Genomic DNA, 240,768 nt, shown 5'->3' on the forward strand with positions numbered 1-240,768 from the left:
TGACCCAGCAAAAACCCCAACCAAACAACAAAACCCCAAGTGTGATGCTACAATGTTAATTCAGGAATAAATATGTTTTAATCCCAAATCTAATTAAATTCTCTAGCAGTAGAAACTGTCATTGTCTGTTTTGGAACAGAAAGTGGGTGTAACTATTCAGGGCAAGGGAAGTGTATAAAGGCATCACTCTGGCTCTACAGAGTTCTGTTACTTAAGTTGTTTCTACCAGTGTTTAAATAACTCTGTCCTCAACCTTGGCATTATAAAAGCCAGCAGAGGGAAGTAATGTAATTGTAGGAATGGTATAATTCAACCTTTAAGTGAGCCTTTGATAACAGGACACTTCCCCTCACCTCTGCACTGGCAGATATGCAGTATATATAATGACACAGTGAATAATGTGCATAAAATAAACTTAGTTTAGAGCCACAAAAGCCAGCATTTCTAAGAAATCAGCCCAAACTACTTCACAACCTTGTCATAGAACATGCTTCTAATTTTTCCATTTTTTTCCCTTTCCTGGTTTTGAGTTCTGTGTAACAGAGTAATTTCAGTTTACTGTAAGACTAATCTTAAATATCAATATCATTATTTCCAGTTTACTAGTAGACTAGAAATTCTAGTAGTACAGCCTATTCTATACTACTAGTATTGTAGACTAGAAATACACCGTTTTTAGTATAGAAAGTACATACCTGAGACACTTCTCATTATACCATTTAACTTTGTGTCTGCTCAAGTATTTTTATATGGTTATTTCAAACAATAAAAATTCACACATGTAATCAGTTAGAACCAGATGGAAATCCACCATTTCTCTTGAAGAAAGTTCCTCTATTTTTTGATTTTGTTACTTCTTTAAAAACCATCTTGTCATTTGCCACTATTCAAATCATTTCTACGTTACATTCATGCCAGGTTTTCATCAGTTGAGGTACAGAAAAGCAGCATTAAACTTTAAATTTCTTGTCAGAAGTTAAATGTTAAGATGCAAATACTCATGGATTTAATTTGCATTGCTTCAAGTCTGACAGGCACCTGCCTGCTCCTTACTGCCCTAGGAAGAATTATTTTTCTGCCACTTACCTTAGGAGAAAGCCTTTGGTTAGTCTCTTAGAGCACTGCAGAAGGAGCATGCAGAACTGCTTGTCGTTACTTCTCAGAGACCTCTCTTCGAGAGTCCTAGGGCATCTCCTTTTTTTTCCTTTTTTTTCTTTTCCCCAAGAGCCAAAGCATAGACGTGGTACACTGAACGGGCTTCCCAGTTTTATGTAGCTGGATGCCAAGATCGCTCTGTCTGAACTATTCATGCACAGTTTAAAAATCATCAGATGATAGGATGGTGCCTCTAGCCAAAATTATCATGCAATTATTTTAGTCAGTGGTGTCTAACAAAGCCATTCCCCCAAGGCTTAATCTGTATAGCAGCAGTTTGTAAAGCCCCTATGCCTTGTTTTAGTCAGTTCTTTGAACTTTACACCTCCACCCAGCTCCCAAATGAAATTTTATTTTGTAAAATGGCTAAATAGACAGCCTTTACAGTACAATAGAGTCTTACATTTTCTTTACATTCCATTAGTTTTGCTTAGAATCAATGCTCAAGGATCGATCGGTCATGTCCGATTTCATACTCTACTGCCTGGTGAGTTAATTTAGAATGTGTTAGACTGAGCCTTTGAAAATGGAGGCCACAGGAACTAAGACTTGAGTCTTAAGTTAAAAACACAGGCTTTCAGCACAGTGACCCCTCATCAGCTGGGCTTAACAGACACCCTCAAGCCCATTCAGAACTGATATCTGTGAGAGACAAGGTTTAACAAAGGAAGGCGAGTTGTCAAAATGGTATTTTGTGAGAAATTGGAGCCATCAGAACTGAGTTGCCGATACTAAGACCTCCTAAAGTGTACTCTTGCCAAAGCCCAGGCCTAAATTTCATGGAAATTCCAAATATTTGATTTTTCCTCTGGCCCTTTTCTTCCACTTTATAAGGCACATATCTGATTTCTATTTCAGACTCCTCTCCCTGAACATATTCCTACTAACCAGTGGCCAGTTCTCAAATGACAGTAGCCTCACCTTTTAGAATTATCTCAGATTAATGTACCACTGCACCCTTGTCTCTCACACAAGCTGTATGTGTCTCCCTGAAAGTCCTGTTTGAATATTCCTTCAGAGCCCTGTCTTTCCTCTAGCTTCAGCCTAACACAGCAGAGGTATGGTTTATGCACACGTCACAAACAAATGCTTTAGGTGCAGCAGGACTACATCTTTTACCGCTGAGAGATGTGTTTTCATGCAAACCACCCAGACCTCCACAGGCCTTTCTCATCCATATACTCTCATAGCTGCCATTGCCATTTTATTGTCATGTCTCTTCTTTCCAAATATGGTCACCAAGTCCCCAAAGCTTTTCCTCACTGCTTCAGCTGTCTCAGACCTTTGACTCAGGCCTGGGTCATCTGTGCTGCCTTGTGAGATGTTGTTGACCTGGCATCTCCAGCAGCTTCCACAGTGCCCAGGTGTTTCTCAGGAGCACCCTCTTCACCTCTGCTGGCTGTGAAAACTTGAGAAAAGAGCAAGAGTTGCAGCACCTGTGATGTGTCCATCCTGTCAGAGAATGAGCTCTGGTGTTCACTGCAGAAGCATGCAGCTTAATCTGGGCCCAGCACGTTTCTGTCCCATCCCACTTGCCCCCTGGCAGGTCCAGAACCACAGGCTGCCTACTTCACTCTGCCCTCAGAGCAACCTGGTTTGAGGTTTTGGTTTTCTCAGGGGACAGGGCAGGTGACAGTGGGCTGTTCATGGACAATTTTATGTATTTCTGCTTTAGCAGCAGAATAATTAATGTTGTTGAAGGACTGCTTGTACAAGCTTGTTAATGGGCCATATAATTAATTGTGCATGAAAGCAGGGTGAGGGCACAGGGATGGTGATGTTTGCAGCTGGAGAGAAGCAAAAATCTGTGGTGCCTCAGGACACTCCCTTGCTATAAGCATCTGCCATAGAGGGAATCAGCTGACAGTGTGAATGACAGCAGGCTGTGTGTGGATGTGGTGGGAGGGAATATATCCTGCAGATCAGAGAGATGGGACTTTGGCCAGTGGTGACTGGAATAGGCAACTGTGAGAAGCAGCACAGTGGGAACCAGCACATCTTCATGCCTGACCTTCCTGGACCAGGAGTGATGTCCCTGCTGGGAAGCAGAGACCCAAGGAACATAGTGCTGGGGCAGGAGCTGATCACAGCCAAGAAGGGTGAAAAGTCTGGTCCCAGTAAACTCTTGTATCCAAATCCAGTATGGAGCATTTACCCTGTCTTGTGTGTGACAGCAGGATTCTGCACCTGGGATGGGGTGATGTATGTACACACTGGGGAATGAGAGGCTGGAAAGCAGAGCCATAGAAAGGGTCCTGGTCAAGGGAGAGTTGAACATGAGGCAGCAGTGCCCTGGCAGCCAGGAGGGCCAACCCTGCCCTGGGGTGCATCAGGCACAGCACAGCCAGCCTGGCAAGGGAGGGGATTGTCCTGCTCTGCTCTGAGCTGGGGCAGCCTCACCTCGAGTGCTGGGGGCAGTTTTGGGTGCCACAATATAAAAGAGACATTCAGCTATAGGAAAGAGCATCCAAAGGAAGACAACAATGATGGTGAAGGGCCTTGAGGGGAAGCCAGCTGAGGTCACTTGGTCTGCTCAGCCTGAAGGAGACCTCATTGCAATCTCCAACTTTGTTAGGGGAAGAAGAGGGACAGTCCTCTCTGTGGTGCACAGTGATAGGATGCAAGAAAATGGCCTGAAGTTGTATTGGGGAAGGTCTAGGTCAGATATTATAAAAAGGTTCTTTGTTCAGGTAGCTGAGCACTGGAACAGCCTCCCCAGAGAAGAGGTCACAGCTCTTCTTGGTGCTACCAAGCCAGAGAGAGTTCAAGAAGCATTTGGACAACACTCTCAGGCAGATGGTGGGATTCTTGGGGCTGTCCTGTGCAGGGACAGCAGCTGAATCCTTCCAATTCAGGCTATTTTTGATTCTAAATTAGAAGTGCCAGCTAGTATAAAGTTCTTCTAGTCTTAGGTTCAAATACACTTTTTATAGCATTGCAGGTTTCGATATTCTTGTCAGGGACTCACGCATTTGAAAAGCAGAAAAAGATGTATGTGGGAACTAATAGTTCCACTTTTTCTAATACACAGCAACATTTCATTGTACTAATACAATTCTGACATCACAACAAAGCTAACAGTACAGGGTCAAAACCACTTCAAAGTTCTCCAAACCACATCCCATGCTTTCTGCTGAATCACTGAACCCATCACAAACTGGATGTCAACAGTGAGCTGGACAACAGCTTTAAGCTGCAATTCAGGTATGGGCATAATGAAATGCAAAGATGAGACTACAGAATTTTAGCTTTAGCCTAAAGCATTAACCTTGTACAGTGTACCCTGTCTTAGAAACACACCTTGGCTTATTAAAGTCACTTCACTTTGTTTTCCCATTTTACTACAGATGAATATTACCAATACTATTGGTACTAACTCACTCCTTCTGGAGCAAGTTACCTTTCACAGGAAACAGCCAGCCACCACTGAAACTTTATCCATCTTTCCTAGCAAAGCCAATTCCGCTCCTGAAATGCCTCTTGACTGATTTCACTGATTCTTCTAAGAAATCCTTGACTGCTCCTCAGGATGCTTTATTACTGCTGCCTCCCTTCATGAAGACAAATTCCTAAAGATTATTCTGCATCTGGTTTTAGAGTGAACACAATTAAAGGAAAGCCTTAATGGGAATAGCTGTGTGTTGCTGAACTGACATCTAAGTGTCCTGAGTTAAGACAACTGCTGAATGTATGCCATTAGCTGCCAACAGACCTTGCCTTAGAGAGAATCCCTCAAAATCCAATGCCCAAGGGCCCATGATTTCACTATCATGCACATCTCCATGAACCCCACTCTCTGAATTTAAACTCTGGAAAACTTCTGGATACTCACATCCATTAAACAGAATCCTGTAAAAATATGTGTGCTGGATAGAAGTAGACCTATTCTTCAGCAGCAAGTTGGAGCGAGACTCTTGAAGGGTCACCAGCTACACTCTTCCAGTGTAGGATCTCGGATCAGAAAGTCTTTCTCCTTTGTAATATTCCACTCAACACTAACCCTATGTTTCCAAAACAAAGCTTAAAGTTGTAGGTTCTTTTTCATAAGTGGCTTAAGGGTTTTATGTAGTTTGTGAAACTACAATGTCCAGTCAGTCACTAAGAAATAAGCAGTATGTACTCAGAGCAGTAATTACAGCAGAGCAGCAGCTGACAACTTCCATGTTTATTGGCCAGAACATCAACATAGCTACTCACTCATACAAACTAAGAGAAGTAAATTTTAATGCTGCTTCACAGCATGTGTAGCTGTCAAGCCATTAACCAACAGTTCTAGAAAATGATTTGATTTACCTGAGGTTTCACAAAGAAGACTGTAGAATTACATACAGTACATTTGGCATATACGTATCAAAATTCCTGTTGGAGGAATAAATTACAAACAATGGTACAAAACCACTCCAAGCCAACCTTTGTTCAACAAGAACACGTGTGTTAATTTTACAGTTTTATTTTTTGTATTGCTCTTACAGTAAGCAAACTATTTAGTTTATACAAAATAAACCTGTAGTTTTATATAGTAAAAAAAAATCATCTTTGGCTAAACAAAGCTTTTTCTATTTTTATACATATATTTATATATGTACAAACATCAGATATTTTACATGACCACATAGGAACCTGTACACATAGATACAATAGAGAGAACATTAACCAAATTTCACACTTTACAAAAAAAGAATCCAAGTCAGATTCAAAACAGTCAAACCCTACCCCCATCACCTATACAGATATGAAAGTAAGTAAACACAGATAAGGAATAAACAACTTTGTAATAAAATATTGCCTGCCTTTTTTGACGCAGAGAGGAAGCACTTAAGTGGAGGCACTTCCCTCAGTGCCCTCAGTATTGTGCACGTGTTGATCTATAAGGGATATGGTTAAAAAAATATTCTTAGGAGAGTCTGATTTTTCCACACACATAAACACTTCTCTGCAAACTTACTATTCTAAAAACAGTTTCAGTTAGATTTAAATATCCAACAAATTAGCAATTGTCACAAATGTTTGTTAAGAGCAAGCATGGGTTGGTGCACCAATCCCCCACTGAAATTACCAGGCACTGCCAGCATAGCATGGAAGGTGAGATTTGATCATTAAAAGCAAACATTTCAGAAGCAAACATCAAAGATGGAAGACTGCCAGAACTGACATCATCACCCACTCAAATTGTTCCTCGTTACAGATTCCAGAGCACTGCCTGAAACAAGGAAAATGCACTGTTTTGGCAGCATGACAATCTATTCCACAGGTCACATGTACAATACTCCAAAGGGGTCAGTGACAACATCATTGACAAATTATCTGATGGTTTATTAGAAAGAGAAGTCTGTCCCATTAGTTGGTGAGGGAACAAAAAACATGCTGACTTTGAAGAAATGGTCACTAGACTCTGAAAAAGAGCCAACTCCATCCAAGTTGAAAGGCAATGCACTTAGGTGAGGGTTATTAAATGAAGTCTAACTGAACTCAGCAGATGCTCTGAATGAATAAAGACTACAGGAATTCTGATCCTCCATAGAGAACAAAACCTCAAAAATCAATGAAATCATTAAATAAAACCCCTTGCAACTTCCAGGGATGTTTCTCAGAGAGAAGAAAAACAAAACCTTTTTAGAAATTTGGGATAAAACAGCAGTATGTATGAGATGTGTGTGTAAATATATATACACACACATATACACACACACTTTACGTATGTTCTAGTAAAACTGGAAACAGTTATAACAGATTTTTTAAAATAGAACATAATGAATTTCTAATGCACTAAACAATTTGTAAAGATAGATGCAATTGCTGTCAAAACATGTCAAGTTGACAAGCTTCTGAAAACTGCCTGTTTTTACAGAAAAGTTTTGCTTTTGGTTAGTTACTATGAAGTCATTTTATGAAACTGTAAAGGTCTATTTCTAAATTAATTTTTAAAAGAAAATCACTTCTCAATATTTATTTTTTTTAATAACAAAACAGAATGTTTATTATTTTGGAGACCTAAATGAAGTACCTTTTCCAGATGCAATTTGAAACAGAAAAACATAATGGCCTTTGCAGAGTAGCATTCATGTAAAATAACGTTTACGCTACCCTGCACACTGACTGTTCTGAAAAGATTCTGTTAGATTTACATCTCTAGTAAGTAAACAATTGTCACAAATGTTTGTTAAGAACAAGCTGCAAAATCCACCTATTCCTGAGCAACAGAATTCAACTACTAGATAAGCAACTTTTGGAATCATTGCTATCATTGCCCTTCCTCATTTTAAAAGAAAAAGGCCTCACTTCTTAAAATATGTTCCACAGTCACCAAGATGACCTACCTGCCATTTTCCAGGATTATCTACCAACTGGATTCCAAAGCACTTTTTAAGATCACAATTTGACATCAGCACACACAGAACTTCCAGCAGGTGAAGCAAGAGCCACCACTGCCACTCTTGCCCCTGTCTCTACTCACAGAACAACACCTTTAATAGGAGATGACACCCTTGAAATGATACTGCTCCATGTGCAGTGCAAAACCCTTTCCTTCCTAGCCAGTTGGTTTGTGAAGTTCCCTCTGTGTCACTCTGTTAAAGAAGTTCAGAGGAAACTAAGACAGGTGAATAACAGTGCACTGGATTTTACCAAACTCAGTGCTCTGACTTGGATATGTCCCCATAATCCCAATATGAATGCAGTAGCTCCAGTCCAACCCTGAAGGTAACAGCTAAGCCCTGTAACCATGAAGCAACTTGGTTTCCATCTACTTGCACTTGGATTTCTTGAACAGCTTCATTAACTGCTTGAATCTTTCTGAAACCTAATGGAGGAAAAAAATGAAAGAGAAAAAAAAGACATATCATTAAGGCCCCTGACTTCCATACCTACCAAGACAGATTGATTTGACATCAAGTTTTTTTAAGACCACCACTATTTGCTTCCAAGAAATTTTAAGAGAATTTAGGAGAATCATTAACAGATTAACTGGATCTAGGAAGTCTTCCTATACCTTTCACATTTGAAATAGCTTCCAGGTTAATCAGACAGCTAGAGCCAACACAGGTTTCCCTACAAGGAGGAGGAAAAAATGAAGGCTTCAAAGCCAATTAGCCTTGAATTTGCCACACATAACCGTAAGAAAGATGCAAATATAAAGACAAAAACTTATTTTGTGCTCTACAAAGTGCACTATTTATCAGTTATTTTCTACCCTGTTGGACAATTGTTGCTTCAGGCATTTTTTACTCATCATGGAATAATCCACCTGCCAGTGATTTTACATAACTGGTCTGTAGATTAAAGTAAAAAATCTTTTTGCTGAGCATAGCTACAGGTGACATAGTAACCTCATTCAGCACTAAGCTAGTTCTTTTTATTGTGGTATACATACTGCATATATGCAATATTCAGCATACTGATGATCCAAACTAACTGGGAAGAGAGGCATAAATGCACAGATTAACACTGTTTTATCCAACCAACCACAACAACAGCTTCTAAACCCCACAAAAACTCTACAACCATACAATAAAACATCTGAAAAGCCAAATCTCAATAATGCAGGATTTCCTAATGGAGTCAAACACATTTTTCCTTTTCCAGATTTGCAGGGTACAGACTAAGAGAGCAATTCAACTCAAGTATACAGTTATATGTAAACCTCTGGGAATAATCTACATTCATTTGGTATCTGTGCCTTTTGAAACTTTTACTTTAAAAAGTAAAAGGAAAAAAACAAACACCTTCATTAAAAATGTCCTTTCTGCACAATCATGATACTGTTTCTCAGCTCTAAATGGAATCTTTTTCTAATTTATTAAAGGTGTGCAAAGGCTTCAGGCCTCTCAAAATTGCCTTTCTTTATCTAAGTACTGATCCAACAACAGAACAATCCTGTTGTACCTGGATCATGAGTGGAGCAGTTCCAATGTACCAATCAAACAGGTAGTGAGGAATCCCCATAATACCCCTATAAGGTGTATTTTTAAGAAGTTACAACTGGCAGAATATAAGATTCTTTTTTTCAGGAATCCCCCCAAAAAATACATGAGTAGAAGAAAACTACAGATTTGCAGAAGATCTCCAAAGATTTTTGTTCAACTGCAATTATAAATGTAGGAACATTGCTGGTAGTATATACAAGAATGATCATCACCTACCTGATTTGGGCTTTTGTTCAGCCTAGTGGCCAAGGAAACAAAGGTTTTGCTTGATGGTCCTTTTCTCTGACATTCCAATAAAATTTCTCGGTCATCATTTCTACAGCAAAAATGCATTTTAAAAATATGAATATAGTTGTGTACATGTACACAAACAAAACAATACATACAGGCATATATAAAATTCAGGTATTTCAAAACTACAGAACATGATTTCAAACAGCAGTAACAAATTTGTGGAGGTTCCTTTCTTCTACCAGCACAGAGAAATAGAGATAGTACCAACAAGTGGTAGTGGAGATTATGCTCCCCTACTAGGAAGGGCAGGATTGTTAGACTAGAGCTAGCCCCAAACCAATGTCTAAGAATTGTAAGCTTCTAAACCAGATATTTAAATTTGAATTGAAAGGAACTCAAATTCAACAGGAGTCGTCAGTTCCAGCCTCAGTTTGCATGGCTGAACAGCAGCTTTCACCTAAGGCCCACTGATGTTCAAAGATAAACCAGAGAGGTGTTTGACTTCTGAGTGGCTTAATGCATCAAACATACTCAAAGCACATCTACATCTATTCACAAGAGAATAAAAAACAAGAAGTAAATTCTCAAGTGTTTCCTGTTTGTCCCATCAACAAATTTAGGCAAAATGTATATAGATAGTAATTTTATTTGGATGGAACCTGTCATACTTCAATCAATTATTTTCTTCAATTTCAAAGAAAAATGTAATAACTAGATATTTAAAGAAATGTGGTTTTTTTTTAAAAAAGAAATAAACAAAAGTTCAAAGATAAAAAAAAACTGTGAAAATGAAAATCTGGTCATATTCATACAGAAAACTTTAAGTCTCCTTCTACCTTGTTGGTTTGCAGATTAAAAAATCATACCAGCTTTTGCTTTCTTCTGTGAAGGAACTGATTTTCTTTTAAAATTCTACTTAGAAACTTTGTATCTAAACTACAGAAAAAGAAAAGCCTACTACTTCTTAGAAAAGCCTATCCTGAAAACTTTTGAAGCCCCATTACAAAGTGTTGATTGTATCAAGTTCTAACAAGAACAAGATACAAGAACAGCAAAATCTGCCATATATAATTTCTGAAAAGAATACACCAAAATAATTTTGCATGTATTGAGCCATCTCATTTGTCACCCACATCCTACAAATTGGGATATATTGAGTTGAATGGTTGACTGGTACATTTCCACAGACTGAGCAGCTCAGACCCAAAACCAGAAAACTGCTCGCTCTCATGCCTTCCCTCAGAAGGAGAAGTCTTTAGCTGCTCTTCACCAGACACCAATGCCTCACAGGGATATCAAGGATCTCTATCTCCTGGAAAGCCAGGCTGAAATTTTTGGACAGAAAAAATAAACCAGGCAGAGGAAATAAGAACATGAAGTGCATTACAGTAGGTCTTGTTACCTCAGCACATATGCTTGTGAAACAAAAGCCATGAGGGCTCTTGCTTTGGGAGATGTGAATAAGGGATGGACATCAATCTCCCAGAGCAATCCTGCATTGATAAAAGGAGGTTCCCTTTCCCCTTTTTAGAGAATGGTGTAGAGCTACCAAATAACTTCTGTCATTAGTTAAACACCCTTTTCTTCCCTCTTTTCAGTGTTTCACAGTTTTAAAAAAAACCCTAAAGCAATCAAGCAGATCAAATCAGAAATTACCTTGTCCAGGAAACTACTACTTCTCCTTTCTTTTTAATTATGTTTTTGGCATAGAGGCTAGGTGATGATGGAGATGAAGCCAAGGGAGAGGTGTCTTTATTCTGCTGTAGCTCATTCTTCTTACTGGAACATTGCTTGGGTGATAAATTTCTATCTTCAGATCTGATATTACTTTCATCACTCCGCTCACCTGCTGATTCAGCTCCTTTTCGTTGCCTTTTTGAATTGGAATTCTCTTTGACAGCCTCTTTTTTCCTCTTCTTATTAGTTTTATCATCTATACTTATCTGACACTCTCCATTAGTCTTTGAACTGGGTTTTGTTTCAAGATCACATTCACCTGCTAGAGTCTCATCAGAAAGCTCTTCTGTTAGTTCTGTAGATGCATCAAAGCGCTCTTCCAGTTCTTCCTTTTTATCACTGACTTCTGAGTTTCCTGTTGAAGTTTCCAGAGTCCCATTATCTGCTCTGGATTCCATTCCATGACATGAAGTTCCACTAACAATACCATCTGTTATGCATGACTTCATAGTGCATCCAGCAGGAAAAGAAGCTTGAGATCTAACATGCGTTTCATTTATGTTTTCAGATACTTTCAATTTCTGTGCCTCAGACTGCTCAGAGCCTTTCTCTGGGCTTTCAGCATCGTGGCTCTCTTTGTCTGAAGATTTCCTACAGGTTACAGGCAAGCCAGTAGTTTCTTCCTTTCCAGTACTACTGTGTGACTCCTTCAGAGGCTGAGCTAAGGTAAGATTTTGTTCTTGTTCAGTGCTGACATGAGGCAAGTGATCCATCTTAACCAGATCTGGTTCGACCATTTCTTTCACCGTGGCACTCTGGTTGTCCCTTTCTTTTCCCCCAGCTCTCTTTTCTCCTTTTCCAATCTTGGCTGAGGATGCCTGTGCCTCTTTCACTGGAGCCATCTGATCAGATGCTGGTGAGGCAGATGGCACTGCCCGCCGAATCTTCACAATAAAATGATCATTGGATTTCTCCATGATTACTGCTTGCATTGGCAGGCTGGGGCGACGCTGAAAACCGGGAGCAACAGGCCGACTTGTCCACGATGATGAGCAACTTGATTTACCGCTTGAGTTATCAGATTCTAAAGCCAAATGAATGTCTTGTTCCGTGGCATCCTCCTCTCCAAGAAGTGCGTCTTCGCTGTAATGTGCACTCACAACACCCTCTGGAGCTGAGCTACAATTATTCTCAGATTTTAGGAAGCTGAGGTGAGCATCTGATTTCAAAGGTGATGGAATTGTTAAGGAAACAGCCAAATCTTCAAGGAGGATAGAAGAAACACACAATTTATTCTTCTGTAAACTGCATTCATCTTCTTTGCATGAAGTCGAGTTTGTGGAAACCTCAAACATACAGCTCTCATCCAGCACATCTGGATCAATAGGCATCTGAGGCCTAGATGCTAATGAGGGAGTCCTTACAGGTGAAACAATAGTCCAACTAATATCCTCTTCCAGTTTACAATCCACACAAGTCTCCTTTGAAGAGATGTCTTGCTCCAGTTCAGCAGAATTATCCCTGCATTTATGACTGTCTAAAAACTGTTTTTCTGGAGTCCTGAATTCACAGTCATTTCTGTTGATACTGCCACCATTTTTTTCCAAGAGATCAGAACCTTGCAATAAGCTTTTGAAAATTTCACCCATTTGAGCATCACTTACCAGATTAAATGTAAGACTGGATGCTTGTTGCTCTGTGAGAAGCTCATAACTAAGATCAGACTTGTTAGCATCTCTGGACAGCTGGAGTCCTTCCTTTTCATATTTAACACCCTTCAGTGGACTAAGAGTGTTTTGTAAATTACTCTCTTTAGAGAGGTGAACTTTTGTTTGGGAATTTCTTGTGTTATCAATGGAATTAAGACATTTTGTAATGGCAGTTTTTGGTGCACCTGTCTTATTTTTCTCATGGTGACACTTAGATTGTTGATAATCCACAGTTTGCTTTGAAATATATTCCTCAGGCTTTGGAGAGACATCTTTTGGGGACTTTTCTCTAGATCTCTGCACATCATTTTTATGAGTGATCTTGTGGTTTTGCTTTCCAGTCCTTTCAAACTTCCCTTCCTTACCCTCATTTCCAACATCACATAGCTTTATTATAATTCTCCTTATCTTTTCAAATAAGTAATCAAGCTGTTCATCTACAAATTTCCACAACTGTTTTTTCATATCTGATACTTGCTGGTCAAAAAGACGGTCCACTATTGCATTCTTTTTAACTTGTTTAAGTTTCGACTCTATAATATCACAGATATTCAATTTTAATGTATCACCTAATGCACACATCTTGGAAAAGTTCAAGTATCTTATTAATGCTGTAAATTTTATAATCCCAGATTCTATAATCCTGTGAAAATGCTGAACTGGGAAGTGTACTTTGAACTTCATATAACTTTTCCTCATCTGTTTTCGTATAGCTCTGAGCATCTGCATGATTTCTTGTATATTTGAAGGTTCAACAATAATATGAACTATTTTTTCAAGACAAGCAATGCTCACTGTTCTATTTTTCTTCATATTCTTTGAAGATCTGAAGGTCTGATTTTTATGCCTCTCTCTGTTCTTTTGTGCACTTACTTGCACAGAAACAAATTTTCCATTATCTTCATTGCAGTGCACAGTTCTGCTATTTTGATTCTGTGGGCTGCTGGTCAAATTTCGTGTCTCAGAAGCTTTTGGTCTTGACTTCTTTGTATTTTCAGAGCCTCTCTCTGGTTTAGATTTTTCTTTATCTTCATCACTACTGACAATTTCACCTTCTTCTATTTCATCTGAAGAGACACTTAGCTGAGACTCCATCTCTAAGTGTTCATCAGACATGCCAACCGGCTTTTGATTTTCTTTGTTTACTTCCTTTGACAGGTTTTTTGAGGGACAGATGACAACAGTACCTTCAGGAACTGAATCTATAAAAGAAAACAGTTTCTTCATCACCATAAAGAATGCAATTTGAAACAAATATTTTCAGAAAAAAATGCAAGATTCTCTTCTGTAAACTGATTATTCAGAACTGTTTGAACTCAGGAAGCCTGAGCTATAACAGGTCTGTGTGGTTTGCTTCAGCAGCTGGTAGTTTAATATATTTCTTTGAGCTCTAAAGGGCAAATTGAGCTTTACTTTGAGCAAATTTTGAGCTTTAAGGGGCCTCAATATTTCACGAAACATAGGTGAACTATCTCACAAATACCTAAATTGGAAATATATATATATATAGCAGTTTTCATCAGTTTTGAATTTTTTTTCATCTACTTTAACAAGTTTTCTGATTACTGTACCAGCTAAATTATAACTGTCACATCATTATGAACTAACATTTACATACAATAGGTGGCTTTTCTTCTAACAAATTCAAAACTAAAACAAATTGAGAACAAATGACCCATTAATGTTTTAATAATCTCGTACAGAGTTACACTCTGAAACATAAAAAAACAGATTTCAATGCCACTTTTCTTGTATGAAATCTAAACTTCCAAGAGTTTTTGTTTGTTTTAACTGCAGCAAGAAAATTGCAGTCTTCCTTACAAGGAAGACTGAAATTCACAAATACTTGAAAGAATATGATTCTATGTAACTTTTGCTTCCACAATTTAAGAGAAAAACCTAAAGAGATCTACAAAAAACTAGCCACAATTAAGAAATGTGTATTTTTTTAGAAAGTTAATACAAAACTACTATTTCAACCTGTCTTCTGTCACTAGTGACCAACTCCAATCTTTAGAGCACTAATACTCAAATGGCTAGAATCTTGGCTGATATATATATGTATTAATATTAAATGCTTCCCCTACTAACAAAAAGGACCACTGAGACATACACAGCTTAGTAAGACACAATTTGTACTTTGCAGAAAGCAGTTAAAAGGAGTAATTTCTGATTCCACAAGTGGATCTTCTAAGTTTTATGTAGAAAATAAATTAGAATATACCTATACAAATACCTTTGTTGTAAGTCTTCACAAGGCCTTTACAGGGACTTTCCATCTTCAGTGCTTTAGCCAAAGGACGCACTGGGCTGTTCAGTGGGCTGATTGCCTTTGGAATATACCTCAAGTGATTGAGATCAATGCTCAGTATTGAGCTGTCATCATCAACAGAAACTAGGCTAGTTTGTCTCTCTTTAGTTACAGGACACATCTTGCCACTGAGAGAAGATGCTGTTGCAGTACTGTTATCAGTTAGGTCTGGCCCCAGATCACAAGTATTCTGGTCCACTAGTGGTTCACCCTTATCAGTTATCAGAGTGCTGTCCAGTGAATGAGAAGTACTAGTATTAACTTCACAGATACTCTTTTCCTCAGTGGGATAGTCAACATTTTCTGCAGCCAGGTGATCATCATCCCTACCTACTTCCATTACAGAGTGTGGTTTTGTTTCACTGATATCATCTGCAGTATCAGAGGACTCCAGGTCACCAGAACTTCTGGCTTCTGAGTCATCTAAGACAACATTTTGAGAGCCACATTGGCCTGCAGAGCTTTCTATGTCAGCAGCCAGCCACATTTTATCTTCCTTTTTCTTCTCTGCTGCTGACTCTAGAAGGTCTCCCATACTTGCACTTGCAGGTTCAGATTGTGTCACTTCTGCTACTGGTACATAATCATCTTGTATCTCGCCCTCTGTCACAGGCAACTCTTCACACTCTGCCACACTCCCTGTCACCTCCAGGGGCAAAGATTCAGGGTGGTTCAGACTTGTCATTACTGCTGTTTTTGGGGCTTCCAATTCAACTGCATCACAAACCTCTGCTGCTTCTGATAGCGTTTCAGCTTCCATCTCATCAGGAACCAGCACCTTTGCTGCTTCTGTCAAGGCTTGGGGCTGACCCCCTTCTGCTTCTGGTGAGGTTTCTGAGCTCAGTACATCTGCTGTGACTGCTGGTGACGCTTCAGACTGTGCTGGACCTGCTGCTGCTACTTTCAAGGCTCCATTTTCAGAACTGACAGAAACAGGCAGTGCTGGTTTCACACTGCGTTGAGTTGCAGTATCCAGAACTTGTAGTGTTGAATGACTGTGCGCTGTGGGACCACAGTCTACAGGGTGGGCAGTATCTAGGAGTTCTGCTTGCAGTGTGAGCTCTGTACGTCCCTCATCAGTGGCCTTTTGGGAAGGTATTTTAAGTCCATCCACTGCAGAGAGACACTGTTTCTTATTAGGGGAAAGAGTTAAGTTTAGCTTTTCCATAAAGCTAAGTTTTAAGTCTTTGCTTTTTTGCCCTGTGCGATTACCTTTAGCTTTGGGTACCTTATCTTTTAAGCGATCTGCTACTCTGTCTGCTTCTTCCAGCTTCGAGGATTTGTTTCTCTCACTTTTTTTAACATGTGTACCCTTCTTGGCGTCTTTTACAGATTGGTGAGAAAATTCTTTTGCAACTTTTTTTTCATTTCTAAAATATCTGTTTTCACCCTGATCCTCTCTTTCCCTTTTCCTTTTTTCTTCAGTCCTGTGTCTTTCTGATTTGGAATGTGCTGTTTCCCATTCATGTCTACTACTGCTTTCCTTCAAGCGTGCGTATTTATGCTCTCTGCTGCTAGAATTAGAAGGTGAAGTCCTTCCTTCTCGAGAGCTATGATCATCTGCTCCCCTGTCTCTCTTGCAGTCAATGTGTTTTACTTTTCTAGACTCTTCCACACGACACTTACGTGATTCATGAAGACTCTTTGAATGTTCATTCTTGGAGTGTGGACTGCTTCCCCTACCAGACCTCCTTGGTTGTTCTTGCAGCTTCTCATTTGATTTATTTTTTTGGCCACCATGTTTTTCACCTTTATCATGTGTTTTAATGTCCTTTTTTAATACATTTTGTAATCTATCATCAGCATACAATTCACCTCTTGCTTGAAATCTGTCTTTACCAGCTGTCTGTTTCTCCCAGGAAGAAACACCCCTTTCTACTCTTCTTTCTACACTTGGACTGCATTTGAGTTTCACGCTCTGACTTTTTTGTTGCAACTCATTTCTGCTAGCCTTCTCTGAAAGGGTTTTCAGCTTCTGTTGAGGATCTGAATTCCCCTCCTCACTGTCACCATCATTTCCAGTGCTCTGATGTACTTCTCTTTTGTATTTGTTGACATTTCCCCTACTGTGCTGTTCATTACTTTTAGTTTCTTTTCTTTCCTTTCTGTTATCCTTGTTGGAGGAATGGTCATAGCTCAGTGCACATGCGTGAGTATCATCACTGCAGAGCTCTTCAGGAGGGTACTTCGGCAAAAGCGGAGTGTTCCTTTTTTCACTGCCTGACTTCCCATTGCCCGTGTTATGAGATGAGTAACTGTGGTATGCATCTTTTGAACAGTCATTTTTCATTCTATGCTCCATCTTCATATTGTCACTAAAATCAGAAGGTCTGAATTTGGAATCTTTTGTTTTAGTTGATCCTGGAAGGTATGTTCTGGTGAAAATACCTCGATGGTTGGGAAATTCCAATAGCCTGTATACAAAAAGAAAAAAAGTTATGTTGTTTTTAAATTTATTTAAGCTAAAGAACTGCAATTAATCCATGTAAAAATTGTTAACACTTTCAATTTCAATCTGAAAAAGAAGCATGATATAAAAAGACATTTAATAATTTCCATCAGCACAGAACAAAATAATGTAATTTACATACATATTTTCTAAAAGCTATTAATCTAAAGAAAAATAAAGATTTATGAAAAAAATACTGTATTGAGCCTAGTTAACAATTTCAGTAATTCAAATTAGTATTTCACTGTCCAGCAGTAGAAAGAGCTCTCCCTCAGGAGGAAAAAAAAATAAAAAAAATTGTTCTTTACAGCACTAGTGATTTAAAATAATTTAAAAATCATCAGTAAGCAAGTTAACTACATTTGGGAGTTGTTGCAAGCTCCATAGAACAAGTAATACATTATGATAACCAAGCCTCATCAAGGTCACATGCTACTGCTGAGAAGTCATCATACTAAAAATAATTTAAAGAATCAAATTCGAAAGTGTATAAATGTGTGATTAGTGTAATTGTTTCCAAGCTGCTTCTTTGGTTTTGTGGTTTTGTAGTTGAGGGGTTTTTTTTGGAGATAAACACTAACAATTCTTTGAGAGATACTAACTCTGAAATAATCTTTACACATAGATACATTGCTTAAGAAAACATGATTTACTACAAACCATGCAGCAGAGACAAGTCATGTTTCTAAGATCTCAATGTGGCAATTTCCCCATAATTTTCCATGATGGATGCCTCCAAAATACCTAGATCAAATAATTTGTTCACAGACTTTCACCACCATCAGGTGGTACTGCAACGGAGCTTGTAAAGCGGTCAAATTTTTCAAAACAAAGAAGTATTTTTCAAAGAATTTAATTTAAAATTCAGAATACTGCACTCAAAGGTGTGAAAATGACAGCTGTTGTGTGAAAGGAAAGTGTTTTGTGAAAACTTCTTGACTTCCATCAGATTGTGCCCCGTAATTCTCTGTATTTAGCAAAGAAACCTGCATTGCTTGTATGCACGTGGCCTTTAGCACAGGAACATCAAAGGAACCTTATTTACAACAGGTTTTGGTGCAAGAAAATATCAAAATGTCAAAACAAAATACAAACAAAACAAAATACAAAAATGTGTGACTCAAGTAACAAGGAGGTAACCTTCTGACAGACAAGTTGGCATCCTGAATCCTGAACCTGCTCTGGGTTTTACATGGTCCGGAAATCTTACTGTCAGCTGCTCTCCCATCCATACTTCACTGCTTTCAACTCCTTCCAGTAACATTAGTGGTACACAGAAATAACCAAGAATTCTCTAGTTGTTATCCCCCACCACTGGAGACAGGGATTTCATATCTCGCCAAGAAAGCATGACATAATCTATTTCTTCTCAGTTGTCTGAAAAGCTCCATGGAATTCATGTCTGAGGCCATGAAACAGACACAATTCAGCTTCAAAACTAGTAAGATAATGCTTTCAAATATGCAAGACGGCTAGATAACCCACAAGGAGCAGTGAGTTATAAACAAAAATTCATGCAAATGGTTACCACTTGGACTCCCTCTTGGTTTCTTAAGTAGAAACGAAGCAGTTCTTGGTTTGTACTACTTCTTAAATAGTTCAAAGACCTCATCAGGCAAAGGAGATACATATTTCCTCTGACTGCACAGGTTCTAAACAACACAGTAATTTACTAAGTAATGACTTTTTCATTAATTTTTCTTAAAATGCACACAAAAATTTCTAACAAGTATATAAACCATGATCAGACCAAAAGCATGTTTTCAGTTCCACCATCTATTTGTACCTTTGATGCAGATGACTAATTTCTTCATCCTTACGGTTAATTTCCACTCTTGCTGTTTTGATAAGGGCTGAAATATTCTTTTTGAGAGCCTGGTTTTCATTCTGGAGAATGATATTCTATTTTAAATATATATAAGACAGCAAGAGAGAGGGAGAGAAAAAAAAACAACAAGAATTAGCTTTGGTAACCGAACATGTAATGAAAAATAGTGCAAGACAACCACTAGAAAGATGTTCCATCATTTCCAAAATGACAGTAAAACATATATAAACTCATTTGAAGAAATCAGAATTATTGAGATCCAAAAAAGTTTGTGGTTTTTTGTTTTTGTTTTTGTTTTTAACATTACTTGCATTTATGCTTCTGTTTGTGGTCTTGGTAATTATTTCAAACATTTCAGGCATACAATTTAGTAAAACTGAAATACGCCACAAAACAAGTGAGCTAAAAAATTATAATCTCCACTTCTTTGCTTCATTGTTATACTCTATTTATTGCTTTTTTGGTCACTGCATCAAATGAGAAATTTATCTCTCTAGCACTGTCAGAGAAAGAGGGTAACTGTATTTCTTTCAAGGTACTGAAACCAACTTTGGGTGCTTTATAATTCTAATATTTCTAGGTATGATATTCAGAACCCTGTCAACCCTAGAAAAAGTCCCTTTTCTCGATAATTGTCCTCAGCAAAGCCTGCTCAGAATGGCAGAGAAGTTTTGCAGAAAACAATACAGAAGTGTCATGGGGCAGCAGCTGCTTACCATTGCAGAACTCAGAACCTTTGGGAGTTACAAATAGGCAGTAGAGCACACTGCAGAACTGCCCCAAATAATTCAGCTCTACAGAATGGCAGAGCAAGGGAACACCAGCTCAAGTTAAGAGCAGTTCAGACTTATCAGAATGGCACTATGCTCAAAGCAACACAGACATCTGCTTCCAGTTCTAATGACAGCTCAGGTGCCTTTACAGCCCCATCCCTAGTGCATTTAAGAAAAAAAACCAAAAGAACCCCAAAACTATTGGATACCTTTCTGATAACTATTCATTTGACATGTTTGCTTTCTAATTAAGAAGACACAAGATAGCTCCTAGCATCTACAGGGGTATTTTACAAACCATCCATGCAATTGATCCAAGTCTGGAAAGCGTAAGCGCTTTCTCAAAGCAATATTCTATTTACTTTGCTTGATATTGACAATATTTCCCTTTGAACTACAATACCTGTGCCTGTATTTCTTTAAATTTCTTCATCAACTCTTTAATTTGATGTTGACATTTTCCATATTCTGCCTGTAACTGTCAAAGAGAGAAGAATTCAGGCACAGAAGTGGACTTAATTATACAAAAGAGTTACTTGTCTAAATTTGTAATTAGTTTTGACACATTAATATGTATTACAGACCTCTGGTTTTTTCCTCCCAAGGAAACATATGAAAGCCATATTGAAACAAAAGGCTTCAATATGCTCCAGTTAATAGACAGGTCTCTAAAAACAACACAAAGTTAAGAAAAAAATCTGTGTGTGCTTTCCTCACAGTAATAGGCTAAAGAATAACAGGAAGCAATATTATTGTGAAATTAAAGGCACAACTACCAAGGAGCAGGAATTCTGAGAGCCAAAGAGATAAGGACTCTCTTGTTGGATTTTATGCAACACAAAACAGGTAAGGAAAAACACAACAGAAAGTTACTACAAACAAACTTGGAGTGCAAAAATAGACTGCAAAGTACACAATCCTGATGAAATCACAAAGTTAAGTAAAATAAATTTGGCATGAGCTCTTCTTTAGAGGTAGGTAGTGACAAAGCTTTCACAGGACAATGGACAACTTTCACTCAAACCAACAGTCAACAAGTTTTAAACTTGCAAAGTGATATATTTTATTTTCATCATACAGTGGAGTCCTGGAGGATTCCTGCTTAATTCTGTAACATCTGTGGATGCCTGTCCCTTTCATGTCATTTAAATGTGTCTTACAGGCGAGGATTAGTGATGCTACTTAAGTGAGTGTGTTGTCTTGATTTACTAGAAGTGGTTACCTACTGGACGGCCACCTTCATCCTCAGGGACAGAATTTAACAACGCATAAGTCAGGTCATGGATTTATCTGCTTTAATCTGGTAAAAGTTGTTGGGAAAAATGTCAAAACTAGCTTTGTATCAGATGTTTGACCAGATCCTTGACTACAGAGAAACCACAATATTTTCCCACAACACAGCTGATAAATGAATTGCATGCAAAGGATGCACCATGTCACAGTGACAGATTCATTTGTTCAGATGAACTTGTTGTTCTAAGAGTTTATTAGAACACTCTTGTTTTCACTTATGTAAAAACAGACTATTTTTCCCACAATGTGAGTATGCTGACAACATTTTCTGTCCTTTAGTTTTTACACAAGGAAATTTGGAACACCACCCCCCAAAACACCAGAAGGTTGTTTTTTAACACATTAATACATACCTCATCATAGGATGCTTTCTTTGCAGTCCCTTCTTCAATCAATATCTCATCAAATAAATTTAAGCTGCTTCTAGATGGCGTAGTATTTGGAGCAAAATTGTCTATATAAAGAAAAGCAATTACATAAGGAAAAAGATATTTTTCTAGCCATGTTGCATTGTGCACACTTCTATATTGTCAGTGCATTTTGGTTTTACTTCTTGTACTCACAAGGTAACAACAGACAAAATAAAGAATTATTACATGCTCATGTCATACCATGTTGCAATAAGATACAGAGATTTCTCAAAATAGCCATCTGTAAGTGAAATGAAAGTGAAATGAAAAAAAAAAAACCAAACCCAAACCAACTGACAAGCCAACACCCAAACATCCAAATTATTTAATGACAGTGCTTTTTCCTCAAATCAGCTTGGATGCTCTGTTCACCAAATACACTTTGGTGACAGGACCTAGCTAATGACACCCCTGAAATACAGATGCATTTGCAGACAAATAAATGAAGTCAGCTATCACAGCTGTGCTTTAATCCTGTGGACAATACCATAACATAAAAATTATTATTAACACAATGCAAGAGCACATATAAATAATGTCTTATCTGTACATAGCAAAGATCCCACCAGTCCTCTCTTCAAATTTAAAATATCAAATTCCCTCAAAACTGGACTATATAAAATATTTTCATTGCACTGCTATTCCTCCTTGTGTCTTCAACGCTTACTAAACAATGCATTTCCATATGTAAAATATGAACTTAAGAAATACAAAATGCAAAATGAAAAAAGATATATAGATGCTTTATGTCTGTAGGACATAATACAGTTCTTCATAAAAATTCAATGGTCTTACAGAAATAATATCAGGAGATATTGCTTAAATACCAAAAACAGCATTTCATTAAAGGGTACTCTAATGCTCACAAAAAAGAACATGTCCTGGATCAATTCACTTCTCACCTTCAAAGAAGTTAAAAGAGGAAATTAATTTACATTAGCATGTCACATTATTTGGAAAGTAACAAAAGGTTGAAGGGATATCCTGAATTTACAGTATCATATTGAAAGTATGTTTTGGATATCTCACTGTGGATTTAGTGATTAGCAACTGGTGGATCTGGTCCTGAAGCTTACAAAAATACAAAATAAAGGTGCTTTTTCCAAGGTAAAATATCCTATTATCAAGGCACAGATAAAATAGCTAAGGTTTCTCTATACCCCTTTACATACCCAAGCATCTAGCCAATTACAGAGGAAAAATGTGTTTCATCCATTCAGCTAATAGATTCAAGAATTCTCTGCTGCATTTATATAACCTAATATATATGTCTTGAATTTAAACAAGTGGCTCACTGAAACACAGGTTACACCAGCTGAATGTAAACTTAAAACTAAATATTGTTTTTACTTGAAATCAGCCTGAGAAGCAGAGACTCCATAATGTTCCAAACCAAGCAGTGAGACACAATTAACCTACCAGAAACTGACAAACTGCTGTCCAAGCCATCATAAATATCAACTGAGCTCTCATCTCCTTCCCTGAAGGGGGAAGCTTCAGCTGAAAAAAAAAAATAAAATAAAATAAATAAATAAAATTAAAAAAAAGATAAAAAAAGGCCAAAGGAATCATTTAGTAAAAAGCAAACTCTTTTTCCCATAAAGTAAGTGTAGCTGCGATCCTCTACCAGTAGAAAATAGTAGAAGTAATAGTACAGACAAGTAAAAGAGGAAATTTATCCAGGAAATTATTGCTACAGTAGAAATAAGATCTTTAGTCACCAGGGGGCAAAGACAGTCTTGTAAGATCAGTTTGTAAATATTCCAAAAACAGTGTATAAAGCAAATTATATGGCAAATAGGTGTTAAAATGATAAATTAAGTAAACTTGACCTAACTTTGAAACTGTTTTCTAGAATGCACTGAATATAAAACTCACACAACTTGAAAACAAAAATTAAAGATTTGGTATGATAAAACCACTTCTGTTAAAAGAAAAATTTCTTGCTAAAAGGAAAGTATTGTAGCAGTCTGTCTCATAATACAAATAATTTGCTTTAGTATTGCTATCTACTCACACACTAACTGGGTCTGTAAACATATTTTACAGTCTCAGTCTTGCCTCATGTCTTTTTCCAATGCTTCTTATCACTCTCATCTCCTCTATGTGAACCTCTCCATTTCAGCAATAAATATTATTTCTATAAAGAAAAAATATCAATATCCACAGTCCTTCTCAGGCTGGGAATCTCCCAAATATGTGTCAAATCAACCAACTTTGGAGCTGGATATAAAGAGTACCTTGATTATGGGTACTGTGGCAGTTGATAGCACATTGGCTTTCACAAGCAGCAGCCAAAGGAGCAGTGCCCCATACTGTTCAAATACAAACTTCATTAAAATACAGCTTAAAGTTAAATTATACAGCATGGAAGACAGGGGAGAGACCAGTTCCAGGCATTCCCTCAAAATGTTCCAGAAATCCAAAGTACACAGCTATACTTTTAAATACAAACTTGCTAATGGAATATGGCTTGCATGATATTGTGCCACAGCCACTGAACTACATTTGAAGCTCATCAATATTTATCACAACTTCAGATTCGTTTTCTAAGTTATTTCTGGATATATTTATTTGCATTAGCTTGCTTGCATTAATTCCCCATGAACCAGAAAGTAATCTAACACTTCTTACCACTGTAGCGGATGTCATACAGTCCCAGTCCATCCTCATCCGCTGCCATGATACAAACTCCCTATGCCTTCCCCATCTACAAGTAAAATATCAGAGCAAAGGGAACCAATTAGTTGACAATTTCAGAACAGCAACATGAAGAATCACCATCTTGAAATACATCAATTATACCTGAGCTACCTGTGGCCCCTATTCTTCAATAAAATCTAGCACTATAATGAGAAAACTATTGGATCAAAGTAAAAAAATGAGCTTTCAAGAAACATAAGAAATTATCTGTTACTTGAATAAGCATCCTAAAGGTCTTTAACTGTCACTTACTGTTCCTACAAAGAAATTTTTTATATGAAAATCAGCACTGCATTCTATGAAGAGGTTATCCGAACGTGCATCTTACCCAGTTAAAATATTCTGATTTGATAATTCTGATTTCTTCCCTACTGATCATCTAAGAGCACATTCCCCTCGTCTGATGCCACCAGTCAAACCAGCACGGAGCAGGGGGTCGGGAGCGGCTCAGGCTGGGGGGCTGGCAGGGCACATGCACCGAGAGGCGCTGAGCAGCCCCGTTCAGAGGCAGCGGCCCTTGCTCACTCCCCAGGCCTCGCCCTCCCTGCACAGGCGGGAAGGGGCTCCCGCCCGCCCTAATTCCTGCCAAGGCAGGAAGAGCTCGACACCTCTCGGGGGTCAGGGCAGGAGCGCCCCGGTGGCGACTCCGACAGGCGCCGGTGGCCCGGAGCGGGCAGGCTGAGCCCGGTGCGGGCAGGCTGAGCCCGGGGGGAGCGATGCCGGGGCAGCGGTGCCGGGGCTGTGCTGCGGCGGGACCCGCGCAGGGCCGGGAGCGCCCACCGGCCGCCGCCGCGGTGCCGCAGGCCGGGAGCGGGGGGCGGGGCCAACACCGCGCCAGCCAACGGCCGTAGCCGCACGGCACATCCGCCGCCATGACGTCACAAGCCCCGCCCCTAGCCCAGAGCAGTTGGCGCCAAAGTGAGGCGCGCGGGGGGGCTGCGCCCCGCCCCCTCCGTGATGGCCCCGCCCCCTCGCCCCTTCCCGACCGCGGGCCCCATCCCGGCCCGGCCCCGAGCGCGGGAAATCGCGCGGTGCTCCCGGCAGGACGAGCCGAGAGCCTCCCGCCGGCCCCGGCCCGGCGTTCACGGCAATCGATGGTCATGTAGGCCTGTGCCATGGCCGCTGAAGACTGGCCGGGCTGTGCCGCACGACACGCACGCTCACCTGGTGCCGTTCTCCGCTGCTGCGGCGGTGCTCCTGTGAAGCCCAAGGTTTAATCCCGGCGGCTGCTGCCGTCGGCGATCCCGCTGCCAAACCCCTGCAGGGTCATCGTTACCGCCCGACAGCCTCGCTCGGCCTCCGCGAGCGGCTGCCGCCGGGGGCGTAACGCTCCTGCCGCCCGAGCCGGGGCCACCCGCTGCCGCGTCCGTCACCGCCCGCCCTCGGCCACCTCCCTGACCTAGATTTAAAGGGCTCGCGGGCAGGCGAGTCCTGCGGCAGCAGCGGCAGATGGCTCTCCGAGGACCAGAGAGCAAGGGAGGCCAAGGACGCGGCAAATGCAGCCGCACACGCGCGGGGTTCCAACGCCCAGAACCAGCGGGAGACACTCGCTCCGCTCCCGGACGGCGCCCGCGGCGGGAGAAGGGGCGGCGCGGTGCACGCCGGGAGCTGTAGTCCGTCAGAGCGGGGGGGCGGGGAGGGGCGGAGCGGCGGCCGCGCTTCCCGTGACGGCGGCAGAGCGGAAGTTGGTGGTGCCGCGTCCGCCGCTCGCCGCACGTGCTGCGCGCCCCGCGCCCCTCCCGCCGCTCTCCCCCGCCGCGGGACGAGCAGCGGCAGGATGGCGGCGGAGCTGCGGTTCCGCCTGGCCGAGCCGCTGCAGCTGGTGGCGCGCAGGAACGAGAAGAGCGGTGTGGAGCTGAGCAGATTCCTGGCGAAGCAGGTGAGGAGCGGGCGGTGAGGCGCTCGGTGGCAGCCCCCGGGCGTCCGTTCTCCCTCCGTCAGGGAGGGTCTCGTAGGGGCCGCTGTGGAGCGAAAGGAGCGCGTCCGTCTGCCTCCCCGTGCCGCCATCTCCTCCCGGCAGCTTTGTCTGTGCCCGACCCCCCCCGGCCGTCCCTGGCCCTCGGGCGGCCGGCGGGAGCTAATCCCTGTTTCTCCCCCGCTCTCCCTGGTGCTGTTTCTTGCCTTCCTCTCCCCTTTCGGGGATGTGCGGGTGCAGCCCAGCAGGAAGGTCCTCTTCTGTATCCTGGTACCCTTCCTATTGCGCCTCGCCCCGCAGTTAAAATCTTCGATCCCTTCCATGTCCCCTAAGGTGACTCGGGAAGCGAGATAGGAAGAGGTGGCGTTTTGTTATCAAGCTCTGAGACAGTGACTAGTCCCTACCCTGATGCTATTTTGCATGTCTTCTTTAATTACCCTAAAACAGCACGTGGGATAAAAAGAGACATGGATTTTCTAGGCTTTGCTTTGAGGGTTTTTTTTTTTAATCACAGTTTCATAGGTTGTGATGCTGGGAACATGATCCTATAGTCACTTTCATGCTTAGGCTGCCTTAGCTCTGAAAAGCATGCCTGCTTTTTAGGGGAATTAAGGCCGATCACCTTTCTTTCTCTGAAATGCTCCAAGAGATGTAGTAACAGGATATCAGTACATCAGATATTGTTTTATTCATACTTTTCATGATAGAGCTTTTGAAGCCCCTAAGATGTGTACATGTTTTGGAGCTCGATGTCTCCATTTCTCTTTGAGTGTCTAGGAAATGTCCCAGGTGTTTGAAGATGAAAAGTCTGAAGTATCATATTTTTTCAGAATATTGGCTTTCAGTCTGAGTTGCTGTTTCAGTTATGGTTGGGGAAGGCTTTAATATTGGTACTCTAGGTTCTTTGTTGGTAGACAGATGGCTCTTTCTTCTGTTGCTGCAAATCACAGGATCAAAGTAAAATTGATGTGAAATATAGTCCTGAGTGGAAGCTAATTGTGGGGAAGCAGTGATGAAGAATTGCTTTTCCAGAGAGAAACTGCTGAGAAATAAAACCGGGGATGATGTGGATACGGGTTCTAGCAGATAGATGGAGCAGCGAACCAGAAGTGAGTCACCGAGATCCGAGACTGGGAAAGACGCCGAGCCCTCTCCCTTTTGGTGAATGTTTGCAGATAAGCTTCAGGTTTGAAAGCCTTGCTAGATGGAAATTCCTAGAATGATTATATGGAGGGAGTCGGAAACAGCACATTGTTTAACAGCGGCACATCCTTTTGAAAACTGAATTATTATTTCCGGGTTTGGAAGCTAGAACTCTAGGATTATTTTGAGCTTGTCTTGTTAGTAAACAAACTCCATCTCTAAACGTCACACCTGATTTCCTACAAGTTGCTTTGTATATAACCTAGGAAGCATGCACTCTGGAAATCTAGAGTTCTCTTTGCTCTACAGCTTTGTTATGTCTTTCTGGCTATATATTACTTCAGTAGTAATCCATAAAGAATCCAAGTTTTCCAGTGAAACTTGCCCTGAACTGCTAAGTAAGGAGGAGTCTTTTGAGGTTCGTAGTATGGCACAATTCATGTGGTCAAGGAAGGTTTTGCTCCCTGTGCTTGGGTGTGTAATAGAATTACAGCCTTTTCTGTAAAGGATTTTTATATACCATGAAGGCTGCAAAGATACAGCAAATTTCTGTGCTCTTAGTGAGAAAGATGGGATGAAAAGCTCTCTGAACCAGTCTTTGTTCCCACGTTTGCATTTTTGAATAATTTAAGCAAACTGTAGAAGCAATAGGTCTCCACAAACTGCTGGAATGTGCTTTTGGCTCTGAGTTAACAAAGGTCTGCCAGAAAGTCTTCCTGCGTAGAATTCCAAACGTGGATTTTGTGTAAATGTATGTATTTTGGTTGTCTGTGATCATGTAATTTCAGTAGAGAAGTTAATCACTGTGAAGGTTAAAACGCTCCTAGGAATAGAACTTTAATGCAAAAACACTTCTACTTGCTTCTGTCCTTTGCATCTACCACTGTGCTTATATGGAAAGATATGTATCAAAGAACATGACCCTTTTGGATATTTCTTCTATTTTGTCTATGCCTAAGTGGACAGGAGATCTTGAGCACACCATTCTTGATTTTCTTTTTTAATTTGCTGGTGGTTTATCTTGGCATCCTTCGTTTTGCATTTGATTTTTCTGTGTAGCAGTGAAAATTGCTTTAATAATAATTCCAAACTCTTATTTTGAGTCTTTCAGTCTTAACATTTGATATTGAGAAATGCCTTTATTCCTTTGCGTTATTAAATACAGGAAAAAGGAGGTAATCTTGTGGTCTCAAATTCACACAGTTACCCATTGTCTATCAAAAAAATGTCCTGACGCTCTGGCAACTAAGGCAGAGGTTTTTTCATAGTAAAATATGACTTGAGCATTTTATTTGAAAGATCAGGTAGACTTTACATCCTGTAAGGGAAGGTATGTTGCACTTTGGCTTCCGTCTTGGACTGTATTGTTATCTCCTTGGGTTAGTTTTTGAAGGGCTGTGATTTTTGGCACACCGTATGTTAAAGATACAAAGAGAATGTGAGTTCCTGTGTAGGAGGGGAAGAAAGATTTCCCATGTGTGGCACTCACACCCTTCAACTCTTTAGGAAGAGTTGTTAAATCAGTGTTAAATCTGTGTCTGTTGTAACCTGTGCGTCATAAGCAGAATCGTGCATTTCACATGGTACTAGATTGCTCGTTGTTGTGATCCTTTCTTTTATGAATTTAGGGTTTGAAATTAATAACTAGGAATTAAGCTAGGTATTATTAAAGATTTCTGTACCTTGTGTGCACTGAGCACACATACTCTGCAAGTTGAGGAGATGTGTGTCCTGCTGCTGGAGCAGCATCTGGGTTCGTGTCTGACTCCAGGTCTCAGTCCTAGCTGTGTGTCTGCTTCATGTGTCTCATTAATAATAGACAGTGTATGTATGTGTTCTGTGTTTGGAGACAGTCTTTTGTGATGCTTTCCTAAAGCAGCTGTTTGGAACCACATGTACAGATTTACTGCCAATCACAGACCTGAACACTTTCAGATCAGCTGTCTATTGCTATTGGTTAAGAAAGCTGGTATTTCATAAAGCCATGTTTAGCTAAAAAAAAACCCCTCTGACAGTATTCTGCTTTTCTGTAAATTTTTTAGTTTTGGCTCTGAAATCAGATAGTCTCTTTGTTGAATGTGAATGTTGCCAGTGTGTATTTTGAAGAGCTTTCTATGTCCTAAGGGTGCTGCACTCAATGATTAAAAAACTGCTTCCTCTCATGAAATTGCTAATGGCGTGAATTTGTTGAACAGTAGCCATGTAAATACAGAATTTTAATGAGCTAGTCATGTTATTTGTTATTTCATTGTTAGCTGGCTTTATTTGATATTCAAAGCTCTGGTAAATAAATGAAGCATCCTATTGTGCCTTATTTGGGTAGCCAAATCTGTAATAGATTTGAAAACTGCGGGTACTTTTTATCTTTCCAGTGGAACTTATTTCTGGTTCTTTTGAGCCATTCTGCCTTAGAACACCTTATCCATCATTTAGCTGCTCAAAATCTGATTCCCTGCAATGAATAGGGCCTTGCTCCATTTTTAAAATTATTTTTAATGCTGCTGTGATAGATGAGAGGCAGATAAGCGTGTGTTCTGTAGAAGCGAACACAAGGGCTGCAAGAAGAAACTGCCTGCAATTAATGTGATGGGTTTGATATTGGTAATGTATATACCTCAGTTTCCCTGGCTTCTTAATGCTGTATGGGGACGAATGTCTTTTCAAATTCAGGAGATCGAGGAAGTTGAAGAGTGCTGCATGTGTTCTAGAAGGGTGCACTTTTGTAGCAATGAAGCCATCCCACATCTGTGAGACCAAGAACAGGTTTTACTCGAGTAACTAAAACCTAGGAGAAGCAGGAATTGACTGCATGTGGTGCCGAAACAAAGGACTACCTGAATTAAAAACATTTCTGTCTTGAACAGGATAAGGGTTCACTAAGTAAGGGAGGGGGAGCATGGAGCATCCGAGTTAAGAGCAAAACTGCTACAGTGCAAATTCATAATTCTGGTTTCCAAAATTAGTTATACTACACTATGTGTTAAACATCATAGAAGTGGAGAGCAGAGAAATTTAAGGCTAAGACATAAGAAATGGGTTGTTCTTCAGTCACAAAGTTAGGAGGGCTGGGTGGGGGAGATGTGAGGTGTGTTGGTTCGGGGTCTTTTTTTTCTTTCTTTTAGCAGATATGAATATGTTTTCCTTGTATGTTAAAGAACTAAATGACCATTTTTTGTATAACAGTGTAAAAAGAAATGTAATTTCGACTGCAAAACTGCAGATACATGCTGCTTCTTGTTAAGAGCCTTGCTTGCTGTAATTCTTGTCAGAGCTGTGAAAATAAGGCTGTGATCATGACGGATTGAATGTTGTTTTTTTTTCTTGTTAAGAGACAGTGAACATGAAGCAACTTAAATTTAAGAACTTAAATTCTTAAATGTTTTGTCTCTCTCATGAGACCAAGCTGTAAAGATCAATGGAAGTTCTAGGAAGAAAGATGTATTAGTTGTTTCAACATTTTCCCAACTTTTTTCTTAAAACATACAAATTGCTTTATCTTTTAGTTGTAAAGTATAATTTAGAATTCTGGGACTACTTTTTAATTCCTGTTTAGTGTATCATTCTGCATCTTATTCATTCTGTATTGTAATTTGTTTTTATTTCTTTTTTTAATACTGAGAACTCTGTCAATTAAATTGTTGCTTTGGGATTTTGGACGCCCTTCTGGTTTTGAACTATTTGTTCCTGTAAAATTCACTCTGACTCGCCCCTGCATGAGTAGTTCTGAAGTTAAAAGTCAAAGTCATTTTCCATTTAACCTGTTTTCACTTCCCATTCCTTTAGGTTTGGACTCAGCAGGATCGTCAGTGCATCCTCAATACTTTAGCACAGTTATTGCTGGATAAAGAATGTACTGTATTGGTTGGCCGTCAATTTCGGCCCATCCTGCTGGATTTGTTGGAAAGAAATGCAGAAGCTATTAAAGCTGGTGGCCAAATCAACCATGATCGGCACGAAAGGCTGTGTGTAGCAATGAGCAAGCTGGTTGCTGACCATCCTGATGTTTTGCCGTGAGTAATGAGGCGTCAATGTTTGAATTTAGGAAGTGTTACAACCTGTCCCTGGAGGCAGGGTAACTCGGGTTCTTGTTGATAGATCCCTTGGGATGCCGAGTGGTATTTATAATTTAAAAGGAGCTATTTATATTTATATGTTTATTTTATAACATTTCGGTTACAATGGAAAGGACATATGTAGCCATTTTGGTTATTACCCAAAATGTATAAGGGAATAGAAAGATAGAGGATAAGAATAAAAAGGAAGAGGATAAGAATAGAAAGATCTTACTACCCACGCATCCAGTGGTGAGACTTGGTTGTTGCAGTTTCAGTGTCCATTGGTCCAAGTGATGGTCGAAGTGTTGATCCATCAGGAGGTGGGGGGATCCCATGGAACACAAAATTTTTTGGGTTAATAAACACTCAGTTTCAGGTGGGAATTCCCAGGTGCCTCCCCTGGTTCGGGGAGTTTTATGTGTTGCAACACTGTGGATCATGACCAGTTCTCTGGTGGAAGTTCCTAGAAGTGAATCTGGGGTCACTTCGGAGATCTTTGATTCATGACTCCCCCTAGTTGAGCCAGCAGTTGAGCCAGTTATGCTCCATCAGAAGGGATGAAAACCTTCATTGTGAATGTCCAGGTACTTCCCGGGAGGGGAGTGTTCACACCTCAGCCAAGGATATTGTCATGATAAAAAGCAAAATCCCACCTTGCAGGATTTGCTTCTTATCTTGTAGATGTGGCCCAAACTCTAGCTTGTAGCCCCGGGTGATGGGTGCTCACCCCCATCACAGCACCTGGGCTGTGACCCTGCACATCAGCAAAGCACCGCTGCTTTTGCAAATGGCCACTTGTTTGAGTCATTAGCCATTATCACTGCAGTTAACACATCATCCAGGGACTATGTGCTTGTCTGTGTTCCCGGGTGAAGAGAGGTGCTGTCAGGATTTGAATTGTTTCCCACAATAATAAGTGTGTTTTGAACAGAAATAATTTTTAAGCGAATACAAGTCTCAAACACTGTTTTAATTAAATTGTCTTGTAAAATTCAATTTGATTTTCATCTATGATCTACAGAAAACCAAAACAGCTGCCATGAGAATAGTTCACAACCAAAATCTCTGAGTTTAACATTAGACCTCTAGGCCAGTAAAGTGTAAAGTTACATAAGTAGGAATCAATATTATTTTTTCAGTGATCAAGTGCAATCAAAGAGTTTTCACCAAAGGCAGTACTATTTCCCCTTGATAATTAAATAATGATTTCTAATAAGGTAAAGTGTCTGTTGTCAGCTGATTGCTGAAGTGGTTGTTTTTCCCTGTGTGGACAAAGTTAATTATAGGCCTTAGTTCTTAGAACCGTCAGTTACTGTCTTAGAACCTGTGCCCTGACATTTTTAGTAGTGTCTGTTTTTCTTCTGACTTACATGTTCCATCTCCTTTTCTCTTTCTTCAAAAGATTTGCTTTAAGATACTTTAAAACTACATCACCAGTTTTCCAGAGGCTTTTCCTGGAGAGCTCAGATGCAAGCACAGTCCGATACGGGCGCAGACGAATGAAGTTACGGGACCTCATGGAGGCTGCCTACAGATTTTTACAAAAGGAGCCATCAGTTTTCCGGGAGCTGTGGGACTGGAGTGTGTGTATTCCACTCCTAAGGAGTCATGACACTTTAGTCCGTTGGTAAGCTAAAACCTCCAGCTCTTCTTCATTGGGTAGATGTATCTGTGTCTTGAATTGTAATTAACAACGTTCACATGCAATAGAAAGCATCTGCAGATAACACCAGGAATCCGTACCAATGCTATCTGTACCTGTACTTCTTAACTGACTTTCTTAACTTTTGAAAGCTATAGTCATCTATCACAAAGTGAATTTTAGGCTCCCTCTTAGTAGCGCTTAAAACTATGGTCTGAAGAATCTTCCCAAATAATTTCAGTTTGCCCAAGTTGGTTCTTTTTTCAGTTGTTTGTATATAGATTTCTCAGTGGCTGTAAAACCTGGTATACTTAAGCTGCACCTTGTATTGGCCTTGTTACAGTTTTGTATGGGATTTTGGTCAGATCTTTCATGTTAGGTGTCTGCCCACAGGGCTTCAGCTTTATCACATGTTCTACCTTATTTATGTCAGTGGTAGTATTGACAGTGCCTTCTATTTTAAAAAAAAGATATATAATAGTATTCACTTTATAAATTCAGAATTGTGTTAGTAACACATAATTTAAGTAAGGTGTGTAATTTAGGAAGGGCAGAACCAAGAGTGTTGTCAAATCTTATGAACATTTATGAAGTTCTTAAAAATTACATACTTGGTGTCAGAAAAAAAGATAGAACTTGTAATTAATTGACTAGAATTGGTTTACCTGGTGTTCAAACCTTAGTCTTAAGTGAATGAGCTGACTTTTAAGCATTTGTCCAGTAACAATCTTCTGCTTTCTCTTCCTTCTGCCCCATCACACTCACTGAAAACTTTGTTCTTGTAAATTATAAACAGCATTATAATGAATGAAAACTGGTTTATGATTTATATTAAGCATTCCTTTGTTGCAAGACAGCTTTATGTAGTCACGACTCAGGAGTTATTGGCTTTTTTAGGCACTCAGAATTGATTTCATTGCATTAAGTTTACTTTAGAAATAGCATGAAATGCAATTTTTGAAGGGAAGTGGTAGGAGATAAAAATTGGGCAAAGATGACTTAATTTTCCTTGTCTCATATGTTAACCTTTATTTACTCAGGAAAGTGCATTCTCTTATTACATTTCTGCTGATAATTCAGTTCTTCAGAGAAATGTTAGCTAATTGATGTATAAATTAAAACTGCCACGATAGAATTGCTTTTCTCAGATCTGAGGTATTTGTCTAATCTGAAACAATGTTAAGCATAGTGCATCTGAAAGAATGTTAAGCATAGTGCTAAAATAATTTCTATTAATAAAGTTTTTTGCACATTTTTCCAAACTAGTTGTTTTGGTATGCAATTGACAGTTGTCAAACTACATTTCTTAAAACTGTTTTGACATATTTTGTTCTAAATGTAATTTTTAGGTACACTTCAAACTGTCTTGCTCTGGTTACATGCATGAATGATGAGCATAAATTATCTTTCCTGAAGAAGATATTCAATCCTGAGGAGCTGATACATTTCAGACTGAAGTAAGTACTTTTAAAATCTTGAACACTGTTTTTCATGATGGCTTTCAGCTGAGTTAATAAACATGGATTTCACAGGTTGCTAGAAGAATCTCAGCTGCAGAATGTGGAACGAGCCTTAGTTTTGGCTAATCCAGACTCCACATTTTGGCAAAAGGAGAAGGAACTGCGCTATACACAAGGACATGTTGTGTCGGGCGACCTCTCTGCACATGTAGTAGCTGTCTGTGGCATTGTGCTGCCTAGACTACAGCATGTTGCTGAAGAGCAGGTATGTAATCCACAGTTAAGTCAGTACATTTTTGTTTTGGGAATTTCTAAGTACAGTGAACTGACTTTATTTCCTGATTAGATGGTTCTGAGATACCGTGGGTTATGTGCACATCTTTATCTCTGTCAATGTGTGCTGTAAACTAGTGTTGCATAATGCAGGCCCCACAAAGAAGCTCTGCAGTGGAGTGAAGCAGTGAAGAAGCTATGGTGCTGTTCATTTTACCTTCAAGCAGCAGTTTGTACAAATATACTACAAGAGAATATTCAGCCTTACATAGTAACTCCAGTCTCAGGGTGACAATTCAGAGCTGACTGAAGCCAGGATCTGGGACAGTTGCTTTTACCTGCATGACATAGGGTTTTTTGTGCTATACAAGCTTCTTATATGAAGCCTTTTTCCAAACATATGTTTAGTTCTTCTCAGAGAAAACAAGGCTGCTGTTTAAAGTTCCAGAAAGCAGAGGAAGGAGAAAGGAAGTGAGCAAGAATTTACTGTCGCCACTTGAGAAAGTGTAATGCAGGCTGTAGTGCCTTACACTTTTGGGAAGTCCATCGAAGGCATAAGCGTTTTTAAACAAACAGTATTTAACCTTTTTTCTTCTAAACTGCTCTTTAACTTAAGCTGTTCACATCCCTCTTAGTAGCTGCAGCCAGTATTCCTGACTATTTTTCTCCTTTAGGTATCAGTTTTAGCTCTTAGCTGAGGTTTTTTTTTTTAATTTTGTAACAGTGGTCTACAACAGAACAAAGAAATTAATCAAGACTACCAGTGTTCCAACCAGTTCAGAGTTTGAGTAGCTGAAGCAAGGAAAGAGGACTTGCCTTCCAAATTATTCTTCTTCCCACCCTGTTTTTCTCCTTGCTTCTGTTTTTGAATTCACTGTTTTCTGGCCTTCTGGGAGTTTTTATAGGCTTGAGAGAGTATTTTTGAATTTAGCAGGGTAGTCTGTAGAGCTGTTTAAGAAGACTCTTAATCCCGTGGCAGCATCACAGCTGCTGCAGCTGTGCTGAAGCCAGGCTTTGCTGAAGGAATGCTATTTCTCTCTGAGGGAGGAGAGAGCTTCCCTGAAAGGAATGCTTTTCTTTTTTTAATAGCCACAGGTATTCCACTGATCTGGTGTACAGTGTAGTCCCAGTTACAGTAGGGAGGTGCAGTGACAGCTTAGGAGGTCTGATGAAGACATAAGAGCAAACTGTGAGGGGGAAGCAGGTTCTCTTGTTTCCAGAGTACATCAAGCTATACCTGAAAAAAAGGTGAGAGTTAAATACATGATACTTGTTTCAGTGCTTTGATTTCTTCCCTCTGAGCCTTTTGGCACAAAGCACTAATTTTTGTGCCATATATAGATATGTAAGAGACTGCAAGAGTCAGAATATTTGGAAACTATCTGTAGCATGGATATATTACCATTCAATAAACTCAATTTATTTAATTTTGAATAAAAATGTTATTGAGTATCACTGAGTTTAATGATCTTATACTTTGGCCTCTAGAGAAAGAAGTAAATACTCACATTCATTAATTTAATATTCATTTGAATGCAACTGCTGTTTAAATTTTTCCTGTGATTTGGGTCCATTCTGATGACTTATTTTTGCTCATATTGTAAGTTTTATTTGCTTGACATGAGTTCTGACTGAATAATTACTATGTTATTAACTGAAGTTACTATGCCTGCACTGGCAGCTTACTGTGAATTCCTCTTGGGATCACGTTGTATGTATTCTTTTCATGAAGTGTTTCACCCATAATAGGTTTTGGATTAAATCTGTTTTAGTATCTGTCAATAAACACAACTTTAGACTCCTTTATTTTATTTGATATGCAGATCTGCAAACCAAAATTTTTCTTGTTGTTAGTCTCACTTTCCTAATTGTTCTGCGTTGTAAAACTGTAAGTAAAGCAATTTCAGTGTAATGACTCAAATTTTATGTTTGAACAGGAAAATAACACCAGCAATTTTGTTTTGGTTGAATCTGCCTTCACAAATCTTCAAAACCTTGCTATTGCTGTAGCATATCAGACTCCTGTTTTATTAGAAGGACCAATAGGATGTGGAAAAACGTCTTTAATTGAATATTTAGCGGCTGTTACAGGAAGAGCAAAACCTCCTCATATTTTGAAAGTTCAGCTTGGAGATCAAACTGATAGCAAGGTAATGGATGAATTTAGATGTTTTATGTTTGGATCATGAGGCATAACTTTTACTTAAAGCATGGACTTAATTTTCTAACCATATGTTTTCTATCAAGGACCCTACAGTGCCCAACTCTTTAGTACAGGTCTTAATATTAATGAGAATGAATAAACAAGAAAAATAACTGTTATTTTCCAGCACGTTTTAAGTTCTTTGCATAATTTTGCTGAACCTGTATCATTCAAATTATGTTTCATCAGGGTTTTTCTAGAAGAGCTCTACTGATTCTTTTTTTTTAATTTAAAAAAATTGATTTATATTGGGAATAGCAGGATTCTGATGCCAAAGGTTGCATTGAACACTTATTTCAGTTTAAGTCAGCTAATGTCAGTTCAATCTGATGCCTTGTTTCGTGATAAAAGTGAAATAAAGTAAGATACTGGGATGTTGAGGTGACTTGCAGTTACATAATGATGCTCTGTCTATAGATACTGAAAAAGTGGTGAAGTTCACGGTATAAAACATGTAGCAGTAAAATCACAAACTCAATTTTTAAAGCAATGCTCAAATATTGAAGTTACAATTTGAGAGAAAAGCAAAGCTTTGACTGGATTTTACCTTTGAATAACTTGCTTTATAGTTCTGTTCACTGCCTTAGTCACAGACTTTCCAAGAACATAAAGTTTGGTGTGACCCTAGACAGTTTCCTGTGTTACTTTAGATTGCTTTTAAAATAGGGTGGCACAACGCATAAATTCACTTCCAGTTACCTGGTTTGTTTTAGTTACTAAGTTTCAGTTAAATTGTCACTGGAAGCAGGAAACTTCTCTTCTTAATTAAAAAAAAAAGTGCAATACTGGGCAGACAGATTTCCAGACAGATTGTTCAGTAAGGTGGAGGCTGTGTCACTTCTGTGCCAGCTTTGGTTGTATTTGCCTTCCTTTCCTGTGGGGAGGTGATGCCCAGGTCTCTGATGTGCCGATTGTTTCTGACACAGACGCTGCTGGGGATGTACCGGTGCACAGATGTACCAGGGGAGTTTGTGTGGCAGCCTGGCACCTTGACACAAGCTGTTACCAAAGGTCACTGGATACTTCTGGAGGACATCGATTTTGCTCCTCTGGATGTGGTATGTAGCTTTATGTTAGCTTTAAGGTACTGGTCTTAATGCCCATGATGGCAGTTTTGGGAGTCTAATCACCAGGGCTGTGTAGCAGCACGGGAAAATGTTGCTGCTTAAGAAGGGGTTAGAAAGAATTCACCTGTCTTTATTCACGTGTTTGCACACCTCATTAGTTTTTGTCTGTTACACTACACGACCCTGACATTGATGCCAGTTTTCACTCTAAAAACTGGAATTGACACTGATAATATGTCTGATAATGTGTCTGTTTAATAATATTTGGTGTTTCAAACCAAATGTGGCCCTAAACACCACAGAATATTGTCAATATATGAGGCTGGGTATAGATATGAGGCTGTTAATAAGATAGATTTTTTTTGGTCTGTTCTGTTGTGTGGGGCTTATTTTCCATTCTGCATTTTTTTCTTATACATTTTTAACATGCTAAAAAAGTGGTTTTGTACTAAGCATTATAAGTTTTAGCAGATTTCCTGGGTTTTTTTTGGCTCAAGAACATCTAGTTAGCCAGTCATCCTTGCCTGTTGAAGGTAATGGCTTCTGAAAACAAGCAATTTGCAAGAGTAATGTGATAGAGATGCTTTGCTGCACAGGCCTGCTGGACATTCTGCTGGTTGTTTCCTTTCATATTTGTTCCATAAAGCATCCTTTGTGTGACTGAATAACCTGTCAGTTTGTTTATTAGGTTCTAGGTTTGCAAATGAATACTGCTTGTATGTACAGACAGTTCACTGCTAGGGGTCATGCACTTACTTGCTTCTGTGGACTCGACTCATTGCACTCACAATGAGCATACCCTGAGTAGTATCCTGCATTCATCAAATCCCTTTCTTCAGGTCCTCCCTGCAGGCATCCTGTCTGCTTTCTCCATATCAAAGGATCTCTGTGTGCCTCCCTCTGTGCTGAGGTGTGGTCATTCCTCCCTTCTTTCCACCACCATTACTGTCCTTCCCCAGAGAAGGGTAGATTTTTTAAATAGATACCATGCTCTCCTGGGGCAGCAGTGTGTACACAGAAAAAGGTTGATGTTTGGGAATGACTCAGTTGAGACTCAGGTCATCGTAGTTCAGGCAGACAAACAAAGTAAATCTGAATGTGTCCATTAAGTCATTTGACAAATTAAATAGTTTTCATTTGGACTTGGCAGTGTAAAGGCTGTCATTTCCATTCTCTTATCATTAAATTTGAATACAGGAGCTAAAAAGGTAAGTAAACATTGCACCTTTGACTTCCACTGCTGATTAAAATTGCTGGGAACTCTGCAAATCCTGTTAAGTATCACTTTAAGCATATCTCTGGGAGTAGCAGTTGCTGGCAACATAGTGGTGCTCAGTGGCATTGCTCCAGCATTTCAAGTGTGAAGTAAGCGTGGATGGTTGTGCTGTCTGTTAGTGTCACCAAAAAAAAAAGATTTATAATTTTTATTTTTCTTTCCAGATCTCTGTGCTGATTCCACTTTTGGAGAAAAGAGAGTTACTGATTCCTGGTCGTGGTGACTGTTTAAAAGTAGCACCAGGATTCCAAGTTTTTGCAACCAGGAGGTAGGTTTGTAAACTTAAATGAGGTTTTTAAGGCCAAGGTACTTTTTGTACAAGGTATGTGTGTAGGAGTATTTTAGCAATTTCCAATTAACAAGCAATGTAAGTCATAGAAACTGTGAATTTTTATATTTTTTTTCACTTGAAAGCAGCTTTGGGGTGAATTCCAATCTTTGTACAGAAAAATCACTTCAACAAGGCTGAAGGAATGAACCCTGCTCGGAGGAACCCTACAAAACCAACCCATCACCAAGACAAAATACCACTCTTAGGAATTACTGTGTGAAAAAGGTTTATTATTGATAGTTACAAAAGTCTTGCACCAATATAGGTGTTTGTAATGTTTTTTAACCAGAAAAATGATGTAGTATACTCTTCCTGATTATTTCACTGTAGTATTTTTCACTGTAGTATTGGCTCATGCCTCAGATGTCAAAATAACTTTTTGTAAAGGAAGACATAATATTAGATCAAGGTTAAGGTTAGGAGGTCTGTATGGGGAATGGCAGTTACATGGTTTTCAAATATTTTGTAGTTTATTTCCAAGCCTTTAACAAATTTTCCTGCTTTTGTCTTTCTTCTATAAATTTGTTCTTCTAATCTGTTTTTTTCTGGAATTGAGTCTTTTGTATTCAACTCCTTTGGTTGCCTAATTTCCTAAGAATTTTTATTTCTGTATGCATGGTTGTCATGGTTTAACCTCAGTCAGCGAGTAAACACCACACAGGCACTGGTTCACTCTGGCATCAGCTGGAAGAGTAAAAGCAGGAAAAACCATGGGTTGAAACAGAGTTTAGCTAAGGCAAAGCTCTCCACACAAAGAAAGAGACAACAAACCCCATCACTTTGAGCATCCCCACCCTTCCATCTTCTTCCCACAGCTTTATGTGCTAGGCATGACTCCATCTGATCTGGAATATCCTTGTGGTCAGTTTGGATCAGCTCTCCTGGCCATGTCCCTTCCAACTCCCTGTGTACCCTCACCCTCCCCTGCTGGGGTGGTGCTGGTGCTTTTCTTAGAAGCAGGAAAGGCCTTGCCTCTTTGGCAGCTCCAGGGGTAACTAAGACATCCCTGTATTATCAGCACTGTTTTGGTCACAAATGCAAAACACAGCCCCACACCAGCTACTCTGAAGAAATTTAAACTTTTCCTAGCACATCAGTGAACAGTTTGTATAGCAGCAAATCAGAATTTTTATTAGGCTCCTTAGAGTAGATTCTATAAATCTGTTGCAGTTTACAGCTGAGAAATGGTATTTAACAATTGAAACCAAACACAGTACAAAAAAGAAATAAAAAGCTACCAAGACTCCACCAGAAAACAAAAGCCAAATCATAGCCCCAAACCTAATGCTTTGCATGTGCAAGGCTGCTTCTACAGTGGGTAAAAACACATGGCTGAATAGTTATTTCTGTAGTAAAAGAACAAAGGGAATGAAATGTATGATGGAAAGAGCTGATTCTGGAGGACAAGGAAGAATAATTGTGAAACACTGTGGAGGGGACTGGACTGAAGATGCTTTTCCTGCATCTCTGCAATAAGATCTCAGGTCCTTTAATGTATTTCACAGGCCACTTCTGTTAGGCTTCTCCCTTTAAAAATGATTCTATCTGTTGCTTTTGATAGACAACTGACAGTAAGTTAAGTTTTCTGAAAGTATCTCTATGGATATTTTGCCATGTAGGAAGAAAAACCCTGTGATAGCAAGTAATTTGGAAAGCATGGATAGGCAAGGTGGGGTACATGACAGTACAGTGACAAACAGTGTCGTTTATGCCTTTTGCATTATGCTGTAGCAGCTCTGTGTAACATGTTCTTTGGTGCACAGAAATGCACTGAAAACGCTGAATTCTTCAGCCACACTCAACATGCTGTGTTTCTTCATTGTTTTGATTTAGGATATTCAGCTGTGGTGGAGGTTGGTACAGGCAGCAAAGCAGCCACGCTGCTCTCCTGGACAAATACTGGACCAAGATACATCTGGATAACATGAGCAAAGGAGAGCTCAAGGAGGTATGGGGGTGTACTGCTCTACTGTAGCATGTGAATAATAGTTTCAGCTTAGGGTAATAAGTATTTTTCAGCAGTTAATTGAATCCTTATTTTATCTTCAAGTTCTACAATAGACCCTTACAATTTCAGCTTTGTGTTGCCAATTTTGAAGTAAACAGGGAGTTTGTCAGGAAAATTCAAAGTGAATTGAACAGAGATTCCTGGAACTTGCCTTGACAGACACAATTGTGCTTTGTGTGGGTCTAAGAATCAAGTTGCTTTGCTGCTTATTAACCCACAGAGACATGAAATCAGAGAGAAATAGAAAAAAAAAAAAAAAAAAAGAAAAAGAGCTTACTTTAATTCTGACTTCTAAGCTGTGAGTTGAAAAGTAGTTGGTCAGTTGTCAGTTAAAAATAACTACTTCTATTAACATCTTTCTTTTATTAGGTTCTCTGGGAGGTGTTTGTTTTGTGTAGTTCTTCAGTAGATTAAGACAGCCCAGGGCTCATGTAAAAATAGACTTCTTTGGAGATTCTCCTTGTGATACAGAGCTCAAAACAGGATCTGATTCTAAAGACCCGTTTCTGAGGGAAAAGGTAGTGAATAGTATCTAGCAGAAGAGTTGAGGAGAAAGTTCTGAATTTTCTAGAATAGAGAAGATTAGTTTTTTTGGTAGAATTCATTCACTCCTTTGGACTTGTTCAGCAGCCAGCACAATTACTGGTGACCTTAAATGTCTGTGTGGTTTTTTTTGTTTCTTGTCATTTGTCAGCTAATTGTTAGGAGTGGGGCAAGAACAACTATCAAAATCTTACGAAAAAACAAAACTGTTTAGCTGGGGCGCTTACCGCTAGGTTCTTTTTATTCCTTTTTCTGCAACTTTGTAGCTCAAGTCACAAAAATGTATACATTAAGCACTAAGATTCCACAGTAATTACAGAAGAGACTAGGTTAGAGAACACCCACCTGCTTGCTTTGAAAACAGATTTATGTTCTTCTTGTTAATCTTAAAAGTCAGTCAGGTAGGGTAGGACCAGTTTTCCTGGCCTGTGTCATTGAAAAGTAATTTTGGGAAGCAATATTTTGGTTGGCAAGCTTTAGTGGAGAGAACTGAGCTGAAAGGAAACTACAAAAGAAAAATTATCCCTTTAACGGACCTTTGTCAGCACAGTGAATAGACAGTTTGAATGCTCAAATGAATTTAGTCATAAATAAAAAGTACAGGAGGTAAGGCCTTCTGTAATCAGTTGTTAAGTTGTATGGTCATGGTTTGGGTTCAGATAGCATTGAATGCAATCTTTGTTCTTCCCATTGGTATTTGTGCAAATGTATTAAATGGATTGGAGTAGAGTTAGTTGACTTGGTAAAGTTAATTTTTGGCATGAAAATCAGTATCACAGTAGTCAAAATTTCTATTTTTTTCAGACAAGAAATTGCAAGAGAGCAGTTTTATGTAGCTTGCTAACTAACATATCTATTGAAGCATCTCCTGGTAAAAACTGGGGTGCTGTTGGTTTCTTTCCAATGCAGATGGGTTTTTTGTTTCATTGTTTTGTTTAATTTCTTTTTTGTTTCTTGTTTCAGGTCCTGCAAAAGAGGTACCCCAGCCTTGCTCTTGTGACAGATCACTTGCTGGATATTTTCATTGACCTTGCAGGAGACAAGTATCAGGCACCAGAAAACAGTGCTGCTGGCTCCAGTCATGTGCCAGAAGCAGCATCAGAATCAAGATCAGAACATAAGAAACCAAATCTGGAAGGACGAGAGCTATCTCTAAGGTTGTCTTTTCTTATATATTTATTGGAAGTCAGCTAGGTAGAGAGATAGAAGGGTTTATTTTCATCATTTTTCTTAATTTTTTAGAAATAATGGTGAAAGCTTGAATAATCATGAATTTTGTAAAAACTAGAAAATACTTTTTTTTTTGTTTTAAAATAACAATTAATATATCATTTAAAGAAACTCATTCTGGTATATTTAAACTTCCTATTTGCTATTCTTAATTTTTGGGAGGCATGGATTAACATGTGGGTTTTGTCATATGCAGTGCTTAGATGGCATCAGGCCATATGAATTTATTCTTAATTATTGTTAACACAAGGTATCAGTAGTAGTTAAGAAATGGAAGATGCTGTATAATGTTCTCTCAGTAGCTAGAAGATAATTTTCAGTAACTGAGTATACTATCTAGATTATTCCATGCTGAGCACTCTCAGCATTATAACTGGAGGTGACAAAAAATAACTGTGTCTGTGATGTACTGTTAATTTCAGAAATTCTTTGATGAAATGTAGTTTGATGCTGAATTATTTCTTCCTCTCCTACAAAATGTCGGTTCTATTTGTCTGTAACCTGTAGTGCTTTCTGAATTAGTTACTAAATGCTAGGTGTGGGTAGTACCTGATATTTTTATGGAGCATAAAAATACCAGTTTTTTCAAAAACAAGGTTTGCATTTCTTGCCTTTGGGAAGATCTTGTTGTTGGTAAGGAATCTGTATCTTGAAAAAATGAGGGATTTATACCTTTCTGGATTCTTTAATACCTTTGAGGTTTACAGTTACCTTATGATTTAATGGAGTACGTATTATCTGTTTATAAGCAATGTTGGGCTTTGTGCTCAGCTACTCCTTAGAATTACTGTCCTCTTGGTGTGTTCCCATGTACAACTTGCACAACAGCTTCACATGCAAGTGCCAGAAGATGATACTGTGACCTAAGTTGAACATGAAAGAAGGTTCTATGTATTTTGGCATGTGTGTATCAAATATTTTTGGTTTTTCTTTTTAGAGACCTACTGAATTGGTGCAGCAGAATTGCTTACAACTTTGACAGTAATTCTTCAACCACAGCAGTGAATATTTTTCAGGAGGTGCGGTAAGACTTGATCAGAAATTGATCCAGTCGATCCCAAATTATTCTAGTGTTGTCTCACAAAATGCTCTCTTTGGGAATGTGAGATGGGAATTTGTTTGGTTTTGTTTGAAGTAATTGGACTGTAGATGGAATGTTTGTGCTCTCTGATCAGAAACTTTTGTTGCTCCAATGAAGGTTGCTGGCAGTAAGGTGCTGAAAGAATTTACTGCTGTCACACAAAGAGCATGGTGCAAAATAATTTTAACTGATACAATTTGGGAATGCGTATGGCTGAGACCTTTAATTTTCTTGTAATATGGGGCTGCTTTTCTACTTACCAGTTTATCAGTTTACAGTATAGGTTGGGAATTTTTTGGGTGTGCATCCATCAGAGGCAGTTTTGAGATGTGCGATCCTATAGTTACCTTTTTCTCCATTTTGGTCCATTCATCTAAAAATTTGTGACTGGTTATTGAAAAGTTTTTGTTTTTGGTGTAAACCCATTACATTACAGAGTTTAGAAGTTCTTAGTGCATCCTTTTGAACTCTATTGTTTGACTCAATCCGAGAACAGTGAAACAGTTCCATTTACAGTGGCTGGGTTTGATTTGGGCTCATTTAGATTAAGATGGTGCTTGACAGATAAAATCATACAAAACTAGTTTTCAAGAAGTTGATTTTCCCTGTGACAGGCATTGGACTGTTTCACAGCCATGTTGTCCAACCAAGGGAGCAGACAGAAAATGGCAAAAGTTATTGGAAGTTACCTAAACATTTCAAAAAAAAAGGTATGTTGAGCTACCATTAACATGATCTTTATTGGCAGATTCTATAGCTTGCAATTTTTCTATGATTAATTGAAATATGTTCTGCTATTTTTTATTTAAAAAAAATAGCACCTCTCAGTCTCAGTTTTTTTGCTTTCTGTTCCATCCCAAGATCTGTTTTTCTCCTATTTTATATTCAGCAGCATTTTTTTTTTCTCTGAAAGTTCTAGGGAACCTGTTTTAGAGCAAATGGCCTCATGATACAAAAAAAGGATTTCACAACTGGAACAGCACAGCTGCCTAAGCACATGATACCACTAGGTACACAGGGTAGCAATGAATGTATTTTTTCTTAGGTGGTTTACAGTGAATGTTAATCACTTAAACGGAGAGATCGGAGAAAAACATAATCTTTACTGGTACTTGCACTGTACTCACTGATTACAAAATCAGCTGCCTCTGTGAAGTTCCATAAATGACAGAATTAAACTAAATCATTTCTTTGTCAACTATTTCTGACTGTAGAAGTCTGCAGAGCAAATTCCCTCTATTGTTACTTTAAGTTGACAGGTGGATCCCTGAAACTTTTTCAGGTTTTTGTTTTTGTCCTTCTTTGCATTATTTCATTACAGGAATGTATTCCCTGCAAGTGGCAAAATATCCTTGTTTATACAAAAGGTTTTTTTAAAGGAGATTGTTTGCTTATTGTTAAAATGACTGTTCAAGTTTGTGTAGTTTAACTACCATGGAAGTAGATGAAGTAGAAATACAGTGGCAGAGACTATTACCGACCTGCTAAGCTGAAAGTTGTATGTACAGATAAAAACACTTCTGAGATCCTTCACTATTTTAGCTGATGATTATGTAAAACCTGGAAAATACATAATTTTACCATTAAAAATTAACTTGCTGCAAAGCAATACTGGTAGCATGGCGTGGGTGTTCTTACTGTGGTGTAATCAATGTTAGTACTGGAAATGCTGATGATTTTTTCATAGGTGGAGTTCTTCTGTGAGCTCTATAAACCAGAAATTTCAATACGGGAACAAGAAGTCTCCATTGGAAGAGTGAATCTTGTGAAGAAGCAGAATCATGCTCTCACTGTACAAAGGTAGAATATCATGTAGTTTCCATGTTATTGAAATATTCTGTGGTGGAATAGAATAGACAGCAGGTCACAGGGTTAAGGAGAACGCTAATTCGGTATTCTCTCTCTAATAAAAGCAATGTGAGAGCTCTTTCCCTTGCAATGTAAATTTTGCCTTGTGTATTTTTAAGAGTGTCTGCATCATACACTTCTGGCAGCCAAAGCATGGAGATTTTCAGCTTCTTTGAACTAGAGTGTCTTCAAAACAGTGTGAATCCACAGCTATTATAAAAATATTTCAATGGATCTACCTTTGTAGAGGGAGATTTTGATAGTATGTGTCACTGACTTCATTGGCCAGGAAGTTATTTGGAAACCCTGAATTTTTAGGCTGTATCTTGAGAAAAATAAATATCTTATTACAAGGATATTTTAGAACTATTTCTTGTCAGACCTATATTAAAAATAAAATCCTAAATCAAACCACTTCACTAAAAAAAATGATAAAGGTAGAATTGAAATGAGCTCCTTGATAAATCTTAAGTTGGGAGTAACTTGCTTTGTTTTTTCAGGGCAAAGCATACCTTTGCTGCCACACGACCATCTGCAGTACTGATTGAAGAGCTTGCAGTGTGTGTTGTCAAAGGAGAGCCTGTGCTTTTGGTTGGTGAAACAGGAACTGGAAAAACCTCAACGGTTCAGTACCTAGCTCATATTACAGGTAAATGTGTGAAAAATGTAACTTACATGAAGATAATTTGAAAAACGACAAATGAACAAACCTACAAGTTGATGGTGCTTTTTATCTCTGTTTCAAGGACACCGTTTGAGGGTTGTCAACATGAACCAACAAAGTGACACGGCAGATCTCCTAGGGGGGTGAGTCACTGACCACTGTCTTGTCTGTTCTGCAGAACAAATGGGCAGTATCTGTTTCATAGTAGGGTAAATGTCTTAATAAATATGTTTGCATGCAGAAACCTTCTTGTCCTTGCTGGAGAGCAGAGCAGTTTCACTGAGCTGTTCACAGAGCTGTGTGTGATGAAGTCACTCAAAAACACAGCCCAGTGTCTTTAAAAATGGCCAAGCTGTTCAATATCAATCTGATGTAATATTCACTGGACACATTGTTTGGTAGTATTATAAATGTTTTGCTTTTCAGTCTGTTCCTGTCTTTACAAAATCACCTCATGAGGTGCATTTAAATATGTGCAATTGTATTTAATTTGTTAGTTGAGTAAAAAATTTCAGAAACAACAGTTCATCCATGCAGCTTGTTGTTGTTTCAAGTAACTGTTTTTGGACTTGTTTTCTCTTTTAAGTTCACAGATGGTTGGTTCCCATAAGTAATTACTCTTTTGCTTCTCTTCAGTTACAAGCCTGTGGATAACAAGCTGATCTGGCTCCCTCTGCGAGAGTCTTTTGAAGAACTCTTCTCTCAGACGTTCTCCAGGAAGAAAAATCAAACATTCTTGGGACACATTCAGACTTGCTACAGGCAGAAACGTTGGCATGATCTGCTAAAACTTATGCAACATATTCATAAATCTGCTATTAATAAAGAAGTAAAAGAAAATGCATCTGGTAAGGCTTCAGATGGATCAAACACACATGAGTACTAAACCACTGCAGAGGATAGATAAATAGTGGTGACCTTTGTTCTTTTAATTTGGGCTTGTTTGAGGTTTAGGGTTTTTTTTGAGAAATGCAATGTCAACATTGCAACAAAGCATTCAGAATGCTGTTAAAACAGTGTTTGGGTTTTGTTTTGGTTTGTTGTTTTTTTTCCCTTTTCCTTTTTTTCCCTTTTCATCTCTGCTGTTAGCTATGTCTGAGATTGTCTGCCTGTGGTACCCTTGACATCCACTGAGCACTTGTTAGCTGTGCTGGTGAGCAGTCCTGGTTGGTTGTGTGTCAGTCTTCTATGTGAATGCATTCATACTTTCAGCCCTGGAACCTAGTTATGTCTCACAAACCTGTCCTGTTTTAAAAACAATGCGAAACAACAATAACAAAACCAAACTTTTAGGGTAGGTAGGAATTATTTTTAAGAGCTTGCTTTTGCCATGGTTCCTCTGTCAGTGATGCTGACTTGCCTAGTACTTTATTTTGTTCCACTGTGGTTTTGTCTCCAAATAAGTTTTTCTTGTTTCATACCTTGCAGCCCATTTTGGGGCTGAGGCAATGTTGATACTTTGCCTTGCATGGGGTTGTTTCTGGTTCTAGACCAGCAGAACAAGTGAAGTTGTAGCTTTTATTCAGTTTGGGCTAAATAAAATTAATTATGAACTTTATCCTTATTCTTCTTTTAACTGGTTCTTCTAAATATACAGACACTAAAATAACTGTTCTTTAAAAAGAGAGTTTAAAGACCACTTATGGCAAGAATTGACAATCCTAAAATAAAGACAAGCTGAAATCTGTAACTTGCAAAGTTTCTTACAGAATTTTGATGCTGTATGTGGCTCAGATAGTGATTTTAACAAATAACTGAATCAGTGCCCTAGTAAATATTGTTGTAACTGATAAGCAGTAGTGTGTTAATTATTGATACTGAAGTGTTCATTGTTAATCTGCTCTGTCATAAGGGTTATAGATTTGGATTTGTTTTTTTGACATGCCTCTTTCTGTCTGGAAATTAGAGAGTGGTAACAGTCATGCTGGAACAAAGTACAATATGAATATTAGTTCCTTATCTGGGAATGAATAGCAAATTATCTGAGTGCTATTGACTTATGGGTACAGTTAAATTTAAAAAAACAGAAATCCACACATGCACAAAATAACAAGATTAAATTAATTTTTTTTATTTGTGGTGTGTCATCTACAGGATTTGAATGTTTTTGTTGCTTCAGATTACTTTTGTATCTTTCTGCTTGAAACAACTTAGTTAAAATACTGTTGTCAAACATTTTTTTGTGCTATTGTTCTGATGGTACAACTTAAATTTGTTTTATTTGCAGGCTTACCACTGAAGGAAAAGTGGGAGGCATTTGGTCTTAAACTGACTCATGCTCATCAACAGATGAAAATGACAGAAAATGCTCTTCTCTTTGCATTTGTTGAGGTATTTGAATATTTGCATTTTGATGCTAGGAGGAGTAACTAGAAGTATTTAAAAGACTTTGCCATCAGTATTATATAAATAGTTTCCTGGCAAGAACCTTGCTGTGAAGTAAAACGTGTGCCATGATAACTCTGTGAAATCAAGTCTGCAGATTCAAGGAAGCAGTGCTGAGATGGGCAGTGAGAGACAGGTTTGTGGTAGCACATTAATTCAGTGCTGTATGACAGGAATTAGGACTGGTATGATAAGAATATCAGTATGTCATATCTTCTTTTCAACTCTAGGAGATTAGAAAAAACATCTTGATCAGTGTCCAGTAGGGTTTGCTTCTGTCTTGGGATTCCTGTGAAGGATTTAATATTAAGAATCTGTGCTGTTTATATAGAAGTGCTTTTTCTAAACATTTCAAACACATAATATGTTTTAATGACATGAAGTGTGATTAGGAGAAACCATGAGGTTTATTTATGCTTGTTTATTGTCACCCTGATAATCTGAATATATGCTCTCAAATTTCATGGAAAGTGTGTAAAATGTTGACCAGTCCTCTGTAAAAAATGTGTAAAAAAATGTGTTTATGAGTAGATGGAGAACCTCTGACCTAAGTACAATTTTAATTAATTGGGTGCACATTCCTTAGGAGCATAATAGTGCTTGTGTCTATGGATTTCTTCAGATTAACTTTATTTTCATGTGGTGTTAGTGATGCATATGCACCACAGTGGTAGACTGCACAAATAAGGGGATCTTAAATCTGTTTTATTTGAGCCAATCTAAGTGGTAACTGATAAATTGGTGTGATGACTGTCTGACTTCTGTGACTGGCAAAATGATTGCTGTTATTGAGAGAGAGCAGTAAAACTGCTAATGCTGTAAAAGGTCTGGAATTGCCATTTGTCTAATCAAGCCATGGATTGCACACAGAGTATTTCCAGTATCTGAATGCTTCAGTTGACACTTCATTGCTGGCAACATGATTGACAAATTGATCTTTCTTTTAGGGTACTCTGGCACAGGCAGTAAAAAAAGGAGAGTGGATTTTATTGGATGAAATTAATTTGGCTGCAGCAGAGACTTTGGAGTGCCTGAGTGGTTTATTGGAAGGATCATCTGGGTCACTGGTGTTACTAGACAGAGGAGATACAGGTACTGTTTCTATGCTTGCTTATCTTGTATCTTGGTATCCAACAGAGTTTCCCATCCTACATAGCTCAAAATAAGTTGAGATCACTTACCATTAAAATGAATGTGTGCATGAGAGAGGAAGGTGCTCTTTGTAGACTTGGTACTTTGCAAGAGGTTCAGAACACTAGTGTGTTCTCAACAGCACTGTAGGGGCTGCTGTGTAGAAAGTTAACTCCTTTTACAGATGTAAAGATAAAAAAAATGCAGTTTCTGAATGCTGCTCTCAGGAGCTCCAGAGGGAGGCAGATGTGGTGTGAGCATCCCAGGCTGGATTTGCCCTGGCTATTGTTCTGAAAGAGACAAAAGGAGTTCCAAGTTTAGGGCTCACATAATTTTTGAAATGTTTTGTGACGTTACAACATCTTGCTATGCACAAAAAAGTCGGAGTTTCACTTGCCTGTGGCTGTTGTGAAGATGCAGGTACTTCAGATGAAATCACATGGGGTTATTCTCTGAAAATTTTTCATGCTAGCATTTTTAGGAAAGTCTAATAGTGCAGCAATAGAAAGTTGCCTTAGATAAAATACACCGTATTTAACATATAAATATCCCGTGTTTATGATGACCTTTGTCTTTTATTTCTGTTTTGCTTTAGAGCCTCTTGTCCGTCATCCTGATTTTCGCTTGTTTGCATGCATGAATCCAGCTACAGATGTTGGAAAGAGAAATCTTCCTCTAGGAATAAGAAACAGGTAGGAAATAATGATTCTGGGACAAAATAGTCACTGTCTTTTTCAAAGTTTAATTACTTTCAGGAGCTGACCAGTGAAGAATCTTAAGCCTGAGAATGCAGGTCTGAACTCAAATTTACTACCTGTGAGAGATGTATGGTGAAGGTTTTTCATGAAATAGAATCAGCAAAATACTCTGGTGAAGTAGCTGGGCCATGAGCAAATGGTCTAGCAGTAGTGTAGGGTGTTGTCAGTGGGGGCAGGAGATGTTACTCTTCACAGTTAAGCTGTCAGCACCTGGGAATGCAGCACTTGATGTTCCTGATGGGAGTAATAAGGACAAATAAGTGCTTGGTGACTGTTTAGCAGCCTTTCTCATAACTCAGAAGCTAAGTTGACGATCCTTGCAAAAAGCTGCAAATCCAGTCTTGTTCACTCAAAAGGAAGGTGGTTTGCATGGTGGGGCAGATGTGTGATACTCAAAATAATTTGATGTGTGGTCTCAAAGCATATAAGCTGTGGTAAGGCAATTAGAATTGTGGCAAATCCATTCTTCAGTACCATCTACCTATTCCTGTATGCAAAGATCTCCTGCTTGATGCAGTTTTCCCTCATGAGTGCCAAAAGTTGCATGTATAGTCCCTTCCCAGATTCATAAACACTGGGCAAGACTGTAGAGATGCACCAGCTATGTGTAACTAGCCATTTGTAGCTATTAGTGGCAAAACGAGGTTTTATTGCTATTAGCTCTCTTGCAGGATAGTGAAAGGAAAGAAAGTGAGTGTAATACAGAAGAAAAGAGACATCAGCATAACTTGCTAAGTTTAAATGAATTTATATTTGTGAAAAATGCTGGCTACTATTCATCAAAAATAGCTACTACTACTGCTGTGTCAGTACTTCATTTGAGTATTGTAAATTGTTTAAAATTGCACTTTAAGTCACATTGTCCACTTTCAGTCTAAGACGTTTAATTCAGATAAATTGCTTGAAAGTGTTAGTAATACCTTATTTTCTAACTACTCTGCTTCTTGAGTCTGCCTGTATGTTTGAAAATCTATGGGTCTGTAGCTTTAGCAATCAGTATTCTGTTGCTTAAAAATTTAAAATGTTATGTGGCATGAGATTTATATATAACATGATTTTTCAGTATGGTCAGGTGTCTTAAGTGTTACAGATCGATTTTATTCTTTCAGGTTTACTGAACTTTATGTAGAAGAATTGAGAAATGAAGGAGACTTGCATATTCTTGTAATGGATTATGTGAGAAGCTTGAATGTGAACAAAAATACAGTGCAAGGAATTGTGAAGTAAGTTGAGTGTAATCTTGAAATTCTTGGTGAAGTAAGTCACAAAAAGAAAGTATGTGACTGTAGTCTGTGGTGAGGCTGCTTTGGGTAACAGTATAATGCTCCCCATGCAGCAGTTGGCATAGCTTTAGAAAACAGAAGAGTGTAGACATCCATCTTCTTGATTCTGCGGTTTCTGTATTTATGGGAAGGCGATTTTTATTTTTTTATATTCAGTATTGTTTTCTTGGTGGCACCAGTTAAATAGCATTGTTGTTTCAGTCCTCTTTCACATCTGAGAGGCTAAAATGGTTTGTTTCTGTAGATAATTCTGAAGAAACTCTTGTGTGTTTGTCTAGGGTTACCTTTCTCCCCCCTAGTGTAAGGTGAACTATCTCATGTTTAGAGTATTTGGAGTTCATAGCCAGTCTGTATATTGAGCTCTGTCAAAAATATGGCTCTAAAAATACTCTGTTGCTTTGCTTCACTGACTGTACAGATGGCAGAGCTTGGCACAGCTTTTGTAACCTGGAACTTTTAGGAAAAGTAATAGTTGGGGATAAACTGAAGTGTTCATACTTGGGATTTAATTCCTTGGTCTAATCAGTAACAGCTCTATGTGACTTTATTTTTGCAGCTTTTATTTATCTGTGAGAAAGGAAGCAGAAACAAAGTTGGTGGATGGAACTGGCCACCGACCTCACTACAGTCTCCGTACCCTATGCAGGGCATTGAGATTTGCAGCATCTAATCCGTGTGGCAGCATAGCACGCTCCCTGTATGAGGTGATTACCTGTGCTGGCATTTGTTTCAGTGTGTATTCACTACAGAGGTTGTTTGGGTAAAGGATAATCTTCTCTAAGTTCAGTATTGAACAGAAATGGTTCTTTAATCTGTATGTTATTTTCCTTATTTTTCATGTTTATCACTGAAAATAATTCTTCTTAGGGCTTCTGTTTGAGTTTCCTGACACAGCTTGACAGAGGTTCTCACCCAGTGGTTCAAAAGCTAATTTGCCAGCATATAGTCTCTGGCAACATCAAAAGCCTTCTCAAGCAGGTAGGCAACTAAGGTTATGAAGAACTGTCTAGTATTTAAAGTAAAATATGTTTTGAGTTGTCTTCCCTCTTTTTTTCCTCTACATTTCCTTCTTGCAGTTCTGTTTTTCATTTTACAAAGAACTAGAAAAAATTAATAACATTCTTATGTAGTTTTTTACTTTGCTTGAATATTGATAGGTTTATTTGTTAATTTGAAAAAATATGGACGCCTGAATAACTAAAGCACTGTGGAGTGTGGGCAGCTTAATGCAGTGGCTCCAACTGTAAAGCTTTCACAGACTTTGGAGGAGCTTTCTCAGGCATTGTATTTTTAGACTCTGAATGCAGAACATATGGATACAAAGGAGCATCTGTGCTTTGTCTCTTATGGGAAAGGAAGAATGTCACTAGTGCTGGGAACCCAGCATGAGTTTGCATGGGGGATGGGGAAGCCAGTTAAGGAGATGGGTATTTGTTTCAAAATAAACCCTTTCATACTGGAAAATGTATATAAATATATAAAAAAGATTAAAGCAATGTTCCTGCTTGTAAATGCCCTTCAAAATTCAGTGCTGAGACTCTTGAGACATTTTTATCTTCATGCCACTGGCAAAGATTCCTGCTTCATAAATAATATCTGAAATAATCTGGTCAGGTTTTTCCTGTAGTTTGCATTCTGTGACAAGACGACAGAGCTTACTGCAGGAGTTCTCAATTAAAATTACTATAGAGAATATATAGCAGTAGTATAACAGTAGTTGTTTTCATTAGAAAATTTAAACCCATTTGTATAATCTGTTATTTCCATCATGTCTCCTTAGCAAATACCAAAACCTCAAGGAGGGAGTTTTATACTTATAGAAGGATACTGGATTTCAGCTGGGGACAAAGAACCTACAGTAGATGAGAGTTATGTGCTCACCCCTTCAGTTAAGCTTAATCTGAAAGACATTGTCAGGGTTGTGTCCGCAGGGTAAGTGTTTCAACTTTTCAATTAAAAAAAAATAAGTTAAATATGTTTGTTTAGGCCTGGAGTTGTTGGTGCCCCTTTAATCTTTCATTGTTTGGATTAATAATGTCTATTTTCCTTCTACTTTACAGTTACCTTTTCATTATAGAGTGTGTTGAACTTTATACATGTGTTTCTTGTTTTCTTAAACCATCTTACTGCCATACCTAGTTTTATTTAAATTCTGACCTAAAAATTTGCAGTTAGACTAGCCTGCTTATTTTGCACTGCCACAAAAAGCTTCCTGGGTAGATCTTAGCACTTGGGACTAAAGATATTTGTATTTCCCTGTTAGTGTGTGATCTTGGATACCCTAAATAAGTGGTAGTGTTTTGGTAGTGTTGTTTAATAATGTTGACATCTTGTGTGTGAGAAAGACGTGGCTCATGCTTGTCTAACCCACTATTTTGGTCATGGCTTTTAGGACTCATCCAGTACTGATTCAAGGAGAGACCTCTGTTGGTAAAACCAGTTTAATTCGCTGGTTGGCTGCTGCTACTGGGAATCATTGTGTAAGGATTAACAACCATGAGCATACTGATATCCAAGAATATATTGGCTGTTACACATCAGATGCCTCTGGAAAGTTGGTATTTAAGGAAGGTAAGTGAGCACGTTCTGTATACTCCAAATTTCTGTCTCATTTCAGTATCTGGGTTGTTTTTCCTCTTTTCTGATTGTCTGATTTATTACAATGGAGAGATGACCTGCCATAAAGTAGGAAGTTGCACTTTGACAATAATCACTTGTGTGAATTCCAGTGAATTCTGGAAAGTTCTTGTCACTCTCACCATGCTTGTCCTAAAGACCTAAAGATTGGACCTAAAGATGATAAGCCAACAATTTAAACAATACTGTTGCTTCCTTCTCTGGAATTCTGTTTATTCTGAACGAAATGGCTTCCTGAAAGTATCTGAGTACATGCTTCTGTTAGATTTGCTTTATAAGATTTTTAACTAGGAATTTTTCTGTTCCCCCAAGGCATTCTCATAGATGCAATGAGAAAGGGCTACTGGATCGTTCTAGATGAATTGAATTTGGCTCCCACTGATGTTCTGGAGGCTCTCAACCGCTTGTTGGATGATAACAGAGAGCTGTTCATTACTGAAACTCAGGAAGTTGTCAAAGCTCACCCTCGCTTCATGCTGTTTGCCACACAGAATCCTCCAGGTCTCTATGGTGGCAGAAAGGTCTGTATGATCGATCCTTTTTGGGTAGCTAAGACTTTAGGGAATTAATCTCTCTCATACATAAAATATGATGTGTAAATGTTATGATGTGTAGCAGCATGAATTTCTCAAGAGGGAGAGAGTTGAGGTGGGTGTCAGTATAGCTGGGCTCTGTTTAGGTGAGTTGCTTGTTTCATGGATACAGGATTTCTAATTAATTTTAGGTAGTTGAGATTTAAGTGATTTAGTGAACCAGAGTTCACATATATTATACTTGAATCAGCATTTCTGGTCCAAGAGTACTGGAAAAGATATTCTACTTAGGCTATAGAAGTCCATTTCGTACTGGTTTTTGTCTGGAATAGGTAATTTTCTTCATAGTGACTGGTATGGTGCTGTATTTTGAATTTGTGATCAAAACAGTGTTGATAGCACAGGGATGTCTTGGTTATTGCTGGGCAGTGCTTGCATAGATTCAAGGCCTTTTCTGCTTCTCACCCTGCCCCATCTGCTTGTGGAGTAGGTTGAGAGTGCACGAGAAGCTGTGAGAGGACACAGCTGGGACAGCTGACCCCAGCTGCCCAAAGGGTTGTTCTGTATCATATGACGTTGTGCTCAGCAGTCAAAACTGGGGGAGGAGGAAGAAAGGGAGTTCAGATGTTCCCTAAATAACAGTGGTGTGGGATGAAGCCCTTATTTCCTGGAGATGATGGGATACCTGTCTATTGATGTGAAATGGTGAACAAATTCCTAATTTTGCATTGCTTGCATGTTTTGCTTTGCTTATGAAACCCGTTGTAGGGAGAGTGAGCTTGTGGCTTTGTAATGCTTAGCTGCCTATGCCCTTAAAACACACAATCCATTTTAAAGCTTCTGTCCTCTTCCAGACTGTCTCTTGTGCTTTCTTTCAACGTTGCTGTGTATGTGTTAATTTGTATGCTATGACACTATCCTTATTTCCTTTGGATGTGTAGGGGACAATCTATGAGCAATATCAAGGGAAAAAGTTCAAGCAGTAGTGTGGTCTCATATTTTAGGTTTTGTCCAGAGCCTTCAGAAATCGTTTTGTGGAGTTGCATTTTGATGAACTGCCAAGTGCTGAACTGGAAACCATCCTTCACAAGCGATGCAGTTTGCCACCTTCTTACTGCAGCAAGCTTGTCAAAGTCATGTTAGACCTGCAAGTATGAGACTCTTTTTTTCTCTTTGTATAAGAAATGCAAACATATTTTAAAGTAACATGCACAAAGTATATAAATTCCTTTGGGAGGGGGAGGTATTGTTAGCTGAAGGATATTTAAAATCCTAAACCATGGAGAGAACTCACCAAAGTACTAATTTCAGTGGTTAAGACTAAGGAGGAGAATGTTAGATTTGAGAGTAAGCCAGGGACAAAAAACAAAACCAAAAAAAACAGACACCTTGGGATTTCATGTATAGAATTATCTCTTGCTCTGGGGCCAAAGTACAGGATTGGATTTGTAGGGGTCTTGGGCTCATGTGCAATTCGGTATTATTTGTAAGCAGTAATTTTGCATATGTTTGTACACTCACACCTGTATTCAACAGGCATTTGGCACTTAATATGCAGCTAGAACTACCTCATATTTAAAAACAATTACTGCAGCACAAACTGGATTTTGTTTTATTCCAGGTATCTGTTTTATTCTTAGTTGTTCTTTTAAAAAAATTATTATTAAATTATTTCTTTCCTGGTGCTCATCAAATACCTGCCTAAAAGGAGTTAGTGTTTAGGAGTGGTCACTACTGGATGTTTTTCTGTAGTTACTCATAGAATTTTGTTGTTGCAATGTCACTGCAGAGGGTGATGATTAGCTTTGCTTGAAGTATTTGGACAGGTTGATGAAAAAATACCTCACATTTTGTCCTTGTGACAGTCTTACCGCAGAGGTTCGACGGTGTTTGCTGGGAAGCATGGATTCATTACCCTGCGGGATCTGTTCCGCTGGGCTGAAAGGTACAGGTTGGCAGAGCAGCTGCAGAAGGAGTATGACTGGCTTCAGCACTTAGCAAATGATGGTGAGATCTGCTGCCCCAGCTTTTTTAAGTGCCTGTAGAATCACTTTCCAGCCCTACTTCTTAAGTGTAAATTTTTGTTGCTGATTACCCAGGTAGTAATTGCTTTCTCTCTTCCTCTGTTTTGTAGGTTTTATGCTTCTGGCAGGCAGAGTCAGGAAACAGGAGGAGGTGGATGTTATTCAAAATGTCATTGAAAAACACTTCAATAAAAAAATATATCCTGAGTCTCTCTTCTCAGGGGAAAGTGTCAAAAAGCTACTGGGTGAGTTTCCTAGAGGGATCCCACTGGTAGATCTTTAGATGTGACTGAAGCTGATGGATTGCTTTGTGTTGTGCAGCTAAGTCTTCCACGTGGATGTCAGTGATGGACAGAGATTTTAACCATGTTGTCTGGACTCAAGGGATGAGGAGACTTGCCATTTTGGTGGGACGAGCCCTGGAGTTTGGTGAACCAGTACTGCTGGTGGGAGACACTGGGTAATCTTGCTTTTTATGATATTCTTGGTAGTGCTGTACCAGCTGCTGAGCTGGAGACAAAGTGATTGTATGGGCTTCAGTGTCCCAGTTTTGATCTGGGACATTTGAGCCTGTCTCATTCATTGCAGACTTGCAGCTGCTGTTTTCCACGGTTCCTTTTTGAGGAGAAGCAGATGCATCTCAATTAACCTGTGTTTTTGATGGGTTTATCTACTTTGTGTAACTACATAGAAGTTACATAAAAGTAGTAAAATGAAAGTGAACTGATTTCTTTTCCCAGCTTTACAAGGTGCCCTGTAGAATCTTGCTGTGCCTCATGGGAGTGGCTGCTTTTGGGATATTGTGACATTTTTCTCACTGGGAGCACATTCAATTTGCATGTTTCATGAGCTTGAATAGTCTTGCTACCACTTCTCCACCTCATATGCTGTAGAGGAGGTCATGGAAGTAGATACTGTCTGCTCTTGTGCTAATTATAATTTTGTGGAGTAAATTTTTATGCAAGAGAAGGAAAAAAAATACAAGAAGAGAAGGAAAATTTACTTGGGTAGTAAATGAAAACTAGATACTCAGCAGTTTATTCCCTCAGACTTAGGCTTGGTCTAGACATGTTGCATTTCCAGTTCAGTGAAATGTTAGGCTGCTTGAGTAGTGTCTGTAAGGGCAAGCTGAAATAAATTTAACTTTGAACATGCAGAAATCCATTATTGCAGCTATTGATTTAATTTAATTAAAGGCCTCTTGTGCAAGTCAGCAACAGTTGTGCCAAAAATGGCTTCACTTTACATACATTTCTTTCAAGGAAAGGAGCAGAAGAAAATTTTCATGTTGCGCATTTGCATCGTAGCTCTTCAATGAAAGTATGAATCCTGTCCAAAGTAAACTGATGGTTTGGTTTTGCTTTTTTTAATTCATCCTTGTCAATTAAATTACTTTTTTGCAGGTGTGGTAAAACTACGATTTGTCAGATCTTTGCAGCATTAGCAAATCAGAAGCTGTACTCAGTGAATTGCCACCTGCACATGGAGACATCAGACTTCCTGGGAGGGCTGCGACCACTCAGGCAGAGGTCCAAAGACCAGGTTTGTCATACACCAGTAATACCTTGGAGGGGGTGACCGTGGAAGTAAAAAGCAGCAGTTATGACTTCTCACTTTCTTTTCCGCTTCTTAGGAGGAATCCGATGGTTCTAGACTCTTTGAGTGGTGTGATGGACCTCTTGTTTTAGCAATGAAGGAAGAGGGGTTTTTTCTCCTTGATGAGATTTCTTTAGCTGATGATTCTGTACTGGAGCGACTTAACAGGTATGTCTGAAATGCGGTACTAAGCATCCTCAGTGTGTCTGATCGTTATCCAGACATGAGTGGGTTAATCTGACTTCTTTCAGGTACATTTGTTTCCTGGCTTAGGTGAGCTGCTCTCTTGCTGAAAAGAACAATAATACAAATAAAACTTGGAAGTAAAATCTCTGATTTACCATCTGCAGTATTATTATTTTCAGCCTGTCAGTGAACTCTTGAAATCACGCATCTTGTCAAATCCTAGGAACAAAATCTAGTTATTCCCCTCTTTTGTGTGTGTGTGTGTGTAAAGAAAACCCCCAGAGCAACTAAAACATAAATTTAACTTTGTTATCTGTTTGCAGTGGTATCCCTAATTTTAGTCTTTTCTGTTACCCATTATATTGGGTAAAGGAAAGTTTATCCAGGCCAATTAATATGATTTAATTTTTAAGTAATCTTTTGAAGTGTGGAACAAAATTTAAAATAAGCAATATTTGAAACTTCTTTCTAGTGTTCTTGAAGCTGAAAAGACATTGGTACTTGCTGAAAAAGGTGGTCAAGATGATGAGGAGAATGAAGTAGAACTATTAGTTGCAGGAAAGAAATTCCGTATCCTTGCGACCATGAACCCAGGAGGTGACTTTGGGAAAAAAGAGGTAAATGTCAGAACATCTGGAAATACAGCATGTAACTTCTGGTCATACTGACCATTAAGTGGTTGGAGGTGCATTGTAAAAATGCATCATGCCAATTCTGGCATCCAGTGCTTTCTAGCTGGCATCTGCTTCATCACACTAAAGGAGGATTGGAGTGAATCTGTTTTCTGCCACTTCTGTGGGCTGTCACTTTGGCATTATAAATGAATACTCAGCAAAATGTCAAAGAAACCTAATAATAATAATAAAACTAAAATAATAAATAATAAAACTAAATACTCTAGTTAGGCTTGATGTGTAGAATATTCAAGTTCAGGAACTGTGACTTGTGAAGCCAGCTCTCTGGGGTAGTATAAAGTTGCGTAGCAGATTTTTCTCCCTAATGCTATTCAGAAAGTGTTGGTCATCTTGTGTTTCTTCATGAATAATGAACATCACATCCCAAAAAATCTTTCTCATTAAATGAAAAAAAAATTGCTGCAGTTGAGAATTAAGTAATATAAAACGTGTTAAAGAAAACCTGTAAGGCAACAAAACCCTAAAACCTTTATGCAATGTTGGAAGCTAGGTCTATACAAGAGGACCAGAGGCTCTTTTAAGATGGGTACTGCATTTAAAGTGGTTTCTGGAGTAGAGAACCATTCATTGAAGCCATGTGTTTAAATAGGACTTATTACTGGATTGCATTTGTGGTACTGATTTTTGTTTGACTGATTCAGCCAAGGAAGAGAAGAATTAGGGAAATGAGTTGTGATTGAAGGCAAATTCCCATGTGGTGGTTTGCTTCTGTAAGCAAAGGAAGATTACAGAGCCATTGTTTGATACATGGTGTCCTAGAATGAGATGGAGCTTTGGTGCTGGCAGACCAGTTGAGTTTCTTCCCGTATTCTTTTGAACTTTCTTTACCAGCCCTTTCCTGCATTGATGCTACTACTAGAAGTCTTAAAAATCCTTCTTTCAAAGATTTTCTTACAAAGTGTCTCTGTCAAAATTAGAAGGAAAGATCTATCTTGTTCACTTTATTTATTGATTACAAGTACAGTGACTACAAGGCTATTGTTAACTGACCTTTAGGGAAGATGATGTAATGAAACTTTAATTGCTCTGTCACTCTGCTTGTTCGCAGCTTTCCCCTGCGCTGCGCAACAGATTTACAGAAATATGGTGTCCACAGAGCAATGGCCGGGATGATTTGGTGCAGATTGTGAAACACAATCTTCATCCAGGATTGTCTCTGGGTGCAGTAAACCACGAGGGTAGGTATTTCTGTGTGTTGGTAAGAAAATAAGGAGTTTGGAGGCTGCCAGCCTTTCCTCAGAATGTACACCACTGTCACCCTTTTTCTGCTACATTTCTTCCTGAGGACAATGTATTTTGGACTTTGTTCTTCCTTCACTGTGTGTATGCCAAGATGGAAGTAAGTTCAAGGCTGTGTTTACTTCACCAGCCAGGTAGCTGAACTATCCCCAGCCCTTCAGTGGGCCAGTTTTGGTTTCAATGTAGAGCATTGGAAGAGCTGGCACTTCACTTCCTGCCAGCAGCTTCACTGTTAGTCACTTGATGCTGTCTGTTTACCTGAATTTAAAAGGACCTGTAACAGCTCAGGCAGGAAATCTCTTATCCTGTTTCTTGGATATAGAGTATCCATCCACATTGCTCATGCAGCTGTACCTACTTTAAAGATGTTTTTACAACAGTGTAGTAGATGCGACCAAAAAAATTGTAACACAAATTTATTTGTTTTTTGGTTTTTGTTTTTACTTTTTTTTTTTTAGGGGCAGACATAGCAGAACTCATGATGGACTTTGTTGAATGGTTTACTAATCAAGAGTTTGGTCGCCAGTGTATTCTCAGTGTGAGAGATGTCTTGGCCTGGATTAATTTTATGAATGTCATGGCAGAGGATGATTCAAGTTCTGCTAAGGGATGCAGCCGCCTTAACATTTCTCCAGTGATGTCTTTTATCCATGCTGCATGTTTGGTGTATATTGATGGAATAGGATCAGGTAAGTATTCATTGCTCATTTGGTAGCAGAAAATATGAAACTGTTTATTTGTATCAATATTTTTAGCCAAATGCAAACAAAATGCTTTGGGGCAGCATGGGATTCTGCTGGGAGATGTTTTCACTTCCATTTGGCAGCCCTCCTGTGTGTCATGTGCTTTTCCTGTGTTTCAGTAGCAAGAGTTTGAGTAATAGAGCAAGCTGAAGTAAATTAGAAGGGCTAATAATATTGCAATGGCTAGCACATAAATTAAGAAAATCCATGGTTTTTATTGAGTGTTCTGAGCTGATACAGTACTTGAGCATATATTATGCTCTCTATCCCCCACTCCACATGTCAGCATCTGTCTGTGCTGGCCTGTACATAGCTGAGAATGCATCTCTGTGTGTTTGGCTGCTGGCCCAGCTGATAAATAGTAGATAAGGGAGAGGAGGAAAAGTGAAAGGCACAAGAAACGCCAGAAAAGAAAGCCTGGAGGGGCCTATGGCAAGGGATCAGGGTGGTTGTGACAGTAGAAGAAAGGGGGCTGGAAATGCGGTGTCCTTATTTCTGTTGCTCACAGAACTAGTTGTGACTATCTCTAACTATTTTACTATGGTAAATAGTACTGGAAGCACTGTCAAGCAAAAATATTAAAATAAAATATAAGCCTGTATGCACATGAAGGGATTGTGTTTCTTGTCATAAGATGAATGTGCCAAGTTATGTTTTGAAGCACACTTAACTTTCCTAATTACAGGTACAACATCCTGCTCAGCTGATACAGCTTTATTAGCTCGTGAGAAATGCCTGACATTCTTACATGAGAAAATGAGTCAATTCTTTGAGCTGACTGATTATCAGAAGAGTGAACTAAAGATTTATGACAGAACAAAGGAAAAAGAGCTTGTATGGATGGACAACTTTATGGGAATTCACCCATTTTTTATTCCAAGAGGCAAGAGACTGTGGGAGTGGGTGGGCATTTATTCTGTGATTTATATTTTCAGTAGTTTTGTTAATCACTAAACCTAAGTAGGATACCTGAACTATCATAGAACAATTCATTGGTTCTTAAGCTTTAAAAAATTGCCTCTTCTACCTCCAAGTGTCTAGATTGCAAGTCAGTCACATTTATTAAGACACATCAGTTCATTCCCTTTTTTTCATCGCTTCTTAAATGGTTGATGGCCTAATTTTCATAGACTTTTTTTTTGGTGCAACAAAACTTTTTCTTTTTAATTTTGAATTGTAATTTTCTGTCACTTTTGCATGCTCAGAATGCCTGTTAACTTCCACTAACTAAAGCTGCAGCTCATCCTGGCCCTTGTGTAAAGCGTGGAAAGCATGAGTGCAGAGCTAAACAGAAAGGAAGTTAATGCCATGCCTTGCTCTAGGCTCTCAAAGATTTGCTACAATTTTGGCAAAATTAAGTCTCTGCATTTCAGTTCCTCATGGGACAAATTAATGTAAACAAAATAGCAAAACACTGCCTCTTATCCTTAACCATGACAAGACTAAAAAGTGATGACTGTGATCTTTCTAACTCGGCTGGTTAGTTTTCAGCATATGGACCTATGTGTTCCCTATGCTGTATTAATTATTGTTATTTGAACTTTCTGGCATTAATGGATTGTGTTAATCGTGCATGAAATTGTACAAAGTAATGCTTTTTCATAAATTTCTTAGTTCCTTTCTGCTGATTCGACCACAAAACTAATCTCTTTGGATCCCTTTCATAATAAACAGGCATCAGTTTGTGTGGGATGCATTGGTGGTTAATATCTTGTATACATGAGCAATGCTGTGTTACACATTTGTCCAAGGAGCTATACTGGCTGGAATTTGGCAGACAAACTCTGTGCTCTCTCCCTACTGTATGCCATAATAACAGTAAAAGAAAAGCAAACTTCTAATTAAAGGACTGTTCCTTTGCAGAATTAGCAGTGTATGGAAGAAATTAATGTTATTCTGGAGCATAACTGGATTGTATCTCTCAGTGTCAGTTTTTCAAGAGCTACTTTTGAGTTTTAGATCCACATGACTGAAGTGCAAGGACAGATTTATGTTTTCTCAGGGAGAGATCTCTAGTTTCAGTAATGAACCGAGAGGTATTGAAGTTTCACAGCAAAATAAATTGTACATCCATATGCCTTTTTTTTGCAAAATTCAATATAAATGTGTGGAGATGGGCTGAGATGCAGCTGTCAAACAAAGTGTGTGTGCCAGATCACTGAGAATGGTATACAGGATGGATCTCCATTGCTTGCTGTACTCAGATCAGCAGTTTACAGACAGAGTGAGCTCATTCAGAGGTACACTGTCAGCAGCTCCAGCATAAACATTCTTTAATTGTTTAATTGTTTTCTGTTTTATCTTTCCTTTGTTTTAGGCCCTATTCTCCAGAGGAGCAACATGACAGATTATGCTTTAAATGCTGGGACTACAGCAGTGAATGCACAAAGATTGTTAAGAGCCCTACAGCTTAACAAACCTATTTTGTTGGAGGGCTCACCAGGAGTGGGCAAGACCAGCCTAGTTGCTGCCCTGGCAAAAGCCTCAGGCAACTGTCTTGTTCGAATCAACCTGTCTGAGCAAACGGTAGAATGAAATATTCATTATTTGGTGTTCATGGCAGGGTAGAAGTTTTGTGTAACTTTTAAAGTGCAGTTCTCTTTTAACTTTGGCCCTGTGTCTGAAATGTCAATTTTTCCTGCTTGGTTTTAAGATGAAACTGTATGAGAGGGGGAACCAGACAGAGCAGCAAGCTTCTGTGAATGAATGCCAGTTCTTAGATATTTCTTCTCTTTTCAGGTGAAGCCATGCATATCTTTGTCTAATGTGTTTTTTTTGGCTTCTGCAACATTACTTGAAAACAGCTTTCAGGCTTTTTAGCTTTTCTGTTCCAATTTAAATTTTTGTTGTTAAATATAGTAACTGGTCAGTGGATTCCTATAATCGAAAAGCTTTTAGCATTTTGCAATTGCTAAAAATATTTAAATAGACCTAAAGTGTAGGTATTAAAGGAGAAGGGAGAAAATGTTAACCAGTTCTGTTTATGAACCTCAGTTAAGTTTTGTAATTCCTCAACTTCCCCATTCTGTTCTTTACTCCCAAAGGATGTGACAGACTTATTTGGGACAGACTTGCCTGTTGAAGGTGGAAAGGGAGGAGAATTTGCCTGGCGTGATGGACCACTGTTAGCAGCACTAAAGGCTGGACACTGGATTGTATTAGATGAGGTAAATTCAGGTTTGGAGGACAAACAAAATAGAATGTTCTAGAAGAGCAAATTTGCCAATTTGGATTGTGGAATAAATACCTTTAAGTGCCATTGACCTCCCTTAATGGAGGCAGGTGATGATGAGACTTCTTTGAGACAAGAGAATAAGGGTTGAATCCCAGCTTAAATTACTGAAGAAAACCATGGAGAGATTTTATTTACATGTGAAAGTTTTCAGATAAGAGTGTCAACATAAGTTTTGGTACAAGTGTTTTTATGTGGATACAATTTCACTGAAATAGGAGGTGTTTTTCTGGGACTAATACACTGTGTTTGGTTACTGATGTAATTATGATGGAGAAGAGTTCCATCTTGCCAGAATAAGCTATCCTGCTACTGCAGGTTTGTTCAGGTCATGTAGCAAATGCCTTAAAGCATGTGTGTGCACAGATCTTCTTGGCAATGTGCATTCTAATTTCTGTAGAGTGCAAAATCTTCAATTCATTAGCCCCTTGCATACCTCCTTTTCTCCCCCTATTGTGAAGAATGCCCCTTTAAATAACCACTATAATTAAATAGCTGTGACTGCTTTAATTTAAACAAACAGACAAAATGCTCTGACTGCCACTAATGTATGAATCTAAATTCAGAAGAAACATCTTGAATGTGCAGGTTTTACAGTGGAAAATTGTTTTGCTATCACAGTGAAAAAACACAGTACAAATAACAAGTGAACATCAGGACGTGTTAGTTGCTCCAGTATAACAGTCTAGCTGGTGGTGATAACATGTATTAGTTCTAGAACAGCAATGAAATGGAATTTTACCTTCTATATATATCCCAGACCATTAGACTGGAGATTATGCAGAAATGTTTTGTGGTGCATTAATATTGTATCCTTATTTCTTTCCTCAGTTGAATCTGGCTTCTCAGTCTGTGTTAGAGGGGCTTAATGCGTGTTTTGACCACAGAGCTGAGATTTATGTTCCAGAATTGGGAATGAATTTTCATGTACAACACAAGACGACTAAGATTTTTGGATGCCAGAATCCATACAGACAAGGAGGTGGAAGGAAGGGTCTCCCCAAGTCCTTTCTTAATAGATTTACGCAGGCAAGTTTATTTGTTTGGTTTAAACTACATCATGATCCTGTCTTATAGGTTTCTGTGACTTTACAAACACTCTGAATTCTCTTGATTTTACAGGTCTATGTTGATCCACTGTCAGCAGAAGATATGGAGTTTATTGGGAATACACTGTTTCCTGCTATTGATAAAACTATTATTGCTAAAATGGTTGCTTTCAATAACAAGGTAAACATATTTTAATTTCTTTTCTGTAGAAATACGCAGAATGCAGTAAGATTAGAAAAAAATCAAGTCTAATGTTATATTTCCAAGCATTTTTATAGGCAAGTATGTGGGTAAAAAAAGAGGGATGGAAATATACACAGAAGAAAGTAAAGAACACCACTAAACCTAGTACCTGAATTCTTGTACCATGACAATCAGATGCTTTGTTGATATTTTATGAGGCATGGTTTTTCACAGAAGATGAAACATATACACACAGGAGGAAGTAGTATTCTGTGACCCTAGGTAAAATCTGTTGTGTCAACATCTTACTGCATATTCATTTATAAGAGTGCAAGAGTGAACTGCAAAATTGAGCTGAGTGTTAGAGGAACGGTAGAGAAGAGACAGACTAAATCTTGCTTTAGTTCCTAAAATATCTTTAGCAAAGTAAGTTCAGTCTGCTCTTTCAGTTGTCTTTGTCTTGTAAGCAGTGCTAAAGGCAGAAGTTCAGTCAAGACTTTTAAAAAACATATTTGAAGACCAGCTTGTGGGTGGAATAAAGGATTATTTTTTATTGTATTTTAATTACTACCTTTTCTTGTTGTTTTTTTTTAATTAAGATTGAAAAAGAAGTAATGGCTGAAAAAAAGTGGGGACAGAAAGGAGGACCCTGGGAGTTCAACTTAAGAGATCTTTTCCGCTGGTGCCAGCTTATGCTTGTTGACCAGTCACCAGGATGGTATGATCCAGGCCAGCATGTGTTTTTGGTATATGGAGAAAGAATGAGAACCAGAGAAGACAAAGAAAAGGTGAGCCATTGTTCTCCTTCCATTCTCTTCAGATGGTCAGGACATATTTATAGAAATCCAAGTATAGATCTCAATTTGAAGTCAATTTGAAGACTCCTTGCAATTCATTCATAGACACTTGCCTCTTAAAAATGAAAAATTGGTTTGTTTAGATTTTTGGGGTTTGATATAGATGCCTGCTTCCCTTGCCATTTAAAATACCAATTTAATTAGTATAAAAGCAGACAGCTGATATAAATGAAGGCAAGTAGAATAACAAAGGACTTAAAACACATAATATTCTTATGTGATTCTGTATTAAATAATAATGTTTGCTACCTACTTATCCATCTCTTGATTAGAAATCCTGTGCTTTGCTTAATTTCACACCATTTAATTGGTATTAAACTGGAAAGTCCAATTGTAAAACTGAAATTACTGGCTATATGTGACTGCATATTTCCTCCTGCGTTTACTTTCCTGTCCCTGTAACATCATTATATTTTTCTGTGCTACCAAAGAGCATACTTAAGAAGTGAATTCTGTCCCAGTACTTTGTTGAAGGGAAACATTGTTTACAGTTATTTTAAGTCTCAAGAAACTGTGGTTAACGAAAGGGTTGCTGTGGGCAGCTCACACTTACATTGCTAGTTGCACTTTGAATTAAATGAGCTTGAGATTTACTGTGTTAGTTACTGTCATACAGTTGTGGAGCTGAGAGGAAAAGATACTTCAGGTGTAAACCTTTAGAAGTGAATCTTTGGAACAGTGGGTAACTTGAACTGATAAGTCTCTTTCTGCTGTCTTAACTGTTCTAGGTTATTTCTGTATACAGAGACATTTTTGGCCAGGAGGCCAATGTGTATACAGGAACCAGGGAGTTTCACATCAATCCATATAACGTTCAGGTAAACTGCTGACAAGGGATTTTTTGATGGGATAGGGAAGGAAACAACTTGCACAGCTGAACTTCATTTGTCTCTGTCTGTCATTCCTTTCAGATTGGTTATTCAGTTCTTTCTCGTGGCAGCTATATACCTCACTCTGGCAGAACTCTCTCACTTCTGCATCATTCACTGCAGTCCCTGGAGTCCATAATGAAGTGTGTGCACATGAGCTGGATGGTGATCCTGGTGGGCCCAGCAGCTGTTGGCAAAACCAGTCTGGTGGAGCTGTTGGCCCACCTCACCGGCCACCAGCTGAAGATCATGGCGATGAACAGCGCAATGGATACGACTGAACTCCTGGGTGGATTTGAGCAGGTAAATACTGTTTTGGTAATATGGCAATATTTCTCCTTCCTACCTAATACATAACCAGTCTGCTGTGGGGTTAGTGTTTGCAAGTGGAGCCTTGGCACCACGGTGTTCTGCATGAACTAACTCCCCAGTGTCCTGTTTGCAGGTTGATATCAACAGGCCGTGGCAGCGCCTCCTGGAAAAAGTGGAGCATGCTGTGAGCACACTTGTAAGGGACGGTCTGCTCCTGGCAGAACTTTGTGCAGATGATGCTGAGCTCCTGCTGCGTGCTTGGAGCAATTTCATCCTGAATTACAAACCCAAATCTCTGGGGGAAGGAGGTGGAAGGGTTACAGCTGAACTAGTGAGCAAGCTGGAGGGAATACTTGTACTTACCCAGCGACTAAACAACAAAATAAATTCTTACACAAAGGCGGGTATGTACGTTAGTTTTCCTTTTTTTTTTTTATCATTGTTTAAAATAAGACATTAATACTCATCAAATTTGATATAACTGGGGGGAAATGATGCAAAAAAGTACCTGTTTAGGGAGTGAAGTGTCAGTCTGTTTTATATTTCTTTGTGCTTGCAAACCTTTTCTGTTTACATGGATTTTGCCTATGGGAGGTTACTGAAGAGCTGGAGGCTCTGCTGTTATGTTCCCCTAAAAAGTAGGAAGCATATATGTTTATTAACAAAATAACTATGATTTTTCTTGAATGGAATGGAAAGCTGCTTCATTAATGTAAGTCTCAGAGGAAGGTGTATTTCCTTTCAGAGTTTGCTCACCTGGTAGAAGAGTTCCGGCATTTCAAGCTGCAGCAGGCCCAGGCTGCTGACTGCAAAAGCCATGGCACTTTTGAGTGGGTAGATGGGATGCTGGTTCAGGCCCTGCAATCTGGAGACTGGCTCTTGATGGACAATGTTAATTTCTGCAAGTAAGAGATTTTAGTGGCCTTTGACTTCCCTGATTAACTTTTCCTCTTACTCACTAGTTCACAACTGAATATTTTGTATTTGATAATAGACAGGAGCAGTAACTTAGATTTTTTGGAAGAGTATCTTCATTCTCAGACAGCTTAGCACTTGACAGTTTTCCTGTTACCTTAACAAGTAACTAACTGTTTGGCTTTTGCTTAAGATTGATACCATTTTGATTTCAGATCAGAAAGGGATCAAATTGATACCTTTTTATGATCACATGAATTTGTTTTGAATGTAGCCCTTCTGTGCTGGACCGCTTGAATGCTTTGCTTGAACCAGGAGGTGTTCTGACCATGAGTGAGAGAGGTGTCATAGATGGCACGATTCCTACAATAGCTCCTCATCCTAACTTCAGGTACTTAATTCAGCTTTTTGTTTTTCCCTTTTTTTTTTTTTTCCCTTTATCAAATAGCAGGTTTAGAATAAAAATGTCATCAGTGAGACAGTTTTTTGATATTTTGAATTCTGTTCAGTTTGCCATGTAGTGTATTGATACTCTCTAGCAGGGAAGAAGACTGCACTGTGGTGAGCATATAAAAGCTTAAGAGGCTTTGCTTTATATCCCTGTTGAAACACAAACTGCTGCACAGGAAAATTCATAGCAGTGTGCCTCTGCCTTGATTTTGCATTTCTAATTTGGGATTTCAGCACTTCTGTGTTTCACTGGATCAAAAGTGAGGATACATATATTGCGGATATTGAAGTCTTGAGATATCTTGAGGTTTTTGATTGGTTATGAAAGCTGGTATATGGGCATAATCATTTTCTTCACAGCTTTTTCCATCCCATATATAAATTTGAGTTTCCTGCAGTGTCAGGACTTAAAAAAACCCTAACAAACCACCCAAATAGACAGTCTGTTCTGTCAGACCTGAAGTAGTCTCTGGGGAAGACGGGAAGAGAATGTAACAGGATTCTGCATAATTTATATCTGTTATAAAGTCATGACAAGGATATTGGTACTCATAATGCTCTGGCTCCTCTGAATTGGAAGCATTCTTGACTTTTCAGAAACCTGTTTTCACTGTGTTGTATCTCAGAAGTATATTTTTCTCCTTGCTTTTAAGAGGTGTCTATTGATAGTATTAACTACTTGTATGTTGAGTACTTCAGTTTTTAGATAGCACAGATTTATTTTAAGCTGTTGCTAAAATTTCTAGAAGCCTTCATAGCTCAGAGGCATAGTCTGACTTTTCATTGTAAGTGGGCAAACAGACATAACTCAGATAATAATGAGTTAAGTCATGCAGAATATCTGTGTCTAATTGCAAAGTATAACTATTCATACAGATTTCTCATTTAAATTCAGTAGCTGTCTCTGGATTTCTAGATATTGTGTCCCCATTTTTATGAAGATCAATTTACTTTATGGAGAAGCAGCTTTGGTAGCTTCAGAGTGATAGTTTAAGGACCTAAGTTACATGTTAAGAATTTAAGGCAATTTAAATGGATGATTGTTGTAGGTCCCTTCCAAATTGAATTAGTCTTTTCTAATACTCAACAGGCTGTTCCTTTCTATGGATCCAGTTCATGGGGAAATATCCAGAGCCATGCGGAATCGTGGGATTGAAATTTACATTCCTGGGGAGAATGATGGAAATATGTTGGACAGTCTGGATTTGAAGCTGCTCCTGCATGGTTTGGGTTTAGTTGGAGATAGTGTCTGTGATGCACTTCTGGCTGTGCATTCAGAAACCAAGGCAGCAATAGCAGGTAAAAAAAGTCTGTTAGGTGTTTTTTAGCAGCATGGGCTCATTACATAAATATGGATGAAATCTTTAGTATTAAATGCTGGTTATTGTGTTATGTGCTGATATAAGTAAGCATATACAACTATAATCAGGTACTTTTGGACTGATTTTTTGCATTCCTGGGAAGTAGGCCCAAGTCATGAAAAAGTGGTATCTACAGTGCTTTGTTAAGGAGGCATCAGACACTGGCACGTGTCTGTTGTCCCTTGCTATCAGGAAGGCAATGTATTCAAAGTGAAAATCAGAACGACAGAGGGTTTGCACAAGTTGTACTTTGCAGCTGAGTTTCATTCATCTCAGCTGTTTGATGTCTTCTTTTGAACGGGTCATCTGTTATTAATAGTCTTGTCAGATTTTCTTATCACCTTGGGAAGAATCCATTCAGCTTTCAGGTCAATAGGATATATTTGTTTTATATCATGACACCTAAAGTAATGTTATTCATATTAAAGGGTTGACAGTTGCTGAACATTCATTTCACTCTAATTGTTGTGTATCTTTCAGGTTCCGTGTCATCTTTGTCACCTTTGCTTCAGGCTGCTGTATTAATTGTGCAGCAAATACAAAGAGGCTTTGGATTAGCGAAGTCTTTTTACAGAGCCTGTTGGGAAGTTTATGGTCGCTCACAACAACTGCAAATCAACCAAAAGGTAAAAAAATTTGAAAGCTTTTCTTAGATCATCTAGATAAGTGAAAAATGTACCTTCATGAGGCTAGTGTTTGAGATCCTCTTTTTCTTAAGTGCCTAAGCAAGAGACTGAAGATGGTGCTCTTGGAGAGATGAACCAAACAATATCCTGTTTGGACTCAGGCTTGTAGTTTGTAACAGCTTCAGCTGAGTCTTTGGGTCATTCATTCTGATGTATCTGTAGCCTGTAACAGTGTGCACACTGTCATCTGTAGATACATTCACTTTCTGTTTGAAACTGCACAGTGTTATTTCACTTCTGGTAGGAATGTTTCTGTAGTTTTATTGTGTACATTATATAGTGTTTGTAGAAGATTTGGTCTACAATAATTTCATAATAAATACACATAACTAAAGAGTTTCCTGAGCTGTGGTGCTTGAATACATGTTACATGTTTGAATGTGACTCTAAACTGCTTTTTGGTTGTTTGTTGTAGCTTGTGTTAGAATTGGTAACGAGGCATGCTTCCTCTCTGGCTTCCCCTGACACTTGGGGTGAGTCCTTGCTAGCAGTGGGATTGTGGCCAGACTCCCTGCCTTCGGGTCTGTTTGCAGCTGAAGACTCACTCCTTTCCACAGTCCAGAGTGATGGACAGGTCCTGATGTATTGTCTGCATAGACTAAACCTCAGAAACTGCAGGTAGGCAGGAAAGTTCTTTTTTCCCTAGTAAATGAGAAACAGTATATGTGAACTATTCATGGCATGTCTTTGTTTCTTGCAAAATCCTGTCTTCATCAAATTGTGCAAGTAGAGACTGTGATTGTCATATTCTGTAGCTGTGTTCCTGTTACCTTTCTGTATAGCCACTGCAAATGCAAGTTCAATTATTTGCTGCTTTATTCTTAAGTCTTCCAAATCATTCAAAATACTTGACTTTTTAATCTTCAGTAAGTGCATTTGACTCAGTTTGAGAGTTGTTTAGCAGAAAATGTGAATGCAAACACTGTAGGTAATAAGAGCCCCAAAATATCTTCCTTCAGTTTTCTTCTAAGATTTAAAACACTTGAGCATTGAACTGATTTAAAGTATACTAATGATTCTCTGGGTTTCCTGTTTTTATGTAATTAATTATTTGTCAGTGATTTTAGGTCCAGTAGCTTCAGGTAAAAACACACTTCCTTCTTCAGACACAGCTGTCTGAAAGAAGCAGAGGCCCCTGTGCAGGGGGTATACGTAAGAATTTTTTAATGATTTCTTGTGCAATATAGCTATTAAATTTTACAGCACTGGGGCAAAAATTTCATTTCTACCTTCTCTGCTTTAAACCTACTCTGGACAGGTATTGTAGGTTGAGCTGTGAAAGTCTGTATTAAGATAAAATTTGAAATTGTAAACTCTTAGCAGTAGGCTGCATTGTTTGCTATTTTTGTTTGGTTTTGTTGATTTTTTTTTTTCAATGACACTTCTTTTCCTATCTGTGTCATTTTTAATTGAACTTTGCATATCATTCTGGTTGACAAATCAGTTAGAATTTCTCAGTGAAATTCTGTGCATATTCTCTTGGGATAGTGCATTAATGTTTCGCAACAGTGTGCTGCTAATAGTAGGCACCGCCAACTGATTTGAGGTTGGAACTGGTTTTAAAGCTAAATAATGGAGGAAAGATTGTTGCATTGCTACACTGATGCCTAAAGATGGTTGCATAGCTTTACCTGCAAAATATATTTTTGCCTGCATCTGGCAGTTTGAGCCCTTGATTGCTGGACTTCTTTGTGTTTCAGGACATTACCAGTGACTCTGCAAGATCTTAAGAAAGTTATGCAGTCCACTAATCCCGAGAGTCTCAAGTTCAGTGCTGTAGAGATAGATCCAAACTGGATGGACAAAATGGAAGTTCTCCAGGCTTCAGTGAAATTTTTTATAGCAAAGGCAACCAATCAAGATTGGAAATTAAGAGTTAAATGGCTTAACTCCTTAGCCAAAAATCTGCCACAGGTGCTTGGTATGTAATAATTTAACTTTGTTTTGTCTAAGGGCTGAGTTGTTATGTTTTCACAAATCTAAAGTCTTCTATGAAAACATGCAGACCATTCCAAACTATGTCAACTATCCACACTTATTCAAGGGCATGGAGGCTACATGGAGGGGCAGAAACAGGTTGTATATGTTAGGAAAATAAGGAGATTTGGGCTAAACATTATCCTTTATTATTCAACCGTGGATGTAACTTGTGTCACTTCTGGATTAAGTTATTTTTGGATCAGTTTTGGTCTGCGTAAGCAAACATGCCTTTTCACTACTTTTTTAGTAATAGTGAAAGCAGTCAAATGCCTTCTCTGGTGTTAAAATACAAGTGCTTAGAAAGCCAAGAAACTGCAGAACTGAGATTTCCTGAAGCAGCGTTGTCTGGATATTCAGGATAATAGCTGAGATGAGCTATTCACCTAATTACAGAATTAATCCCATTAAACTCATGGAGCATTTAGGCAGGCATTAGTCCAAGTAATTCACACATTTAACTTTCTTCTATGGTCTGAAATCTCAGACTATGCTGTTCCTATATTAATTGCTTCCCCTTTATTTTACTGTCTTTTAGGCAGGTAGGTCTGTAAAGTAGAAAATAGGTCAAAAATTCCTTTAATAAAAAGTGTGCTCTTTCTTTTTCTTATTGTAAAGAAAATACGCTCTCCCCCCCCCCCCCCCCCAAAAAAAAAATGTATTGAGGTGAAGATTTGAAGGTATAAATGGATTTTCACAAACCATATTTTACTAGCATACATGTAGTATCACCAGTTCAACTAGAACTCCTTATAGCATTTATGTCTTCAGCTGTGACATTCTGGTGCTTTTAAGACCTATTGGAGATACAAAATATGACCAACCAGCATATCCAGAGTGCATGCACAGATTTGATTCAGTCTGCTTGTGCTGGCTCAGATGAAGCTATTTTTTCTTGATTTGTACTAAACATTCTTTTAAGCCCGTGTTCTCCCCTCTTCACCTGCAGATTCAGTGCGGATTCAGCTGGAAGCAAGTGCTGTAGCCCTTGGCTGTTTCTATGCCAGTCCCCTCTCATCTGGAGTCAGTAACATGATCAAGTTGCTACAGCCGACTATGACAGGTACTCCTGAAAGAGTTGGACGTAAGACATTGCTTCCTTTATTTGTTCTCTGACTACACTGCAACCCTTCTTAGGAAATGTAGGTAGGAAAACAAAGGCTAAATTCTAAATACTTGTTGCCTTTGTCAAGAACTTGTCAAAAAAGCTCTTGACTTTGTCAAGAAAGTGCAACAAAGAAAACAAACAAAAAAAAAGAAACTCGAACAAATACAAACATTCTTGCTGTCTAGACCAGCAAATATGGCAATAAAGTGCATTCATACTCTTCAAGTTAGAGATGAATGCTCTGCCCATCAGTCCTGGCTATGTATCTGTGACTCAGATGTATTCCTACACCTCATAATGATGTTCTGAAGGGTGAGTCAAATATTCACTGCATTTCTGACTTGATAGTTCGGGTACCCTGGTCTTTTTTTCCTCAGGATTTGTGTTAGCCCGTCTGAAACCCATGGTTTGGCCTGTAATTTTTCCTTGGTGTTTTGTGGGGAGCTCAGACCTATGGCTTCCTTTCCAAGCTTGTTGGATGCATGAAAGCTGCATACAGTGACACTGGGCTTTTATGGATGATCCTGAGTGTCTTGGCTGGACTGAGCCAGATTTGAGTTTCTGAGCTCTGTTTGGGTGCTCTAACCCCTGTTTAATTTATTCTCACTGTTCTATTTTACAGAACCTGCAGACAGCTTTAATGCTTTTCTCTTTGGATATCTGGAAGTGAGAGAGTTTGGCTGCCTTCCTCCTAGGCTGCTTCTTTCTTTTCCTGATGTTCTTGCATAGACAGGGGGACCAAGAAAAGACCTGAGTAATGTTTCACTTCTATCCTGTCTTGTCTCCCTTTCCAGATGAACATGTGATGCCTCTGGATCCAAGATGGAATATGCAGTTTTTGGAGATCATTAGAAATTCAGTGAACTTTGATACAGAAATGGAACATGCAGACCAGCTTCTTATGCTTTTGAAGTCTGCAGCAAATCGGTGGGTTATAAAAAACCCTTGCCTAGAGTGCCCAATGCCTCAGTAATCAATGCTGAGTAAACACTTGAGGTGTCTGCCAAGTGTGTTTTTAGGTTTTGATAGATGTGATCTAAAACATCAGGGAGAGGTTTTTGTACAGGTATTTCAATTCTTTGCTTCTGTTTTCTGTAGATGCATACTAAATACAATTACTTAATATAGGAGCAGAGCTGCCAACATTCCATGCAGGCTGCAGTACTTCTAGGACAAATCAGAACTGTGGGATAACGCATTAAAGAGGCAGAAGCAGCAGTGTGAGATCTCTGACAATAGTTGTCCTGCTTTTGGATTTGGCCTTTTTCCTAATAAGATTAAAAAGTACAGAGATTTTGAAGATAAAGTGTAAGGAAACAACTGCGCACATATCCTGCAGGCTGTGATGTTGCAGCTGTTTAGTAGTTCACTGGTTTTTCTGTCCTGGTGAAGTCAGGAATCTGCTCCTTGTGAAGCTTGCTTCTACAGAAACCATATTCAAGCAGTTAGTTGTGTTAGCACCTCAAACTTCTTCCATAATACACTGAATATATTATGTCACTTTGTGGTTCAAATGCCATGTTGTAGTTCACCAGTTTCATAAGGCCAAGGTTTAAAACAGTACTGGATTGATGAAAACTTTATTTTTACTTCAGGGCAGTGTTATTTCTTGACCGAGAAAAAAGAAGTTACATTGAGAAGAGTTTGATTGCCAGCAAAAAGCCAAGAAACAGTGTCTTAGGAATGTCTCTAGAGTTCCACAAAAGTGAGTTGATTTCTGCTGTTCCTTTTAATTCTGTAGTCAATTTGAAATATGGTTCATTTGCATTGTTATGAAAGGTGTACTTTAAACATGGTGTGCAAAGAAAGAGTATGTGAATGTAAAGCAGTCAAATGGGAACTAGTGTGGTATCTAACACATTATTCTTAAATTAGATATACCCTGGGCTACGCTATTTCTGTCCTGCCTCTATGAGATAATCAGTGCATATGATTTTTCTCTTAATTAATTGAACTTCAGGATAACAGTGGAGAGAAACTGGAACTGTGTTCTGTCCTTAGCTAATGAGAATAACCAAATTCTTCAGATGTGTTTTTGTTTTATATAAGTAGGAAGTTTTACTTCTAAAACAAAGGGTAAAATTTAGTGATGAGGTTAGTGTGCTGAATAGAAGCAATTGATCAAGGAATCCCTCATTATGGGTTTTTTTAATATATATATATATAAAATGCATAAAGGTAATAGAGAATTGTGAAAATAATGAAGGACTGACTACTTTTATTGCTTAATTTCTTGGATCTTTTCAGGTTGTGGTTTCTTTCTCAATCATAAGAGATGTTCTAGTGATCAGAAATGGACCCATATATGTTATGTGATATGGCTGGAATATTCAGTCTCTGCCTTTCTTTTCCTCTTCCCCAAACCTCAGATCCAGGAAGTTACAGCAGTCTTCCTCATGGAATCGTGGTCAACCTTGCTGCTTTCTTTGAACTTTGGGATGCATTTGTACTTCACTGGGTGAAGAATACTCAGGTGGCCTTAAGTGACGATGACATGCATGATGTGAGTAGACTTTCCACAGTACATTTATGGAAGTGAAGTGAAATGAGATTGTGTGCAGAACACTGTTTTTAGTTTCAGGGACCATGAAATAAACTGCACTGCTTCTGTTTGTATTCAGAATATGCCTAGCAGTAGGCAAATGACCATGTTTGTTTCAGTGGCTGTATTTGTGCCCTCTAACACCTGTTCAGGATGGCATGAACTGTGCTGTTGGAGTGCCTGTTTCTCTCCACTGGTGATAAACAGAGTCTCCATTTCTCTGTGATAAAAATGTCTGAACCTGGACAGCTGACGTGGAGGCCACAGAGGTGGTTCACTTCTCCCTCTCCCTTTTCAGACCACGAATATAATTTTGCTGAAATCTTGACATTGTAGACTTGGTGCAGGGATTGGTTAGTTCTGGCTGCTGTAGTTCCACCTGCTGGGGTGGTATTTTTAAGAGAACCTGTAGTTGAGTCCTGGTTGTGTAGCACTAAATACAAAACTATTTGGGACTCTGAAGTTAATACAAGTGATGGTAGTTTTGCTTTTCCTCCTGTTTGAAGTAGAGGAAGTGTTGTGTAACCTGCAGCAGTGGTGGCAGCTGCAGCACTGTAATCTCCTTGGCCTGTTCTAGGTTTTGTACTGCTGGCTGTGGCGGGACCGGTTCTGGGCTGTCTCTGACACTGTAACAGCAGATTCACCAGGGCTGTCACTCCTGGCTCTGCACTGGCACTGGGTTATGAAACACCTAATTGACAGAATTCCTCAGATGCTTATTGGATCAGACCAGAACAAGTGAGTAGCTTTGTTTGGTGGCTTTTGATTTGTTTCTGTTAAATGGCTGTATAAATTACTCTTTTCTTTAGCATTATAGCTACTTAGCATTGTTTAATGTCCCAAGTCGTGTTCCACTAGTGATTTGAATAACAACATACTGAGTAGCTGTTTGTTTTTAAAATTTGTGTTTCCTTGCATTGTGCTTCTGCTTGCTCAAATGATCATCTAGAATTTATACCCCTTTAGTGAAAGGATGAGAGAAAGACATTCTTATGCATCCTTTTGCCTTGTTTTTCAAACTTCTGTTAACTGTGGGCTTTTGTCTCCCATCTGTTCCTCCCTTTTTTTTCCCCCGTCTACAAGAATTTCTAGGGAAATTCAATCTGTTTCACAGCAGATTCAGAACTGCTTGGTCAATCCTGCTGGTATTTCAGCCAATATGAAGATACTACAGAAGTCTCTAGGAAGACCCCTTCCTTTTAAGGTACCGATACTGTGTTCGCAAAGGATTTGTATTTCTAGCAATGTCCAGATAGGCTTTAATATATTTACAGCACTTGCTTTCCTGGATGGCAAAACCACAATTATTTTGTGTATGTTAGATTGATTAGAAAGAAGACTTCAGCACATGCTAATGTACATATCTTTTGAGAAATATATCAGTTATCCAGATACAGCATTTCTACTATAAATTATGTTATATATAGAAAATACTTACTTAATACAAAGGGGTTCCTGAACATAAAAATATTACTCCTTACTCTGTTTTGGAGACTTAAGAATATCAATATGCCACTTGCTTATTCAGTCAACATATGTGCATTTATAATATCCTGTGCACTTCCTTTTATACAGCATAGGGTGGGGCTGTCTTATGACTTCCCAAAACAAGGCCTTTTAAGTTTGACAGTTTTGGAGTTTGCCCTTAATATATTTCAGAATTTGTTGTAATTCAATTAAAAAGAAAAACAATAAATCAGTACATCTTCCAAAGAATACAATTCTTGGTTTAAAAGGAGTGTACAAGTAGTCATGTGCAGTCATGTTGGTGACAAGTACTTTAATGACTTTATATAATAGCCTTTATAAAGGATTTAATGACTTTTATCTCTCAAGGATACTCAGCTATCAAAAAATGCACATAGTTACTTTGTGAGACTGAAGAATATTCAGTGCTTACTAAGAATTTGGAGAGATCCAAATGTATTTAGGCATCCAAATTTATCTAATGTTTCTAAGCATCCAAATGTATTAAATTGCAGATGTAAACTGCAATTTCTTGTGAGTGACAATATCTCCTGGTAATTTTTTATTTTTTTGTGTATTTATTGCCATTGATTCATAAAAGTTGCCAAGTTGAAGTACTATTTGTCTGCATGATCTATATAGTTTCTTCATGAAGGAAAAAAACCCTAATTTGACAAGGAGGAATTGTAGCCACCTGTTTCAATTCCTGTCTTCCTGCTACTAAAATACTATTTTTAAGCTATTGTTGCAGGCTTATATATACTTGTACTTCAGTTGTGTGCATGTGAATTTGAAATCTTAGTTTTGTCTGCAGTCACAAATCTTGTTTCTGGTTTTGTTAGAGCTGCTGAAACAAATTGTCCTTTTTGTGTTTCCAGGATAAACTGGGAATGGAATGTTTTTCTCAGTTAAAAGCTCTCAGCAAACCACTGAACATCTTGGAGCTAAGATCAGCATGTGGAGAAAGTAGATGGCAGGAAAAAATGTGCTGTGTGAAAATTGCTGCCACAGGAGTGAAGATGAAGAAAGCATTGCTGCAGGCTGATGGCCTGATAATAAGAGCCAATCATTTAGAAGATGTTAGTCTGGGTAGGTAACACTTGTGAAGAACTCAGTAAGATGATTTCTACAATCTCCATTCTTTTGTACACAGATGGAAAGGATGTTAAACATTCACTGACAAGAAACGTAGTACATGCGTTTATGTACCTCTTATATTCTGTCAAACAGGTGAGCTACAGATATTTTTGGAAGCTGTACATTCACAGCTGAAAGCAGAAGGAGTCACATATAGTTATTCTGAAGAAAGGCTTCCTGAAGACATCATCTCCAAACAGTTAGACCCTGCCTTACTAAACCATCTTTGTAGTCAGGTTCAGATGTGGCCTGCAATGGAATACATAGGGGTGCTCTGGCAGTACAAACTAACAGCAGATTATGTGGCCAAGGCTTGTGCAAGAAGGTAAGAAGTCTGGAGGAAGAACTCCTGTATTCCTTTTATGATATTCCAAATCCCTAGCTAGAAGCTGTAACTCTGGTGCTTTACATCTGCATGTAAATCTGTGTGTATGCATTTTTAATTTATATACAGCTGTGTGTATGTGCATGTATGTCTATGCAGCACACAAATGTATGTGTATTGTGAATCAACACAAGGTGTTTATACTGTGTTGCTGGGGGCAACTGTAGAAAAACTGAATTAGACCTGGAGAGTAAGGAACTAGACTAGCATGCATGCTTCCTTTTCTGTAAACTGTACACACATAGAATCATAGTTTGAATTAACATTATTAATTTAGGAAGTATTAGTGTTGTTTTAAGGGGACAAGTGTATTTATTTTTAGTCTGGGTTACCATTCCTTAAAAGAAAACTATTAATTTATGTATTTCAGTGAAAGTAATTTTTTGTGTAACGAGACTTTTAGCATCGCTGGTTCACTCTTGAATTTTTGAAAGAAGTTTTGAAACTTTACTAAGTTCTGACTTTTCACAAAAGCTATAAAGCTACAAAATGGTTTGTCCCCAAATGTTTTGTATGTTTTGCTCAACATGGAACTTACAGCTACAGGAAATTACACTTTTCCCCCCTTTTTCTTGTACTTAGATTTTGTTAACTTTGAAGGATTTAAGTATCTCAGTATTATTTGAATGCTTGTTCTTCCCCAGTATTTGAAAGGCTGTCATTTTAACCTTTTGGTGACTTTGCTTGCCATTCTTAATTTGTTTAACTATCCAAGTGATTTATTTTATGTGCTCTGCTTAAGCACTGCTTAGGTTGTATTTTTTTTTACCTGCTACAGGAAGAACTGCAGTCAAGAGTTAAGTGTCTGTTCAGATCTAGCTCAGTTCATAGCTTTTTCTCTGCAGCTGACACCAGCTGCTTCTCACCAGCTCTCTGGACTGTGGCACTTGTTACACCTTAATGAAGTAAGAACAAGTTTTATTTTAATTTAATTAAATCAAATCTTGAGTTTAATTAATATTGCTGAAGTTTTCAAAGGTTCTTCAAAATACGTATCTGACTAAGATTTTTAACATGCAATTTTTCTGCCTCTGCCTGACAAAAACTGTTCCTTCTTTTAATAAGAAGGGTTATTAACTACAAACCTTGAGAAAATGTAATTCAAACACAGTGTTGAAAGATTAAATACAACAAAGTCTTAAATAACATCATTTGGTATAATTTTTTTTGGTAGTGTTGTTCCATGCGTCCATCTGTGACTTAATGGAAAAATGGGAAATTGTTTGGATGGCAGGTGCCAGCCTAGTTCTATTTATGTATTCGAAGACATTTTACATTGAAAAATGCTTTCCTCTGTTCCCATGCCTGTAAAGTTTTTTAGTTCTGTTGCAAATCAGACTGATAAAGCTATTTGATGCATTTTCTGTAGAAAAATAACTCTGCTTAATATTTATGATACAGGGGTTGTGTTCCCACAAAGCACAGTAAAACACAAGTTCACCTTAAATGCTTCGGAGCAGAGTGTTGGATGGCTTTACCTGTTTTATGCCTCTGCACCCTTGTGTGTTGTCAAATGAGGTTGCACAGTCATGGACTACAGGCTGTATTCTAACAACTTGCTCTGTAAACATGCTGCATATTTCACAGACAGGAGACAGTGCAGACCTCAGGAAGTTAACTCTTCATTGAGGAGATGCAAGCAAATGCTGTGTGAATTTGAAAGAATCTTGGAGAGTATCTTGTACTATCCATACTGAAAATCAGAATCATACTTTCTCTGTATATGTTTTGTTCCGTGTACATTATTCTCACCTCTAGGTTTTTGTTTCTCTTTAGATATCCCCTGAAGAAATGTCTCTTCTGTCATCTCAGCTAGTTAATGCTGTTTTAGCATCCTTTTGGAGCAGTACTTTCACCATGGACCCAGACTATTGGTTGACTTGGAGGCCACTGCCTGCAACAGAGGAAAACAACTTCTCTAAATCCCATGTGAACCGCTCTATGAAGGTTTGTCTCTTCTGACCTAACCAAATTCTAGCCTGAATGTTCTTGTTGACTAATTCAAGTTTTCTAAAGCAATATTGTAAATTCTAGGATAGTCAGTGCAAGTTGCATCTGAACAATCTAACTCTTAATCTCTTAATTTAGGGCCCAGGCATTTTGACCCGAGCTGTTTTCTCAAAGTGCTTCTTTGAAATTCTAACTAGCAGCAGCAAGACAAGCCAGTGGGATGTGAGTGGGCTTCCTGTCTTGTCATCATCCCATGTAACACTGGGAGAATGGATGGAGAGAGCACAGCAGCTTCACAAAGTCAGCACAGCACTGTGGACCAACCTGGCTGTCTCTTCAATGGCAGATTTTAGGTATTAAGAACTCTCTTCCACATATATGTTATTTAAATCAAGCATGTTACAGAAGGTTGCTTACTGTGTGTAAATGTTTTCTCATTCCTTTTTCTCCAGACAAACAGATGCTAGACTGCAAGGAGTAATGCTAAGCAGACAGCTCTCTGCCCTGGTGCATCTGATTCCAGTGGCTCTTCAAGAGGAATTTTTGGAGTGCTGTGAGAAGCTCTACCTCAAGGATGCTGTTGCATATGAGTACCTTCTCAAGATACTTGAAAGCATCACTGATCAGGAATTACTTCCTAAAGAATTCCTATTTCTTCTGATCACTTGCTTGCATCAGTTCTATGGGGAAGGGCTTCAGGAGTTACCAGAGACAGCTTGGCGTGGAAGCCTCTGGGTGAGCCTTGGCTTGGTGCAGATCCAGATGTGGCTTCCACAGACCAGGTTTGATCCAGCTGTTAAAAGAGAATACAAGCTCAAGTACTCAAAAGAAGAGGTGAGTATGAAGCCAAGTTGGCTTTGTTATGCATATTTGTTATGTTATGTTATTTTATGCATAACATTTGTTATGTTATGCATAAAATCAATGCAAAGGAGTTTGGCTTGGTCATGATTTTTAAACTGTATAGCTAGAAGTTCGTTTAATTTCAAAGAAGTTAATGTACCTCCTCGGTTACTAAAATCAGAACAGCTGTGAATGGTTTATTCTTTCATTTTTAGTTATACCAGCTGGAGTGTGAATGGAAAACACATGATTTTTCATCTGAGCTACATACAGGAAAAAGTATTGAAGATGAAACAGTCAGCAACTATATTCATCCCCATATCAGGTAACTCCCAGGCACTGAACTCATCTCTTTTAGTGTGGACATGTCATCTTTGTGTGCTCAGGCTCTGAAGCTTTACAATTTTTCTCTTTTTCTGTAGAAACTAGAGTTGTCGGTTTAAAAGTATCATTTTACATATTGGTGGTAGAGAAGAAGCTGTGCTCTTTACTTGCAGTGAGGAATTGTCTCTTTGTACTGCTGTAAATAGGATGAATAAAGCAGTGGCCATCATATATTGATAAAGTTGAAAAGATGCTCAGAAATAAAAACAATGCCATCCATTTAAATTACAGTACTTTTCTTACAATGTGAAAATATTACCAGTCAGTTGGAATGAGACGGATTATCTATCACTGTGGTTTTTCAAGGCCATTATATGTGCCAGTGCTATTTTGCAAAGTTCTTCAGCTGATATTACTGGGGAGAAATCTTCATGTGTGTATTTTAGCAATAGCCTTTGTGTATGTTGCTGTGGATGAATTAAATTTCTTACCACATAGAGTACACTGTTGACATGCAGAATCTGTAGCTACTGTTAATTTGTTTGGGGCTTTTTGTAGTTCTTTTTTATCAGAGGGACTTGAGGAGGAAATTCTAATCAAAGAGAGCTTTCTCCTTTCTGCAGCCTTCCAGGTGTGTTCTGTGTACATGGAGATAAAAACTATCTATTATTCATTATTTTCCACTTTTAATAGGATTTTTTGATTTCATTATTGCACACACAGAGGATCTGGTAGATCCATGCTACTGCTTAGAGGATGATAATCATTGCAAGCAAGTTCTGAATGTCTCAGCAAGTGGGCTGAGTATTACTGATTGCTTGTGGTAATATTATTTTTTTCTTCATTCTCACAGAGCTGTCAGATAGCAAGAAAAAAAGTACTTGAAATTTGTTAAGCGGTAGGGAGAGAAGAAATCTATACTGTGGGCTATAAGGCTGTCCCTTGTTTTTTCCTTATTTGCTGTTTCACACAAACTAGCAGAGTATTTTCTGATGAATCTTTTCCTGTATCTTAACTGCTACATTAAATCTATTTAAACATGTTTGTATGAAACATTTTTCCATGTCTAAACTGGTCAATGTTATTTCTTAACAGGCTGTTGCATGAAAGAATGCAAAGGTTGAAGGAGCAAATTAGCAGCCTTTCCAGAAGGAAGGCCTTCAGGCCCCCAGCTCCACTGTATGATTGCTTATACCAGGAGGCTCATCAGTACATCAACAGCATAGCACAGATTTCCTCAGTCCAAGACCTTCTAGCCCGCCTTCTGCAGTTCCTCCGTGGAGAGAGACCTAAATCACTGCAAGCCATACAGAACCTGTTAAGTGAAGAGGCATCGTGGCAACAATCACACCATCAGTTTAGAAAGCACCTGGCAGAGGAGTATGCTGTATTCCCTGATGCCATCATTCCCCTCCAAGCTGCCATCCTGCAGCTGCAACATGGCATGCGATTAGTGGCTTCTGAAGCGTATGCAGTGCTGCAGAGCTCTGTGTGCCCAGCTGATCTCACCAACCTCCTCACTTCTTTGCTGGCATTCCCTTCTGTTGGCCGTGCCTTTCCCACTTACTTTTCTCGGGCAGAAGTTTTATGCTCAGTGAATTCAGTTGGGGTACTTAATGGACTTAAAAAGTTCTCTCTGAAGCACTCTGAAGGAGGATCTGAGGGAGGTGAGCAGCCTTCCCCTACTCTGGAACAGCTTCTGGTGAATGCTTTGTTGCATCTTCGATGTCATGTGCTATCCAGAGGAGAAATGGACCAGAAATCTCTGCAGCTCTTCAGACATCTGTTTCGGGTAAGCTCCGGATGCCCATAACTGGGAGTCTTGAACAGAACTTGTCCCCTGTGGAAGACATAGATCTGTTAAAACAACTCTAGAGGAAGGCCACAGAAATCATCAGGGGGCTAGAACACCCCTCTCGTGAAGAAAGCTGACAGAGTTGGGGTTTTCAGCTTGGAGTAAGAAATGTCTCTGAGGAGACCTTGTTTTATGGCTTTTCAGTATATCAAAGGGGTTTATAAAAAGGAGGGAAGGAGGCTTTTTACAAAGGCTTGTAGAACAGGGCATAACAGTTTAAAACTGAAATGCTGTGTCTCATTGCAACAGTGTCATGTCCAGGGAGAGTTCAGCCACTGGTGACCAAAGCTGGAAATCAACGAGATGGGTTTCCTTTTGGTTAAACTCAGGAATACATTTATTGGGGCATCACCAACACAGGAATTAACCCAGCATAAACCAGAGACTGAGAACCCCGAACAAAGGCAGGGTGGTGGGTTTAATGGGGTAGAGTAAAGGTGGAGTTCAGGGTCTGGGTCTAACAGGGACACAGCAATAGAGAAGCCCCAGGGGCACAAACCAATAGGGGTACAATAGGAGGGTTTAATGCAGCAGAATACAACAAACAGCAACACAAAAAGCCCAGATCACCTCACACCCCGGAATGACGCTCCACAAAGGATTTGGGGGTGGGGCAACTCTTGGGCTTGTAGGGCACATCCCCCGAGGCAGAGGGGTGGAATCTACTCTTCCTGGGTGTAAAGCGACGCCTCTCACTTAACACTGCCTAAAATCAAATCCCCGCCTCTTTGGGTGGGGGCACTCCACACTGAAAGAGAGGGTAAATCTGGATCAGGTATGAAAATAATGGTTTAAAAATATGTATGGTGAGACACAGGAGCAGGATGCCCAGAGGAGGTGTGGATGCTGCAACCCTGGAAGTGTTTGAGAGCAAATAGATGAGGCTTCGGGCAACCTGGTCTAGTGAAAGATGTCCTTGCCCACGGCAAAGGGGTTGGATTAGATGATCTTTAGACGTCCTTATCTTGATAATTATTAGTATGATGTTCTTAAAAATATTAATTTTTTTTTCCCCAATTAATTGTAAAAGATAATCTAATATACTGGATTAACTTGTTTGAATTTATCAAGACATGAAACAATAGCCTGTAATGATTAGCAAAGATTTTATTTATGTAAGAAAAGCCCTAAACAATAAAACCCAAAAAATGGACACACACACAACAGAAACCCACCCCAATGCAAACTTTGGAGAGAGTTTCTTTATAAAATGTTTGAGAAAGGGGACTAGAACTTGGTCAAGTACTCTGTTGCATGTTGTCTTTACATTTTCCTCGTTAGCTTGTTAAGAGGGCGATTCACAAATGTTAGATGGCTTTGATTTATACTGTTGTAGACCGTGGAAAAGAAAGAGCCAAGCAAAATAGATGCTGCCCCACTGATGGAATAGGAGATGATTTTAAACGTTACCTTGTGTAGAAGCATCTTGATTTGTGTTTCCTTAGGCGATTGTAAATGAATGGGATGAACAGGAACGCCGTGCCCAAGAGCAGGAGGCAATGGAACGCAGCCTGTACAGATACAGGAGTAAAAGTCATGGGAAAGGACGGAGCGAGGAAGAAGAGGAAGAAGAAGAATTTAAGAGGAGATTTCCCTTTCATGAAAAGGTAATAGCTGTAACTCCATTAAGAAACACAAAAAATGACATCTGAAGTTGCTCCTGAAAATAAATGCTATAAATGACATAAGGAATGAAGCAGTTTTTCTTTTAACCAAAAGCCAAATGGGGTTAGATTTTGATAGGTATTAAGTTATATGCTTGTGGTTTATTTTACCTTCTGGTTGAAAAAAGTTTTTGGATTAATTTCCAGGCTTGAACTGTACTTTGGGTGAATAAACCCAAATTATATAACTGAATGATAATATAGTTACATGTAAAAAGCTGGAATTTTATTTATTTAGCAAGTAAGGTCATCAGATGTTCTACTACCTGTGGAGAGGGTTGATGTCCTTGATTAAATAAAGCAGCTGGGACAGAATGGTTCAGGTCCTCAAGCAACCACACAATATTGAGGTGGTTTATCAGCAGACACAGCTGCTGTTGCTTTTTCTGCAGAAGGGTTTTGTTGGCAGCAGCTCAGGGATGACTGTCCTGCAATGTTGCCTGCTGTAGTTATGCCCTGAAATGTTCTGTACACCTGTGTTCAGTTTCAGAATGGCAGTCTGGCTGCAAATCATTGCAATGCCAAGAAAAGCAAAAGAGGAGATAGGGAGGGGAGGCATTAAAGGAAGAAATCAAAATTTACTTTTGATTATCATGTGATTTGCAGGACTTTGAAGATATCACAGCTCAGCCAAGCCTAGAAGAAAAAATGGAAACTGAAGACCCAGTGGAAGACCAGCTGGAAGTTGACAGAGCCCTTTTGTCCAAAAGCTCTATGCAAACAGTAATGAAGGTTCATCAGCAGTTGTGCTTAAACTTTGCTCGATCCCTGTGGTATCAACAGAGTATGGCTTCTCATCAAGCCAAGCATTATTTCAGTACATTTATTTCCTGCTATCAGACTGGTGCATGCCTGGTGTCACAATTCTATCCTTTAATGGGTAAGACTGCTAGCAGTATTTCAGATATGCAGGTTTAGATTTGTAATGATTTGTTTCAAAACAATTACATTACAGTTCATGAAACATACCTGTTATGGGGAAAAGGCAGAAAACTGAAAATTCTTTCTCCAGAGGATTTACCCCATGTTCAGAATTGTCTTGTGGAATGCTTTTATTTTTATTCTTCTATGCATTTTTAAAATTACATTTGGTAATATAGAGGACTAACACAGTTTAAAAATGTATTGAAAACAGAGTGAAATTTTGATCACATGGGTCTGCTCAGTCCAGTGGAAGATAAAGCACTTAAAGAAATTTCCCAGAAGTAAATTTTGCAATTAAGTTTATTTATTAGAAATTTAGCTTATATGTAGAAAGTAAAAAGAAAAAAAATATTTTGGTGGTTTTTTTCCACCCTGAATTTTGGAAAACTTAATGTGTAAATTGTTTTAACAATGTGTGAGAACTCGGAATTGTCACTTGTTAAAGCACAGCTGTATATTTCAGTTCTGATCTAATAAATGCATTTGTGCAATTAAGATGAAGCAGATAAGGGCTGTTGTTTCTACAGTACCTTATTTTTGTGTTTGCACCTGAGCTGTAATGTACATGGAGTTTTTATGTGTGTTGAATTACTTTTCCACAGAGCCTTACTTTATAGTATTATCTTCTTGATGTAGATTTATATACAGAGGAACTGTGTTCTTCTGACAGGATTACAGCCTGCCTTTATGATGCTCGTTGTACTTTCATAGAAAAATCTGATGAAATAGAGAATATAAACTTTAAGTATGTCTTGTGTTCTCTACTCCATCTCACTGTTCCAGTTGTATAGTCTTATATCCTTGTAAAAGATAACATGCTAAGGCCTGGGATACAGGGTGGGGGAAAGCCCCCAACTTTATCTATTCAACTAAAAAAAGAACTAATTCCTTACTTTCTTTCCAGGTGCTGAAATGAATGACAGTCTTTTGGGAAGCCAACTTCTGCTGAGCACTCTTCTTCACAATACCTTTTTTGAGGAAGTAACTTCAGATCTTGTGCTTCAGCAAGATGGTCCTTACGACTTCTATCAGCATCCCAATATTCAGCAAGTCCGACAGTGCCAACCTGTACTTGACAATTTTGCTAAAGAAATAAATGGGCTACTGCAGGAATGGCCAGAGCATCCTGTACTTGTACAGGTAAAAACACCTCAACAAATATTTGGGGGAAACTGGAGCATTTTTGGATTGCATTTATGTGTGAATATGTGTATAGATATGCATAGACATGCCCACACACATTGATACGCTTGCCTAGATGTTGTCTGTATTACTTGTGCAGATGTTTTGAAGTCATACCTGTTTATTCATAAGAGGTATAGGTATTATTGTGTGTATTACAGCTGTTCTGTTTTATTTATGAAATGTTAAGTGGGATTCTGCCAAGTCTGAACTTAGGGTTTTAAGTGGTCTTCAGTCTGCCATAGCTCAAAGATCCCCGAGGTCTTGCTGTTTCTATGCCTGTTTTTTACTGAAGTTCATTCTTTCATAATGCTTTAGAATAATTATTTTTAGTTCCTCTTACAGCATCTGTGTTGTCCTCCAGTTACGTTTCTTGGGATAATGTAGAAGCTCAGATTCCACAGGAACTCTGCATTAGGTCATTCGTGCTCCCTTCCCCAGCTGCATTGGCCTTACTGAACTCCTAGTGAGCTTATACTAAATTGAGGAAGCAGTTTAAAAATGGAAAAAAAAAAAAAAAAAATAGAAAATTCCTATATCTTGTGTGGGTCGGTTATTCTCATAGAAATAAACTCAATTTCATGGTTTCTTCTGTTGAAGTGCATTTACTAAGGGCTCAGTGTTTTTGTTTTTATTCTGCAGCTGTTAGTTGTGATGGACAGAATCCGGAGTTTTCCTCTTTCTAGTCCTCTCTCAAAGTTTCTGAATGGCTTGGAAATTCTTCTTGCAAAGGCACAGGTAAGAAGGTGGCGAAGGGAAAGTAAATTTTTCTCTTTGTGTTTCCTTACCTATATTTGGTACCATGTTACAAATACAGTATATGAAAGCTGTCTGCTTGACAGGATTTGGGGAAGTCAACTTGCTCCATGCTGAAAGTTTAAAGAGCAAGAACCCAGTAATCCAGAGTAAATGCAACAAGTTATGCCAGGCAGTGACTAATTTCTGGCTTTGTGTAAAGGGGAACTCTTCTTTTCTAGGACTGGGAGGAGAATGCTTGTCGGGCCTTGTCCTTGCGGAAGCATCTTGATCTGGTCACACAACTGATTATTCAGTGGCGCAGATTGGAGTTGAAGTAAGAATTGTCCTTCTATGCTGCTTTTCCTTAGACACTGTAAACTTTCATCTTCACATGGAGGCACATTCCAATAAAGAATTGCCTTAATTGCGGAACATGCTTCTGTTGTGGTGAAAATGTGTGGGGTAAAGAGACCACCACCGAGGAGCTCTGTAGTGCATCAGAATGAACATGTCCAGGCTATGGTGACTCTATGTATCTGCCTCAGGAGAAGTAGAAACAATATTTTTCCAGTGCTCTCCTGTTTGAACCCTAGGGTTTCCTCAGCCTGCAGAGTTTTGTCTGTTTAATAACCGTCATCAAATTGTCCTTAAAAGTTATTGTCCAGTCTCCTGTTTAAGACCATATAAAATTTTTATAGCCACAGTACGTGAATTAGGAATTCCACAAGTCTACCTCTATTTCTGAGAAAATAAACTTTTGGACCTGCCTCTGATGGATTTTGCTGTACCCTCCCTTCTTTTCCTTCACATTAATAATGTTGGCACAGCAATGATCCTCAGAAGTTGATTGTATATATTAAGCTTATGTGCAGATTCTTTCATCTGCTAAATTTTCCATTGATTTAATAGAAACAGAAAACAAATTTTTGTTGTTTTGAACCCAAACTACTTATGATATTTTTAATTTATCTCTCCTTTTTCTTATTGTTTTTAGCTGCTGGTCAGTAAGTTTGGACAACATTATGAAGCAGCATGTGGACAAATCCACAAAGTACTGGTTCTCAATCTATCAGATGATTGAGAAGTATGTTCAAGAACAGACAGAGGCAAACACAGAAGGTAAGTGCTGGCCTTAAAAGAAATGTGATGGAGTTCTAGTAATTACTAAGAATGTATGATTAAGGTCCTAAATGCCAGAATTTAACAATGCACTTTCAGGTATAGTTTTTGCCCTACAGTAAATTTCAGTGTAGGGTTTTCCATATGGAATGAACTTTGTATATTTTTCTGAAACCACTTGTGGCTCACAGGGCCTGTGTTGTAATATAAAGAAAAGATGTCTGTAAAAAGCATCTAAAAGAAAGTTGAATTGTGATAGCTGTACGTCATGCACATACAAACATTTCAAACAGATTTGGAGAGTGGGAGGCCTCCATCTGCAACTGGAAAAGGCATCTCATTTTTTTAGCTGCAGAAAGTATAATTCATATCCCAGCTGAACTGCTTTTTGACATTCTGTATAAAGCCTAAAGAATTCTTAGAGTAAGTAGGTTTGGTATGTACTGTTGTTAGCAAATCTGTCTGCACATGTTCATGTTATATAAAATAGGGGAATGAGAGGCAGCACCTTCCCTCCCCCAAATTTAATGGAATTGTAAAGATGAAAGCAGTATCCTCTGGCTTGAGGCCAAGTTTCCAGCCTCATGAAGACTTAAGGCCCTGCATAAGTTTCAGATCCTTCAGTTGTATTGTATCTCCAAGAGGACAACATGACTACTTCCACCCATAATACTCCAAAAACACTCTTATCTGCCAGATTGTTGTGATCTATTTCTGTCCTCATGACTTTGAGGAGTTAAGGAACTGGCTGTGTGACTTATTTGTAGTATGGCTCATCATGACTGAAAAAGCCATTCATTCATAGAGAATAGCAAGTATTCTGTAAATAGTCAATGGATTCTGAAATCTGACATATAACTGACCTTCTCAGTCACTATTTTAATGCTGATGCTTGTTCCTTTTCCTTTCTTCCGGTGTGGTGTTTGTTGGTTTTACTTGTTTTTAAATCAGATTCTTCCCCTATCTGCCCCTTTCCTATTTCGTTTTGAACATTTCCTAATTGAGACTTGATATTTAATGGAAAGTAATAATGACCAGACAACAATTTTCACCTAGATCTTCTGGGTTTGTTTTTTTTTTTTTCCCTCTCACTTTCTTTTTAAATTTCTGGTGCAATGTTCAGGAGCTGAGCAAATGGATCTGAAAACGCTGGTCAGCACATTACAGGCTTTCATTGAAGGCTCTACTCTGGGAGAGTTCCATGCACGGCTCCAAGTACTGTTGGTTTTCCACTGCCATGTCTTGCTGATGCCTCAAGTAGCAGAAAAGGGTAAGTTGTTAGCATTACTTGTGTTGAGCTGTCTGTACAGCAGTCTCACCATCAGGTGTTCCAGACTTTCCAAATAGCTCACTGAGCTCATAAATAGAATAGTGGGGCTGTTGTACTGTTTTCCTGTTGGAATTTATCCCATCTTTTGGTGTTGCTAAACTTCCAAAAAGAACTGGGGTGTATTGATTGTAATGATACTGAAAAGCATCCTCTTGTAAAAGAAGGACAATGATGACAATTATTGTTATTATCTGTCCCTTTTCCTTTCTAGATGTTCTGTGCAGCATCCTGTGGAATCTGTACAATTACTATAAGCAGTTTTCAGAGTGTGTTGAGGCCAAAATTGCTGACCTTCGTCAGCCCATAGAAAAGGAACTTAAGGTAAAAGGAAACTTGGCTCGGACAATGTACCAGTCTAACCAAAGGAGCAGTGGAGCAGACACTATTTGAATTTGTCTATAATAGTTCTGTTGGCCACTGAAATCCCTACTAAAAATAACATTTTCTTTGGCAAGAATTAATTCTTGAGGTGGGGGAGGGGTTGATTGAGAGCTTTAATGTTTGATCAGTCCCATTTATTCTTGAAAGTTTCTACCCAGGGGTGAAGCCCCTGTGGATTTCACAACATCTGGCTATGCAGCAGCTTTTATGCAGTGCAAATTTGTATGTTAGTAAGAATAAGATATCTGTGCAATAACTTGCTCACTTAGTAAAATGTTTTGCATTTTAAGGCTACCAGATCATCGTAGCTGATTAGGTTTAAAGATCATCTTTGATGTGGGACTACTTCATTTCACTTGTATAAGTAATCCCATTGATTATTTATTTTCCTATAGGAGTTTGTGAAGATTTCCAGGTGGAATGATGTCAGCTTCTGGGCTATAAAACAATCAGTTGAAAAAATACGCAGGTAAGTCAGAAGGAAAAAATTCTGCTCCCTTTTTTGAAACCTTCCTTCTAGATGATTTCTCTGTGATGTTATATTTGAATACAGAAATGTTTCTTCTGTTCATAACACAGTGAAAACGTTTATTTCCAGCAGCTGAGAGATTTCCAGGATTACAAAACCCAGTAACGTTTTTGCTTTCATTTGGTTATTAGAACTCTCTTTAAATTCATGAAGAAGTTTGAAGTTGTTCTGAATGAGCCATGTCAGCCTGCCCTGGTGGAAATTGGTAAGGAAGAGCAGCTGGACTGCATGCAAAAGCAAGAAGAATCTGACGACAAAGAAACCAAAATTCAGCGGCTAAACAACACATTAAGAAAGGTTCTGTCTGCTAGAACAGATGTTACCAAGGTGACTGAATTAGTTATTCTAAGTGTGGGAAGAACAGTTTCTTTATTCTTATCTATATGTTGCTTTTCACTGATTTATTATTTATTTTTCACAGGAAAATCTTATGTAAGTGTCAAATCTGTTGAATATATCAAAATTTTTTTTGGTCTTATTTGTGTTCAGTATTATGCAACACTGCAGATGGATGGGAATGCAGCATGGAATGACAGACATGGTCTGTACCAATCTGGCACTATAGCTGTGCTCTAATATAGGGATGAGATAGTTACATCTCCAATTTCCTTACATATTGTCTGCAGCAATTTGCCTGACATACATGCGTTACGATTTTTCTCAAGTGATGATGCTGAGCTGATGAAAGAATCACATGAACCTGTTTTGGGGTTTCAGATGAATGCAGAATTTAGCCCTTTCTTTAAAGTGATTTACTTTTAGTGATCAAAGGAGAGCTTTGAATATGCATACATAATTTTCTTCCATTTTTTTTCAGAGGGCACTCCCAGAATGTCAGGGTGTCATTACATTTCATACAGAATCTCTTCAGTATCGTCTGTCCAAGCTGACGAAAAAAATGAAGAAAATGTGTTCAGCAGTTACAGAAAATAATTCATTATTAAACCTGGTGGAAAATCTCGACCAATTCACAGGTTAGGTTTTCTTGTGATTTCCATACCACAGTTGACCTCTATAACATAAATGGAACAAATCAGAAAAAAGTGCAGATGTATAGATGTTTTCCTAGAGTGTCTTCCCACCAGAGCTGCTTTTTTAAAATTTTCAATCTCATACTTTTGTCTACTGTCTTCTATACAGGTGGTATTATTGTTTCTGTAGCTGAACTGCAAAATTTAACATTTGATCAGACAGCAACTAAGGAGAAGCAGAAATCAGAGGCAAAGCATATCCAGATGCAAAAGCAACGGGCTTTGTCGGATCTCTTTAAAAGCCTTGCTAAAACAGGTGAGCTTTAACTAAAAATGGGCTTGGTTTAAAAGTACAGAGTTCTTGAGCAATTTACTGTCCTTGCCAATGTATCTAAACCCTCCATAATATGATTTAAGGTAGCACCTTTACCTTCCTCATTCATCAGCCTTTTCATGTCTTAAAAATGATTCCTAACTCAGCTTCCTTAAGGACATGGCAGTGGAAAGTCCTTAGTGTACGCAGGTCTAGTCTTACTTCAGCTGTGTTGTTCAGCTCAAGATAGCTCAGCTACAGTGTGTTACATTGCAAAACTCGCAGCATGTTCAGAGACTTGTCAAGATAAGAACATTTGATGTCTTGCTACCAACTGTAGGAGTGACATTTTTCATATCAAAAACGGGGGCATCAAAGGATGTGTGCTGTAATACTGTTCCAGGTTTGTCATACCGGAAAGGTCTGTCTTGGTCCCGTTCAAAAGATTGCCAGGAAGTTCTCTACCTTCGTCCACTGGACTTGTGTAGTGCATTGGCTGCAGTGAATTGTACACATGAACTGGATGCCACGTATGTACACAGGACTTTTTACCCTCAGATTGTGTGAATTGCTGCTGGAATATATAGAATTTATGGCACGTTGATTTAGAGGGGGATTTCTGGATAGTAATTAATTTAGGATTGTGCATATTCCCTTCCTCCCATTGCTTCTCAGTTTGGTATGTACCACTGAGCAAGGATTTGGGGTTTTTTTCTTTTTAATTTTTTTTTTCTAAATTTGCACTCCAACAACTGTACCCTCAGTTTCATTCTTTCCATTAATTAGATTTCAGTTAGCCCTCCACTGTCCAGCCTTGCCTGGGATGTTTTTCTAGCACTATATTAGTGTAAACTGCTAATGATTTTATTGAAGTTGAGCTGTGATTTTCAGGGATTACTTCATTGTTCTGTCTCTATTAAATAATGGGATATTTCAGGAGAAAATACATATACTTCAGAGTGAGCATTACTGGAAAAGCTTTCCTGGGGGAAAAGATGTTTTTTTCAGATTTTTTATTTTTTAAATTGTTTTTCTGTCAGCAAGTGCATTTTTGTCTTTGAGACATGCTGGTTATTGTCCTTCTGGGATGTAAGCATTTATGTATCAGGGCAAAAAGAAAGGCTTCTGTATGAAGCTGGATCTAGCAGCATGGGGGGAAGAAAAATAATATCATTATTAAAGTATTAAATGGTAGTGGAAGATAGAGATCTTGAGTGGAAGATAGAGATCTTGGTGCTATTGCTTAGGGTTTCCTTAGAATTTATTTTTTAAATTAAATGTTTTCTTAAGACTAGAATATTTTTAGAGAAAATAATGCAACATCAATGCATTTTCAGAACAATAAATTTCAGGCAAAACTGTTGGGATGAAGAGCTGACCTGGTGGCTCCAGCATGCTGAAGTACTTTTTAATTCCATACTTCTTTGTGCTCTGCCAGGTTGCTGACAGAGATTTCTTGTGCCTGGGATGGATGCCAGAAGTACTTCTATCGGTCGCTTGCACGTCACTCTCGGCTCCAGACAGCATTGTTAGCACCTGCCAAGGTAAAACCAGCGAATTAAAACCAGAATCTTAGTTCTATTAACTTCATTTTACCAGCTTGGACTGAAATTTCCTAGTAGTAAAAAAGTGATGGGTGATAATGCTATGTTATGTAATACGATACCAAATATGACACTTTCATACCACTCATTGAATGCAGCATGTTAAAACCTGCTGTTTTATGAAGGGACAAAATCAGTTTGCGGAAAGGAATTCATTATCTGTTCAGTGTTTCATCCCAGGAGATCCCTAATTGCTACTTTCTGTGCACAAACAAACTCGTGAAATGCTGAATCCAAACTTGTAAGGAAAATAAACCAAATGTCATTCAGTGCTCTTGAAGAAATCAGTTGATATTTATAATTGGGCGTAACTGAAGTCGATGTCCAACACAAAAAGTGCTAATATATTTCTTCTTTTAAAGATTGGTCTACAACCAGTAGAACAGACAAAGGAGCTCAGCCAAACCAGAACCACTTTTCCAGAATTTCAGAAAAAAAGCATCTCTTCCAGATGTTCTTCCTCTCACTATGCTTTACCCCTTGTTTTACAACATCATCTTATTAAAGTCACTCCTGATATTGAATACAAATAGTGGAACGTGACTGTGATCAGTTATGCTCTGTGTTGTGAGCATTTATTCTGAGCTTTAAGATGCGATCACTTCTAATGAAAGTAAGGGTTCTAGAATTGGTCACAAATGTAAAGCATTTACACTGGTATATCTTCAGATTTTAATCATTTGTATAAGGTAGATTTAATACTGGAACTAAATTCCTGATTAGAATTGCTGCAGTGGAGTGAAATGCAATGTGAGTATTGCAGAAGTTACTTGAAAAGCAAATTTGTATGCAGGATATATGGAAGATGCAGAAAATATGCAGATGGGGAAACTAATAATTGTAACTCTAGTCTGCATATTAAGACTTGTTCAATTAAACCATGTTTCAGCCTGCTCAGTGAAATGGAGACAGAGACTGCTGATGTCTGGTTGCTCATCTAACTGTTCCTCTCCCACTTTTTCTGTCTGTTTTGTTTAGGATATTGGACTAGGTAGCATTGAACGATGCAAAGGGTTCACTGCACACCTCATGCAGATGCTTGTGAGACAGAGGCGATCTCTTACTGCACTGACAGAACAGTGGATCTTACTCAGGTATTTTCCATCTTCCGACATTTATATGTTGGCAAGAAGTTTTGACAGTAAGCAAAGCAGTTCAAGAAAGATGGAAAATAAGGTAGCAGGAAATAGCAACTTCTTCCTCTGGTTCCCTGTATTTCTTTCCCTCAAGCCTAGATAGAAAAGATTTAAGTTTATCCTATCACTGCAGCCGGTATTTTGGAATCAAAATAATTTTGTAGAACAAGTAAGGCATATGTATGTAATAATTCCTGTAGTTAATTACACAGTTAAACCATTAAACTTACAGATTGTTATATCTCTCATTTCGTATTGGCCTCAGTTAATTTTGTTTACATTTAAGTTGTTGGCTTGACCTGGGGCAAATAAATTATCTGGGGGGTATTTTGAGCCAAAATAAATAAAGCATCAACAGCTCACAAAAAAAAATTCTAGAAAGGCAGGACATACTGGATGTTGTGTCAAAACTGTAAAAGGAAAAGTATACAAGAACCTATCTTACTTGATGTGATTTTTCATTTCATTGTTCGAGTCATCAGAGTACAGTCATTGCCAATGCCACCTTCGTTGAGGATATTTGTGCTCAGCACTCTGTAGTCCATAAAACTTTTAGGAGTCAGGTTAGGAGCTAGTACCTTTGTACAGAGAAGGAATTCTAGACTGGAGATTACTGGTGCAAAATTTATTCTAACCCCAGGAAACTTAAAAAAAATGAATAAACAGAAATCCCAACTAAATAAACTCCTCAGCTTTACAGTAAAAATTTCAGGACATTTATCTGCCTTACTATGTCTTTCATAGCAAATCAGATTTCCAGGGCTTTGTATTGTTTCGTAATTCAGGGAGGGAAAAAAAAAAAGCACTAATTAAACAACCTTTTTTTTAAAAAAACCTATTGATTTAGTTCTTCCAGGAGAAGTTATCTAGATATTTTTAAAAAATCAATTCAGTTAAAGGTAGAACTTTCAAAAAGGACTACATAAGTAGTACTTAAGTACTACATAAAGCTTAGTGATTATAACTGCTAATTCTTTCTTCTTAACTAGGAACCTTCTGAGTTGTATACAAGAAATAGATTCTAGGTTGACTGCTGACAGAGAATACAGTGCAGCGTTTCCTCCTCAAGACAGTATTCAACGCTGGACAGACAGACTGCAGCAGCTTTGCATGCAGTGTGTGATGGTTCTCGAGGAGCTGTCTTGGTTTATCCAGTGCTGCCCAAAAGAAGAGTCAGCCAGGCCCAATGACAGTGAAAGGACCGATGTCAAAGACAGCATTCCTCAGAGTTCAGTACCTGAAATGGGAAATGTTCTTGCGAGAATACCTGACCTGATTCCCTCAGATCTAAAACACCTGTCTCCAGTAACAATTGAGCAATTGCCTCCTGGATGCAGGATGCGAAATAAGGATCAGTTGTGGGTGCAGGTATCTACACAATTGACTGCAATGACGGCAGATGTGAAGGCCGTGAAAGCAGAAGTGGACAGAGTAAGACAGCAGTCACGGGAAACCTCCTTTCATTCCTGGTGAGTTCTACACGTGAACATCTCTTTTATGTTCACATAATATGTGTGAAGTAATTTTGAAAATTTTTACCTATGCTTATATTGAAAAGTGGGCTCAAATACTCTTCAAACATTTTCTGTTCATTTTTTTTGCAAAATGCAATACCTCTTTAAAGAAATGCATGTGTTCTCCCACTCCCCTGACAAGATAAAATAATTTCCATCTCAGCTTTCCACTTTATCTTTGATCTCTCAGGATTTTATCTCCATAGCTCCTTAGCTGAGGTGAATTTCAGATATAAATTGAATGAAGAAATTTTCATTTTAAAAGACATTTTTAGCCTATCTAGTAACAATCTTCTGATTTTCTCTCTGCTTCAGTGATTATAAGTGTACAGTAAATAGAAGCCTGTTGTCAAATATTTAATAAATAATTAACAAAATATAAATAATAATTAATAATTTCAGGATTACTATATGCTGCCTCTCCCTTATCCATGTCCAAGAAAAGATTTAATCTTAAATTGGACTGTTTGTTCTCCTTTCAGTATTATGGTATTTCTGTTGCAGGAGAGACTTTGAAGTTTGCACATCAGCTGTGAGCTGTTTGCTGGAAGTCTCAGCCCAGTTACAAAGCATAGAGTCCCTGTTCCTTCCAAATGGGCAAGACAGCGAAGCTGCAAATCAGATGGCCCTAATCAAGAGCCTAAAGTATATACAAGAAGTCATCAGTAACACATCCTCAGACTTCACAGTCTGGAGAACACAGCTTCTTGCTTCTGTGTCAGATTGCACAGGTAAGGATACCTTATTTGTAATGTTGGTAAAGACACAAGAATTTATTCGTTTGGTTATTGCTGAAGGTGGCCCAGTGTTCCTTCTGATATCCAAAAACTTCATTAAATTAAAACTTGCAAAATGTAGTCCAGACTTTATTTGTGCAGTATAATTTTTTTTACTACCATCTCCATAAATGATGGATCCTTCACCATAGTTGTAGGTAATGATTAGCAAGGAGATTTTGGTAGAAGTGTGTAGTAAAAGTTGCATAGTGCTGTCATTGTCCTTGCATGAAGGAAACATAAGAACTTGTAATCTGATGTGTTTCCATGTAAAAACTGCCTGTGTTATGGTTCAAAAGGAAATCAACAGTCGGATGAAGAGTTTGTGGAACAATTCTCAACAAAAGTGGAAGCCGTTATCCGTGCTGTTCTGTATGCTGTTCAGTGTTTGGTAGAGAGAAAACAGGAAGGTGGAAAAGAGGAGGAAAAATCTTCAGAGGAAAATGGTAAGTTTATCATTATACTTGAGTGGGGAGCAGAAGAGTTTAAACCATGCAAACCTTAAAATTTCTTAAATAGTGTGTGTCAGAGGTACCAATACATAAGGAAATTGCAATTTTATTAGAAATTGTCTATTTAAACAGATAGGGTAGATATTTCTAGGTTGCTTGCTATAACATTTTTAGAGTGTCTGACTTGATCTCCATTCTTTAAATGTCTTTCACACAAAGAGGATGCAGCCTTACTTGATGTGATTAAAGCCGGACATATAACTAAACTTTTGTATGAAGATCTGTCTGCTGATTTGGAGTCTTTACATGTGCAGAAGGCAATTTTAGGTGTTTCAGAACTCCTGGAGATCCTGAAATCTTACAGGGAAGACTGCACTTCATATAAACATAAGGTAACATTTTTCTTTTCATGAGTTTTTTGGCTTAGGAGTCTCGAGAGATTTGGAATTGTGAACTGCTTTGGTGGTTAAACGTGCATTGCTGCTTCTTCTAGCCAAGTGCCTTAGAACTAGAGGCATTTGAGAAACTGGACAAATAAAGGTAATCTTCTGTAATGCAAAAGCCAGATATTGCTGTAGTAAGAAGACAAAGTTTTTGTGAAAAATATAGAAAAACCTCTAGATACATTAGAAATTGTACTTAAACTTGTACTTAAGCTCACTACTGGTATTTTTGCACTTTCAGTCACCTCTTTGAGGTGCCTGTCAGTAAGTACAAATAATGACTGGCAGCTGTTTTTTTACCTGTAGTTCTTCAACCAGTCCTGCTATTTGCTGGTGCGTCTAAAGCCCATGCTCTGCAAGTATTCAGACCTCATCCTGTTCTACCTCACCGTTTCACTGGCATCTCATAGGAGTACTGGAAAACTGCTTTCTGTTCTAACCAGCATTTTTACAGAGCTTGCTCTAAAGGTAAGTTATTAGAGGTAACTGTGGATGCATGGCAAACATATATTTAATGTGTAAAAGTCTTGAGTAGAAACTAAGATGAAAAATGTCCTGACTACTGAGGAAGATTTTGAATTTCTGTTTGCCTTTGCAGGGGTTTTGTCTGCCAAAAGAATTACTTGAAGATGAAGCAGGAGAGGGAGCAACAGAGTTCCATGACTATGAGGATGGTGGTATTGGAGAAGGGGAAGGCAAGAAGGATGTGAGCGACAAAATAGAAAGTGAAGATCAGGCAAGTGTTGGGGGTTGATCTTGTTTAATTGAAGTGAATCTGAAAAAGCTGTTGAAATCCATGATGTGGATGTCTTGGGTAAAAAAAACGCCAAGTTACCTTCAGTGTCCTATTTATGTTGGCTTTTATCAGTTACTATGTTGCCTATCAGCTTATACATATTATTGTGATATTGTTGTGATACTTAAGCTTTTAATTTATAGGCAAGTTCCATTGTAATTTTTGTCTTTACCAATGCTTTAGATAGAAGACAGTTTTCGAAAAGGTGAAGAGAAGGAGAAAGAGGATCAAGATTCTAAACCAGACATTGAAGGAGAAGACAATGCAATTGAAATGTCTGAAGACTTTGAAGGAAAGATGCATGATGGAGAAATGGAGAAAAAAGGTTTGGTTCTTCCACCATGGCGAACTTATTAAAAGTTATAGATCAATCCAGTAATGGTTGATGCTTTTCTACAACATGTACACGTGTGTCTTTTTCAGCATATATCAATTAATTGAAAGGGGTGATGAAATTAAGGTTCAAAGTATGATTGCTTATTTGCTTCTAAAGTTAACAAAAACATTTGCTTTCTCTCTTCTGTACTGAAACACATTCTGAACTGTACACAGAAGATGAGGAAAATTCAGATGAAGAGGAGGAACTGGATAAGCAGATGGGCAATCTTGATAATGCTGAAGCCGATGATAAACTAGATGAAAGGCTCTGGGGGGATGAAGATGATGATGATGATGATGAAGATACTAGTAGTAAAACAGAAGAAACTGGACCAGGAATGGATGAGGTAAGAAGGAATGGGGTGGGGGGAAAAAAGCATCAATGGAATTGAACTCTGCTAACTTAATGTGACCTAGAATGGGAATTGCCTCTCACAGCTCTTTGCCTTAGAAAGGGATAATTTCAGGGAATAAGTTCTGTTGAGTTTTGTCTTTTTTCTTCTGTAGCACATGATGTCACTGAGACTTTGAAAAGCAAGTAACATAATTGAGTTTCTTTTGGATTTATTAATAGGAGGATTCAGAGCTCGTTGCAAAAGATGACAATCTGGGGACAGGAAACAAAGATAATAAAAAACAGCCTCCCAAGAATAAGGAAAAAGAGCAAGAGGAAGAGGACTGTGGAAATACAGAGAAAATCCATGAACAAATTGATGAGGTAAAAATTATTTGGACTACATGGAATTATGTTGCTGTTAAACCACATCCTGTTTCTAATACCATGTGTTTCTGAGAATTTGAAATGCTTTTTTTTAATAGTGTAAACACCCTGAAAAAAGTCAGTTCATTTCAGAGCTTAAAAGTAAACCGTACTGTATCCATTACAATACACTTCATTTTCTGATTCATATTCCAGAAAGGATTATTTTGCAGTATCTTGAACTTGTAATGGCTCCCAAAACATGCTTTAAACGGAATTGATGTTTGATGGACAAAACTTTAAAACTCTAATTCTGTTGTATTTAGAAACAGAAACACCTTTGTATGCAAGACTACATTTAGCATCTCCAAGAGTGCATGTTCTGTGTAGAATGTTTCAGCTAGGAAAACTGGCTTTTGAGCATAAAGCATGCTTGTTTTAAGTACCACCAATTTATATAAATGCATTTGCTGAAATTAATCTTTCTGCTCTTCATCCATTCCAGTGTACCACTGGAAATCCACTTTTAATTGGTCAGAATGTAATATTGTGTACAGTATTTTTGTCCTAGAGAACACAGTACTATCTTGTTTCTTATTTTTGCCTATCCTTCCACATACTCCATGCCTGTTATTTTTTCCCCATTCTCTTGCTGACAGCGTGAGTATGATGAGAATGAAGTAGATCCTTATCATGGCCAGCAAGAAAAGGAGCCTGAAGTTGAACCTTTGGACCTTCCTGATGACTTGAATCTGGAGAGTAATGAAAAGAGTGATGATGAGGATGAAGGTACAACTGAAAACCTCTACAGATTCCTAGATGAAAAGCCACATGCAAGTGGCGGGGACAATCAGATCACAAGCCCTTTTTGTCTATAGAAAGGAGAGGTGGTGGAAGCATTCTGTATAACCACCAAGAAGCTGCAAATTAATTTCTGCATCTAAATACCAGCATACCAAATGCAGGCCAGACAAGTCAGCATTATAACATTTTCCTTTACTTGCCTTTCATGCATACTGTGGAGCGTGCTTTCTCATATTATCCAAGTGATACAGCCTAACTTATGCTGGAATCTCCTTATTTAATTGTCCAGTTGTTTTTGTGGTTTCATGCTTTTTCTATTATACTTTCAAATATTTGTACTCTTAAAAGTCAATTGACCCTCAGAAATATTAGGTTAAAGGAAATTAATAGGAATTCATCCTGCTTTTCTGCTATCTAGAAGTCAGTTGTGACTTATAGGAATTATCTGGCTACAGAAAATACAGATTCTGTGAATAGAACTCGGTATTTTATGGGGTTTTGATAGGCTGGGCAGTTTTATTCCAAATAACAGTAATATTCATTGTCTTTGTGCTTCACTGAAAGTTTTATATACCTTTCTGATTTTTTTTTAATTTTTTTTTTTTTTTAATCCAGAAGAAGAGAATGATTTTGAAAGAGATGAGAAACCTGTGGATTTCAATGAAGCAGAGAAGACGGAAGAACAGAATGAAGAAAATACTGGTGAGACAGAAAAAGATGAGCAAGATGCAAAAGCAGCTGAAGAAGGCATTTCTGAAGACAAAGAGGAGAAGGAAGATGAAGGAGACAAAGATGCTCATGATCAAGAAGAAAAGCCAGGGAACACTGAGGATGCAGAAGAAGAAGAGGAAGAGTCACAACCACCTGATGATAAAAAAAATGAATCTGCTGAAGATAAGGGAATCCCTAATGAAGACCAGGGCCTTCAACCTCAGGTACAGAGTAATAAATAAAAGTGTGATTTTTTTTTTTTTAAATTTCCTTTTACAAGATTTAAGAAATGGATGTGCTCTGTGTACTCTGAAACAAATTTGACATTGAATAGATACAATGTTAGTGAGAGTCTTCATCAAGATAACAAGAACTGTGCTTCTTAAAAATGTTTTTCTGCTGTCTGTGTTCCTGCTGCCTCCTCAGCCTTGTGTTAGAATGGAACAGACTATTTCAGTTGGAAGGTACCTACAGTGATCATCTAGTCCAACTGCCAGACCACTTCAAGGCTGACCAAAAATTTAAGTATACTATTCAGCACATTGACCAAATGCCTTTTAAACACTGATGGTTCAGGGACTTTGATCACCTCTCTCGGAAGCCTGTTCTAGTGTTTGACCATCTTCTTAGTAAAGAAGTGATACTGAAGTCCTAATGACCATTCCCATGCATTCTATCATAGGGTACCAGGGAGAAGAGATCAGGATCTCTATGTCACTTCCTCAGGAAGTTGTAGAGAGCAGTGCGGCCACCCTTCTCTCCAAGCTAGACAAGCTCAAAATCCTTAGCTGCTTTTTATATGACATTGCTTCCAGCCTTGCACCACCTTTGTTGCCCTCCTCTGGATGCATTTCAGGACCTTCACACCCTTTTTAACTTGTGGGGCCCAGATGTGCACACAGCACTCAGGTGAGGTGGCACCAATGCTGAATACAGTGCATTCACCACCACTTTTGTGTTGCAGTGTTTGATGCAGCCCAGGATGGAAATTGCCCTCTGGGCTGCCAGGGCTCAGCGCTCACTCTCGCTGAGCCTGCTGTGGGCCAGCATCCTCAGATCCCTTTGCAGAGCTGCTCTCCAACCAACCACTCTTCCCCCAGTCTGTACTTGAGCCCAGTGTTACTCTGTCCTGGGTGCAGGATCCAGCATTTGGACCTGTTAATAAACCTGTTAAATATCGTCCCCTTAATCATAGTCCAGCACCCCAGTCTGCCCAAATTCCTTTGCAAGAGGCTTTTGTCCTTCAAGAGAGCCAACAGCACCTCTCAGTTTGTATCAGCAAACTTGGTAATGGAGCATTCAACTCCTGCATCTAGATCATTGATAAATACACTAAACAGATCTAGTCTTGGAGATGAACCCCGAGGAACAGCACTGGTGACTGTCACCAGATGAAGCCCCTTTCACTACAACTATTTGAGCCGTGGAATCCACCCAGCACACTGTGTGTGAATCCACTCATCTCACAGCTGGACAAATTGGCCAAAAAGATGGTGTGAGGGACACTATCAAGAGCTTTACTGAAAATCCAGGAAAACTACATACACTGCCTTCTCTTCATCTGCTAGGCTGGTGACCTTATCATAGATGGGGTATCCAGTTAAATAGGCTTTTCCCTTTGTTAACCCATCCTGTGTCTAGTAACTGTATTTGTCTTTAAGTGCCTTTCAGTAACACACAGTTCTCAATGTTTTTTAGAATGTTAAAATAATCTGGTGTTATTTCAGGAAGAGGAGGATAAAGATAATTCAGAGACGGATGAACAGATCCCTGAGGCTGAGGAAAGAATGGAGCATGAAACACAAGGGCAGACTGGGCAAGAAAATCTGCAGAGTGACAGTGCTGTTGAGCTGGCTGGAGAGGCTTCAGAAAAAGATGAGTCTAGAGAGGTAAATTATGTGGAAGTGTCTGAGTTAAAAATGCTAAATTTGTGAATATGTTTTCAAGTTGAAAACAGGGAACTGCTGCGATAGTTTTTAAGAGCTGTGTATAAGACCTTAATTTATGCCAGTTATAAATTTACTAAAAATAACTTAAAGACCATGTAGATACCCTGCATTTTCACTGCTATAAAGGTAAGTTTAGGGTAATTGTTGAACTGTAGAAGTGCCTTGTCTGCTCTCCATAAGATTTTTACTTGCAGTTGTGAGCCATTGATCATTCAGAGCAAAATGTAGCAAAGCATTGCAGTTTAATGTCTGGAGTTTGTTTACAGTAGTTGCTATTTTTGCTTACACTTGAAATTAATTTTTTTTTTTTCCTTTCAGGAAAGTGGAACTGGAGCTTCAAGTGCAAACCAGTCAGAAGGCCATGAATCCACATGCATGGCCCGGATGGCTTCTGAGAAGCAAAGCAGAAAAAATACACAGGTTCATCTCATTCTTTTAAGTTTTTGTTTAAATGTCTTAATATTAAGCAAATAGGCAGGACTCAGTTTCTCCTTGTTAGAACATTGTTCTTATTAGTGGTAGGTTACCCCTCTCTTGAAGTTCAGGGTGTTAATTTGTTCCTTTTCAGAGTTTCAAGAGGAAACCTGGCCAGGCAGACAACGAGCGCTCAATGGGAGATCACAACGAACGCGTCCACAAGCGATTGAGAACCATGGAATCCAGCAGTGAAGCAAAGCAGGATACAACTCAGCCTAAACAAAGCGTAGAGGAGGCTGATGCATTTGAACATATTAAACAAGGCTCTGAACACTATGATGCACAGACATATGGTACAGTGGTATTTCTGTGTGTAAAGAGTTGTCACTGCAGAACCAAATCCTGACACACTTGTATTTGCTGTAGTTTTTTCTGTTCGCTTTTTAAAGTTACATTTAACAATCCTTGCTTTGATTAAAGATGCAGCACCATTTCACTACAGGAAGTACTCCTTGGCACTCAGATTCAAACTAATACTTCAAATAACACTTTTGAAAATACTGATTTGACTTACAAAAATGGATTTTATAATAAATATCCTTACAATATTTTCTTCAAATCTTACTTCAGCTAATCAAGGCAATAGTTTACTGACGTGACACAGCACAGAAGAGTGAAAGCTAGAACAGGGGTTTGAGCCTCAGATCCCTTCTAAGTTCACTGTAACTGATACGAAGTGGCCTTAGAATGCAATATTTTTTATAACTTGACTACTTCTCCTTCCACTTTCCTCTTGACAAGTATTGTTGTGTTTGTGCAGATGTAGCTAGCAAGGAGCAAGAGAAACCTATTATACCTCCTGAAGAAAAGGAAGAAGGAGACTGTGAAGATGTAGCAATGGAAACAGAAATGCAGGACGAGGATCTCAGAGCAGTAGACACTGAAGAGCTGAAGCCAGAGAAAAAGAAGTCTACTGCCACTAAACCTCCTGGTACATTAACTTGATAAGCATTCTAAATGCATGCTGATATGGATTTTTAGATGTATGTGTAGGTATTCAGATTTGCATGTGGCAGATATGTTTCATAAGGCTAAATTAAATGCCTGCTCTAAATTGATTCCTCTGCAGCAGTATTCTTGCTTCTGCCTAGTAACCAGCATTAGCCTTTGCTAAATTGATTGAGTAACAGAGGGGTTTGCTGCTTTCTTTCAAGTTAATGGTCTCTAATCTTTATCCACCACTTTGAAGAAATAAAAAGCAAACACTTCCCTGCTGTTCAACACAGTGCCAATTCACTTAATTAACTGGCATTTAACAATGCATTCCAGCATTCCACCATCAGCACCACATAACTCTAGTGTTTTAAGTATAACTAACTTCTGGCATAAAAACCCAAAGAAACAAACCAGCAAGAAGTAGAGGATCTGGTCTGAACAACATCTGGAGGCAGCACCAAACTCACTGCCTTCTTTCTTATGTGGGAAAAAAACAGAGCAGTTAACAGAAGTAGTTGATAGAGAAGATAAGTCTGACTTGTCAGCCACAGAGCCCTCCACTGCCACAAAATTAGCAAGATAAAAATATCTCTTGCCAATTGCAACAGAAATTGTAATTTTGATGAATTATCAAGTAAATGACGCCTTAGTTTGGAATTTTGAACAGTTTTCTTGAACAACACAAAGTATGGCTGGAGAGGAGAGCCGAGTTTTACAAGCCCAGATTCTTGCTTTCCACTCCCTTGAGCTTTAATCACTTAAATCACTAGACTATGGCACTGGTGTGCATTTAATCAGTCTACTTGTTTTTCCACATGATTCTCTTATTTTATGTTCTAAAACTAGAGTCCTTGAAACATCTCCTACAATGTCATACTTTTTCTCTTTTAGAATAATTCTTAAGAAATAAGCTATTAAACAGCATAGTACAGTAGAAACAGTAATAAAACAAACTCTCTAAGTCTGTTCCTTTATTTTTAAATTTATTTTTGATTTATAGAGAACTTTTCTGTTAAAAACTTAGAGAGTAAAGCATAAGCAAAGATTGACATTTTTTAATGATGATTTTCTGACTTTTCAAATGACTTTGTACCTCCTATAATTCTGTCATAGAGGCTATGAGAATCAATAAAAGTACTTCACCAGTGGAATTGACAGGTGCTAAAGATCTGTTAACTATTACTTTGTTTGTTTGGCAAGAAGGTTAGAGGACAGAAAAACAATTTGCATTAGGAAATGCATAGTTATCTGTTCCAGTGAGTTGCAAGATGTATTCATCCCATTCCTAGAATTCAATGTCTTAAAATTTGGCACTTTTTTAAAAGAAAATGCCAGCTGCTCTCCAAAGCCTATGGTATGCTCTGTAAAAGTCAAGATACAATATTGGTTCTTGTATTATATGTGATCCATGAAGTCAGTAATCAGTTCTGTGGTTGTAGGACCAGGTGATGTGGAGCCAGAGCTCCAGACTTTTGACTCAGAGGATGTCAATGAATCTGCACCAGAAAAACTACTAAAGGTGACTGAAGAGAAGCCAGAGAGAAGCAAGGACTCAACCATACACACAGCCCACCAGTTTCTGATGGACATTCCCCAGGTAGGATACCCAGTCTGTCCTCTTTCAGCTACAGCAGGAGAAACAGATGGTTTTACTTGACCTGTGTTAATGAAACTCTGTGAATGCAAAAGACTAGATTTTTTTTTTTAGCCAACTCTGTACCTTGCTATTGTTTAATATCAGAATGAAAAGTAATACACGTACACTGCTGTATATGCAGCTGAAAGATGCCTTTAAAATGACTAGTTCTACCCATCCTTACCATGGATGCATTCTCACATAATGTTTTAAAAAGCTTTTGTTTTTCTAACTGTAAAGTACTGTTCTACTTGGATCAACCTGCAGATAAAATGCTTGGGTAAAGTGGAAAGCAATGGGCAAGGGTGTGTGGCCTGAAGATAACAAAAGGGTACATACAGAGTGATGAGAGAACGAGGCATCAGTGACTTTAAAACACCATTGTGGACAAAGAATCCACCTTACTTAATCCATTAAAATATATTACTTCTTTATAAAAGATGGTTGCAGGTATTGTTGAACCTTTTTGAGTTTTATGAGTGTCTCAATTCAAAAAACACCATGGCCTAGAAAATCCTAGAGCTTCATGTAACACTTGTGGTTTTCCAGTGCAAACTTATGGGAAAAAACACCTTTTATCATAAAGACCTATGGCATAGAAGCCATATGGTGATGGATAACCAGTTGATAAAGTAAAAATATTTTCAGTGTCTGGTTTTTCTTAGAAGGGTTGACATTTCATTCTTACAGTATGGTGTCCTAAGTACACACTTGGAGGGTGCTATTTTACTGTTCCTACACATAACACAGACAGGATTGTGTCCCAGCTACACTGGGTATATCCATCTTAATGCCAAGTGTTGCAGCTTTTTGGAAAAAGGCTGCTGAATGCTAGTGTTCTGTTGGCAGAGTAATTGTGGCTTTGGGCTCTGTAGGTTTTTTCCAACGGGGATGCCAAATGTGAAACAGGAGAGGGAGCTCTTGCAGCACCATTTAAAGGGAAAGGAAAAGAGGCAGCTGGGGGAAAAGTGCAGTTTCTCACCTTTCAGCAAAAGGGAGAAATCCTCTCTGTGTATGTTCTTTCTGTCTTCCTTAAACATGCAGTAGGTGACCAGTGGGACAGCTGCTGCTTCTTGAGGAATGAGAAGTTACTGGGACTATTGAATTTGGAGTTATGGGCTTACTTTACTTAGTCTTTAAGCCTGCAGGTTATGTAGACCATGTGTTGGTCTTTAGCCAAACTGAGGGTTTGTAAGTCAGGGACAGAGGCTGTCACTGAAAGCGCAGTGAAAGTAAAAGAAAAATCATAAAGCTTGGGTGTCCTTTAACAAAATGGCTTATCAAATAATATTTGGTGCCAAGTAAGGAGGATGGTGTCATTCAGTCTTCAAGTGGTTTGAATCCAACTTGTAAAAAAATATAATTAAGTGAAGTACACTATGTTTTCAAAGATACCAGTTCGGTGTAGTGTTCAGTAGTTGGGTGTCCGTTATATTGTCGATAAATCTGATGTTTGTCATTTCAAAGATAATTTCATTGTTTTATCTTGAAATTCTGTATTATATTCAGTGTCAGTATCATAGATGTTCCTAGCTTTGTTTCTGTATTGATTATATAACATATGAAGATATCTGGGGGGAGGTATTTATCCTTCACGTACATGGAAGCTGTTAAAAAACATGGAGATTTAGAATCTTCATTTAGGTATTTGGGTATTTTTTTGTTTATAAGAATGAGACCAATTAATTTATACTTTTTTTTATAGTTTGCTATACTTTGGGGATCACCAGATGTTAAATTTATTTTTCTGTCTCAAAACTCCTTCCTCCACTTCTAGCACATCATTAGAGATCCTGAAGAGCTAAGAAAGGAACTTGAAAGGCAGTTGGAAGCTTGGCAGACACAACAGCCTGGAACTCCAGAGGAGGTTTGTGATCTCATTTGAATATAAAACTGTCATAAGAATCCTTCATTGCATTATTTCATCTTCTTTTACTGCTAAAACATTGAGGAATCCAAGCAGGCTGGAATCGAAATACTCAAAATCACATGATAGAGATACCATTTTTGTTGTTACATTTAACTTATTTTGAAAAACATACTGCATTATTCTTGAAGGAGGATGCTGTTCCAGATCTTGTTTTGAATGTGAATGCAGATTGTCATATGAGACACTCACACTTTTAGCTGCCTTCCCCTTAATATGCTGAGGTCTGGTTTCTTTCTTCAGACAGTGCTCCCCATCTTGTTTTGTTTTTTCATAATTCACTTTAATTTCTTTGTGTGATGTTGTAGGAGAAGGAAGCAGCACAGCTGTGGCAGAAGTATTTAGTCCTGACAGCTCCTCTATCACAGCAGCTTTGTGAACAGCTGCGACTCATACTAGAACCCACTCAGGCTGCCAAGTTGAAGTAAGTTGGGTCTGAGGCTTTTGATTTTCTTTAAACTCAAGGGTTTGGGGCACTTCAATATCTGTAAAACTGCAGCTTTATGTTGTTCTTGCATTACAGTAATTTTTCCTGATTGCAAATGCCTTCAATTTCCTTGTATGGGAACATTAGGTTACTTTATGAAATGCAAACATGATATAGTAGTAGGCAACCATCCTGAGGATATTGCCTCCTGCTTTTTTCTTCTCCTGTGCAACAGGTGATCAATCAACTTCACCATTTGAAGTCAAAGATTATGTTAAATGCCAAAATGTTTTACGCTGTTTGTAACATTAAATTATTATTTTTTTAAAGAGATAGAGACTTGTTTTAAACTGGTGGAATATAAATTCAAGGTTTGCCTTCCATTTGAGTTACCTAGATATAAACCTGTTCTAAAAACACTGAATATCCATCTTACATTAAAAATGTGGGGGATTTTTTTATCTATAACTAAATATCAGTATTAAAACTACTAATACTGGATTTGTTGTATTAAAAAAAATAAATATTTGGTGGATATACTGCATAGGCCATGGATTTCCATAATGAGATATTTGCTGATAACCCCTGTCACTATGTCTTTTTTCTCAACTTTCAGAGGAGACTACAGAACAGGGAAGAGACTGAACATGCGCAAAGTGATCCCATACATTGCCAGTCAGTTCCGAAAAGACAAGATCTGGCTGCGAAGGACCAAGCCCAGTAAACGACAGTACCAGATTTGCCTAGCTATTGATGATTCCTCTAGTATGATTGACAATCACTCCAAACAGGTAAAATAAAACCTTGGGAGAAGTATGGTGAAACCACCTGTCATTAATGTGTATGGGAGTTACTGACTTGTGTCATGCCGGGCTGGTGCCTGCTGGAAAGTCTGATAATTTCAAAGCACCTAGCTTTGAATGCACCTAGTCCATGCACTTGAGCTCCTGTAACTTCATGTCTAAAGATCTATTAACAAAATATCAGTGAAAACTAGCTGAAAGGATGAGCTAAGTTTTTTAAAGGTGTACATATCCCCTGTATAATTACTCTTTGTGGCGTACAAAAGGCTGAAGCTTCCTTATCTGGCAGTTCACTGGCGCACTAATTATCCATTCATCATAGCCCATTTGTAGAGTTTTTATTAATTAAAATGGGTGTGTTTCCTTCTGAACAGTTACTTACTTATTTCATTAGCCTACCTGTACTGGTTTCTCTAAATCAATCAGCCAAAGCCCTCAAACAAAACTAGTGTATTTTTATTGTACTGACTGTCTTACATAAGACAGGCAAAAAAAAAAGATAGGCAATCTCTTCAATTATCTTTCTAGAGGATGAAAAATAATTTCAGTAGCATTCTTCATATTTAATACTGGGCTTTGAGTAAAACATTGTGCTATTTTTGATGCAACTTTTTTTATTTCATAGCTTGCATATGAATCCCTGGCAGTTATTGGAAATGCTCTGACTCTTCTAGAAGTGGGACAAATTGCTGTGTGTAGGTGAGTTTATTTGAAATCTTGACTTTCCTTCAGTACTTCAGAGCAGAATGTAAATGCTGTTTTCATGCTGTAATTTTCTCTTCTTTTCTGAAGCTTTGGAGAGACTGTTCAGCTGCTGCACCCATTCCATGAGCAGTTCAGTGACCAGTCAGGGACACGGATATTGCGTCTTTGCAAGTTTCAGCAGAAGAAAACAAAAATAGCCCAGGTACACAGGAATGCCTCTAGGGCAACAGGTTTACCAGTCTTTTCCAAGATGTCAGCAGCTTCATGGTTTCATGATGACTTTTGTAACACTAAATAGTTTTTTTTTGTATTTGAGAGTCTGATAGCAGGTTAGATAACAAAGAAAAAAAATGGCCATAATTTGTTAATAGGAAGAATGGTTTCTCACTTTTAGTTCTGATGTATACCACTTTTAAGCATTCACTTTTCTCTGTATTAGGTCTTAAAAAGTATTTTGTGTCCTGATGATGTTCTTAATTTTTATGGGGAGTATGAGACTAGATAATTCTGTTTCAAGCTGAAACCAAAGAAGTTCAATGTAGAAATAGGATGTATATTTTCAATGATGCCATTAATCTCATTAGCAGTGTGCTGTGTTGATAGCTTTGCTAGCATTGAGAAAAAATAAATTCTGTTTGAAGGCTCTCTGAAGATTCTTTAGTTCAAAAGTACTTAATAAATTTAAAGCAAGAGTTAATACAGGAAAATGCCAAGAACTGTATCTGTGTTGGGTGGTCAGACTGTCTAAGCATTTAAAACAGAAAAAGGTGTTCTTTAGAAATGTTTTAATTTTTATTTCCTCTGCAGTTTCTAGAATCATCAGCAAATATGTTTGCTGCAGCACAGCAGTTGTCTCAAAATATTAATCCGGGTGAGTGTTTTTGTGTTACTGTGCTTGTTGCCATGGCAGCAGAATGCTCTCTGCAATTCCAAAGTAGGATCATGCCAGGAAGACTCCTAGGACTGAAGCATCACTTGCATTAGGGCTTTGGGTTTTGCTTTGTTAAAATCAATGTTTGGTCGAAATTTAGCTCAAAACCCAAATGACACCTACTTCATATTTGTCAACAGCTCACTAAAATTTTGTGTAAGACTTTTTAAAAAGGCGTGCCTTACCTGTCTCCCTTTACCTCCCACTTGCAGACTGTGTTAAGGCCTAGACAGTGCCAGCTTAGAGCATTGTCCAGTTTCCTAAAGTCCCTGACTCTCTAGATATTTCTGCTCCTTCTTGAGAGCTTGAGTTCTCTAGGTATCCAGAAGCATGCTGCTCTGGGGAGGGAATTTGCCTCCTACCTGCCTTTCACTGTACTGCAACTTTAGGTCACGAGCTGCTTGAATTTCCAAGAAAAGCTGGAAGATTGCTTGCCTTGTGTCTGCCCCATAGTTAAGTCTAAAAGATCTCTCTGATAGTTAAAAGCTTGTCATGGTGGCACCTATGTTTTTTATTAAAAAAAAAAAAATCTAAAAATTTACTGTCTTGTTGTTGAAGTACTCCAAGAACTGGACAGTCTGGGATTTATAATCCACAGCTGCTTTGCCACCAGGATGTCACATTATTCTGAGGAGGAGCAGCATCCCATTCTGTTAAACTAGGCAGGGATGCAGCAGTAATCAGCTCCTTAGGATTAGGGAAGTGGCAAGACAAAAGGCTGTAGGATTCATCACCTCTTTCTGTAAAAAGACAAAGCCCTGTCACATTTGGGGCCTGTCTGCAGAAAGGTGCTCTGCATCCCTTTGTAACAATTAGGACTTGCATTCCTGACTGTAATTACTGTGATTGTATGTGTAATTAAAGGAGGACAGGTACATAACTTAGAATGTACCTCTAGAGGGATGTATCTGACTCTAGGAGCAACTTGGGTCAACTAACATGTCTCTAGAAATGGTTGGTGCTGAGGAACCCAACATGGGTGCTATCCTGATGTTTCAGGAGGTTTACTTCAGACTGTGTGTCCAAGCCTATCTTCTGATTTAGCTTCTTCCAAAAACAACCCATTTTGGGGCTGTCCAGGAATGTTCTCTGATAGAAGCCAAGCCTGTTAAAGTGGGGACAGCAGAGAAAAGTCCCACAGATGGACCCATAGGTACCTGCTTCTAGAGGAACTGATTTGAGCTCTTTTGCATTGTTGTAGCTGGAGCTGTCTTTAGCTAGTGGCTGGACTCTTGTAATTCAGCCAGTATTTAACCCCTAGGCATGAAAAACAAGGCCATGACCAAGTCTGTTTGGTATTTTCCATGACTATCATCCTTGATTATAGTACTAATATATGGTGGAGGTCATTTGTGTGTTGTGTGACACCCCCTTCCCTCCATTACTTGCTTTGTTGACTCACTAGTAACTGCAGCATAATGTTAAGTCACAGAATTCTATTTGATTAAGAGTTAATTTCCTTAGGAATACTCCTTTTTCGATTATACCCCAAGGGCAAACAGCAAAATAGGGGGGTTTGCTTTTTAAACAGATTACCCTGAACTTAGTGAAATTTTAAATGTTCTTTGTGCTCAGAAACAGCGCAGCTGCTTTTGATTGTGTCTGATGGAAGAGGCCTTTTCTTGGAAGGCAAGGAACGGGTGACAGCAGCAGTTCAAGCAGCTCGGAATGCCAATATCTTTGTTATTTTCGTAGTGTTGGACAACCCTAATTCCCGGGTAAGTGAACAAGGGAGAAGTATTCAACTGTAGTGAATGAGAAACCGATACAAATCTTTTTCTTGTCTTTTATAGTGCCATACAGCTACCTTATCTTTTATAGAGGTCAGAGATACTGAACCCAATTGCAGTTTCCCAGGTCTGTCAGATCTGCCACTTCCTACTGTGCTTTTTATCTTTTGTATTTAAAAAAAAAATCTCAGCTTCCATGCCACAGAAAGGCTAAGAGCTCCCATCTTCAAACGGAATGCTTGTAGTTCTTGGCCACCAGGGAAGCAGCTGGCAGGTTGACAGATTTGGAGTTTGAGAGATGCTTTGTTCCATCTCAGCTCTGATTCAGCTTGATAATTTCTGACAGCAGTTGCCAATTGACATGACAGCTGGAGCCAGTATAAGATTAAACATTAGACAGAAGGGAGTATGTGAGAGTTATTTAGTGCCTCAGTTGGGAAGGCTGAGTCCTGCATCTGGTAATGGGGGAAGAAAACTTAGGATATCCTTGCATGGGAAGCTGAAATATCTGGGAGGGTTTCAGGAGGCTCTGTAGTGCAGTAAGTGAGCAAACATAACCCTGATAGTGAATTATGTGGTAAAGACTTAATTTTATGGTGTGTGTTTTCTTTCTGTATCTTTATTCTTGCATACAAAACTCATTTGCTATATTTATTGTTGAACAGTTCTCCTTCTGATAAACAGCTTAAAGGTTCTAATGAAACCTGGCTGTAGTATCAAGCAAAAATTTTGGGTCTTTTTCATAAGCTTCTTTTCCTGGGGGAAAACAGGTGTTTTTCGTAACCCTTATTAGTTTCTGAGCTGCTACACTGAGCAACTAAGAAGTTACTTTACAAGAAGCACAGCTGGAGTTTAATCCGATTTTTGTCTTTGTACTATTTGTTGAAATACTATGAAGTTGCTAAAGAATCTTCTTTTAGAGCACTGCACAAATATGAGTTGAACTCAGCACTAAAAGGCTTACAGACTGTCTTGGGAAGGCATCAGATTAATAAAACTAAAGTATCAACAGTAAAATCAAATCATAAAATGCTAAGAAATGACAGAATTTATTTACAGAATTTGGTATTGCAGAAGCTTAAGCTTAGTCTCTTCTAGCCCATAATTCATGGATTAGTACACTTTTATCTAAAAGGGCAAAAGCCTTTAACTGATTTATGTTCACCTTCTGATCTGATCTACCATTGAACACTTAGAGCTTTTAATCTTAAAAGTATTTTATTAACTTTTAATCTAACGAGGGAGAAATGTAAATACTTACAAAATAGGGTAAATTCTATCAGTGGTCATAGAATATTTGTGTCATTTAGTAGTAACATCAATACGTTTTTTTCCAGGATTCTATTTTGGACATTAAAGTACCTATATTCAAAGGACCTGGAGAATTGCCTGAAATCAGGTCTTACATGGAAGAATTCCCATTCCCGTTCTACATGATCCTTAGGGATGTTAACGCCCTCCCAGAAACTCTGAGTGATGCCCTCAGACAGTGGTTTGAACTGGTGACTGCCTCCGACACTCTTTAGACATTTTAGACAAGGTCAGGACTCGATTGTTGCTGCTGAGCCGCTGAAATAGAAGAAACTGCATTTCATGGGAGGGGTCATAAAGCTCTTCCTGACTGGGATTATCCTGTGGGAGCTGCCCTGGGGGGGCAGAGACTGTGAAAGAACAGAATGGTTTGGGTGCATCCTCCCACGTGTGTCAGAGGACAATTGTGCAATGGTGAGACTGTCTCCTGCTATTCCCACAGTAACTGTAAAACTTGGCTCAAATTCTCTTGTAATAACTTACTACCTTGAAAGAAAAAAAAACAACAACACATTTCTAATATTAATAGAGGCGATATTACTCCTGCTGCTCCCTCCATGCCGTAAGTAAAACCAGTCTTGTTCCCGGGAAGACATTTCTGCATTAGAAGTTGCAAATAAAGCCTTCTTCAGCATCACCCATGTGGAGGTTCCTCTGGGAAGGAAGCTGTGGGGAGCAGCAGAGGCAGATCAACAAGTACTTGAATACTTGGAACTATTCTGCGGTCTTAACACAGCCTTTTTAATTATTGCTGATTTTTGCCTGACGATAGCAGCAGGGAGTTTTCTGAATCATGCCATATGATCCCTGCCTTACCACTTTACACTGTGAAGTTTGCCCCTGTCCGAGGCAGGCTTTGGGGATGTTGCCTAAGTCCGGTGTCTTGTAGCACAGGCACGATTTTTCATTGCAAAACCTATGCATCTTGTATCGTCTGTACTAATAAAGAGAGGTACCACTCTTTGTAATTACGACGTCTGTGCCTTGAATTGCTCAAAACTTAAGCAAAGCGACCGGCCCTACCCAGCCCTGAAAGTGGGGATGAGGCAGGAAATGGCGGCAGCGGCCCCGCCCGCGCGGGGCGGGCTGGGCAGCCCCGTGGCGGGGCAGGAGAAGGGGCGGAGCCACATCATGGCCGCCGGCCGCCTTCCGCCGGGCGCGCTCACCCTCAAGCAGGTATGGCCGAGCTCGGGGATTCGGGCAAGCTGCGTCCTGTAGAAACAATGGGTAACTCGGTGGTTGTTTAAATATCCCTCGAAGCTAAGCGCCGAGGGTGCAGCTCGCAGCACTGTCGTGGGGCAGCGGGCAGACTTCCCTCTCTCCTTGCCAGTTCCTGAGGCGGCAGCAGGTCCTTCAGCTCTACCGCAAGATCCTGCGGGCTATCCGGGAGGTCCCTGCGGAGCAGGATCGCCGCTACTTAAAGGACTGGGCCAGGGAGGAATTCAGGAGAAATAAGGATGCTACAGAAGAGGTGAGGATCGGGAACCCGCACCTCTGATCGCCTGCCCTCGGGAACGGTCGCTGCACTGACCTGCCCTGTGTCTTGGGGGTTTGTTCTGTAGGTGTCGCTTCCAGACTGGTCAGAACTCCTGCTGCCTCATCTATGCGAAGAAATAATCCAGCATATCTAAACTTCCCTCTTAGCAGTAGTAATGTTTCTCAAAATCACAGACAATAATCTGGAAATAAAAACCCAAAGAACAAACACTCTGCTCAAATTGCAGATAAGGAGAACAGTATTGAATAATACGGTAACATAAACTTGGTTAAGCTTTTTATAGCTTTTTTCTTCTTTTTAGCTTTAATTTCACCTGTTTTCAAGCAAAATACAGTCAAATGGGCTGGTTTGGGATGCAAAGCAAGTGCGAAATGCAGAAACCTTCACATTTCTTGTATGTCTCTTGTCCTCTGCATTCTAGTTCTTTCCCTTTTCTAGATAGTGGCCAAGGAATTGGTGGCTGAATTATGCAGACAAAGCCTTAGAGTCCTTAGATAAAATTTTGAGAGAAACCTGCACCTGCTCTGTAAAACCCATCTCCATAATGCTCATGTGCAGTTCTCACTACTGGCTTGCAAAAGCAACATACACACAGGCATAAAGAAAACATAGGAGTTTGAATCCCATTAAAAAGTGAGTTTTAAAGCAAAGCCATTACCAAGTACATTGTTAAGGAACTGGAGAAAATTAATCCATTAAACATAACCTGTTTTTTAACTGTCTCAGAGACAGCACTGTTATTTTACACAATGAAATAAAAGACAGTAGTGCCTGTAAGAATTCTATGTATTTTAATGCATTAAAAGTCTGCATGCTTGTGTAAGACCTGTGCTGTGTATGGATGTACAGTTCATTGGATTCCATTCTGTTTTACAGGATGCAATCAGGATGATGATTACTCAAGGCAACATGCAACTTCAGGAACTTCAGAGAACACTTAAGCTGGCGAAATCCTGATCTTCATTTTGCTGGCAATTAGATTTTCATCTGTTGTAAATAAACTGTTTTTTCCAAAATGTGGTTATAATGGCAGCCTTTGCTGGCAACCTGCTAATGTTTGAAGGAGGAATCTACCACAGTGGGGGTTTGGTTTTCTCCCCTTCCCCATCCATTTCTCAGTTTGGGTACCCTCAGAAGTGGAAATCACTTGGATCACAAAGAACATTTAAGAACTGCATGGATGATATAGCGTGTGCTGCAGGAAAAGCAGAAAGTACCAAAAATTTCAACAGCTGTGTTAATGCCAGTGCAATGGAAAATAAATGTATACTGTTTTGTCTGTGTTTTACTGTGGTGGCTGTAATTGGTAATATTCACAATGACAGCTCTTTATGTAGTGTGCCAAGGATTTTCACCCAAATTTGTGATTAAAAAAAGAATTTGGGATAAATAAATTGGCCCAGAACAAACATTAAAGAAATGTTTTGCATGTAGATGTTGATTTTCAGTAGTAGCTGAATAAAACTTCTTTATGAAAGTGGGAGATTTTAGCCCTAGAGATGTTTATTACCAAGTACCTTCAAATTAGTATTTAAAAGTCACTATACAAAGAAGAATTACAGGTAGAAAATACTAACTGCAAAAGTTGTGGTTTGTTTATTCAGATGTTACATTACTTCAGTTCTAATTATTAGCTTGCAACTCTTCTCACTTTCCTTGAGCTGTGATGTATCTTTTTTTTCCATATAATTTAAAAATGCCTGGATGAGCTGGGGATTTTCTCCACATAACTAGACAGGTAGCAGTAGATTGATGCCTGACTGTTTTAGGCTGTGATTCCAAGACATGCAAGAACTCTTCCCTCTTCCACTCTGCTACTGTAGTGCCATTAGGGAACACCCCTGCTTTTCAAGGTGGTTTTCTGCAGAGTTGCTGAGCTGCACAAACTGGCAGCAAGTCCAGTAAATAGGTATCACCACTGGCACCAGGGAAGGCACAGGACGGAATTTCAGGCTACAGGAGGAATGACCCCAGGTGGGAGCAGGAGCTATGGTTCAGATCTGTGAAGCCTCTGAGCTTCAATCAGTCAATGAAAAATACTTACCTAAAAACACTTCATTAAAAATGTACATTTTGTTAACATTTGCTAGTAGAACAGACTGACAGAACATTTTTGTGTTGGGGATTTATTCTTCATGTTAAGAGAATTTTGTATTTAGGTTTGTTTGTTTTGATTTTTTTTTTGTATTTAGGTATATTTTTATATGAGGTATTTTGACTGAACAGCCATAACCAATGTTGGCTGTTACCACAGTAGCCTTCCCTTCCCCTTCAGCCAGTGCTTGGATTTCTGTTCCTCAATCAGGTGGCTTTACTCTGCTGCCTCACCATGGTGCTTTTCTTTCAGAGCCTGTGGCCTGCATTACCCTTTGACTCCCAGTTTGTACGTTTCCAGGTTGTCAACATGTAATCCAGAGCTAGGATTGACAGGCCCTGGATCGATGCTAACCTCTTGAGTGCTGCTGCCCTTCATCTCCACTGCTCTGAAGGCTTGCCAAGATAAAGCTGCCAACCAGAAGCCTTAAAGAGTCCAAGTACAGCCTGCAAAGGGAAGTAAAATTACCTGAAGAAAAAGGTAGGTAGATCACACCTGTTTATAAAGTCCTTCAGTTTTGAAGAAGGGAGGGGTACAGAAAGGATTTAGCAGAAAATGCTTCTCTTTCTTTTACCATACACTCAGAGGCTTCAGAAAACCTCTAAAATCAGTAACCTGCAGCCTGGTTATTGCCTTAGATTACTTGGTAATTACTTGGATTTACTTAAATTACTTGGACCTATGAGTGTGGTGCAGTGTGGTCTATATGGGAAGTAGAGCTAAAGCCAGAGCCTCTCCTTTGAGCTTGTGGGCAAGCTAAGGAGTGTGTGTGTGTGATTTGTGTGCAACTCAGCCCCACGCTTGTAACTTCTGAAAGGGGCACTTGCACCAGCCAACAGACAGCACTCAGTCCCTGCAGCCTCACAGACAGGGAGGTGTTATATAGCCACAAACAAAAAGCTTAGAAGTTGAAGTTCAATCTTCTGCTGCCCCTTCTGAGTCAAGTGAGGGGACTGTCAGTTTTTTGTGGCTAGAAAACGTTACACCACACGTTTCTGAGCAACACTTAGTTTAATTGCTTGGCAAAACATCAGCTTCATCCAGGTGATACAAAACTTCAACAGCATGCTTCTGCATTCCTACTGTAGCTTAAACAAAACTGTAAACATACCAAAGTCTCTATATTAGACTACAGAAGTCAGAGCAAGAAAACTAGTATTTCCATAGCTGCAGATACACTTCTCTTGTGATAGTGCATTAATAGGAACTTTAAAAATACTGTTATATAATAGGTCTTTTTTGCTTTATACATCTGCTAAGAAAACAAAAGCTTAATTACTAATTAGTGAATGGCGTTCTTCAACACTGTATTTTGTACTGATTTTAGAACTCCTTAGTACAGAAAAAAAGTACTTTTCTCCTTGGCATAACAGTACCATCCTGTGTTGGAACTGATTTTGAACAGTTGTTCTAGCATGATCTGGTAAGTAAACTTAGTTTTCTGGCAGAATCTGGTGGGGCCTTCTCAGAGGTATAAGGAGAAAACCCTAAAGGGGTGCAGATGCAATAGTTATAGTGTCTTGAGATTATCTGGAGTCTGTCAACATGGACAACCATGGTCAATGAATGTTCCAAATTTTATAGCAGAACATATTGATAAAACTTTTAAAATGTTGAGTGCTGTTTTGTGGGACTGCTTGTCCTGAAACCTGTAGACTCATCAGGGCCTGGTCTCCTTTTTAGGGACAGAAGGGAAAGAACCAGAGGAGGAATCATTCAGAGGAGCAAAGGTAGACAGTCTGGACAAGGTGCCTGGGAAAAAATCCTGACTACAGAAAAAGAAACATTTGAATACAGGAAGCCAAGCTTTCACTTCCTTAGATAAAGGACTTTTTTTAGCTTCTTCAATAATAGACAATTCAGCCATTTCCTGCTTGAAGGAAAAAAGATTTATATAAACATTCAACCTAACAAATGGACCACAGTAGCAGTAAAATACTTGCCATCCATGCCCTAAACAGAAGCTCTCAGATTACTGGAGTACACCCCCAACAATAATGTAACCACAAGGAGCTCTGCAAGCAGGACACCGTTAATAAAAGACAAATCAGATTTAGCACTTGTTTTAATAACGGAAAACCAAGAGAAAAGCAAAGTGGTTGCTGAAGCCTCTGTACCTAATGGGATGAGTGGCCTTAGCATCTCCCTCCATGGTTGCCTGCTCTCTCCCAGCTGGAAGCCTGCATCTGTCACCTACCTTGGGCTTGTAACTAGAGTGGGTTCTTTAGCTTCTCTCCACTGACTAGAGAGAGGCCCTGGGAGTATCTAAAATAGGATCAACAGCCCTTCATCACTAATTCTGTCAAAAGCTATCAAACATCCTGCATTTATTTCAGTACTAGTATCACAGCATGTTTACATGTGGCATACAGTAGAACCCTCCAGTCTGTGTCCTGTGTGGTAGTAAGGGAATTCCCTTTTCAGAAAGCAGTTTTGGTTACTAATGCAGTTTGGTTTCAAGCAGCATCTGGAAACTTGAGAGTGCAATACTGACAGACTCTTGGAAATAACAAAGAAAGGGTCTAATCTGCAGCATTTCTTTGTTACCAGTGTAGTTTGCATATGAACATATGAACTCCTCGCTTACAGAGTTTCTGAAGTTATTTCTATTCCTGAAATAGTGTGTTGTGTTTGGATGTAACAGGCACTACAAATATATATCAATATTCCAAATTCCCACACAGCAAGTTCCAAAATGAGTCCTGATGCTTGATTACCCGCCTGGCAGGTGCTAGCTCTCTTTCTGCACCTTAGTCCTTAATTTGCTCAGCTCCTCTTCTAAGCATTTGATGTGTTCCTTGAGCGCAGCTTTGTCTTGCTGCGCTCTCTGGTTCGCTTGGCTCCGGGCTTCTTCTATCTTCCGCTCGTACCACTTCTCCATCTGCGTGGAAACAGCCTCGAAGAAGTACTGGGTTATCTCCAAGGCCTGGGAGGTGTCTCTGAGTGGAGCAGCAGGCGGGGCCGAGGGCTGCTGCTCCTGGCCCTGCTGTGCCCCTGGGTGATGCAGAGCTTTGTGCCTCGACTGCCCACTTTTGCTGGACTTTTTTGTCTGAGTTCCTTTGTCAATGAAGTAGCCGCTCTGTGGTTCAGTTTTTGCAACTTCAGTCACTGGCTGCAAAGCAGCTTGAACTTTAACATGTCTTAATTTGGAGCCTGAAAGCTCGGAGGAGGGCAGCTCCTGCTGGAACTTGTGGAACGTGCTGGTACTCACAGCTTTGTCCTTTGGCCTGACATCTTGAGCAGGGGAAGAAACTGGTCCACCAGCCACTACCTGTCGCTCTGTACCTATAGAATAAATTATAGACAATATATTAAGAAGAAGTCTGGGCATTTATTTTAGCCTTAGAAGACCTCATTGTTTGATAAATGATGGGATTTTGTGTACCTTGTACAGGCTTATATTAGTTTATCACATCTTCACAGTCAGGTGATGTAACAAAAAAATCATTAAAGGAGAAAAACTGGCCCAGGCAGAGAGATGCTGCATTGCAGCTGCAGGGCTACAGATGGACAACAGGCAAAGGACATAAATATTAGCCAAAAATTCTTCACTGTGAGGCACAGGTTACCCAGAGAAGCTGTAGTTGCCCTGTCCTCAGAAGTGTGCAAAGCCATGCTGGATGTGGCTCCGAACAACCTGGTACTGTGGAAAATGTTACTACCCATGGCAAGGGGGTTTGGAATGAGATGACATTTAGGGTCCCTTCCAATCCAAACCATTCTGTGATTCTGTGATTTCATCAGAAGGACATGTAACAAGTATCAGTCTAGATGTCCAAAGTAAGTTATGTCTGCTGATATTTACAAACTCCCTGCTTCTACAAAACTTGAAGTCTCAGTAATTTTTGAAAGGTCACACATTTCTATGCTATTGAACTGTTCCAATGCAGAATAGCTCACACTCAAGCACCACAAGATCTCTTATATGCCTTTCTGTTTGATGGGGCATCCATGTCTGTTCATTTTGCATAGTGTTTAGGAGATATATACATTGTATTTTACAGAAGCCAGGACTCAGATAGCATTCTACTTGGCTATAGACACCTGGCCCTTCTGCACATTTCTTTTTTTTTCCCTCAGAATCTTCCAGGGCCAAGAGTTATTCAAAGCACCAAAGGATTTTTACTTCAAAGACATAGTGGAAGCATCAGGAACAGTCAATGGAATTCCACCCAGCAACCTATTAAAATATTCCCAGTGGCTGCCTTGAAGTGTATTTAAATCCCAAGACATTAGGCATATAGAGGGGGGAAGCACACCACCAGAATTATGTACTACTAATAATACAAGTACCCCTCAGTTAACGAGCTCACCCTTGAATGGATATGACAGCCAAGTACCTGACGTGGTTGTACCCAATGCTCCATCTTGTTTAACGCAAAAGTGTTGCCCAAAATTTTGTTCTGGCATCTGGACTCTGCTCCTTCCCCCATCTTCCAAGAGGTTATTTGGAAGTGTGATATAGGAATGCTGGTGGGAGCCCTCTGACTGGAGCACAGGCTGGTTGGCTTTACAGTCCTTGGCACTGTGGGGGTTGTTGTCAGTATCCAGGGTCTCAGTGAGAGACTCACAAGTGGACAAAGTTGATTTTGGTCTCGATGACCTGGAATCTCCAGAAAGCTTGAGCTCCAGATTCTGAATCTTCAACAAGCACCAGGTCTTCAACTCATCAACCAAGGAAATCTAGCAGAAAGAGACTGTAAATTACATGATCTTATGATGAGTTCCTATGGTTCCTGAGGTGCTGAGGACATGTGACAGGGACAAAGAGAAACAAGATGGGTATGTGTGGGCTTAGACTTCCTGTTAAGATGTGCACGCTGCCACTGGGAATATTTAAAGGACTGCAGATCAAAAAAGGTGGAGAACTTTACACCAGCTGATGAATGGCAGTCTCTTTAGTCCAAGCTATCAACTCATAGATATGAATATGCTACTTCCAATGCAACTCTGAGTTCTCTATCAGGGATGACTTGTTTAATCATACAGTCAGTGGTACTTTCTAAGTGCAAGGAACACCACATGGTCATTTTCTAAGAGTGAAATTCAAAATAAACACTTCTGGGGAGCCGCTTTATACAATTACCAACCTCTTCTTCTCCTTTGATTCAGTGACAAAGGTGAGTCCCCCACTAAAAGATAAACCAGTAACAGCTTTCAGATTACACAGATGCTTAATAAGTGTCAGCTGCAGATGCATTTAAATAACTTCAAATAGGAGTAGCTCTTTTCACCCTTTTGTTCATATGACATAATGAATTTAGGTCAGGCCTTCCTAGGCACAAGGATGTTTAGTCAGTGTGTTTAGTAAAGCCCAATTCTGTTTTTTCAGATGTTTCAATTAGACCAAACTGAGCAGGAACAACTGACTTAATGACTTAATTCACTTCACTGATGTATCACTCCAGCATCCTGTGTCTTAAATGAAGATTACAAAGAGATGGAGCACAAGCCTAAATGTTCAGAAGCCAATAAAATACTTATGTCCCTTATGAAATAAGAATTAAAGATGCCTTAGTTTGGAGAAGAGTGTTTGGTGAATATTAGATCCAAAGTGTTTTGATCAGTATCCTATGCAAGGATTATCACAGCTGTCAGTCTTTTAACATGGATTTGGAATGGTCCTATAAACATGACATTTTCCTAGCACAAAGTGTATTTCTCAATTCTTGGAAGAATACTAATAGTGAGAAACTGAAATGTATTTTAAATTCACCTGTGTGAGTGGAGAAACACAGATTTCTCAGCAGGTTTTAAGTGGTGAGTTTTTGCAGAAGCTGGAAGTGCAAGAGCTGCTGCAGTTGTTCTTGTACTGCTGGTTGAACAAGCATACAAAAAAATACTTTCCTACTGGCTGTAATACACAGCTTGGAGATGGTGCTGTGTTGCTAGCATCAGAGGACAGAACTTCAGCCTTTAATACATGGGGGGAAAAAAGATCAGATAGAAGGGAGAGATTCCCAGGACCCACAGCCAAATGGATGAGAAGAAAAGAACAATGCAGACCTTAGCCTTTTTTACTATTTGGATATGTTCCTGCTTATGTCCACTAATGAAGCAAAAGCTGAAAGCACAACTGTGAAAAATTTAGAGCTGGAGATTTTTGCAAATCACTATGTTAGAAAAATGGTGTTTTGTTGTAGAACCCACACTAGAGACATACCAAATTTAATTACAGCAGTGGGACTGGATTTCACATTCCTCATTTCTAATGCAAAAACTTTATAAATTTGGTTTAGTGACTAAGATAGTGGGTAGGAATAATTTGGTCTTTGAAGCTCTTTTACCTGTTTGAACAGATGTGACACATCTCCGATATTTTCTGCCTGCTGGAATGAAACTCCTGAGCTGACCTACCAGGGCATGGACTAAGAGGGAGTAGCTGTTTCAAGCCGTACCTGCCGCTTCTCCCCCTCGCTCTTTTCCAGCTCCGTGTGCTGCTGCAGGCGGTGAAGGCACTCTGTCCTCTCTGCTGACAGTCGCTCGGCCATGAGCTTGTCCAAAACTCGGAGCTGTGGGGAAAAACTCTTCAGCTGAGATCATCATGTTAGAAACCAAAATCAAAGTACAGTCTGTCTTTCAGTCTTTGTTTCTAGGAATGCTGCCAACTACAATTAGATGTAGCTTGCAAAGAGGCTCAATCATAAAATTACCAATGAGTAACTATTCAATTAAAAATAAAAAGTAATTTAGAGGATCTTGAGTCTCAATGCATACATAATTCAGCAAGAGGGATTTTGACAATTATGAACTGACCAGTCATAGGACTGCCTTCTTTCCCTCTTAATGGCTCAAGCCCTTAAGATTCATTGTCTAAAGAAGCACCAGAAGCCACTTAACACATTAAATGTGTTTTTTCTCAAGAAAAAAACTGGTTCGCAACATCAGTTCCCAGTGGAATGTCAAAGTTCCCTGGACTTGAGTATTAGAGTTCAGGTTTGCTTTTACAATACAAGAAGCAAAAAATGAATCTCTATGATGAAAATATTAATTAAATTCAGGATAAGTTTCTAAATCATATAGGCAAGCAGAACTTCAGGTCACATTCTTACTTGGTGTTGAGTTTTGCTTTCCATCTGGCCCAGCTTAATATTCATTTTATCTTGTACTGTCCCAAGCTCAGCTTTTATCTCTTCCACTGTTGCCTCCAGCTGATTCTCCAGTTTATTTATCAGGGGCTCACAACGACATCCATTTATGGGTGCCTGAAAAGAGTGATAATGACACGTTTACTTGCTACACCCCACCACATCCTCTTAGTGCACTTGGAACATTATCACAGACTCCTTCAGTCTTGGGTTCTTCTATCCTATGTACTGTATCTCACCCTCCTGACAGTATCATACAGCAGCTCAGCAAATGGGCTGTTAATTGGAAAAGCACAGACTACATGAGGATTGATCTGATGTGTATGGACACACCCTAACACAGCAGTGTTGATTTCACTGGGCTACAAGCAGCAGAGCTCAGACCCTGTGTGCTGACTGAGGGAACACCACATCACAGGCCTAGACCCCATGTCTCAATGCTGTAATTCTCAACTGTAAAATAATCTGATTTTGTGGATGCGTGTGGGTTGTGTGCATTTGCTTTTTAACCTAATGCCAATCATCTGCTCTGTCCTTTGTCAGTACTGAATGGCAAGGCCTCACTGCTTCTGTTTGCCCTCACCCTCCTGGCATTCAACTACCCCTTGCCTGCTGGGCACTCCTCTGCCTATCTTTGACTCATGTGATACCATCCCATGGCCCCTCTGCAATGGCAGCTGCACTGACCACACTCAAATCTCTCAGAGAGATGGTCACAGAAAGCTCCCTTAAGCAGGGACAGATAAACCTCATCAGCTTCCTCTGCAGCCCAAAGGCAGAAACTGGCTCCTTCAGGGGCTGTGCCAGTAGCCCAAATCAGCTGCTCTGAATCTGTCTGCAGAAGAGCCTCCCTCTCTTCTTTAGCCCCACAGCAGTGTTTCATAAATTGGGGGTCATTCCCTTGGCAGGGAAAGGTGGGTAGTTTGCTGAGTACTAAAGAAAGCTTCAGAAGCACATGTACTTCAGAAATTATGTTTGCTTTCATGGCCTCAGGGCATCAAAGAAGACAGACAAGCAAAAAAGACAAGGAGAGAGGAGTGTTGTGCATTTCAGGAAATACTGTATGGGAGTCTAGCTCTATGAAGCTAATCTTTGTGAATAGATGAGATTTGTATACAAGTCCTGTCTGCTTTCATCACCTCTCTGCCCCTTCATAACTTTAATATATGAAAGGTCCCCTAGACTTCCTGATGTCTGCTGTAGGATAATTCCATAGTGCCCCGTCTGGAAATTTCTCAAACATTACATGGAGATGTTGGAAAGCAGTAAACAGACAGTAAAACTTTTGAAGTCTGACTTGAATGGTCTTCAGAATCTGCTGAAATTCTGAACTACAGGAAGGGACTGATAAAAGCTGATGGATGGATGCGAGAAGCTAAGGAAATGAAATGACAGGATTTCCAGGAGTTACAGGAGGGCAATATTAATAAAACAACAATACAGATGTCTACAGGATAATTTAATGACTGTTTTTATGCTTTCTTATAAATATCTACTGGTAATTAATTGTGTAATAAAGTGACTAAAATATTATTTTCCAAACTGGATAAATGCATGTGGCCTGGTAGCTCCAGGTATATTTGTTTACCAGTTTCTGTAGAAATCCTGTCCCCAGTGAACATAGAATACCCAAAGACATGTTGCAAAATCCAGAAAGAATTGGAACAGAATCTACTGAGCTTACTCAGCCTCTTGGTTTAGGTAATAAGCTTTTTGTGCTGCTTTTCCTTGGAAAATTTATTTGCATCTCCTGTCAGAACTCTTAATGTTTCAAAGTATATAATGAAAGTTCTCGTGTCATTTCCAATCCCTGTTCACTACTTATCTTTGCAGATCAAAACTACTTAAGTATGTCTTCTTTAACAGGCACAAAACCAGCTTATTGTTTGCCAGACTTCAGGCTAAAATGCAGCTGAAGCCCAAGCAAGGAAAACCAATCACAAGTCATGATTTCATACCCCTGAGAGTGCAGTTAGTGGAGCATATTTTCTATCTGTTACCTGTGCCCCAGCTCCACAGGCTGCTCGCAGTGTCTCCCTCTGTGAGGGCAGTGGCTCACCTGCATCACCTTCCCATCCTTTCCTCGGTAGAGTGTGTAGAGCTGGTAGGCTCGGACCTCGTGGGGAGGGGGTGGAGAGGAGCAGTGGTGTTTACTTCTGCGCTTAGGCACGTTCTTCTGGGGCTGAGGGAGTGTCTGCTGATCAGCTGGGGAGATGGGGTCCGAGAGTGCTGAAACCTGCATAACATACACACAGTGTTTTGCCTATATGAGCACCTTGGTAAACTATTCCTGGTGGGAATGGGACAAATTCATTTTGACAATTACAGTGAAAATCACTTATATCTCAAGACTGTCTGCCCCAGGAGCATGGTGGGGCTGCTGCCCCAACATACCAGAGGGACCCACACCACTTCTGAACAGCTAGCCCTTCTTTCTCTCTGCTGTTTTGAATTTACTGATACCTTTTCCTTTGGCTTTTTCTTTTTGCTCTTTTTCCCTTTGGGATCTGGTGAGGCTGACCGGAGTTTATCCTTCAGATTGTTCTTCCTTTCTGGAGGCTGGTCGCTGCTTGGTGTGTCATCAGCAGCTGAGACACTGCCCTGCTTGAAGCAAAGACAGGGAGTTCAGAGCAGTTGCAGAGATGGGGAAAAGGAGCCTCTTCTTTGATTGCCCAGCTTTAAGCTGCTCTGCACATGTGTGTGGGAAATGCTTTAGCAGCAGAGCATGACAGACTGCCTCAGGCAGCTGCTGGGGCCACGCACAAGTGATGGCTCCAAATAGACTGAGTCCTCAATGGGTTTTCGTGACCAGTCCCTCCTCACAGCAGATCCAGCTGGTAATGGCAGGCTGTACCTTGCTCTGTACCACTTCATCCCGTGGCACTGATTGAGCCCTCCTTTCCTCCTTCAGTCTCTCTCTCTTCTTCCTCAGGCTTCTCCCACGGTTAAAACGCGAGACCTGAAGACAGACCACACTGTTACTCAGTGATGTCATGCTCTTCTCTACAAGAAAACAAGGACAAGTAATAGAGCAGACCTTTTCCTTGTCTGAAAGGCAACAGAAAAAGGAGAGTGCACTGCCAGATGGGACACTGATGAGCCAAGCAACGTGGGTGTTTATGGCTGTGAAAACACACCAGCACTGAGCTCAGTCTGTTTGGGCACTGCTGTCCCCTAGAAGTGTGAGCACCTCCTCTGCTGTCTTTGTGCTGGTTCCCAAGCCAAGCCCAGCCCATGCAGAGGTGACAAGGAGGAGGAGGGCAAGGATTGTGCCTGGTCTCCTGCCCTCCTGCCTTCTGGCTTGAAGAGCGTTGCAGCATTTCACACATAGCTGCAAAGTATAAACAGGACATAAACATTTTTTCCCCATTACAAAGCATCCTCCAGTGCTGACCACATTTCTGGGGATGGGATATGCCTGAGGTAGGCAGCAGAGTGGCACAACTCAGAAGCTTCTGGATACTGGGCAACTTTCTAGACGCTGGGCCACTGCAGGGAGCAAGGGCCTCTGACAGCTCCACCCTCTGCCAGTCAGGACACAGAGACCTCTGACAGCACTTCATGCTGAGGCTTAATCTGCACACCTTGCTCACCTTGGGGACTGAAAGGCTCTATGTCAATAGACCAGGGTCCAACCCACAATGCCAGCAGAAATGTAGGCAGCTTTCACAGCGGAAGACAAGGGGAGCAGGGGATGCAGCCTCCCAAGATTAAGTGGCCTCAGCTCCATGTGAATGTGTGTGTTGGGGAGAGACGTGTAATGTACCTGTGACGCTTTAGTGAGCAGGAGTGCAACCTCGGGGTTATTGTGCTGTCTGGCAACCTCTAGAGGGGTCTGGCCTGCCTGAGAGAAAAGAGAACAGCATTTCCTTCAAAACACAAGCTACTGGAAACATGGAATTTCTCCAACCAAGTTCAGTGTATACTCTGTGCATGAGAATGAAGTGACTAATTGTGCCAATTTACCATGACATAATTCAACACTTCACAACCAAGAATTTTCTACCAAGCCTATGAGGAATGTTGAAGGGCCTCTACATTAATATAAAATACCAGAAAAACTCTGTGTCCTGCTTACATTGTTGACAACAGATGCATCAGCCCCTGCCTCCAGCAAGAGCTTCACCACCTTCTTGTGATTTAGAGCAGCAGCTACATGGAGTGCAGTATCCCCTGCCTGCAAATCAGAAAGCAGAAAACAAACTTGAGACATTAGTCCTTGGGTCTCACTCTACAGAATCCACACCTTCCTAAAAGATGCTCAGAGATGAAAAAAAGCTACTTACTGATGCAACAACTAAGCTGAAATAAGGCCCAGTCAATAAAAAATGACTGAGTGGAGAGGAAGATGACAGGAGGGGGCAAAGTGCTGCTTCACCCTGAGTTTGAGAAATGCAGCTGGGGCACTAGTGATCTGATTTATCTAAACCAAGTGACACATGAAGCAGCTTGGAGACAGCCCAGCTCTACCTCCAGTAAATGGATACGACATCTGAGGGTAGAACAAGTTTTCCCACCACAACCTTCTCTTCTTTTTCTTGTTTCCCCCAGGTTTGATTATTTGGTGTGCAGGTGGTCATGTATCACATTACTCAGAAATACTCAGGTAAGTACCGGCAGTGAGATGGTTGGCATGCTCTTCACAGGTATCCTCAGGAAAAACTGATTTTGGATCAGAGCCAGGAGGCAGTCTGGGTCCAGCACTAACACACTGCCCTGCCCTTGTCCTGGTGCAGTGAGGGGAAGACAGCCATGAACAGATTTGGGCACTGGTAACAGAATTGGCATCTGTTCAAATGAGACTGGACAAGTGTGTATAATGCTTTCCTGTCCCCCTGGTCTTGCATTTTGCCTTCATAAAATTAGATTTCCTCAATACTAGTGCCTGTTGCTAACTTAGATGAGGTGTACTCCTAAATCAAATCATTCTATGGGTAAATATGGAACAACTTTGGGTAGTGCCGGGGAGTGAAGCAAAGGGATGTCTCTCTGGGCCAGGTTCACAGCAGTTGATCTTAATATTCAGTAGCTCATTTTGCAAGTTAAAAAACTCATTTCCAAGTAAAATTACATAGTAAATTTAACATGCTGAAACCCATTTTGTTTTCTGTAATATCTCATAGTGAAGAAGGAACATTAAATGTACAGTTCAGAAAACATCTTTATGATCCTCAACTACACATGGAAGATTTCCCAGGAACATGAGAAAATGTGGTTAAGTACCACATAATATGTTTATTTAGCAGATTTAACACATTTTAATGTACTAATTTCTTTCCCTACTACCACCCAATTAGGCTATGCTATAGGTACAGCAATCAATTACTTCCCTATAAAACAACTATGGATGATTAATCCTAGGCTGGACTGATCATTACTTTGAATTTAGAGCATGGTTTGTCTTCACTTTTATGTCCTCTTAATTCCTCCTACTGCAAAGTGCAGCAAAGAAAAGTATTCCAGAGGAATTTGCACTTTGGTAGCATCTAAATGTGAGTAGTGCTTCACAATGTCTCTGTAATGGCTATAAGATCATTAAATCACCTCATAAATAAGCAGTGCTTTGAAAAAATAATGCAAATGTGATGGCAAAATAATAAACCACTGATATGCCATTACTTTAAGGCTATTCTTAAAAGCTTAGGCATTTGGTGGTACAGTGGAACACACAGAGTGAAGCGGGATTACTTGGGCAGGAATTCCTCTTCCCAACAACTGGCCTTATGCAGAGGGCACAGAGTCACAATGAAGTTCATGCACTGACCTGGTTCTTTTCATGGACAGAACAGAAAGCACTGAGCAGCACCCTAATGATGGGCAAGTGATTATAACGAGCAGCCACATGCAGACAGGTATCTCCTGCCTGCAAACAGAAACAAAGCTCTGAGTATGTAATCACAGTGAGAAAGCCTGTACTTGTCATGATGCTCAGGGATGAAATAATCCTATTAAATCAGAAAGAGCAGTAAACACCACACATCTCCACAGAACAGCAATGCTGTCTTCTCTGCAGTATAGAATCTGCTATCATGGGTGGGAAAGTTTAGCAAGAGCTGGGGTCAGGCAAGGTGAGAGCATGAATTGTTTAACCACTGATGGGAAATACTGGAAAAATAAAATGCTATTTTTCTGGCACTACAAACCCTGAGTTAGTTATATTTTCCCATTAAATCTGTCTTCTAAACCACAAACCAATGCAATTTGGAATCTCAGCTTAGGGATACACATAATGTAGAAAACATAAGTGGCACCCAGAGCAACATTCCCGTGAAGGGTAGCATTTGTGCAATTGAGCCTGGGAGCTGAACAAAACCCCACAGGTTTCCATTTCACTGCCCACTTTCTTATCAAGCAGGGCAAAAATATCTGGCTTCCTTTTGCAGATTGTTTTTTTCTTTATCCATCATTCCAGAATCATTATAAATAGAAGGAAAGCTGTCTGAAACTGAAGCCACCTTGAATCTGCCTCATTTGACAGATTGACACACAGTATATATGATCTGCAGATCTGAAGCCTTTCACCACTGTCTTCAACAGCAAAACCCCATTTGGCTCCTTCTAGCCTTGCTCAAGAGATGGGTACAAGTAGTGCATCACTCAGTCCTACCAGAAGCATTCCTGTGCATAATGAATACAATGGTTGGGTAGTATTATTTTCAATATAATTTATAATAAAAATCATTGCTTAAAGCCTTTCTGAGTATTTTTACAAGTAAAAGCAATATACCTAAAAAAAGTCACACAAAAATGAGCATATTATTTCCAAAACTTACATTATTTTTGAGGTCTGCTCGAGATCCTCCAAGTAACAAAACACGAGTACTCTGGGAATGGCTATTCTGGCAAGCCAGGTGAAGAGGTGTGTTACCTGCCTTAGAGAAATACAGGAAAATATAAAAGCCATATTTAGAAATTGGACATAAGCATTAAAATATAAGACCTCACAGATCTTTGCACAAGAAGATCCATCCAAGAGTGGGAAACTAGTCTTCCCAAAGATATGAGATGAATGAACCAGGAGACTGAAATCCCCACTTCATTCTGTCAGTGGTTTACCTGGGATATAATAAAGGCAGAAATAGGACAGTATTATGATATCTGCATTGGTCAAATCTGTTTAAAGGAAGAAAGAACTCTAGAAACTGTTCATTAGTGTCAAACAGCAGTGTTAAATATTAAAGAACTGTAATTCTTGTGTTTCAGGTTACCCCCATGCACAGAAACAAACAAACTGCCGTGGCACGAGATCTTTGATCCCAGCCACGACTGCTGCAGGGTAGCGAGTAGACCATGGTCACAACTCCTGTCTCCTTATGATTGTAACACAAACCAGCTTGAAGTCTGGCTGGGTCTGTAGGTGCTCTCACTGGGCAGGATACAGACTTTAGGCTATCAAGAAGCTTTTTTATGTTCTGGCAGCACACCAGTCTCTAGCCAAGATGTGAAGGGAGGGCAAAAAGCCACACAAACCCCAGAGAACCACATGCTGTGGTTCCTCAAAGAAGAAAATTTGCAGAAATGGACAGAAATCAAGGAAGTGTTGGCTTGTGTATTACCATTCTAACACGGTGAACAATTTTATTGGTCTGACAAGTTTTTCTGGCAGCATTTGGCTTTTGTTGGTCTGAAAACATTCAGGGTTTTTGGCTCTTGGGAGCTAGAAATTAAATCACCTCAGGTAAAAAGGTTTACCAGGCTTACTACACTACCTGTTCACCTTGATTATGTCCTTTGATTTGTCCCCCTTGCTTTCAAGACAAGATCAAAGCTGTAGGGTTTAAATTACAAAAGCCAACCCTTAGATGTGGTCTTAGGTCTTCACTTCCATATTACAGACCTGAATGTAGTCCCTAAGCTGTGGCAGACATGAACGTTTTTCTTCTCAGCTAAATTGTGTTTAAGTGTCAAGTTTTTCCCTCCCAAGTTTATCTCTAAAAAGCCTCTGCAATGCCTATATCATTTGCTGTTTGGCCCTGGTGGGAAGGCAGAGGTGAGGACTTCTGTTCTGGGGAATCACAGTGCCAAGGGTCAGAGCTGATTGAGTGGCTCATCTGGCTCATCTCCCATGGGGTGACAAACCTCTTACCAACTTCTGAGAGGGAGAGAGGGTCCAAGTTGTACCAGTCTGGGAATCTTCACTGAAATGTACAGACTGATGGAGAATCTAAAAATAAGGCTACAGCTGATCTCACTGGATGATATATCACAGCAGAAAGGGTTTTATTAAGCTGACTTATATGAAAATAAACTGCACCTCCAGGGTGACTACTGTGCAGGAGGAATACAGCTACCCAAAACACTGTGTCAAATCCTTCCCATCTTCTGCTGCTTCACAGGTTTGGCAAATCTGGCAGCCCATATCTCTCCCATCCATCCAAAGTCGCACAATTCTCAGGTGTAAGTCTACAGTCTGTGGGATGCTCCTGCACATGGCACTCAACCTTGGCTGCCAGAAAAGCTGTCAGAATGATAATGCCTTGTCATCAGTAACACAAAAAGCTGAGAGAACAGAGAAACCATTTTGGGATTAAGTAGACTTAAGCTTTTCTTTTTTCTTGAAAACAGAAAGGGTAAAAGCACGTGCAAGCATGCATGATTCCCACATTTTTCAACAGCTCCTGAGAATATATCTTGTCCATTAAAAACCACCCAAAGAGTGAAATGCAAAGGGTAAGACATCAAAGACTAGCACAGGAGCTGCTCAGGCAGTATTTAAGTTTGCCAGTCATATTTCAGCCATCAACCCTGCTGAGCTATTCTGTGCACATACTTTCCCAGAGAGGTTGCCTCCAGCTGACATAAACTGGGTTGTAAGCTAAATCTTTTAATTCCCAGAGGCACCCAAGCATGCAGGATAACCAGACTTGCATCTGAAGCCCACACCTTTGTACTAAGTGTATGTGTATACACAGACAAGCATATCCAGGGATAGGAGCAAAATGGTTCACAAAGCATAGTCAAGCATGGGAAGTTTTCTAAAGTACCCTTGATACAAATCCAGGTGGACATTACAGCAAAAGTAATTACAGTAAATAAAAACTGGTACTTGAAATAATACAAAAGAAGACATACATATGAGGTAATATTGAAGATGATGAAATTGCAGACCACAAAGTCACCACAACTGTACAAACATATGCTTCTATAGTGCCTATACACATATGCACCTATAGAAACACTATGCCCAAGAAACATGCCTTTTTGCTATAAATCTTAGACTTTGATCTAAGACTCCTTGTCTTCTTTCTTTCCCAGCCCCTTTCAGTTGTTGTTTTAGAGACACATTTACCAAAAATGCTCAGAGATTCCCTAAAGCAATCCCTCTCCTTGTCACGCAGGGCACAGTGCCAGGCCATGTGATCTGACCAACCCAGCAGCACAGTTGTCCAAACCCTGACTCTGCTCACACCACAGGCTGCTACCACCATTTCCTGGACTATTCCATTAACTTCTGAATTACTGAATTGAAGTATATATACTTCAATTGTTATACTCAGTTATAACAATTAGAGTGGAACTAAACCCCTTTACTTTGCTATTCTTTCCTCTAAATGGCTCTCAAGGTATTATAAGTACCAAAAGGAACATAATCCATGTTCATTACAAGATTCTGGGAAGAGACAATGCTAATATATTAGGAAGAACTTCGTAACAAAAGACATTTTTTTTGTTTTGTTTCCCTCTATGGTTTACATGCCTTTGGTGGTTTAATTTCTGGAGAAAAACAGATTTTCAATACCATTTTCTTATTAGTACAATTCATTTCCATTTTAAATCACACCAATCACAATGAATCTCCTCAGTATAAATTGGAGCACCATGGAGACTTCTACAGGAATGGCAGTGTTCCTCAGCTGTAATTAATGTATCATTCAATGTGTTATTGAGTTTTTCCTGCATCAGCTGTCAAAATATGAATTTCCTAATGCCTGTGGATGAACCATCCAGGCGTAATAAATGAAAAGAAAAAGAAGAAAAAAAAATCCACTAAGAGCTGGTCCCCCACCTGCTGAGAAATGGCACAGCCAGAAACCTCCAGTTCTGAGAATCAGCCACCTTAGGCCAGAACTGAAAGCTCCTCCTCCATGGGTCTCACCTTGTTCTTGGCAAGAACGTTGGCTCCTGCTTTAACAAGCACTTTGGCAGACTGACTGAATCCATGCCAACAAGCTTCATGAAGAGCAGTGTTCCCATCCTGAAGAGCACACGCACAAGAGGAGACTGTTAGGGGCTGTATAACCAACCCATCCTTAAAAATATTTTCATTTCCTACTAGCTTATTTTCTATTTTATTTTTAGAAGAGGGTAAAAATACTGTTATTTGTCTGGAACACGAAACTAGTTATATTTACTCCTAAATTAAACTTACAGCCTGGTATTCTCGAGTTTCTGGGATAATCATGGGATGGGAACTGTGTAGTCTTTTGCGTAGGGTGTAGTATGGTAAAGTAGAATCTTTAATTCATCCCTTAATGAGCTGAGAACAGACTCTTAAACCAAAAACTATCAGCCTAATATAAAAGCATAACTAAATCAGTAATTTGCATTAAAGAGATGGTACAGCTTTTTTTTCACTGTAATTGTTCCAATTACTCTCAAAGCATCAGACACGTACTAAGGAGTATAAACTGTAACTTCTTCTCTGAGACCTTAACATTGCTGAGTCCCAAAGCTACCATCCTACAGGGCTTTTGTTTTGTTACCTTGTCTTGTCTGTCCAAAGCACAGCCCTCTTGAATCAGAGTTGCTATTATATCGGTGTTCCCTACAACAGCAGCCCGGTGTAACGCTGTCTGGTCACCCTGCAAAAAGAAGCAAATTTGTAATTGGTACGATTTCCACCTCATTTTGACTTAATGCAAATGCAGACAACACACAGACGGGCTGCATCTTCGACACACATACTGTTTAAATCCAAGCTGCTTTTGGAAACAGTCCCCCTAAACAACTACCATAAAAGTTTCCAAGATTAATGAAGTTATTGAAAGTACCAGAGCTACAAACCATTTACAGAAGTTTGCAAGTCATCACAATCCCAAATAGAGCGCTGAAGCATTCTAAAAACATGGCAGTACTAGAAGGCAGTGAATTGGACAGATTTGGCTCTATGTGTCTAACAGTCATCAGTGTCTGTAGGGAACTAAAGGGAATTACAGGCTGTCGTAATTCATCATAATGATCCTCCAGGACTTACACTAACTGGATAAGGCCCTCCTGCCCTGGCTCTGATTGCTCCATCGGCCCTGCTTAGGATAAGGAGCATGAGATGAGACTGATCTCTTCAGCACCTCTGATGAATTTACCAATTAGTGCTAAGAGTGGAGGCAACTTTACAATGAGAACCACAACTGCAGGACCATCCACTTGTTTCACTCAAGCAACTGAGCAATCTTGAGGTCCAAGCAACTTTCATTTCTCATTGACCTGTCACATAGCAGCAACAAGCAAGTCCCCTACATCAGTCCTTTAAGGCCAGCTTTCCAAAATAAATTACGCTGATGTGGTCATCTTGTCTGACTGCACATCTACCTCCTCTCTAACAACTGCTGAACTCATTTGCTGAGGCAGAGAGCCCAAGTTTTCTTTTTAGTTTTCTGCAATCCTTCCAGAAGCTGAAAACTAGGGAAACTTAAAACCACTGTCCCTGCCCATCAGGGGTTATCTGTATGTTTTTGTGCAGATGTTGGTGAGAACCTAATAAAAGAAGGACGAGAGAAGGATTTATGAAGCAGTGTGTAGGGATGTAAGACAGGGGAATGACAATGAGAAAATGAGCTGGAGTAGCTCCACTGCTTCCACAATAACTGGTCTTGTCTTTCCTTTGAAGTTGCTTTGAACCAGCAATGCCAAAGCACAGCCTGAATCCGGGAAAAGAGACAGGCTTCAAAGCTGTACACAGACTTTTTTGGGATGAATAAACAGATTTGGAATCCAATCCATTTCTGCTTCTCTAGATAATGGTCACCACAAACACACAAGGCAGAGATATGCCATGTGTCCTAAAAAAGCTTGCAGGAAACCAAGTCCTAAATAGACAAAAAATTTCTCTGCTAAAATTCTTTATCAGATAATAGCATATTATATTAAATACTAAAATTACAGGAATTTCTGTATTTTTATTCTAGAGTGTTCAAGTCTTTAGATAACTGGCATATTTGAACAATTTGTTCTCAAAGGCCATTAGCAGCTGACTTAAAAATTGCTTTTGGTGGGGTTCTTTTGTGCTAATGACACCAAAATAGTTATTAATCTATAAAAAATGAGCATTTTCAACCACAAACTTTCAGTAATCCCTACCGGTAAATCATTAAATTGGCTTATAATGATGAAGTTTATTTTTAAAAATTGTGTTGAAGGTGCTTCTTAAAAACCTGCTATCTATTTTGTCGTTGTTGTTTCTAGAGGTTACATATTTTTACTTCTGTTCTTGCAACTGGAAATGTATTTTAAAATATTTCAACAAAGACAGTAAAGATTCCAGGAAGTAGGAACAAAAAGTCTTGGAAAAGTGACAGCATGGCAAGTGCTCTGAACTTACGTATTTGTTCCAAATTCAACGACAACCAAAATGTTATGGAAAATGTCCAAATTATACCACCTCACAAGTACAAATGTCAAATAGCTACTGGTTACTATGACTACATGGAAATCTGCTCACCAACAAACTGAGGAAGAATTTGATATCTGATTTTTGATAATGGCACAGCTACTGTTACTGCAGTAGTGAGTCATTTTTGGACAATGCAAAAATCATTTTATCTGACTATATGAAGCGGAAAGTAATCTGCCAACCTACCCCTGCCAAGTGGTATTGATGCACCAGCAAACCTACAGAAGATATTATAAAACAGACTAAAACAAAATGGCAACTGACACTGCAGTGGATAGAATCTGAACAATGAATGGTTGGTTCCTACTGCTTTACAGTCAGGAAAATTACTGTGGAGAAGACAAATTTGGAGCAGGAATGGATTGTACAGGATTTGGTTTGTAAGTAGGGATATTCTTACTGGGACAGTTTAAATCAAGGCTGTTCCTGTTCCCATCATAGTAAGTGCAGTGAGGTCAAAGACTATTTAGCTTTTGGGGCTTTTTTGGCAAGACAGCTACTTCTAACAGGACTTGATTTAAATTTTGTATAAACACATTTGTCTGTTTGAAAAGTGGGCAGCACACCTCACTGCTGTGACAGCAGGTCCCCCTTGGTAATCCCAATCCATACGCTGGGGATGCAGAGCAGCACTGGGACAGCTTCAGCCACGCCTAAGCTTTGTCCCAAAATATAATCTGGTCCCTGAAATGAAAGTAGGTGAAGGGACACAAGTCCTGCAAATGGCAGGCTCAGGTGCCTCCTGCCCAAGGTATGGGCTTTGGCTATAACATCTTTCCTACACGAGCATCCAAGAGTAAGGTCCAGCCACACCCTGACTAGACAAAATAACCATGTTACCTCATCCATGTAACAGGGAGTGTCAGAGGATATCTCAAACCTTGTTTCACCAACTGAGGCACCTCCCAGTGAAGAGAGGGCACATATTATTGTCCCGGTGAGGGTCTGTCCGTACCACCATCAGACCCCTCAGGCAGAGCACAGCACCTGGTCCACTGTTCCCCTACACCTCAGCACAAACTTTAACCTTAAACTGCTTGAAGTGCTGTGGAAGCTGAACCACCAGGTTCTGATGGCTTCTGTGTGACAGCCATTGAGCAACCCAGCCGTGGAGAACACAGCCATCCTAAAAATAACAGTGCCTGCACCACTGCACTCTAACCTGCCTTCCCTCCCCATCAGCAGTGAAGAAAATCCCTGCCTTGACTTTCATGGAGTCTGAGAAAACAGAGGAGTTGTGTTTTTCACAGCATGAATTTTCAGGCAATCAATGACTTGTGCACCTTTTATTAATTGCTGAAATAAATGTCTCTGAAAGCACTCGCTAGAGTTCTGCCTTTAGCAAAGCATTAGGGGTCTGTTCCAGAGGCTCAAAGAGCAATTACACTGGTAAATGCATATTAACTGTCCAGACTATTATGTTAGGCACAATTTATGATCCTGTTTCCAAGAGATTTATGCCTTAGAAACAGACTGCAGATCAGTAGCAATGAAGAGAGACAACTCCAGTGTCATGTCACAGAAACATGACCTTGACAGAAACAACAGTAAGTCCAAATGCAGATGTGGGCCCAAAGCCAAAAATACTTAAGTGAGGCTCAAGAGAAGTAAGGCATTAAGGTCTACACTGGTGAATCTTAAGTCCCCTTCCTCAGACGCTGCCTAGCCATAAAGGTGGCTCAAACTCAGGAGATTCCACTCCAACATGTCTGTGCCCTGGTCGTGCCAGCTTGCAAGGCAGGCACAGGGCACTGCATCACGGTGGCATGGCACACCCTGGCTCAGCACTGCCCTACTGCAGGCAGCTCCCCTCCTCTCTCTGGCCCTGTGAGTGCCATTGTCACACACCTGATAGAAGAAGATCCACACATGTTGCAGGCACAGCCACCACCCTTCAAAATTAAACCAGTAGAGGAAGTGGCTACTGACTCTTCCACAGCAGCCCAGAGGTAGCACTGCTCACTCACTTTGTCTTGCCACGGCAGCACTGCAGTGTTGAAAGTTCTCCACTTTTAGGAAAAAATCTTGGTATTCATTGGGTAAGTAAGAGGCTGACATTGGGAGACTGGGATAGAAATCTGCATGCCCTGATGCAGAGGATGCAGGACTGCACATCTGAGAGCTCTACCTGTAACAGGGCTCCTCCACAGCAGCAGGTACATTTCCAGAGCAAGGAACTATGCTCTTTACAGAGGGCTTAAACACCTGCTTTCAGGAGAGGCTTACAGGCTGCAAGTCTTGAAGAAAGGCAGACACCTTATTCTTGATTTTCCCCCATGAACTCCAGCATTAGCCTTTCTTTAGCACTTCTCTGTTGGCATGGCTGTTGGCATTTGCCCAGTGTCCTGGTGTGTGCAGCTATCTCCCTGAGCTTCTTCATGTGCTGACTATCTTAAAACCGTGGATGCAACCACTGGGACCAGGCACTTGGACATTGGGCAGGTTTACATTTACATCTGAAGTTCACTCTGAGGGAAAACAACAAAAGTGACTTCCAGTACAGTCTCAGGTAGACTTCTGACAGCTCTCCTGGGTTATTGGAGTCTTTATTATAGACTCTACAGACCCAAATTAATGAGATTTGGTTTAAAATATTTTGTAATACATGCTAATTTTTCCTTTCTCTGATTTCAAAAGCCCCAACCTACAACCACATTTTTTCCTGCACATTCCTATTCTCCAGAGCATCCAACAGTTTACAATTTCTTTTAAAGCCCTTCTCTCATGTGACACTTTGTCTCCTCACTTCTATGTTTACAGAAATCAACAGACTATCTTGTTGCAGGAGAATTGCACCAAAATCATAGAATCACAGAATGGTTTGGGTTGGAAGGGACCCTAAAGGTCATCTGGTTCCAGCTCCTTTTACATGAGCAGAGACACCTTCCACTAGACCAGGTCACCTCATCCAGCCTGGCCTCGCACACTTCTAGTGATAGAGCATCCACAGCTTTGGCCAACTGAAAAATAAACCACCAAAACAATCAGAAAAAACACATGGCTTCAGTCCCTGATACAAAGCGCAGAACAGAACTTGTAAAGTCATATAATCTAAAATCAAGCCACTAAATTCATAGTAGATGTATCAAAATATTCCAAAGTTAAAATATAACCAAGTGTTAAATACTTGCAGGAGCATACAAGCGTATGTGGATACCCTGAAGCAGTGGTACACAAAGGGAACTGAATATGCTGTCATGTTTCTCAGTGTCTCTGTGCTGCTCTCCTCTTTTGCTACAGAGAGGCAGTCATGATACGCAGTTAAGAACAACTTCACTCTGCACAATAAATGATGATGCATGACCAGCAGAAGTGATCAAGGCATGGAAAATAATCATGAACAAAACAAATTACAGCTTAAATGAAATGGGACCACAGGAATAAGCCACTTTGCATATTTTCATTCAGCTAGAAATGATTATGAACCCTGGGCTATTGTTCCATTTGAAACTAATTTTCTGCTTCTTAAACCAGAGCTTCCAGAAAGGAAGTTTCAGGGCCTTTGGCCTTTGTTTTAAATCAGCTTGTTTTCCCAGTTAGATTTTGAAGGGTGCAGACAGGGCAGGAGACTGGATGCAGAGCACGGAGCGCCAAGCGGGCCATGCAGCCATGCAGCGCAGGGAGCTCGGCCATGCCGGAGCGCCGCACCGGGGGGTCGCAGCATGCACCGGGACGGGCGCCAGGCGTGGGGCAGGGTTGATGCACAAGAGTTCTAACCTCCTTCTCTCTTTCTGATCTTCTAGGTTCCTTCCTAGCCTTTCTCTTCTGGTTTCTCTTATTTTTTTCATCCTTGATTTCCTTCACCGGGACAATTTTCTCCTGGACTATTTCTGAGGTGTGTGCTGTATGGACACTCATTGACCACTCAGAGATGGCACTGGGATCCCAGTAAGAGTTGTCAGTATTGGCAGGGAGAAGGAAGGAGTCAGCTCCCGGAGTGGCATACTCTACAGAGCTGGACTCCACCGGCTGAAATTCATAATAATCCCACTCCAGGCCACTGGAGGTCATTCTTCAACTAATTCTTAAGGCTCTTATCGTGTTTAGGGAATACATCTGTAGAACATGAAAGGGAGCATTTTAATCTCTCCACAACAATTAGCAGCTTTAAAGTTTCTGCTTCTCATCTGGCGAATCAAAACTTAGTCTTGAATTTGATCAAAACTGCAGAATAAATTGTTTAGGTTTCTCTTGTTATTTTGAAAAATAAAATGTAGGTTATCTTTTTGGATTTTTGTGTGCTATCACAACAATGCCATGCACCAAAATCAACAAAATAATGCGCTTTTCAATTAAATATAATATTCCCCGCTCTCACAGATATTTTTATATCTGAACCTAAATCTGTATTCCTGAAAAACAGCAATGAAACACACAGATGTTAATCAACACTTGAGACTAAGAGGCCTTCACTGCCACATAAGCACACAGTAAAAGTGGCTGAAGGCATAATCAATAGATTTCAGCCAAAAGAGACTACAAACATATTCTCTGAGGCATAAACTCTGAAAATGAATTATACAAGGAGAAGCCATAAGCAGAGAACCTTCTTTGAAGACCTATATAAAAGGAAAGCAGAAAAATTTTAGTTAATACCTATTGCAAGCAAAAATCTTCATTTGGAGTTTTAGACTTCCTCCTCCTGCAAGACAAATCCAAACACCCTTTGAAATTCAGCATCTCCTGAGGCTCTCCTTAATCCCAACCAAATTACTACTACTTACTATTTACTACTACTAAATACGGAACTATACATCAAAATATATTTTAAAGAAACAGTATCTATGAATCCAGTATGCATCTTCTCTGCTCATATTAATTGCCACATTTAGATGCAGTATCCAATTGTTGTGAACAAAGCCCCTGAGTAGCTCATAAGACAATACCTCTTCTATGAGCTGAGTGTTTCTACAAGTGCAAGAGTCTTCACTGAACTGAAATGATGCTAAATATTGATTTACTGTTTTTACATCTTGGCTATCATGTTTACATATAAACAGCATAGACTTTATTTCTAGATGATTAAAACAAATGAACCAGATTTATTCAAAAATCAGTTTCCACAGAAACTCAATTTGACCAAATCAGTGGAAGCTCTTGCCTTCTTAAAGCAGCAGTTTTCTTTTCTCAGGAAAACTGGCTGTATTTGTGAAGTATTTGCAATTTTGCCTTCAATACCTAATGAACCATTTCTGCTGGGAGAAGTCAAAAAGCATACCCAGGACACATCTGAATAAACTGAATCTCCCATTGCAATTTGAAATCTGCTCCATTTCACAGATGGGCACGGGGAAATAATAAAAAGCACAGGAAGCGGGAAGCAAATTTTTTTCCTGGAAAAACAAGTTTTCCTGCAGAAAGCTGGCCACATCAGTACCCCAGCCCCAAGCTTGTCAGGCAGACTGCTCATGTCTCACAGGGAATCAGCTACTCACGCAGAGAAAGAAAACAGTTTTCCAATTGCTATAGACTTTTAACTCTCTAGATGCAAACAAACGCCCAAGGGCATTTTAAAAAGGCACCTAGACATTTCCAGTGTCCTTCTACTAGTCAAGTATTTCTAGGTGCCTCTACTAACACCTCTGGACCTCTAAGGCCATTGAAGAATGTCCACCTTATATATTACAGGGGGAACAAAAGCAACCCTACCTCAAACATCTTCCAGCATGCCATCAGAATTTAGCACTTCATTTGAAGAAATCATGGTTATTCAACCACTACTGCACATTTCAGCATATACTTTTTTTCACCAGTGAGGGAATTAAAACCACATTACCTGTCACTCCAAAACACCTTACAGCCCAGTCCTAGATTAGAACTACTCTTACAGAAGGCCAAGAAATTCCAGCAACTTACATATTTTTCCAAATGAACACAAATTACCATGTGTTAAATTTAAAGCTGGCTTTTGTGCTGATGCCTCACCACACAGCAACCTCAGAGGTGTGACCACCCCCACATGAAGCATGGTGCCACCAGGATGATCTCTCCGTGGTACAGCACTGTGATAAGGGCAGCTGTTATGGATACTGAGGGATGTGTGTACTCAAAAAGCATCTCCCACCTCAGGCAAACATCACAATGGGTTATGTCCCCTACCTGATGTCTTCCAGCGAGTTCCCACAATGAACTCCTCGTGCACTTCTACCAGAAGCAGCAGATGATGACTCTCACACCTGCCTGGCACCAGCAGTGCTCTTATAAAGCTCTGCAGCTTGAACAAACTATTCACTGAAAACCACATTTTACATTGTTTCCCACACAATTTTGCATCTCCAAATTAGAGGTTACATCTCTGAATTAGGAAATAGACAGATTTTGTTTCCATTTAATCCTACTTCAAACAAGTGAATGTCTACTGTTACTTGCAAATCACCTTTTCCCCTTCACCCCAAGTTAGAAGGTTGTATCTACTTACATCATCCTGAATATCCAGATCACAACCTGCTTTCAATAAAACCTGGACAACATGGAGATGACCCTTGTAGGCAGCAAGATGCAGGGGCGTCCGGCCATGCTATGAATGAGAAGAAAATAATAGTATCTTAAGATTAATAACTTTAATGCATGGTAATTGAATAGAGTTTTATCTCCTTTTCATCATTCTGTTTGTACCTCACTGTCTGAAACCTGCAATAGTAGCAACTGACATGTATTAGTGTGACAAAGGCTTTACACTGGTTTTGTGAAAGCTGGAAAAAAACTTCTCCACCTTATGCAACATTTCAGTTTATCCCAATGACACTCTACAAAAGGGATATTACATTCACATAAGATACTTCCTTACAAATTCAGATCCGGCTCTGTGTCCCTGCTTGAGCAGAATTCATGATCCATTTGTTTCTGTCCCTCTGGAGCACGGAACTATCAACTGCTGTCACCTTCCCTCTGTACAGCCAAGTTGCAATAACTGGCTAATTCACGTATTGTAATGGGCACTGTCTTTGCAACAGAGATAAGAATTACTGAGTTGTTGCACATGAAAGATGCTGCCCTGGAAAGGAGTGGAAGGCCTGTAATGACTCCAAGTGACTTCACATGTATGACAACCAACTTCACTGTGCTAAAGATCTGCCAGGATTTTTTTAGACAATGCTTATTTTTACCTTTCTCTCTCTAAAATCTCAAAGTGAGTGAAACACCTTAGGATCTGTGAAACAACAACATTAAAACTGTTCACTGCAGATTATTTAATGGCAGTGAAGAAAACGGGATCCCAGCAATTGCTAAATTCATGAAGTATCTTCACAAAGAATGCTGTTTTCTCCAGTAGGCATTTTGTGAGGGTCACATTAAAAGTCATGTGTCTCTTCACCTCTATCCATTTTGTATCTATTCCTTCACTACGGATGCTGTTGTCTATTTTTCCACTCAATGATTTATCCTGCAAAGGAAGATAAACAGCCCTAGTACATCAACCACAGAAGGGACAAACACTTCAACAGCTGTCTGACTAGTGGCTTGAAGTACACACTTGAACTACACATGGGCTCTCTGAGGTTTTAAGCAACTTCTTCAGTAGGAAAAATACTTCAAGTATATAATAAACCAAGCTCAAGACAAGATTGTTTTCATACAGCAAACCCCATACCCACATATCTGGTAAAGCCTCATTAACTCGGCCTTTTCAGAGAAAAAAGGAAAAACACTGTTGGGAATCAACAGAATGGCTGAGGGCAAAACATTTGTGCCATTACTGATTAGTTGTGCTGTGCTTCAGAAACACTAAGTGTTGATTAATTGTCCTACATTATTGACTTAAAGGGGCAGATTTGAGGACAAAATCCTCACTCACACTCTGACACATTCCCTCAAAACCTGCATGTTGTCCCCTGCTGGCAGCAGCAGTTCATTCCCGTAAGAGAAACTTCCATTCTTGCCCTGCTAAAGGTGTGGAAAGGACTCGTTTCTGTTGTCACCACTGCCCCTGGGCACCACCCAGCCTCCTGCCTGGGTACCTCTGGCTTCATCTGGCCATGTGTCCCTGAAATCCTGTCCCTATATCGAAGGGCACTGAGCTGCACTGACCACACTTCCTTCTCCATCTGGAGGAGAGCCAGGGGTATGTTGCTGTTCCAGCTAAATCAATAGCAGGAGGCAAAAAATCCCCAGGCAATAGAAGGATAAAAAGAAATAAATAAAGAAAAAAAAATAAAATAAATAACAAAAGAAAATTTGAAAAAAATACCAAATTTACAAATCATTCCCAACAATGAACAGCATGTTTGGATTATGAATATGTGCTTCAGCACATTCAGATTTGTGGATCCCGACTTTCTACATTCCTTAATGCAAATAAGTAAATCACCTAATCCAGGCATCTCACTTCCCAGAAGGTTATTAATACACCATGAAAACAACTTATAGCAATCTGTGCATGGAGAAGGAAAAATCCCAAACAAACCCAACTTGAAGCCAGCTCATGTGCTTTAAAAGGAAAGTGTCAACAACATGAATATATATTCCAGCAGGGAAACTTTCTAATAAGATAACCAGTTCAAACCATGAAAAAAGTTATGGCATGCAGTTAAAGGTACAGTGTTAAAAGTAAGCTATGAAATCAGAATAGGAGTTTATTTGAATATAAGGGACATATTTTCCTCACCAAACACACCTTTCTGGGCAATTGCCACATGAACCATGCCTGCTGGCACAGTTGAGTTGGAAGACTAAAAGATCATTTTTATTCCAGAGTGTCTGTGTGTTTCAGATTCTCTATCCAGAAACATAGGCTGAGATGTGTCTCACCTACTGCAGAGCCCTAAGGAGAGGCCTTCAGGAACCAGAGTTTCTGCACACATGCAGTCTTTGAGTTCTTCCTACTTTAAAGGGACACTGTAAACAAAAACTGTGACACTAACCAGGAGAGGAGACTGGGAAGGAAGATCAATTCCAGCATATTACATTGATTAGATGCTCAGGCTTTTGGAAGAGCACTGATCATCTCAAGATTAATCACAACCCTGCAAGAACCAGCCATGCCAGATTTTATTTTTCTTCCCAGCAACATCAAAGTGAAAGCACAGTTGGGTGATGGTACAGCTGCTCCAGCGCAGGCGATGCAAACACTGGACAAACATCAAACCCCCACATAAATACACATACACACAGATATGAATGCACATACACGTGCACACACCAACCCAGAACAAACTGTGAGGAAGAGACGAGGCAATTTGGGTGCCCCTCATGCTGTGATGACAAACTTGGAACAAAACAAGCTTTGGAGACAAACTCTAAACAAGTCCATGCCACAGCAGCAAGTCAGGGCTGCTCTTGCCTTTGTTTCTTTAAGCCCACCAAGTTTTTCTCTCACTGCAATTCATCCTACCCAAAATATATAGGGGGTAGAGAGATGAAGGCAGACAGACAAAACTCTGTGTCTCCTCCATAAAGACATTCTGCACTCAAGGCAGCAGCAAAGAAGGGGTTTATCTGAATACACACAAGGGTCCTAGGGGGAAAGAAAACATACAAACCAGAGTGTCTCCTACATGCTCACTTCAAGGACACAACACCAAACCCAGGGACTGTTCCACATGCAGATTACTGACTTAGAAGCGTGTGAGCCTTGCCAAATATGAACTGTAATGTTTTGGGGGTTATTACAAATACAAATGAGAGACTGCTACCACTTGGGATTAATGAACCAATAAAGCAGTCAGTCATATGTTAAAAAAAAAAAAAAGCAATTTGGACTTCTATTCAAATGTAAACAATTGCTCCATCAGGCAACAAATCATACAAATGGTCCCGTGTCACGGACTTATTGACAAAATAAATGGGACCTATTGGACTAAGGCTGCAACTTCCAACCACCGTGACACACTGCTGTAGCTGTGGGGTGTATCGGGTTGCAGCCAGGCACTGTAAACAGCCACATGAACTTCAGCAGTAAAGTGCAAGGGTAGGTTTCTGTTTGCATTAAATCTGTGCTCTGACTTACAGACATTGACAGGCAGCTGTCGATACACACCAGTTAAAAGCAGAATCCTCCCAGCATCGCTGCCAATGCATACGCACTGCACAACAAACCCATACAGGGCCTTAGCACCATAGGCTCCATGATCTTTCCTTGTGTTTATGTATGTGTAGATACCTTTCTGCAGGGACATTCAGTTCTCCATCTCACACTACTCTTGTCATGCACAAGGACTGATATTTAGTCATCCGTTCTGCACCCATAAAAAACATGCCTGTCCACGTTCTATTGGAAAGCCTGAAAGCAAAATGCAAGTCTTGTCACATTGTTCACACTGATGATTTGTTAGACTGTTCTCCATGAATAACCTGCTCACTCAAGTCAGAAGAAAGCTTCTCATTGACCTCAATAGGCATTCAGCAAGTTCCTAAGTGTTTGCTGGTCCCTTTTAATTTATCTTTATTTATTGTTTAAAACAGACACAAATAGCTTTTCAAACTGAAGGAGTGAAGAAATGTGAAAGCACCAAAATACATTTATTTCTTTGTTTCTGTCTTAGCTTAAAAAAGAAGGAAAAGAGATACTGCTTTAAAGAACTCAACATGCTCTGAAGTTGAGATTTAAAGTACCCCAGCATTACAAAAGTGTTGCCATATTGTGCAATCATAACATGACTACTTCAAAAGTTAAATCAAAAAATTACCGAATCAAAACAGAAGCACCATCTTCTGTATTTCTTTAGAGCTTTTTTTTCTGAATGATCATCCATTCTCTGCAGAATTCAATTGTGCTGGAGCCTGCTCCAGCACAAGTTTCTCATGGATTCACAGGCCTCTTTCAGGCATCCACCTGCTATGGTATGGGTCTGTCTCCATGGGCTGCAGGGGAATCTCAGCTCCACCATCTGAAGCACCACCTCCCCCTCCTCCACTCACCTTGGTGTCTGCAGAATTGTTCCTCTCACATATTCTCACTGCTGTTCCCTGGCTATAATTACTTCTTCTCTGTACCTTTTTGTTTTCCCTTCTTAAATATGTTATCCCTGAGGGGTTACCAGCATTTCTGATTGGCCAAGCCTTGACCAGCAGCACACCTGTCTTGGAGCCACCTGGCAGTGGCTCTGCCAGACCTGGGAAAGCTTTTGACAGCTTCTCACAGAAACTACATCCATAGCCCTTCCTGCTACCAAAACCTGGCCATGCAAACCCAATATCCTCAGGAAAAGGACAACAACATGCTGGGAGGACAGCAAGGCACATCAGCTCAGCAAAAGTCCCAGGACTTTTGCTCCAAAGATGCAGCTGTCAGTAATTTCACTGAAAGAGAGCTCTACCACAAAAGGACTGAAAAAGGGACCAGCTTCTTGCTTGGAAGAAAAGGTTTAAGTTCTTGGTATTCCAGTTTTTGAAGCTTATTCACCCAAGTACTTGATCAGGGCATTGATGAGCCAGTATGTACAACCAGTTGCTCAGGGTATTTTTGCCTTTTCATAAAAGAAATCACCTACACATTTAATTTCTGTGAAGAATGTCAGACAAAAAGGTGTAAAAATGGAAATTATCTCTTTGTCACATCAGGCAGAGCAGCAACAGAGCACCCTGACCAAGCAGGTACCCTTTGAGAAGAGTAGAGTGACAAAGCCTCTGCTGAGCACCACACCTGCCCACAGTCTGGGCCACAAATCCACAGGGCTGGTGGCAGAGGTCCAGCACCACAATGGGTGCCCAATGCATGTGCCACATAGTGCCACCAGCCCTCTCCCACTCTGGGCTCCCTGATGTCAGATTGCCATCACCTGTGTGACCCAGCGGCCATCAGCTCTTCTTCGTGTATTTTAAAAGGCCCCAAATCTGGAATGAGCCCGAGTGTCCCTCACTGGAATCAGAGCAGGTGCACATTTCCATACTGACTTCACCTGCACAGATGCCTTACTAGTAATGCTGTCAAAATGAAAGAAGTGCATCTTCACCATAATGCTGAAGTCAGCACCTGGACATGTGTATGTGAATTCTCCATTGCATTTTGTTCCTCTCATATTCTTCTTTTTTTCTGAAATCATCTACTCAGAAGTGACAAAAATGAAATACTATTTTGCAGCTGAATTGTTGTTTGCTGAAGCAACAATCAATTCCATCATATGACCTTCCATGCTGGAAAAAACCAGAACTGTCAGACAAGTCAGCTATAAGGCATTTACTAGTACTTGGTTTGTTACAGAAAATATCCTTCATTTTTTCTCAAGCTATGCTCGATTAATCGTTTTTGAATAAAGAACTCTAGCATTTATCTCTAGATCCTGGACACTTCAATCTGTGGCTCTGTGGTATTATTCACAACAATTGGTCTGTGCTTAAAGATGCGGATCAGAAACACATTTAAAGCCTGCTGTGATGGGGGAACTTTTTCTTTCCCTCCAAAGAGCTTTGTCTCCAAGTGTCTTCCTCCAGTAAAACCCAGAGAATTCAGCAGGAAGTTTGGTTCACAAGTACCAAATACTTTTTTCTCTTTTTTTGGAAGCAAACCCCTATAACTTATAATTAGGTAGAACAACTGAAAACCACTAATAAAAATAGAAGAAATACAGGTAAAACAGAACTAAGGCACGCACATGGATAAATTTATTTTTATGCTTCATTGTGCAGTGAGTTTTATCTTGGGGGAGAAGAGGGTTCTGGGTTTCAATTTATCTGAAAGCTTTGTCTATTTTACTGCACTATAAAAAGGTCTGCCATCTAATTTCCATTCTAAAATTAATAACCTCTGCTCTGAAAGTTGTTCTTACTTTGTGCTTGGTTCTGCTTAGTAGAAGACTGCACAAGAACCTGTTGCTGTGATGGCTAAAGAAACCATCCAGATTTCCAGTTTCAATATATGTGAGTCTAATTTATACATCCTTGCTCTTGTGACAACCTTGTCCTTAATTTTAAACAGCTTTCTCCTTCCAGCCTTTGTGTGCCATCAGATTAGCAAGCCAAGCTCTTCCAGGCTATGTTTATACAGCCTTTGGTAGGCAAATATGCACATGCTCTCCCTTTGCAGCTGGCTGGCTGGGTGAGAGCCAGATGCAAACTCCACACTGTGTACACCTGGACAGGCCAACACAGAGCCTGAATGGATGGGCTCTGGTGAGGGCACCACGTTGGTCTCACTCCTGTTGGTTCACACTGAGCTCAGCTCTCTGTGGCTCACAGCGTGGGAGGAGTAAGAGTCCGTGTGCCTTCAAACCAGCCTGTACACATAGCCTTGGTGCTGCTCTGAGAGGGTTCCCTGCTTCTCTGTGTGCACTCCTCCACAGTCTTGCAGATCTGACTACATCTCTTCTGAGCAGGGCTTGTCACCAGGCTGCCCAAGTACCCCATCTGTACCAGCCTGTGTGCTGGGACGCATCCAGAATGACAACAGGGACAGCTTTTGTCATCTTCCCTCTCTGGGCTCCACGGGGATGACACATACACACAACTTCTAGGAAAGAATAGCTACAATGCTGTAGTACCTGGGGAGCTACAGGGATGGCCTCAGAGCTCACAGCTCTCCAACATAGCTGGCAAGCACATGTCTCCACAGAAACACCAGCACTTTGTACCTGGCCACAGTTTTGCTCCCAAATGAGCTTTGTTTTGATTTTCCACACAGGGCAGAACAACAAGGCAAGGCAAGGGAGACACCTATGTCATACAGGAAAGAAAAACTTGTCAACTCTAGGAAATCTGCATTATACCAAAATAACCTGATTTTGTGTTTCAAAGTCAAACCTACACTATTTGTTTCTTATTGTAATTAGTAGAGGTCCCTCAGCAGTCTCAAAGCTCATCATCTTAAAAAAAAAACAAACCAACAAACAAGGAAAAGAAAACCACAAAACCCTGAGCTACCAATCAGGCAAGCCAGGTAAGTCAGTATTTCCTAGTCTATTACTGACTACCTTTAGTAGCTGTTCATCAGCTACAGAGCTGCTTGGGCAACAGAACATGGTTATTCATGCTTATTAAATCTGTGCTTTGTATCAATCAGCAAGAGGCTACCTCTTTTGCCAAACAAAAATTACAAACACAGGTTGTCCTTGGATCACTCCAACTTTCAAAATTAATATTATCTACAACTCAAACATTGTGAAGGTACTGAAAACAACTGCCACTGACAGATAAGCATTCTGTCTTTTCCTCTTTTTATCAAATGTGTTTTCTATCTGTAAATATTAGCTTCCATACATATGTAATGGTCAAACCCAATATGGAAACACAAATAAAAGTAGATAGGATGGAGAAAAACAGTTCATCAAAACAGCACACCCCAAATTCTATATTACAGTTCCAAAGATTTTACTTACCTAGTTCTTTTTAAGGTTTTTTGCTGATCAAACCTTCTTTGCAACAGGCAGTTACCTCTCATCTTTTCTAAGATAATATTATTTATAACATGTTGAGCATTAGGAATAGGTGAATATCAGTTTGAACTCACTTGTATCTAAGCAGAAATCCTCTGACTCTGACTTTTCTCAAAGATATGGGGAACACAGTTTGCAACCCCCAAGTTTGGAACTGACTAAGGGACTACACAGAACAAATCAATGAAGTTGTTTGGTATAAGTGAGGCTGCTGCACCAAGAGACTCCAGCAGCAAGAAACAATTTCTGTATCCCTTTACCCTGCCACAAGAGGTGGCTTTTCCCCATCCCCTGACCCAGGGAGATGGGTGCCCTGAACCGCCTTCCCTTGACAGTGATGAATTACTCCATTCATCAGGTCACACAGTATTCAAAAGTCAATGCAGGCTTTGAAAAATGTTGCCCCTCTGTCGACACACTGTGTTTGCAAGGACTAAGTGTTCATCCCAGCTGCGCCCCCTGCAAGGGGTATAAACACAAGACATGCACTATATTGCAAATTTGCGTGAGCTATTAAGTGCAAACTTTAAGGAAATCTGAACACTAACTCCAGTCACATTCAGATTGGTAAAGCTAGGAGGGCATTTTCACAGACAATGGTCTAGAAGAGTTACATTAGTTCCCAGGGCTTTTGCAAAGCATTTTTCTCTCGTTACCTTGGTAACTGCTACCTTGGCACCCCTGTTGATAAGCTGCACCACATTCTCCACTTGGCCTTTGTAGGCGGCTACAAGCAGGCGTTCTGAAAGCACGGCGACCACATCCTGCTGGCTCATGAATTAGGAGAGAAAGGTTTTCAGGTTTCTTCAGTCCGAAAACAAAGGCTTGGGATCAGTTCAAGCAGTATGCAGGCAGGCGAGGAAGGATTCCAGCTCCCTGGACAGTGATGCTATTGCTATGCCATCCATTGGACCTATGGATCAGAGAACAACACGGCTGTCAAACAGCTTTCAGAAACAGAGCACTACAGCAGCTCCTCCCTGAGCGTTCACCTTCACATTGGTTTGGGGAGGGATCATGAAAACTCCTCAGAACCTCCCGAGGACACTGCACTTCTGTTGCAAAGTGGAGGGATACAGACAGTAGCACATTTTCACTGTGCCCTCATTCCCCTTGGTTAGGAAAAAAATTCTGAAACTTTCTGAGAGCTTAACTCTGTTTCAGCCTAACTTCTACTTGTGTGGTCCCCTTTCATCCTCTCTCCCCCCGCCAGGTTTCCCACTCTTTAATTAGCCAAGGAGGGGATAACTACTGTTGGCCAAAGGAACAAGAATAGGTTATAGTTACCGGCTGCTGATATAAATATACAAACCTCTGCCCTGGGAGGATTGAGTGCAGTCAGCAATTAAAGGCAGCTGACTGTTCCCTCACGAGCATAAAATGCTTCACAGCCTCCCCTGAACTATCCCAAGGACACCGCTGGGAGAGATCACAACCTGCTATTGGGATACACTCATCTTTGCTGTCACTGAGAAATTGTGTTCTCCCCACCGAGCTGACATCACGCCCCACTGACTCCAGAAACAATTCAGATTCAGCACTCTTCATGCAAACTGTGAGGATGTTTGTCTGCCCTGGTTCCACTGACCCATCCAATGAGCCATCAGAGCAGGAAAGAGTTTTCTGATATAATTACAGAAAATGAATCCACTGATCACTTTGAGCTGTGGGATCCAGAACCTGCCCAGTTTGGGAAGATTTCAGTTTTATCTGTCCTTTTCTCACTTCAGTATTTAATTGTTTCAGCACAGGAAAATCATCTTCAAAATATCCAGTGTATTTACAAATCATTTGTCCTCCCCTCTTGAAATATCACTGCACTGAGCTCTAACAGCCACCAGTAGTAAACACTGCATAGTGGAAGAGTAATAGGTACAGGGTCCAGGATGATCTTGGAGATCAATACTGGAATAAAATGTCTTTCGCCCTTATGCCATCCTTTAAATCTATTTCAGAACAGCAGCAACTAAAGCTGTAGGTTAATTTGTAGTAGTAGACATTAACAGAATTTAATTTGCACTCCTAAGGTAAGTTATATAAATAAATCCTAGGACACTTTATAAGCTTTAATTCTTGTAACACCCTTCAAGGTGAACAATATGCAGAATATTACATGCATTTTAGAAAAAGGCCCTTGAAAGCATAGAGAAGTTACTGCTTTCTCTGAGATCAATAGAAAGTTATGTCAAAGCCAGTAAAAACTCCAGGTAACTGACTCTTGATTTCTAAGGATAAGCATTAGGCAATACACTTTCCAGGTAAATTATTCAAATTAGCTTTTCCTCATGTTTCTTTTCCTTTCTAAGTGCAAACATGTTTGGAGCAACATAGAAATAGCTGCACATTTATTCAGAGAAACCAGACAAAGACTTTCTCGGCCTCAAAGTCAGCACAACATGGGACAACAGAGGAGTGGTGCTGTACCCTGTGTCACTGGACTGCTTCCACCCACACCTTCAGTGTGATAGACACAGTTTGTACCCTGGTAACATGGAAAATAGGGAAGAAAAACCCCTCATGTTCTCCACTAGCACATCATACCCTGCTCTTCTGGCAGAGGGCTGTACACATTATAGTACAAACCATTTAAAAAGCGCCAAGAAACACAGATGGCCTATGCTTAGTAATTTGATCTGTGACAAACAACGCAAGTTTCAATCTTACCTCCTCAAGTATTTGATTTCCAGTGACTTGTGCTTCTGAAGCAAGCAGAACACCCATCCTCCCTCCATACCCCCCACAACCCACCCATGATTCCAGCTCCCTGCTCCAAGCACATCCCTGACTTTCCCATCACATCTCAAAGTGATGCTTCCATAACCCAGGAGCACACCCCAGAGCTCCCCTCCATGACCAGTCCATGGTGCAGGGCACACCTTAGAACTGAGCTTTTCAGGCAGAGGGTGGTGTGCTTCTGTGCCAGTCCCTGCCTGTGCAGTGGTAGTTTCCAGGTGAACTGTGCCATCACTTGTTTGTCCCCAGCCTTACCCCTAAGCTGGCTGCCAACACTTTGGCTGGAGGCATGTACTGACATATTAAAACACCTCTGGGCAGAACCTGCTTGGTTTTCTTACCTTTTAAATTAAAAAAAAAAAAAAACTACCATGAAAACAATGCAGTGACATCACTGTCACCAACAGAATTGCATATTCACTACAAAAATCTCAGTCTCAATGGAGACATTTTCCTGACACACTGACATTTCTGAGCAAGTTTGCAGAAGCCATAGATGCTCCTGTAGATCACATCCTAGCCACGCCACTACAAAGACACTAATACCTTAGCAACATAGGGCTGCACAAGTCTGGATAACCCACGCAAGGTAAATGCTGGAAATCATACTCCCTAATTTAACTCTTCTCCCTCTCTCTTACTGCAGCACACTGAGATCATGGGCCTCCTCCTGCCTTGCCCTGCCACACTGGAGGGATGGACTGTGACCATGGCACTGCTATCATGGAGTTTGCTATCTTATCTTTTCCACTGCTTGGATTGTACCTAAAAGCACAGCAAGGAGCCGATTCAGCTATCGGTCTTTTAGGGGTATCTCCCACTTTGCCCAGGTCTCTAGAGGGTGTTGGTCCATTCCCAGAGGGCAGCCACAGCACAAGCCTGGCTCCTGCTCAAACAACAGGTCACATTCCCTACCACATCTGCTTTACAACTCCTCAGCTGGGATTATCTGCAATTCAGAAAAACACGTCCAATTAGAATAGGAAGCCCAGACAACTGAAAGACCAACTTTCCTTTTCTCCTGACCTGGTAGAAAAAGGTGATGGGTGAAGAGTGGAAGTGGGAACAGCCTTCTCATTCCCTTCCCCAGGGACCCATCCCCAGCACAGTGGCTACACTGGCAGTGGCATCGCTGCCCCCGGCTTTAACTCTCTATGTGCCTCAGACACACAGAGCATCTTTCTTTGACCACGTCTGCAACCCCAGCAGCAGGAGGAAGGTACCAGATGCCCAAGGACTGCAATTAAAAGCCTGACTGCTCCTTTCACACCCAGATGGTGCAAAATGAACCCGACAACATGATTACAGGCACTGCATCGCATCCCTGCTGCCAGCACCTGCTACCCAGAATTAAATCCCTCATTATCGCCCCCAAGATCCAGAAGCTCAAGGGAGGCACAGAGCATGAGAATATTCAAGCCTTATGCCTTCAAAACAACAACAACAATTATTTTGCTTTAACATATTTTTAAATGAAAAATAGCCATCTCAGTGCTTCTTTGTTTAAGATCAGATTACTTACCTGGGGTGGGCTGGGAAAGCAACACCTACTTCCTAAGCCTCTCCAAGGAAACTGGCCAGATGTGATGCCCACAGGTTCAGTTGCTTTGTTGTGGGTCGATCCTTTCCGAGGATAACGTGCTCACCCCATCAGTGGAGCGTGGAGAAGGACAGGCTGACTGTGGATTAGTGCTCCCAATTGGCAGCTGCGAGGCACCCTCCCCAGGCACTGAGGTCCAGCTGCATCCCCACGGATTACGCTCCCAGCTCACTGAGCCACACTGCCCTGTGGATGCTTAGGAGATGTCTGTCTGGGGTGGCACAGCACTGTGTGGGTGGGCAGCTGGCTGCTCGGTGGCAGGGTTGTACAACTCTGTCCTCTCTCCCATGCAACTGGCAGAGCTGGCAAAAAACACTCTCTGCACCTTTCCCCTCCCCAGCTCCCTCCCCTCCAAACTGCTGCCAGGCTGCTCCACTGGCCGTGGCGCCTACACGTCAGTAACAAAAAAAACCACAGGAATGAGGATTTTCAAATCCAAAGCCAAAGGACAGTCCAGGAAACATCAAACATCACAGATACTGAAAGGCTAGGAAATAGACTCTCCTAAATTCATGTGAAGGGTTAAAACCAGCAGCTTCCTCGCTGAGGGAAGAGAAAAAAGCCAAAACTATGAAAGATTTAGGAGCTATGAGCTAATCAATTTCAAGAAGTTCCCTGTGCTAAATGGAAAAGATGAAATGCCAGAGCACAGGTCATTCTCAATGCAATCACTAAGTTAAATTAGTATTTGAATAAAAGAATGCTTACATAGCTAACAAAAAGTTTCCATGTGTGCTGAAGTAAAAGATGAAAGGAGATAAAGAGAAGAAGGTACCGCAGTTTTTCTGCAAGGGATCCCAAATTCTCTTTTTCAGTTTATCACCAGAAATTATGCTGAATAGAATCGCAGAATCATAGAAGAACAGAATTTCCTGAGTTGGAAGGGATCCACAAAGATCACCGAGTCCAGCTCCTGGCCCCACACAAGATGGCCCCAAAAATCCCAAAGTATGCCTGAGAATGTTGTCCAAATGCTTCTTGAACTCTGGCAGGCTTGGGGCTGTACTTCCCTGGGGAGCCTGTAGTCCATGAAAAAACCTCAGCACTTGGTAACTTTATTTTATTCAACATAAACAATGGAATAAAATTAGTCTAAATTATTTTGGAATACCCCAATATTAAGATATGCAGCCAGACATTTTTTAATGGGAGAGTAGATAAAAGCTACTAATTTATAATAATAGTCTTTCTAAGAAAATGTCCTACATCTAAATGCTGCTCATCTCTTTTTTGCTTGACTCTCACAGTAAAACTGGTTTCTTTTTTTATTAGTACATAACAGTATAAAATCTATAAAATGTCCTTTTTCTCATCCAGCCTTTTTGCAAAGCAGTTTGTCATACATAAAATATGACATAAACACTAAGATTGTATTCACTTTAGAATAACAGCATTATTCAGCAGAGTGGATTACTGCATTAGAAAGAGTGGGTTTCCTGGAACTCATTTATCACTTACTGCAAGATGCTGATATATCTGCCATTTCTCTCCGCTGACTTTAAAAGGGTTTGTCCAAGACATGCAGCAAACCCTTCTCTTTCAGTGATTTCAGTGATTTTTCTTTAGTTCCATCATGGATCCAGTATAAACTACTCAGGAAAAATATCTATATATTTTACTAAAGGGAGGACATTGCCTTTCACCCCTTCCTGCCCCAAAAAACAGTTAAAAACCAGTCAAAGGTGTAATTGTGAAAGCCAGCAGCAGCTTTATCTGGAAAACAGTAAAGCCCCCCACCAGGTCAAGAACAATGTGCTTTTGACTCACAATTTTCTTCTTTCTTTTATAACATCATCAATACTATTTTTGGAGTTAGGTTTTATAACAATCAACGTTTTGAACTGGACATCTACACAGACTTTTAGTAGATTATATGTTGGTCTCAGGGGAGGGGTGGGGTTTACTGTTCCCATTACATAGTTTATTGTGGCAAGTACACTCATTCAGTTTTCATATGGATAGCTGCATATTCAACACCCTAACTATCACCGCTGTCTGGGACATCTGAAAACATTTTCTGAGCTTTTTTTTTTTTTTTCTGTCTTTTTTTCCCCACTTGTTGCTATTAATTAGTTCAACAATGACTATTTAGCAGCCTCCCAGGGAGTATGTGCCTGACAGTTGCTCATCAGGCTTCCCACCACAACCAGAGCAGACTGACTGATGTCACTGCTCCGCTGCAGGTGGCCGCCTGCAGCAGCTTCCCCAACTGCTTTGTCCAGTCCATCTCCGTTGTCTGGCCTCCACTGCTGGCTGTACTCAATGTAAACCCTCAGCTGCCTGGCAGCTCTCAGGCAATGCCTTGGTACCATCAAAACCAACCTCCAGAGTTACACCTGCCAAGAAGAATGCTCTTGGGGAGAGGCACGGGCACATGGAGACCAGCAATGAAGATCAGAGGCAGTTTCAAGTCATTGCTTAGACATAACTAATCTTGTATGAAAACAATTGTTTTTCTTCCCTCTTACTTACCTCTCTGCCATGTAGCCCTGACCTCCCTTATGCAATACACAAGTTAGATGTACTTATCACTTTCCATAACATGATTTGGGGGTTTATTTGGCTTATCTCATTGAAGTTTCACAGCTTTTTTACTCCCCACTCTTTCAACACCTGCATACCACACACACACACATCAAAACCACTCAGTACAAATAAGCTCAACTCCCAGCAAGCCCTGTCAGTTGAGCACTATTTACATGACAAAACAATAACTATTGTTTGATAGGGGACAGTGCCAATGTGCAAACACACATGCATGACATATCTGCTCCCATTTGCATAAAACCAGTTAGGAGATCTTTCCAGCTGACTGCTGTTTAACAGAAGTGCCAGGGCCCAACCTTGGGAACGAAGCAGACACATGGCTGTGCTCATGGGAGAGTGGGGGTTTATGTTACCCTCATACACAGTGGGGCTTCTGGATGGGAGAACTGTCCCTCATCGTCACCTTCTGTGCAGGAGCCAATTAAAATGACTGCAGGACCTCATTGTGAGCAGAAAGTGCCATAATCCTTTCCACAACCAACTCCCTCTCCTCCACTCTTCTTCCCTTTTTTACCCCAAAGTATGTCCTCTGCTGTGAGGGTTCAGATTATCTTTACTATGGACAGTATCTATCAGTCAGTTTGGAGACCCTGCTGCTGCCATGTCAGAGGGCTGGGACAGAGGTGTCCTCCTGCTCATGTATGACCTGAACCTGGCTGACAGAGCACAGAAGAAAAGAACACATTTACCAGCTTCAAAATATTTTTTAGCTGGCAAAAGAGCACTGGAGATGTTCTTCCTCTTCAAGAGAAACATGACTTAGGAGCTGCCAGCAGCGATGACACAGCCCCTCCTGTACTCTCACAGCTGATGTCTTGGGAGAGCACTGGGAGATGCGGTGAGGTAGGTGGACCAGTGCCACCCAGTTCAGCACTGAACCATGGATACAACGTGATGTTTGGATATTGGCACAATATTCCTCAATACTGCTAGGCTTCTGGCACAAGAGCAAGAGTCTGGCAGGCAGTGTGTCAATTAAAAGTTTAACAAGGCTCAAGCTGAAAGTCAGTGGATGAAATCTTAACGATGGAGTGGCCAGGGTGGGAGAGCAATGTATTCAGACAAGCATGGGTGGAAGTGTCCACTGTAACCCCCAGAGCGGTGTGTGCCCCTGTTATGGTGCACACCATTACCATCAAGAAATCATGATTTTTTTCAGTTGCCTCCCACCACAGAGTACTGCAACAGCAAGAGGAAGTACAAATATCCAAGGATTTGGCACACCCTGGAAAATGGGTAAGTGAGAGAAACCGAGCACAGCAGAGAAGCAAACTTGGAGGTCACATTTTGTTGCATGGGATCACCCCATCAGTCAGCACAGATGGGAGAGTAATTCCCATTTCCTAAACCCATCCACTGATCCCCCAGTGCTGCTGTTCAGAAGCTGGCTGTAACTCCCAAGAAAAAAACATTATTGATGAGATAAATTATCTGCATCTGATTCACACAGGGAACTGCTTTAGGAAAGATCCCAAACCTGCTGAGTCTGCCAGAGGGCTCCCTCTGACCTCTGCAGACTTTGGAAGTGACCTAAAAGAACTGGGGAGCAACTTTAAATCATCTCTGAGGAGATCCTAGTAAGGAGAGAAAGTGTATGTTTAGGGACTTTATCCTACCCTATCCATGAGTTTGGGCCAAAGACAGCAAAGACTCCCTGATGCAATGCACAAAGCCTCCACACTGCACACATCCATGGTGCTCAGTGTTTTGGGTTACACAGCAGCAGCTGAAGGGGACAAAGCTTTTCCTCTTGAGACCATGAGTTCAATTCTGCTTTGGTAGCCAGGTCAGGTCAGCAGCCAAAACTGCTGTCTCCTGGCTGCGCAGGATCCTACACGACACCCACAGAAGGTCTCTACTCCAAGTCTAGTGAAAAGATGCTCATAAATTACAAAAGGATTCCAACACATATCAAAGGATATATTTGCCAGCAGTCTCAGCAAATTGACTGGACTACCATGTGAAGGCATGTAAAGGCACAGAAACCAGGGCAATGAACAGAGACTGTCAGTGTTGTACCCCAGACAATTACAACACTCTCTTACCCACAAAATAAGCTGGTTTATCAAAATGATACCTGATATTCAACTGCTATATCGACAAACATAATGAAACATGGAAGTGCACTCTGGAGGATCCCTGACCCACTTCCTTCTCCCATTTCTTTCATTGCTTTCTTGTCTAGATAAAACACTGGAGTTTTTTTTTGCCACTCCCCTCTAGATAACTTATTCCAGTTCTCTGCTCATTCATCCCCTGACATAGCTCTTTTGAGGTTTGGTACTCAAAACTACACAGAATATTTGCAGAGGGGTCTTGATGTAAGCAGCCCTAAAGTGAAATCTGGTTGCAAGGAGAGAAACTGAGCAGAATATGTGTGCTTAAAGAGGAAATGTCTGCTGGACTGTGAGCCTGGGAGCCAGCAGCATCCTTGAGAAGTGCAGTCAGCATCTTTGAATGGCAGCTGGGTGTCCAGAAACCAGAGGCAGCCTGAGATACCATCAGGAAGTACAAAACCAAGGAACTTATCATCTGAAAAGGTGAAAGAAGTAAGAAAGGTGGAAAAAGGGGAAGACATCCTGAGAAAATAAGGTTCGACAACTGCCATTAGCTGTTCTAACTGTAAGAACAGGAAACAGTGGTCTGAGATGTGAGAAATCATAACCATCATCTACTGGTTCTCCCAGCAGAAAAACAGAAATTAACAGCACCTCTTGGCTGTTGAGGTGAGTGTGTTGTAACACCCTTTAACATCTCTGTGCCATAGAAAGGATGTCCTTTTTATCCAGACTGAAGCTTTATTCTCTGGTTATTTCCCGCACTGCTTGTGGTTTTCCTACACAGGTTGAGCTCCCTGCACAAATTTTCCACAAGATCTTCTAGACAAACTCTTTGACCCTCACTAGGGATGTCTGGCTGACTTCCAGCTTCGTGACAAGACTCATCATTGATGTGAGACTCTGCCTGTTACTTTAGTGGTCTTCCCCTGGGACCACTTCTGTATTACAGAATCCTTGAAACCCCCTATGGCTGAAATCTTCTTACTCCCATAGGCCAGTTAACCCTTCAGGTCATGACAACAACACAGTTAATAATTCCCTCTGATCTCCTCTACAGATCAATTTCTGCATTCCAGAGCCCTGGAGCTGGGCTTTGCCTTATCCTTGCAACTGCATCAGACAGATCAAATTCACTTCCCAGCACATTCCAAATTCTCAGAATTATTTCTGCAGCTTAAACAGTAATTCTCTGCCTTGTAGGAATCAGAGATCCATTCTTACAGTGTAGTACTTGGCACTCAACAGAGTTTAATCCTCTTGATTTCGGACCGAGTGGAGCTAAATCCCTGTGGACTTCCTCTCCTTTTGAAGTTCCTGCATTTCCTCCCTATTCCACCCTCCCACACTGCTTAGAGGTCCTTTGTGTCCCATCACCTTATTTGTGAATTGAGGGTTAAACGCTGTTTCTATTTTTCAGAAGCTGAGGGCACCAAGAAGAACACAATTGAGTGTGACAAGCCCAATGGTCCTGGTTTTAACACCCGTTTCTCTGTAGTTACACAAGCAGGAGGGGCAGAAGCAGTAACATCTTGCAGAACGAAAACCCACAAACAACTCAGGCAGCAACAGAGAATGTATCTACCTGGCTACCCTTTTATATTTTATTAAAGGATTGTTACATCCTGTTTTACAACATGCCGCCGTCCCCTCAGGAATAAAGCAATTACTTTCATTAGCAGCATCCCACAACACAAAGTACCTAAATAAGTCAAATGTTTGAGAAAAACAAGTCTGGGGGATAAAAATAACTTTAAAACTAAAAAAAAAGGTGTTTTGCACACATTCTATGGGCTGTATGCATCTCATCAGATTACATTTTTTGTTGCTTTACTGTACTGTTCTATTAACTTGAAGATATCTTCATGCTGATGGCATGGCTGATCTTGCTTTCATGTTGGCTTGCAAGGGTGACAGTAGACAGCTGTGCAGGGATTATCTCAATGGAAAAATCTCTGGTGAAACAAGAAGGTGCACTGGTGATAGCATGATAATGAGGGATGCTTTAAGAGGGAAAAGACTCTCCTTGGACACTGACAGTTAATAGTTCTCATATAACTCACTCACCTCTTAATCAGAGGTGTCCATCAGGGAAGCTGAGGACCAAAAAGCTGGAATAAGCAAGCACCCTAACTTACCATGGGAAAACACTCAGATTGGAAAAGAAATGCAAAAATGAACTGGTGCAGAAAGTATCAGCAAATCTGAGCAATTTATCTTCATGATTTATCTTCTGCATGGACTTCAGAAATTACATCACACTCTTCGGTCTAATTTTCTCAGCCCTAGTCAGTGATCCCAAAAGACCAGCTAGTCCTCTAGCATTAAGAGTGCCTTGCTTTCCAGAAACAATGAAACACTTCCTCAAGTCACTTGCCCTCAAAAATGCAGCTCAACAGAGGCATACAAGACAGCAGAGGAGGCAAGGAACTACACACTCCAAAGACCACAGCAGTGCGATGTAAGTACCATAACCCGATGCCACAGGCTCAGTCCAAGCTCTTCACAATCCCTAGTTACCCAGGAACTGGAATGCATTTCTAAAATGCAAATCCATGTCATTATTTTTATACACTTTAGACAAAAATTCTGAAATGTCGCATTTGTTTTCTACTCACTCTTAAGGATCTATGGTTCAGTTTTTTCTGATGAACATTTTATAGCTGTGTCTTGCAAGGCAACCTCTGGAGAAGGACTACGTAGATGCCAGCTTCAGTCTTTCCCAGATGTGATGACAACAGCACGTCTCTGTACGCTGCTCCTGGGTGAGGAGAAACATCATAAGTGAAGCATCACAGCAGACTGAAAAACACAGAAATTTACTACCAGTGTTTTCTGAGTGCTCAGCTGCCTGCATGCACCTGGGCAAACCCAGGGGTTTCCTCCTGAGGTTTATACACCCACTTCCCATTATAAACAAGCTCCAACCACAGCTCTCCGATTTGGTTCCCACTGACCTCTGAAAATAAAATTGTGCAGCTCTCACTTTCCTTGTAAGGACGAGGCAAATGCAGCAGAGACCTTCATTTCTTCCCAGAAATCACGTGACAAGTCAATAAAATCAGGAAAGGGACAAGTTCACAACAAAGTTCATGAATGATGGAAGTCACTTGGCCTGCATGAACTTTTGAGAGCTGAAAACTGCTAAGGATAAATAATCTCTCTTGATCTCTGAAGCAGAAATCATTGCTGAAATGCCAGTTCAGTGACTTCAATTAGAAAATGCTGTTGGAAGACCTTACCATCTCTCTTTCCTACTAATTAAAATCACCACATAATTTAGCTGCTTTTGCTATCGTTTTTGTAATACACTTGGATCAGCAGATGTGTTTAAGTAAAGAAACCACCTGACAATACATAAAGGCATTGGGAAACTAAGCACTAGTTATGTCTGAGACTTGACCTTTTGGTACTGTTTTGCTGACTGTTGTCAATGGCAATGTCACTGTCTTGTGAATACACCTTGCTGTTTCATTTTAACTGGAAATACCAATTGAAATATAAAGAACCAAATAAATAAACTGTATTTAAACTACAGGTAGACCATCCACAGTCACGTTCAAGATGATGTGCAAAAAGACACAGGTTAAAGTGAGAATCAAGAAATGTTACTTGGAGAGACATCTCCAGAGCTCATCCCTTCTTACAGCTTGGATGAACTTAGATGCTACTTCTGTTTAGGAGTAAATGGTGTGCTCTGAAAACAGGTTCCTAAAATGTCTCAGAGGTGGTACAAGTTCCATAGGTTATATGCTGTTACAATTTCATGTAGGAACTGGAAAAATAGAAAGTTCTTTAAAAACAAAAACAAACCACAAACAAACCAGAAACATTCATGTAGAAACGCAATTAAGTCTAATTCAAGATAATTTGATTAGCTGTATCAGTCCGTTCATCCCCCCAGGCTGATCAGGAACACAGCTACTGTGATTTCACTTGGGTATCTTATCTTTTATCTATACTCTTTGAACATTGCATACTAACAGATGTAAGTGCACACCAATACAAATAATCTATCTGGCAAATAGTACTTATGTATGAAATTAACATAACATGCTGCTAATTTACACATTGCTTGTTAAAGACGACTCACAATCTGAAACTCGGTTCAAAGAAAAGGATCCAAAGGAATCTATTTCAATCTGAAATAGATCCCAGTTCTGCATTTGTGAGGAAAATGAAGCAGCAGCAATTGGACAGAGGAGCAGACAGTGTAGGAGGGATCCAGCAGCAACGCCGTGGACAGTTTAAGAGCCCAGGCACGCTACCCAACATCTTGGATCAGATCAGAGAACAAAAGCATGGGCAGGATTTCAAGAACATCAGGGACTGCAGACAGATGACAGCTGATGTGAGGCTGAGGAGGAAATGCACATTGTAACCTTTGGTGAGGAAGAGGTCAGGAAAGGCACCACCCAGAATGAAATGCGCAAAGCCAGACTGGAAAAGTCACTGTATCACCAACAACTACTGACAGCACATTGAGCAATAAGGGGGAGAAGAGAATTGCAGAAGGTATTTAGAAGAGCAAATATAACTGGTGATGGTCTGATGTTTTGCAGGCTGGAAGAGGCTCAGATGAGCTGACACCACTTGCAAAACCAGAGGAATGAGGGTGGATACTAAGAGAAGAGATGAAAAAGCAGTGAAATGGCCTGAGATTATACATGATCATCAGGGTAAGTGGAAGGGTTAGCAAAGGAGAGAGGGCAAAGAACTTCGGCCTTTGCTGAAGAATGAAAGGCTTGTAAGAAAGGAGAATGAAAGAGAATGAAAAAAACTTCTTTTGCCAGTAGTCTCTTCAAAACAATTGCTGAGTTCCTACACTGAGAGAGAACTGGAGGGAGAAAAAAGGGAATCTCCCAGGCATAAGTCCATGCCATCAAAAACCTCACTGGGGCTGTAAATATTTACAAGAAATTACTAATTCTTTATAAACTGTTACATTTGCTTAATGCACATGATTTAACAAATACACAGGTATTTCCCAAAATACACTCCAGTCCATTTAGGAGGAGTTGTTTCAAATTTTCTTTAGGTGGGAATAGAAAGTTTATATACTCCTTTTTTTTTGTATCAGTCATACAAGTCTTTGTTTATAAAGATTATTAACAATTTCTTTCCCCTCTGCCATTTCTGATGTATGCACAAATCACTTAAAAAACCAACACTGTAACTGTGATAGATAAGAAAGCAAATTTAATCGCTGGAGATCAACAAAAAAACTTTAATTATCCACAGTAAGATGAGAAATTGAGTTTAAGAAACCGTGACTCTAAAACACTAATAAAGCTGTCCTCATCTTTGAACTGCTGCTAGGAGTATTAAGCATTTCACTTTAGATTAAATATTGCATTCATTTGATGTGCAGTGTTCCTTTGTATCCTGTATGCACACAGAAAAACACACAAAGCTGTACAAACCTGGTTTCAGCCAAACCCATTATTTTTCATGCATATTAAATATATTTTGGCAGCATAAATATTAGTTATTATATCGTACAAGAGAAATTGTTCATCTCTAGAACCATCAATTAAATATGTTCATATACATCAATTAAATGTTCATATACTTACATTCAATTAATAAAATGCAAAGCCATTTTATTTCACTACCCTTTGAAATATAAATATGTTGAGCTCCACCATTCACCTGGTGTACTTGGCAAAGTATTTTAAGTGATGTTGGAATATACAGTAAGTTATAAAGCAAAGACTGACAAAGTTAGACAGTGTTGATACTGATGCTGTAATTATTACTGTAATTGTATTATTATTATGTAATTATTATTCAGGTTTTCTTCTAAATCCAGGGGACACAAGTTTGGTTTAACAGTTTGTCAACAGGACACTGTTCTCAAAAATCAGCTGTTTACTGAAAGATGATGTTTTTCTTCAATACTGAGACTGAATAGGGTGGGGTACATATTTTTCTCAATCAATCAGTCATCATCACTGATCAAACCCTATGCTGGTAAAGCCCACTTAGAGTCGTCTTGAAAGACTTTTTTTTTTTCCTGAATGTTGAGAAGTCTTTGGTCTGCCATGCTAGAGAAACAGAAGGGAAAAAATCCTGAAAAAAGGGCCAGTCTTACTGAGAAATGAGTTGCAATTAAAGTCTTACATAAATTAGCCATAAAAAACAGACACAAAATTATAGCATATGCAGCAGCAATTTTTTTTAAGTGAATACTGTGGATTGATTGTACAAACCTGTCCTAGCGAAGGGAGGCAAAAGAGAGCTGGCACTGTATTATATAATAAATTTGAGGAACAGCACTCACAAAAGGTATTGTGTAGCCATTCACAGGCAGTGCTCATACTTTGTTATTAACCAAGTTGCTCCAAGCTTTGGATAAAAGCAGAAACAGATGTTCTGTTTATTTTGAGACCTTTCTGCCAGTCCAACCCAGTGGGCATGTATCTGTCTCTGGCTGCACACCCTGCAGTGCTGCACTCTGATACCTCCCTGAGAGCTTGGGCCAAGAAAAGATTATTTTCTTGTGCAGAACTGAATAGAAAAAATGGTAGATTTAGCTGGGCTAGGTTTGCTTTTGCTTGTTTTACTTGCTAGCACAGTGCATTGGACTGTGACTGTCTGAAGAGTGTTCAATAGTGTACATTATCAGGGCATGATATACTAAATTCCTTTCAAGATGACTGGACTTAACTATTAGTGAAGAAAAGCTGGACAGGGTGATATTGCAGCAGCCCTCAGTAATGGCAGTAAATTGAGAGCACAGTAAAAACCCCTCTCACACCAGGGCATGGCAGAGAGACAGAGTCTGTCCAAAGAGCCACTGTCATAGCTCATACCTGTTTTCATGCAGCAACATCCAGAGGGGCGGAGATGGTAATTGGGTCTCTTTGTTCATTCAGCTCTTAATCTCTCTGTTGAGACTGACAACGGGGGAGACCATTAGTGTCAGCTCTGCTGGGACTTTCTGTTATTAAGGCTACTTAAGCTTTTCCAAGTAAATTGCATGTGTCAAACTAATAGCACACAGTGATGGGCAAAAAAGCCATTACACAACTGCTCTCCCTTTCTATTGATCCACCCAGGTGCAAGGGGGAAGGGAAAGACAAAACCCTGGAGGCTTCAACCAATTCTATGCAATTCCCTGCTCCTCCCACTCATTATTTTACAATATTTACAGGCAATACATTAGTCATTCCCTCCACTTCTTTATCTTAACAGGAGGTTAACAACTGAACACACAAGTCCCTCACAAAGCTTTGCAATAATCACCATGCTGGATACACTTTGCTGGATAACTTAAATCTTTAAAAAAGTTTTTATTTAGTTTAGCTGTATTTCCTTCTACCATGGATGGAGAAAGACAAACAACTGTAAAGCAGGCACAGAAGTGCCCCAGCGTCTTTCTTGCCCGTTCTTCTGACTACAGAGGAACGCCTTGAATTTTCACACACCTCTGCTTAGATGGTGGAAACCCCATATGTAACAAGGACCTGGCCATCCTTTAGAGAAAACACTTTCCTATGTCAAGGCTCCTCTCTTCTTAGAGAAGGAGCTAAAAATTGTTTCTAGACTGTCTTCTGAACTGTCATTATAGCCCTTAGCTCCCATCTGAGGCTATGGGATACCTTTCTTTTTGCTGTCATTAAAGCAGCAAAGCCATTCCTGGTGCTACCTTTACTGCATCTAACCTTAAGTAGAAAATAAGTATGATCCTTGACCCTATTATACTACAAGGAATTTGCTGTTAACTTTGATGATTTAACTCCAACTCCTGATATCCAGAGAGCTACAAGGTTTGTTACTGTTCATATTTACAAATGGCTTTAAATCTCTAGGTTACTTTTTTGGATCTTGGAATATTTAGTCTGTGGATCTTGATCTATAACTCATCATGCTGAAGAATTCTTTCTGCTAGGTGTAATGTTTGTTATTAAAATCCATGTAGGCTCCTTGAGGCAAACAGGGATTCCCACCCTGCAATACAACTCCAAAATATGAATTGTAAAAGGAACAGTTCTTAATTCAAGTATGGGTTCAACCAAACTATGGCATTTCTCCATATCTTACTTCCCTCTCTTTTGCTAGTTTCTTTACTGCTTTTCAGAAGAAAATCAAATGAGAAAGGGGAGAAACAGTAGAGGGGAAGTTTAAGCAGATAGGCAATTAAAGCTAGGGATGCCAAAGGAAGGACAATTCAGCAATCTGCAAAGCCACTGTAGGGCACATACATTAAAACCAGATAGTGTGACAGGCTGCAAGGCACAGGCACCAGAGAATCATTATGGTTCTTGCAGGAAAACAAACCCTCATATTTATGAACTTTCTGGCTGTTTATTTGTTCTCTAAGTTTGATAGTGAGCACAAGTAGCTGTGCCCCTGTTTCATTAAGTACCCTGACATTTTAGCTGCATGTTTCAAAGAGATTTATGCCCCTCCATCCAAAGGGGGCAAAAAGAGAGGCAAAGATGAACAAAGGGCTCTGGAGCACTATGACCGTGGGAATGAGGTGCCCTCCACATGAAAACAGAAGAGCTCTTTAGATAACAGAATGGACAGCTGTGAAATGATGTCTACTGACTATGAAATGTCACTTACTCAGCTTTCTCTAAAGATGGGGAATTTTAGGACCACCGTGTGTAGGAAATACTTCAAACAAATGAACAGGCTGTTAGATTTTTTTCCTCTAGAAGAACCTGATGGCCACACTGCCCCACCTCTCTCCCTCAGCACCACCCTTCATGAAAGACAAGGGACTGGGGATACATATCCACAGGTAGCCCAGACCCATTATCTTCAATGACTGCAAAGCGTGCTTATGGAGGTAGAAACAGAAGGCAGTCCACATTAGGCACTTAATTTGGAGATTCTGAACATCCCTTTGTAGGAAAAATATTGTTTACCATTCACTAAAAGGGAGTCCCAGGCAGATAGGTTGGTTTAAAAGTCAAATGTCCAAACTTGAATAGCCTGAGTTTCACTAACACCTGAAAGTCTTGGCAAAGTGACCTGTTCCCTTTCTCACATTCATTCCAAATCATCGTGTTTAAAATATATTAGCAAACATAGCAAACTCACCTTATTTAAACTAAAAACATATTTTTTGTGTATGTATGTGAGGGCACTAGATTAGCCCCATTTCAGTTTTGGATATTGAAACCCAAGTATGGGATTCAGCCTCGGTGGTGGTTCCCACTGAAGTGCCACTACTGACCATCTCCAGTCTTTCCATAAGAATCCAGCTCTGAGCAGATGCACAGACACATCTGGACAGGCAAGGCAGGTCTGTCAGAAGGCACACCTGCTGTGCTGGCCACTGCATAGCTGCTCAGCACACTGCCTGCTTCCCATCTGTGCCACTAATAGAAAGGGAAAAAGATTCAAAATCATCTAACACAACTGGATTGCTACAACCTGGATAGCTGCAAAAAAGCCCTAAAAATATCCCAAATACTTCCTGCTTTATTTGTACTCTTAAGGAGTAAGCTCTAATAGAAACAGCAGAAGGAAAAAATAAAAATAAAAAAAGTCAGGAATTGAAAGAAAAATGTTCAAAGAAAATAATACATGTAATTTAAAATCTTTTTGTGGGGTTTTGCAAGGGTTTTACACACATCAATTATTTTCAAGGTCTTATTAATTATGTATGCTCTGAATATATATTTCTATAATACAGTCATTATTTTTGTTAAGTCATTTGTGCACATGAAAGAAAACCAGGAAACCCATACTACCATTTGATGTGAAGGTCTTCAACCACAACATTTGTCAAAGATTTAACTCCAAAACTCTTACTAAATGTTTAATGGAAGCTTAATGGAGATACTGTCTGATTCCTGTTCCCTGCTTATCTGCACAGGAGGGCAGTTTCCCTTTCACACACAGACAAGGATGAAGCCTCTGTTGACTTAGATAGTATAATAGAAAATAGCAGATAAATGTTTTCGCAGAATGAAAGAGAAAGAAAAAAAACAGAAACAAGTATCTCTGCAGTTTTGTCAGACTTTTTGATTTCTGATAACAATCAAAACAAGTGCAAATATTTTAGATGCCTGTCAAATCAGCACAAACTACATGGAATAAAGAAACCAGGTACTGAGATATACTCTAGTTCTCTCCCATCTACTCAGGACTGCTGTATGGTATGTAGTAATGAAGAAATTTGATTCTTTATTCAGCTGCAACATAATGCAATGCATATGATAAAAAATAATAAATAAAATTGGCTTGACAAAAGAGAACCATACAGAATTTCTGAAAGTGATTTTGTAAACAAAAACCAGTGATTTAATAGCAAAACAATTTAAATGTCCATATATTTTTCACAGATTAAGGTAAAAAACATTTGATTGGTCATCTTCTTTGCACCAAAAACAAGAAGGAAAATACTGCCTGAAAGTATTACATGAGACTATCCCATATCTGTGCTCTCATCTCATTAAGAGGGAGAAGTGCAGCAGCCAACAGCCACCCAAGGCTGTCACAGCTGTAGTGCATGCCAGAGGAACTGGATGTCACCAAAGCAAAGCAAAACCCACTCCAGCCAGAGAGCAAAAAATTCTAAATTTGCTTAGGGAACATCTAATCCCTACCAGCAGGTAAATCGATACATAGCTGGGCTGATGTTTTGTCATTTCAGCCCAGGGATAAAACCTCCCACAGCTGCAACAGAAAAAAATACATTTCACTCAGCTTCCCACCTTCTAATGACGACCCAACATGCCCTGAGATTTCATGTCCAAAAAGAATATTCCTCAAGAGTTTTTTAGAGCAACAGATTTAAATGGCATGTAAGTGAGCATTGGAAGGAACTGATTTAATTTCAAGAACTAATTTTACATGTGATTTTAAAAATGTGAAAGCTTGGTATCTCTGGTAATTAACACACAATCACTTGCAACAAAATATAAACTTTACAGTAATTTTTATCTAAAAAGGTACTATATTTTCACAAATGTCTATTTAGTACAAAGAAAAGTATTTTAAAAGAGTGAATTGTTTGGTGTATTTTTTATAGAGTATGACTGCTACTTCCCAATATTATGCAGAGTTGTTTTTATAGAGAATAATACTTCAATTACAATGGTGAAAAATAGCAGGTTTAAAATAGTTTTATTAATTGATTACAATTAAAAAAAACAACCCACATAAAACATTTTTCTTTCTGATAATTCACTGATTGTTTTGTGGTTTGGTGCATTTAGAAGGTTTGGGATTTTGTTAACTTTTTAACTCTAAGTACCAACTGTACATCAAAGTATACTTTGAAGAAATCCAGTACCAGCTCCACTTTGCTACCCAATCTTAAAATAACATGATTAGCTAATAAGGTTTTGAAATCCTTCACACAGGACATACCAAGTAAGTCAACAAATAAAATTTGTATTAATGGAGCCCACATATACTGAAAACATCTGATATGAAACAGTTGAAAGAACAGCATTCATTAAAGGGTATTTCCAAATCAATTAAAAGACCTTCTAAAGGATAAAGATCAAAAGAGGAGTAGAAAACATTTCTCAAATGAAGCTACACATTGCACAGCAAACACCTGCACCATCATCACAGACACCTGCAAGCTCCAAAGCCAAAGTCCAATCAAGACAGAAGAAAGCAAAGATCACAGTACCAGTGTCATGCCTGCTACTGAGCACCTACTATGGAGCAAAACCATCTTCTCAACAGGAGAAAAAAAAAATTTAAAAAAAAAAATAAAATATATATATATACATATATATATATGTATATATATGTATATATGTATATATAAATATATATACATATACACATATGACTCTTTATCTATCTCTGCATGAAGATCTCTCATTAACACTTTCATCCAAGTACACAACACACTCTAAGTGCTACCTGCCACAGTTTATGCGTGAATTACAGAGACTTCCTTGCCTTCCCGCAGAGCAGACAGTTCACCAGGGACACCTCTGTGGAGAATGGGATCCCCTGATGCTGTGGGGTCCTGACAGCAGCAGCTCCTGTTCCCAAAAGGTCTCTTTTTAGCACCTGGGGTGTCTCATATAGCTTCCACTTGATTTCCAAAGAGGCCCACAGTGCATTATTCCCCACCCTGCAGTCCAGCAGAGGGAAGCAGGAAAAGGAACCCTCTGTACAGGATCATTCAAGATTATATTTAGCCCAGTTTGATCTTATGCTCCGTAATTTGGGCAACAAATTACTGGCTCCACTGAGGGTGGGGAAGAAAAGCACATGTGTGCCTGATCCTGCTCTAAGTAAACCAACTAATCCCCTTCTGAACTACTTGAGTCCTCCAAAGCAATTATTTTAGAAGACAGACAAGATATCAGTCAGTCTGTATTATCAATATTCAGACAGCTCCATAAGGCTCTTGGATAAACTCTCAGCTATTTCTTTTGTGCCCTCACTGAGAACCACCCAATGCACAGAGCTGGCTCTCAGGGTGTGCAGGGTTGTGCACATCTTTGGACACCTCCAGCAGAAAGAGCCAGCAGTCCCTGGCTGCATTAGGTGGTCAGCACACAGCAACAGACTCCGTGCAAACAGAGCCAGAGAGAAGGAGAGTTAGAGGGAAACAAAAATAAAGAGCATTAGATGTTCCTGATAAATCTACAGCATCATAAAAGCTGCAGAGACAAGAGACATAAGCTGTTCTGCCTGTCAAAAGCTCCTGTAGGGCTAGCTTCTAAGCAGGCAGCAAGAGATGTGGTTACAGCTGCTATTCTTAAAGCCTCGGCATCACCAACACAGAGAACAGGAAAGTAAAGACGAAGTTCAGACGTCAGCTTAAATTCTGTTTTCAAACTTCAGTCCTTCCTTGTAACATAATATCATAAGAAAAGGGAGCAAACAGTTCATCTGCCAAAAGCTTGTCTAATTACCGCCAATTTGTTTGCTTCACATTTCTTGAATTCCTTTCTCTTTGCCAGACAATTGACTAAGAAATAGTCCTTTCCTCAAAAAAGCACCGGAGCAGAATAAATAGAACAACTAATATAAACTGGCAGCTGTAAATTAATCTGTATAGTAGGCAGTCTGGAAGGCTTTGTTCATCCCTACAGCTTTGTCGGCTACAAACCAGAGGAAACAAAAACAACCCCAAATGCTCATGCACATCCGCACACTGTTCATTAAACAGCAGCACTAATACTTAATCTCACCAGATGCTGGGATGAAACAAGCAGCCCAGTCTCGGTGCTCTCAAGTGGTGTTGTGCCAAACAAGAGCTGTTACAGCGCTGGCACAATTGTCTGAAAAACAAGCAGCCGTACACGCCTGCCCGCACAAGCCAGCGAGTGCTCCCACTGCTGCCTCAGTTCCTTCAAAGGCTCTCACACGTTTTAAACTGGTATCATTTGAGCCTGTTACAAACACATTACAGAGCAAATTCATGTTCTTTTCTTCCAAATTGACCCCTCTGCCCCCAATTTATATTCACATAGTGAAGAATTTATATTCACTCTTAGTGAAGAAATTTGAGCAATTATACCTATTTTTGTCATATTTATTTTCCCATTCTTGTCAATTTGAAAGAAGGTGAACCTAAGAAAAAGGATGGAGTTTGCACAGTGAAACATGCTAATTTATCACCTCTTTGGTAAGGAGAGGAAACCCACAGCTGTTTTGTAACAGTTAGTATAGTGCTAGGTTATTAAGCGCTTTATTCCTCAAATATATCTCAAACATGTTATTACATCTTAATCAATGAAACTATAGAAAAATGTTTATTGAAACCTCTGATGAGCAGTTTTATAATATTTCTTTAGCACTGATCTGGGAATGAAAACATAAACAAAGAGGGCTGACTCTAAATGTTTAGCACATTCAGGTGATGATATTTGCCTCAGAGATACATTATCCAACATAAAAATCTACAATTTTATTCAGCATGAATAGAACAGTACGTTCATTCGAAGCATTCAGATCTAAGCTCCTGGGCTTCTCAGGGGAAAAGGCAAAGTCAGTAAAAGCAATTTATTTTTTTAAAAACGCTCTCTTGATTTATGGTATCACATTTTTACAAAAAAAAATCTTTGTATATAAGTGTTCATATTACATACTGCAGTATTCAAATATCATGGGGAAAAGCAATCAACATAAATCAGAATGTTCTCCTTCCCTGCCACTGAAATGTATTTCATTCAGGAAAGTAACTTGTAGCTGATTACTTGCAGCAGCAGTAAGAGTGTGTCACGGCTCATTTGCCAGTGCTGCAAGAATGAAGCTTATTCTGTGCTGGAGACATACTTCCACAAACAAAGTGAACAGGTGCTGGTGGAAATACCCTCTTTATGAGGTCTTAGTTTTGGGTTCTTGGTCTGTAGCACCACTGCCAAAGTTAGTTGACAGTTTCACACACTCACGTAACAATTAAAAAAAAATTAATACTGAAACTGAGTTATTAAGCAGGTGAATTCATATAGAAGTAAAATATGCTTCTCAGGGAGGTGCTGGGATAATAAAAACTTTACTATGCTGAAACATTAAAAATACTAGCAAAACCAGCTGAAAGATAAAGGAAGGCACATTATGGCTACTGGCACCTTAGGGTTACGAGTGGAGCCAGTACATTTTGAAGGCAGAATCTCCACAGCAGTGGACAGACAAGCATCTTCCACTGAGAAAGCATCACAAAGCACCTGTCCAAGTACATTTCCCTCATTCATGTTCATTTCACCTGAACTCATCTTGAACCACAGTTACTGGGAGCTTTTTTTTTTGATCCTTACTTCTGTCAGAGACTTGAATGACAAAAGTGCAAGACTACCAGGGTTGAGCATGGAGACCAATAAGGTAAACAAAGTGAAATTTTCCTCACTAATTTTATATATATTTATATATATATAAAACACATTTATATACATATACATACGTATACATACATACATATATATGTATGGTTTATTCACATTATTTTCTACACTCTGTGTTATGGTTTAAAGACACCTGAGGTGCTTTTTCCCTCCTCCTTCTGTTCTATAACACCACCTATCCCACTGAACCTGGTAACCCTGCTCTGGGCACCTCTGGCATGTACTCCTAGGCTAGGGATCCTGGCTATCCCTATAGCTAGGCTCTAGCCAGCTCCAAGCTCCAGGGGTAAGGCAAGCCCTGGCCATATGGGTCTCACCACCAACACAGCACATAACCATCCTGCCATGTCAGAAGAAAGCTTCTGCTCCCCATCAAATCTCCTCCAGTAACTGCTGGACCTGGGATGTCTCATCCAGGCAACTCCCACCTCTCTTTGCATCAGCAGTCCCTCCACACTGCCCAGGCACAGGATAAGCATGAGCCCAAGAGAGATTGTTTTTGGTTTGGCTTTGCATCACAGGTCTTGTGCTCGTGCTCCCACACAGGCTGAAGGGAAATGCAGCACGCTCCAAATACCTCCCTGGCTGCTCAGCTGAGAGAGGACAGCAGAAAAGCACTTGTGGAACTCTAACCACAGGTGAACTGATGCACATATTCACCCTGTCTGTGTCTGGAAGGACCACAACACTAAAAAGTAGAGAAAACCTCGGAGATAAAGGCTAAAAGGGTTACAGCAAACTAAAATAGCCATTTCTGTCTCTGTAAATTGTGCAATTCCTTACGGGAAGGATTACGTCCCCAGAGCACCATGCTGTGGCCAAAACACACCCCCACACCCCTACTTGGAGTGCCTCCCTGGATAATCCCCAGCAAATAAATCCTCTCCCGTCCAAGGGTGCTGTCAAGTGCTAACAGAAACAGCAGCTTGTAGGAGCAAAACTATTTCCAACCTTCAAAGGCAACTCCCCCCACCCCAAATCCAGGCCACCACATCCCTTCACTGAAACGTAAACACAAAACAAAATTACCTATGAACAGCAACTGTGTTTAGTTCTACTTGTGTGTGCATGTACATGCATGTGCATACACATATATATACACACATACATACATATATATATATATATATATTTGCACTGCCATCTGTCAGAGGCTTCTACCAGCAGCTGCAGAAGGCAAATGCCCCCCTGCCTAATCCCCTCCCCATGTGGGAAAATAGCTCATTTTACTAGCTGAATGTGTGCTATATATTTTCTTCATTTATATGTATCATTAGGCATTCCTTTCTCTGTGTCATGAATGAATTGGGGAAGAGTCACTGATTTCTAATGAGGAAGAGCAGAAAGGCAGGGTGACAATAAAGGGACCCTGTATTAATCAAATGTCCACCCCAGACAGGAATTCTGAGGCCTTAATCTCTGTCTGGGAGAAGTGTTGTTTAAAGCTTTCACTCAAAGAGAAAAGGAGAGATTTCACATGGCAGGTGCTACACTTGCTGCAGCAGTGTAAAACTCCATTATTCCACATTTCTGGTGAACCTTAAAAGAGAAAGAAGGAAAAGAAGAAAGGAAACAACACAAGCAGCAGCCTCAGCGCAGAGGGAAGTGAGAAGGAATGGGATGCCTTGCTAATGTCTCCCATTATTATGCATTAACAAATTTAAACAGACTAAACAAAATAGTGGACCAACACACTTATTTCTCATCTGTAAACAACTCAGATGAGGCCACATTTTGTTCTGGAACTGGTCCTCACATGACTGGTGGTGCCAATGCAGGACAGAGCCAGAGTAGAAAACACGGGTCTGCACAGCTCCATGGCACAGCTTTACCTTCACATCCCTTGAGCTGGGAGCCTGCTTTCATCTCTTCCTTAGAGGATGTTCCTGCCTTTTGGCTGAAGCAGCACGGGCCTCTTCTGTGCCCATCCAAATGCAAAACATTTCCTTGCTCATGGAGTCTGGAAGAGCCTTTGTAAATCTTCCTCCCTCATCTCCTTTCTAACTTGTCTCAAACCCAAGGAGAAAATGTCTTGCCTTTCTTGCCTGAGCTTCTTAGTGTCCCTCTATAACAGAATTACTTAAGTGAAGTGTTTTGGCATAAAAATTGTGTGGAAGACTCTTAAAAATGACCTGCCAAAGAAAACATATCCTCTGTCCCTGCAGTATTAAATTACATATTTAGGTGAGGAGGAAGAAAAGCTCCTATTTATTACTTGTATTAGAAATTCATGTCTTGCCTCTCCTGGGATGCCACATGAATGACTGGAAAGGTGATATCAGAGTAAGCATCACAGCAAAAGTGCCAAAGGAAAGCAAAATCCTTTCTGTTACTTTGTTTTGTTTTGGATTATGTTCAGGAAAATGCATCACTGCAGTACAATTGCCAGAGTGTCTCCTGCATCATACCAGTCTGCAGCCTAGAGCTGAATATTGCCTGTCCTGACCATGCTGGTTCTCCATGGAGACCTCCAACACATTCAGAGAAGACAGTGGTGTTTGAAACACTGTTAAAATGAAAAGTAAAGCAATCAAGGGGGAAAAAAAGACCCTTTCAGACTTGCTGTGAACAACACTGAAATAGAATTATATAGTTTTCTTCTTTCATTCACAGGTGAACTACAAGCAAATAAAGCAATGGGTTGGATTCCTAGACCTGGTGAGGTGTTTGCAGAGCCTCATCTGCCCAATCACCAGCTTCATAAAACACACAAGTAACACTGACACATCTCGTGGACTAATCTCTAAAACATACGAATTTGAGCTCCTCAGCTCAAAGCACCATGACTTCAGCATGCTCACCCAGCTGCACCAAACATATCCCGCACCTTATGTTTCTCTCCTACTGTTTCATCAAAGTCTGTCATCCTTCTTTCATCACTCTTCCCTAAAAGCATCTTACTGTTTTCATTTAAAATATAAACAATGCTGCTTAACCATTTTAGATAAACCTTTTATCAGTCATGTTCATATCCCCAAAATAATGCTGCAGTCATTCAATTCTCACACAATATGGAAGTAGTTGCCTTAACTCTCTAGGCCAGGTACCATTTCCAAAGTCATGCCACAGTTTAGAATACAAGAACACTGCAGCTACAGCATTCATAGGGTAACATCAGGAAAAATTACCAGAAAGTTCTAAAGATATAAGCATTTATTATTAAAATATCCAGCAACAATTACATTGTAGCAAAAGAACTGTTTTACATTCAGAAACTAACACAAACAAACATTTACGGAATTTAGGAAATCAAGCTCAGGTCATTGTTATCCAGCCCCATCTTATCCAGAGAAAGGATGATGTAGATATTGAATGACCACATGGAACCAAGGGAGAGATAGTTTTCTTTCCTTCTCTTCCCTAGCTATACACTTCTGGCCACTGTGTGAGGCAAGAAGGAGGAGCTTTTTGGCCCAGCTAAGCCAATACAGCTGCTCATTTTCCTGTCTTGTCTTGTTATACCAAAGAAAGGCCATGAGAGAAAATAAGGGGGAGGCTGGAACATTCTGGAAAATATTATCAATTAAACCAATGTCCCTACATCCGTTTAGGTTCATATTTATAAACTTGCTGAGAAGAGAGAAAATTGACAAATTCTACAAAGGAAAGTCAAGATTGTCATTGAAAAGGTGGAAAGAAGAAAAACTGTAAGAATTACAAACTGCCACCCTGCCCTTACCACACAGAAATAAATGGTTAAGCAGCCAGAAGTAGAATACAAGGATGGAAGTAAGATAACAAAACTCTAACAGCACAAAAATCATCAAAAATTATGTCTGATGTAATACCCTGTCTACCTCTTTGACAGGGTAACCTCTCAGTAAGCAAAAAGAAAAGCAGTGTACGTATCTTGAATTCAGTAAGGCTTTTGACACTGACACATGAACTAAGAACACACAACCTATGGGTGCAAGCTAGGTACCCAAGTGGTTTAGAAAATCAGTAGCTCAGTAGTTATCTCTGAAAGTTTCTTTATCAAATTGTCCTGAAATTTCTGATAGGCTCCTATATCAGATGCTATATGCTGGGTCCAGTCCAACAATTCCATTTGGGATCAAGGAAACAGAGATGAGACTCGTGAAATCTGTCTCTAACATCAGATTGGGTAAAACTTCAAGTTCTGTTCTCTCTCTTTAGAGAGAGACAGGTCACTTTTCAAAGTCATTTAAAACTGCAGAAATGGTCTGGAATAAAGAGGAAGCAATCAGTAAGGTGCGAAATTCCACATTTACATAGGATAATCAACTCTAAAAATGCAAAAATAGGAATGAACTGACTAAGCAGGAATACTGGAGGAAACCACCTGTTAGACACAGTGAACCAAAACTTAAATGGAAATAAAGAATATAGTGCTGAAGGATAAGTGCTGTCTCAGGCTGGACATGTTAGTAGTGGCTAGAGAACTGTTGGTTCTAGTAGGCAAAGGAAGCAAAAATGCAGGGGCTCTTTAGTGAGAATAAGATATGCCAGTGTGACTTAGATTTTGATTTAAAACCAACTTGATTCAACTGATGCAAAAAATAAAGTGATGTTGTTGTAAAGCAGCCCATGTTTAATTAATTTAGCATAGCTTGATAAAGAAATCTTAGACTACTTATTAGAGTTACTCATATTCCTCCAGATCTCTTAATCTCAAAAATGTAACTAAGTATGAACAATGATAATTTTTCACTTTATTCACTTTGAATATGACCACTAGACCATATTATATTACAGTAAAACTCACCAGTGAGTTTTCTGAGAGAAACAACTTCTACATCATCCCATTTGGCTAATCAAATTGCTTTAAAAATGTACATGAAAAGCTGAGCACTTGCAGCTGTTCATGGAAACTGAGTGAAATGAAACTGAGCACATGCTCATGTTCATGGAAACTGAGTGAAATGAAACAGTCCCAGTGCTGAACCTCTCCAGTGTTAACTCCAAACCAGCATAGGTCTCTCCACTTCCTACAGAGCTAAACAGCTTTTTAATTTTATAGATAAATTTTAATCAACTTTATGTGGGAAAACTACTTTTAGTGTGCCTTTTATTTCACAACTAGAAGCATTCAGCATACAGCATCATTCTATTTATCACTATTAAAATCTCAAAAATATGAAAACCTCCTTTAGAAAGCTGCCAATTGCCATCCTTTTTACAGTGGAATAAGATGCTCTTGCACTTTGACTATTAAAGCAAAATATGCATTTCCCATTTAACACAGTCCCCTACTGACTACACCACATCACTTGTACAGTACAGTCAGAGTCACCAGGGGATTTTCAACAAACTGCCAAAAAGACTTTCTCTACTTTTGGAGACATTCGATCTCTAAATATAACGGTGTCCACAATTACATAAATTGGAAATAATCCTAAAGACCCTAAATAACAGTAGTTATACTTTCTGCAGTCTTTCTTAAAAAGCAGTATATCCATATCCCACCATACTATCATTGAGCATGAAGTATTATTGTGCATGAAGTAATGCAGTACCACTTACACCCAGCTAAGTTTCTTAAAAGGAACATAAAAGATGACGGTAGAGAGCAGGGGAAATGATGTAAGGGAGGAAAAGGGAAAACAAAGAGGAATGCAAAAACAAACAAACAAAACCCCCAAATAAACAAACAGAAAAAAAACAACCCTGAAACAGTTTTACAACAGAAGCTTGAAACTGACTCTTTAACTCAAGATTAAAAGTTTGAAGGATCATTTCTGAAATACAAGTTTCCAGTAAGTCACATTATGGCAAAAACTCCACAGCCCAGCACAAAGCAAGCCAACCTCTTCCTATGGTCTATACAAACAAATATGTACAAATAAGGGGTGTGTTTATTTAAGGAATATTCTCCAGGATCCTTATACTGACCAATCACAATGAATCAGGGCATATGTTCTAGGAAAACAGCCTATTTTTTGAAAAAAAAAATTACTTGTTTTCTGACGACTTATTTGGGGTACATCATAAAATTGTCCATGTGGCAAAAATTTTTGCTGGCCAAAAGGTACCTCTGATTTCCCCAAGCTTCAGCCACTTATTTTCAGGAGGAAAGGAACACTGTGTGAGTGTCCTGAAAATTGGCTTTGTTGGCTCAGTCTTCTACTTTGAATGGAGCAGAGGTTCATAGGCAATGTAATTTCAGAAATTACTAATGCTACTCAAACAACCATATGCCTCTATTTTTACACTGCCCTCCATTCTTCTGCCAGATGCTTCTCTTCTTTCATTTCATCTGCTTAATGAAGCTCAGCTATTTAGGCCCCAGTGCTTTGATTTTAGGAAATTATGTAAGATACTTTATAAAAATACATTATCATTAAGAAGATGACTGCCTCATTTTTATTTTTTTTTCAAGAAAGGTAACATTTAGTTTAGCTGTTTCAAAAAGTACTTGGTGGTGCCAGTATCCCACCTTGCAGAGGGTGAAACCAAAGACAAATTTCCAGCCAGAATCAAAATAAGCACAGGATACTTAGAGCAGATCTGGTCATACACATAAAAGTATGTGGATGACATTCTGTCCCCATTTGCGCAGTGGAGTATTTTTTGCACTGACAAAGAAATGACAATGTAATATGGAATATCTAGCAGTCTACAAGTCTGGATGTTTATCTAGGATCTCATTGTACAGGATTACAGACCTGTGGATGGTTTGATTATTGTGGGATCCCTCTGAATCTAGCAAATCTCAGTCTGCTATTTTGCTCATCCCTAAAGAATTAGTATTGTAACAACCCCTGAAACTTCTCATTTTATCTTTATGCCCCCATCATACTCAATGAATTCAAATTGCTAACTTGCATGACCTTTGAATACAGGCTGCTATGTGATTTTTAATTTGCCTTAATCAAAACACTGAGGAAGGAATATAAAAGTTTAAAAGCAATATTCAAACTCACATTTATTAGTAATCTCAAGGGTGTAATTCATCTACCCTGAGGAAGCCACAGAAGGGTAGAAGTTCTCATTTGGATGCTTTCTGGCACAGCAAGGACCACTGTAACAAAAGCAGAGCATAATGGTCACAAGAAGTTGCGCTGCTCTGGCTAGAGGAGTTACACAGAAGATGCAACCTCCATAAGGAATACTCACAACCCACCATCTGAGTTATAGAATGGTACCACCACTACTGAATAGAAGTGAAGAGACAAGGCTGGAAGTAACTCACAGCTGTAGGTGCTCAGGATCAGTACCAAAAGCTGCTGTTACCCCCACAGGGTAAAAGGAGTTTTAAAATTGTAGTACAGCTCTCACTGCATCCACAAAAGCAGCTGCACTGCCTGGGAACACAAAGTTCTCAGGTGTTCTCTCATGTGCTGGGCAGCTCCCAAACTGCCTAGGGGACATGCTCAGAAGGTGAGAAAGGCACCAGTAGGTCAGGAAATGACATCAATTAGAGTTTCAGAGTTGACTTGCTCATTTCTGTTAGGCAGAAGGAATGCACTTCCACATTGTTCTGTTACGTTCAGTGTTATAGGGCAAAAGAGTATTTTCCTTTACCAGATGAGATGAGCTTTTGTATTTCATAACACAGCTGTTTTTACTAACAAGAGATTTTAAAGACAAGTTAAACTTCTTGCATACAAAACCACCGGTAAGAGGAAAGAGGTCAGGTCCCCACCTGTGTCAGGAAGGAAAACATTAACATAGCTTTGGAGCAGTCGATTCAGTGTTAGCTTGTCTGCTTTATTTTTAATGAACCGTGAACAAGCCAGCAACTTTGACTAACAGTTAATACCTTGACCCAGCGCATATATAAAACCAGATATAGCCCCAGGGAACAGGTTTACTCCCAGAGTCAATCTAACCAAGAGAAGAAAGTGTTATATATAGACCTGGCTTGATCTCATTCAACCACAGCACAAACTGGGGCCAAATACACTGCAGGAATGACCCTTGTGCAAACATGGCATGAGGGGCAGCTGACAGGTATTACACAGGCCAGAAAAAAGGAGCCTATTAATGCAGGGCTGCAGGAGAGGTTTCACAGCATGCAGTGACCCTCCTTCCTCTGTGCCTTCCACTGCTCAGCAAAATGACTATGCAGGATACTGGACCAAAAGCTCTACAAGAGGGTAATGGCTTTCTGATCCACCAACTAAAAAGAGAAATGCAGCTATTTGCATTTCAGTTCCCACATGCCCCCAGCAAAGATTACCACAGGACCGAACAGCCATCCTATCTTGGCAGTTAGTCCATCCTAACACATGGATTCAAAGTATTTCTCTCTTTCTTCTCTTCTCACAGTAGCTTTTCAGGCAGGTGAACACAGGTGGGAAAAGGGCCTTTTATTTCAGCAGCAGCTGGATCCAAATGATGTCAGCACACATTTACAGTAGGTAAATAAATACACAGGATAGGCTGGAAAATTAGTAATGAAGTAACAACAACTTGTCCATTCTGGAAAAGTCACAAATGCACCAAACATTTCCTATAAGGGTCAAGTGAGGAGAAGGAGAATACTAAATTTAATCCCCTTCTAATTCAAAAAAGCTGTAACAAGTTTTATATTTATGCCATAACCTTTAAAATACTAACATTAAAAACTCAGGAAATAAAACATATGACTACAATCAAAAGCACTTCTGAGAAAAAACTGTCTGGTTTTTTTGGGTGTCAGGGGGTGGCTGGCACCCTGTGGTTGCCCTACTCATGTCCCCAACTTCCATTCCTATGGATCCCCTTCACTATCCCACTTATTTTTTTCCTTAAAAATATTAGGAAATGAAAGCTTGCCTTCTTTCCAATATATAAATGGGAAGGGAAAACTGAATCCACTCACATATAATAAATTTCTATGAATGGTGAAGACAAAGATCATTCATTATAACTACCAACTGCCATGGGAGCAGAGCTTAACTCTGACATCAGGGAAATATCTGCCTCCAACATCATCACCAATACCTTCCAAAAACAGAATAATCAGCTCCCAGCTGATGCTGACAGATGTGTAAGCATGGGACTAGTACTGTTTTATGCGCTATTTCCTCACCTGAGCATACCAAGGACAGAACTGGCAAAGAGGGGGAGTGGAGGTGGGACATGGTCACTGATTAGAAAGTCCAGGTACTGCTTCTGCACAGCTTAACAGTGAAAAAAATCATCTGATTGAAGAACTCAGCATTTCTTGAGCCCTCTAACTGGTCCAAGTTGTTCCTTGTGGTGGTTTAATCTTAACTGGGTGCCAGGTGCCACAAAGCTGCTCTATCATCCTCATCCTCAACTGGACAGTGGAGAGAAAATATAACAAAAGGCTCATGAGTCAACCTAAGGGCAGGGAAAGATTGCTCACCAATTACCACCACAGGCAAAACAGACTTGACTTGAACTCATTACCAATCAAATCAGAGTTGGATAATGAGTAAAACCAAATCTTAAAAGCACCCTCATCTCTCCTTCCTTCCTGGGCTTAACTTCATTCCTGGTTCTCTGCCTTCCTCCTCTGGGGAGCCAAGATCTGGGGAAGGGCTCCTTACACCCTTCCCCTGCTCCAGCCTGGGGTCCCTCCTACAGGAGACAGTCCTCCAAAACTTCTCCAGTGTGAGTCCATCCCACTGCAGACCTCCAAAACTGCTCCAGTGTCAGTCCCTCCCACGGGGTGCAGTCCTTCAGGAACAGGCTGTTCCACTGTGGGTCCCCTGTGGGGTCACAAGTCCTGACAGCAAACCTGCTCCGGTGTTGGCTCATCTCTCCAAGGAGTCTCATGGGTCTCCAAGAGCCTTTTCCAGATTAGTCTTCCCATGGGATCACAGCTTTTTCTGGGCATCCACCAGCTAGGGCGTGGAGTCCACCATGGGCTGCAGGTGTCTGCTCTCCCATGGATCTTATGGGCTGCAGGGGCACAGCTGCTTCACTATAGGCTGCAAGGGAATCTCAGCTTCACTCATGGAGGACATCCTTGCCCTCTTTCCTCACTGATCTTGGTGTCTGCAGAACTGTCTCTCTCACATATTCTCACTTCTCTCTTCTCCAGCTGCAACTTTGCCTCTGTGCAGTAACTTTTTCCCCTTCTTCACTCTGATATCCCAGAGGCACTAGCGCTATTGGTGATGGGCTCAGCCTTGCCCAGCCAGGGGCCTGTCCTGGAGCCTGCTGGCACTGCCTGTTTCGAACACAGAGAAGGCTTCTGGCAGCTTCTCAGAGAAGAAATCCCTGTGGCCCATCTGTTAGCAAAACTTGGCTGAGCAAACCTAAGGCACTCCTCACCTGGAGAAGAGCCATTCCCAGCTTCCTGCTGACCTGCCTGCTCACTATGGACATGTAAGTCTTTGTGCACCTGGACATTAAACATAGCATTGGTGAGTTACGGGATTTGCTGTCATTTGAGCCTGAGAAATGGTACTGCCAATCTGCATTTGTTACTGTGGTGTTACATAGAAATTAGCTATTTGTCTGGTGTCTGATACTGTACCCTGTGCCAGACGTCCATGGGGTTGTCTCTAATATCCATCAAGAACTCATTCACTCATTCCTTAAACATCTGATCACCAGTGATTAGACAGAGAGCAAAGAAACTAAGGCAAGAAGAGGGAATGCCTGCAGAGACCCAACACCTAACCAGTTTCAGATATACACAGGATGTAAGTTTGCCATGAAGAAAAGAGAGACAAATGCAAGATCATCAGGATAGTCAACCACCAACACAAATCTAGGAGTGAGAGAAAAGGTGGAGGAAAGGTTCTCTTTTTGGAGGATAGTTTTGTGGCAGCAAGAGATGCTGATCTCTTTTTAAAACAAAAATCAAGAGATGACTTTTTACTAGCTTGAAATTTTGACCAGCATGACCACTCTTCATAACACAAGATGAAAACTTGCAATGCCCTGTCCAATCACTCTCAAAATTAATGACCTCCTGACAAGATTTCACTGCTTCACCTATGAAGCTGAATACCTAACACAAACCACTTGGTGCAAACGTCCTTGGCTGCTTTTTTTCTGAATGGTTACATTTTCATCGTTGTCATCACCTTCACCAGATGCTCATTGCTCAAAAGCTCAGTCAAGGGTGAAGGACAAAAACATGGCAATGATGTAAGAGCAGCTGTGAAATGATTACTCGAGATGAAATCGATAGCAGTATGCTACTGTTGGGAGATCAGCAGTACAATTCAGAGCTACTGAGCCAAAAGTGGTTTCATCTCTAATCAGGAAAGCAGAGTGTATGAGGACCTGATTTGGTTTCCTTCAGCTTTTTAAAGCACTGTTTCAGCATACAAAGTGTGCAGCTTCCACAGATCTCCAGGCATCCCTTCCAAACCCAACTATTATGTGGTATGAATGAGATTAGAAAATATTAATCAGCATATATACTGGGAGAATATGGAAAGACTTTGCCACTTCTAAAATAAATTAATTTGTACCATGACTGTAGTAAGAATTCAGTTTCAGGGCTTATGTTGCATGTATTCTACCTGCCAGAAAAAAATATAAGATACTAAGATCTAAAAAGGTGGTTTCATATGGGAATATAATTGCATCCAGGGGTGGATTGAACACTCCTTCAGCAAGGGAATATTTACAAGAAGCCTTTTTAAAATTCTGAGACACAATTTAGCTAGGAGAAAAAGTTGCACATCCTTCTCTGAGAAAACAGGAGGCTGCTACTGCTATTAACTCATTTTGAGACTGCCTTAATGGCTTAATTGTCCAGGACAACTACTGGCAGTGTCTTATTCTAAACTTGTCATTGGGAGAGAAGCTCTAAAATGAAACTAATCTTTAAAGACAGGAGGACTAAGCTACTTTTCCATATAGGCTATGCAAGTTCTGTTTGTAAGAGATTTTCACTGTGCATTAATAAGCACAGTCAGTACTACTTCCAAAGAACAAAGTGCTTGTGGGATAACACATAGGATAACATGATTCCTGAGACACATGTTCAAAAATTAAGAAAGCATGCTCTGGTTATTGAATTTATCCACAAAATGATGGATGTGTATTTCAAGAAGCAGTTCTGAAACAACGATTTATCAGTCCTGCTTTATTGATATGCCCATCAAGAAATACAATACCGTAAAATATGTGCTGGCTCACTTGGAGCATAACAGAAGGTAAAACAGAAAGATGATCAGAACTAACTAAAATCACATTCTACAAGGAAATCTCAGCTGCTTCTTCCGTGAGAGGCCAGAGACAAAACAATCCCAATGCCTTTATACAGAATAAAAATTAAAAATACATTATAAATACAGACCAAAAACAAAAAAAATTTGTTTTTTTTATACAAAAACAGATTTGCCCAAACTTCCCTCATGAAAAAATGTGATCTAAAATTGGATCTTTTGGAGATTATGTATGGGTTTTCACATCTATGTGGCTTGCCAGAGGTTTTCATATGTGGTGAGACCCAGCTCCACGTTTACCTCTGTGTGAGCAGCTGGCATTGTTCTTCCTCACGAGATTAAAAGGGACCTAACTCACAATAACATCCACATTGACTTGCAGCCCCTGAAAAGGTTCATGGCTGCACAGATGGTGCCACACCACCAAGTATTCCCAGCCTGCCTTCCCTTCCTGCACAGGGACCGAGCAAGACAGAAGCCATTCTTGCAGCTACAGATCTCCCTGAAACAGAAAACACCGAACACCTGGTACCATTCCACAGCTCTCCTGCTACACTATCATATTACATTTTGACTATCATACAATAAAGAACCCTCTGTCTTCATTAAATGAATGAGGAAGTGGCAAGCTGGGGTTAGAAAGAGGAGGGCAGCGATGAGAGAGCAAACATCCTGCAAAACATGTTCAGTCCTGGACTCTACATCTTGGAGATCTCTAGCAACAACACTAAGGCAACAACCTAGTTTTTATTAAAAAAAAAATAAATCAAAACTAATCACCCTTAAAAATGAGCAGAAAATTCCTCCTCTCCATGCCATTCTGCAGGAAGTGTAATTATTGTAAGCCACAAGTTATTTGGGCAAGTGTGCATTTCAATTTTCACACTATTCAGTATTTTCTGACTTGAATCAGTAGCTTTTGTGAGCCCATAAAAAAATCTAGGAAATGTCTGAAGAAAACTGAGGATACCAGCTCCTCCGTCTTGCCTTAAGAATAGAGCCTCACTTTTACAATTACGTTAAAGAGTTAAGACTGGTGAAGAGCCTTTGCTGGGAGGGGAGTCTGTCGCCTGCTGGCACAAAAGAAAAGGGTATCTCAGCACACTTGCAGGGAACCATGTGTCTTCAACTCTATTTTCTGCAGGGGTCTACCTATCTGTTTCCCAAGAGGCCAGTGCTGCCTCCCCAGCTAGAAGAACAGACTCCACAGTGAATTTTCTCGTGTAAGCACAAGCAGCCATGCTGGTCTATGACAGGACTCGTTCCCTTGAAAATGCTTTATGCCCATAATACCAGCTTTTGCAGGGTGCAGGACAAAACTGGTCACAGAAGGCATTTTTAAGAGAGGATCATCCTTGTCTTTTCCCCCTACATCAGTGAGCAAGGTTTAACATTAGAAATCAGGAGAAAGTTCACCATATGCTATACGCCCATCTGTGGTGTGGTGTGGTGTGGTGTGTGGTGTGGTGTGTGGGTCTCACAGGCCTGCTCTACCCCTGCAAATGTGGGAAGCTCTTCAGGACTGTGTTCTTGGGGTGCCCTGCCACAACAAAACCTTCAGGGAGAGCACAGAGCCCATCTGACATCTTCAGACTGCAAGGAGAAGGGAAGAGCCACCAGTGCAGCTCTGCATCGGGCACAGCTGATGGCATGGGCTATCAGGGTGCTTCCCTCACAGATAGAGGGAGAAGGGGCTGCCCTGCTCCTGAAACTTGTACCCACTTCTGGTTTCTCTCCTTTCTTGCCTGGTCATGGAGGGAAGTAGATTCATCTAGTCAGATATCTTGCAGTGCTCCTCAACAAGCGCCCTGCCAGGGCATTCCCCTAGCACTGAAAAGATCTGGAGCTTTGCCACTGCATTCCGAGGTCTCCTCCTGAGATCTGAAGGGATGCTGGCTGCTGCAACTGTTCAGAAGAACAAGCAGCACAGAGAGGGAGCAGAGTCTTCCCAGCTAAACCCCTTGTACATAATAAAGAAGTGAAACACAGAACTTGGTGCAGTGTAGAAAGCAGCTGCATGCCTCCTGAGTTAGACATTCTGTCCAGAAGATTTTTATACAAAATAAGCATTGGAGTCTCTAAAAAGCTCTCCCAGACAAGAATGGCTGCCAAGTCAATGCACCAGCAGCCAACACAAAAACCTGGAAAAATCTGTGGAGACAGGACAGCTCCCTTGAAGCTGGAAGCTGATGGCTCTGGCAGCAATGCTGAAAGGATGCTACAGTGTTTGCTGCAGCAGAGCTGCCCACCTCAACTTGGGAAAGAAGGAAACATTGCAAAGAGACAACAGGAGCTCCTACAATAATTGTCAGGGAAAATACAGAACTGTATTTTGAGAGTATACTTGTATATGAGACACTTCTCTCTCTCTCTCTCTCTCTCTCTAAGGTATTTAAGTTAAAAAGCATCACAGGAATTTCAAATAATGGATTAATTTCAAAGACTTTTGTATGGTCAGACCTAATGAAGAGCTAAGGGTTTGGAGACAAGTCTGTGAGACTCAATTCTGCAAAATTCAAGCTTTCTCAAGCAAGAACTGTCAAACCAGAAGGCTGTTCCTCCATTGCATCAAGTGCCCCTTCTTGAAGTGACAGCTCACACATCTATGTTTACATATTACTATTGCCAATTAGTAGTCAGATCCTACCATTTGAGGCATGACAGTTAACTTCACCAAGGTGCACCCCTGGGACACAGCTGCTGCAGCCCTGACCACACACTGCACGCCACACGCTTAACGTTTGTTAAGATAGAAACTGCTATAGCTCTCCAGATGTTACTACAGGAAAACTCTCTGCAGGAAAAAAAATGTATGTTTGGGATTCTGACATAGCCTGGATAAAATATACATGCAATCCAAATTCTCCTTGTAGGAAGCTCTAACCTGAAGTATCAACAAATAAACCAAATCTTAGAATAATAATATTGTTGCAGAATAATTTAGAATAGGAAAAAAAAAAAAAATCAACTTACAGATTTATTCCAAGGAACTGGGTGTCAGTAAGACTTTTTTAACAGGTGGTGATTTAAAAGTTGAAAAGTTGTCATTATCATCTCTCAGCTTGGATCAGCAAGTTCAAAATCAAACTTCCAATGTAAACTTAAATATCCCAAAACTGGTGTAGTTTCAGAAGTGAAGTAATATGATTGCTGCATCTTCATATTTAACAAACTGAGTCAACTTCCTCTGTATTTTTCCCCACCCGCCCCCCTCCCTTCCCTGTCAAAGCAATTCACCCCTCTGGTAATTCAGGTAGCTAGAGGGAAGTGTTGCAGGACAACACTTTACATCTCCTCCTCTCCCTGGCAATTCAAAAGAAGGAAACAAAGGAAAAAAAGATTCAGTAATTGAGAACTATTCTCTGAATGAAAAGGTCCAATTTTACAAGATTCATCACAAAGTCTCTTATTCATCAGCAGCCTTGGCACTCTTCTGCCTCACACAGACATATCTGGAATGTGTTTCAGGCTACTGGGGGAAAAAAAGGTAGTTCAGCAGGAAGCAGAGGAGGGTAAAGAAATGAAGAATCTGAAATCGATCCTATTCCTGTCCTACACAGCACAGCTTCTGTCATAAGAATAAAGCAGAGCAGGACTATCCCCTTGGTGAGCAGTTATATTTTTACTTTTTCTGTTTTGGTACCTCCAGTAATATTGACAAACTATACACGAGAAAAATACTTGCAATTTTTCATCAACAGACTTGTAGCTGTTCTCTTCCAAGGCTAAGATCTAAGATCTTTATATAAGATCTAAGATCTTATATAAACTAGATTTGGAGATTGAGACCAACAGATTTGTATTTTCATCTGGTTAGGAAAAGTTCTACTTAAAAGTTGCCTCCTTGCTAGACTCCATGTAGGTTTACTGACAGACCTGCTAGGATGAGGATATACAGAAATTCACTTTACAACTGCAGGAGTTTTTACTACCATTTTCATCAGAAGACTATTGCTCTTGCTTGCTCTGATTCAAAGCTTATAAAAACCAATTAAGAGATTGAAACAAAGTCAACAGAACCAATAGGGGAAAGAAATGTCTTATTTGAGTACTCAATCTGGCATCTGGGCATCTTTTCCAACAGAGTGCCAGTCTCTTCTCAAAGAATACTTTCTCCATATTTTCAGACAGTTCTGCTCTGGACCATATAAGAGACAAAAGAATAGGAAGAAGAAGAAGAAGAAGAAGAAAGAAGGGAGAAGGGAGAAAGAAGAAAGAAGAAGAATATTGTGATTTAAACTCATGTGAAATGATCATCTCTAGTGCAGCATAAACAAACTTTCCTGGAGATCCAAGTCCTCCGTGTAGTACTTACAGAGATAGGTATTAAAACAAGGAAAAACAAACATCCTGAAACACATTTTTTTCAGATGTACACTGTGTGCAGTGTAAATGCATGCAAAAGAATACAGTAAAAACAAGGTACAAGCAGAAAGTTATCCTAGTTTTGATGAATGTGTGTGTTTGGGAGTGCAACAGGAAACCTAAGGAATTTGTTTGTCCTGGATTAATGTAGCACTAAGGAGGAGTTAATGTAACACTAAAGCTGCAAGGCGAATCATAGCGAGAGAGAACTGCCAGAATTAGTCAAGCATTTCTCCTGATGGTGAGAGCCTGCTCTTGGGTTCCAGGTCATGGCTTCCACACAAAAGTGCACCCTTACCTCTCCAGAGCCTTGCCCAGTCACTGCTTGTCCTGTGCACCACACAGGGCATGTCTCCCACACAGCAGCAAATACTCCATGACGTCTTTAAGGTTTGTACCACAGCATTCTCTTCTTACGGTTTTTCATGCTTAATTTCCTTTATAAATAAAAGCCATGGGAAACCAAATATCCAGCATTACCCCTTGCCTCTGCATTCTCTCATACCACTTGCCTATGCTAATGATCCACAGGACTTGCATTCAAGGGTATTTAAAACCACAGTACACGCCTCCTCCACCACCTGAACTACAGGAATAAGTACTGGAAGACACAGTCATAGAAGGCAGTAGAAGAGGTGTGGCTAATGGTGATGAACAGTCAGCTCCCTGCCACAGACTTTCACACATATTTGTGAGACATGAGAGGAATGCTGGAAGTCAAGCTTTTTTTTGGGGTTTTTTTTTGAGGGGGGGAAAGGAGAGGGAGGTGTTACTGAACAGTGAGAAATTATGTCTAGTGGCTGAGTGCAGCAAAAATGAAAACAGGTTTGGCACTTTCTGAAAGGCAGTGAAGATGCTGATAAGAAATTGGGCACCTGTTGTAAATGGTGACCTCGGCATGGGCTAGGTGGATTTCTATAGCTGTCAACATGCCTATGGATTACAATTATAAATGCATAAATATAAACAATGCAGAATGACTGTACTTTCTTTATTTGTGGCTGTATTTTAGTCTTGTTCAAAAGAAAGAAATGCATACATTAAAACTGGCTTAAGGAAACCAAAAGTTGCCACGTTTGTCTTGCTTTATGCAAGTTACATAAACCTCCTTAGAACAGCACAGCAAACTGCTAAAAAACTTTTCAGCTTTATTTCTCAAAGACAAGTTACAAGAAAAGTTTTCAGCAAATGTCCGGTGCTGAGGCTTGGAATGTTTATTTATTCCACAATTTAGAACAAAGACCTCTAGTGCTTTACAATTCCACTTCCCTTTCTCTCAAACTGTCTTGCATTTAGGCATCTATATTTCTAAGTGGAAATATAAATGGTAAACATTTGGTTATTCCATTTGCAAAAAATTAAGCTGTTATCACCATAAAGTTGAAGGCAAAAATTTTAACACGTAAGAGGATAATGTTCCTGTGATTATTTTTTCTTTACTTCATAAATCAAGCCAGGAATTTTACAGCAATTCTCATTAAAAATGTCCTTTGGTCTTTGAAGACATGTGGTGGCAGGCAGCAAGACTTTTACAATTGTAGATTCTGGGGGAAGAGGAAGAGTTACACTTGAGAAAAGCCACGTGTTGGGACAGACTGCACAATAATGACAGCAGTAGTTTTGGTACAAGACCTTTGTTTCATCAAAACATACTGGGCTGAATATAGTAGTAGGACACATTTGCTGACTCAGATGCTACAACTTGAGAATGCAGGATAAGTTTAGTTTATGCAAACACAGTCTGAAGACAGCTCCAGCACTGGGTGAATAACACTGGTTTGAAGAAGTATCTGCAATAAGTCTTCAGCTGCAACAGTCCATTTCACACCCTGCCCACTCTTGTTACACCTTCTCCTTGTCCTGGTCTTGGCTGGGACAGAGCCAATTTTCTCAGTAGCTGGTGCAGGGCTGTATTTTTGATTTGGTATGAGAATCACGTTGATAACACTCTGATGTTACACTTGTGCATCAGCAGTGCTTACCCTGAGTCCAAGGCTTTTCCGTGTCTCCTGCTCTGCCCATAAGGAGGGGCACAAGAAGTTGGGAGGGAGCATGGCAGGGACATCTGACCTGAGGTGGCCAAAGGGATATGCAATACCATAAAGCAGGTTCTGGACTTGGGGGACCAGACTAGGGACTTGATTCCCCACAGAAATAAGACTTCGATGTTTAATGCACTCACCATTATCAATAAATAGTCAGCAACAGAGTTTGATGCCACAAAGACTTTCTCTAAGTTCTTCTGGAAGGAAGACTGTAATAAGAAACAGTATCTGCAAAAAGTAATCTAAATTCCCCTATAAAGTTGTAATACAACAAGGTCAAGTTGCCCTTCGCAGTTGTATCTGTATAGGTGATGTTTGTGATTAATCTCCAAACAGGTCATGCAAACAAAACTGGAAATTCTGATCCTCTTGCCTGGACCACTGGCAAACATGGAGCTGAAGAATCTCTCAGTGGGTTGTGGGCACTCTCTGTGCTATCTTCATTACTTGCTAAATTCTTTGGAAATTCTGCAGAAGACTCTTCCCCACTCGATGCAGGTGGTCACTGGTGGCAATCTCAGTCAGATAACATAAGTGATTCCCTACCTTGGGGCTCTTTTGTTCCAACCCAAGTGAACAGCCCAGTTCCCAAATGTCCTTCTTCATTTGCCCTTTGCAAGCCAGGCAGATCAATAGTCTCAACTGAGCATTTGATTCATCAGGAATGCCTCCCCACCAAGCCCAAAATAAACAAAATCATGTTTCTGTCCTATTCTACTTATATTGCAACTAGGATCTAAGTTAATTTTGAAAAGCTACACATTGACACAAAATACTTCCAGGACAAGTAACTGAATTTAATCTGTCTCAGCTCAGGCTACAACTCAATTAAAACATATCACCTTGAATATCACATTGCTCTTCCCTGTATCTCAAGAATCTTGCCAGCTGTACCAACATCAGAACAACAGAAGAAAATAGCTATCACAAAACCTTGGCTCTTGCATCAGGTGACTCAAATGAGCATTGCACAAGGGTGCTTTGATGTTATAAAAGGCCTAAGAAAATGCCACGGGATTGGGGTGTATTTCTTGCTGTGTTTACTTTCTTACCAAAGGGCACTTGTCATACACATGCCATCTGCTGCATTGAAACACAATACCCAACCAGGTAAAATAAAAATCTCCCACACCAGCAGGCTCTTTGTGCAGATTAAAAGGATCACCACTAATATGATTTTAGGTGTTTCAAGAAACACCTAAAGATTTTAGGTTTTCAAGAAACTACGCTACAGAGACTGCATTTCTTGAAAGCTTCTCCTCTTGTAGGACAGAACCTCAGGTCCCTGTGAAGACTCTGCCCTCATGGCTGTGCACAAGAAGTCACTGGTTCATAACCCAGAAATATTTGTGCTCATGTCAAGTACAGAGAGCTGAGAGTGCCAAGTGGACACAAATGGTGCCACTCCCCCTCACTGCTCCCTAATCCCCCTCCTTTCCCTGTGCGCTTACAGGCACTGCAGGAACCCAAAGGAGCAATCCTGCAGTGGAAGCTATCTCTCTGGGAGCTGAAACCAGCTTTAAAGACACTCAGCCTCTTAATGCTTGTGGATGTTTCCCACAGCCTGAAAGAAAGGAAAATCTGGAAATGCTTTACTACATGGGCTTACCTACAGCACCTTGGTAAAGTCAGGATCCCTTACTACAAGAACCTCCTTGGTCAGCCACTGATAAGAACCATGGAGGATGATGCTATTTGTTGCATCCATTTCAGTCTCCTTCGTTTTTTCTTTGTCTTCAGTCAAAACAGATGTTTTGGTCTATTTTGAGTACTGAGAAGGATCATACAGTTCAGTGTATCTGCTTTATAGTTAATGAATATTCTGAAACCTCAGCATATCTGAGTCTCCTTCATACTTTACAAGAGGCCAGCTTGTACAAAACTGTTAAAATATGGAGAACATTTTAAATGATCTGCCTACAAAAGCTGCCCAGGTCCTAAAGAGAAATAATAATAATCAAAAAAACCAAATTTGATGATGGAAAAACAGAGAAGGGCAGGATCATGCTAGAGGGGACATCATATTCCTGAACCATGTTCCCAGAAACAGGCTGGATTTTCCTAATGGCCATCTCCTTCCCTACCCTGATGAAGCTCAACACCTCTGTGTCTCTTCTATTTGAGGATTCCCTTCTGAAAGGGAATCCATTTTCACTTTTACAACACATAAGAAAACACAATAAAATTCTCAAGGAGGTGGCACTTCCTGTCCAGTAAAATAGAAACAGATATTCCTTAACCATCACTCCTACCAAGGAATGCAGTGGACAGTTGTTATCAAAAAAACAGCGCATATCAAAATGTTATCAAAAAAACAGTCTTGATAAGGACTGGAAGCCTAGCAAAGCTAGCAGCACAGCCAGAAAAGCCCATAAGCTACTGATGTTGGAACAGAGAGAGTTGAAAGCACTCAGAGATGGAAAAACATGCCCTAAGACCCCAGAAAATACTAGAGTTGAAGTGAAAGCAGAAAAAATAAGACTGCAAATTGAGACAGACAAAGTAGAGGACAGGATGAGGAGGAAAATACTCAACATAAAGCTTTTTAAAAGCCTCAGACGTGTCACGACAACCAATGACCTGGGAAGGCATGGAAGAGGGATGCGTATCCTTTTTCATTCTCTCACAAATTCTTTCTTAAAGGATTGTCAAAAAACTTTTTGCTCAATTCACATTTCTTCTGGGTTCTAAGTGTTGACTCGACACTTATTAACCACTGTTAGGAGCACAACTAGCAAAACAACAGGAGAGTTGTAGGGGATGAGGATCAAAGAAAAACAGATGATTCCTTAATCAATTATATGAAAGTACTAGGACAAAAGATGGGGGAGACAAAATTGGGGAACAATGCAGAGCTTTTAGAAGTGGCACAGAAAGAAGACAAAATGGGAAAATAAAATGGTGAAAACGTCAAGGACATCTTCCTTACCTTAAAATCAGAGGAGTGGCCTAATATGGTAGAAATACACATTGGTGTTTCAGTGCAGACAAGATGAAACTTCACTCCTGTGCTGTTTCATCTCTGGATTTGTAGGTACTGCAGCATGAGTAAGGAGGAGATAACAGCAGAGTTCTGCTCTGTGGCACTACAGGACCGAATCACCCCTTATCATGGGAGCTGCGTTGCCACACAACCACCAGCTCCCAGTGGTGTCTAAAACAGAGAAAACTAAGGGAGAGAAGGACTGACTCTAGTGCTGTTTTCTTACAGTTAGTCTTCCCATTTATTTTTGGCTCAATACAGAGAGGCAAAAAGGAGGGGTAGAAAGAGAATGCAAGCAGATTATATATTTGTATTCTTGTTTTCCAGTCCTTCCAGAAAGGCCAGTTTTGTAAACAGAGAGAAAGCTGAGATTTTCTTTATCTTGTTAACTACTCCCATGACTGTAACACACCATGCAGAGTTCACAATTATCTCTCTGCGCAATGTTATCGAAAATGTACTGCAACTTCTTTTGCAACACGTTATTTCAGTCAGGATATCTGCACCTAAAAACACTCAGCCTATTGTTTCAACAGCACAGACCTGCATGCTGAATTATAAAAAATGTCCAATATCATATTATCTTGGCTACAGATTTAATTTCACGAAATATGAAACTTCACTGAAAATCATTGTACGACAGGACATGGAAATATAAACATTAGTTTCTTTTTTTTGTCTTTTTTTCCCTTTATATTAACTGTGAGCCTACTACAACTCCCTCTGGGAGGATATTTTTCATACCAAGCCACATTCTTTGAGTCTTATGCACAAAAACAGTCACTGAACTGAATGAGATTAGCCACAGAAGCAGGGAAATCATGTTTTGATCCAGCACTACGGATAGAAAATACAACATAAAATTCAATTTAAAAAAACCAGGGTAATAAGCATCCATCTTTAAACTATCTAATAATGCAAAAACTAGTCAAAGGTTTTCAGTCCTACCCTTCTGAGATTTAATACTGTAAACTAATTATAATTCTGCTACACACAATTTGTTGATAATTACCTCTCTGTAGGCTATACTGTTATTTGAGTACAAATCATGATAATTTTTAAAATAGTCATTATTTCAGTGTCACTTTATTCTTCATCCTTAATTAAGCAAGGCCTGAAATCCCACTTACAGAGCATAAGGGAAGTGATTTTCAAATGGTACTCAGTGAAATCTGCTAACTTTTGCATTACAGACACTTTTGCCTGACTGTTCTCCTTGAAGCACCATATCCATTTTAAGTTAACATATGCAAGCCATGGAAAACTTTTGTTAGCTCAAGAGTAGCTACTCACACTCAAAATCTGAATCATGACAACTGATCAACTGAAGGTTAGTTTGCTTTTTACAAGTCAAAAGGACAGACATACAACAGATGCTAGCTGCTATATTAAAATGTACAGTGTGACTTTATTAATAACAATCAAACTAAGACATACTAAGTTAATGCTATATAGCTAATGCTTCCCAAAATCTCAGTATTTTGGGGAAGATGACAAGTATTCCGCTCCCTAGAATGACAGAAAAATCCTTCATCTTAGGGTGAAACACTGTAGAACGTATTTACTTGCTAATGTGCTGAGAAATTCCATCACAGTGTCACTCTCCTCTGATAACCCTCCCTGGTTTAGCATTTAGTGCTTTTTCCACTAAGGCAGAATATCTGTGTATTTCATGAGAGTTACACGACTGAAACACAGAGCAAGTTCTCAGTTTCACTGACACTCTTTATTCCATGTCTGGGAAAGACTGAGAATGGGTCCCAGACAAAACTAGCTTTACACCACAGCCTCCTGAGTAGTTCAACACTTATTTCAGCCTAGTCAAGGAGAGAGTCTTAATTTCAAATTGTGAGGAGAACAAATAAACCTTTAAAATGTTGGTTTGGTTTTTTTCTTTCAAGTGCTGTGCTCAGTTCTTCTGAAAGCACCCTTACCTGTTTTCTTGGTGTGCCTGCTCACCAAAACCAGCTCATCACATGTACATATACTTGCTGCATGTACAAACCTACATATCATATATAAGCAAATTCATATTATTACAACTGTTGAAAAGAATTATTCTTAAAAGCTGGAAATACATGTATCCAAGTTCTGTATCCTTGATTTTGAATAATATATATTCCTGTCTTCCATGCCAAGTATCCTACTTTCAGGATTACAAACAAAAAGAAGAAAAACCTGTCACAGTTCTGTAAATGAAGCAGCAACATCCTCCTCATTTCTATGTCTGCAGTTATAGATATGAAAGGCTAAATTCTCTGAAAGAATATGGAACCCAGAAGTTTGCTTTTAAACTTCTCAACCATGTGTTGGTGTACAGAGAAAAGGGGAACAGAAAGGAGGCAGAAAAAAAATTTTGGTTTGTTTTTTTTCAACCTAAATTACTCTTGTATGAAGACTATGAATCTGGGAACAATTTCTTAAAATACTATTTTTTTTTCAATTAAGAGACTCTGCCAAGGACCAGAGCTTATACCTAAAAATTCTGCTTCGATTTACTGATATGGCATGCTACTTAGGGCAAGTATTCATACCACTCTTTCAATTCACTTTCCCACTGGGACCCATCTTGTTTCCAGGTAAACAAAGTGTAATATTCTTATTGAGAAAGGATGAATAAGCAAAGCAGAGCTAAATATAGAAATAGTCAACCTGTTCTGACAAGTAGGAAGAATGAGAAGCAGAAGTGAGTTACTGCAATAGACGCAGGGCTCTCTTTGACCAAAACTAAATCTCAAACAGAATACTGAAACTTAAAATTTTATGAAGCAAGCTGGGATGTGATTGCAATGTAGATTAGATAGAGCTGAATGCTGATTGTTTGGAACAAGACAGATGTTTAAATTAAACTATTCCACATTTGTGGTGAGTGTACACACAGCCTGTTACCACAGTTGCACCGATGTGAAGTTATTCCTCAATAACTCATGTTCAATCCCCAAAGATTCCCTTCAAAGGAAGGAAGGCTGCCTAAAAGAAAAAGGAAAAAAATACAAAAAAAAAGTCCCAGTATTATAAAAACTAGGCAGTCATGGGATAACAGGAAAAGTCCTCATCTGTATAGAGAACCAGTCAGACAGGAAATAAACAGTACAAGGTCAGTCTTTCCAAGAGAAGGGCATTAAGCCTGCAGCCCCACAGCCATCTGCATTAAGCATATATTGCGTTCATTATACCCACTAATGAATCTCAAGGGGACAGGGAAAGATTACAACTGTTAAAATGGCTGGTAGATTTCAATACCATTTAAACACAGTCTGGTATTTGTGCTGGGAAAAAACACCTCAACTTCATATGCATAATGATGGGCTTGGGATGATTCAGGAATGAAATCCTGGATTGACAGTGGACTGTTCTTGTGAAAGCATCAGCAGAGTTAAAAAGCAGGAATGGTGCTAAAAAATTATTAGTGCAGAGAGTACAACCAAAGCCACCTTTATTCTCAATCATCTAAGAAACTTAATTGCATCTTAGAAGTTGTAAATCTGGCCTTCTCCTCTTTGAAAAGGTTTAGCAAAACTAGAAAAGTTTCAAGGAAGGGGAACATAAGACAACCAAAGGTAGTACATAAATTAAGTAGAAGAAAACCAGGTTGGAGAAATACTAGAAGACATCAGATTAAACCAGCATATTTCAAGCTCAAAACAAGTGAGAAGAAATAGCTCTTCTTATCAAATAGCAACTTTCAAGATGTGTTTGTCATAGCCTTTCTTCTCTGATTTTCTCTTACTGGCTCCTGTCCACTCATGTTCCCTTCTCAGCTTGAGAAAGTCACTGATATGGCTGCCCTACAAGAATGAAAGGCATTAAAGAGAATATGTGTGTCTTTCCCTGCTAATGAAATGCAGCCAACTTAGAGATGAGAATTGGCCAGGCTGATAGTGAAATCATTCACCCATACCTTCAAAACAGGCTCATCATACCCACAGCCATGGGACTTGCTCAGCTCCTGGCCACAGTGCAAGAAGAGCTGAGAGAAATCTCCCCAGACAGACAGTCCCGTCCTAGTCAGTGAGAGATGTCCACCTCTCACTGCCTTCAACCGAAATATGATTTGTAAAAATGGTCACACAGAGAAGATGCTAATGTTAGGCACTCTGTTATTCCAACTATGTCAAAAGCATCTATGTCACTTGATAAGTTTTTGAAAACTCTTTACATTATTACAATTTAAATAAATTAAATTTCCTTATTTTGAGGCCAGCAGCAACTAAGACAGCTAACATCAACACCCTCTCTTGACTGAGCTATCCTCATTCATCCACAAATCCAGCTCTGCTTTATCAGGCATGCTGGTAATGAAGCTGCTCACCTGCAGGGGCACCTCCACTCGTCTATCAAGACACCAGGGAATAAGTGAAATGGACGACAGCCTCACCCAGTGCATGCCAGGTCAGGATTTCTTAAACCCTGGCTTCTACAAACTGATTAAGTGTAGTCTTACAGGGAAAGAAGAGAATCCAATTTAGTAGCTGACTGCTCATTAATAAAATACTATACTTCAGATTCAGGTTTAAGCTTACTCCACACCTGAGTGCCATTCAAAGCAGTACTTACACCATAAGCTTAAAAATAAACATTAAAAACCACCATAAACCTAAAAATGAAAGGAAAAAAAAAAGAGCACATGGAAAGAGAATGGCTGGATTTTACACAGAAGCTGTGAAAAAAGAACACATACTTGCAAGAATTCAGGAAAGTCTGGAAAAAATGAACTTATAAGCAAGTGCTGCACTTTTAAAATCTGGATTCAAACCAGAACAATAACATCAATGAAAAACTGTAGATGTCAGGCAGATAATTTCACAGCCAGAAGAAAGACACCCTGCTGCCCTCTATCCCATAATCCTCTCGAAAGACTTCAGCCAGTCAAGTCCCAAAAGTGCTTAGACAGAAAATGAAAGAAAATTACTCATATGTAAGCTTCACAAAATACTATAAAACTGAGTTAAACAACAGATTTGCCTGGCAGTTATTAGTGCAATTATTTGCAACAGTAGTGATACAGTGAAAAGATCACATCCTGCCCAAGTCTCTGAACGAGCTGCAATTTCTGCATCTGTTGCACAGACTTCAGACTCTGAATAGATGTAAAACATACCTAAAATGATTCACTGGGACCACTATTAAAAAGTTACTCAAATATTGAGCTCATATATAATTACCATACATTCACAGTGCTTTCTATTAGGCTGGCACTCTTCCTCAGTGACTGACCCAACTGATACAATTTAGGGCACTTTAACTCAGAAGTGTATTGGCACAATATAAATAGACCTAGCAACAGTTCTTCCAAAGATGTCACATTGCAGATGCTGTTAAAACCAACAGAAAATATCCCTGACTGGCTTAAAGCAATTGGCATCTTAGACTGGAAAAGCAAATTATCCCACTGCAATGCAGACACAATGAAGATGCACACCCTTAAGGAACTAATTTCCATCAATTCCAAATGCATTTTCCATAATGCAAATGAAAATGCTTCTATCCAACAGCATGCCAAGACATGCACACAAAACCTGTAACTTCAGTGGCTCACTTCACAAAGTGGATGGTGCTTAGGTGGGGAAGGTGGCAAACCATGAGAGAGAAAGTAAGGGATAGGCTGTAGAAGAAACTTGTTTAAATCCAGGATTTGAAGGAGGTACAATTCAATGATTTGAAGAGTACTCCAAATATGCTTCTGATTGCAACATAAGATTAAAAAGCCTGGGCTTTTTTGGCATAGGAGCATATAATTTTTTCTTCAGGATTACAACAATCCCACTAGAGTACCTATGCTCAGTGCATCACACCTTAGCTACCCTACAACCCAAGTATGCTCCATCTGGCTGGCATCCACACCACATACTTCCATCCACCACTTGCCACAGATGTGCCCAAATCCTGTTCCTAATCACAGTAAGATTCCCCTCTATGGCTGTGGCTTGGCTGAGATGCACCTAAGGGTTTGGAGGATCAGGAGTGGGTGTGGGAAGGAGAGAACCACAGAGGAGAAAGCAAGACAAGAATGCTGGCTGGAAGAGTCTTCCTGTTCATTGCAAGGACCTTTAATTTCATCTCGCACATGGCAGGATCACTGACAAAGGAGCAGAAGTAAAACAGTGCAAGAGCAAGCCAGCAATCTACAGTCCTGCACTGTACCATGAGGTACCTATGTATTTGATATATCACTGGAAGTACATCACTGTGGCTACCAAGACAACCTCTCCACAACCAGATAATGCAAGAATTCAAGCTGGTGTACTGTATCCATTAGGCCATCCAATGGGGATTGATTTACTGCAACAGGACATACCAAACTAACTATTAGTGGTAATAAGCTAGATTGCTTTTAGCCTCCAAGTCTTGTGCAGCCTTAATGCTTCATTTATCACACACCTCTCAAAAATGCCCTAAACTGACACTCATTTCATCACTGTTTTTTTTGATAGCATTTTTGACCCTGGTATCAAACTACTGCACACCAACAGTATCCTTCCTGCTTCACTCTCAACACCTGCACATCTCCAACTCGACCTCAGTGTTTTCCAAAAAACAAGAAAAATACCGGTCTGGCCAAACCAGCAGCACTTTGAATACAAAACATCACTCTGTCATGCACAAACTGTCAAATACACAAAGAACATCCCAGTCCCAGGGAATATCCCAACACTCATGTGTTTTAAAGCTATGCAACAAACAAGCAAGGACTCCACACATTTATTCTGTCTCTTCCTGAATTTGGAACACTTGACTTCACAAATCCACCAGTCTTCTGAATGGCAACATGAGATAAACCAAATACAGACAGGAGTGGGAAAAGTTTAGAATGAGACAAGTACACATAATTCAGTGACAGGTCATAGCAAGACATGGGGTATTTCAGGATTTCACTATTCTCACTGTCAGTGAACTGTAACAAACAGCAGCACCTGCTAACAGGGAGTGGTCAAGTGAAAAATAACTAAGCTTTTCCTGCAGAGTTCACAAGTTAGCAATGGTATGCAAGAATACTTCTAGTATTGTACTTCAGAAACTATTCTGGAGATTTTTGGGATCAAAATGACTGGATAGGAGGCAGGGAACAAAATTAGCCCCTTGCTGTTAAGTGCCCCTTGCTTCTGAAATGCAGCTCTACACCTTCTATTTTTGGCTCAATTATTTTTGAGAAAGTCACATATTTAATTCCTGAATAAACAAGAGGAACAAAAAATATTTACTTCAAATTTTTATTTGCCCAAAGCAATTACAATCAATTTATGTATTTGATAAATATCTCCCTAGATCAATCTTGTCAATAAAATATGGCACCTCATTTATGGTTTTAAATAAAATACTTGCACCAGGGACATCTTGTACTGATACATCTCTCAAAAAAGATACAACTTTTCTCTGCAAGTTCATTTAAAGTCCTGACTGTTGAGGGAAAAAGAGGAATTGCACATCTGAAACTAATGAGAATAAATATAGTTGTCAGTATAATTAATTTAGGAACTTGAAAGTGCTTTACAAATGTTCATTGATACACCACCTATCCAAACCAATAAGGATTGTTCATCCTTTTATACAGATTTAGTGAATAAGGGACAGTAAGGTCTTTTTCTTTTACATCACAAAATGACTCACTGGCAAAGTCAAACAGAGGTGAAGCTAAAGACACATGGAGAAATGCAGCTTGAGGCTCAATTGCTCATTACCACACCCTACAAGCACCTGATTTACTACGGTATCATTCATCTCACCTAGACCAAGAACATCGTAAATTTGATAATCAGAACTCCAGAACTTGCCACCTGTGACAGGGCAAGCTGCTAAGCCTGGTGCTGCAACTACATCGTATCAGCCAACATGGGAGCCCCATTAGCGCAGCCAATTTCTCACAATTTCTGTTCCCCAAAAAAGAAAAGACCTCTGTGCAAAAAAAAAAATCTTAAAGGAAAGCACCTACATGATCAGGAAGTTTTTGCTTTATTTTTAGCAATCATTTTCTGGCTATTTCATTTCTTGTGTTCAAAGCCAGACTCCCATATGAGGTTGGTAGCACTGTCTGGGTAAATATTAATGAGCAAGGCAAAGTGAAAACTTTCCAACCAAATACTACCACAAACCCCCTTTTTCATTTTATTAGTTTATTTTCAAATTTAAAAAAAACAGGGAGAAAAGCAGTGACATTACTACTGCTGCTACACAATTCCCAGTTGCCCTTGAAAATATTGCAGACTCAGAGGTCCTCACGGAAAAACAGGCATACATCACCTACATACCAGGCATCTAAAATACTTTGTGTAGCCACACAACCATAGGTTTTGCTACGTGCAGTGTATTTAACTATTTTTTGAGTATTTTCTGCTCAGAAATTGTTATGAAGTTCTGAAGAAGAGTCATTACACCAAGTCTTGTGGTCTGCAATGCAACTGCAGATCTTACATGTAATCACACATCTCCAGAAACACTTTGTTTTCCAACTATCTAGAGAATGAAGATTACACAATACTTGGAACTTGAGCCTGCCAAAATAAGTTGTTATAAAACTAGCTGAACAGCCTGACACATCACCTTGAAAGAAAGAAAATAACATTCTCCTTAGAATAAACCATAAACTCAAACAGTCCTACAAGGGGATCTGATCCATGCCTAACCAATGCTGCGTGTTAGAACGTGGTTAAATTTTTCTGTCTTTAGACAGAGGCAGACTTATTGCTCTTCCCAATTACTCCTTTAACATTGGTAAGATATTCTAAGTCCATTTAAACAACTCATGGGGCAAAGATTCAACAATCTACCTACCATCAAGCTACTTTCTAACCCTCTCAATGTTTTCCCCGTGAACAAAAGGTATTCAGTGGCAGACAACATGTCCTTCTGGTCATGTGTATTGCAGAAATAGCAACCAGAAACCCAAACAAACACTTCATATATAATTATAAAAATATGAAGATATTGGTTATGCCTTTAAAAAAAAATAGAACCCTGTCTACAGCCTATGCTGTAATACACCAACACCCCAGGGCACAATAAGCTCTTTATTAATGCTTGCAATAAAAAGAACCCTGCAGAACAATTACATGCCGTAGCCATGGATTTCCACAACCAGAGCTCTACCAGCAGCCAGTGTGTACTCACAAAGGTGTTGAGACCTCAGGGGAGGGTGATGTTTGCAGCAAACTAGTGGAAATATTTCCAGTGGAGTTCTCAGGTGATGTCAACAACAGGAAGGATGTCTTTGAGCCAGATTTCCATTTCTCATCAGACGCGGCCTTAAAAGTTGGAACAAGAGCGTTAAGACTCCTCATTTTCACCCCCAAACCTGCAATTGAACCCCTCCGTTGACACAGGCTCCCGTACCAACGCGGCATCTCGGAGGGTCCGTGTCTGTCCGACCGGGGGTGGGGGATCCCTCCCCGGGCTGGAATAAGGGAACACTTTCACTACTCCGCTCCGGGGCACTGGCTTCGCCGCGCTCGTCCCCAGCTGCAGCCCCGCCACAGCCCGGCCACCTCCGCCATCACCTGTGCGGCCCCGCCAGGAGCGCCCCCGCCCCGCCCGGCCCCGGCCGCCCCTCCGCGCTCCCCCGCCCCACCGCAGCCGGGTAGGACCGCGGCGGGACCGCGGGTGGGCACCGCGCTCACCTGCGCTGCCCCGCGGCGCCGCTCCCGCCGGGCCGGGCTCGGCACTGCCCCTCCAGCGGCGCCTCCGCCGCCGGGCCGGGGCTGCCCCGGGGGAGGCGCCGCCGCCGCCGCCGCCGTGCCCGCTGCGAGGGCGACACCGAGCGGCCGCGGAGCGCGGGCAGCGCCCACCGGCCCGCACCGCCTCCCGCCCCGCGGGCAGCGGCACCGCCGGGACCCAGCCCCGCGCCCCGGCCAGCAACACGGGGCTCTGGCCGGAGCGAGGCTCCACGCGGGCTGGACGCTCTCCTGGACCGAAGTTCCTTTGCCGTTTAATTATGGAAGCTCGTAATAATTTGCGTGGGAGAAAAAGCGCTACAAAACCACAGAATCAGAGTGGGTCAGGTTGGAAAGGACCACAGTGGGTCAGCTGGTCCAAGCTCCCTGGTTAACCAGGCTCATCCTAGAGCACGCGGTACAGGACTGCATCCATACAGCTCTTGAATATCTCCAGTGAGGGAACTTCCACAATCTCTCTGGGAAATCTGTTCCAGTGCATGGTCATCCACACAGTAAATAAGTTCTTCCTTATGTTCAGGTGGAATTTCCCATGCATCAGTTTTTGCCTGTTGCCTCATATCAGACTGGTTGAGACCACCAAGAAGAGCGTGGGTCCATCTTCTTGGTAACCTCCCTTTAGATATTTATAGACAGTAATGAGATCTCCCTTTGGTCACATCTTCAGCAACCAGGCTCAGCTCCCTCCACCTTTCCTCATAAGATAGATGCTTCAGTCTCACAATCACCCTCCTTGCCCTCCACTGGACCCACAGCAGCTACACATCCCTCTTGTACCGGGGAGCCCAGAATTTGGCACAATAAAATTCCCCCAATTTCAGGGAGGCCAGATGCCCTTCCCTCCAGCAAGGAACCAGTCAGCGGGCTTTGAAGTCTGAGCTGAAGATCAGAGAGGGACGCCTTGAAAGCTGACTGTGCCTGCTTAATGCCTCACCCACCCCTCCAGCTATCATAATATCACTGGGACCTTCTGCTCACCTAAGTCATGTGTTTGTGTGGGCAATTATGGGTGAATGTCAGTAATTCACAAACCAGTATGCAGGCAAGTTGGACAGGACCATCTGTAGAGACCGGTAGAGAAGAAAGAAGGTAGGCTGAGTAAAATGATGGAAGAGGGATTGGGAGAAGGAGAAAACAGAAAACAAGCAGCTGTTCCCCTTACAATGCTTGATCTCACAGGCACATTGCTTTCAAAGTCTGTTCCTTTGGCTTGAAGGCATTCAAAATGCCCTAAATTAACTGATGCCCTAAACAAACTAAACATTGAAGTATTACAGGCACTTCCTAGATATGTAATGAATATATTATTTTGAATGTTTTTTCGGATTATTCTACTTATGCCTTTTTCACTAAATATTTACTGTGGTAGTCATCATTCTGTGGCAATAGTCATAGAATCATAGAACCGCTTATTGCAGCATGCTACAAGAACCTCAGGTGACAGTCATACACTTGTAGAATATGCTGAGTTGGAAGGGACCCAACTCACACCAGAGATTCACATCAAAACCCTTGGTGCTTCCAAGGAAAGACTGACTGACTGACTGACTGGATTTATTGTTCTGATGCCTCCCTGATCTCCGTAAGGCTACGACATTAATCTGAAGTCTGGTGTCATTACTTAATTTAAAGCGTAGTTACTAAAACACATAAAAACACACTGTGATTCTTCACACTACAATTTTTTTGCTCATTTCCATATTCAGGATAGGCTTACTTTATGTGAATTTTATTTAATTTGATACTGTGCAAAATTCTAATGTAGGAATAGAAGTATTTATGTGAGTAACAGTTAATCTGTGTGTCAAATAAGTTCCATACATGTAAAAGTTTGCAGAACTATTTTGGTTATGTTTGCTCATTACGACTGAGAAACAAGATGTTAGCACATTGTAGAAAAAAGCTTTCTTGGCACAGATCTGTCACTAATGTATTTCATGGAAATGTTCAGTCTTTAACAGGAACAGGATGACACCCTATCATGACCCTACAAACCTAGGTGCAGATAGGCTCCTTCATTTTGTAGATGTCAGTGGGACAATTCCCTGACCTTAAGTAGCATTAACCTTTTCTAATGCAGACAGTCGATTTTGTATTCTTCTGGATTTTTTTTCCCCTAGTGGGGAAAGAAATGAATGACACAGAAAGTATCTAAAGTCTATGAACTGCAGATCTTCATGGACAAAGTCCATTCACATCTATCACTGTACATGTCATATCTGCAAAGACTCTACCTCCTATTTACTTGCCCTTACTACAAGTCCTGTGACTGAAGGGCTGGGCGCTGTTTCATTATGTGCACCCAGCTTCAAAGTCAGGTGACCTGACACAAGGAAAAGAAGAAAAAGGGTCGGTGCAGAGGGTACTGAAAACCAGCTGATGGCAAAGGGACAGAGGAGGAGCAAGTCCTGAGGCTTATGTAGTATCCATGACAGATTATACTGCCAGGGGATTGGCAGAAATGCTTCAGCCCTACTCTAAAAACCTATCTGGCAATGGGCCTGGAGTATATGTGGCTTTGAACCTGAAGCTGTGGTCAAGTAGGAGGTCACTGGTGTCAGTTGTGGGAAGAGCTGCATTACAACCAGTCCCTTTTTTGAGTTTCTACACCCTGATTTAGTATTTTAATATATCCAAGTTATTCTCCCTCTCATAGGTCATATTTCAAGCAGCTCTTTGTACAGAAGAAACCTAGTACAGATATTTCAGGGAAAAACCCTCTATCCAAACCTGGCCTTGCAACCTAACAGCCCTTTGTGCACTTAAGTGATCAGCTGGTGTGTGAGACAGATGGTCCTTCATTACACACCCAGAATCTCTCTTCCTCTTTCCATCAGCTTTCAGCAGACTAATGCCTGTCAGGGTTGTCCCAAGACACAATGCTGAAAACGTGACTGGTAAAAAAAAATCCTGCTCCAAACCTAAGTACTAATTCCTTTTACAGGATTTAACTTTGAAAGGTTTCCCATAATCTTCTAGTACATTGTTAATCTGTTCAAGCAAAACTTCCAAGCAGGTTGATAAATTGGGAATAAAGGCAGGCCCTTCAATAAATTTGTATATTAACAGGCAAGGGGGATTTCTCCCACCTCTGAACAGATGTGTACTTCCATTATCTCCTGTGACTTAGTGCAACCTGGAAGGCCTGGTGATAAGGAGATTGTCATGCAGCACAGAGGTGACAGAAATAATCAGCTGCAGGAAAAAAGTAGAGACTCTAAACAGAAGTCTAATCAATATACTGAATGCAGGGAGAGAGAACGGAGCAGAAAGAATTAGAAAGAGAGAAACAGAAACAGAGGAAAATCTGGTGGTGTAGAATCAGGAATTCAGCTGCCAGTCACCACAGTGGGCAGCATGGGATGACAGCCAGGGGCTAACGTACACACTCTGGAGCTTAGACTGGTACAAGATAAGAAGAGCAGCCCTGGAAACTCCTGAGAAGGGGCCTGGATGAAAGGCAGGAGGTCTACCTCTGTAGAGCAAGCCTGGAGAAAGCAATGGCAGGGAGATAAGTGCTCCTTGTCTGTCAGGGGCATCAAAACCTCAACTTCTTTAGAGATTTCACTACTATGTCTCTCTTTAGTGTTCCTTATTAATCAAGTTATTATTTATAAAATAAGCTCTCTCTGACCCACACTGCAAATACATTACCTCCCACTGTCAGTGCCTGGCTTAACATTTTGGGCTTGCCCATGTGATGACAGTCGGCATGGAAGGAGCATGGGGCAGGCAGTAGGCAGTGCCAACAGCACATCTAGGGCTGAAGCAGGCTTGGCAGATGGGTGAGCTGGGCTGCACCAGACACACTCTGGTCCTGCCCATGTTCTAGAGTGTCCCGCATATTGGAAGTGGAGATATGGACGATGCAGAAGAGACCCAAGTCTTTCTTTGGGGTTTGTGCGGGGTGAGGTTGCAGGACACGACCAAGAGGAGGCTCAGGGAAGACCTTACCACTCTCTGCAAAGTGACTGAAAAGAAGGTTGTAGCCAGATAGAAGCCAGACTCCTCTCCCAGGCAACCAGTGACAGGAGGAGAGGACATAGCCTTAAACTGCCTCAGGGGAAGTATAGGTTCTGTACTAGGCAGAAATTCTTCACAGAGAGGGCGATTAGTTTCAGAATGGGCTGCCCAGAGACGGTGGTGGAGTCCCAGTAGGTGTTTAAGGACTTAGCCTGAACGTGGTGCCACGGTGTAGTTGACAGCTTCAGTCATCGGTTGGACTCGATGATACCAAAGGTCTTTCACAACCTATTTGATTTCTGTGACTGTAAGGGTTTCTGAGCAGGGATGCTTGTAATAGAAACGCCAGGTGAGATCTCGGTGCCGCTGCCGGGCACACCTGGCCGCTCCGCTCGCCCACCGCGGCGCCCCGCACCCCAGGGGCAGCGCCTCGCCCGTGCACCGCTCCCACGGCTGTCTCTCGGGACAGCAGGGCTGGGGCGAGCGGCGCCGCCAGGCCTCGGACCCGCCGGTGAGCCCGCAGCGCCCGGCTACGCCCGCCGGCGCTAGGGTGCCAGAGGCGCGGCCGGGCTCGGGAGCGGGCCCGGGCGAGCGCGGAGGCCCTGGCGGCCCGTGACCGGGCGCGTCAGGTGACGCGGGTCACGCCGCCTCCCCGCCCGCCCCGCCGGCAGCTGCGCCGCGCTCCGCCAGCGCCGTGCGGGGGGAAGGAGGGGAGCGGCGGCGGGCGCGGCGCCAGCGCGGGACCTGCGCCCCCCGCGCCCCGAGCCCGCCGCAGGCAGAGGGGCCGCAGAGCCCCGCCAGGAGCCCGGCCGGCATGAGCCAGGTGCCGAGGAAGCTGCCGGAGGAGGAAGAGGGGGACGAGGAGGAGGAAGAGGAGGAGGAGATCGTGGGCTTGGCGGGCTATGCCGACGGGGCCGAGTCCTTCTCGGACGGCGACGCGGAGAGCGGCGGCGATGAGGCGTGTGAGTGCCGCTCGCGGCGGCCGCAGCGGCACCGGGGGCGGCGGGGAGCGGCGTGGCGGCGGCCGCGGGGGCGGAGGCTGGGGCTGCTCCCGGAGAGACGAGGGGCAGCACCGGGCTCGCAGGGGGCTGCGGGGTAGCGGCAGGCAACGAGTACGGGTGTTGAGTGAGGCGGGGCGGGGGCCGGGGTGAGGCCGGGACGGTGACGGGGGACACAGGGCCGCCGCCAGGAGGTGAGGGTTGGCGGCCCGCGGATGTGGGTCAGGGAGGAGACGAGGCTCCCCGCGGAGTTCGGGGCACGAGGGGAGCCAGGGACAGCGGTTCGGGGAAGACGAGGCGTCCAGAGGGAGGGCAGGCCCAACTGGGGACGGGGTTGGGCGTTGAGAGGCCGGGCGGAGCGAGGATGCTGCGGAGGTGGCCGTGGGGAGGGCCGGGACGGGGACAGGGTGCTCTGTGGGTCAGAGGGTGCAGGGAGCTCTGAGGAAGGAGCAGGGCAAGGGCTGACAGGTAGCAGGAAAAGGACAGGTTGGGAAAGAGGGAGGAGGACAAGGGAGTGCAGGCAAAGTGTGTGTGTAATTTCTCATCAGTATTCTTTATGTCTAGGGTGAGAGTTATTAGTTATTAGAGGCCACAGCTTGATGATGTGACCCGAGTGTGCCGAGGAGGTGGGGGGTTGGGTGTCACGCTATAAAAGGCAGCGGCTACACGCAGCTCTGTGTCCGGGGCTGCTCCGCAGCTGCGAGTGTCAGTCCCACAGTGGCAGGCTCTGCTAAATGTCCGTCGGTCTGTGCTTGTGAGGAGCCGCCTTACTCACTGCATGTCCGTGTCAGTATGGATGGTGATGCTGAGAAGGACGGGCTTACCAGGAAAAGCAGTCTCATTCAGTAGAAAAAGGAAATGCCAGCTCAGAGCCTGTTGCGTTCATTCAGAGCCTGAATTCATTCTTCTGAGACATATTTCACAAAGGAGCTTGGAGAACTCTCAGTATCGCAGGATAAAAAAAAAAAAAAAAAAAAGAAGTGCTTTTTTATAAGAGCATAATAAAAGGCCACATATTTTAAGTCTGCTTCAATATTAGCATGTGAAACCCTTCTCCTTAAAGGCCCGGTCCTCCAGGCTGCCATGGGAGATGCTGCATTGACTAATTTAATTTTGGGGAGTGGAGGAAGGTCAGTGCTTTGGGTGTAAGCTTTCATGGTTAAAAGCTATAGGAATGTTAGACTGTAAGAGCTATTACTGAGACTAAATAAAGTCTTACTTGAAATGAGAATTGCCTTCATTTTGATGCAAAGAAAGTAAATTTTAATGTGTTTCTTTAGTGCTGCTTTAACTTAGTATTTTTTTTTAGAGAAGTAACCCATATATTGTCTCCAGACAAATGCATTTGGATATTTTTGAATAGGAGCTTGTTAGACTGCTAAAAATTGCAATTGCAATTGCTTCTTTATAGTAACACCAGAATATTGTACTTAACAGAAAAGAACCTTTACATCCTAAATAGCAGGAGAAGACAGTCAATGCAGGGACTATTTTACACAGGATTAAAACAAAATCCGTTTTAACTGTCCAGATTCCCTGGTTTTCTGTTTCATTTTGAATTCTCTGGAGAAAGAGGCATACAACATCTGAAATGGAAGGGGTTGGGATTCGGGTCTTTGTGTAACACTGTGCTGCAGGGCAAGGGACTTTCCCCTTTTTTTTGTCCTCTCTTCCTGGGTCTGTACAGCAAGTAGTCCAAAATTCAGTGTCACAGCCTCCACTTTTCTACAAAGAAAGAATGAAAAGGGCAGTATAAGAAGAATGACTTCAATGCATGGCTGTTGACAGTGACAAGAGAAGCCAGACTTAAAAACATAATTTCTTCTTCTTGTAAGTCTGCGGAAGATATCAGAATTTCATATTGGTCATCCCTCATGCTATACTGGGTTTGTGTCTCCAGCTTCAATGCTGAAACCATGGCTCTTGCCCTTAGTTTACACTTAGGGTCATATTCAGAAATCTTAAAACACTTAAATTTACATAAAGCCTTGTCAGATTTTTAATAGATGCAATTAAAAAGTGTTTAGAAGCAGGAAAACCCTCTGCAGAGTGTCCAAGGAAGTGGCTTTAAGACATACCACTGCTGAGTGCTGCACTTATGGCAGCATGGAACCAGGTCTTCTGGTTCTGAGACTTTTCTGAAGCCACAAGAATTTCCTTCCACCAGGCATTTCTGCAATGTCTATGAACCCACAGTAGCTGAACAGCCTTCTTCATTACGTACAAGCTTTTTCTGTTAATTCTTTAGTCTCAGGCCATCTGTTAGTGTTGAAGATGTTAATTTTATGTGTTTTGTGAGGGCATTGTCTTGACAGCAATCCAAAGTGCTGCAAATACCACAGTCACAGCAGTACTGGCAATGCTACAAGATTAATGGATTTGAAGGTAAGAGTAGAAAGTTTGGGACTGCTACCTCATTTACACAGAAATGGTTAAAACTTAATATAACTGCATTAGGGGAAAAAAAAATCATTATTAGCTGTATTTGTTCAAAACTAGACTCAGAGGCTTGTTACCTTGTGGATCATAACATGAGCAAAATAATTCTTTTTAGCTTTATGTTACTTGAACAGATGAGCTGTGGTATTTTATTTGGATGCTTGAAAGCTGGTGGGATGTACAGAACGTGGCATCCCCATCCCATACGCCTGCAAAGCACAGATAGTCACCTGCTTTCACAATTAATTGCAGTTGATCTGAAATTCAGGATGGACTTCAAAAACTGTTTTAGTTATCTATATATATATCTCATAGCATAAAGGAGATACCAAAGTATTCATTGTGTACTGGTGAGACAGGTTGGGACTGCTACGTGCAGTTCTCAACTCCTCAGAGCTGTGCTCTTCTGCATGTTGCAATGCATGCAAAACACACTCCATAAGCAAGGACACAACTGCAGTTAACAGAAGTTTTGTAAGGAATTGAGTGCTTCTCTGGGGAAAAGTGCTTTTAGGTTTAAGATAAATTTGTGAATACTTCAAAGGAATGGCCTCTAACCAGCATGGCTTCTGTTCTTCTTGGCTGCTTAGAAAAGTTGAAATATGAAGGGCTGTTGATATGCATTAGAGATTGGCATTTTGCAACATTTACTCTTTGCAAAAGTGAATGAAGCAGGAAATGTGTTGCATCTCACAATAGGGAAAATTATCTTTCCCGTTATAGAACAGAGAAGAGTTTAGTGTTTCTCTTGGGCATATTATGATCTCACTCAGTAACCTAGTCTGGGAAGTTGCAGTGATACATCTACTGGCATTTCTGTGGCAAATTAAAAAAGGAGTTGTCATGTACTCCTGCAAAGGAATGTGGGCAGGCAATGTATCGTCCAATTCCTTTACATATAAGGTAATCTCTTAACTCTCTGAGAGGGAAGTACTGTAGAAGCCTTGCTATCTCATCAGGTTTGGATGATACTCTTAACATTTCCCTGTCTTTGAACTGGCAGGATTTCAAAAGCTAAGTAACAGTCTTACTAGCAGAAGAGCTGGTCCTCATTTTTCTCCTTGCTAATTCTGTTTGCAGTTGCAACTGTATTTTTTTTTAGTATGGCTTTAATAGAAAGAAATTTCCTGCTATTAAGCATTACAATCAGTAAAAATCTAACAGCCTGGGATAATTTAATACCACAATAAAAAGTCCAAGTTATTTAAAATATTTCTTTAGATATGTGTGGATTTTTAGCTTGCTTGTCAAAGAAAAGGGAGTTAGGCAGGTAGCCTGTCTGGTTGTCTCGTCAACGGGGAGAATTTTAGAAACTGCTGTCCACTTTCAGCCAAATCTGAACAAAAGATGTCTCAAAGGTTATTAAGTTCTCACAAGTTTGAGGAAAACTGGCATGTAGAAGAGAGGAGAAAGCTAAATGAAGTGTCCTCAGAGGGACAGGTGAGCAGCTTTGTGTGTTCACTGTGGCAGCAGCTGGCAGATGGGTGTACACATGTAGCCAACTGAAATGTGCTGAGCTCCAGAATAGCCACAGCATGTCATATCTATTATTTGGAGATGTCATAAGACATACAGGAGGAAGTTGGTGTTTTTGTGGTGGGAAGAGGAAGGGGACACAAAGTACAAATCCATGGTAGATGAGACTTCATAAATTCAGTTGCCTACAGAGCAAATGGTAGGCTTTTTATTTTTTTTTTTTGAAACATGCAAGAAAGCCTCAATTTGAAGACTGTTCTTCATATGCTTTTATAAAGTCTTTATAAAGCTTTGAATAAATTTATATATATATATATATATATATATATATATATATAAAAGCAAAATTTGAAATATATGCTCTTCTGATTACCAAAAAACAGAGTGAGATGGAGAATACACCATTAAATCTTGCATGTTTGGTTTGGTTTATTCAGAAGACTATACCCCCAAAACATAAAATATCATTACATCATCTAAGAGCAGATATTTATTATTCTTCTGGAGGTGTGAAGTGTTGTAGGCACATGTTTTTCCCAGCCACAGGAGGTACTACCTCTGCTCAAGTTGATCGGAAGAGTAGAGGGGCATGTTGACCTCAGTTTCTTACTTCCTAAATTTGTTGTGTGTAGATAGCAGAAGTGGCCATTGCGATGTTAACAGGATGAGATTCTTACAGAGTTACCTGTCCCTGTTCTGCCTGACAGCATTTCCCCTGTGCACTACTACTGCCTAGCAGTGTCCATGCCTGATAATTGACAAGACCACAGTAAGTGGTAATACCTGCCAAGGCCTTTCAATTGCATTTGAAATGGACAGGGTCCCTCCGATAATGAATTGAAGGCTTCTGTCAGTCACTGGTGGCACGGATCTGCACTGAGTGGCACAACCTCTCATAAGCCAGTAGATGGTGCCAGGAGATGTTTTATGCTAACACTGCAATACCTTCTGCTTGAGAAGCCCTACTCTCAGTCACTCATATTTGGGAGGCACAGACAGACCTGGACAAGGTTCTGTACCCTCCTGGCAGACATACGCTGCTCCTGTGTTTCTGAAAGCTGTGAATGAGGCTTCAGGCACACAAGAGGACACAAGATATGGTCACCACCCAAAGGTGCAAAACATGCTCCTAGGCAAAGGATTCCTTTAAGCTTTCCATCTTTTTTGGCTGATAAGACTATGTAATAAATTGGCAGGTTCAGACTGTTCCTGAGGTTTCTTGTTTTGTATTTTTGTATTTTGGGAGTAAAGCTGACCACTTAATGTATGCAGGACATATTCAAGAATGGTGCATGTGAATAAATGTGTGCCAATTTTCTGCAGTTCAAAACTTAGCCCAGCAGAAAAAAAGAAAAATAAATGCAGTTACATTGTGCTATGAAGTATAATCTGAATAGTCTGTAGTGCAGTGGATGGGAGAAGGTCTACCAAACCTCACTGGATAGTATGTTCAGCCTGTTGTGTGATAGTGTTTTAAACCTGACCTCTGTGTACTCTGAGTTGTACTCAGTGGATTTAGCACTGACAACTTATTTTTTTGTGCTGCTTGTGTTTGACACTGCAGAGTCACAGACGTGTCTCAAAGCTTTTCACATAAAAGGGCAGTGCCATTTCACCTCAGCACAAAGGACATTTCAAAGTTACAGGCCAACTTTATGCATTTAGACTGCTTTAGGTGTTTCAATTTGAGATATCTGAAGCTAAAATTGGTGTGCCTGCAGGAATGGATAGCTATGCGTTCATGTCCTTACAGATATAACAGCACAGTTTACTGTTGGAACTACTTGATGCTGATATAACTGCATCAGCACCAGAAAAAGTGGTGCCAGTTTCAAGCTGGGGTAGGTAACACAATTAAACTCCTGTGTTCCCAGGCCTTTCTTTTGCAACTAGGCAGATGATACGCTGTAATCTTATTTATTGGATAACAAACCTTTACAGATTGTAACACAAATTACTGAGCAGCAGGTGAAATCCAAAGCACCTTAGAAAAGGACTCATGAGCTCAGTATTGTGAGTTCCAACACAGAAGCATTGTGCACCTGATGAGTTGAACTCTTCTTGTAGCTCCTTGCATTTTATTTATTTATTTATTGGTTAATTGATTTTAGAGAAAGGAAGCCTTCAGGTAGAAAGATCATGCAGAGGTACTTAACACAGTCCTACTCTGTTCCTGCAGCATGTAGCTATCTGCTGAAAAGGGTATTTGTTATCAGATGATACTCTTTTAAAGAAAAATATATGTGGCATAGTGTTAATTAGAGTAAAATTAGGTATTTTAAGATGTCTATGTGTGATAACAGATTTTTCGCATGCAAACAGAGCAGTCAAACCTTCTGCAGTTTCTGTCTTGGAGGTGAGAAGTAGATTTTCTGATAGTATACCCTAAGGGGCAAATAATTCAAGTCAAAATGCCTGTAGCACTGCTCTCTAAGCTTAAACATTGGCAACATTTGCATAAATTCATATAAAAATTTCATGAAAATAAACATCAAATGCATGTTATCTGGTAGTTGCTAATTATATTGCCATAGTATATTCCTTTTCTTCTTGTGTGATTTTATTCAGTTTTGGATTTCAATGATCCCTTCAGTACTGAAGTTAAGCCAAGAATCCTGCTCATGGGATTGAGAAGAAGTGGAAAGTCTTCCATTCAGAAAGTTGTCTTTCACAAAATGTCGCCGAATGAGACTCTCTTCTTGGAGAGCACAAACAAGATCTGCAGAGAGGATGTTTCCAACAGCTCCTTTGTCAACTTTCAGATATGGGATTTTCCTGGGCAAATTGACTTCTTTGACCCTACGTTTGATTATGAGATGATTTTCAGAGGCACTGGAGCACTGATATTTGTTATTGATTCTCAGGTAAAAAAAAAAGGGGCTTTAAGCTGCTTTTTTTCTTTTCTTCCTTAAGCAACAGACAAATGGGTTGGAAAGCACAGGTTTTTTCAAAGCAAATAAATAATCTATATCACAAATACACATTAAAAGAAGTCATTAAAACCTGAAGAGCTGCTTGGCTATTTTTAATCTCTCTGCAGTATGTTCGGAAGTTAACTAATTTGTTTTAACATCTCAAGGTTCTTGCTCAGATTCCTAAGTGCTGACAGCATGAGATTGGTGCACATGCTGGATGTAGGCTCAGGCTTTTACTTATAAAACAGTAAAAAAAAAAAAAAATCAAGCTGTTGTTGAGCTGTAGTACTCTCTAAAAATAAGTATCATAAAATTTAATATATATATTTTTTTAAATACTTTCCTAACTTGTAACTCTTCTTTTTCCTTTGTTAGGATGATTATATGGAAGCATTAGCTCGGCTGCATCTTACTGTGACCAGAGCCTATAAAGTGAATCCAGATATCAACTTTGAAATCTTTATCCATAAAGTGGATGGTTTATCTGATGATCACAAGATTGAAACACAAAGAGATATTCACCAGAGGGCAAATGATGACCTTGCAGATGCTGGATTGGAAAAGATTCACCTCAGGTGAGAAAAGTTGCTGGGTAGAGAATGCTAAAGTGCTGAGCAGCTTATTTGATGAGTTAGCATTTTCCGTCCTCTTTAAGTAGCAGGCAATAGGCTTATGACATATGAAGGAAAGGGATAACGAGAGATACTGTATTTGACCTGAGCCAAAGTATCCTATTTCTGATTGCTGTCTTGAAGGGAAACAAGGAGAGCTGCTTAATTACAGATGACAAACATGCCAGAATCCTGTCAGTTTTTGCTGCAGTTGCTGTCTTGAAATAAATTGGCTTGGATAGTGACAACAACCGGTAGAGTTCCAGGCAGTGGAGGGTATATTCTACTACATCACTTTTGCCTTCTTTGAAAGCTCTCTGCCACATGGTCCTCTCCCAGTCACTCATCCTCCCTGCTCCAGCCTGCTTGGAGCAGCTTGGGAAAACCTGTGCTGTATCTTTGCTTTGTGTCTTCTGGTAAAATGGGTTACTGTAGCAAATAGTGACAACTAGTGGACTTTGCAGGCTGGGAAACGGAGGACATCAAGTTGTCATGGTTTTCTTAGCACTTTAAAGCTAAGTACAAATATATTAAAAAGAGAGACCTGCTCATGAACATGCCAGCTCTTTAGAGCTCTTAACTACTTGACTGCATCACTGCACTGATAAATGTGTCCACAACTTTCAAAAAGTAGATCACAACAGACATACTCAGTAATACTCCTCTCCTGAAATTTGATAAATATGTTTTGTAAGAATGACAGCATTGGAGTTGCATTAAAAATGTTCTGTATCAAGTTCTAGGTTAGGTTTCAGTATCTAGGCTGGGATTTTTTTAGTATAGAAATGAAGTCCTGTGCTCAAATCATATCATGACTTTAGATCACAGGGGGGTAATTGCAATTACTGTCTGACAATATTTTATTTCACTCATATTATGAAAGGTACATCATATTCACAGTATGTGGCTAAAAGGAAAATGTGGTGACATTTTTTTCCAGCTTTTATCTGACAAGCATATATGATCATTCTATATTTGAAGCATTTAGCAAAGTGGTACAGAAACTGATTCCACAGCTCCCAACACTGGAAAACCTGCTTAACATCTTTATTTCAGTAAGTACTTACTATATCCTTTGTCTGTAGATCTGGCTATGTCCAACATGCATGTTCAGATACTCTGTTCACTGCCTTCTTAGAGATCATGAGCAATGTGAACTCTCAGAGAAATTATCAGAACTTAGTTGAAAATGCACCTCCATGCAGCTTGGCCTCACCTTCATGTCTATTAAACAGCATTGATGAGCTGCTGAGATTCTCATAGTTATATTTCCTGAGTCACATAAAATGGGTTAGCAGCCATCACTTTTCTGCTCATAGCATCAATCTGAATGTTGCAAAAGTCTGTGCTGCATGTATTTAAGTTGCACTTAAAACTTGTATGAGTAAGTATTTAAAGGAACATAATCTAGTCTGACCTCATATGGGGAGCTGTCTCTGGTGCTTCCCAGAATTAATTGTACTTTGTTTCAGAAGTTTACCGAGCTTAAGAAAATCTTCTTATGTCGTGAAATCTTTAGACGTAGAGTCCACCATGACTTTCACCGCTTCCATAGTTACTCTGAAGGCCAGTTAGGGAGTTTTGTATATCTAGTGGTTTGTTACTGTGGAAGCGATTGCTTGCTCCACTCTTCCTGTATGTCTGATCCCTTCCTTTCCTTTGTACTGGTTCTGACACTCACCTGTTCTCTCATTGGGGTTCCTATACCATGCACTTATGCACTGTTTAATTTAGTTAAAAACAGGTCATGGAGGTGTCCAACATGTTCTTGTTCTGACACAAGGTAAGAGATGAAAACATGGGGCAGTGAGTGAAGGGGAGCACAGTGAGTAGATTATGAAAAGGGGAAATTCCCTATTTCAGTGGTTGTTAAATCAGGTCATAGTGGCTCAAAAAACGGCACCCTTTCTCACAGTATTCCAATTTTGAACTTGGCATCTAGCAGTGAAGCTTCAATTTCCAAGCAAGATACATTGTTATGTCTTTTTGTGATTTTTGCATAAGAAATTATTTAATATCATTCAACAGCCTTTTAGATAAAATTAGACTTCATGGTTTCTCAGTGTGAAAATGGAGAGAGATAAAAGTTAGATGTGAAAGGAAAAGCTAGGAATAGAGGAAGGTCATTCCAAGACTTCTCTTACTATTAAAAAGCATATTTATACTTTTTCATAATGAATAGTTTGCTACAAAGATCTGTTTCTTCCAAAACAGCTAGACTGTATACCAGTTATTATCATGTAGTGTCAAAACTCAGCAACAGAGAGGTAACAAAGAAATCATGACAACTGTTCTAGAGCAATTAGACAGTGATTTTGGCACACAGTTTGAGAGAGAAAGCTGGCTGAATAATAGTATTCCTTGTGCCAGAGTCATTCCAGTCAGTCATTGTGAGTCATCTCTGTATGGAATCTCCTCACTGTTTGAAGCTGGTGAAGGTTTTGAATTTTTTTGTACAGAATCTCCACATGAACTGAGCATAGGCAGCTTCCTGAATGACTGATGGCAGATGCTTCTGTGTCTGGAGCACCCAGCTCCAATCATACCTAGAATATCAGGTATAGTTTTTAAGGAAGAGCGAGTATTTCAAATAAATGTGAAGTCCAGAAAAGTGGGGGAGGTGTCCCTGTTCAGTATGGGAAAGTCCCAGTTTCTTTGCTCCAGTTTCTTAGTGACCTAGAGACATGTGTAGCTGCATCATTATGTCCTCAGCATGCTTGCTGTTTTTACAAGTATCTTCTGTCTCTAGAAAGACTCAGAATGACTATTTGCAACCACAGGACGATTAAATCATTCTCCCACATACAATTAGTTAAGGGGTGCCTCTTTACCTTGACAACTTAGTAACAACAAATTTTGGCATGGATTTTGGTCGTGCCTTACCTCAGGAAGTTAGTGTTGGATATCAGGGTGTGGGTGTATTAGTGTTCTAATTTTGGTTTTGCAGCAGCATTCATGAGGAAGTGCTTTCATTTATGCCACAGAGATTTCCAACACAAAAAGTTGATGATTACAAAAATAGATCTGCGATCACTCTTAAGTTCAAAGCAGGTTTTTGCCCAAGTTTATAATGCCACAGTGTGTGAGCATGTTTGAGGAACCATCAGTGTATATATAATACTGCTTCTGCATTCTTTAATGTAACTGCTTGCAAGTCATTAAATAACTGCCTCTCAAAATCCCTGTTACTCTTACCTGGCTAACAAACTTACCAGCTTCATATAGAAGGATGCCTGTTTCTTCATTACTGTGGCCTTATCAACCAATCAAGTTGTGTGACATGGGAAAGCAAATTTTCATTTAAGGGTTGTTTGGTTTGTTTTGGGGGATATTAAAAAGTATGTATTAAAACAACAATTACAGTAAAAATAAAATCATGTATAGTTTTGATAATTTAATGATTTAAATATTGTAATCTGTAAATTCAAATTTAGTGCTTAAAATTAATGAAATCTGTTGTGTGATGTAAGGCCTGTTTAAATAATTGTCCAAAATTCATTACTAACTGGATGTGACTGGCAATATCCTCTTAAATTCTTTTGAGAGTCACTTTTTAGGGCCAAATTCTGACTTACTTTTATACATTAAAGACAGGCCTGCTTACCTATCCTAGGAATTGGAGGAGTACCACTTTTACTGAGCCCATTCTATTTAAGGAATAGAAACTGTCTTCTACATCATCACACCCCATATAGTTGAGAAACATGGTTTGAATTTCAAGTACCTCATGGTTTTTACCTATCCAAAATAAAATCCCATATATTCATTGCAGAATTTTCACAATGACTCTCTTGGTTTAGATTAACCATGGAATATTCTTACATTGATTCAGAATGCTTTTAGCACATGTTGCATCTTCTCTGCAGACTGTAGGGTTGTGTCAGAGAGAACTGTTGCTTATTCAGACCCCGCTCTCATTTAATCAATGGCAGCCTTTCATTCAGTAAGGAACCTACCAGCTCTAGTAACAGAAACATTTGATTTCTTATTGTCATTTCCCTCAGCATTAATGATAAAATGTCTCTTTGAATAGTACTTTTTATCCACCTTTTCCTGGGTTTTTTATGACTTGTTACTATTGTTTCTACAATTTCTGTTTGGGTTTTTTTTGCAGGCTAGGGGGATAGTGGGTGGGGTGTTCAGTAGTTTTCACACAAACATTACGGGAAATCCTTTGATTTTTTTTGGTTACAGTTGTACTAAAAACCCTGACAAATGAAATATTTGAAGCCATGTGGGTAAATTTAGTGGTTACTACTTCTGGCAGTCCATCCCACCGTTTCGTAGAGGTTTCTGTCACCATACAAAGTTCTAAAGAAGAAAATACATGCAGTTTCTCAGCAGGTCCTATCACAATGGATCAGTTGTAACTGAAAACAAGCAGAGTTTAAGTTAAGAGACGAATTTCTGCCCTTAACCAGCAGGTGTAACTGCTGGCACGGCAAACGTCTCAAGATGTTCATGACAAATGTTCAGAAAACTTTCTGAAATGTGACAGCAAGTACAGGCAGGCTGCAGCACCTGAAGCTCTGAGATGAAAAAATCACTTCTCATTGTTAAATGTTACTATATTGTTACTGTCATCTTAATAATTTAAAGTGCATCTTACCTGTACAGCTGAAATTGTTGCTATGTCTCTGTGTAATACAAAACTTTGTAATTGGCTTCTCCTGAATGGCACTGTGGGGCTCAAGTTTCAGCTTCTTCTGTCTGAAATGACTTGTATTTTCAAATACAATTTTGGCAATGAGTTACAGCTATGTACTTAGATGGTATTTCAAGAGAGTCTTGTAATTAATCTTCATTGGCAGCATCTGTTGAACTGTGTGAGGTGCTGTCAGAATTACTATTTTAAAAAGCAAAATTACAGAACTCCCATATGTGGCCAGAACAACCAGCATAAATAGGCATACATTTTTGTTCTTTGGGCTCAAAGAACACAGACTCATGGAACCCTGTAGGCTGAAAGATACCTTTAGAGGTCAGCTGCTGCTCAGTCAGGCCAGTTACAGCAAGCTGGTTATGGCTGGGTCCAGTTCAGCTTTATGCATTTGGAAGGATAGAAATGCTACAGACTCTCAGGTCAGCATGCTCCCAATCCTTCACTACTCCTATGTTAATTTTTTTTTTCTCTTGTATTAAGTCAGAATTCCAGCCTGTGCCTTTTGGCTTCTGTCCTTCAACGTTGTAGCTCTGAGAAAAGTTTGGCTCTGGCTCTGACTTCTTTGAACCCTTACATTAGGTATCTGTAGATAGCAATGAGTCTTCTCTTCTTCAGGTTGAACAAAGCCATTTCTCTGAGACTCTCCTTGTACATCCTGTGCTTCAGCCCATCTGCCTAAGGTATCCACAGTGTATACTTTGTTTTGAATATTTTTTTTATTACTGAGTTACTGAAATATGCCACTCAGAGGGTCTTTTCCATTATGAAATGCAAGAAATTCACCTCTATACTCTGTTATTACTAATGGATGTTTGCAGCCTTAGCTCTGTCTGCAGTGATGGAAGAATGACACCTCTTTAAGAAGAAAATGCCCAAAACACTGCTGTCCATTGTTGAATAGCCTATCTAGTGTTGGAAGTTTTTCTGCTTATTTCAGGAAATATGGAAAACAGGACAGTCACTTTAGTTACTTAACTATGTGTTAAATAGTTGATTTAGAAAAGGAGGAAGAAAAATTGGAAAAGTTCTGTAACTGTACAAAATAAGCTGAAACTACTAAAACTTGTTAGGGATTTTCAGTGTGGTTTTTGGTGGTTACAGAGCTGCTGTGACAACAGTCCCAAATCATGTTAAAATGGGAATCCCATATATAGAGACAATTCAGTTGGATGGAGAATTTTTTTGTATTACCATATAGGTCAATACTGAAAAGTTTTTTATAGCTTCTGCTTTAGCACTACTGGAAAATTGCCCTTTTTTTCATGCTGGGACAGCTGTGCAGGTGTAATCCCTTGACATCAGGCAGCAAGGCTACTGTTTTCAATTAAGCAGTACACTTTTTTTTTTTCCAGGAAGCAGAGGTTTATGTCAGTTTACCTTATCTACACAAAAGAGTAAGAGCCAGCAGTCCTGGCTAGCTTCTCAGAGCTGTGAATACGATACATCTTCAGTATGGAGAGCGTCTTAATCAGCTTGGCAGGATGACAGGAACATAGCTGTCATCACTTTAGCAAGCCTTAGCATTTTAAACATGGCTTTAACCACCAGTGCTACATGAAACCTGACGGCACCTTCAAAACACTGGTCTTGCTCCTGTGATCCTAAACGATGTTCTACAGAACCAGACAGTAGAACAGCTACAGACTACAATGAGAAATCAGTTCCTGAATAATACTGTCTTCTTTGTCCATCAGTGTTTTCTTTCCTTTGTTTCTATCTTCTCATATGCCCAGCTAGAATAACTTTAGATTACAGCTTTCTTTTATGTCTGTTGCTATAATTAAAACTCCAGAAGCTTCAACTTGGACAATTTTTCTGCTCCCCACTTGCCCTCCCTCATTTTCCACTGAAAAGAAATGTAATCTCTCCAGATTACAGTGGAGAAGTTTGAGAGTGTCCCTTGGCATCATGTCTGCTCAGTCAGAAACTGCTGGAAGGTTTGTGAGCAAATACAACAAATGCAAATACAAATACAACAGTGCTATATGTAGTTCTTTCAAAATGAGCTTGATTGCAATTTAATTTCTTTAGCCTAGCCTTTTTATATAACAGGCAAGTCAGGGAACAGAAAAGCTTGGGGTTAATTTGAAAACATGGATTCCACTTTATTTTTCTTTTTTTCTTCTCTTGAATAGAATTCTGGGATTGAAAAAGCATTTTTATTTGATGTAGTCAGTAAGATCTATATCGCAACAGACAGCACTCCAGTGGATATGCAAACTTACGAGCTCTGCTGTGATATGATAGATGTTGTGATTGACATTTCTTGTATATATGGGTAAGTAAATTGTGAATGTTTTCCATAAAGCTGTGTACTGAGAATCTGAATAGCCTCAAAACTGTGGGTGATGTGGGTATAAACAATAATGAGAATGGGTAATTTGCCAGGACAGAGGAGGAGGAAACAGCTGGCTTCTGAGGGACCGATCCTTCCCAGCAACAAGCATCGCTCCTTATTCAGTTTCTCTTGTGAGCATCTTACTCTTTCTATGCTAATAATTTAATTTGGAGGAAGAAGTGGGAAGAAACCAATCTAAAATAAAAGGAAACATCATTTTGTTCCCTAGGGTTGAAATCAACAGAAGGATGTCTCCTGTTTTAAAAAGAAGTGGGGCCATATTTAGCTTTATTTAATAGCCAGTGGCCTTTAGTAGCCTCAAAGAGCTGTTTCACTCTCACTTCAGTTTTCTGTTTGTCCCCTATTCCCTACATGACCTTTCTGGGCTTTTTTCAGTTTCCCCTTCTTGTACATTAGCAAGTGGTAATCTCCTGGGCTGGCATGTACATCTCCTTGCAAGTTATGTGTTCAGTGTCTTGGCCCTTGGCCAAATGTAATGCCAGCGATTCCTGGGAAAGGCAGGGGCACATTAAGAATTAGCACATTAAGATGCTCGCACTTGCAGGGCAGTGCACAACATGCTTAGAGAGTGGCAGGCTGGGGTAGCTTTGCATTTGTACCCACTCAGACTTCTTGCAGTCTTAGAGAAGGTACAAGAGAGAGTCCTGGTGCAGATGTGCAATAAGCACTGGAACAATAAACTGTTGAATACTTAACCTAAAATCTCTGAAGTTAGTATGTTCTACTGTGTGTTTCAGATTTTGGAGTCATCACTTCAGGAACTGTGTAATAACTTTTTTTACAGAGGTATAAAATAAAGGACGCTGATTTTTGTAAAGAGAAAGATTTCTGCTGTATAGCTCAAAGGAGTGTGCATTTAATAATTATCTGTACAACACCACTTGTGGGGCTCTTTATTTACAAAATATCATTCTGCCACTGTGGTTGCATAGCCATTTAGCATTTATCACCAGAGATCTGCTTGCCACTTTTTAGCTACAGACTAAAGACATGATATTACAATTCATTTCTTGTCCTCTGTTCTTGGAGCATCTGTGAAACTTGCCACTTTAATATATTATCGAGACTAATTGTTCTGGGAGGTTGGTGATAACTATCCATTCAACAATATCTGTGTGTGCATTCAGGACTTAAAATAAAATTACAATGTTACAATGTAAAAAACATAATACAGTGATCATCATGACACAACATCTATGAATGAGAAATCTCTTTTCATAATATGATGTTGCAAAAACCAACATCTCACGAGGAAAGTCTCATGATGTCTTAAACTATCAGTCAGCTGCTACTGCTCAAGCAAAGTTACTGGGTTTGCAGTTATCAGTACAGACCTACTGTTTCACATGTTTATGGTAAGTCATAATACAAAGCACTGATAAAAAGAAAAGCAGCCTTGTGGTAAATGGGTGGTAACTTACAGAATAAAAAAAAAGGTTGCAGTTCAGGCACTTGGCAATCAAACAATCGGATTTCTAGTCCCAGATCTAAGGTTTGGTGTGTGATGAGATAAACAAATTATCTCTTTGTCGTCTTAGTTTACATGGTGTGTAGTTGGAAGAGTCTCCTTGAAAGATTAAAAGGAAGATTTCATGAAGTTTGAGATTCTTTGGTGAGAGAACCAATGTAACAGTACTTTTGTTAGCTAATCTGGTGTCTTATCTTTTCTTGTTTGTTTGAATATTGCTCTTTAGGCTTAAAGATGATGGCACTGGAACTCCTTATGACAAAGAATCAATGGCAATCATAAAACTGAATAATACAACTGTCCTTTATTTAAAAGAGGTGACAAAATTCCTCGCTCTTGTTTGTTTTGTCAGAGAAGAAAGCTTTGAGAGAAAAGGTATTTTCCCATTTTCTAGTATTGCATCAATTTTCCTTTATATTAGTGAGTTAATGAATAACTGAGATTGTTATTAGCTGATAACAGTTTCTAACTGTATCATAAATTTTGAGGTAAGTCCAGCTTGATAAAGCTTACATAACATTTTTAAAGGGATGAAAGTACTTGTGCAGGTATTAAGATGGAATGATGTCATAAACATAGTTGACAACTTTCTGATACGAACTTTCTGATATGAATGAATGAGCATTTGAAAGTTTACATCCAATGCAGTAAAGCTTCCACCTGAAACTGTCGACTATGTTAATTTATCTTGACTGACACTGATTTGTACCTGTTGACATCAGCATACACCTTTGGAACAGCTTGCCTGCCGTAACCAAGGGAAAATTTTTGAGACAGATAGAATGTTCTTGCTTTTCTTACATCTGAAAGGAAGCTTTTGAAAAATTGCATATTTAGGACCTAGTTTTATTTAGGAGTGCTTTAATATTTTGCAGTTAAAGTGCATAAAATTTCTTTGTTATCTTTTTGACCCTGGTCAAAGCTGATACTGAACCCTTAGTTTGTGACCTCTCTGCTCATTGGCACGATGTTCACTGATTTGCTGGTGTTTCTGACATGCCCTGAGACCAAAACACAGCAGTAGAAGAGCAAGCTGTCATTTAGGCTTGTGTGCCCCATCTTGTGATAGTAATTTCTCCAGTCAGTATTGGTGTGTTTGTGAATGCAGCACTTGTCTGCTGGGCTGTTTGACAGCCTATTGAGCTTTTGATAGCACTTAAATTGGTCAAATGTCTCTTCCATACCCCTACCACCTTTATTGCTTATGAATGTTGGATGTAGTCACTTTCTGTTACATGCATTAAAAGTGTTACTTCTGCATACTTACTAACAGCACTGTTTCAGAAAGACCTCATGTTGAATAAAGATCCATTAGGGTTTGTCCATAACTGTGGGAGATTGTTGTATCTGCAGAGCTGGGACACTTGGTAGCCTGCACTCTTCTGCAGTAAGGTTCTGGTATTATAATGGAGATGGACTTTTTGTGCCTCATAAATTCCAAGTAATATTTTGTCTGAACTGCAAGGAGACAGAAAACAATTCCTGCGAAAAAAAACCAAAGTGTAACATGGTGGATTTAAACCACTTAGAAATATGTATCTCCTGTTAGGGAAATTGAAGTGGAAAATAATGCAGTATTTGAGTTAAGAAAGCTTATGGCATTAACATTGAATGAGGTCATGAGCTCAGTACCAAAATTCTAAAATTGTATTGTGGTATTACAGAATTGTAGCACTCAGTAAGTCTTCCAATTGACTACCAATATGGCTTTACAGCTTTTCTGTGGGATCACATTCAGCCCACTGACATGGTAATGTTATCTGCCTCTATTATGTAAGTATCTAATCTAATAGCATGTCTATTGTGTTACATTTTAATTACAGTGTAAGATGAAATATAGCTGGCTGAGATTTGGTAATAGTTCTATCAAGTATCTATCGCAAAGTTTATGTATTGGCAAAAAATGAACATTTCTTGAGTAATAGATGCTACTTATTTTTATTGCTGTTACCCTGTAAAGCAGATTTCCAAAATTACACCATATTTTATGAAAGATTTCACTTTTTCTTCTAGTATACTGAGCACTTCTCCAAAGCCCTTTAATAAATTAAGGATCTGTTACCTGCCAGTGAACTTCTATTTGTTTTCTCTTAAAACTTACAAGTATATTTAATAGTAGACATAGTATCAAGCTGTAATGCTTACTGAATTATTAGTATTTATCAAATGTGCTTTTGCTTAGCACAGAAAAAATTCCTGGACAGTTCACTGAATATGACCTCCAGACAGAGAGTATGGTATTTCACTAAACATAGAATATAAGCAATGTTTTCATTACTTTATTTATATGAATGTATTTATTAATATGTAAAACATTTCTGTCTCTGTAGGATTAATAGACTACAATTTCCATTGTTTTCGAAAAGCCATACAAGAAGTATTTGAAGTAAGAATGAAAGTAGTAAGATCTCGAAAACATCAAAGCCACCTGCAAAAAAATAAAAGACCCACTCCTAATGGGACACCAAGAATGCCACTGTAACTGAGGTTTTCTGGAAATGTGGCAAGCAAAGTTTTTATGAAGTTGATGTGACTTCTGCATCTCATTGCACTGAGTGAAGAGGAAAACAAACGGGACTGATGTATTATATGAATTTTCCCTGAACGTTCAGAAAGCACTGTTTAAATATTTTTATCCAATCAGTTTTTTTTCATATAGTGAGCACTTTGAGCAAAATGTTGTATATATAAACATTGAGGTGAGCACTTGTAAGAATTTTCTTAATATATGCTGTAAACCTTTTTCATGCCATATTAAGAAAAAACAGCTGTGACAGAAATACTGGGTACATAATTTGCACTTTTTCATGTTTTCCTTGTGGACTTGGACTTTGATAAACTTAGTTTTTATGGTGATTTTGATGCATGGTGTCAGGTAAAATGTATGCTGTAGTTTGTTTACCTGCTACAATCAAATTGGTTAGTAAACAATTAAGAAAACTTGGTACAATGCCTTTTTAAATTTCTGACAGCTAATACCTAACATTCATACAGATCTAATTTCATATATTTTTCAATTTGTAAACTGAAGAATAATATTGAAGTATTACAGCAATAAGCAACTTACCAGGAATCGTAACTGGTAGGTAAATATTAGCTTTTGTAAAACAGGCTTTTGGCCAAATTTCATCTGGAGTTCTCTTTAACACTGGTCATGCCCTCTCTTGGGTCTGGTTTTATTATTTACCTCAGCATATACCACTAAAATACCTTTCTATAAAGATGATTGTTTTGTAAAATGGCTCTATGTTGCACTGGTATTTTTATAAGGCTTCAGAGGAGTATGTTGTATCTTTATGGCTGGATTTACATTGCTAAGTTTGTGTTGAGACCCTGCACATGTACAGTTGGCGCAATGAAGAATCTGTATGTATTTCCACCCTGGCTTTCTGATGTACTGATAAGTCATAAAGGTGTGACCACTGGGTTCTGATTCCCTCTAACATGGGTACATCTGTCATTGAAATCACGACAAGACCATTAAAATGAGGACTGGACAATCTACCTGCTGTAATAATCAGCGTACATCACTACTTTTTATTTTAATATTGAACATGGGCAGATTTACCACAGGATCAGCCAGGACAGCAGAGCACTCTCAAACCTAAAAAGAAATTTTTCATGTTTTGTATTCAGGGTTTTTGTTTAATTAGTGACACAAAATTACAATTTCTAGATGGAAGGGAAGCTCTAATTTTTACCAAGCGTATGCACAGTCCAATGGTTTTGTTGGCAGCTATTGGGAGTGAGAACTTGACCAGAATGAGAGGCAGCTTGCTTTAAACCAGAAACAGGATAGGACAAATGTACCTTATTATGTAGAGGCTAATCTGCCTCTAGCCAAAATAGCTCTGGAAGTGGGCAGGAAGATAGAACCAATAGTCAAGAGTTGTGTGAGAAGTAATGCAGTCCTAGGGGCTCTGGAAGGTAAGAAATACTGGTAATAGTGAAAACCACTCATCCTGATGCTGGTGTGAAGAACAGTGACAGCAGCTGTAGTCAAATCAGAGTGTTTCGAAAACGCAGAGTTCAAATTCCTTTTGGTGCTGTCACCACACATCATCTTAGTTGAGGGCGATTCTTCTGACTAGCCCCTCAGTTAAAGTAATGCAAAGCTGTTTTCAGAGTTCACCAAAGCAGTGATGGGTAAGAGACACCTTTTGGCAGCTTTCCATCCACAGGACTTTTGTTGAAGGGCTGCCGTAATTTCTGACCGTATGATTGTCTTTCATTTTGTTGCGCTCCCCCACTGGGTCACAGTGTTTGTTCTCCCTTCACCCCACCAGGTGTAGGTCGCTATGTGGGACTAAGAACACCTACCAGGCTGGGCCAGTTTTTTTTTTTTAAATGTGTGCAAATTATCATAGTGGCTATGGTATGACTCATAACTAAATGTAGCTTCCATATATTTGGTGTGAGTTCTATGTAGCCATGCATGGTCATGTATTAGAGACCATCAACTTGTTTAAGATGATGAACTATGACTTCTCATAGTCCCCTCTAGAATTTGGAACAGACTCTAGCATAATTTAGTGAAGGTGACTTTAGCAAACTTTAAACTTCCAACTGGATATTATCAGAGTAAGTGTAATTTTCATCAAATTACTTATTTTTTCAAATATAAAATTGAAAGAATGTTAAAAATTCCTTAGTTTTAGTGTTTAACTTTGATATTTTCAGGTTAGGTGATGACTCATTTCACTTTTGAGTAATCATTTTCTACTGTTTTAGCTGAAGTGATTGAGCACTGACTGAGGAATGCAAGGTTCTTTTTAAGAACATATTTTAAAGCTTGTTTTTACTTTAAAAAAATTAAAATTTTATTGAGATTCTAGTTTTTATTTTAAAGAAATTAAATACCCCATGTGCTACAAGAGCCACTTAAAGCAGCGTTGACATACTTTTTCTAAAATTAGAAACTGTGGAAGAAGCAATTACTTTCCAGATAGTCCAGTATTTCTAAAGTACCTGATCCATGAGTTTCCATTTCTTACTTATCATTGAAGTTGACTAGAAATGGTAGGGACCATTAATGAACAAGCCACATCTTTTTAAAACACTGGTTTACAATAAACCCAAACCAATTTAGTATCCTGTAGACATTTTAAAGTCAGGAGCTAGATAACCATAAAATACTGGTTCCAAGAACTTGTTATAGTTGAGGAAATCCCTGTAAGTAATTCAACAGGCAGCAGATCAGAGTGTGTGAGGGGTTCTCTAAAGAGTTCAAATGCACCTTTGAGCATGCTCTGGAATGGCTATTTAAAATATTACAGTGCTGGAATATGTTTCTGAAATCTGGCAATTACCAACATGCTGTGCATTACCATGAAAGTGTAATTGACAGGAGCAAACTACTCTGATAAAGCATAATCCAAATGGATCATTTGAGATCTCATGTTTAATGATAAAATTTCTTTTTCCCCCACTAAAACAAAAAACTTGGTGGTTTTTTAATTGCACTCCTGATGGTTTGATACTAAGGGAGTTCATTCTGTCAAAGTACTGCAGCAGTTTTTAAAAGAAATGTTAACCTACGAGCTCCCTCCATTTTTATATGCATCATCAGATTAAGTGGAGGAGTTAAAGAAAATAACCCTTGTCATTGTATACAGTAGCAACTATGGATGTATGTTTGCTTTAATGACATATTTACTGTGCTGCCATTTGCAGTAGTCATTGTAGAATATTTTTTTCTTAAATTGAACACTGAGGTTTTCTGGTTTTGTACTGAATGATGTACATGCCATCATGTCATGAATTTTGTGCTGCAGCTTTGTCCTGTTTGATGGACAGATACATTAACATCAAAATTTCTTATTCAGATTCTAAATGTTTATCAATAGCTGCATGTGAATTTACTCAATTTCAGATAAACACATCAAATTCTCCCATTTCAGCTGTGAGGAAAATGAGAAATAAGCTTGGTTGGGAAGTTCTTTTGGGCTCCTCTTATATGGTGGCATATGGTTGACATCCCACTTGATTTCTCACTGTATTAATATTTGCATATTAGCTCATGCACGTATCTCCAAATAGCTATATTTAAAAATGACACCAGCAGATTGCTGCTTTTAATTTGTTTTCTCTCTGGTGTCTTCTGTGTTACCTTTCTCAGTTCGCTATCTCTGAATTTCACATTTTGCTGTAACCAGGTCTGATACCCAGTCTCCTTGGTTCCTGCCAGCCTATTCCCTTTGGCTTGTAGGCATTACGAGCCACAAGCTAGGTCTTGAGCTAAAATCTACTGAAAAAATACTGAGTACAAAAACATCAAAATTGTAAAATCCATTACATGCTATTAATATCCCTAAAAAGATTCAACATATTTATGTAATCCTGGTTTGTATGCATGCCATAAAATATGTATTCATATTGAAGTTACAGTTTATGTTCACAGTCAGATTTTAAACATTTCTTAATCATGTCCAGAACATATTTTAAATTTTTTAAAATATATAAATATGTTCAGCACAAAACTTAGTGCAGCAGTCTATCACAATGTCTCTTGGACTAAACTAAGATATTTTTTTAAGGTAAAAGATCATCAGACTTGTCAGAGAAGATACTCTACTGAATATTTCCCTGAATACCTTGATCTGCTACAAGTAAGAGGGATTATTTAATTCAGAATTGCTGAATAGCAGGAGAAAAAGACAAAAAAATCCATTGATATCCTTTCTTTAAAAACCAAACCAAAACAAACCATAAATAAAAGCCAGCTAACACCTAACATGCACTAGCCCAAATTGAGAAGTGTTGGCATTAAACACATGGATGAGTGCAAACATGAGAGGCAAGAAAAATGCAGAGTGGACAAAGGCACAGCATGTAGGCCAGAACATTTCAGTATATTCAAGCTGCCTTACAGAAAATGTTTAGGTTGGATATTTGGAGGGATTTCTTCACAGAAAGGGTGATTAAACATTGGAATGGGCTGCCCAGGGAGGTAATGGAGTCACCATCCCTGGAAATATTTAAGGAAAGACTGGACATAGCACTTAGTGCCATTGTCTAATTGACTAGGTAGTGTTTAGCCAAAGGTTGGACTTGATGATCCCAGAGGTCTTTTCCAACTGAATTGATTCTGTGGCTCCATGAAAATGTAGACCAAGGAAAGATACTGGACTTAATCACAACAGGGTCAGCCATGAGGAAGTGGTGTGGGTGAGGTCGGTTTCACCACATGGTCCTCAAAGGTCCAAGTAGCTGACAGAGAGCAACAGGACAGCATCGAAGCTGCTTTTCCTATTATAGCAGAATTTACCCTTTGTGTTTTTATCTCCATTCACTGCAAACTAAAAAAGCCATTCTGAACTGTGCTGAACTGAAGCGTAGTGTCGGTACAAATATATGAACATATGAACCATATGAACACATTCACACTGGAATCAAAAAGAATTCTAAAGCAGGAGAGCAGCACAGGGAGAACAAACACCCTGGCTACATCCAAGAGGAACCTCAGCTTGTCAGTGAAAATGGGTGTAAGTTCTGGTGTGTCAATTCCTCGAGAGTGATGGGAATCAGGGAATGGTATAGTCTTAACTCAGCACTGCAAGTTTCTGACCCAGATGAACTCATGTTTACATTTAGGTGTTTATGTGTCAGGTAGGTGCCCACTCAGCCAGTTCAGTCATGCATCACTGCAAATTCTTGGTCCTCAAAACTGGGCTGCCTCCTTCCTTCTTCCCTCACAAACCCTAAGTCCCATGCCTAGTGCTTCCTCAGCTTTCTGTTATCCAGATAAAACAATAATCGAACAGTTTGGGAGCCAGTAGTCCTTTCAGACTCCTTCACAACTAGAGCTGCAAGCTCTCTTCTACAGCTGGAGCTCCTCTTAGTGCTGCTGATAAACTGCTTAATTGAATGGAGTGATGGAGTGATGAAGCAATAAACTTAAAACCTTTCAGCAGCACTTCTGGGGTTTCTAGCAGCCCCACCATCCTGTGCAGTGGTATCATTCAACTCCAGCTTGTTCTGAGGTTAAGTCAGCTGTGAATTGAATTCTCCCTTATGCACATCTACATCTGGGTTTGAGGCTACTTTGATAAGGAGAGGCAACTGGGCTGTGGGAATTGCAACCTGTTTCAACTGCTTTTGCAAAGCAGTATACACAGAGAAGAGGTGTGCCTTCTGGGAAATCCAGTTGTGCCAGATCAGAAGGTCCTGGGACCATCTTTGTCTCCAAACTCTGTGCTGAGAAGCAGAACCTTCTCTGGAATTCTCTGGAATACTTTGTTTCTCTATAATGCCCTATTCAGTGACTGAATTGTCCTCTGGTGAGCCAAATGATCTGATCCACAAATTGCTTCTCTTTCAATACTCCCTTTGCAGCTGCTTCAATTTCTTTGAACTGTCAGTATGCCATTCATCATGTTGTCTTGGTCTCATATCCTAAGAGCTGAATGCAAGTTTTGCAGCAGAGACACACAAATTAACTCACTCCCACCAGTCCTGTTCCCCTTGCTCAGCACTGTTTCCAGCTCTGTTCCTTCAGTAACTTAATTTCATATTTCAGTTTCACATTTTCTGTCTATAAAGCAGCAGTTGTCATTCAAATTTTGCATTCTTCATAAAGTCCATTATGCAGAAACTTGATTATTGGCTTTAAATTTAGTACTCTCTTGACAGATTATAAATGCCTTTCTGCTTTACTGACTACACCCTCTCCCATGAAAGCTTCCAGCTCCCATGAACTACATGCATTCATAAAAGTTCCTCAGGATGGAAGAAGTTCTTTCCTTCTTCCCTCCCCTTTTTATATTGCTACCATTAATAGTCCCCATAAAAATCCAAACTATAAATCTGTAATTTGAATAGTTATGACAACACCAGACTGTACAATTGTTTTTAGCTTCTGTTATTTCTCTTTCAGAATAACAGTAGCTTCTGAAGCCTGCATCTCCATGAGTCACCTTGTTAGACACCTTTCAGCATGGGAATAAAAGCTTACAAGCAGACACAGACAATTTAGCAGTGTAAAGTAATAATTTATTGGTTAATATAGGTAGCAAGCTACTAGGCTAAGCATTAACATGCTCACCTCCCCATGCAAGACAACAGATGAGTATTCTTTGGCTCAAGTGTCACCAAACTGCCATCTTTGACTCTCTGCCTTTTCTTTTCTGCATTTTACACATTTTTAACACTGCTGCCTTTTCCCTGGACTGTGTCAATAGCCCTACCTCCATCTCTGGGTCTGTCTTACCTTGTGTGGCTCTGCTGTACAGCTCTTCCTCTGAGAGTGCCAAACCAAGGTTCTGGGATTGTGGAGGGCTGGGCTGTGGAGCCCAAGCAGCTGAAAATGCAAAGAGTGACCTGGTATCAGGCAGTGGAGATCAGGTTGGTACAGTCAGCTGGAGCCCAGAGAGCAATGCAATTTGCCAGAGGGTAGGTGTGTTTGATCAGCAGAGCCACTCCCTGGGCTCTCCTGACTGTTGTGGTTGGGGCTTTAGTCCACATGGATCCCTTGTGTCTTTGAAGGCACTCTAGGCACTTCACCTGGCCTCGTGCTGCTGCTTTGTTCAGAATGGCACCAGTATCCCATACCTTTCTGCTCTGTTTGGATATCTGGTGCACCTTAGGATATCTCAGACAGCATCAGATGCTTATGTGTGTGCAATCGAATCAAGCCCCAGATTTCCACTAACCAACCGAGAAACTCCTGTGTGTCCCAGATATCTACAGAGGGCTGGTGAAGAGAGCTGGTAACTCAATATTCTTGGTTAATGACACAGTAAGCTTACACAGATTGTCGTGTAGTGCTTTTTGGGGAGCTTTAAATTAAGAGCCTGCTCACCAATCCTTTATTTCTATTGCTGAGTTGGTCAGAGCTGTATACAAGCAGCTGTATGCAAGCAGGAACATGCAAGTGCATGTTAAAGTCATGAGTAACAGTTTTGGAATGGATGGGGTGGAAAGACTATTTGATGGCAGTCCAGCAGACGTAATCCTGACTGCTTGGGCTCTGCCTGATGTGTAACTGTGAGGACAGGTGCTCCCCTCCCATACGGAAGCTTATGGGAGTCAGTTAAAGTGAAGGGGCAGGCAGAGGAAGTCACAAACTGAAAAAGTGACAAAAAACCTGGGGCCTGAAGCCCTAAAGAGATAGTGAAAAACTGGCTGCATGGGTCACAGACTATGGCCAGTCTTTTCTCTTTAAATAGTGACACAGGAACAAAATATTTCTTAATCTCGATAGTTTGCAACTGCCTCCAGCTATCCAGTATGCTCTGCAATTT

The 240,768-nt window shown here is 40.0% G+C and overlaps 5 protein-coding genes across 27 annotated transcripts; 3 read left to right on the top strand and 2 right to left on the bottom strand.

Annotated features, from left to right (window-relative positions):
- Window positions 1-5,301: 5,301 nt before the first annotated feature.
- CASP8AP2 (caspase 8 associated protein 2) lies at window positions 5,302-26,047 on the bottom strand. 3 transcript variants are annotated; one of them, XM_015623137.2, is made up of 10 exons: window positions 25,629-26,047; window positions 24,396-24,471; window positions 23,181-23,261; window positions 21,705-21,805; window positions 20,462-20,536; window positions 19,244-19,359; window positions 14,934-17,422; window positions 10,968-13,899; window positions 9,294-9,393; window positions 5,302-7,954 (listed from the first exon to the last, which is right to left on the bottom strand). In XM_015623137.2, the coding sequence occupies exons 2-10, from the start codon at window positions 24,442-24,444 to the stop codon at window positions 7,898-7,900; spliced, it is 6,000 nt and encodes a 1,999-aa protein (XP_015478623.1). In that variant the 5' UTR covers window positions 24,445-24,471; window positions 25,629-26,047; the 3' UTR covers window positions 5,302-7,897. The 3 variants fall into 3 exon arrangements, with proteins under 3 accessions (XP_015478623.1, XP_015478621.1, XP_015478622.1); XM_015623135.2 differs by having other exon boundaries at window positions 14,922-17,422; XM_015623136.3 differs by lacking the exon at window positions 25,629-26,047 and adding an exon at window positions 24,793-25,119 and having other exon boundaries at window positions 14,922-17,422.
- Window positions 26,048-26,183: 136 nt separating this feature from the next.
- MDN1 (midasin AAA ATPase 1) lies at window positions 26,184-118,184 on the top strand. Of its 4 annotated transcripts, none has more exons than XM_033512874.1 (102): window positions 26,201-26,343; window positions 31,306-31,532; window positions 32,980-33,204; window positions 34,569-34,676; window positions 34,752-34,944; window positions 36,890-37,102; window positions 38,082-38,213; window positions 39,663-39,766; window positions 41,663-41,777; window positions 43,344-43,537; window positions 44,548-44,629; window positions 45,306-45,401; window positions 46,379-46,491; window positions 47,040-47,188; window positions 47,286-47,346; window positions 47,840-48,051; window positions 49,431-49,534; window positions 50,536-50,680; window positions 51,315-51,411; window positions 52,587-52,700; window positions 53,317-53,464; window positions 53,628-53,738; window positions 54,541-54,692; window positions 55,153-55,331; window positions 55,710-55,918; window positions 56,935-57,081; window positions 57,796-57,937; window positions 58,065-58,199; window positions 58,276-58,414; window positions 59,358-59,496; window positions 59,588-59,718; window positions 60,209-60,353; window positions 61,480-61,609; window positions 62,129-62,359; window positions 63,099-63,296; window positions 64,731-64,939; window positions 65,458-65,580; window positions 66,477-66,674; window positions 66,768-66,875; window positions 67,478-67,666; window positions 68,464-68,553; window positions 68,647-68,907; window positions 69,050-69,320; window positions 69,662-69,821; window positions 70,106-70,222; window positions 71,372-71,580; window positions 72,123-72,268; window positions 72,744-72,946; window positions 74,029-74,249; window positions 75,255-75,368; window positions 76,208-76,340; window positions 77,009-77,118; window positions 77,783-77,916; window positions 78,533-78,693; window positions 79,039-79,159; window positions 80,301-80,511; window positions 80,653-80,884; window positions 81,723-81,849; window positions 82,721-82,891; window positions 83,033-83,247; window positions 83,347-83,728; window positions 83,953-84,062; window positions 85,157-85,853; window positions 87,362-87,523; window positions 88,187-88,460; window positions 89,409-89,644; window positions 90,329-90,424; window positions 90,664-90,758; window positions 91,419-91,543; window positions 92,667-92,813; window positions 93,085-93,194; window positions 93,650-93,723; window positions 93,915-94,110; window positions 94,601-94,757; window positions 94,924-95,070; window positions 95,471-95,597; window positions 96,506-96,611; window positions 97,650-97,765; window positions 98,797-99,276; window positions 99,826-100,052; window positions 100,397-100,543; window positions 100,769-100,941; window positions 101,299-101,460; window positions 101,591-101,728; window positions 101,972-102,113; window positions 102,344-102,513; window positions 102,741-102,884; window positions 103,526-103,655; window positions 104,286-104,605; window positions 106,109-106,270; window positions 106,649-106,750; window positions 106,899-107,100; window positions 107,568-107,738; window positions 109,183-109,340; window positions 111,157-111,246; window positions 111,615-111,730; window positions 112,350-112,524; window positions 113,162-113,235; window positions 113,329-113,443; window positions 114,049-114,112; window positions 115,748-115,890; window positions 117,240-118,184. In XM_033512874.1, the coding sequence occupies exons 1-102, from the start codon at window positions 26,242-26,244 to the stop codon at window positions 117,426-117,428; spliced, it is 16,707 nt and encodes a 5,568-aa protein (XP_033368765.1). In that variant the 5' UTR covers window positions 26,201-26,241; the 3' UTR covers window positions 117,429-118,184. The 4 variants fall into 4 exon arrangements, with proteins under 4 accessions (XP_033368767.1, XP_033368766.1, XP_033368765.1 ...); XM_015621428.3 differs by having other exon boundaries at window positions 26,202-26,343; window positions 102,341-102,513; XM_033512875.1 differs by lacking the exons at window positions 106,109-106,270; window positions 106,649-106,750; window positions 106,899-107,100; ... (8 more) ...; window positions 115,748-115,890; window positions 117,240-118,184 and adding an exon at window positions 105,064-106,052 and having other exon boundaries at window positions 26,188-26,343; window positions 102,341-102,513.
- Window positions 118,185-118,280: 96 nt separating this feature from the next.
- On the top strand, window positions 118,281-120,004 carry LYRM2 (LYR motif containing 2). Of its 2 annotated transcripts, XR_001520380.2 has the most exons (4): window positions 118,281-118,389; window positions 118,544-118,684; window positions 118,776-118,964; window positions 119,588-120,004. XR_001520380.2 is itself a non-coding variant. In XM_015621451.1 (3 exons), exons 1-3 carry the CDS (start codon window positions 118,345-118,347, stop codon window positions 119,666-119,668), a joined length of 267 nt encoding a protein of 88 aa, XP_015476937.1. In that variant the 5' UTR covers window positions 118,282-118,344; the 3' UTR covers window positions 119,669-120,004. The 2 variants fall into 2 exon arrangements, 1 of the variants encoding a protein (XP_015476937.1); XM_015621451.1 differs by lacking the exon at window positions 118,776-118,964 and having other exon boundaries at window positions 118,282-118,389.
- A 1,794-nt stretch (window positions 120,005-121,798) lies between these two features.
- On the bottom strand, window positions 121,799-209,658 carry ANKRD6 (ankyrin repeat domain 6). Of its 16 annotated transcripts, XM_015621439.1 has the most exons (20): window positions 209,582-209,658; window positions 209,076-209,209; window positions 185,415-185,512; window positions 170,563-170,646; window positions 166,366-166,508; window positions 155,467-155,723; window positions 146,923-147,021; window positions 138,598-138,696; window positions 137,991-138,089; window positions 134,668-134,766; window positions 133,659-133,757; window positions 131,973-132,071; window positions 131,661-131,738; window positions 130,749-130,853; window positions 130,358-130,498; window positions 129,954-130,130; window positions 127,859-128,011; window positions 127,205-127,318; window positions 125,120-125,489; window positions 121,799-124,091 (listed from the first exon to the last, which is right to left on the bottom strand). In XM_015621439.1, exons 6-20 carry the CDS (start codon window positions 155,584-155,586, stop codon window positions 123,538-123,540), a joined length of 2,406 nt encoding a protein of 801 aa, XP_015476925.1. In that variant the 5' UTR covers window positions 155,587-155,723; window positions 166,366-166,508; window positions 170,563-170,646; window positions 185,415-185,512; window positions 209,076-209,209; window positions 209,582-209,658; the 3' UTR covers window positions 121,799-123,537. The 16 variants fall into 16 exon arrangements, with proteins under 16 accessions (XP_015476925.1, XP_015476924.1, XP_015476935.1 ...); XM_015621438.1 differs by lacking the exon at window positions 170,563-170,646; XM_015621449.1 differs by lacking the exons at window positions 170,563-170,646; window positions 185,415-185,512 and having other exon boundaries at window positions 125,147-125,489; window positions 130,358-130,495.
- Window positions 209,659-214,312: 4,654 nt separating this feature from the next.
- RRAGD (Ras related GTP binding D) lies at window positions 214,313-234,041 on the top strand. 2 transcript variants are annotated; one of them, XM_015622624.2, is made up of 7 exons: window positions 214,313-214,560; window positions 221,080-221,375; window positions 221,802-222,001; window positions 222,978-223,092; window positions 228,836-228,978; window positions 230,754-230,902; window positions 232,858-234,041. In XM_015622624.2, the coding sequence occupies exons 1-7, from the start codon at window positions 214,413-214,415 to the stop codon at window positions 233,007-233,009; spliced, it is 1,203 nt and encodes a 400-aa protein (XP_015478110.1). In that variant the 5' UTR covers window positions 214,313-214,412; the 3' UTR covers window positions 233,010-234,041. The 2 variants fall into 2 exon arrangements, with proteins under 2 accessions (XP_015478110.1, XP_015478111.1); XM_015622625.2 differs by lacking the exon at window positions 214,313-214,560 and adding an exon at window positions 215,603-216,981.
- Window positions 234,042-240,768: the final 6,727 nt, after the last annotated feature.

Source organism: Parus major, chromosome 3, assembly GCF_001522545.3.
Source record: "Parus major isolate Abel chromosome 3, Parus_major1.1, whole genome shotgun sequence".
Classification (NCBI taxonomy): Eukaryota; Metazoa; Chordata; class Aves; order Passeriformes; family Paridae; genus Parus; species Parus major.

Coding starts and splice junctions, on each gene's coding strand:
- CASP8AP2 (XM_015623135.2), bottom strand. CDS start 24,444: ATGGCAGCGGATGAGGATGGACTGGGACTGTATGACATCCGCTACAGT. Junction 19,360..20,461: donor TTAAAGAAATACAGGCACAG/GTATTGTAGTTC, acceptor TATTTAAAATAG/AATATCATTCTCCAGAATGA. Junction 17,423..19,243: donor ATTAGTCATCTGCATCAAAG/GTACAAATAGAT, acceptor TTTTGTATACAG/GCTATTGGAATTTCCCAACC.
- MDN1 (XM_015621428.3), top strand. CDS start 26,242: ATGGCGGCGGAGCTGCGGTTCCGCCTGGCCGAGCCGCTGCAGCTGGTG. Junction 80,512..80,652: donor TTTAGAAGATGTTAGTCTGG/GTAGGTAACACT, acceptor TCTGTCAAACAG/GTGAGCTACAGATATTTTTG. Junction 109,341..111,156: donor TTCTGATGGACATTCCCCAG/GTAGGATACCCA, acceptor CTCCACTTCTAG/CACATCATTAGAGATCCTGA.
- LYRM2 (XM_015621451.1), top strand. CDS start 118,345: ATGGCCGCCGGCCGCCTTCCGCCGGGCGCGCTCACCCTCAAGCAG. Junction 118,390..118,543: donor GCGCGCTCACCCTCAAGCAG/GTATGGCCGAGC, acceptor TCTCCTTGCCAG/TTCCTGAGGCGGCAGCAGGT. Junction 118,685..119,587: donor ATAAGGATGCTACAGAAGAG/GTGAGGATCGGG, acceptor TCTGTTTTACAG/GATGCAATCAGGATGATGAT.
- ANKRD6 (XM_015621431.1), bottom strand. CDS start 144,515: ATGACCTCCAGTGGCCTGGAGTGGGATTATTATGAATTTCAGCCGGTG. Junction 130,854..131,660: donor TGCTCACTAAAGCGTCACAG/GTACATTACACG, acceptor GTCTGTCTTCAG/GTCTCGCGTTTTAACCGTGG. Junction 128,012..129,953: donor AGGATGGGAAGGTGATGCAG/GTGAGCCACTGC, acceptor CACTCTTTTCAG/GCACCCATAAATGGATGTCG.
- RRAGD (XM_015622624.2), top strand. CDS start 214,413: ATGAGCCAGGTGCCGAGGAAGCTGCCGGAGGAGGAAGAGGGGGACGAG. Junction 221,376..221,801: donor TATTTGTTATTGATTCTCAG/GTAAAAAAAAAA, acceptor TTCCTTTGTTAG/GATGATTATATGGAAGCATT. Junction 222,002..222,977: donor TTGGAAAAGATTCACCTCAG/GTGAGAAAAGTT, acceptor ATTTTTTTCCAG/CTTTTATCTGACAAGCATAT.